Source organism: Onychostoma macrolepis, chromosome 22 (genome assembly GCF_012432095.1).
Source record: "Onychostoma macrolepis isolate SWU-2019 chromosome 22, ASM1243209v1, whole genome shotgun sequence".
Lineage (NCBI taxonomy): Eukaryota > Metazoa > Chordata > Actinopteri > Cypriniformes > Cyprinidae > Onychostoma > Onychostoma macrolepis.
In genome coordinates this window covers 12449008-12664848 of record NC_081176.1, presented here as the reverse complement: position 1 = coordinate 12664848, position 215841 = coordinate 12449008, and the positions used below count along the sequence as shown (strand labels likewise).

At 38.2% G+C, this 215841-nt stretch overlaps 1 protein-coding gene across 4 annotated transcripts; it reads right to left on the bottom strand.

Moving 5' to 3' along the window:
* Positions 1-17094: 17094 nt before the first annotated feature.
* Positions 17095-192831, bottom strand: LOC131530060 (uncharacterized). Of its 4 annotated transcripts, XM_058760131.1 has the most exons (74): positions 192737-192831; positions 190900-190975; positions 188495-188621; positions 186322-186414; positions 186023-186127; positions 185255-185359; positions 183460-183564; positions 179714-179830; positions 179200-179278; positions 178132-178327; positions 176207-178043; positions 171029-171199; positions 170351-170521; positions 169976-170149; positions 169609-169773; positions 167689-167862; positions 167025-167195; positions 166646-166819; positions 166327-166497; positions 150828-151001; positions 150487-150663; positions 150172-150342; positions 145605-145778; positions 145245-145415; positions 144920-145093; positions 144595-144768; positions 144267-144440; positions 143935-144105; positions 143509-143682; positions 142909-143082; positions 137925-138098; positions 132431-132601; positions 129530-129700; positions 129261-129434; positions 127285-127455; positions 126844-127017; positions 124979-125149; positions 124494-124667; positions 124195-124362; positions 115342-115515; positions 103991-104161; positions 103674-103844; positions 102207-102380; positions 101828-101998; positions 101508-101681; positions 101187-101360; positions 100893-101063; positions 99278-99448; positions 97979-98152; positions 97462-97635; positions 96756-96929; positions 96438-96608; positions 92387-92557; positions 91604-91777; positions 90393-90563; positions 88673-88846; positions 88272-88442; positions 87806-87979; positions 87496-87660; positions 86337-86516; positions 86000-86170; positions 85682-85852; positions 85252-85425; positions 84911-85081; positions 84595-84768; positions 83989-84159; positions 74864-75037; positions 72510-72680; positions 72160-72333; positions 71640-71813; positions 70711-70884; positions 70398-70568; positions 70126-70296; positions 68058-68687 (listed from the first exon to the last, which is right to left on the bottom strand). In XM_058760131.1, exons 3-74 carry the CDS (start codon positions 188551-188553, stop codon positions 68507-68509), a joined length of 13569 nt encoding a protein of 4522 aa, XP_058616114.1. In that variant the 5' UTR covers positions 188554-188621; positions 190900-190975; positions 192737-192831; the 3' UTR covers positions 68058-68506. The 4 variants fall into 4 exon arrangements, 3 of the variants coding, with proteins under 3 accessions (XP_058616116.1, XP_058616117.1, XP_058616114.1); XM_058760133.1 differs by lacking the exons at positions 68058-68687; positions 70126-70296; positions 70398-70568; ... (5 more) ...; positions 83989-84159; positions 84595-84768 and adding exons at positions 17095-17260; positions 32412-32585; positions 35824-35997; ... (2 more) ...; positions 40731-40904; positions 41080-41253; XM_058760134.1 differs by lacking the exons at positions 68058-68687; positions 70126-70296; positions 70398-70568; ... (3 more) ...; positions 72510-72680; positions 74864-75037 and adding exons at positions 62166-62511; positions 62692-62865; positions 63036-63209.
* Positions 192832-215841: the final 23010 nt, after the last annotated feature.

The following is a 215841-nucleotide window of genomic DNA, read 5'->3' as shown; positions in this document are numbered from 1 at the left end:
CAGTACTATTGTGAGAACCTTCTGAGTATTCCTCATCTGATGATGACTGTCCTTGTTCCGCTGATTTCACAGGTTCCTCTTGAGCTGGATTTGTATCAGTACCATTGTGAGAAGCTTCTGAGAATTCCTCATCTGATGATGACTTTTCTGTTCCGTTGATTTCACAGGTTCCTTTTGAGCAGGATTTATTGCTGAATTCTCATCTGTTGATGACTTTCCTTCTTCCGTTGATTTCACAGGTTCCTCTTGAGCTGGATTTATATCAGTACTATTGTGAGAACCTTCTGAGAATTCCTCATCTGTTGATGACTTTTCCTGTTCCGTTGATTTCACAGGTTCCTCTTGAGCTGGATTTATATCAGTACTATTGTGAGAACCTTCTGAGTATTCCTCATCTGATGATGACTTTCCTTGTTCTGCTGATTTCACAGGTTCCTCTTGAGCTGGATTTATATCAGTACTATTGTGAGAACCTTCTGAGAATTCCTCATCTGATGATGACTTTTCCTGTTCCGTTGATTTCACAGGTTCCTCTTGAGCTGGATTTATATCAGTACAATTGTGAGAACCTTCTGAGAATTCCTCATCTGTTGATGACTTTTCCTGTTCCGTTGATTTCACAGGTTCCTCTTGAGCTGGATTTATATCAGTACTTTTCTGAGAACCTTCTGAGTATTCCTCATCTGATGATGACTTTTCCTGTTCCGTTGATTTCACAGGTTCCTCGAGCTGGATTTATATCAGTACTATTGTGAGAACCTTCTGAGTATTCCTCATCTGATGATGACTTTCCTTGTTCCTGATTTCACAGGTTCCTCTTGAGCTGGATTTGTATCAGTACCATTGTGAGAACCTTCTGAGAATTCCTCATCTGATGATGACTTTTCTGTTCCGTTGATTTCACAGGTTCCTTTTGAGCAGGATTTATTGCTGAATTCTCATCTGTTGATGACTTTCCTTCTTCCGTTGATTTCACAGGTTCCTCTTGAGCTGGATTTATATCAGTACTATAGTGAGAACCTTCTGAGAATTCCTCATCTGTTGATGACTTTTCCTGTTCCGTTGATTTCACAGGTTCCTCTTGAGCTGGATTTATATCATTACTATTGTGAGAACCTTCTGAGTATTCCTCATCTGATGATGACTTTCCTTGTTCCGCTGATTTCACAGGTTCCTCTTGAGCTGGATTTACATCAGTACTATTGTGAGAACCTTCTGAGAATTCCTCATCTGATGATGACTTTTCCTGTTCCTTGATTTCACAGGTTCCTCTTGAGCTGGATTTATATCAGTACTATTGTGAGAACCTTCTGAGAATTCCTCATCTGATGATGACTTTTCCTGTTCCGTTGATTTCACAGGTTCCTCTTGAGCTGGATTTATATCAGTACTTTTCTGAGAACCTTCTGAGTATTTCTCATCTGATGATGACTTTTCCTGTTCCGTTGATTTCACAGGTTCCACTCGAGCTGGATTTATATCAGTACTATTGTGAGAACCTTCTGAGTATTCCTCATCTGATGATGACTTTCCTTGTTCTGCTGATTTCACAGGTTCCTCTTGAGCTGGATTTATATCAGTACTATTGTGAGAACCTTCTGAGAATTCCTCATCTGTTGATGACTTTCCTTGTTCCGCTTGATTTCACAGGTTCCTCTTGAGCTGGATTTGTATCAGTACCATTGTGAGAACCTTCTGAGAATTCCTCATCTGATGATGACTTTTCCTGTTCCGTTGATTTCACAGGTTCCTTTTGAGCAGGATTTATTGCTGAATTCTCATCTGTTGATGACTTTCCTTCTTCCGTTGATTTCACAGGTTCATCTTGAGCTGGATTTATATCATTACTATTGTGAGAACCTTCTGAGTATTCCTCATCTGATGATGACTGTCCTTGTTCCGTTGATTTCACAGGTTCCTCTTGAGCTGGATTTGTATCAGTAACATTGTGAGAACCTTCTGAGAATTCCTCATCTGATGATGACTTTTCATGTTCCGTTGATTTCACAGGTTCCTTTTGAGCTGGATTTACTGCTGAATTCTCATCTGTTGATGACTTTTCCTGTTCCCTTGATTTCACAGGTTCCTCTTGAGCTGGATTTGTATCAGTACCATTGTGAGAACCTTCTGAGAATTCCTCATCTGATGATGACTTTTCCTGTTCCGTTGATTTCACAGGTTCCTTTTGAGCTGGATTTATATCAGTACTTTGTGAGAACCTTCTGAGTATTTCTCATCTGATGATGACTTTTCCTGTTCCGTTGATTTCACAGGTTCCTCTTGAGCTGGATTTATATCAGTACTATTGTGAGAACCTTCTGAGTATTCCTCATCTGATGATGACTGTCCTTGTTCCGCTGATTTCACAGGTTCCTCTTGAGCTGGATTTGTATCAGTACCATTGTGAGAAGCTTCTGAGAATTCCTCAACTGATGATGACTTTTGCTGTTCCGTTGATTTCACAGGTTCCTTTTGAGCAGGTCTTATTGCTGAATTCTCATCTGTTGATGACTTTCCTTCTTCCGTTGATTTCACAGGTTCCTCTTGAGCTGGATTTATATCAGTACTATAGTGAGAACCTTCTGAGAATTCCTCATCTGTTGATGACTTTCCTTGTTCCGTTGATTTCACAGGTTCATCTTGAGCTGGATTTATATCAGTACATTGTGAGAACCTTCTGAGAATTCCTCATCTGATGATGACTTTCCTTGTTCCGTTGATTTCACAGGTTCCTCTTGAGCTGGATTTGTATCAGTACATTGTGAGAACCTTCTGAGAATTCCTCATCTGATGATGACTTTTCATGTTCCGTTGATTTCACAGGTTCCTTTTGAGCTGGATTTACTGCTGAATTCTCATCTGTTGATGACTTTCCTTGTTCCGTTGATTTCACAGGTTCCTCTTGAGCTGGATTTATATCAGTACAATTGGGAGAACCTTCTGAGAATTCCTCATCTGATGATGACTTTTCCTGTTCCTTGATTTCACAGGTTCCTCTTGAGCTGGATTTATATCAGTACAATTGTGAGAACCTTCTGAGAATTCCTCATCTGTTGATGACTTTTCCTGTTCCTTGATTTCACAGGTTCCTCTTGAGCTGGATTTGTATCAGTACCATTGTGAGAACCTTCTGAGAATTCTTCATCTGATGATGACTTTTCCTGTTCCGTTGATTTCACAGGTTCCTTTTGAGCTGGATTTATTGCTGAATTCTCATCTGATGATGACTTTTCCTGTTCCGTTGATTTCACAGGTTCCTCTTGAGCTGGATTTATATCAGTACTATTGTGAGAACCTTCTGAGAATTCCTCATCTGTTGATGACTTTTCCTGTTCCTTGATTTCACAGGTTCCTCTTGAGCTGGATTTGTATCAGTACCATTGTGAGAACCTTCTGAGAATTCCTCATCTGATGATGACTTTTCCTGTTCCGTTGATTTCACAGGTTCCTTTTGAGCTGGATTTATATCAGTACTTTGTGAGAACCTTCTGAGTATTTCTCATCTGATGACGACTTTTCCTGTTCCGTTGATTTCACAGGTTCCTCGATCTGGATTTATATCAGTACTATTGTGAGAACCTTCTGAGTATTCCTCATCTGATGATGACTGTCCTTGTTCCGCTGATTTCACAGGTTCCTCTTGAGCTGGATTTGTATCAGTACCATTGTGAGAAGCTTCTGAGAATTCCTCAACTGATGATGACTTTTGCTGTTCCGTTGATTTCACAGGTTCCTTTTGAGCAGGATTTATTGCTGAATTCTCATCTGTTGATGACTTTCCTTCTTCCGTTGATTTCACAGGTTCCTCTTGAGCTGGATTTATATCAGTACTATAGTGAGAACCTTCTGAGAATTCCTCATCTGTTGATGACTTTTCCTGTTCCGTTGATTTCACAGGTTCATCTTGAGCTGGATTTATATCATTACTATTGTGAGAACCTTCTGAGTATTCCTCATCTGATGATGACTTTCCTTGTTCTGCTGATTTCACAGGTTCCTCTTGAGCTGGATTTACATCAGTACTATTGTGAGAACCTTCTGAGAATTCCTCATCTGATGATGACTTTTGCTGTTCCGTTGATTTCACAGGTTCCTCTTGAGCTGGATTTATATCAGTACATTGTGAGAACCTTCTGAGAATTCCTCATCTGTTGATGACTTTTCCTGTTCCGTTGATTTCACAGGTTCCTCTTGAGCTGGATTTATATCAGTACTTTTCTGAGAACCTTCTGAGTATTTCTGATCTGATGACGACTTTTCCTGTTCCGTTGATTTCACAGGTTCCACTCGATCTGGATTTATATCAGTACTATTGTGAGAACCTTCTGAGTATTCCTCATCTGATGATGACTGTCCTTGTTCCGCTGATTTCACAGGTTCCTCTTGAGCTGGATTTATCAGTACCATTGTGAGAACCTTCTGAGAATTCCTCAACTGATGATGACTTTTCCTGTTCCTTGATTTCACAGGTTCCTTTTGAGCAGGATTTATTGCTGAATTCTCATCTGTTGATGACTTTCCTTCTTCCGTTGATTTCACAGGTTCCTCTTGAGCTGGATTTATATCAGTACTATAGTGAGAACCTTCTGAGAATTCCTCATCTGTTGATGACTTTTCCTGTTCCGTTGATTTCACAGGTTCATCTTGAGCTGGATTTATATCATTACTATTGTGAGAACCTTCTGAGTATTCCTCATCTGATGATGACTTTCCTTGTTCTGCTGATTTCACAGGTTCCTCTTGTGCTGGATTTACATCAGTACTATTGTGAGAACCTTCTGAGAATTCCTCATCTGATGATGACTTCTCCTGTTCCTTGATTTCACAGGTTCCTCTTGAGCTGGATTTATATCAGTACTATTGTGAGAACCTTCTGAGAATTCCTCATCTGATGATGACTTTTCCTGTTCCGTTGATTTCAAAGGTTCCTCTTGAGCTGGATTTATATCAGTACTTTTCTGAGAACCTTCTGAGTATTTCTCATCTGATGACGACTTTTCCTGTTCCGTTGATTTCACAGGTTCCACTCGAGCTGGATTCATATCAGTACTATTGTGAGAACCTTCTGAGTATTCCTCATCTGATGATGACTGTCCTTGTTCCGCTGATTTCACAGGTTCCTCTTGAGCTGGATTTATATCAGTACTATTGTGAGAACCTTCTGAGAATTCATCATCTGTTGATGACTTTCCTTGTTCCGCTGATTTCACAGGTTCCTCTTGAGCTGGATTTGTATCAGTACCATTGTGAGAACCTTCTGAGAATTCCTCAACTGATGATGACTTTTCCTGTTCCGTTGATTTCACAGGTTCCTTTTGAGCAGGATTTATTGCTGAATTCTCATCTGTTGATGACTTTCCTTCTTCCGTTGATTTCACAGGTTCATCTTGAGCTGGATTTATATCATTACTATTGTGAGAACCTTCTGAGTATTCCTCATCTGATGATGACTGTCCTTGTTCCGTTGATTTCACAGGTTCCTCTTGAGCTGGATTTGTATCAGTAACATTGTGAGAACCTTCTGAGAATTCCTCATCTGATGATGACTTTTCATGTTCCGTTGATTTCACAGGTTCCTTTTGAGCTGGATTTACTGCTGAATTCTCATCTGTTGATGACTTTCCTTGTTCCGTTGATTTCACAGGTTCCTCTTGAGCTGGATTTATATCAGTACAATTGGGAGAACCTTCTGAGAATTCTTCATCTGATGATGACTTTCCCTGTTCCCTTGATTTCACAGGTTCCTCTTGAGCTGGATTTGTATCAGTACCATTGTGAGAAGCTTCTGAGAATTCCTCAACTGATGATGACTTTTGCTGTTCCGTTGATTTCACAGGTTCCTTTTGAGCAGGTTTTATTGCTGAATTCTCATCTGTTGATGACTTTCCTTCTTCCGTTGATTTCACAGGTTCCTCTTGAGCTGGATTTATATCAGTACTATAGTGAGAACCTTCTGAGAATTCCTCATCTGTTGATGACTTTTCCTGTTCCGTTGATTTCACAGGTTCATCTTGAGCTGGATTTATATCATTACTATTGTGAGAACCTTCTGAGAATTCTCATCTGATGATGACTTTTCCTGTTCCTTGATTTCACAGGTTCCTCTTGAGCTGGATTTATATCAGTACAATTGTGAGAACCTTCTGAGAATTCCTCATCTGTTGATGACTTTTCCTGTTCCTTGATTTCACAGGTTCCTCTTGAGCTGGATTTGTATCAGTACCATTGTGAGAACCTTCTGAGAATTCCTCATCTGATGATGACTTTTCCTGTTCCGTTGATTTCACAGGTTCCTTTTGAGCTGGATTTATTGCTGAATTCTCATCTGATGATGACTTTTCCTGTTCCGTTGATTTCACAGGTTCCTTTTGAGCTGGATTTATATCAGTACTATTGTGAGAACCTTCTGAGAATTCCTCATCTGTTGATGACTTTTCCTGTTCCTTGATTTCACAGGTTCCTCTTGAGCTGGATTTGTATCAGTACCATTGTGAGAACCTTCTGAGAATTCCTCATCTGATGATGACTTTTCCTGTTCCGTTGATTTCACAGGTTCCTTTTGAGCTGGATTTATATCAGTACTTTTCTGAGAACCTTCTGAGTATTTCTCATCTGATGACGACTTTTCCTGTTCCGTTGATTTCACAGGTTCCTCGATCTGGATTTATATCAGTACTATTGTGAGAACCTTCTGAGTATTCCTCATCTGATGATGACTGTCCTTGTTTTGCTGATTTCACAGGTTCCTCTTGAGCTGGATTTGTATCAGTACCATTGTGAGAAGCTTCTGAGAATTCATCATCTGTTGATGACTTTCCTTGTTCCGCTGATTTCACAGGTTCCTCTTGAGCTGGATTTGTATCAGTACCATTGTGAGAACCTTCTGAGAATTCCTCAACTGATGATGACTTTTCCTGTTCCGTTGATTTCACAGGTTCCTTTTGAGCAGGATTTATTGCTGAATTCTCATCTGTTGATGACTTTCCTTCTTCCGTTGATTTCACAGGTTCCACTCGAGCTGGATTTATATCAGTACAATTGTGAGAACCTTCTGAGAATTCCTCATCTGATGATGACTTTCCATGTTCCGTTGATTTCACAGGTTCCTCTTGAGCTGAATTTGTATCAGTAACATTGTGAGAACCTTCTGAGAATTCCTCATCTGATGATGACTTTTCATGTTCCGTTGATTTCACAGGTTCCTTTTGAGCTGGATTTACTGCTGAATTCTCATCTGTTGATGACTTTCCTTGTTCCGTTGATTTCACAGGTTCCTCTTGAGCTGGATTTATATCAGTACAATTGGGAGAACCTTCTGAGAATTCTTCATCTGATGATGACTTTCCCTGTTCCCTTGATTTCACAGGTTCCTCTTGAGCTGGATTTATATCAGTACAATTGTGAGAACCTTCTGAGAATTCCTCATCTGTTGATGACTTTTCCTGTTCCCTTGATTTCACAGGTTCCTCTTGAGCTGGATTTGTATCAGTACCATTGTGAGAACCTTCTGAGAATTCTTCATCTGATGATGACTTTTCCTGTTCCGTTGATTTCACAGGTTCCTTTTGAGCTGGATTTATTGCTGAATTCTCATCTGATGATGACTTTTCCTGTTCCGTTGATTTCACAGGTTCCACTCGAGCTGGATTTATATCAGTACTATTGTGAGAACCTTCTGAGAATTCCTCATCTGTTGATGACTTTTCCTGTTCCCTTGATTTCACAGGTTCCTCTTGAGCTGGATTTGTATCAGTACCATTGTGAGAACCTTCTGAGAATTCCTCATCTGATGATGACTTTTCCTGTTCCGTTGATTTCACAGGTTCCTTTTGAGCTGGATTTATATCAGTACTTTTCTGAGAACCTTCTGAGTATTTCTCATCTGATGACGACTTTTCCTGTTCCGTTGATTTCACAGGTTCCACTCGATCTGGATTTATATCAGTACTATTGTGAGAACCTTCTGAGTATTCCTCATCTGATGATGACTGTCCTTGTTCCGCTGATTTCACAGGTTCCTCTTGAGCTGGATTTGTATCAGTACCATTGTGAGAAGCTTCTGAGAATTCCTCAACTGATGATGACTTTTGCTGTTCCGTTGATTTCACAGGTTCCTTTTGAGCAGGATTTATTGCTGAATTCTCATCTGTTGATGACTTTCCTTCTTCCGTTGATTTCACAGGTTCCTCTTGAGCTGGATTTATATCAGTACTATAGTGAGAACCTTCTGAGAATTCCTCATCTGTTGATGACTTTTCCTGTTCCGTTGATTTCACAGGTTCATCTTGAGCTGGATTTATATCATTACTATTGTGAGAACCTTCTGAGTATTCCTCATCTGATGATGACTTTCCTTGTTCTGCTGATTTCACAGGTTCCTCTTGAGCTGGATTTACATCAGTACTATTGTGAGAACCTTCTGAGAATTCCTCATCTGATGATGACTTTTGCTGTTCCGTTGATTTCACAGGTTCCTCTTGAGCTGGATTTATATCAGTACAATTGTGAGAACCTTCTGAGAATTCCTCATCTGTTGATGACTTTTCCTGTTCCGTTGATTTCACAGGTTCCTCTTGAGCTGGATTTATATCAGTACTTTTCTGAGAACCTTCTGAGTATTTCTGATCTGATGACGACTTTTCCTGTTCCTTGATTTCACAGGTTCCTCTTGAGCTGGATTTATATCAGTACTATTGTGAGAACCTTCTGAGTATTCCTCATCTGATGATGACTGTCCTTGTTCCGCTGATTTCACAGGTTCCTCTTGAGCTGGATTTGTATCAGTACCATTGTGAGAAGCTTCTGAGAATTCCTCAACTGATGATGACTTTTGCTGTTCCGTTGATTTCACAGGTTCCTTTTGAGCAGGATTTATTGCTGAATTCTCATCTGTTGATGACTTTCCTTCTTCCGTTGATTTCACAGGTTCCTCTTGAGCTGGATTTATATCAGTACTATAGTGAGAACCTTCTGAGAATTCCTCATCTGTTGATGACTTCTCCTGTTCCCTTGATTGCACAGGTTCCTCTTGAGCTGGATTTATATCAGTACTATTGTGAGAACCTTCTGAGAATTCCTCATCTGATGATGACTTTTCCTGTTCCGTTGATTTCAAAGGTTCCTCTTGAGCTGGATTTATATCAGTACTTTTCTGAGAACCTTCTGAGTATTTCTCATCTGATGACGACTTTTCCTGTTCCGTTGATTTCACAGGTTCCACTCGAGCTGGATTCATATCAGTACTATTGTGAGAACCTTCTGAGTATTCCTCATCTGATGATGACTGTCCTTGTTCCGCTGATTTCACAGGTTCCTCTTGAGCTGGATTTATATCAGTACTATTGTGAGAACCTTCTGAGAATTCATCATCTGTTGATGACTTTCCTTGTTCCGCTGATTTCACAGGTTCCTCTTGAGCTGGATTTGTATCAGTACCATTGTGAGAACCTTCTGAGAATTCCTCAACTGATGATGACTTTTCCTTTTCCGTTGATTTCACAGGTTCCTTTTGAGCAGGATTTATTGCTGAATTCTCATCTGTTGATGACTTTCCTTCTTCCGTTGATTTCACAGGTTCATCTTGAGATGGATTTATATCATTACTATTGTGAGAACCTTCTGAGTATTCCTCATCTGATGATGACTGTCCTTGTTCCGTTGATTTCACAGGTTCCTCTTGAGCTGGATTTGTATCAGTAACATTGTGAGAACCTTCTGAGAATTCCTCATCTGATGATGACTTTTCATGTTCCGTTGATTTCACAGGTTCCTTTTGAGCTGGATTTACTGCTGAATTCTCATCTGTTGATGACTTTCCTTGTTCCGTTGATTTCACAGGTTCCTCTTGAGCTGGATTTATATCAGTACAATTGGGAGAACCTTCTGAGAATTCTTCATCTGATGATGACTTTCCCTGTTCCCTTGATTTCACAGGTTCCTCTTGAGCTGGATTTATATCAGTACAATTGTGAGAACCTTCTGAGAATTCCTCATCTGTTGATGACTTTTCCTGTTCCCTTGATTTCACAGGTTCCTCTTGAGCTGGATTTGTATCAGTACCATTGTGAGAACCTTCTGAGAATTCCTCATCTGATGATGACTTTTCCTGTTCCGTTGATTTCACAGGTTCCTTTTGAGCTGGATTTATTGCTGAATTCTCATCTGATGATGACTTTTCCTGTTCCGTTGATTTCACAGGTTCCACTCGAGCTGGATTTATATCAGTACTATTGTGAGAACCTTCTGAGAATTCCTCATCTGTTGATGACTTTTCCTGTTCCCTTGATTTCACAGGTTCCTCTTGAGCTGGATTTGTATCAGTACCATTGTGAGAACCTTCTGAGAATTCCTCATCTGATGATGACTTTTCCTGTTCCGTTGATTTCACAGGTTCCATTCGAGCTGGATTTATATCAGTACTATTGTGAGAACCTTCTGAGTATTCCTCATCTGATGATGACTGTCCTTGTTCCGCTGATTTCACAGGTTCCTCTTGAGCTGGATTTATATCAGTACTATTGTGAGAACCTTCTGAGAATTCATCATCTGTTGATGACTTTCCTTGTTCCGCTGATTTCACAGGTTCCTCTTGAGCTGGATTTGTATCAGTATCATTGTGAGAACCTTCTGAGAATTCCTCAACTGATGATGACTTTTCCTGTTCCGTTGATTTCACAGGTTCCTTTTGAGCAGGATTTATTGCTGAATTCTCATCTGTTGATGACTTTCCTTCTTCCGTTGATTTCACAGGTTCCTCTTGAGCTGGATTTATATCAGTACTATAGTGAGAACCTTCTGAGAATTCCTCATCTGTTGATGACTTTTCCTGTTCCGTTGATTTCACAGGTTCATCTTGAGCTGGATTTATATCAGTACTATTGTGAGAACCTTCTGAGTATTCCTCATCTGATGATGACTTTCCTTGTTCCGCTTGATTTCACAGGTTCCTCTTGAGCTGGATTTACATCAGTACTATTGTGAGAACCTTCTGAGAATTCCTCATCTGTTGATGACTTTTCCTGTTCCCTTGATTTCACAGGTTCCTCTTGAGCTGGATTTATATCAGTACTATTGTGAGAACCTTCTGAGAATTCATCATCTGGTGATGACTTTCCTTGTTCCGCTGATTTCACAGGTTCCTCTTGAGCTGGATTTGTATCAGTATCATTGTGAGAACCTTCTGAGAATTCCTCAACTGATGATGACTTTTCCTGTTCCGTTGATTTCACAGGTTCCTTTTGAGCAGGATTTATTGCTGAATTCTCATCTGTTGATGACTTTCTTTCTTCCGTTGATTTCACAGGTTCCTCTTGAGCTGGATTTATATCAGTACTATAGTGAGAACCTTCTGAGAATTCCTCATCTGTTGATGACTTTTCCTGTTCCGTTGATTTCACAGGTTCATCTTGAGCTGGATTTATATCAGTACTATTGTGAGAACCTTCTGAGTATTCCTCATCTGATGATGACTTTCCTTGTTCCGCTGATTTCACAGGTTCCTCTTGAGCTGGATTTACATCAGTACTATTGTGAGAACCTTCTGAGAATTCCTCATCTGTTGATGACTTTTCCTGTTCCCTTGATTTCACAGGTTCCTCTTGATCTGGATTTGTATCAGTATCATTGCGAGAACATTCTGAGAATTCCTCAACTGATGATGACTTTTCCTGTTCCGTTGATTTCACAGGTTCCTTTTGAGCTGGATTTATTGCTGAATTCTCATCTGTTGATGACTTTCCTTGTTCCGTTGATTTCACAGGTTCCTCTTGAGCTGGATTTATATCAGTACTATTGTGAGAACCTTCTGAGAATTCCTCATCTGTTGACGACTTTTCCTGTTCCCTTGATTTCACAGGTTCCTCTTGAGCTGGACTTATATCAGTACTATTGTGAGAACCTTCTGAGAATTCCTCATCTGATGATGACTTTCCTTGTTCAGTTGATTTCACAGGTTCCTCTTGAGCTGGATTTATATCAGTACTATTGTGAGAACCTTCTGAGAATTCCTCATCTGTTGATGACTTTTCCTGTTCCGTTGATTTCACAGGTTCCTCTTGAGCTGGATTTATATCAGTACTTTTCTGAGAACCTTCTGAGTATTTCTCATCTGATGACGACTGTCCTTGTTCCGCTGATTTCACAGGTTCCTCTTGAGCTGGATTTATATCAGTACTATTGTGAGAACCTTCTGAGAATTCATCATCTGATGATGACTTCTCCTGTTCCCTTGATTTCACAGGTTCCTCTTGAGCTGGATTTATATCAGTACAATTGTGAGAACCTTCTGAGAATTCCTCATCTGTTGATGACTTTTCCTGTTCCCTTGATTTCACAGGTTCCTCTTGAGCTGGATTTATATCAGTACTTTTCTGAGAACCTTCTGAGTATTTCTCATCTGATGACGACTTTTCCTGTTCCGTTGATTTCAAAGGTTCCTCTTGAGCTGGATTTATATCAGTACTATTGTGAGAACATTCTGAGAATTCCTCATCTGTTGATGACTTTTCCTGTTCCTTGATTTCACAGGTTCCTCTTGATCTGGATTTGTATCAGTATCATTGAGAACATTCTGAGAATTCCTCAACTGATGATGACTTTTCCTGTTCCGTTGATTTCACAGGTTCCTTTTGAGCTGGATTTATTGCTGAATTCTCATCTGTTGATGACTTTCCTTGTTCCGTTGATTTCACAGGTTCCTCTTGAGCTGGATTTATATCAGTACTATTGTGAGAACCTTCTGAGAATTCCTCATCTGTTGATGACTTTTCCTGTTCCCTTGATTTCACAGGTTCCTCTTGAGCTGGACTTATATCAGTACTATTGTGAGAACCTTCTGAGAATTCCTCATCTGTTGATGACTTTTCCTGTTCCGTTGATTTCACAGGTTCCACTCGAGCTGGATTTATATCAGTACTATTGTGAGAACCTTCTGAGAATTCCTCATCTGTTGATGACTTCTCCTGTTCCGTTGATTTCACAGGTTCCACTCGAGCTGGATTTATATCAGTACTATTGTGGGAACCTTCTGAGTATTCCTCATGTGATGATGACTGTCCTTGTTCCGCTGATTTCACAGGTTCCTCTTGAGCTGGATTTATATCAGTACTATTGTGAGAACCTTCTGAGAATTCATCATCTGATGATGACTTCTCCTGTTCCCTTGATTTCACAGGTTCCTCTTGAGCTGGATTTATATCAGTACAATTGTGAGAACCTTCTGAGAATTCCTCATCTGTTGATGACTTTTCCTGTTCCCTTGATTTCACAGGTTCCTCTTGAGCTGGATTTATATCAGTACTTTTCTGAGAACCTTCTGAGTATTTCTCATCTGATGACGACTTTTCCTGTTCCGTTGATTTCAAAGGTTCCTCTTGAGCTGGATTTATATCAGTACTATTGTGAGAACCTTCTGAGAATTCCTCATCTGTTGATGACTTTCCTTGTTCCGCTGATTTCACAGGTTCCTCTTGAGCTGGATTTGTATCAGTACCATTGTTAGAACCTTCTGAGAATTCCTCAACTGATGATGACTTTTTCTGTTCCCTTGATTTCACAGGTTCCTTTTGAGCAGGATTTATTGCTGAATTCTCATCTGTTGATGACTTTCCTTCTTCCGTTGATTTCACAGGTTCCTCTTGAGCTGGATTTATATCAGTACTATTGTGAAAACCTTCTGAGAATTCCTCATCTGTTGATGACTTTCCTTGTTCCATAGATTTCACAGACTCCTCCTGAGCTTTAGACAGAGTAAACCATCCACCTATACTACTAATGTAGTTCACACCAGTGCTCCAGAGCGAATGTTCTTTCTCCAGGCTGTAAGGAGGAACCAGAAGAGAACAAAAGTGTGGAACAAGTTGAAAATTAGTTACTATATTTCAATTAGTACAATATATATATATATATATATATATATATATATATATATACACAGGTGCTGGTCATATAATTAGAATATCATCAAAAAGTTGATTTATTTCACTAATTCCATTAAAAAAGTGAAACTTGTATATTATATTCATTCATTGCACACAGACTGATATATTTCAAATGTTTATTTCTTTTAATTTTGATGATTAGAGCTTACAGCTCATGAAAGTCAAAAATCAGTATCTCAAAATATTAGAATATTTACATTTGAGTTTGAATAAATGACCATCCCTACAGTATAAATGCTGGGTATGTCTTGTTCTTTGAAACCACAATAATGGGGAAGATTGCTGACTTGGCAATGATCCAGAAGACGAACATTGACACCCTCCACAAAGAGGGTAAGTCACAGAAGGTCATTACTGAAAGGTGTGGCTGTTTACAGAGTGCTGTATCAAAGCATATTAAATGCAAAGTTGACTGGAAGGAAGAATTTGGGTAGGAAAAGGTGCACAAGCAACAGGGATGACCGCAAGCTTGAGAATACAGTCAAGCAAAGCCGATTCAAACACTTGGGAGAGCTTCACAAGGAGAGAACTGAAGCTGGAATCAGTGCATCAAGAGTCACCACGCTCAGACATCTTCAGAAAAAGGGCTACCAAGCCACTTCTGAACCAGAGACAACGTCAGAATCGTCTTAACTGGGCTGTGGAGAAAAAGAACTGGCCTGTTGCTCAGTGGTCCAAAGTCCTCTTTTCAGATGAAAGTAAATTTTACATTTCATTTGGAAATCGAGGTCCCAGTCTGAAGGAAGAGTGGAGAGGCACAGAATCCATGTTGCTTGAAGTCCAGTGTGAAGTTTCCACAGATAGTGATGATTTGGGCTGCCATGTCATCTGCTGGTGTTGGTCCACTGTGTTTTCTGATGTCCACAGTCAACGCAGCCATCTACCAGGAAATTTTAGAGCACTTCATGCTTCCTTCTGTTGACAAGCTTTATGGAGATGCTGATTTCATTTTCCAGCAGGACTTGGCACCTGCCCACACTACCAAAGGTACCTAAAGCTGGTTCAGTGACCATAGTGTTACTGTGCTTGATTGGCCAGCAAACTCGCCTGACCTGAACCCCATAGAGAATCTATGGGGTATTGTCAAGAGGAATATGAGAGACACCAGACCCAACAATGCAGATGACCTGAAGGCCACTATCAGAGCAACCTGGGCTCTCATAACACCTGAGCAGTGCCACAGACTGATCGACTCCATGCCACGCCGCATTGCTGCAGTAATTCAGGCAAAAGGAGCCCCAACTAAGATATTGAGTGCTGTACATGCTCATACTTTTCATTTTCATACTTTTCAGTTGGCCAAGATTTCTAAAAATCCTTTCTTTGTATTGGTCTTAAGTAATTTTCCTTAGTAGTCAGTTATAATCATCAAAATTAAAAGAAATAAACATTTGAAATATATCAGTCTGTGTATAATGAATGAATATAATATACAAGTTTCACTTTTTGAATGGAATTAGTGAAATAAATCAACTTTTTGATGATATTCTAATTATATGACCAGCACCTGTGTGTATATATATATATATATATATATATATATATATATATATATACAGGTGCATCTCAATAAACTAGAATGTCGTGGAAAAGTTTATTTATTTCAGTAATTCAACTCAAACTGTGAAACTCGTGTATTAAATAAATTGTATGCACACAGAAGTAGTTTAAGTCTTTGGTTCTTTTAATTGTGATGATTTAGGCTCACATTTAACAAAAACCCACCAATTCACTATCTCAACAAATTAGAATACTTCATAAGACCAATAAAAAAAATTAAAAAAACATTTTTAGTGAAATGTTGGCCTCTGGAATGTATGTTCATTTACTGTACATAAACTCAATACTTGGTAGGGGCTCCTTTTGCTTTAAATTACTGCCTCAATTCGGCGTGGCATGGAGGTGATCAGTTTGTGGCACTGCTGAGGTGGTATGGAAGCCCAGGTTTCTTTGACAGTGGCCTTCAGCTCATCTGCATTGTTGGGTCTGGTGTCTCTCATCTTCCTCTTGACAATATCCATATATTCCCTATGGGGTTCAGGTCTGGTGAGTTTGCCGGGCCAATCAAGCACAGTAACACCATGGTCATTGAACCAGCTTTTGGTACCTTTGGCAGTGTGGGCAGGTGCCAAGTCCTGCTGGAAAATGAAATCAGCAGCTCCATAAAGCTTGTCAACAGAAGAAAGCATGAAGTGCTCTAAAATTTCCTGGTAGATGGCTGCGTTGACTGTGGACTTCAGAAAACACAGTGGACCAACACCAGCAGATGACATTGCAACCCAAATCATCACTGACTGTGGAAACTTCACACTGGACTTCAAGCAACATGGATTCTGTGCCTCTCCACTCTTCCTTCAGACTCTGGGACCTTGATTTCCAAATGAAATGCAAAATTTACTTTCATCTGAAAATAGGACTTTAGACCACTGAGCAAAAGTCCAGTTATTTTTCTCCACAGCCCAGGTAAGATGCTTCTGACATTGTCTCTGGTTCAGAAGTGGTTTGGTAGCCCTTTTCCTGAAGACATCTGAGCGTGGTGACTCTTGATGCACTGACTCCAGCTTCAGTCCACTCCTTGTGAAGCTCTCCCAAGTGTTTGAATCAGCTTTGCTTGACTGTATTCTCAAACTTGCGGTCAGCACTCTGTAAACAGCCACACCTTTCAGTAATGACCTTCTGTCACTTACCCTCTTTGTGGAGGGTGTCAATGTTCGTCTTCTGGATCATTGCCAAGTCAGCAGTTTTCCCCATTATTGTGGTTTCAAAGAACAAGACATACCCAGAATTTATACTGTATGGATGGTCATTTATTGAAACTCAAATGTAAATATTCTAATATTTTGAGATACTGAATTTTGACTTTCATGAGCTGTAAGCTTTAATCAACAAAATTACAACAACAAAAAACTTTTGAAATGTTTTACTTTACATGTAATGAATCTAAAATATATGAAAGTTTCACTTTTGAAATAAGTTATAAGAAAAATGAACTTTTTCACGACATTCTACTTTATTGAGATGCACCTGTGTTTATATATATATATATATATATATATATATATATATATATATATGTATATATATATTTAAATATAATACATTTAAAACTGCATGATGTTTGTTTGTGTTAGTGTGACTGCGACAAATGGATGTTTACTCACCTCAGGTTACAGTTTGAGTCTCGTAGCACATCACTGAGCTGCTTCTTTGAGTCTCCTATTTTATTGTTACTCAGATCAAGCTCTTTTAAAAACTGCAGTGCATTCTTTTCAGCTAAAGACTGAGCCAAAGCAGCAACATCTGTAATGCCACAGTCATTTAGACTAGAAAGAGAAAAACAAGCAGACAGAGGAAGCTAATTATTTTCCCTTTAACCCAGAAGGCACAGTCACGTTTGCTATTTCTTAGCATAATTTTGTAGGCAAAATAACAGGCACTTCAATGGGAAACCATGTGATGAGGAATTTCACCTAATGGATTTCCAGTGGCAGAGAAATTCCCAGTGTTTCCCATTAATTATTGAATTTAATCTAATTTAGTCTAATTCAACTAAAATTGAATTTAGTCTAATTTGTCCCACCATAGTTTGATAATGAACCAAAAATCTTTTAAAGTTCTCATTAACATAAACTTGCACTGTTGCATGTGTTAATCCCAGCCAGTCAGTCAACCTCTGTGAATGAAGGAGACAGACTGAATGAAACTGCAGTTCACTCTCTGACAGAAGATGGTGCTCATGGAACAGCGGTTTTCCTGGAAACCCCTGTAAACAAAGCAGACTGCACTACTTTCTGTTCCTGACATGCACCTTTCACAGAGAAGGAAGTCAAAAAGTAAATGTTTTCAATCAGCCATTCAGATTTTGTATTCATTTTGGTGTTTATCAAACAGCACTAAATACTTAAAGACTTAGTATCTATTTTCAAAAAATTATTTTTACATTTTAATCTGGAGCAAAACATGCCAGAAAATATATCTGAAAAAAAAAATATATAAACAAATAAAATAAGATTAAATGGGAATTTTTCCCCATTTTGTGTACTATTTTATTTTATTTTCAAAAGCATTGTTATGTTCAAACTTCTTTGTGTTATATTAAAAAAATAATACATTTGTTATTATCAAATATTGAAATGATGAAATAATAGTCTGAAAATTCATTTTTTTTTAACCTTGAGACAAAATATTAAAGAAAAATGTTTTCATGTGTTTTATGTTCTGTGTCATATTTGATAAATCAGGATTTTATGGCTCATATACCGTAATAAATAATGAGAATATGGGGCTCATACTTGAGAAGGAAAAACAGCTAAATTTTATTCGAAACTGAGAAAAAATCTGCAATTTGGTGCAGTTGTAATTTATATGGCCAAAAAATAAGACAAAACTCTTAACAGATCCAGCTTCTTAATTTTCCCTGAAAGTGCACCAGACCGATGCATTTACTTTTAAAATGTACAATTTATTTCCCCCCACATGATGAATTTTGTATCAAGTTCAAATCTGACAGGGATATTCACAGTATTGACCAATAGAAGTTGCCTGATGTTTTAAAATATAAATGAAGGAAACAGAGCAGTTTAAAAATCAACAAATTATACATAATAAAGAAAAATAAAAGCACAATCGAAGTGTCAAAGATAGAAGATTCTGCAGGAACACATTCACTCCTCTGCAACTTATAAATGTTAATTTCTGTTAATGTTATAATACCAGTCACTCTTATCACAAACATAATTTCTTGCAATAAACTAATTGTATTTTTTTGCTCTTCTTTGCTCACTCTCTGTCTGGTTTGAGGCGCATGTACTTCGGACAGTTTGGCTGATACTGTTACCGGTAACGCTTTAGATTACAGCCCGCAATGTACCGCATAATTAATCAGAATTTACAGCGTACCTACTTGTAACTATAGAGTACCTCCACAGTACCTACTCGTAGGTATAAGGGAACAATATGCAACGTTTGGGGAATAAGGGGGTAATAACCTGCGGAATTATAAAGCATTTATACTGTAAGTATTTTATAACTAAAGGGTACCTATTCTGAAATTACGTGGTATGACACACAAAGTGCAATTTTCTGCGTCAGCATAATTTACAGCTGTAGTACGTGTAGGTAAACGGAAACAATGTGCACTGCAAAGTTTGGGGGATAAGGGGGTAATGACTTGGAAAGTCAATAAAATGCCTACAGATGTTGAAGTTAGGCCCCTCTGGTGTCACTAAATGAATAATTTTCTTTTAGAAAGCTACAGAATTAAATCTATACGCACCTTAACTAATCAAGTCAACATAAACACTTTAGAAAGAATAAAACACTGGTAAAAATATGAAAAAGGTAGAGTATTTAATTAGAATAGAATTATAGAAATGTAAATAGATAAACTAAAGGGATTTCAGAATGTGAAATATTCGCTCACTCACTTTGTCCTTTAAATATGACACAATTTACCCCAGACAGGCAATATATCCGAATATACAGAGTTAAAGCAAGTATATATGTCCAATACACTCAGATTGGAACAGATTAACTCAAAAGGGGATGACAGTATTCAATAACTCTTATATATAAGACCAAATATACTCTGAATATTCACCTATGTGTTCAGTGCACTGAAAAACTCTAAATTAACCAATATAGTGAGCCCACACACACACACACAATCACAAACCCCCCGTTGCAGGCCTGAATCGTGGCTCGTGTTCGTAGTGGCCGGGAAACAGAAAATGGCCTCTTCACTCTCCTGAGCGCAAAATAAATCAAACAATGATATCTCAATATCACGTGAACACTACCGCAATTCCGGAATCCTGTAGCAGGCCTCGCGCAGGCCTGGTGCAGCTCCTCGATCTCTCCCTCCCTCGTCAGCCGACGAAACGCACCTCCCGCGTCGCCAGAGGAACCCCAAATAACGCGGGTATTTGGGGCGCTATCTGGTACTCAAATGTACTCCCTCGTTGTGGAGGAAAACAACTGCGGTAACTGTCTTTAGTCTTGCTTTTTTTTAACTGTTGCGTTAACTTATCAGTTCAGATGCGCAGAATTGCGCAGTGATACTCACACAGCCGGTATTCGCGCCTGAACGGCAGATTAACCGCACCGGATGGCTGTAAAACACTACGCGGCGATCTCAACAAATAAACAAATGAATACGTCAGTGTTTCACACACGATCTACATTAAGTTCAAGATTTTTAAACTTGTAAATATATTCATTCTCTTATCGCAAACAATACGTCTCTCTCACACTGCTATCTCTCAACTGAACTCCCGCACTTCTTCACAACTTCTCTCCTCTCCAAAAACAACCACTCACGTTACACAAAACACCAGTGAGGGCGGAACTTAATTCACATAAACCAATAAAATAATGAAACACCTAACTTGCTGGTTAATGCCACGTTATACACATGTACATTTCAATCAACCTGGAACTTGGACGACGCTCTTAAAGGAACACACCTCTTTATACATCAATATACGGAGATGTATATTTAATTCATATTTTAGCTCTGGATTAGGACTAAATAAAAACAAATACATTAAGATAACCCATTTCTGAAGAATTGTATTCTACTGGCTTACATGCTCCCCCTTCTAAACGGCTCATGACCCCATGAGATTACTTTTCAACACTTTAATGGTAACTTTCGGCTCAGTATAAGAGCTTACTTGGTTACAATGAACACACTGTGCCATAGGGTGACACTACATGGTGTTACAGGGTTTCTGTTCTGACTCTTCCCCACCCTCTACATTTATGACCATCCCTCTATGAACCAAAGTTAAGGGTCGGTTAGTGGGCTGGCCCAGATTATCATAGCTCAACCTGACTACTGGTCTTATGTCTCTTTTAGGACGGGAATGAACAGTCTCCACTACCTCTTTAGTAGCATTAACTATTTTTGGCTCTCCCCCTTCTAAACCAGGATCTCCCATTTCATCTGAACTCTGATCTGAGAGCCCTCTAGGGCCTTCTTCAGTGATCATCGGCTCTGCCATTTCGGCAAGGGGTCCATCCAATTCACCTCCAAGGCTAACAGTTTCCTCCTCCACTGTAGATTCCTCCCGTGTAACACACTCTGGCCTGTGCTGTCTCTCCACCCTGTCCGAGTAGTAGTACCACAGGTCATCCGCTTCACTTTCAGAGTGGTTCCTCAATTCACTCTCTGTCAGGGCCACATTCGTTTCTCCTAATCCTCTTCTCTGTTTTCTCTCCATCGATCTTGTCCTTGTCTCTGGCGGGGCAGAAACTTTAGTTGGTTCTCCAGGATCTGCCAACCTCACATGGTCCCCAACTGGTAAGAGATGGTCTCGATGTAATGTTCTTACACTTCCCATACCAGATTCGGGTTTCAGGCGATACACTGGTAAGTTCTTTAGCTTTTCCACCACCAGGCAAGGAACAGAATTCCACTTGTCCCCGAGTTTGTTCTTTCCAGTCAAGGCCAGATTTCTTATCAGCACACGATCTCCCACAGTTAGACTCTGGTGTTTCACTCGCTTGTCATACAATCATTTGTTCCTCTGTTGACTTTTCTGGGCAGTTTCAGTGGCTAACTGATATGCTCTCTGTAACTCTGATTTCATTCTTTCCACATACTGTCGATGGCTACCCGCTCCCTTTCCATCAGGCGAAGTCCCGAAACACACATCCACCGGCAGACGAGCCTCTCTTCCGAACAGAAGATAATATGGTGAAAACCCGGTTGCTTCGTTCTTAGTACAGTTGTAAGCATGTACCAATCTGTTAATGTGTTGACTCCATCTGGTTTTCTCTGTAGGATTCAGCGTAACAAGCATGGAAAGAAGTGTTCTGTTGAACCTTTCTGGCTGTGGGTCTCCTTGTGGATGATAGGGAGATGTTCTGGATTTTCTGATTCCCAGCATGTTTAGTAGCTCTTTTATGAGACCACTCTCAAAATCTCGACCCTGATCTGAATGGATGCGGGAGGGTAAGCCATAGTGAATGAAGAATTTGTCACACAGTATCTTGGCCACAGTTAGAGCTTTCTGGTCCTTGGTGGTGAACGCTTGAGCATAGCGTGTGAAATGGTCTGTTACGATGAGAACATTTCCAATGCCTTTTGAGTCAGGCTGAATGGACAAGAAGTCAATGCACACTAAGTCGAACGGCCCACTGCTGCTTATGTGGTTCAAAGGTGCAACCCTCTTGGGTAATGTCTTTCTCGTTACACAACGGCCACAATCCTTAACATACTGCTCTATGTATGCGGACATTCTCGGCCAATAGAAACGATCTTTCAAGAGTTCAGTGGTTTTCTCTACTCCCAAATGACCTGAGTCATCGTGCAAGGATTGCAGTACTTGGGACCAGTACCTCTCAGGTAAGACGAGTTGTGTCTTTTCTCTACCACACAAACTTTTGGTGACTCGGTACAGAAGTTTACTCTTTATGTTTAACTTGTGTCCCTGTCGCTGTAACAGAGCAATGGTAGCATCGGAACTCCTAGCAGCCGTAAGTATGTTTCCGGACTCCACTTCTCGCTTTACTACACCAACTACAGGGTCCTCCTCTTGAGCCTTCTCTTGAGGCTACAACTACAGGGTCCTCTTGAGCTTTCTCAGATACTCTGTAGTACTTCTGGCCATCTATTGGCTTTCTGTTCTGCCCAGATGTGGGTGGGTAACCTTTGGTGAGCTCTGTCAAAGGCCTCACAATGGCGGAGTAATCCTTTATGAAACGCCGGTAAAATCCACAACACCCCAAGAACGACCTCAATGTCTTTAGGTCGGTGGGCTTTGTCCAGCGCGTTACTGCTTCAATCTTGGCTGGGTCTGGTGATACGCCAGCAGCTGACACAATGTGCCCCACATACCGTACTTGAGGCTGGCAAAACTGGCACTTGTCAATTGACACTTTCAGGTCACACTCTCTCAGACGGTCCAGGACTTTTAACAGCCTCTCTTCATGCTCTTCAAGAGTGCGTCCGAACACAATGATGTCATCAAGGTACACTATAACTTGGAGCAGATGCATGTCGTCTACCGCTTTCTCCATTAGCCGCTGGAATGTGGCTGGAGCTCCAGTAATTCCTTGAGGCATACGTTCGAACTGGAAGAATCCCAGGGGACAGATAAACGCTGTCTTCTCTTTATCTTCCTCCGCCATGGCTATTTGATAGTATCCACTGCGGAGGTCCAGTACAGAGAACCATCTACTACCAGCCAAACTGTCCAGGGCATCGTCGATCCTGGGAGTGGTGTACTGATCAGGGATGGTACGAGCATTTAGCGTTCGATAATCGATGCACATTCTGATTGCCCCACTCTTCTTCCGTGCTACTACAATGGGCGATGCATACGGACTCCTTGACTCCTTAATTATTCCCGCTATTAACAGGTCTTTGATGTGACATCGTACATCCTCGATGTCCGCAGGAGCGATGCGTCTGGAGCGTTCTCTGAATGGTTTGGTGTCTTTTAGTCTGATGGGATGCTCAACCCCACGAGCTAATCCAACATCCCATTCCTCGACAGAAAACACATCACCTCTGGTTGACAACTTTTGACGTAGCCTCTGTTCCCAGGCCTCAGGAATGGACGACTCACCAAAATTAAACAAACTCGGGTCTATTGCTTGGGAGCTCTGTTCTCCAGACGATACAGTGAGTGTGTCAGTTGGATACACATTGGCAATTACGGTTCCAGCAGGAATGGAAATATTTTTTGATGTTTCATTATGGACCAACACTTGTATATTTTGTCCTTCTACTGCTGAGAATGGGAGCACAACTGGGGTTATGAACGTTCCAGCCGGAAGACGATCCTCCTCTGGGGTGTCTACCACAAAGATCTCTTTCCGCAAAGGCATGTCAGTCTCTAGTTTACAGACAGCACACACTTCTCCCCGTGGTGGAACTATGCAATCACCAGGTCCTATCCATCGGACTTTTCCTTCAGGTTTATCAGGGAGAGTTTCAGTCTTTTGCTGCTGATGGATGGCAGGGTGTCGAGTCTGGATTCTCAACGCACGAGCAACACTGGTTCCTTCTGTATCATGGCTAAGAGCAGCAAGGCGTTTGAAGAAACTGGCATTGGTACCAATAATGACTGGCAACTGGGAAGGACCCTGGGGTTCAGGACATATGAGAGCCAGGATGGACAACGGCTCCTCCACACCAGTGACAGAGGCGGGAAAGGTGACATCCACTATGATATAGCCCTTATAAGGGTAACTGGAAGAACTGAGGCCCCATATGGATAATCCAGTCAAAGGGTGAATTGGCACATCAGGCAGGTTCTTGGAATACCAGCTTTCGAACACAATCGTCACTTGTGATCCGCTGTCTAACAGTGCATGACATACACTGCCGTTAAGCTTCACTTCTACAGTTGATGCCGGTCCTACTAGTCCTTTAGGAAGACGGCTGGATTCATGGATGGCTGTCTGGCTCTTTTTGGAGAAACATGCTTGGTTTGGAGCAGTTCTATTGTCAGCCGTCTCGGGCTTTCCACCCTTTGCCTGCCGTAACGAACGAATCAGCTTTTGAAACACTTGATCAGAATTGGGTGGAGCTTGACACTTTGTGGCCATCTTCACATATGGCCATCTTCTCCACACTTGTAGCAGAAGTAGTCATCTCTTGGTCGGGTGGACTGGTATCTTAACGACGTGGACACAGACGGGGAGGGTTTTGGCCGCTGGTCTGGAACATGAGGCGAGTATTGAGTAGAATTGACACTCAGAACTGCCAACTGCTGCTGTAAGTGTTGGACCTGTTTCTTTAACTCTTGAACCTCTGAATCATCAGTTTTCTCATTCTTCTGGAAAGGTTTTTCTTTAGTTTTAATCACTAATGAGGAAGTAGACATGGCTTGTGGCTCAACTCCCCTTATTTGGGTTCTCAATTCTTGAAGCTCGGCCTTGAGTTCCTGGATAACAGACGTGCTGACTCTTTCCTCTTCGCGGAATTGTATGGCCTTAGCTTTCGCAGACATTCTGTGGCGAGCAGCTTCACTCTCCTCCGCCTCACGTATTTCTTTCAGTAGACCCAGAAAAGAAGGTGGGTGATTTTTTCTTTCTCTCAGCCTAAGTTGGAGCAACATCATGTCAGAATTCACAGCCCCTCTAATCAGCTGTTCCACTCGTACTTTATCAACCAGACGGAGGGTTAGTCCATCTCTTTCCACTACTTTGCTGAGGGTCTTCTCCATCTTTCTCAGGAATTCAGACAAAGCCTCCCCTGTGCACTGGCGCATAAGACGAAACTTGAAGTATAAATCCTCACCAGACTCAGATGATCCAAATGTGCTCTCCAACGCTTCCAAGTATTGCAAAGCACTCGCTTCAGGATCTGAGAATCTGACAGCTCTTACAATATCCAATGCAGGTCCCTTAAGGCTTTCCACAATCCTGTGTCATTTTTCTTTTTCAGAACAGTCACTCTCAGTTATCATCAGCCTAGCTTGGTCAATCCAATTTTCCATATTCTCCTCGCCCATGGGGGTTGGATCTACGGCTGAAAATGTGCGCAGGCGTCGGAATGTGTTGCCGTCACTCGGGTGCTTTACAGTCTTTTCCAGGACCTCACCCATGGCGCATATAATTGACTCAGGGGAACTGTCTGTGGCACTGTGGGGAGAAATCAAAGCTTGTACCTCACTTAGAGACTTTCCTTCTTCCATCAAGAACTTTGCAAACTTTTCCGTAAAACCTGCAGAAACTGGGTCAGGTGCAGATTCCTTGGTCTGGATTACTATGACTGACCATGGCTCTTTCCTTTCTCCCCTTGACACTTCAGGAGGCATGCTCTGTGGGTCAATGGTTTGTCTGCACTCACACAACACCAGCAGCGAATGTGAAGTAGGTCCTTCTCTTGTGTCTCTTACACGAACTCTTCCTAGAGCTTTTACTGCGGCCATCGCCTCTTCAATTTCAGCCACTTCTGTGTGAACAGGTACGTTTAACAGCATTAAAGCATGGGTCTCATCAATGTTAGCATCGTGTTCGTAGTGGCTGGGAAACAGAAAATGGCCTCTTCACTCTCCTGAGCGCAAAATAAATCAAACAATGATATCTCAATATCACGTGAACACTACCGCAATTCCGGAATCCTGTAGCAGGCCTCGCGCAGGCCTGGCGCAGCTCCTCGATCTCTCCCTCCCTCGTCAGCCGACGAAACGCACCTCCCGCGTCGCCAGAGGAACCCCAAATAACGCGGGTATTTGGGGCGCTATCTGGTACTCAAATGTACTCCCTCGTTGTGGAGGAAAACAACTGCGGTAACTGTCTTTAGTCTTGCTTTTTTTTAACTGTTGGGTTAACTTATCAGTTCAGATGCGCAGAATTGCGCAGTGATACTCACACAGCCGGTATTCGCGCCTGAACGGCAGATTAACCGCACCGGATGGCCGTAAAACACTACGCGGCGATCTCAACAAATAAACAAATGAATACGTCAGTGTTTCACACACGATCTACATTAAGTTCAAGATTTTTAAACTTGTAAATATATTCACTCTCTTATCGCAAACAATACGTCTCTCTCACACTGCTATCTCTCAACTGAACTCCCGTACTTCTTCACAACTTCTCTCCTCTCCAAAAACAACCACTCACGTTACACAAAACACCAGTGAGGGCAGAACTTAATTCACATAAACCAATAAAATAATGAAACACCTAACTTGCTGGTTAATGCCACGTTATACACATGTACATTTCAATCAACCTTGAACTTGGACGACGCTCTTAAAGGAACACACCTCTTTATACATCAATATACGGAGATGTATATTTAATTCATATTTTAGCTCTGGATTAGGACTAAATAAAAACAAATACATTAAGATAACCCATTTCTGAAGAATTGTATTCTACTGGGTTACATATTATTACAACATATATCTTACATGACATTGATACAAATAGTAGGCCTATACTATAGTATAATTTAGTAATTATAGCAAAGTTAAAAACCTCCATAGTCGAGATAACTAAAGTATGGGGAAATTTTGTAATGAGTTTCTGCTATGATTTGGTTTAAAAATTGATATGAAAATTTACCTGATAAAAGAGCATTGCATATGGTCATCTCAGCAGCGAATTTCCAGCTGCTCCCAGGATATAGCATATAAATATACCATTATAATACACATGTACATTTACCGAATTTATGTTTTTTTGATAGCTGTAGTGCTGTTGGTGCACTTGAGCTTCCGTATGTGGTTTGAGGCAAGTAGAATAAAATGTACTACAACATTTTTCTTAACTACTATGCAAACATACACCCTTGTTACGTGTAGTTACTGTGTAAGTGTAACATCCGCGGGCTGTAATCTAAAGTGAAGCCTTGTTACCCTCATGTTACGTGTAGTTACTGTGTAAGTGTCAGTGGCGGTTTTTGGCGTGGGCGAACCAAACTAAATATTTACGGACGCATTTGATCAGGAGTAACGGTTGGAATAAAATAGCAGACTGAGTGAACTGCATCAATATGCTCTTCTTTTACCTGACAACCTTCAATCCTTTAGGCATATATGATGCTGACATATGAGCGTTCGATTATCCTGCAGTAAAACCTGTCGTTTGAAGCGGCAACATTTGAATTTGTAACGAACGCATCAGTCAGCGCGTGCTTTGCTGTTTACGGTCGCTGGACTTGCTGCTCAGGATGGAGATGAAGATCTGGATTACTGCGCACGAATAAAATCGTTTCATTTCGTAATTATGTTGCGGTTTTGGTGTTTTTTTTATAGTTCTGTTGTCAGTCACAGCATGTCAGAGAAAACGCCTTTTGTGGCCCATGGCAAACAAAGTACATGACAAGTAAAGGTTAAATGATTTCAAATGTTATTTATTTTAAGGTTTAAAGTGAAGTATTGTTTAACATTATGTAGGCCTATTATTGGAAACGAGCTGGCAGCAGAAATCACACAACAAAACAAAATGTTATCATTTCGTATTAAGTAAACGAGTAAACTATTTAATGATGCAATTGAAAACAAGGTAATTTATATGACAACTAAAAACAACTAATAATAAAATTAATGCCGCGATTTCAATATTCATAAGAATTAATTTTTAGATGTCGTCAATACGTCAGTTTTGTACGTTTAAATGCTGAAAATACGTAAGTATTTGTACGTTTAGATGCTGAAAATACGTAAGTATTGTACGTTTTAGTGCCTGTAAAAACGTAAGTAAATGTACGTTTTATAGAACCACATTTTACATAAAATACATACGAATTATCATGAGATCAGGTTGCTACGTCCTGCTTAACGAACAACTGGTGCAACCGAAGTAAGTACAAATTTAGTTACAAACTAGCAAGTAGTTACTAAGCCTCTAGTGTGGACTTAACATTCTAATTTAAGTAAGAACTTACAAATGGCTGCTGCAACCCTACCCAGCCGTCCAACCAACGAACAGAGGGCGGGCTGAGAGCCGTGACGTAGACGCTAAGCGCCGAATTTAAGATTGTAGTTTAGGTTGGGGAAATCTAAAACGACAGCGGACATGGAGACACGGGATGTCATTTGCCAACTGGAGCCTGAACAAGAAGAGTGTTTGTTTCACATTTTGAATGGAGGTGATGTTGTGGCCCTACTCCCGACAGGTTTTGGGAAAAGTTTTTTTTCAACTGTTTTTTCAACCGTCTAAACTGTTTTTTTTTTTAAACTGTTACCGATCGTCTGTACCGTGGATGCGTAGATTTACTTCACATAATCTGCAAAAGTCGTTCACAGCCATCTTCACTCTGGTATTTTGCTCAATGGTATTTCGCCCGCATACCTGTATTTACAGCGGAAGTTCGAGGCGGCTGAGCCGGCGAATAACATACATCATAACCAAACGTTATTGGCTTACGGGTACACCAATGATTTTAAACTTCAGACAAGCGCCCTTCAATTATGCCCTTCCAGACTCTGTCTACGAAGCAAAGCGAAGTAGCAGAGTTTGGTATTTCCAGGCTAAATAAACACAGCGATGGAGAGAAAAAGGTCAAAGCCGTCAGGTGCCCAATTTAGGAAAAAAAGAAAAGAAGAAGAGGAGAAAAGAGCAAAAGATAAAGGTATGCAACTACGTTCTCTATGATTACGGTATCCATGTCATCAGAGGGGGTCTCGCCCGGAGAGTAATTCAATGTAGAACCGCCACTGGTAAGTGTAACATCCGTGGGCTGTAATCTAAAGTGATGCCTTGTTACCATCTTGTTACGTGTAGTTAGTGTGTAAGTGTAACATCCGCGGGCTGTAATCTAAAGTTACACGTAACAAGAGGGTAACAAGGCATCACTTTAGATTACAGCCTGTGGATGTTACATTTACACAGTAACTACACGTAACAAGAGGGTAACAAGGCTTCACTTTAGATTACAGCCCGCAGATGTTACACTTACACAGTAACTACACGTAACAAGAGGGTTGTTACATGTATGACCTGTTTTAGTTTTCTATGTCTCCGTCTTCCTACCTAGTTTGTTTCCATGGTTTTTGATTAATTAGCTCCACACCTGTTTTGTGTTCCTCCCTGGTTGCGTTTAGTACTTAAAGCCTGTGTTCATCATTGTTTCTTTGTCTGCCGAGGACGACTCCAGCCCCACTCCCGATCCAGAGCCCAGCCAGCCCTCACCATCACGCTGCACGGAGTGTTCGCCAGAGCCCACCGCAGCTGCAGAGACCAAGCGAAACGCGATTAAAGAGCCAGCACCATTTAAAGTGACAGAGCCTCTCATCGCCCCGGAGCCAGGGCTTAAGAACGTGACTGACCAGGTGTGTGAGCCGGCAACATCGTGCGTTGTGGGAATAATTGTGGAGATCGAGGGAATGGAAGATGACCCCGCCCACACTCTCACCACTGAGGGTGAGCTGTTACTGGACTCTGAACTATTTAACTGTTTGAATGAAGTGGGATTCTGGCTTCTCCCTTTCCCGCTGGTCCCATCCAGCCCTCCTTCGTCTCTGCTGGTTCCGTCCAGCTCTCCAGTGCCCCTGCTGGTTCCACCCAGTACTCCTTCCTCGGCCAGCTCCTCAATGAAAATCTCAAGGAGGTTCCCACCCAGCCTCCCACTCCCTCCTCCTCTGTATCAGCCAGCCAGTCCATCAGCCCTATCTCTGCTTCCTCAGGAAAGCCCCTCAGCTCACCCTCAGCACGCCATATCCAGTGGGTCGGTTGTGCTTTGGGACTTCCTGTCACCAGCTACCTCGGGGTTGGAGGATCCCCAGTCTCCACCTCCAGCCTTCGAGACTCGGCTCCACCTTGGCTCCTGGCTCCCTCGTCTCCAACATGGCCCGTCATTCCACCAGCACCACCGGGCTCCCTCATCCCTCCGGCTCCGCCTTGGTCAGTCGTCCCCCTGCCTACTCCCCGGGACTCCACTCTTCCAGCTCCGCCTCATCCCTCCGTCCCTCTGGCTCTGTCGGGCTCCTCCCTCCCTCCAGCTCCACCTTCGTCCTCTGTCATTCTGGCTCCGCCGCGGCATTCCGGATCCCCGCCTGAGCCTCAGTCGCCTGAGCCGCTGGCTCCGCCTAGGCCCTCCGGAGCCTCGATGTCACCCTGGCTCTGCGTCTGCTCGGCTCCATCCTGGGCTCCTACTCCACCGGCGTCATCTCCGTCAGTCGGCCCCCTGGTGACACTTGCCTGAACTCCACCATGGCTCTTCCCGCCGTCGACTCCACCATGGACCGCTATCCTGGCTGGCCTCTGGATTTCCACCTGGCTCCTCCTGCTCCGGGCTCCTCCTTGGCTCCTTCCTCCATCTACTCCACCCTGGCCCTATGAACTGTGCCCCTTTCCCGTTGCCTGCCCCCCTCCTGCTCCACGCCCACCTCCTGAACCCCCACCCTCCCTCCTCTGTTGGAATATGTTTGTCGGCGTAAGGACGCGCCGTTCTGGGAGGGGGCGATATGTTACATGTATGACCTGTTTTAGTTTTCTATGTCTCCATCTTCCTGCCTAGTTTGTTTCCATGTTTTTTGATTAATTAGCTCCACACCTGTTTTGTGTTCCTCCCTGATTGCGTTTAGTACTTAAAGCCTGTGTTCATCATTGTTCCCTTGTCTGCTATCGTTATGGATTTGTGTTTGGTTGTGCCTTGTTCCCCTGTGGATTATTAAATGAACTATTTGATTGTACTCCTTCATCATGTGCTTTACTTTACACACCAGACACCGTAACAAGGGTAACAAGGCATCACTTTAGATTACAGCCTGCGGATGTTACACTTACACAGTAACTACACGTAACAAGAGGGTAACAAGGCATCACTTTAAATTACAGCCCGTGGATGTTACACTTACACAGTAACTACACGTAACAAGAGGGTAACAAGGCATCACTTTAGATTACAGCCCGCGGATGTTACACTTACACAATAACTACATATAACAAGGGTGTATGTTTGCACAGTAGTTAAGAAAAAGGTTGTAGTACATTTTATTTTACTTGCCTCAACCCACATACGGAAGCCCAAAGTGCACCAACAGCACTACAGCTATCAAAAAACATAAATTATACAGTAATTATACGTGTTGTGTAGTATGCTGTTATTTATCCTGGGAGGAGCTGGAAACAGGTAATCTACTTTTCCACTGTATTGCACCTCGGCAGTACAATACTGGTGACCTGACACGCTGCTGAGATGACCATAAGCGATACTCTTTCATCAGGTAAATTTTCATATGGGAATTTCTAAACCAAATCATATCAGAAGCTCATCACATAATTAACCCATACTTTCAGCTGAGTTGTTCAGTAATCTCCATGACCCCACATAAATAACACTAGTAAATAATATAAATACCACGTAATCCTAGAATAGTTACACCTTGCTTATGAAATACTAACAGTGTAAATACTTTAATTTTCCAAGTCATTTCCCCCTTATTCCCCACTTGTTTCCGTTTACCTACATGTACGTTCAGCTTTAAGTTATGCTGACGTGGAAAATCGCGGACTCTACATACACGTCGTTTCAGAATTGGTACCCTTTAGTTATAAAATACTTACAGTATAAATGCATTATAATTCCGCAGGTTATTACCCTCTTATTCCCCAAACGTTGCATATTGTTCCCTTATACCTACGAATAGGTACTGCATAGTTACAAATAGGTACGCTGTAAATTCTGTTTAATTACGAGGTACATTGCGGGCTGTAATCTTAAGCGTTACCCTGTTACCTCGCTGTTGTTCGCTCTGTGGCCTCAGCCATTTTTTCATGACTGTTGGTAATGTTACTGTTACTGAGGTTCTTCGTGCCACACTGCACATTTAAAGCTAATCGGTAATGAAATTATCACCTGCCTCATCTGTGACAGTATGAAATTCACTGGCCAAAATTGACCTGTGTTTGGTACCTGGCAGGTGTTTATAACAGACCCTGCTTTCATCATACACAAAACACAACAGGTCCACAAATATAATGTGAACTCTTTGTGAAATACTGAGTAAAAGTGTTATAGATAAATTGCAATGTTGAAATGATTTTAAGCATGTTCCTCACCTCAATCTCTCCAGTTTACAGCGTGTATTAATGAGTACGTCACACAGAATCTGCACTCCTTTGTTTTCTATTTTATTCCCACTGAGGTTCAGTTCTCTCAGGTGTGATGGGTTTAAACACAGAGCTGGAGTCAGGATGATACACTGTTTCTCTGTAATACTGCATCTACACAGACTGAAGACAGAAAGAGAAAAGACAATGAATCCGATCCATGTTAAGTTCATGTGTGAGTTACATTCATCATAACTAAATGTCATATAGCACACTAATACACCAGCAGAAGCATGGAAAATATATTATAAAACCATAAACCAATCCCTAGACAGGATTTGAGGATACTAGATTCAACCCAAGTTTAGAGATCATCACTCAGTCAAAATATGCTAGAAATGTAGATCTGATTTTGTGAATTATAAATGTAGAACTGATTGAAACATTTCAATTGACTATTTTCACATTCTTAATGTGACAAAATCACAATCTTAATTTAAAGTTATTTTAGTGTAGCCTACTGTTTTTTCATTTTAAATGGAATATAAGTATATTAAGTAGGGATACTGTGCTCCTGTACTCATACTCGTACTCATAAAAATACTCCGATACCAAACGCCGATACCACACAGCGTGTGAACAGAGCTGTGTCCAGATAAAGCATCACTGACAACAGAACAACAGAGAGTAGAATGGAGTTATTAGAGATTAAGGATGTCTATGAAGTACATGTAGGCTATGTAATTAATATAGCGAATGTTAAACATTCAATACTCATGCCTGTATAGTGGATGTGCGCGAGATGATAAGCAGAGCACTTTGAGTGGATTGAGCATGCGGTGGCACAGATGTGCGTGCTTGTCGAGTAAATATCCCATTCTCACAGACATCACTGGAAAGTTTGTAGTTCGGTCGGATATGTCAAAAGCAAGTGAGTAAACCAATGCACAAGTTACTAAAGTTATTTTTCGTTAAGGAGAGAGTGAGAGAGCGCACACTTCTGTTGCATGATCTTGATTGCTGTTCGCTCCTTTAGCGCATACATTTGGATTAAAGCTAAATCATAAATATAAAGCAAACACAAATTATAGGGGCATTACACCACATTTATTTTACCCGCGTACAGTGCGCGTGACACAAATTTCGTCACCAAAATAGTACGCGCATACTCGTATAATGTATAACCAGTGGTTCCCTGCATTATTTTAGGAAAACATCTTGTGATTACAGTACTGATCCGCTTCAATCGAGCAGCTGTAATGCACCATTAAATTAAAGATGAAATACCATAGAGCAATAAAATGAACAGTGAAAGTAACAAAAGCTTGTGCAATACATTTTAACATGTATAATTAAGTGTGAAAATAACTGAAGGAAATGCTGTTTGCTAAATGAAGCCAGCTAACATGATTCATATTTTTATTTTATTTATTATTTATAATTACTATTATAATTATTTTGTTTCTGTACCCAATATTTATTTTTTAAATTACAAATGAAATTAAAATACAGGTATTGGCATAGGCGCCGATTTATGTTTCTGCCGGTGGGTGCTCAAGCCTCATCATTTTTTCGTTTTCCTGAACAGCCCCGTGGTAGAATTTTCGCTAGATGAGTCAGAACTTTTGGGTCCTAATCCGTCCTCACATATTTTTTCCCCCTTATTAAAATCATAGATGATCATCGTATATCAAGAGCAGGGACACCTTTGTGTGTATATTGTTTTGTGATGTAACCGGAATGAATAGATATTCTCCGCAACGTCATGAGAAATAGATTGAAGAGCTCGTGTGTGAAGAATGTGCACGAGCCACAAGAGAGCGTTCCGTCACTAATAATATTGTAGCACTACAATTGCAAAGACATGTCCCACCCGTAAATTACGCCTATGCTAATAATGCACACATTCTTTCTTTGAGGTCATGGTACTGATCTCTGCATTTATGCATTAAAGGAAATAGTAAATAAGTATAGAGATAAAAATTAATCAGTTTTTATGTGTATTTTGTCCCCAATTCTGTTTAATCTTTACATGGATGAGCTATCTGAATGTTTGAGTGTCTGTAAAACTGGTTGTATGATTGGGAATATTTTAGTGAATCATATGATCTTGTGGGGTTTAGTCCTAGCAGTGCTGGTCTTCAGCAGCTTTTAACTATGTGTTCTGATTACGGTCTTGAACATGATATTTTATATAATCCTGCTAAGAGTGTGGTTATGATTTGTAGAACTAAGGAGGATAAAAGTATACATTTTCCAGTTTTTAAGTTGTCTAACAAGAGTCTCACTGTGTGTGCAAAAGTAAAATACCTTGGACATTTTATCACTGAACGTATGACAGATGATGAGGATATTGAAAGGCAACGCCGTATGATGCAGGCGAATATACTTTTACGTAAGTTTAGTTTCTGTTCAGATGAAGTGAAGGTGTCACTTTTTAAAGCATACTGTACACCACTTTATACTGCTCATTTGTGGTGTAACTACAGAGCATCTAGTCTACAGAAGCTGCAAGTAGCATATGATGCATTGAGAATCTTACTACGGAGACCTAGATGGCATAGTGCAAGTGAAATGTTTATGAGTGTAAGAGTGATCACTTTTAAAGCACTGTTACGAAATCTTATGTATAGATTTATCTGCCGGCTTAATGCTTCTAAAAATGAGATTATTGTGGGTTTATCAAATATAGGGGTTAGTACTACACGGTATCAGTCAAAGCTGTGGAGACACTGGTATTGTTGTATTCTGTAACTCTTTATGTCTGTGATAGATGCTATGGGTTGTATATGTTGTCTACTGTCTTTTTTAAATCTGGACCTTGAGTCTGTAATAAAGTTTGATTAATTGATTGATTTGAGGGTTGCGCTTCACTTAATAAAATGATTTAACAAATACCTGTTTACAATAAGCACTTATTTGTGCGTACATAGGGCAAAGTTTGAGGGCGCACACGTAATATCTGAGGGAGCGCAGCAGAGCCATGATCACTATTGGAAAGCAAGCCCGCTGCAAGCCGAGAGATTCGTGCAGCCCGTGGCACCCTCTCGTATTACAATAATGCAGTCTTGACATTTGCCATTAAAATAACACCAACAACTGCCTCAAATGAACTATGAAAACGACAATAAAGTCGTACAAGCTGCAATCCATTTCTTATTGGTTAAAATTAATAAAGACTATCTCGTGTTTTTCCATGGGTGCTCGATCATCAGCATGCAGTAAATTTAACTTGACTACGCTTTCTTCACTTAATATTAGGGATGCACCACTTTTTTCAGAACGAGTCCGATACCGATACTTTCATTTTTGGCACTTTAGAAAATTCAGTGCTATACATTGTGTAACTTGTGCCCTGTTGTCTTAATAAATAGTCAATTTAAATCACACTGTAATTGCTGTACAGTGTAATGATACTAACTGTAGTTTCTTCAGCTTGCATTGTGAACTGCTCAACAGAACACCAAGGTTTTCAACTCCAGAGTCTCCTAGTTTATTCTCACTGAGGTCCAGCTCTCTCAGGTGTGATGGGTTTGATTTCAGAGCTGAAGTCAGGATGAGACACTGTTTCTCTGTAATACTGCATCTACACAGACTGAAGACAGAAAGAGAAAAGACAACGTTAAGTTCATATGTGAGTTAAGTGCATCATGAATAAACACCATACTGTCACTAATACACCAGCAAAAACCTGGAAACTTAATTATAGAACCACAAACCAAGACAGAAGCATAACTGTGATTTGAGGATACTAGTTACAACATAAGTCTGGAGCATCTTCACACTTGCACATAAAAAGTTTGTAAATTATAAATGTAGATTAATATCACTGAAAAATAACATTTAAATTGACAATTTTCACATTGTTATACAATGTTACACATTGTTATTTTGTAATGAGAATCACAATTTTAAGTAATTTTTAGTCTAGTTTACATCACAAAATACTAATTTTGCTTAATAAAAACTGATTTAGTGAAAAGTACCATTAGTTCTGTAAAAACCACATAACTGTCAGAATAATCTACTGTCATTCATGTTACATTCATTTTTTAAGTCTGTTTTTACTTCTATCTCTTTTTGCAGAAAATATTTGACAGACTTCAGCATATGAACATTTTATAGCCACAAAGTTTCAAATGCTTCAAAGTTTGTTTTTTCTACTGACACACAAACTGAATCATCAGTCCATTAGCTCATAATATAATATACTTTAATCACACTGTAACTGCTGTACAGTATAATATTACTAACGCTAGTTTCTCCAGCTTGCATTGTGGGTTCATCAGTAGATCACTGAGGTTTTCCACTCTTGATTGTCCCATTTCATTCCCACTCAGGTCCAGCTCTCTCAGGTGTGATGGGTTTGATTTCAGAGCTGACGTCAGAGCTGAACAATCGTCAGCTTTTATGCCACAAGATCTTAATCTGCATTCAGAGAAATTAGACATTGTTTTTCATTCTGTTTCATTAAAATACCAAAATACTCATTTGTTTGTTGTACGTGAATGTTCCTCACCTCAATTTCTCCAGTTTACAGAATGAATCTTTCAGTATATCATTAAATTTAGTCACTCTTGAGTGTTTAAGTTCATTCCCACTGAGATCCAGTTCTCTCAGGTGTGATGGGTTTGATTTCAGAGCTGAAGTCAGGAAGACACACTGCTTCTCTTTAATTCTGCATTCACACAGACTGAAGACAAAAACAGAAAGGACAGTGGTTCAGATCCTTGATGGCTGTCTTGTAAAAGAGCAACAGCAGGCATATAGTCTTTAGTTGCCATATAGTTTAACTGTTTTTAACTGTTTTTAAGTTCCAAATGCCAAAAGTTATTGTTTTCTTCTCATTCATTTTTTTTTTTTTTTTTTTTGTCTCTCATCCATTGTTGCAGCAAATGTGAATCTCATAATATTTCTGCAGAACATGTACACAACCAGTACAGTTTATCAAATACTTTAGATTAAACCCAATTATTTCCTGGTTAGACACCTATTAAAGAGGGGGGAATATTTATTTGATCTCCTGCTTATTTTGTAAGTTTGCCCACTTACAAAGAAATTAAGGGTCTGTAATTTTTGTGGTAGGTTTATTTTAACGTATAGACAGAATGCCAAAAGATCCAGAAAAAACACATCATATAAAGGTTAGAAACTGATTAGCATTTCGGTGAGTGAAATAAGTATTTTATCCCCAAGCAAAACATGACTTAGTACTTGGCGCAGAAACCCTTGTTGGCAAGCACAGAGGTAAGATGTTTCTTGTAGTTGGTCACCAGGTTTGCACACATCCAGGGCCGGATTTATGCATAGGCATTCTAGGCACGTGCCTATGCTCGTTCGTCCAGGGGGGGGCCAAACACAATGAAGAGACATATAATAGTTTTTGTTATAGCTACTATGGGCTATCTATCTACAACAGTAAAAGAAACAAAACCCCCAGAATACACTGAGCAAATAAATATAACAAACAATAGGGTAAAAAATGACAAACTATTTCCATGTTTTCCACCTTTTTTTATATATTAAAATCACGTTTTCTTTCTCCCGTTCTCCCACAGTACAGATACGCACTCGCGCACATGGAGACGCGGAGAGAAACTTGTCAGCGCTGCTCCGCTAATTTATCAGTAAAATAGTTTCGCAGCTGAAAAGCTACATTACATTTCTCAGTAGCGAGGTTCTTGAAGCAGTTCAAATTAAAGATTCGCTATTAGTAGACGCTGCTGCTGAACACTGCTGAGAGACGCACAGACGCTGGTATTCACACGCTCTCTCTCTCTCTCTCTCTCTCTAATAAGTTCGTTTGACTGCATTAATAACTGGGTTAATCTGCATATCAATGGCTCAAGACCCATTTATTAGCTCTAAAATCACCTTTTGGAATTTGCAACGGAAGGTTTGGGATGAGGTGCATAAGAAATTAGTTCAACACATGAGATTCAGGACAGAAACAAGACAATTGTCTTAAAATAAATAATCTGAACAATGTCTGATGTGGTTGTGACTCCAGGCCGTTCAAATTATTACAAAAATAATGCACTCCCGAAGTGGTAATATGGCCACGACACCTATTAATGGAACGGTCTTTCTCCATTCTCAAACAAATTAAGACTAATTTGAAAAAAAAAAAAAAAATGTACTGACTGAATGCAAGCGCACATTGCGATAAAAAACACTGTAACGGTTTCCACCAATTATGAAATATTTTTGTTTGCTGGGGTGGTTATATATTAAATAGAGAAGGGGTGGCCCAAAAATGTGTTTTGCCTATGTCACGATAAGAGGTAAATCCGGCCCTGCACACATCTCAGGAGGGATTTTGTCCCACTCCTCTTTGCAGATCCTCTCTAAATCCTTAAAGTTTCTTGGCTGTCGTTTGGCAACTCGAAGTTTCAGCTCCCTGCACATATTTTCTATAGGATTGAAGTCTGGAGACTGGCTAGGCCACTCCATGACCTTAATGTGCTTCTTCTTGAGCCACTCCTTTGTTTGCCTTGGCGGTATGTTTCGGGTCATTGTCATGCTGGAAGACCCATCCATGACCCATCTTCAGTGTTGTGGCTGAGGGAAGGAGCTTCTTGTCCAAGATTTTACAGTACATGGCCCCGTCCATTTGCCCCTCAATGCGGTGAAGTCGTCCTGTACCCTTAGCAGAAAAACAGCCCAAATCATTATGTTTCCACCTCCGTGCTTGACTGTAGGGATGGTGTTCTTGGGGTCATAGTCCATCTTTCAGAAGAGACGTTAAACCGAGGTCCTGACTCTCTGTGGTCATTAAAAATCCCACGGCACTTCTCGTAAAGAGTAGGGGTGTAACCCCGGTGTCCTGGCCAAATTCCCTCCACTGGCCCTTGTCAATCATGGCCTCCTAATAATCCCCATCCACTTGACTGGCTCTATGACTCTCTCTCCTCTCCACCTGTAGCTGGTGTGTGATGAGCGGACTGGCGCCGTTGTGCTGTGGCTGCTGTCGTGTCATCCAGGTGGATGCTGCACACTGGTGGTGGTTGAGGAGAGGTGTACACCAATACAAATAAAGCGCTATATAAATGTGTCATTCATTCATTCATTCACATAACCAATCTGTGGGAGCCAGAATTCTTGGTGGTTGGTAGGTAGATCAAATACTTATTTCACTCACTGAAATGCAAAGTTTTTGGTCGATATTCTGTCTCTATCCGTTAAAATAAACCTATCATAAAAATTACAGACCCTTCATTTCTTTTAGTGATGGAAATTTTGATTCTTTCCAGGGATTCGTTCATTTTCAGTTCGTTCACCAAAATGATTCGTTCAGATTCGTTCACTGATTCGTTTAGTAACCATTTCTTCAAATTACATATATATGCCAGCAGGGGGCGAAAAAGAGTGTCTTATGTGTCATGTCTAAAGTCAACGATTGTACTGCAATACTACTTGTTGCAAAAAACTGATTTGACTTTATTAAAATGTGTAATCTACTCATTAAATAAATAAAATGGGTTCAGGTGACCAAAACATAAGGTTTTCTTGCATAATTATTTTTTAAATTGTTTGGTCGGACTTTTATACATTCATAAATCGTGGAGTTATGTTCTGTAGCCAAGCGTATGTGCACATTTCCACAGTACCTGCTGCGCTTTGCATCCACTTTCTGCTGATTGCTGAACGAGACTGACTCACATGCTAAAATGACCGACCTACCCGGTACACATTCATTCATGAACGACATGTCATGACTCGTGTACCAGTTCGTTCAATTCGTTCACGAACGACATGCACCAGTTCATTCAACTCATTCACGAACGAGATCTCTCTCTCGTTCAGACTCAAAACAGCGACTCGGTCAGTGATGGGTGTATTCGTTCACTACATTCAACAAATCACATGCTCCGTTACATCTCATACTCGAAGGCTATTGGCTCGAGGTTTAGTCATTCTTTGACAGGGTGAAACAGTCCACATAACTACCCAGTTCACTGATGTGCGCATGCGCTGCTAATAGCGTCGCGCTGCTCCGGACGGAGGAATTTCAGTGAACGAGAAATATGAGTCAATGGATTACGTGAACGAGGACGATTCGTTCACTTAAAAGATTCGTTCAAAAAGAACGATTCGTTCACGAACGTAACATCACTAATTTCTTTGTAAGTGGGCAAACTTACAAAATCAGCAGGGGATCAAATAAATATTTCCCCCACTGTATTAAGTGTGACCAATAGAGAAATACAGCTGAAGTACAGATGCAGTGCTACAGTTTAAATACTGTAAACTGGGCCTGTTTAACTAATCAGTGACTTTTAGATCAGTGATCTCTCTGTAATTGCTGTACAGTATAATAATACTAACGCTAGTATTTCCAGCTTGCATTGTAAGTTCATCAGTAGATCACTGAGGTTTTCAAATCCAGCGTCTCCTAGTTCATTTCCACTGAGGTCCAGCTCCCTCAGGTGTGATGGGTTTGATTTCAGAGCTGAAGTCAGAGCAGAACAACCTGCATCTGTTATGTAACAGTGTCTTAACCTATATTGGGGAAAAGAGAAAAGCAGAAAATAAAACATTCTGTAAAGACATAGAAAGAGAGATCATCTTGACTTCACCAGATCACAAAATATTCAGGATCAGAGTCTTAAAAACAGTTTAAAAACTGTTGAAGTGATTTTAATTATTTTGATTCTTGTATGTGAATGTTACTGACCTCAATATCTCCAGTTTACAGCGTACATCCTTCAGTGTTTCAGATACATGCTTCACTCCTTTGTTTTCTATTTTATTCCCACTGAGGTTCAGTTCTCTTAGGTGTGAAAGGTTTGAACACAGAGCTGAAGTCAGGATGAGACACTGTTTCTCTGTAATACTGCATCCACGCAGACTGAAGATAGAAATAGTGAATCAGTGAATCAGATCTATGAAAATCAAACAATGAATCAGATCTATGAAAATCACTTAAGGTTTTGGAGGATTTGGATCGTTTGCATGATTGTAATTTATCATTTGAAAGTCACACTTGAAATTCTCTCAAACAGCATTTACGTTATAAAACATTACTTCTTTTCCAGATGCATTTGCTTCACGTCAATTTTTAGACCGGTTCTTCTATGTCAATGTCACCCTTTTGCTCAACAGGGCAAATGTGTTTAGATCTGCTGTTCCCAGCTACATACAGTAAGGTTTCCTTAGTTAACTATATTAGTTAACATGAACTAATGATGAACAATACATCTACAGCATTTTTAAAAAAAAAAGTTGTATCTCTTAACATTATGCAATGTGAACTAACATAAACAAACAACGAACATTAAAGATTAATCTGATCAAGTGCTCATTCATTAAAGTAGTGCTGTATGTGTGCTTGCTGCAATTAAAAAAAATGTAAAAATAAATAAATAAAAACTGTCCCTGAATTTAAGCAGCATTTTTGTATTGAGGAGTTTGTAAGTTCTGGAAAAAGAAACATTGCTCTCCCTCTACAGTAACTGAAATAATTAATAATGACCCATGATCAAAGTGACTTGGCCTACTGTTTAAAGCTAATTGTCATTTTTTGACTATTTGTTTTTAATGGCCTGTTTAATTTTAATACTTCACATTGTGACACCTCTGGCTCAAACAAATGAGAAAATTGTATTATCAAATACATGTTAAATGAATTAAAATACTCACATCAGTGTGTGGAGTTTACAGTGTTTATCCTGCAGTAGAGCAGCAATCTGATTCACTCGTGTGTCTCCTAGTTCACATTTACTCAGATTCAGTTCTCTCAGGAGTAACGGGTTTTTACCCACAATTCCAGTCACATACTGACATGCTTCATCTGCAGCAGGGCTTCTCAAAAACCTGGAAAAGGTAAAGCAGGATTCATTTTAATTCTGAAATAAATGTACACTGCCTTACAAAACATGTTGATAAAACAAAAGTCATTATTTTTCCTAATGACAAGCTCTATATACTGTTTTACTTTGAACATAAAAGTATTATTTTTTTGACATCCAAATGTCAAAAAACAGTGATGTAAAAAAAAAAAAAAACAGAAACAGAGCAACAGTGCAAACAAGGAGCAGAAGGGCAAAATATCTTTCAGGACACCACATGTTTGTGAAGACCTGGCGACTCATAGATCTGCTGCAGAGTGATACAGTGTTGAAAATCTGGGCTTGATGGAAATTAAACCACAGTGTATTCAGAAAAAGTTAGTAACAAACTACTGAGTATCAGCACATTTAATGGCTCATAATGTCTATTTAAACATTACTGTCGCTTATATCACAACAATTTGTCACCAACAACACAGTACCTCAGATTTACATTTACATTTATGCATTTAGCAGACGCTTTTATCCAAAGCGACTTACATTGCATTCAAGTTACAGTTTTTACATTTTATCAGCTCTTGCTTTCCCTGGGAATCGAACCCATGATCTTGGCATTGCTAGCGCCATGCTCTACTATTTGAGCTACAGGAAAGCCTGTAGATGCACCAAAGATGCACCAAATCGAAGCTTATTGTATTACTAAAATAATATTATGTATGAATATTTAGCCTGCATGTCATTTATTTTGTATAATTTCATCACATCTCACCTCAGTGTCTTCAGTTGACAGTTTGGATCCTGTAGTAAATCATTGAGCTCTTTCACTCCTGATTGTCCAGGATCATTTCCTGTGAGATCCAGCTCTATCAGGTGTGACGGGTTTGATCTCAGAGCTGAAGCCAGAGCTTTATAACCTTCTTCAGTGATATTGCAGTCTGGAAGTCTATTTGGAAAAAAAAAGTTTTATAATAATCAAAAAGTATTATGTGATTTATAAAATTAAAAACACATTTCTTACTGTTAAAATATACATTTTATTATGATTTTTTTCTTTTTTTACATGCAATCAATGATAATTCAACTCACCTGAGTTTCTGCAGTGTGCAGTTTGTATTTTCTAATCCGTTCTGGAGTTTTTTCACTCCTGAATCCTGCAGATTATTGTTGCTCATGTCAAGCTCTTTCAGACTGGAGTTTGATCTCAGGACTGTAGCGAGAGCTGAACAGCTTTCCTCTGTTAGACCACACTTACGCAGACTAAAATGATGAACAGGAGAAAATTTACAAAGTACTTTATTATTGTCTTTTGGTCACTGTGCAGTTTATCTCATCTCTTCAATATACTTTAAATGTGAAACAATAAATAAACTCAATACTCACATCAGTGTGTTGAGTTTACAGTGTTTATCCTGTAGTAGAGCAGTGATCTGATTCACTCGTATGTCTCCTAGTTCACGTTCACTCAGATTCAGCTCTCTCAGGAGTAACAGGTTTTTCCCAGATGTTTAATCACATACTGACAGGCTTCATCTGCAGCAGGATTCTGTAACAACCTGGAGACAGAAGTACACTGACATTTCACAACTGTACATAGCAGTGCTGCCTTCTACAACGAGATGAAGATCAGGAGACAATGAAGATCATCTTGATACACTTGGTAGGCTTTTCACACCACAAATGCCATGTAAAAGACAGTTTTGTGGAATATAAAAAGCTTATATAAAAGCTTGTAATTAAATTTGTATAATCAAAAATAACCGTTAAACTCAAATCATGGCAAAAAGAAATAATGAATTTATTAAATTATTCCAATCTTTTCACAAATCATAGTACTTATTTAATAAAAAGGAATTGAATTCAAAGCTAAGATGTGGTACATTAATGTAGATGTAGCACACGTAAATGTTGCACACAGAGATAAAAGATGGTTTCATGGTTTAATTGCATTTCAGCTAAAATCTTAAATTTATTGCACTTAAAGACACTCACCTCAGTGTCTTCAGTTGAGAGTTTGGATCCTGTAGTAAATCATTGAGCTCTTTCACTCCTGATTGTCCAGGATCATTTCCTGTGAGATCCAGCTCTATCAGGTGTGAAGGGTTTGATCTCAGAGCTGAAGCCAGAGCTTTATAACCTTCTTCAGTGATACTGCAGTCTGAAAGTCTAGAGAAAATAAAAACATGAATTAAAAGTAACATTGTAGTTCAAATTCATCCATTCATCCAGTGCACAATCACAATTAATGTAAGAGTTGATTATAAAAGATGAATGCATGATTCTGATTGGCTACAGATGTGTTGATTATTTTGAATAACTGCACAGCTAAAGTAGTTCCAGTCCGGTCTTGACTGCATTACAGTTCCATACCACTTCATCAGATTACTTTCCTTACAGCCTACAACAGCAAAAGAACCAAAACCCCTGAAGATAATGACCTAGGAAACCAGAGGTGTCATGCCCATTCAAAGTGAGGGGACACGTGCCCCCTCAGATTTCTGAGCCAAGTGGATTTTGAATGCAGCATTCAAAAGACAAAATATTACAGAATAATATTTTTTTTATATTTGATACAATCACATCGGTGTGATTAGATTGTTCAGTTGCACAGCATCAGCAGGTAAATTCAAATCTGCGTTCGCAGGCTGGCGCTGAGCCAGAGACAGACGCGTTTGTACAGTGCTACATTATAACCAATCACACACGATTCTGTTGAGCTTATTAATGCAATGACCAATCAGAGGCGTTCAGTTGAGTCATCGCTGAAACGCGGCCGTTCTGTTCACTTGCTCGCTGACTGAATTATCTGGCGAATTCTCTCATCAGAAACAACTAAGTGCAGATGTGCATACAAATGTAAGATATTCATTTCACAGTGTAAACACCTTTAGTGATTTTAATGGGAGTCTTTGAGAGTGCCTGCTAGACTGAATGAAAATGTTCTTTGATAATGTAAATGTTCTTTGTTCTCTGTAAAATTAAACTGTTATAATTAGTAACTTACAATATTTGTTATTAAATTCACATTAAATACAAAGTCAGTCGTATTAAAAATATATATTCGTATTAAAAAATTGATGGCATGACACCCATATCTGATACTTAAGTAAAAAAAAGGGTTTTTATGTGTAGTTACTACATTAGTCTACTCAGAGGTAGACAAAGTACACAACTTCATTACTTGAGTGAAAGTACAGATACTACTGGTCAAATACTACTCCACTTCAAGTGAAAGTTGTAAAGACAGATTTTTATTTAAGTAAAAGTATGGAAGTACATGTTTTTAAAAGTACTTAAGTATCAAAAGTAAAAAGTAAATGCATTGTTGTATTGTCGCATTGTTGTATACTTACAATAACTTATACCACAAATGCAACCTACTGAATACACTGATTAGCTTGTGTTATCTTTGGAATTAAGAGCTTTTATGTTACAACACCTATTGAAATGGAACAACTGAATGAAGATAATCATCTTTATTTTTTTTATTTAACACTCCTACAGCTACATTGAACTCATTTAAATACTTGTTTAAAAGTCAATCAGTGAACTTCACAACATGTGGCTACGGTTGGGCATTGTTTGAATTTTATCCATTCTGATTCTGATTCTGCTTATTGATTTCAATTCTTATCAATTCCCAGTTTAGATTCTAAAGTTGTAAAAAAATGAAGTAAAACATTTTGACCTGTATGATCATTTAGCCTACTTATTGATTATTTGTTTAAAAAAAAAATATGTACAGGTGCATCTCAATAAATTAGTATGTCGTGGAAAAGTTAGTTTATTTCAGTAATTCAACTCAAATTGTGAAACTTGTGTATTAAATAAATTCAATGCACACAGACTGAAGTAGTTTAAGTCTTTGGTTATTTTAATTGTGATGATTTAGGCTCACATTTAACAAAAACCCACCAATTCACTATCTCAACAAATTAGAATACTTCATAAGACCAATAAAAAAACATGTTTAGTGAATTGCTGGCCTTCTGGAAAGTATGTTCATTTACTGTATATGTACTCAATACTTGGTAGGGGCTCCTTTTGCTTTAATTACTGCCTCAATTCGGCGTGGCATGGAGGTGATCAGTTTGTGGCACTGCTGAGGTGGTATGGAAGCCCAGGTTGCTTTGATAGCAGCCTTCAGGTCATCTGCGTTGTTGGGTCTGGTGTCTCTCATCTTCCTCTTGACAATACCCCATAGATTCTCTATGGGGTTCAGGTCTGGTGAGTTTGCTGGCCAATCAAGCACAGTACCACCATGGTCATTGAACCAGCTTTTGGTACCTTTGGCAGTGTGGGCAGGTGCCAAGTCCTGCTGGAAAATGAAATCAGCATCTCCATAAAGCTTGTCAGTAGAAGGAAGCATGAAGTGCTCTAAAATTTCCTGGTAGATGGCTGCGTTGACTGTGGACTTCAGAAAACACAGTGGACCAACACCAGCAGATGGCATGGCAGCCCAAATCATCACAGACTGTGGAAACTTCACACTGGACTTCAAGCAACATGGATTCTGTGCCTCTCCACTCTTCCTCCAGACTCTGGGACTTTGATTTCCAAATGAAATGCAAAATTTACTTTCATCTGAAAAGAGGACTTTGGACCACTGAGCAACAGTCCAGTTCTTTTTCTCCACAGCCCAGGTAAGACGCTTCTGACGTTGTCTCTAGTTCAGAAGTGGCTTGGTAGCCCTTTTCCTGAAGACGTCTGAGCGTGGTGACTCTTGATGCACTCCAGCTTCAGTCCACTCCACTCCTTGTGAAGCTTTCACAAGTGTTTGAATCAGCTTTGCTTGACAGTATTCTCAAGCTTGCAGTCATCCCTGTTGCTTGTGCACCTTTTCCTACCCAAATTCTTCCTTCCAGTCAACTTTGCATTTAATATTCTTTGATACAGCACTCTGTAAACAGCCACACCTTTCAGTAATGACCCTCTGTGACTTACCCTCTTTGTGGAGGGCGTCAATGATCGTCTTCTGGATCATTGCCAAGTCAGCAGTCTTCTCCATTATTGTGGTTTCAAAGAACAAGAGATACCTGGAATTTATACTGTAGGGATGGTCATTCATTGAAACTCAAATGTAAATATTCTAATATTTTGAGATACTGATTTTTGACTTTCATGAGCTGTAAGGTCTAATGATTAAAATTAAAACAAAAAAACTTATTGTGATGCACCTGTATTTATGTGCAGTGTTTTGACAATAAAATAATGTTCAGATTTATATATTTCCCTGACCAGTTTTTAGCAGCAATTTACCAGTAGGCCCAAGTTTATATATATATATATATATATATATATATATATATATAGTAAAGCGTAGCAGCCATTTTTGATGGATATATTAGCCTACCATTTGTATTGCCATAGTTTAACTACAAAAATTAATCTATAGTTACTATGATGAATTTAATGAATATAATCAATTTTGTGGTTACTGATGTTTTACTACAAATAGCATAATTATGGTTACTATAGTGAGAAAATAGTAAATTTGTGGATACTGTGATTTTACTGCAAATACCATAGCTATGGTTACTATAGTAAAAACATGGTTTAACTACAAAGGGCTTTAATGAGTTAACACATGCCTTTTTTTTTAGAGCGCTTTTAGCTGTGCAGTAGCGCAGACATTTACATTAGTTTAGCGGGGAAGGTCCCGAGGTTGCCAGATTTGTGTTAAAAAAAATTAGCCAAATGTCCATTCAAAGCTAGGCGGGAAACTGCAGGCTTAGAAATACTGTAAGACTTCGCAACACATGAAGGTCCTGGCAGATCGCAGGCTGGATTTTCGCAGAAAAAAAGAGTTAAGTGAATCTGAAAATGCGCACACAGGAAAAACTGCTACATATAACGACTTTCGACTTGGGGACCTTGATATAAATGTTGTTGAGTAAAAAGTACAATATTTGTCTTTCAAATGTAGTGAAGTCGCAAGTTTCCAGAAAAAATAATACTCAAGTAAAGTACAGATACTCAAAAAGTGTACTTAAGTACAATACTCAAGTAAATTTACTTCGTTACTGTCCACCTCTGAGTCTACTTTGCCCATCACCATTTATTGATCAAATAACATAATCTGGTGCAAAACTCATTTACTTACACAAATTTTAGAATAGAGATATTTCCTGATATAGTTAACACGTTTGGAAATTTTCGAATAAAAAGGAAAAAAATAATTAAAACATAAGCCTATATCAGTTAAACAGTACTATCGTGGCTGCTGGGTGTCACATGACAAACATGCAACATGCCTAAATAGAAAATCTGATGTAACATCAGCAGATCTAAATTAAATCGTGAATTTGGGGTGAATTGTTGTTTATTTTAGTGACATTTTTTGCCCCAAGTCCCCATTAACTTTCAACACCACTTGAGTTATGTACAGCATAAGAAAGATACTTAAGAAAGTAGGAGACTGATTATTACATTATGTGTTTTGTTTCTAAATTTCATCCTTAACCTAGGAAAAATATAATTGTGAACAGATGTTATAGCTATTTTATTTTTTATTTTTTATTACCGCGATAAGAGATAACACTGTTGTGAGGCAAATAATGACATGACTTTTGTATAAAAATGCACAAATATGTTCTCTATGCACAGTTAGTAAATGAAAACCACTGTCTACAACAAAAGCAACATAGTATTATTCAATTATTTCCACTATTGGAGATGAACTGATTAAAAAAAAAGAAAAGCAAAAAAAAAAATAAAATAAATAAATATATATATATATATATATATATATATACACTGTATATATTATTCCAGTGATTGCTGTGGAGTTGAGTGTAGCTGACAGTGAAATGTGCTCACTTGAGTATCTTCAGCTCACACACAGGATTCTTCAGACCCTCACAGATCTCTTTGACTCCTGAGTCCAGCAGACGGCTGTTGTTCAGGTTCATCTCTTTCAGGATGGTTTTGGAAGAGAGAACAGTAGCTAGAACTGAACAGCTTTTCTCTGTCAGCTCACAGTTATTCAGCCTGAACACAAAAACAGCATTATTTATTATCAGCACATATTCAACACACAACAGATCAACAGCTCTTCACATCTGGTCACTCATGTGACTGACATTCTAATAATGATGAAACAGAAGTTATAATGTATAAATCATGTTCACTCACTTCATTTTCTCCAGTTTGCTATGAGAGTCCATCAAAAGTGCAGAGAGCTTCTCTCCATCCAGATCTCCTAATTTATCTTCACTCAGATCCAGTTCTTTCAATAATAATGGACTTTTACCCAGAACTTCAGTGAGATACTCACACGCTTCCTGTGCAGCAGGACTTTTCAAAAACCTACAGGAAGTAGAATTACAGATTAGATAATATTCCAATTATCCAATGTCTTTAGGAGCTCTCAATCTGAATTAATCTCTAAACAGAGTAGAATAATTAACTACAAACATTTGTCTCGATGAATTAAACTAAAATTAAATTTACAGCATGTAATAAAGATAAAACAGCACACAGAATAAAAACATATGCCATTTCATGTATAAGCAAACACCAGTAACAGAAAGTACAGAAATGTGTTTTCACTTATTACTTCCTTATAAACAGAACACATAAAACAGCATATCTTTAATTACAGCAGATTGAAATAAAAGAAATAAGCACAATCAGTTATTTTTTACAATACAAATCAGAAAAACTGTTACAAACATTGAAAAAAAAACACACCAGTGTTTATTTTGAAATATCTGAAAGCTTTATCACCTGATGGTCTTTAATAAACACTGTCCATCCTGTAGTAAATCACTGAGCTGCTTCACTCCTGATTGTCCAGGATCATTTCCTGTGAGATCCAGCTCTATCAGGTGTGAAGGGTTTGATCTCAGAGCTGAAGCCAGAGCTTTATAACCTTCTTCAGTGATACTGCAGTCTGAAAGTCTGTATATTAAAGAATTAGTTAAGTACTGCATGATCTACACTAAATAAGCAAAAAGCATATAAAGTGACATCATTATTTAAATCATAAGAAAAAACTAAGAAAAATTAACTAATAATTATATATTTTAAAAGTAATTATACAAAGCATTGCAATGGAAAGTGTGAAAATGTGTTAATAATTGCAATTTTAAAAAAATCTCACCCCACAGATAGGCAACAAATGCCGTAATGATAGCATCTGCTTAATTAGCTTTTTTAAAGATTTCATAGAATAAAGATAGCAAGGTACAAAAATAATTGCAGCCTCCATAGCCTTAATCATTTGTCATGACAAATGAAAATTTATAAATGTATGTTATCATGTAGAAATATAAATAAATGAAGATACACACTTCAGTTTCTCTAATCTGCATTGCGGGTTTTCCAGCAGTTGACAGATCTCCTCAATTCCTGTGTTTCGTAGTTTATTTCCACTCAGATCCAGCTCGATCAGGTTTAAAGGGTTTGAATTAAATGCTGAAGTCAGAGCAGCACAACCTTCTTCTGTAATGCTGTTATTATTCAGCCTGCAGAGAAAGAAAACAAAGACAGGAAATATTCTTCAGTTTATCTCAAAACTTCTTTAATGAACAGCAATGACAGTCTTCATTGCTTTTGCCTGTATTGTTGTTATTTGTAAGCTGCTCTTGTATCTGCTAAGTTTATAAATGCATTGAATGTAAAACATAAAATAAAATGTTATATATTAAAGATACTTCAGCCTCACTTTATATTAGGTGTCTTTGACTACCTCTTTGTACAGTACATACATAAAAAAAAAATTGTTAGGTACAATGTACTTGTTGTACTCAAGGTAATATTACATCTGTTCATCATATAAATCAATAAAGACTCTTCAGAAAATGTGGACTAAACCAATCAATTCATATGGATTAGTTTTATGATATTTTAATGAACTTTTTGAAGCATAAAAATGGTAGTTCCCTTTCAGTCGGTCACTCCGAGTCACGTCGGGGGACCGATGAATTGGGATCTCGCTTAGAGATCATTCTGCTCTTACATCATTCTGCTCCTGACTTCTGCTGACAAGTGAATTCAACAAGTTGAGCACACTCTTTGGAAGACTCTCGTGCTGGTGGTACGGCACTACAGCGGCAGTAGTTCTTCCCGTGTCGAGTGGATTGCACACATGAGGTTGCACTGCCCCCTGTTTGTGTTGCAGGCGACCATCTCCCCTGTGTGCTTCAGCATGCTAAAAGAGCTTTTTCCCTAAAAGAGCATTCACGGGTGCATCTTTTTAAAGACAACATTGCATCTGGCAAACTCGACGTTACGTCTTTGTAAAGACGAGTTGGGTCTTGCTACAGACAATGTGTCACCCGTGCGTTTCTGGATGCGGTCGTTACCTGGTGCCGGGTGATGGTCACGATCGCTGCCTCACGTGCCTGGGCAGTAAGCACGCCGAGGTGGCGTTCGTGGATGAGTCATCTTCTAATTGTGGGAAGGTGATCATCTCGGAGTTGCGGGCCAGATTCCGTTACCTCGACAAAGGGGCGGAGCCCTGTTGCCTCTGCCTCTATCTGGTTCTTGTTCTGGCTGCAGACAGGCGAGGACTACTTCAGGCGGTGGCACGGGTGGTCTGAGGATTATAGTGGTGGCAAACCCTCCAGGGAACCAACCCTCCAGGGACCATCGCTCCTCTTGCGCTCCGGAACCAGTGAGCTGCCAATGGAACGTGCTGGGCCTTCTACACAGAGCGTACCAACAGTATCTCTGGCGCTCCTTCCGATGACTGGATGTCGATCGCTGCATCAGAGGGTGAGCCGGAGCTTTCTGGGGAAGAAGTTTCGGTTGCGCTTCTGCTCCGGCGGTAGCAATGCCTGAGTCAGATCCGGAAATGACGGCTATGCTTTCCCGGGCTTCTGAGAGGGTAGGGCTCAAGCGGAGACCTCCACCTCCACCCTCGAGGTTGGACGACTGGTTTCTCGGGGTAGCTTGTGCTGGTTCTCAGCACCCTGCCCCGGTGCCTCTCTTCCCGGAGGTGCATGGGGAGCTTATCAGGTCGTGGACGGCAACTTTTACTGCCAATAAACCGACCTGCTAGATCCTCCTCCCTCACCACCCTCGATGGTGGTGCAGCTAGGGGGTATACGGGGGTCTCCCCAGTGGAGCGGTCGGTTGCAATGCAGTTGTGTCCTAATACTGCCTCCACCCGGCAGGGCAATCCGTGCCTCCTCTTCCGGGCCTGTAGGTATTCGTCTGGTCTGTCCGGTGATGCTTATGTGGCCTGTGGAGAAGCTGCACTGCAAACCAACCTCTGGGACGGACGCACCCGAAGATGTGTTTCTGCGTGAGCATCTTGAACGGAAGTTTGTGAAGGGCCCGGTTCAAGACGCACAGATCAATGAGGTACAATGGTACAGGGTACAATGAGGTAAGTGCTGTAAAACCCGTCCTCATATCGACTGGAGGGACCGGCTCTATCGCATCCTTCGCCAGTAGGACTGCGATCTCTGCACGCAAGACAGGAGCATATGCCACCTTCACTGAAGTGAAATTGGTCAGATTTCATTGAAAAAATATCTTAATTTGTGTTCCGAAGAAGAACAAAAGTCTTACTACCCCTTTAAATCTAATGCCTATATAAAAAAATTTATTCATGCATGCAAAATTTCGATGCTGCTTAAACTGTATCCATTTTTAATCATGCTGTATTATCTGCTCAACAATCTCGTAAATCTACTGTTCTTTTACTGAAGCTCCCTTTGCACCTATACCTTTCTGGTAGTTATTTGACTTGTGCCTGGCGCTGAGGCAAAGTTGAAGTGCACGCCTGAAACATCTCTCTTGTGTTGTGGTTGTAAAGAGACAGTTCTATGTCTAAATAAATGCAATTCTTGTGAAGAAAAATAAGTCAGAAACAGCAGTTGTGAGCGGGTGGCGGAGCGGAGCTTGGCCATTTAAACTTTATCAGTTTAAATGTTAGTACATAGTGGCTGATGACACTTAATATAAAGAGGGCCCAATACTTCCAAAACAAAGTATAAATTTGAAACTTATGTGAAATACTCACTGAAGTTTGTTGAGCTGACAGTGTTTGTCCTCCAGTAGAGCATCGAGATAATTCACTAATTTTATGTCAAGTTTATGTTCACTCAGATTAAGCTCTCTCAGAAATAAGGGATTTTTACCCACAATTCTAGTCACATACTGACAGGCTTCCTCTGCAGCAGGACTCAAAAACCTGTGGAAGAGAAGATGAACCAGGATTCAATTCAACAGAACTTGGTGTAATCAATCGTCAGTTTTTTTTAAATAACTTTGAAACAATATGCAGCGCAATTCGTTGTTGAATCAAAGTTAGTGAAATAACACTCTATAAATAATTCACCTGCATATCAGGTGAATTTTGTATCATTTGTATCATTATTTTGTATCATTTCATCATGACTCACCTCAGTGTCTTGAGTTGATAGTTTGGATCCTGTAGTAAATCATTGAGCTCCTTCACTCCTGATTGTCCAGGATCATTTCCTGTGAGATCCAGCTCTATCAGGTGTGAAGGGTTTGATCTCAGAGCTGAAGCCAGAGCTTTATAACCTTCTTCAGTGATACTGCAGTTAGAGAGTCTAGAGAAAAGGGATTTGAAAATCAGATTGAAATTTATTATACAGTTAATATCACTGCAAAAAGATTTTATATAAAGTCATTTCATTTTCTCTTCCTCATTAGTGAAGAAAAACAATAAAAAATGATTGATTGATCTCACCTGAGTTTCTTGAGTGTGCAGTTTGTATTTTCTAATCCGTTCTGGAGTTTCTTCACTCCTGAATCCTGCAGATTATTGTTGCTCATGTCAAGTTCTTTCAGACTGGAGTTTGATCTCAGGACTGTAGCGAGAGCTGAACAGCTTTCCTCTGTTAGACCACACTTACGCAGACTAAAATATTAAACAGGAGAGGATGAATTTACCAGCACACAGTTCTTGATTCCAACATTCAGTGATTACTGAGAATTATGTTTTTATTACCTGATGCTTTTAACATACTTATCTACAATAATAAATTAACACAATACTCACGTCAATGTGTTGAGTTTACAGTGTTTATCCTGCAGTAGAGCAGCGATCTGATTCACTCGTGTGTCTCCTAGTTTATGTTCACTTAGATTCAGCTCTCTCAGGAGTAACATGTTTTTATCAAGAACTTCAGTCAGATATTTACAGGCTTCATCTGCAGCAGGACTTTGCAACAACCTGGACAAAGAAGTACATTGACATTACCTGCCATACAGTGGTTTATGTTCACAATGTTGTGAATGTCATTTCAAAGCTTTTATAAATGTATTTTTGACAATTTAATTTTCTTATAAAATTAAAATATTTTTAGAACTGTTGAATGTTATTATTTTAAGAACACTCACCTCAGTGTCTTCAGCTGACAGTTTGGATCCTGTAGTAAATGATTGAGCTGCTTCACTCCCGATTGTCCAGGATCATTTCCTGTGAGATCCAGCTCTATCAGGTGTGAAGGGTTTGATCTCAGAGCTGAAGCCAGAGCTTTATAACCTTCTTCAGTGATACTGCAATTTGAAAGTCTAGAAAAAATAAAAACACAAATTTAAATTAACATTGCAGCTGATATTATTTCATCAGTGTAATATCAATAAATATGAATAAATCACACTACAGTTTACCTTATCAGATATGCCACAGTTTTATTCTGCTAAAATTAATTTGTTATATAATGATGACTAGGAATCTGTTATTCTTGAATATGTGTGGTTTGAGTTTGTTCTAAATTTGATCTTAATTCATACAGGTTATTATAAAGGCCTGTTAACTCCAAGATGAAAGCAGGTGAAAGAGCGTGTGTGTGTGGTGTGGTGGCGGGGGTAAAGTTAAAAAAACTAATTATTTATAATCAAACTAAAGCCCTAAGTGTTCACTTTCTTAATTACTGCAATGTGTCAATACAAATACAATTATATGCTTCTAAGTTCTGCATAAATTTAGTCTTCCATTCTGTTTCTTAAGGAAACAGCATAAATGCTAAAACTGCACCTTATCTCTGCACTGAAAGCACATTTTATGACACAGTGCTCAGTACTTCATCAAATAAATGAGCTGCACCTGAGAAACAGATTACCCATACAGACACACTGATTTAGGCTGATTGACAGAAGTCATTTTTACAAAAAGCTAAAAATTCATATTTAGTAAAATTTTGGACTTTAAGCTAGAAAAATTCAATTCACTAAACCGAGGAAAAAAATAATTTTGTATCAATAATTGTGGAACTTAATTATCAAGAGTAAAAACTATTTTTTTAGTCTTTTGGAAGCAGAATTCAAAATCCATTTGCTTCACATCTGCGGGGACATGACAGAAAAGAAGAAATCAAGATACACAATACTTACATGTTTTCAAACAGTTCATCCTTTTTAACCAATCCTATCCATTCTTTATTGAATGGAATTTATTACCACTAAAGTTTCTCAATATCAATCTCCAATGCCTGTTCCTGATTCCCCCTCTGCTATTCAATGTCACTTAGACAAATAGTCTGTTTGTGAGCAAGTAAGTAAGTGAGGGCATGTTAGCAAAGTGTGAATCTTATTGGTTGGCCAGATTTCTTTATTCAATGGAAAAAAGAACACCTCTCCATAAAAAAAAAAAATAAATAAATAAAAAAATCACACTGACATAATGTAAATGTTCATGTCGGCTTAAATGAACAGCAGTTTATGGTGAAATGTACTCACTTGAGTATCTTCAGCTCACACACAGGATTCTTCAGTCCCTTACAGATCTGTTTGACTCCTGAGTCCAGCAGACAGCTGTTGTTCAGGTTCATCTCTTTCACGATGGTTTTGGAGGAGAGAACAGTAGCTAGAACTGAACAGCTTTTCTTTGTCAGCTCACAATTATTCAGCCTAAACACAAAACAGCATTATTACTCAGTGCATATTCAACACACATCGGATCAACAGATCTTCATATTTGCTCACATATTGTCACTGACTGTCTTTTGTAATCACAGAAGTTAGAATGTATAAATCATGTTCACTCACTTTATTTTCTCCAGTTTGCTATGAGAGTCCATCAAAAGAGCAGAGAGCTTCTGCCAATCCAGGTCTCCTAATTTATCTTCACTCAGATCCAGTTCTGTCAGAAGTAATGGACTTATTTGCAGAACTTTAGTAAGATACTCACAAGCTTCCTGTGCAGCATGACTTTTCAAAAACCTACATGAAGAAGAAGACAATTTTAGATGAGATAATCTTAAATAATTTTATACCATTTGCTGCTCCCATCCTGCTTCCAGGTGGAGTTCAGCAATCACAGATCATCCACACTAATATGTTTTAATAGTTAGTGTATTACTGTGATGTTGCTTTTGGTTTTTAGTTGTTCCTAGAGTTTGGAATTGGTTTCTAAAACATTGCTTTTAGGTTTTAGATTTACACCCATAAGGTAATGCTCACAGAGGGCTTTATACTGAATTTATTAAGAATTTATACAGAATGTATTCTTTAATGAATAATTGTTTATAGATGTCAAATATATTTTTCATTTTGTACAGATTGAGGAGAATCTGTTATTAGTCAATGTAAACGATACTTATTTGGTGTGTGAAAAATGGACTAACAACACTAAAATTGGAGCAACAATCCCTACTAAATTGTAATGTTTAGAGGACATTATGTGATGTTTGAATATTTATTGCATTTGTGTAAATAAATTAATTTATTGACAACTGCATAATTTGTTTACTGTTTAAGGAATCATAAAATCTGTACTGTGTTTTCAGTGCGGTTGAAGTGTAGTAACTGATTGTGCTGTTAATGTGCTGTTAATACAATGAGTTTATGGCTTATGCAAACAAATACTTGATCCTGCCAATTTCGATCTTCTTTATATTATGTGATTAATAAGCACTGGATCAATACAGGACATAAAATAGCAACTCATTACTTAAGCATAGTTACAGGTTATTTTAAAAGTACAATTTTAATAAATATTTAAAGGATTTAATCACCTGATGGTCTTTAATTTACAGCATTCATTCTGTAGTAAATCATCGAGCTGCTTCACTCCTGATTGTCCAGGATCATTTCCTGTGAGATCCAGCTCTATCAGGTGCGAAGGGTTTGATTTCAGAGCTGAAGCCAGAGCTTTATAACCTTCTTCAGTGATACTGCAGTCTGACAGTCTAAAAATAAAAATAAATAGTTGTTATTCTATTTGGAGACATATGTTATCATATCATTTATGAACAGCTTCTGATAACCTAAACAGACAAATTATGAACAAATAAAAGCAAGAAAGTGCAAAAATGTATGCCAGTATAATGTTTTTATTTTAATATTGGCAAAAATCCCAGTAATCAAATTCCATCATTAATAAATGCTGTCCTCATGTACTTTCAAAAAAGAATGAGCCTCAGTTGTACTGTAAATTAGATAAAAGTGCAACTAAAATTGTGGCCTTCATTTTTAAGTCACATTTTTACAGTTAAGCTAATTAAATAAACATGAATACATGTATATAAACATACAGAAAAGTACATAAATGAAAATACACACTTCAGTTTCTTCAAATTGCATTGAGGATCTTTCAACAGAAGAGAGATCTTCTCTATCCCTAGGTTTCCTAATTTATTTCCACTCAGATCCAGCTCTATCAGGTTTGAAGGATTTGAATTAAAAGCTGAAATTAGAGCAGCACAACTGTCACGGTTCTGTGGAGTGCAGACGCAAAGTACGAAGACGAAGGTTCAAAGGGGACAATAGATTTAATATAACTGGAAACGAGGAGGTACACACACAGGGTAACATCAACAATAACCGACAAACTAGAACTCAAAGGACAGCAACTAATATAGGGCAGATGACGAGGGCAGACAGGTGAACACAATGAAGGTGATTAACTCATAATTGGACAATGGCAGAAATTAGGTCACACCGAGCACATGGGGAATGAAAACACAACAAAACAGTCCAGGGCGTGACATTACTCCCCTCCCGGAAGGTGCGTCCTCGCACCGTGGAACAACAGAGGGGGAAACGGTGGGAACAAAGGCGGAGGCTCAGGAGGAGGACGGACCACCGGGAGGCCGGCAGACAGAGACCAGGGAGGTGACGAAGGAGGGAGGAGCCAGGAGGAGACAGGAGGGACCTGGAGCAGGAGGAGCCTCAGGACCCAGGCCACAGCCATGTTGATGGCCCACGGTGGAGCCGACGGAGGGAGGAGCCATGGAGGAGGAATGGCCGCCGACTCCAAGGGGCCGACCGGCGGCGGCAGAGCAGGTGGAGGAGGAGCCCGAGCCGGAGCTGGAGAGCAGATGAGCCCGGCAAAGCCGAGGATCCGGAGGGCCAAGGTGGAGCCGAGTGCTCCGCGACGAGGCGGAGCTCCGGAGATCCGCGGTGGAGCCGGAGCGACTGAGGACCAAGGTGGAGCTGGCGGGAGGAAGGAGCCCAACTGAGCCGGTGGGACGGAGCGGCGAGGTGTAGCCGGAGGAGCGGAGTCCTGAGGCGATGGCGGGTCGACGCCCGACCAAGGCGGAGCCGGAGGGACGAGGGAGCCCGGTGGAGCTGGAGGATCGACGGGCGACGGTGGAGATGAGGAGCTAGGAGCTGAGGTGGAGCCGCTGTCAGAAGTAATGGACTTATTTGCAGAACTTTAGTAAGATACTCACAAGCTTCCTGTGCAGCATGACTTTTCAAAACCTACATGAAGAAGAAGACAATTTTAGATGAGATAATCTTAAATAATTTTATACCATTTGCTGCTCCCATCCTGCTTCCAGGTGGAGTTCAGCAATCACAGATCATCCACACTAATATGTTTTAATAGTTAGTGTATTACTGTGATGTTGCTTTTGGTTTTAGTTGTTCCTAGAGTTTGGAATTGGTTTCTAAAACATTGCTTTTAGGTTTTAGATTTACACCCATAAGGTAATGCTCACAGAGGGCTTTATACTGAATTTATTAAGAATTTATACAGAATGTATTCTTTAATGAATAATTGTTTATAGATGTCAAATATATTTTTCATTTTGTACAGATTGAGGAGAATCTGTTATTAGTCAATGTAAACGATACTTATTTGGTGTGTGAAAAATGGACTAACAACACTAAAATTGGAGCAACAATCCCTACTAAATTGTAATGTTTAGAGGACATTATGTGATGTTTGAATATTTATTGCATTTGTGTAAATAAATTAATTTATTGACAACTGCATAATTTGTTTACTGTTTAAGGAATCATAAAATCTGTACTGTGTTTTCAGTGCGGTTGAAGTGTAGTAACTGATTGTGCTGTTAATGTGCTGTTAATACAATGAGTTTATGGCTTATGCAAACAAATACTTGATCCTGCCAATTTCGATCTTCTTTATATTATGTGATTAATAAGCACTGGATCAATACAGGACATAAAATAGCAACTCATTACTTAAGCATAGTTACAGGTTATTTTAAAAGTACAATTTTAATAAATATTTAAAGGATTTAATCACCTGATGGTCTTTAATTTACAGCATTCATTCTGTAGTAAATCATCGAGCTGCTTCACTCCTGATTGTCCAGGATCATTTCCTGTGAGATCCAGCTCTATCAGGTGCGAAGGGTTTGATTTCAGAGCTGAAGCCAGAGCTTTATAACCTTCTTCAGTGATACTGCAGTCTGACAGTCTAAAAAATAAAAAATAAATAGTTGTTATTCTATTTGGAGACATATGTTATCATATCATTTATGAACAGCTTCTGATAACCTAAACAGACAAATTATGAACAAATAAAAGCAAGAAAGTGCAAAAATGTATGCCAGTATAATGTTTTTATTTTAATATTGGCAAAAATCCCAGTAATCAAATTCCATCATTAATAAATGCTGTCCTCATGTACTTTCAAAAAGAATGAGCCTCAGTTGTACTGTAAATTAGATAAAGTGCAACTAAAATTGTGGCCTTCATTTTTTAAGTCACATTTTTACAGTTAAGCTAATTAAATAAACATGAATACATGTATATAAACATACAGAAAAGTACATAAATGAAAATACACACTTCAGTTTCTTCAAATTGCATTGAGGATCTTTCAACAGAGAGAGATCTTCTCTATCCCTAGGTTTCCTAATTTATTTCCACTCAGATCCAGCTCTATCAGGTTTGAAGGATTTGAATTAAAAGCTGAAATTAGAGCAGCACAACTGTCACGGTTCTGTGGAGTGCAGACGCAAAGTACGAAGACGAAGGTTCAAAGGGACAATAGATTTAATATAACTGGAAACGAGGAGGTACACACACAGGGTAACATCAACAATAACCGACAAACTAGAACTCAAAGGACAGCAACTAATATAGGGCAGATGACGAGGGGCAGACAGGTGAACACAATGAAGGTGATTAACTCATAATTGGACAATGGCAGAAATTAGGTCACACCGAGCACATGGGGAATGAAAACACAACAAAACAGTCCAGGGGCGTGACATTACTCCCCCCTCCCGGAAGGTGCGTCCTCGCACCGTGGAACAACAGAGGGGGAAACGGTGGGAACAAAGGCGGAGGCTCAGGAGGAGGACGGACCACCGGGAGGGGGCCGGCAGACAGAGACCAGGGAGGTGACGAAGGAGGGAGGAGCCAGGGAGGAGACAGGAGGGACCTGGAGCAGGAGGAGCCTCGTAGGACCCAGGCCACAGCCATGTTGATGGCCCACGGTGGAGCCGACGGAGGGAGGAGCCATGGAGGAGGAATGGCCGCCGACTCCAAGGGGCCGACCGACGGCGGCAGAGCAGGTGGAGGAGGAGCCCGAGCCGGAGCTGGAGAGCAGATGAGCCCGGGCAAAGCCGAGGATCCGGAGGGCCAAGGTGGAGCCGAGTGCTCCGGCGACCGAGGCGGAGACGGAGCTCCGGAGATCCGCGGTGGAGCCGGAGCGACTGAGGACCAAGGTGGAGCTGGCGGGAGGAAGGAGCCCAACTGAGCCGGTGGGACGGAGCGACGAGGTGTAGCCGGAGGAGCGGAGTCCTGAGGCGATGGCGGGTCGACGCCCGACCAAGGCGGAGCCGGAGGGACGAGGGAGCCCGGTGGAGCTGGAGGATCGACGGGCGACGGTGGAGATGAGGGAGCTAGGAGCTGAGGTGGAGCCGCTGGGTCGGAGGGCCGAGGTGGAGTCCAGGACTCAGAGGCTGGAAGCGGAGACGAGGGATCCCCCAGCCACGACGCCGATGGAGACAGGCAGACCAGCGATCCCACCGCACAGATGGTGGGCTGAGGGTGAGCAGAGGGGCTGCCAGGATGCAGCGGAGGTGGGGCTGAAGTAGCCGGGATGATAGGAGGAGGCAGGAGAGGGAGGTGGGTGGGAAATCCGGGTAGGTAGGCAGTTCAGGGTAGTCAGAGACTTCAGATAAAGGTGGAAGCAGAGAGGGCATGTCTGCATGAGTTTCCCAGTCTATTAAGTCCCCAGAGTCTTGCAACTGCTCACCCTCAGCGGCGGTGCAGTGGGCGGGCTTCCTTCAGCACCCTCACGCCCACTGTAACATCCACTGTCGCGTGCGATGTAGCCGCTCGCACCTGATCGGACGGTCCATGAGGCTCTGGCCCGGGCAAACTCCAGCTCAGTCGCTCCTTCTTGCGACGGCTCGTGGGTTGCTATGGGCTCTGGCTCTCCGTCCGCGGTGGGCTCGGGCTGACGCTCTGCGGCTCGGGTGATGGTGGGCTGGGCTCTGGGTCAGGAGTGGGACTGGTGTCATCGCCCTTGTAGTCCACGGTCAGTGGGGATCCACAAGACACCAGCACCCACTCCACAAAGGTGGCAAAATCTCCCGAGGACCATCTCCGGACAACTGCGCTCTGCACTCATCATTCAGGCTTGTTTGGTAGAATGTGCAGAGGCAGTAGTCCGGTAGTGGGTATAGTTGGAGATTTCCACGAATAGTCTTGTATGGTCCTCGAGGGAAAGGCTCCTCTGCTCCAGCATGAGGAGGAGGCAGGCAGGGTCATTCATGACAAAAACAGAAAATAAAACTGACGAAAACGGAAAACAAAATGAGGGGAAACTCATGGCTATACTTTACTTTCTGTGTGGTCGGTTATTCTGTCACGGTTCTGTGGAGTGCAGACGCAAAGTACGAAGACGAAGGTTCAAAGGGGACAATAGATTTAATATAACTGGAAACGAGGAGGTACACACACAGGGTAACATCAACAATAACCGACAAACTAGAACTCAAAGGACAGCAACTAATATAGGGCAGATGACGAGGGGCAGACAGGTGAACACAATGAAGGTGATTAACTCATAATTGGACAATGGCAGAAATTAGGTCACACCGAGCACATGGGGAATGAAAACACAACAAAACAGTCCAGGGGCGTGACAACAACCTTCTTCTGTAATATTGTTATTATTCAGCCTGCAGAGAAATAAACAAAGACATGAAACTAATAGAGTAACAGAAGGATAGGTTCATATGACAGATCAATTAATCTCAGTCCTTAAATATTTTATAGAACAACAATAACAGTGTTTCATTAGACTATAAAAGTGTAACATCAACATTTTTTGTAAAGCATAAACCATGTGAAATACTCACATCACTGTATTGAGTTTACAGTGTTTATCCTGCAGTAGAGCAGCGATCTGATTCACTTGTGTGTCTCCTAGTTCACGTTTACTCAGTTTCAGCTCTCTCAGGAGTAACGGGTTTTTAGTGTGAAGAACTTTATTCAGATATTTACAGGCTTCATCTGCAGCAGGACACAAAAACCTGCAGAAAAGGTTTAAATTAAGGTTTAAATTAAATTCCTAAATAAACTTAATCTAATGAAAAATAGCCTATGATTCTGCATGTGAAATGGTTTATTTTATATTTGTGAAATAATATTTATAAAAATGAATTGCATGCGATTCATTTTGTATTATTTCATCGTGTCTCACCTCAGTGTCTTCAACTGACAGTTTTGATCCTGTAGTAAATAACTGAGCTGCTCCACTCCTGATTGTCCAGGATCATTTCCTGTGAGATCCAGCTCTATCAGGTGTGAAGGGTTTGATCTCAGAGCTGAAGCCAGAGCTTTATAACCTTCTTCAGTGATATTGCAGTCTGAAAGTCTAGAGGAATACAAAAATTAAAAAAAAAGTCTTAAAACGGTAATAATTACTCCTTTTATAAAAAGATTTCAATATGAGGATTGTGTCATTAGAATATTTATATTTCCCAGCACCCCAAAATTTTTTTCAATAAGAGAAATGAATGTGTCTTTTTTTCAGCAATGTAAGTGATGTTACTGAAAAAGGTTCTTCATGACACGCATCCACCTGATTAATAATTACAAGCCTACTGGAGACTTATTTACCCGCAATCATTGCATTATAGTGTTATTCACTGATAACAACAGTCTTCATTTTCTTGGTGGAATCTTTTTTATTTGAAAAGCTAATAAAATATTTCAACTTAATTCAATATTTTGTGTCTAATTATTTACTTATGTGGCAAGTAGCTATGTATTAAGCAGGATAATGTACATCCAGCCAGCTGTTATCTCAGAATAAACCCCTTCAGGCTGATGCAAGAACCCTCCGCTTCATGTCAGGGTCCTGATCACCCTGCTGGGTTTATTCTGCGATAACAACCGGCTGGATGTACATTATCCCTCACTTGGCATATAGAGTGTTAATTTTAAACTTCATTTACAGGCCAGTTTTGAGCTTCATACTGATTCATGTTTAGATTAACCAATTCCTAACCTGAGAATCTGTAGTGAACATTGTAAATTTCTCATTAGACTGGAGATTTCAGTCACTCCAGAGTCTCCTAGTTTATTTCCACTCAGATCCAGCTCAATCAGGTTTGAAGGGTTTGAACTGAATGCTGATGCCAAAGCAGCACAACCTTCTTCAGTAACACGGATGGAATTAAACCTGTAAAAAAAAGTGTAATGTAACAAATGATAGCATCAGTTTAGTAGTAGTTGGCCTGTTTTACACATTGACTAAATTACTTACTTCAGCTTTTTCAGTCTACACCGTTCATTCTTAAACAGAGTCGAGAAGAACTTCATTCCTGAGTTTTTGAGTTTAGTCCCACTCAGATTCAGCTCTGTCAGATTTGAAGGGTTTGAATTTAAAGCTTCAGCCAATAAATGACAATCTTCTTCTGTGATATCGCTGTTGTTCAGACTGTGTTAAGAGAAAAATATTTGTTCGATGATGACATTACAAAAAGCAATCATTGATTATTCAGTAAGCACTCTTCAGTAAAAGATACACAGAACACACCCAGCAGCAAGTTCACAAGTATTAAATACTTGTGTCATCATAACTGTGAAACTTACATCAGTGTGTTGAGTTTACAGTGTTTATCCTGCAATAGAGCAGCGATCTGATTCACTCGTGTGTCTCCTAGTTCACGTTCACTCAGATTCAGCTCTCTCAGGAGTAATGGGTTTTTACCCACAATTCCAGTCACATACTGACAGGCTTCATCTGCAGCAGGACCCAAAAACCTGCAGTAAAAAAAAAAGTTTCATGTACTACACATACTCAAGTCCATGTGATGCTTGTGGTGTATTTTTCATCCATATTTTAATTTATTCAGTATACAAATTCTGTTGTGCAGCACACTATTTCACAAAAAATAATGCCTCGTTTTGTTGTAAATTATATTTCTTTTTGATTGCATTTTAAAAGATTGATTCAATTATTATAAGTTTCATTCATTTCATTAAACACCCATTTTGATTACATTTGTGATATTAAATCATAAAACAGGGAATACAGAAAAAAGGAAAACAGAATTTGATTGGAGCCCTAAATTTCTTACTTTGTGGAGTTTACTTGTAAAAAAAAACAAGCTCTATTTGCATTTATTCTCACGGTCAAACAAATGTGTAATACATTTCCTTCCTCATTAATAGTATGAAATAAATATTGTGGTAAATACTGATATTGATTCATATGGGGAAAAAAATATTGCCCAGCCCTATCCATTAGACTGTATTAGTATGTCTATGAAAAATAGGCTGCATATAATTTATTTTGTATCATTTCATCATGTCTCACCTCAGAGTCTTCAGTTGACAGTTTGGATCCTGTAGTAAATCACTGAGCTCCTTCACTCCTGATTGTCCAGGATCATTTCCCGTGAGATCCAGCTCTATCAGGTGTGAAGGGTTTGATCTCAGAGCTGAAGCCAGAGCTTTATAACCTTCTTCAGTGATACTGCAGTCTGAAAGCCTAGAGAAAAAAGAAAAAGGCATATTTCATCTGACATAAACTTATTTAGTGGAGTAATTTAACACTGGACATTAGGGTATGTTATTATTAAAATCAAACAATGTTTCAGTGAACTCACCTGAGTTTTTTCAGTGTGCAGTTTTTATCTTCTAAACCATTCTGGAGTTTCTTCACTCCTGAATCCTGCAGATTATTGTTGCTCATGTCAAGCTCTTTCAGACTGGAGTTTGATCTCAGGACTGTAGCGAGAGCTGAATAGCTTTCCTCTCTTAGATGACAATTACGCAGCCTAAAATGTTGAATATGAGAGAGAAAATTTATAAACACAAAGCACTTGATGCCAAAATTCAGCGATTACTGAGAATTATTGAGTTTTGGTCACCTGTTGTCTTTAACATAAGTAAAATCCACGATAATAAATGAACATAACACTCACATCAGTGTGTTGAGTTTACAGTGTTTATCCTGTAGTAGAGCAGCGATCTGATTCACTCGTGTTTCTCCTAGTTCATGTTCACTCAGATTCAGCTCTCTCAGGAGTAACGGGTTTTTTTCAAGAACTTCAGTCAGATATTTACAGACTTCTTCTGCGTCAGGACTTTGTAACAACCTGAACATAGTAGAAGTACATTGATTTTTCCTGTCACATAATGATTTATATTCACAATGTTGTGAATGGGATTTCGGCAATTTAAAAGTTTTTACAAATGTCTTTTTGACAATTTAATTATTTTAAATTACACTTCTAAATTATTATAATTCTAAAATTCTTCTAAAATTATGCTTATTTTAATAACACTCACCTCAGTGTCTTCAGTTGACAGTTTGTATCCTGCAGTAAATCACTGAGCTGCTTCACTCCTGTTTGTCCAGGATCATTTCCCGTGAGATCCAGCTCTATCAGGTGTGAAGGGTTTGATCTCAGAGCTGAAGCCAGAGCTTTATAACCTTCTTCAGTGATACTGCAATTTGAAAGTCTAGAAAAAATAAAAACACAAATTTAAATTAACATTGCAGCTGATATTATTTCATCAGTGTAATATCAATAAATATGAATAAATCACACTACAGTTTACCTTATCAGATATGCCACAGTTTTATTCTGCTAAAATTAATTTGTTATATAATGATGACTAGGAATCTGTTATTCTTGAGCTTTATAATCTTCTTCAGTGATACTGCAGTCTGAAAGTCTGCAGAAACTTTAAACTAGATTTTATTCATTGTGGTTTAAATTAATTTAATTAAAATAATTATTGCACAATAGTCTGATTACCAAAAAATGACAAATCACATTAGAGCTGAATACACAGGTAAGCCACTTCTGGTTTCATTAATGTGTGACAAGCTACGGTGGAATACTGAATGCAAATAGTCTTTATTAATCCACAAGAGGGTAAACACAGGTCAGACAGGCAGGATAACGCGTAGGGACGTAGTAGACCGGACGACAAACAGTGAATTGAACACATCTAATATAGGAGGGAAGATGACGATAATTAATGACACACACCTGAACTAAATGACATAATCAATGAAAGACACAAACTAGGTCACATGATCTTTAGCAAGCAATTTTCTTTTTGGAAAACAGTGGCTTTCTCCTTGCAACTCTGCCATGCACACCATGGTTGCTCAGTGTTCTCCTGATGGTGGACATTAACATTAGCCAATGTGAAAAAGGCCTTTAGTTGCTTAGAAGTTACCCTGGGAACTTTTGCAACCTCGCAGACTATTACACATTCTGCTTTGGAGTGATCTTTGTTGGTCGACCACTTCTCTGGAAGGTCACAGTGGTCTTGAATTCTCTCCATTTGTACACAGTGTGTCTGACTGTGGATTTATGGAGTCCAAACTCTTTAGAGATGGTTTCGTAACCTTTTCTAGCCTGATGAGCAACATCATCTCTTTTTCCGAGGTCCTCAGTAATCTCCTTTGTTCGTGACACTTCCACAAACATGATCAGACTTTGACAGATCCCTGTTCTTTGAATAAAACAGGTCAGGTACTGACATTTGATAGTCATTGCACTGACTGAAAACACCTCTGCACAGATGGACTCTAATTTAACCTTTACATGAACTGCTAATCCAAGAGATTCACATAGTTTTGCCACTAACAGATATGCAATATTGGATCATTTTCCTGAATAAATAAATGACAAAGAAAATATGTTTGTCTCATTTGTTTGGTTGGGTTCTCTTTGGGTTCTCTACTTTCAGGATGAAAATTTGTGCGAAACATCAGATGATGTTTTGGGTCATATTTATGCAGAAATATAGAAAATTCTAAAGGGTTCGCAAACTTTCCAGCAGCACTGTATAACATTTCCTCTGGTCAGTGTAGCTGATGGTGAAATGTACTAACTTGAGTATCTTCAGCTCACACACAGGATTCTTCAGTCCCTCACAGATCTCTTTGACTCCTGAGTCCAGCAGACGGCTGTTGTTCAGGTTCATCTCTTTCAGGATGGTTTTGGAGGAGAGAACAGTAGCTAGAACTGAACATCTTTTCACTGTCAGCTCACAGTTATTCAGCCTAAACACAAAAACAGCATTATTTATTATTCAGCACATATTCAACACACATCAGATCAACGGGTCTTCATGTCTGCTCACATGTGTCTGCAAAATGTATAAATCATGTTCACTCACTTAATTTTCTCCAGTTTGCAATGAGAGTCCATCAAAAGAGCAGAGAGCTTCTCCCAATCCAGATCTCCTAATTTATCTTCACTCAGATCCAGTTCTGTCAGTAATAATGGACTTTTACCCAGAACTTCAGTGAGATACTTGCACGCTTCCTCTGCAGCAGGACTTTTTAAAAAGCTACAGGAAGTAGAAGAGAAATTATCATTATGAAAACGGGCTCCAGTTTCATTGAGAAAATCTATTATACAAATAAGGAAGAAAATAATAAGACAACAACAATTTGCAAAAATTCTTTATAATAATTTATTTCAATAATAGTTTAATAATAATTTGTTTTTACATTATTTTTGTTTAACAAAACCTATGAAATTCAATTGTTTAACTGGTGAACTGCTTTGAATTGCAATTCTGTAAGTTCCTCTTCCTGTCTTTCTAATGCTGCACAAGCTAATTTATCCCCTCTGCCTACTTACATACAGCTGACATCACATCTATATCTCATTTTTAGATATATGAAGACAATTATGACCTGATTCTCTTTAATGTAAAGCGTTTATCCTGTAATAAATCATTGAGCTCTTTCACTCCTGATTGTCCAGGATCATTTCCTGTGAGATCCAGCTCTATCAGGTGTGAAGGGTTTGATCTCAGAGCTGAAGCCAGAGCTTTATAACCTTCTTCAGTGATACTGCAGTCTGAAAGCCTAGAATGGGAATGAAAATGTAAAATTCAGCTGATTAATCAATTAGTCCACAAATGTCCAGAACAACATTAATCCATACAAACAACAGATGTTGGAATATGGAGGCAAAAATCATGGCCAGAGACCTTTAACCCTTTAAGACCTGCCATAGAACAATTCCGCCAGAGTATATCTTAGTATTTTTACATGCTGTGCTGTCATTCTTTTGAGTATTTCCAAATGCCATATATCAATACAATCCTTACACCTCCAATTTGAAGGCTGTGTATGTAAGAAATCCATAATTACTAGATAAATAGCTCAAAAGTTCAATAAACCAACAAAAATATGAAAATCGATTTTTTTTTCCAACATATTTTACTAAATACAGAAATATCACAAATGTCAAACCTCAAACTTGTCAATGTAAAAAACTTGCATAAAACACTTTGAAACTACATACAATTGATTTGGACTGATTACATAAATTCGTTTGTGAGATACACTCATTTTTATAAACGTGCGTTGTGAAGTCAAACCGATAATATATTGATTGAACAACTACAAAAAATAATGTAAAATAATCAGTTACACTACTCTAAAATCTGTAATTTATCATAATGATTGGAGTGCATTTGAATTTGTGGGGTAAAAAAATATTATATTTTGCTTTTGAGAGCGATGTTGATTGAAAAATAAATACATAAAAAACATCTCAGTTATTCTTGTGTAAAAACAAAACAAAACAAATACATAAAACAAAAATAAACCCCACTAGAAACAGATTCTGGAGCAGATGAGCAGTCGGAGAGTTACTCGTCGTCGCACGCGAGTAACGTTAGTAGCTCCAAAACCTCCGCGTGCATGTACTTATGTTTTCATGCAGTCGTAACATTATGCACGCGAGTGTGTGATTGTGCTTGCATTTGTAAAGGTGCATTTGTGTGCATGTGTCAAAAAGAAAAAAAAGCTACAGGTTGCAATGATAAATAAATAAGAGCGATGAATAGAATGCAGCAGCAGCAGTAGTATATACATACAGCAAATGAAAGTCAAATGTCGCGGCTTGTGACGTCACCACATGCAACACACCTTGGGGTCATAGTGCACAGAACGTGATTACGTCATAGTAGACGTAGTAAAAGGTATCTAGCAACCGCTAGCAACCTCAGATCTATAGAACATGTGTGCAAAGATGTGCAATGTTATTTTTAGCGTATTTTGTTGTATACGCATTTTATGCAGTTTGTGCAGACTTGTTAGAGGGTGAAAACAACGCAACAGGAGCATGTTGTAGACTTGATCTGACTGTGTAACGTCTCTGATTTTGAATGCAAAAATAATTATTGCGCTACCCTTTTGGTTTCGGTTTCTATTGACATTTAAACAGAGACACGCAAACCGGAGTGCGGGCGCTCCCGTCGGTTTTATAGGGTTAATATGTTACACATAAATTCACCTGAGTTTCTCTAGTTTACAGTTCTCTTTCAGTCCATCAGAGAGCAGCTTTACTCCTGAATCCTGTAGATTATTTTTGCTCAGATCAAGATCCTTCAGACTGCTGGAGTCTGAACTGAGAACTGAAGCAAGACCTGAACAGCTTTCCTCAGTTAGATCACACTTATTCAGCCTGAAATATAAAAAAATATATATATCAATATCGTCATCAAATATGTCATATTCCTGTAATTGTTATTTTGTTGAGTGTAGCTGCTGGTGAAATGTACTCACTTGAGTATCTTCAGCACACACACAGGATTCTTCAGTCCCTCACAGATCCCTTTGACTCCTGAGTCCAGCAGACGGCTGTTGTTCAGGTTCATCTCGTTCAGGATGGTTTTGGAGGAGAGAACAGTAGCTAGAACTGAACAGCTTTTCTCTGTCAGCTCACAATTATTCAGCCTGAACACAAAAACAGAGTTATTTATTATTCAACACATATTCAACACACATACAATCAACAGTTCTTCATATCTGCTCACACATGTGACTGGCAGTCTTTTATAATGATAAACAAAAGTTATAAATGTATAACATCACTCACTTCATTGTCTCCAGTTTGCTATGAGAGTCCATCAAAAGAGCAGAGAGCTTCTCCCAATCCAGATCTCCTAATTTATCTTCACTCAGATCCAGTTCTTCCAGTAATAATGGACTTTTACCCAGAACTCTAGTGAGATAGTCACACGCTTCCTGTGCATCAGGACTTTTCAAAAGCCTACAAGATATACAAGAGAATTTTAGATTAGTTAATTTTACAGTTGTATGCCTTTTGCAGCTCTCGTCTTCCTCAGAGGCCCAGCTCAGAAAACAGAACATTTCCACTTATTGTATAGTTAGTGTATTAGAGCAAGGTTCAGTTTTTGGCCAGCGGTTAAGAAAACATGAATGTTAATTTCTTTTAATGTGGTGCGCTGTCGCCCTTTCTACATAAAAATCAGGCAAATCACGTAACGTGAATGTCATACAGTCTCTTGCTTGAGACAAAAAAAAAAAAAAAATTGAAAGCGTACCGAGTGGACGTGGAAGTGAGTTGAAGAGTGTTTCTCAAGCGCTTACCATGAGCGCGATTCGAGATGGAGTGAACACGGACAAATGCGTTTCATAATTCATAACTCGTACACCCCAAACAAACACCCACCCCACCCCACCGCTAACACAGTTTTGCATAGGGCCCCCAAAAGTCTAGGATCAGCACTGCGTACACACCAGTTTTATGGAATGGATAGTGCTTACTGTTTAAAGAAATAAACAATTTGTAAGTTTTGTTTAGTACAAGTGTTGGTAACTGACAGTTGATACAATGTGTTTGTGGCAACACAAAAATATATGTATCTGCCAATGTTAATATTACATTTTTTATATAATATTTGATTTCAAGATGATTAATTAAACACTAGATCAAAACAAGACATAATTGACTGATCACTGATGTTACATAGAAGCATGATTAGGGTGCAGTTTCTAAATTACCTGGTGGTCTTTAATTTACAGCGTTCATCCTGCAGTAGATCATTGAGCTGCTTCACTCCTGATTGTCCAGGATCATTTCCTGTGAGATCCAGCTCTATCAAGTGTGAAGGGTTTGATCTCAGAGCTGAAGCCAGAGCTTTATAACCTTCTTCAGTGATACTGCAGTCTGAAAGTCTAATAAAAAGAAGAAAAAGAAAAAAAGAAGAAGAAGTAGTTGTTAATAGTAGTTGTTATTCTTAACTCAGTTAAGTTCAGTTGTTTATTCTTTGTTAAAACACAGATCAGCTTACTAGTACCATGCTTTATAAATAACGTCTGACTACTACCTGGAACAACATAATCTAATTCTCATTTACTCAATAACTTACATTCAGTTACAGTATATAGTACTATACATAGAGATACAAGTACTGAAATGGAAATTTCAGCCTTAGTAGTATTATTTTTTCAGTTAACATAATGAAATAGACATTTTCAAGCATATATTAACATGCAAAAATGTAGATTTGAAAATACGCACTTAAGTTTTCCCATTTTGCATTGTGTATTTTTCAACAAAAGACAAATTTTCTCAACTCCTGTGTTTTGTAGTTTATTTCCACTCAGATCCAGCTCTATTAGGTTTGAAGGATTTGAATTAAATGCTGAAGTCAGAGCAGCACAACCTTCTGCTGTAATACTGTTTTTACTCAGCCTGCAGAGACAGAAAACAATGACAGGAAACATTCTTCAGTTTATCTCAAAACCTTTCTTATTGAACAACAATGATAATTTTATTCCAAAAAAGATACTGAAAATATAACAACAAAATAATGTTATGTGTGGAAGATATTTTACATTTAAAAGTATAAAATAATATGAAATACTTACTGAAGTGTGTTGAGTTGACAGTGTTTATCCTGCAGTAGAGCAGCGATCTGATTCACTCGTGTGTCTCCTAGTTCACATTCACTCAGATTCAGCTCTCTCAGGAGTAACGGGTTTTTACCCACAATTCCATTCACATACTGACAGGCTTCATCTGCAGTAGGACCCAAAAACCTGCAGAAGAGAAGATGAAGTAGGATTCAATTAAATTACCTCACCATTTAAGATGTAATGGAAAGCAGTGGCGTGCACAAGGGGGGGGGCCAGGGGCTCGAGCCCCTGCCCCTTTGAGGTCCGACGGTAAAGTGCCCTTGCGGTCCGGTGCCCCCAGTCTGCGATTTCTGCCGAGAGTAGAGGTGTTCGATATGACGATTTTTGATCGTGGACTATAAAAATGTCTCCAAGATTTGCTTTTTTGAAGAAATATGGGAGTATCGTACTTCAGCGCGCATTCTATCAGCTGCAGTTCTGGCGCCGCCGTCTCTATACTGTACAACGCCACATACATTCACATCAGTGTTAACTCAGCAGTAGAGTTACTCTCACGGGACACTGCACTTATTCGCAGTCACCAAAAGTACATTATCTGCATCTGCTTCAAAGACTTACTGGTTAAACGTTTCACTCAGTGTGCTGTTCTGACGAGCGCCTTTTCTGAGCACATACACCCAAAGCGCGTGCTCTAAAAAGCCCGTCAAACAGCGCCTGATTACTGAACTATGTTATGTTTTGTGCTAATACTGTCAAAACACACCAGGTTTATGTATAGACTCAGTTGGTTATGTCTAAAATGAAGGTAAACAGCTGAGAGAAACGCATGCGTGCCTGTATATTAGATGCGTGCAGGTCTTAAAGGGACAGTACTAAATATGCTGCCGACTGTAATTAAAGGGATAGTTCACCCTAAAATTGTAATTCTGTCATTATTTACTCACTCACATGTTGTCCCAAACCTGTATTAATTTCTTTCTTGTGCTGAACACAAAAGAAGATATTTTGAAGAATGTGGGTAACCAAACAGTTGCTGGTCCACATTGACTTTAACAGTAGGAAAAAAAAAAATACTATGGAAGTCACTGTAGACCAGCACATTCTTCAAAATAGCATTTATTTTCAGCAGAAGAAACTCGTTCAGGTTTAAAACAACTTTTGAGTGAGTAAATGAAGGTATACAAATGAAACACTAGCCTATTTTAATTTTGGGGTGAATTATTCCTTTAATGTTAATAAAACACCAAACACAAAGAGAAAAATCACTCGCTACTCTTGACTGAAAAACTTTAATACAGATGCTTTAATAGTAATCAATCTATACAGTGTTTTATTTTTATATTTGTTCATTATTGTAGACTACCTGAAAATAAAAAATAAAATATTTGTATATTATGTGTATTTGTAATGTGTATCTTTGCTTTCATTTTTTAATAACAAAGATAAAATAATGACAACGATTTTTATCTTCACCCACTTTGGCCTAAATATCCGCCATACTTTTTTATATTTTGTTACCTTGAAAGGCTTTGTCTTTATAAAAGGGAAATTAGTTTGGCTGTACTGCTCAAACAGCTTGCAAAATAGAAAATCCAACATGACAAAGAATTGTGATAGTATTGTGAATCGTGATATTTCTAAAAAAAAAATAGTGGTATTTTTGCCATATCACCCACCCCTAGCTGAGGGGGACCAAACCCATACAACCCCCCCCCCCCCACCTTTTGCCCCTGCCCCTGCCCCTCTGGAGGTCTGTGCACGCCACTGATGGAAAGAATAGTAAATATTGTTAAAAACCCATTTTTTTAAAATCTTGAAATCACTAACTTTGGTACAACAATGACATATTTTCTCACTAAAACAACATTTTTTTATAAGTAAATTGCCTATATGTGACCCTGGACCACAAATTTCTTAAGTGTCTTAAGTGTCAATTTTTCGAAATTGAGATTTATACATCATCTGAAAGCTGAATAAATAAGATGTAATAACTTGCCATTGATGTATAGTTTGTTAGGATCGGACAATATTTGGCCGAGATACAACTATTTGAAAATCTGGAATCTGAGGGTGCATCATTGAGAAAATCACCTTTAAAGTTGTCCAAATGAAGTTCTTAGCAATGCATATTACTAATAAAAAATGAAGTTTTGATATATTTATGGTAAGAAATTTACAAAATATCTTCATCGAACATGATCTTTACTTAATATCCTAATGATTTTTGGCATAGAAGAAAAATTTATAATTTTGACCCATACAATGTGTTTTTGGCTATTGCTACAAACATATCCCAGCGACTTAAGACTGGTTTTGTGGTCCACGGTCACATATGATTAATTTTATATTATTTCATCACATCTGACCTCAGTGTCTTCAGTTTACAGTTTGGATCCTGTAGTAAATCATTGAGCTCCTTCACTCCTGATTGTCCAGGATCATTTCCTGTGAGATCCAGCTCTGTCAGGTGTGAAGGATTTGATCTCAGAGCTGAAGCCAGAGCTTTATAACCTTCTTCAGTGATACTGCAGTCTGAAAGTCTAGAAAATAAATACATAATAAACACGAAAAACTAAATTTATTATACAACATCCACTTAAGTCTATAAATACATTATAAATAAATTTTTCCTCTTTGGATAACAGGTAAACCAGTTTTGGGTGTAATGGGTTAATATAAATCAGTAACCTTAATTGTAATCACATTACAGTGACCTACAATTACAATAAAATAACATTCATGTGATTTTATTCATGTGCAGTGGTGGAGGTAACGAATTACAACTACTCACGTTACTGTAATTAAGTAGTTTTTTTCGGGTAATTGTACTTTTTTGAGTATATTTTTAAAGCTGTACTTTTACTTGTACTTAAGTACAAATTTAGCAAAATAATCTACTTTGTTACTTTTAAATCATACTTCATTACTGAGTACGCCCACAATTTGAATTGATATTCAAACCTTTGACGGCATTTCAGTAGCCAATAAAGATATCTGAACGTAAACGGACCAATAAAAGCCCTGATATCTGAACCCGGGAAAAGACGCCTCTGCAGCAGGTTTTGGAGATCTGATCAGACAGTGAGGGAGCTCAGCGTAACTATGGAGTCAAAGTTTGGAGAAACAATCGACATGGTAGTGTTATCCTAAATATCTATATCTATACCAATACTGAATATATCTGATACGGTTCCATTACTCATTCTCCACAGTATCTACCGTCTATACACCGATACACGCTGTGTCTCTCTCCTCTCCGACAGCGAGTTTGACACGCATCTGTCTCCTGTCAATACAGAGTTTGAATGTCCGCGCGGGATTGCAGGTATTCCGGATAATTTTAATCATTTCCATGCAAATGTGGCGAGCGCTTTATTGTAACATGAGAACACAGCCATGTAATCGCAGAAAACTGGGTGCGAGCTCTCAAATAGGCCTAACTTATACAAATTAACTGCCTGTCCTCTCACTCCGATATTGCTTGTGTGCTGAATGTGTGCAATCGCGATCTCTCTGTGCTTTTAAAGTAGAAATGATTTCTCTTTTCTGCTGGAATAAACTTTGTGAAAGGTTATCAACCATTCAGAATAGATCCACGCCTGACCGATGGAATTGCTACTGGAAATTGTATTGGCTGTAAGTGATATGCACCAGAAAGTCTTTCAACAATAAAAGATGGATCTTTAATTTCTTTACAATGTAAGTTTATGCTAGAAATGTTTTGGAATGGGATATTTGTATGATTTGTACATATAAATATCCTAGTCTGTGTAACTGCATACAGACATTACAGGTCAAAGCCATCTGATGTTCCATTTATCTAAATAAATAACATATATGGCTCTTAAAACACTGCCTATAAAAATTTAGTCTTGTCATATTTTGAATACCTCAACTGAATTGCGGTCATTTGTTTTATAATTTTATTACTGACCGTGTACTTGTCTTTTTTTTTGTAAATTCAATTCAGTTTGAAATCAAGCTTCCTTTTGCTATAATCTTTTGCAACAAAGTTACTCTATTTTAAAGACACAAATACACAGAATGAGCAAATGTTTAAGATTGAGATTTTTGTAATGGTAATTGATTACTGTTTATATGTATGTAAATAAAAGCATATTTGAAAATGTTCATCATGTAAAGCAAACGTGTCTTTTTAGAAGACTTGGATTAAACCACTCAAAGTTTAACATAATGATTGCCTTGAAAAAAATGGATGGACAAAAAAAAACTGAGATGTTAAAATACCTATGGCAGTATACAGTTTAGTTTTGCCAATGGTTGTCACGGGTTGGGAGGAACGAAGACTCAAGTGCTGGCAAAAGGAATCTTCTTTATTAACAAATTATAAAATAAACAAAAACACAACTGAAACCACCCCGAAGGGGAAAAAGCCAGAGCAAACACAAGTACTGAAAACAAGACATACACGAGGCACAGGGCAGACGTAAATAACAGGCATACCTGGCACAAAAGTGAGACGAACGAGAGCAGAACAGAAAACAAAGGGAGCTTAAGAAGGGACAGCAATCAGGAACACAGCTGGGGCAAATTAAACAATAATGAGGTGAGTGGAGTTTGGGGAATTGAATCCGGGAGACAGTGACCTCTGGCGGTGAGAGGGAGCGTCGTGGACCCGGATTCATGACAGGACCCCCCCTCTAAGGAATGGCTCCCAGACATTTCCAAGCACCCAACCAGGGGGATGGCCAGGCGGGAACGGAGCAGGGGAAGGGGAGGGATGGGGGGCCAGGTCCATGTGCTGGTGGGGGACCTGGAGACTGAGGCAGCGCCGGCGGGATGGGGACCCAGGGCAGAACCAGCGGCCACCACAGCAGCGTGTGCGGAGCTGCCACCCTGAAACGGGCAATGGCTGGCTCCGCTGCTTCGGGAGCCTTGTGAACGGACACCGCCGCCTCGGGAACCTTGTGTGCGGACACCGCCGCCTCGAGAGGAACGTGAGCGAACACCGCCGCCTCGGGAACCTTGTGTGCGGACACCGCCGCCTCGGGAACCTTGTGTGCGGACACCGCCGCCTCGGGAGGACCGCGAGCGGACACCGCCGCCTCGGGAACCCTGTGTGCGGACACCGCCGCCTCGGGAACCTTGTGTGCGGACACCGCCGCCTCGGGAACCTTGTGTGCGGACACCGCCGCCTCGGGAACCTTGTGTGCGGACACCGCCGCCTCGGGAACCTTGTGTGCGGACACCGCCGCCTCGGGAGGACCGCGAGCGGACACCGCCGCCTCGTGAACCTTGTGTGCGGACACCGCCGCCTCGGGAGGACCGCGAGCGGACACCGCCGCCTCGGGAACCCTGTGTGCGGACACCGCCGCTTCGGGGATCCTGTGAGGATCGTGAGCGGCTACCGCCACTTCGGGACGATCGTGAACGGCCAACGCCGTTTCGGGACGATCGTGAACGGCTACCGCCGCCTCGGGAACCTTGTGTGCGGACACCGCCGCCTCGGGAACCTTGTGTGCGGACACCGCCGCCTCGGAGGAACTGTGAGCGGGCACCGCCGCCTCGAGAGGTTCGTGAGCGGGCACCGCCGCTTCGGGAGCTTTGTGTGCGGGCACCGTCGCCTCGAGAGCCTTGTGAGCGGGCACCGCCGCCTCGAGAAGGCCTGAGATGAGCCCTGCCCCCTCAGAGAAAAGCTCCGCGGATATCCCCGCTTCGGTAGCTTTGTGAGCGGGCGCGGGAGCCTTGTGAGTGGGTGCCGCCGCTCCCCTCACCGACATCAGCGGAGGATCCTCCACGCTGCGTCTCGGCCCGGGGCGGCCAAAGAAAGACCCCGAGACACTGGAAGTGGCTGGCACGATCCGAGGAGGTCTTGGAGCAACAGCCCAGATTGGGAGGGGGGCACCCTCCCGCAGCTCCACCTCCTTCAAGTAGATGACGTGGTCGACCATCTCCCAATAGGACCACGTATCTATCTCCCCCAGCTCCTCCCGGTTGACAGGCTCATCCAGGCCCGCTAAAAACAGCTGGATGAGGTTGCTCCCTCTAATCCCCAGCTCCTGGCCTACCTCGAAGAGGTCTTCGGCGTAATACCCAAAAGGGCGATTGTCTTGTGGGCAAGGATGTGGCCCACTGGCTGGGGCCTGATTCCTCTGTCGACCAGGAGCTGGGTACAAGAAGATTCCCATTGCCGCTGAGTCTTCAAATGTCTCGTTCGTACTGTCACGGGTTGGGAGGAACGAAGACTCAAGTGCTGGCAAAAGGAATCTTCTTTATTAACAAATTATAAAATAAACAAAAACACAACTGAAACCACCCGAAGAGAAAAGCCAGAGCAAACACAAGTACTGAAAACAAGACATACACGAGGCACAGGGCAGACGTAAATAACAGGCATACCTGGCACAAAAGTGAGACGAACGAGAGCAGAACAGAAAACACAGGGAGCTTAAGAAGGGACAGCAATCAGGAACACAGCTGGGGCAAATTAAACAATAATGAGGTGAGTGGAGTTTGGGGAATTGAATCCGGGAGACAGTGACCTCTGGTGGTGAGAGGGAGCGTCGTGGACCCGGATTCATGACAATGGTATTGAAAATGATTCATCATGAAATAAAAAAAATGACCCTACTTCCTTTTTTAGTGCATATTACTAGTCTTGTAGTCAATACACCAAAAAAAAAAAAAAAATGTCTGCCGTCTTAATTTTTAATCAAAAACTGAAAATATGCTTCTGCTCGGGAATGGCGTTCTCGCTCTGATGACGTCAGTTTGACAATTTGGGGAGAATCCTCTTGTTGAGTCATGATGTAAGGAATGCTGTTTCCAGGTCCAAGCCTCTACTCATTTCATTTGAGAATACTATCTCAACAGCCATTTATGAGCACTATTTAATACTACATATTTAAGCTAAGCATACACAAATTCTGCAGTGCACACTACAGTCTCTGTGTTCACAGTTTCTCAGACACTAATATTTTAGTTGAAACACTGTCTGGCCATCTGGGATTTCAGTATGGAGATAAAGGTTAGGATTATAATTTTTCAGTATTACATGACATCGTGGGTGTATATTAGCACAGTTTGTTGTTTTCTTGGGGCGTCTGCCAGAGCGTTAGGACCCAGAAGCAGTTAAGCGTGATGTCAGACGTAACAAGCAAATATTCTTAACCACTCCTATCCAACCGTGAATCTGCTATGAGCAAGAAGTGGAGAGGAGGTGTGCCACAATAAAACCCCGCCCTTTACTCAATATTCTGTTTCACTTGAAAATACATCACAACACTGAAGTCAGTTGCAACTTCCGGTTCATGGGGACCTTAATATTGATATTGAAGTTAGAAATAACTGTATCATAACCACTAATTCACGTACTTTGCTAATAAGTTAAAAGTGGGTTTTGCTCAAAGTAGCTATTATCCACATAAATCTTTGATATGAATGAATACGAAAATCATTAATATCGCTGGCCAAAAAGTAACTAGTACTCTGAGTAGTTTTTGAGAAGAGTAATTTGTAATTTTACTTAAGTACTGTTTTTACACCAGTACTTTTACTTGTAATTGAGTATTATTTCAGCAATGTAACAGTACTTGTACTTAAGTACAAATTTTCAGTACTCTTTCCACCACTGTTCATGTGTTAGTGCAACCACTGACGTTTTAATTTACTATAATCTCTGGTGCACACATACATACATTACAAGACATACCAACTCTGGATTGTGCACCTGAAGGTGTGACATCTACAGTGAACAGCCAATCACACAAAACACAGTTCAACACTATAAAACATTCCACCTTCTTGAGAAAAAAACCCAAAACAAAACAAAACACACACACACACACACACACACACACACAAATTGACTATATTAAAAGCCACAGTTTACAGTAAAATTTTAAGTTTTTATTTAACCCTCTGGGGTCTGAGGGTGTTTTGGGGCCCCAGAGAAATTTTGACATGCCCTGACATTTGTGCTTTTTTCAGTTGCTTATAAACATTTTAATGGCTAAAGTCTAAAAACACTGTATTCAGCACAAACTGGGCTACAATAATATGTGAGCAGCATGTACGTACGTGATTGTGTTTTTGAGAAAACAACGTTTATGCGTGGTTAGAAAAAAACTAAAATTTTAAAGTAACTGAAATAAGGCCATAAAACACATACAGAACATTTGTTCACAAGACTTTTGAGAACTGGATCTTGTAGCCTAGAATATTTGCTTCAAAATGATCTGAAAATAATCTAACTCACTCATTCAGAGAAAACAATATATTGATTTAAATTTTCTAATTCACTTTTTGAGTGGAAAGGCTCTATGCGAGAGGGCGTGGCTCACACCTGAGAAGACAAAGGCCCGCATAATGAGCTCCATAATGAGCCATTGAGTCAGGTGTGTGACTGAGAGAGAAGAGTTACAAGAAAGAATGTGAGGAAAAAAGAAATGTGTATACCTATCACATAAAATAACTTGAGATTCACTTGTGAGTGCAGTTAAACAGTTTATTAGGAACAAACAAACAAATAAACAACAGAAGAGTCAAGATATCATGGGTGAAATATCCAAAACAGTGGCAGGAAACTGGAACCCAGGAAAACGGGAGACAGCAGAAACTGCATGAGAAAACACAAAACAGACGTGAGCAACACAATGAACGGACAAAGACAAAGCAAACATGGTGACAATACATACACTACCAGTCAAATTATTTAAACAGTAAGATTTGTAATGTTGTTGTTTGTTTTTTTTAAGAAGTGTCTTCAGCTCATTTATTTGATCCAAAGTACAGCAAAAACAGTACATTATATTTATTATAATATATAGGCCTACATATTTTTACTATTCAAAATAAATAAAGGATAGAACATATAACTATCCTCACGTCGTGCAACATTTAAATGCAATGAAAGGTTGCCTATCATATTTCAAATGTTGCACTCGATTTTACACATTTTATTCTGGAGTTATAGTTTGGGAAAAGTTCAACTATTAATTGCGTTCAACACATTATCGAATGCCAATAAGAAACATTACTTACTCGGTATAAAGTATCTCCTCCTCCGCGGCTCCAGCTGCGCTCGCGCTCTGTTTGTGAGCTAAACAAAGCTTTTTCCTCTCAGCGCATCTTCTGGCAGTAAATACAAGGCTTTTTCCTCTCAGCGTGTTTCTGAGGTAAATATAACTCTTTTTCCTCTCAGCGTGTTCTTCCAAAACTGAAAAGTATCCAAGATGAACGCGTTGCTGCTCTGTTTATGGTGGTGTGGGCGTTTACATGCCGCGTGGCTCGCGTGGAGATTTGTAATAACAATAGCGCGAGCAGCGCGTGGGCGTGACCTAATTAGAGATAATGAGACCAGATGGAAAAACTGGACATGTCCTTGGTTTCATACGGATTACTTTATCACAGAATATTTGTTTTCGGTAAGACTTACTTCATTTCAAGCTTTCTATAGATATATTTCTTATGTCTCTGTGTGAAGTCTTTGCTGAGTTACAGTTCATTTTAGTGAAGTGTTTCAAAAAGCAGTTCGCGGAGACAGAGAAGACAGAGAGTGCACCCTGTTTGCTTTCTTTATTCTTCAAAAGCACAAAGTTTAGTTGTTATTATGAGTGTATACAAATAAAAGTAGACCCCTTACAGATTCGAATGGTGTATTGCTCTTATCTGTACGATCAAAAATGGCAGAGTAATTCAAGCTCATTTCGGCCTTATCAGGAAAATCTGCCTCAAAACACATATATGCGTTTGTCGACCCCAGGGGGTTAATTTTTAAAGTTTTAATCAAATATGATGCAATTTCAAGTTTTCCTTTCTCTTTGGAGTGTTACAAGCTGTTTGTGCATAGATAAGATCCCTGAAGTTGCAAAGACTAAAGTCTCAAAACCAAAGAGATATTCTTTATAAAAGTTAAGACTCGACCACACCCCTCTAAAATGGCTCATTCAAACACGCCCCCACATGTCTACGTCACGGTGTGGGGAGATTTGCAAAACACCGCCCAAATGTATATGCAAAGAAAGAGGGCGGGACTTTTATTCTCGCTGTAGTATTGTTGCTGCCGCTGGCGCCATGTCCTGGAGATGCTGTGTTTCGTTGTGAAAGTGAAAGTACTTTGTTTGGGCTTCCAAAAGAGGACACAACTAGAAATCAGTGGTTAAGTTGTGTTTACAACACTGTTCCAGAACAGTTCAACCCAAATATTAGAGTGTTTGCAGCGCATTTTACGGAGGACTATTTCCTGAACCTGGAAGAGTAGCCTACAATGCTAGCTGTGCACAAAGGCTGTTTCTATAAAGTGGGGGCAATTCCAACTTTGCAAGGACAGTCTGACGCTTCTTACTCATAGCCTGTAAGTACATTTTCATATTTAAAGAATTTCCTACTGACGATTCAAACGCGAGTTTTGAGCTGTGTAAAGTAGTGCTTGTTGTTTGACGTTTCTCTGATCACAAATGCAGACATGCAGACAAATGCAACGTGACACATTATCTGATTTTCTCCCAACTGCTTATGCTCACTTTAGACATATCTGACTGTGTTTACCTGAATACACACCAAGTTATTCATTTTGATACATAATGTGTAATATGTAAATATAGTGTATTGTACATGCTTCAGGTGTGTGCACACACAGAGCCACCTGAAAGCTTGTGAATAAAGAATGCAATTGCAACATGCTTCAGAAAGCATCTGAAATCAGCATCTACTGTAAGATAAGTGAATTCTCTTTTACTCATTTCACTGTGAATATTGCACAGTATTTTTCTTATTTAAAGAATTTGCCACTGACGATTCAAACGTGAGTTTTGAGCAGTGTAGAGTAGTGCTTGTTGTTTGTCGTTTCTCCGATCACAAATGCAGAAATGGTAATATTTATGTGGCGCGATGTGATGCGATGCAACGCAACGCGTAAAAAGACAGTATAAGTCATTATAATCAGTAATTGTGTCCCCACTGGATGCAACAAATGCCTCATTTATAATGGGTTTTATTGTTTTTGTTTCGTTGTGCCGGGACACGGCATCACAATACAGTAAGGGGCGTAACATTTCCGTCTCACGCTTGAGCTATTCGGCCAATCACAACGCACTGGATAGCTGGCCAATCAGAGCACGCCTCGCTTCTCAGAACGATGAGCTTTGTAAAAATCGGCACGTTTCAGAAAGGTGGAGCATAGAGGAGCAACAGTAATGTACAGTATGTGGAAAATAATGCGTTTTTTGAACCTTAAACCGCATAAACACATTGCATTACACCAAATACACCAAATAATGTTCTTTTTAGCAATGTAATATGACCACTTTAAGATTGTGCGGGTTTAACAAGTAACTTAAAATAGTTATGGGATTAATTTGATCTGATTATTATCTTATATAAATAATTAATAATATGTATTACTTGCTTTTTTATGAGTAACAAGAAACATCTATCTCTTTTGTTAAATGTAAAAATGTGTGAAGTAAAAAGAATGTTAATAACTATTCAAATAATTAAAATCTAATAAATATTCACTTAACCCTTTTACCTGAGTTTCTTCAGTGTGCAGTTTGTATTTTCTAATCCGTTCTGGAGTTTCTTCACTCCTGAATTCTGCAGATTATTGTTGCTCATGTCAAGCTCTTTTAGACAGGGGTTTGATCTCAGGACTGTAGCGAGAGCTGAACAGCTTTCCTCTGTTAGACCACAATCACACAGCCTAAAATATTGAACACAAGAGATAACATTCATAAACAAAGTACTTAATGCTTATATTAGGTCTAAACCAATGTATGGTTCATCTGATTGCTTACGGTATTTAAAAATTTACAATTAAAAAATAGGTATGAAACTAATGTTTATTTTGGAAAATGATTAATTTGTTGATTATTTCAGTATACCGTGTTTCATAAATAATAACCATGAGAAATTATTTCATTTTCTAAGCTAAAATATGTGTATACAGTGAAAGCCATGCCAACATTGAAATACAATATTTAAAAATCACCAACACATTATAATTATGAAAATCATAAAGCAATTTAATTAGTAATTTTTCATGATAATTAACCTAATCAAATGGACATTTATTAATCCAATTTAAATCTAGCATGCAGTCTAAAATGCAGAAGTGTAGTTAAATAAAATTACACACTTTAGTTTCTCTAATCTGAATTGTGTATTTTCCAACAGAGAACAGAACTTCTTCATTTCTGAGTTCTGTAGTTTATTTCCACTCAGATCCAGCTCTATCAGGTTTGAAGGATTTGAATTAATTGCTGAAGTCAGAGCAGCACAACCTTCTGCTGTAATACTGTTATTATTCAGCCTGAAGAGAAAAAAATAAAATAAATAAAGATAGGAAACAGTATTAAATTTATTTCAAAACCTTCTCTACTGAACAACAATGATAGTTTTAGCCCAAACCAGTTAAAGTTATTGTAAAGTATTAAACCATGATAAATTCTCACGTCAGTGTGTTGAGTTTACAGTGTTTATCCTGCAGTAGAGCAGCGATCTGATTCACTCGTGTGTCTCCTAGTTCATGTAAACTCAGATTCAGCTCTCTCAGGAGTAACGGGTTTTTACCCACAATTCCAGTCACATACTGACAGGCTTCATCTGCAGCAGGACCCAAAAACCTGCAGATGGGAAGATGAAATAGGAAATCAGAAGGCAGTATTTGTTTATCTTGAAATCACTTGAATTCTGATGCAACAACAAATTGTGCAGAATATTGAATTAGTGAAATGATGTTTGTTAATAATGTGCCTGCATATAATTTATTTTGTATTATTTAATTATCTCTCACCTCAGTGTCTTCAGTTGATAGTTTGGATCCTGTAGTAAATCATTGAGCTGCTTCACTCCTGATTGTCCAGGATCATTTCCTGTGAGATCCAGCTCTATCAGGTGTGAAGGGTTTGATCTCAGAGCTGAAGCCAGAGCTTTATAACCTTCTTCAGTGATACTGCAGTCTGAAAGTCTGGTTTAAAATAAAAATAAAGGTTTAAAAATAAACAATAAAGTAAAGTAAGTAAAGTAAAAATAAAAACATAACTTAAAACAGTTTTATATCATAAAATCATAAAATATACTTTCCCTTATTAGTAAAGAAAAATGCATTGTTTGACAAAGGCATGTTTTTCTTGTTTCTTTCTGTTTCCTGTTTCTATAGTAATTTTAACTTTGCTCAAAAGAGTATGTTATGATTAAAATCAAACAATATTTACTGAGCTCACCTGAGTTTCTGCAGTGTGCAGTTTGTATTTTCTAATCCATTCTGGAGTTTCTTCACTCCTGCGTCCTGCAGATTATTGTTGCTCATGTCAAGTTCTTTCAGACTGGGGTTTGATCTCAGGACAGTAGCGAGAGCTGAACAGCTTTCCTCTGTTAGACCACAATCACGCAGCCTAAAATGATGAACATGAGAAGGAGAATTTATAAACACAAAATACCTGGTGCCAACATTCAGTCTCTGAGAAATCAATCACTGGGAAATACTGTTTTGTCACCTGATTTAAGATCAATCTACAATAATAAATGAAAACAACACTCACTGAAGAGCTTTGAGTTTACAGTGTTTATCCTGCAGTAGAGCAGCGATCTGATTCACTCCTGTGTCTCCTAGTTCATGTTTACTCAGATTCAGTTCTCTCAGGAGTAACGGATTTTTACCCACAATTCCAGTCACATACTGACAGGCTTCATCTGCAACAGGACCCAAAAACCTGGACACAGGAGACGTACACTGACATTACCTGCCATATAATGATTTATTGCAATCTTGTTTTAAAGGGTCTTCCGTCATTTTAAAGCTTTTATATATGCTTTTTTGATGGTTTAATTTTCTTCCAGCTACAAACATTTGCATTTTACTATTTTCCTAACACTTACCTCAGTGTTTTCAATGTTTTTGATGAAAACCACCGTCCCTTTTGTGAATCACTGAGCTGCTCCACTCCTGATTCACCTGGATCATTTCCTGTGAGATCCAGCTCTATCAGGTTTGAGTTCGATTTTAGAGCTAAAGCCAAAGCTTTATAACCTTCTTCTGTGATACAGCAGTTTGAAAGTCTACAAAAAATAAGGCTTAAATTTAAATAAATTTTAACATTTAAATTTAACATTGTGTTTCAAATTAATTAATTAATTGTGACTCAGCACAATATGCTGAGTCACAGTATATAACTAGATCACACCAGAGCTGAATACATTATCAGATATGATAAACAAAAACAGACATGTAAGCAAACCACCTCAGTTTTTTTTTTTTTTTTTTTTTTAATAGACTACAGCCATGTCTTCACTTCCCATCTGGGAGAAAACTCTCTCAACCACCACGAGTCAGAATATCATCTTTGGAGTTTGTCACTGTTCAAACCTGGTAGAACGTGATTGCAATTCCAACACCATCGAACCATCAAGACTTTCATCCAAGACTGCATCCAGACACTAATTCAACGAGCAAGGCAATGCAAGTATCATACATTTAACTAAATGAAACAGAGGTTTAGAATAAGCTGTAGACCCCATCTACAGAAAACGGTGTTGATGGTTTCACTCAGGTGTTAACTGACTCCTTTTCATAGCTTTATCCCGTTTCTCTAATGGTTTCATTCATTCAGTCTCATGTGCCCCTCCCCCATGTACAGTATGTGTGATTGTATGTTTGTTTGCTTACACTAGTTGTGTGTTAGTGTGTAGTTAATAAAATTGTGTGCACAAATTACGTGGGTTGCTGACTGTCACTGCTCGGATAATGTCCCTTTAACAAGCCGATCTTGTTACATGCTCTACTGCATTAATACTTGAAAGAAAGTTATTGTCTGTGGCCACAAAAATCATTTTTTAGAGTTGAACTGAAATTACACTGAATGTATTCACCCATACATTGAACAGATTAGTTGATGATAATAATAATTCTGTTACAGTTACTACTGGCAGCTGATATAAATAATTGTAATTAATTATACTTAATTGTAATTATTTGCTACATTTATTTTATTTTATTTCTAATTGTCATTTTTTATTATTACATTTGAAATGTACTCACTTCAATATCTTTAGCTTAGATTTTTTCAGTCCCTCACAGATCTCTCTGACTCCTGAGTCCAGCAGACAGCTGTTATTCAGGTTCATCTCTTTCAGGATGGTTTTGGAGGAGAGAACAGTAGCTAGAACTGAACAGCTTTTCTCTGTCAGCTCACAATTATTCAGCCTAAACACAAAAACAGCATTATTTATTATTCATCACATATTCAACACATATCAAATCAACAGTTCCTTCATATGTGCTCACATGTGACTGACAGTACAATACTTTATACTGAACAAAACAAAAGCTATAAATCTTGTTGACTCACTTCAATTTCTCCAGTTTGCTATGAGAGTCCATCAAAAGAGCAGAGAGTTTCTCCCCATCCAGATCTCCTAATTTATCTTCACTCAGATCCAGTTCTGTTAGTACTAATGGATTTGTACCAAGAACTTGACTCAGATAGTCACACGCTTCCTGTGCAGCTGAACTCTTCAAAAACCTACAGGAAGCAGAACATTTAGAAAATATAAATTAGATAATCTTGTTAGAATTTTGTGCCTTTTGCAGCTCCCATCCTCCTTATGGTCCAGTGTAATATTAAAGTATAGTAAAGAGTAGAATGTGTTAGTCATAATTGTGATAAATATTACCAGTTTTGCTTAATAGAAATTCAGTAAATTCCTCTTTAAGTCATTCTAATTCTGCATTGGCTTTATTTGTCACATTTAACTAGTTGCACACATCTGAATATGTCTTTGGCTTATTTTGAAATACTGAAAGGCTCTTATTACCTGACAGTCTTTAATTTACAGCATCCACCCCGCAGTAAATCAATGAGATCCTGCACTCCTGATCTTCCAGGATAATTTCCTGTGAGATCCAGCTCAATCAGGTGTGAGTTTGATTTCAGAGATGAAGTCAAAGTTGTATAACCTTCTTCAGTGATACTGCAGTCTGAAAGTCTAAATATATATAAAAAATGTGTTAAGTACTACACCCAATGCATTAATAGCGCCTGCTTCATTTGAGTTTCATATAAGTTAAAGTTCTCTTTAAACACAAATTTCAAAGCTAAAATTAATCTTTCATTTTAGTCTCCATAGCTATCTTAATTTTTTCAGTTAATCTAATCAAATTGAGATTTATTAATGTATATTATAATGCAGAAATGTAGATGAATAAAATTACACACTTCAGTTTCTTCAATATACATTGTGGATTTCTCAACAAAGAACAGATTTTCTCGATTCCAGTCTTTCCTAGTTTATTCCCACTCAGATCCAGCTCTATCAGGTTTGCAAGATTTGACATAAACACTGAAGTCAGAGCAGCAAAACCTTTTTCTGTAATACTGTTGTTATTTAGCCTGCAGAGAAAGAAAACAAAGACAGGAACATTTATTTGGTTTATTATAGCCACAACACACAACTTCATTAACAGAAAGGTTTTTAAAGCCAAAGACATTGGGCCTCCCTTCTGACACAACATGCATTTTAATGCCACAACAAACCCAGCCTAATACAAGTAAAAACTTCTTAAGCAATTAAGTAAATAAGTAAACAATCTGTGATAAAAGCAAAATCAAACTACAAGCAATAAGACAAATAAACACACCAGAAAAAAGACGCAAATTAGGTTTTTTTTTTTCATGTAGCCTATTATTCAAGTACAAAATACTACAAAATAATGGCGTCATTAAATATGAAATAAAATAAAACTGTGGGGATTGCATAAATTAAATATGCTACAAAAGCTTTTCAGTCAAGAGCAGCAGGTATATTAGGTTGCTGTCATTTTAATACTGAATGCTCAGATTTAATTTATCTGATTTTCTCCCAACTGCTTATGCTCACTTTAGACATATCTGACTGTGTTTACCTGAATACACACCAAGTTATTCATTTTGATACATAATGTGTAATATGTAAATATAGTGTATTGTACATGCTTCAGGTGTGTGCACACACAGAGCCACCTGAAAGCTTGTGAATAAAGAATGCAATTGCAACATGCTTCAGAAAGCATCTGAAATCAGCATCTACTGTAAGATAAGTGAATTCTCTTTTACTCATTTCACTGTGAATATTGCACAGTATTTTTCTTATTTAAAGAATTTGCCACTGACGATTCAAACGTGAGTTTTGAGCAGTGTAGAGTAGTGCTTGTTGTTTGTCGTTTCTCCGATCACAAATGCAGAAATGGTAATATTTATGTGGCGCGATGCGATGCAATGCAACGCGTAAAAAGACAGTATAAGTCATTATAATCAGTAATTATGTCCCCACTGAATGCAACAAATGCCTTGTTTATAATGGGTTTTATTGTTTTTGTGTCGTCGTGCCGGGACATGGCATCACAATATGGTAAGGGGCGTAACATTTCCATCTCACGACTGAGGTATTCGGCCAATCACAACTCACTGGATAGCTGGCCAATCAGAGCACGCCTCGCTTCTCAGAACGATGGGCTTTGTAAAAATTGTTTCAGAAAGGCGGAGCATAGAGGACCAACAATAATGTACAGTATGTGGAAAATGATGTGTTTTTTTTTTACCTTAAACCGCATAAACACATTGCATTACACCAAATACACCAAATAATGTTCTTTTTAGCAACGTCATATGACCCCTTTAAACTAAGCCTCATGTTTAACAATAATCATGTAATAATCATTTAGGCTGCATAACCTCTATGCCACATTCGTTAATTTCTATGGTTGATGTTTTCATCAACTGTGCGGTTTATTTTAGCTGCACGCAGTGTCTGAGTCCTAATAGCTTTCTATACAAATAAGAGTTTAAAAAAAAAAATTCAATGACAATTATCAAAATGTAATATAAAGTGGTATTCTGTTTTAAAGATACTTATACAGTACTGTACACTGCAAAGTATAAAACAATGTACAATACTCACATCAGTGTGTTGAGTTTACAGTGTTTATCCTGCAGTAGAATAGCTATCTGATTCACTCGTGTGTCTCCTAGTTCACGTCCACTCAGATTCAGTTCTCTCAGGAGTAACGGGTTTTTACCCACAATTCCAGTCACAAACCGACAGGCTTCATCTGCAGCAGGACCCAAAAACCTGTAGATGGGAACATGGGGAGAAAAAAAGTATAAAATTTATTGCTTAAAACCCTAGTAGTCTTTTTTATTAACAGTCTAATATTAACCCTTTCACACATAAGTTTAAAATATTCTAGTCGTCTTATTGTTTCCATGGTGACGTGCCATACTTGTCACAAGACAGACTGCATTAACTATAGCTCTGTATGTGTAATGTATCACATTTATTTAGTTCTCCCTTTTATATTCAAAATATTCACAAACATGTTAACTATATTACAAAACATCTGATATTCCAATTCTCAAATATGTGCTAGTAAATGTATTTGGTTATTTAAACACATTTATAGTGATCATATTAATTAATCTATAACGGGCTATGTGTTCCGCCATATTAGTTTGTGAAAGACACACGTGTCACAGTTTGTAGTAAACTCGAAAACACAATGACAATGAATTAAACAGTAGTATTTTTAATATAGCACTCAGTCCATAGAAGACACAGGTAACATCTACAAAGCATTAACGTGGTCAGACCCACTGAACAGAAACTGAGAGAACTCAAGTACTGGTGATAATGAACTGAACACAGCTGAGCCAAATGACAAATCAATTAACAACCATGACAACAAACTAAGGAAAATGGTGCAAACTTAAAACAACGACATCCAAACTGAGTATTAACGTGACAGTAAGTGGCTGGTGAACTGTGAGAAGAATAGAATAAACTTTGTTACCTACATTATATTAATAAAACACATCAAAATATAGTTGAAAGGATCATTATTGCTGATTCCATAGACTTTAGTGTGTATTTTACAAATTTTATATTTTGTTTTTGTTTTATTTATTTTTTTATTTTTTGCTAGAACTTATGTGTATCTAAATGTCTGAAGCCTAAAATTAATATTATGTGGTTCAAAATACTGCATAGTTGTGATATATGTGCCAAACACTGAGCGCATTCGTCTCTGGCTAAGTGGCAGCCAAAGAGTGAAATCAGGTCTGACTCTGAATTTAGCAGTCGGTCACTTGATGCACTGAACATTGTAATCTCACCTCAGTGTCTTCAGTTGACAGTTTGGATCCTGTAGTAAATCATTGAGCTGCTTCACTCCTGATTGTCCAGGATCATTTCCTGTGAGATCCAGCTCTATCAGGTGTGAAGGGTTTGATCTCAGAGCTGAAGCCAGAGCTTTATAACCTTCTTCAGTGATACTGCAGTTTGAAAGACTAAAACAAGGGTGAAAACAGAACATTTATGTGATTAATTAATTATTCTAGAAATTCAAGAAATGAATGTTTATTGTATGTCACATTACTTTTTTCAAGCAATGAGTAAAGTAATGCATTGCTTTTTAAATTAACAACAAATGAACTGATTTACTTTTTCAAACAAGTAAAGCATGTTATTCTTTTTTTTTCATTCATGTCAGAATGTTTTCGGTGGAATGCTGTTGTACTTATTTGCAGCACTGGATTAGTTCTGTCAGTGAGCTCTCATGTGCAGTAGTCATAAACCTAAACTTCCATCGTCATGACAACCAGTGCAACAGGACAAAATTCTGACTACAGAATGACTACAACATTTTTTTCACATGATACATTGTGAAAATTGAACTACAGCATTGTGAAAATATCCAGGTGAGAAAAAATTTACTTCCTGCAATTGCAATTGTAAATAAAGCTTATACATAAAAAATAATGCTTATACATGCGTATACATTCTATGTAAACAAACACACACACACACACACACACACACACACACACTTTTTACATGATTACTTACTGATGAAATATTTAAACAAACAAAAGGCCCAGAGTTACACAGCAACTCACCTGAGTTTCTCCAGTTTACAGTTCTCTTTCAGTCCATCTGAGAGCAGCTTCACTCCTGAATCCTGTAGGTTATTATTGCTCAGATCAAGATCCCTTAGACTGCTGGAGTCTGAACTGAGAACCGAAGCAAGAGCTGAACAGCTTTCATCTGTTAGATCACACTGACTGAGCCTGAAAATAATAATTGAACATTGCATTTTCCAATTAATTTCAAGTTTCCAAGTAATGTGTGTGTGTGTGTGTGTGTGTGTGTGTACTGGTATATATGGTTTACGAGGACACAAATGTGTATAATGACATGGGTACTACAACGTAAACATGGTTTATGAGGACACTTCCTGTGTCCCCGTAAAACAAAAGGCTTAAAAAACATACAAAACGGTGCTGTGTGAAATTCAAAAATTGCCAGTAGTTTCCTGTAAGGGATAGGGTTAGGTGTAGGGTTGGTGTAGGGCGATTGAAAATACAGTTTGTACAGTATAAAAACCATTACGCCAATGGAGAGTCCCCGTAAACCGTGCATGTGTGTGTGTTTATATATATACAGAGTTCTGACATGAAACTCTAAGTTGGTGCAGTCCGATAGGTCCAACTCAATCTGACCTAATGACATCATTATCATATGGTTCAGCTGATTGGTTTTCTCCTGTATCCAGGGTTGCCAGGTTTTCTCAGCAAAACCCGCCCAATTGCTACTCAAAACTAGCCCAATCGCTTTTCAGTGGGAATTCCCGGTAAAAATCGCGTTCCGGTGGTGTAAAATACACATTTTTTTGCCGAGTCCCCTTGATAAAAGTCGCATTCCAGGGGCTAAATATCACGTTACTGGGGTCGCTTCAACACTTCAACAAGTTACTGTTGCCATGACCAACAAGCAATGCCGCTCTCACACTACACTCATGTTCTCATGCAGTGAAAAATACATCGCAGAGTAAAGAGGAAATTGACAACTCACCGACAGAGAAGACAGAGCAGGTTACTTTTGATATGAAACAAGGTCTCAGGACCCTCAGCTTTTAAACGGAGTCATTTTTAAAGAAATTCGAACAATAAATACTGCTTTGTGGCTCTTCAATGTGCCGTGACACATCACTGTATTGCCTCAGTTCAAACATGTGAACCAGTCGTCTTTTCATATTTACAGAAAAATGAACATGAATAAACATCAGAAAGTGTTTTATTTCAACCAAGGAACACACCATTTTTCAAGTTTAAGTCCACCGAAGTAAATCTACTCTCCTGTCTGATTTGTGGTTAAGGCTAGAAGGGATACTGCGGCTACTGGGCATGCATATTTACATATTAACCTATAAAAATGGTTTTACAAAAGTACATATCACCATAGTTTCATCACTTTAGAGTGTCGCAGTGACTGTCTTTTTTGCAGTAAAGGACCTGTCATAGTTTAATGAGTGGGAAGATGACATGAAGCATCACGGTTAACCTGCATTGAAAACAGATGAGCGCACGTGTGCATATAAAGCTCCCATTCGGGGCGAAGTTCACGGGATTTTGTCCACAGAATGATAAGAGCACACGTTTTAACATATTATTTTATTATTTAACACTCAGTATTTAACTTAAGCGCTGCAAGCCATACATGACAGATTTTCTGGTACGCAAAATAAATAAAGGAATACCTTAGCTCATTGCCATTACCGTGGCAGCCAACAACAGTGCAGCTTAACCGTCCGCACAATTTTATATTTAGTTTCAATTCAGTCGATCTTTTTTAACATGGGTTTCTATGGAGACAGGCCGTAGTTGTCCGGCAAGATGGCGGATAGCAGCGGCAGCACATAATATCCGCGTTCTGATTAGTCAGATCGCCTGTCAATCAAGCTCTTTGCGAACGGTCAATTCCGTGGGAAAACCGCAGACTTGGCAACACTGCCTGTATCAGTAGCCAATGAGCTCATTACTCAATATTCAAATACCTGGCTTTCATTTACTGTAGCAGTTTAGCAGCGCACTTCAGAACAGCTGAAGTCAACATCTAAGATAAGTGAATGCTCTTTTGATCCATATCGCTGTGTATATTTGCATGGTCTGCCTAATTGAATACAAAATGAGCAACCATAAACAAGTTTACACTAAGTGTCATGTTAGCAGTTTGCATTGTATGCATCAGCGAAATATTAAGCTTATTAGCAGCAGCATTTAGCATCTGTGTTTATATAGCTGGAGCACAGGCAGTTTAGAGCGTAATCGCTCTGAGGACACGCCGATAGTAACGGACATGAAACAGATTAAACGAAATAAGCTTTGTGTATGCATTCAACTGGGGTTCACCATAAACATCAGCGTAATCTCAATGTCACGTTCGTCTTTCTAAGGTCAATGTTTTCATCGTGATGAGTGTGTGGTTGATTTCAGCTGCATGCAGCGTCAGAAGCACGCGCTTATCGCAGTCATATCAATCACAGTGTTGTGGAAAGAAGGGAATTAAGAGTTATCGCTTAAAATCAGATTAAGATTCATTGCACTAACATGAATTAACGAGCAGTTACGCTGCCGCTGGGACTGATGAAGTGTAGAAATTAACAGCAGATATCAAATGACTAAATTATGATATTTGCTCAGGTGGATGCTGGGGTCTTATCTATCGGATTGCAACCTATATCCATTTTGTTAATTAACTTTAATTACACACAGCGCGTGTCTAATTAGAGTTAAACCAGTTGGCGAGATAGCCAAAGCACACATAGTTGTAGGCAGGGCCGTTTCTAGCCATTTTGACGCCCTAGGCGAAATCCCTATCAGTGACAAAAGTAATCAGAATGCAGCTACTTGTTCTTTTATTACTCATTGACGCGTGAACTTTCCCTTTAAATAACGTGACGCTCCGTCCACTATATGTATGACGCTACTCCCTTTAAGAGCTGTTGGAAGCTAATTATTATTATTATTTATTTTTTTTGGAAGCTAATTAATTGATTCAGCATTTCGACACTTCCGTCAGAATACGTTCAATTTGACAAAGCGGTTTAATAAAGTAAGTATTGATCTTGTGAATTAGCGAATTTTACTACACCAATATTTTTTAATTGACTGATAAAAAAGTTTTATATGGAATATTACACGACACACTGAACCTTTAACAATGCATTGGCGTAAAAACGCACACCTTTTAGACCAGTTTCACGTGAAACATGATTTCTCGACTGCCACAAATACTGCCTAAACAAAATACTGATTTTGTGCACTCTTTATGTACCAATATTTTAAATTCGCCTTTGAACTTTGAAAATAAATAAACAAAAAATAAATAAATAAATAAAAGCCTTACCTTGCCAAAACACTGACAGAACCCATTGATCTAATGGCACTGTTGAGCGCTCCAAATCCAAATGCAAACTTTGCATGCAACAATCAGAGGCGGCACTGACAGCGCTCTGATCCAATACAGGCATCGTCAGCCCAATTATGTTGGGGTATCTAGTGGGGGCGGCAGTCATATTTCAGGGTGTCCGTGCCACTCTTGATCACAACCCTGTTCAAATGTAACGGCAGTACGTGCGCTCATTGGCGCCCCTCCAGCTGGTGGCGCTCTAGGCGACCACCTAGCTTGCCTATGCCTAGAAACGGTATTATTCATATGTGTTCCTACATGCTCACAGCAGCATGTTGTGGATGTATTGGCAGTAGCAGCTTAGCAGATCTATTCCGCCAAGACCAAATACATTAACATTGTCATGTACATTACCATGCCAATCAGAGAGCTGTCATGACAGAAATATATATATATATATATATATATATATATATATATATATATATATATATATATATAATTTTTATTTTTTACATATGTGTGTGTGTGCTGTGGTCACCTAGTTCCCTAAATGCCACTTAAAATGAGTGTCTGTGAGATTATAAAAAACGAAATGCTACAAATTAGATGTCAAGTGTCAATTAACAAAATTCTTAAATTAATTAAATCTCAGTGTTTTGACAGAAGGGAAAAGACAGAGGAAACCGAATATCTAGTTAAACCAAATTATTGTGATTGTTATTTTGTTCAGTGTAGCTGATGGTGAAATGTACTCACTTGAGTATCTTCAGCTCACACACAGGATTCTTCAGTCCCTCACAGATCTCTTTGACTCCTGAGTCCAGCAGACGGCTGTTGTTCAGGTTCAGCTCTTTCAGGGTGGTTTTGGAGGAGAGAACAGTAGCTAGAACTGAACAGCTTTTCTTTGTCAGCTCACAATTATTCAGCCTGAACACAAAAACAGCATTATTTATTTTTCAACACATATTCAACACACATCAGATCATTTGGTATTTATTTACACTCACAGATGTGACTGACAGTCTTTTATAATGAATAAACTGAAGTTATAATGTATAAATCATGTTCACTCACTTCATTGTCTCCAGTTTGCTATGAGAGTCCATCAAAAGAGCAGATAGTTTCTCTCCATCCAGATCTCCTAATTTATCTTCACTCAGATCCAGTTCTGTCAGAAGTAATGGACTTATTTGCAGAACTTTAGTGAGATACTTGCATGCTTCCTCTGCAGCAGGACTTTTCAAAAACCTGCAGGGTGTAGAAGAGAATTAAGAATTTAGGTTTTTGGGTAAGATACATTATATTTCCGCTCCTCGAGAGTTTTGGGGTTGGCTGCTGTAGAAGGCTTAGTCAGAGGGTGTTTAGCCAATCTGGAAAACGAAATTCAGATACTTTAAGAAACCATGAAAACTGTGTTCAGGACAGGTTATATTAGTCATTAGTGGACCATATAGCTAAGATGCTAATCGTGCTCCACATGCAGCCGCTAGATGGCACAATCACAAAATAAATGTATTTAAAAATAGTATTTAGTAGACTGTTCAGTAACTGTCAATTTGCTATTTTACGTGGAACATATTTCTTACAGATTCTTACAGAAGAATCGCACATCTGTTCTGTTAATATAATGCTCCTAATCTTGCATATTGTATGTGCTGTGATGTAATTAAAAAAATGAAAGACATGACTTCTCAACTGATTATTGATGCAGCACTGCAGCATGGTTGCAGAAAGTTAATTTTAAAGTACAAATTTAAAAAATATGTTAAGATTTCTCCACCTGATGGTGTTCAATTTATATTGCCCATCCTGTAGTAAATCACTGAGCTGCTTCACTCCTGATTGTCCAGGATCATTTCCTGTGAGATCCAGCTCTATCAGGTGTGAAGGGTTTGATCTCAGAGCTGAAGCCAGAGCTTTATAACCTTCTTCTGTTATACTGCAGTCTGAAAGTCTACAGAAGAGAAAATAGTTTTCTTTGTTGAGATACAGTTTATCATACAGATACTGAGCTTTATAAATAACTTCTAACTAACAAAAATGTATGCTTATCTAGTGTGTTTTTCTCCCAAAGAGTCTATAAATAGATGCATTAACCTAATCCTTGATTATTTAAACTTAATAAATTAATAATTTGCCAAAAAGTTAATTTTGTTGTTTAAAACTTAATTCCTTGAGTCAAACACAAAAGCAGATGTTAGGCAGAACTTTAACCCCAGTCTAAGTGAAACAATATGAAAATAATAAATTGTATTGTATATTAACACATAGTAATTTGGATTAATATCAATACGCACTCCAGTTTTTGTAATCTGCATTCCTTGTTTTCTACCAGAAGACAGATCTTTTTAATTCCTGAATTTTCTAGTTTATTTCCACTCAGATCCAGCTCTATCAGGTTTGAAGGGTTTGAATTAAATGCTGAAGTCAGAGCAGCACAACCTTCTGCTGTAATACTGTTATTACTCAGCCTGCAGAGAAAGAAAACAAAGACAGGAAACAATCTTCAGTTGATTTCAGCTACAATACTAACCCTCTGGTTGTGTTTTATCTGAAAGTAGGTACCTAATTTTTTGAGTGAAAAAATCTTTTTTTTATGAATAATTTTCACAATATGAGATAAAAGAATTATGAAAATTTGCACTGTTTCTCACACTAGTGTGCTTTAATGTTTAATTGAGAAGTTTGCTTTTAAATGCTTTTATTTTGTACAAAATTGCAAAAAGTCACACTTGTGGTGTTGAGGTGCCTACTTTCAGATAAATGAGGCCTACTTTCAGATAAATGAGGCTTACGATTAATCAGATGCAAATAGAAACACAAAACCAGTCCTAAATGAAAGAAAACAAGTTGACAAAAATAATTAATCCAATATTTGGTGATAATATAGCAAAATGAGAGATTTATAAGCAATTGTTTGGAGTCCGGTCATTTTTGACCGGGAACACCACAAGTGTGACTTTTTGCAATTTTGTACAAAATGAAAGCATTTAAAAGCAAACTTCCTGATTAAATATTAAAGCACACTAGTGTGATTAACAGTGCAAATTTATATAATTTTTTGTTTAATATTGTGAAAATTATTCATAAACAAATATTTTTTTCACTCAAAAAACGAGGTACCTACTCTCAGATAAATGAGGCCTACGATTAATCAGATGCAAATAGAAACATAAAACCAGTCCTACATGAAAGAAAACAAGTTGACAAAAAGAATGAATCAAATATTTGGTGATAATATAGCATAATGAGAGATTTATAAGCAATTGATTGGAGTTCGGTCATTTTTGATCGGGAACACCACAAGTATTACCAGGTGAAATAAAACCTTCCAAAAATTACGAAAATTCAAAAAAACATTCTGAGAAGTGCTTATACCCTCTGTGAACAAAGTCAGTAAGTTTGAGTCCAATGCAATAATGTTAACTAGTATTTTCGGGGGAAAAGAAAATCTTCTCCGGGTCAATTTGACCCAAACACAACCAGAGAGCTAATACAAAGCTAATAACAGAAGGATAAATCTATATCATGGTTCTTATTCTGCAAACACTTTAAAGAACAGCAATGACAGCATTCTGAAAATGTCAAATTCTCACTTCAGTGTGTTGAGTTTACAGTGTTTATCCTGCAGTAGAGCAGCGATCTGATTCACTCGTGTGTCTCCTAGTTCATGTTCACTCAGATTCAGCTCTCTCAGGAGTAACGGGTTTTTACCCACAATTCCAGCCACATACTGACAGGCTTCATCTGCAGCAGGACCCAAAAACCTGCAGCAGAGAAGATGAAACAGGATTTAATTCAACTAAACTTTGTGAAGAAATTGTATCTTGAACAACAGACTTTACACTGTGTGCAAAATTATTAGGCAAGTTGATATTATGGTCATATTTTTTTGCCAAGAAAATAATCTTAATAAACAAACAATCTTAATAACTACTATTGATTTTGTATTTAATTATTTCTAAGTTATATATAATTGTCTATGAAGGCTGAAATTCAAAAACTCCTTATTTCAGGTGTGCAGAATTATTAGGCAGGTTTTCTTTTACAGATAAAATTAGCCAAAAAAAAGAGATTGAACTCAGACTAAAAGTAAAAAAAAAAAAAAATAATAATAATAATAATAATTAAATGCCCATGAGAAGGATGCAATACTAATTCAATAATATAATTAGCAAAGTTGAGGCATGACCATTGGGCAGTGAAATGCTCATTGTATAGGCTTTATGGACAGATAAGTTGAGAGTGACTCTTGAAGGACCAGCATCACATCCTCTTGTACCACTGTTTGAAGAATTTATCTTCCAGAATCTGGCAGTAAGTTTTAGGAGCTCATTTTAGTCAATCTCTGCAAGACAGACTTTTCAGGATAGGAGATGGAATAAAAATGAGCTCCTAAAACTTACTGCCAGATTCTGGAAGATAAATTCTTCAAACCGTGGTACAAGAGGATGTGATGCTGGTCCTTCAAGAGTCACTCTCCAGTTATCTGTCCATAAAGCCTATACAAAATCAGTCTTCATGTATTTCACAACACTTCAGCATGTTATTCTTATTCAGTGAGGGTTATTTTTTAGCATTTTTTACCCGAGCAAGGTCTCTGAGAACCTGACACATTGCACTTCTGGAGAGTCCAGGAAGGTTGCAGTTCTGGAAAATGGTGGCGCTGGAGACTAAATGATTCCTGATGGTTTCACACCTAATTCTTCACCTTAATTCTTGTGCAGTTAATGTGTCTTTTCTTCTCCACCTGTTTTTTCTGACCCTGCTGACCCAATGAGCATTTCACTGCCCAATGGTCATGCCTCAACTTTGCTAATTCTATTATTGAATTAGTATTGCATCCTTCTCAAGGGCATTTAATTATTATTATTATTATTTTTTACTTTTACTCTGAGTTAAATCTCTTTTTTGGCTCATTTTATCTATAAAAGAAAACCTGCCTAATAATTCTGCACACCTGAAATAAGGAGTTTTTGACTTTCAGCCTTCATAGACAATTATATATAACTTAGAAATTATTAAATACAAAATCAATAGTAGTTATTAAGATTGATGTGGTTTGGAATTGGTAACATTTTCTTGGCAAAAAATATGACCATAATATCAACTTGCCTAATAATTCTGCACACAGTGTATTTGTGAAATAATATTTTTATTAATAATTCAACTGCATATAATTTATTTTTGTATTATCTCATCACATTTCACCTCAGTTTTAGATTATAGTTTTGATCCTGTAGTAAATCACTGAGCTGCTTCACTCCTGATTGTCCAGGATCATTTCCTGTGAGATCCAGCTCTATCAGGTGTGAAGGGTTTGATCTCAGAGCTGAAGCCAGAGCTTTATAACCTTCTTCAGTGATACTGCAGTTTGAAAGTCTAGAGGAAGAACAAAAAAAGACAAACACAATTATTCATTTAGCATACTAATATTTTTTTTTTTTTTTTTTTACTATTGTAAAATATATTAATGATTCATTTTTAAATTCACCAAATTCAAACCTGAGTATCTGCAGTGTGCACTGAGAGTTTCCCAGTAGAGTGGAGATTTCAGTCACTCCAGAATTACCTAGTTTATTTCCACTCAGATCCAGCTCTATCAGGTTTGAAGGATTTGAATTAAATGCTGAAGTCAGAGCAGCACAATCTTCTGCTGTAATAAAGATGGAATTAAACCTGTAGAACAGAGAGAAAAAATCCATACATACTATTATGCAATTAGTAGCTTTGTCTCTTATTACTTTAGTCCACCAAAATAAGATTTACATGACATTATTTTTTTCAGTAGTTGGCCTTTTTTAACACATTGACTAAAATACTTACTTCAGCTTTTTCAGTCTACACTGTTCATTCTTAAACAGAGTTGAGAAGATCTTCATTCCTGAATTTTTGAGTTTAGTCCCGCTCAAATTCAGTTCTATCAGATTTGAAGGGTTTGAATTTAAAGCTGCGGCCAATAAACGACAATCTTCTTCTGTGATATCGCTGTTATTCAGACTGCATTAAGAGAAAAACAGTTACAGTTTCAACTAAATATTTGCTAAATACTAAACAGGTAGTTGTTAGAAGTGGTAAACAATATATAAAACATCCAGCAGGAAGTTTGTAAGTATCGAAATTGTCATAATAATGATAAAACTTACATCAGTGTGTTTAGTTTACAGTGTTTATCCTGCAGTACCATAGTAACTCTCTTCAGTCCTAAGAGTCCTAGTTCACGTTCACTCAGATTCAGCTCTCTCAGCAGTAACAGGTTTTCACCCAGAACTCTATTCACATACTGACAGGCTTCATCTGCAGCAGGACCCAAAAGCCTGCAGAAGAGAAGATGAAGCAGGATTCAGTTCATTTCACCATTAAAATTGGAGTAATGAAAAATAGCAGCCAAATCTGATGGATAAATGTGTGCAATGGTAGTATTTACTTTTATGCATCAAATTGCATTAGTGATTTTTTTTTTTTTTTTGTATAAAAAATTCACAAGCACATCATTTAAGTTTGTATTATTTCATCACATCTCACCTCAGTGTCTTCAGTTGACAGTTTGGATCCTGTAGTAAATCATCGAGCTGCTTCACTCCTGATTGTCCAGGATCATTTCCTGTGAGATCCAGCTCTATCAGGTGTGAAGGGTTTGATCTCAGAGCTGAAGCCAGAGCGTTATAACCTTCTTCAGTGATACTGCAGTCTGAAAGTCTAACAAAAAGAGATTTAACACAAAATGCATTTGAGCTTTTTTGGCAGCAATATTAATTGTATCCAAAAATACCATTATTATTTATTTCTCTGATTATGGAGGCAATACATAATTTATTATATTACAGAAGCATTTCTTTCCCTTTCTTTATCATACTACAGTAATTTTGTTGGGATCCTGGAGATGCCCTGACATTTGTGCTAATTTCAATTACTTTTACCATCTGTCAAGAATCCGGTCTATGAACTTCCGTTTACTCACCACCAGAGGTCACTCACTCACCACATTGACTCTCACACCATACATCACACTGGACTGCATTTCCCATCATCCATTGCACTTTTGATACACACACAGCTGATTACACTGATTGCACACACAGCTGATTGCACTGATCACACTGCTGATTGCACTGATCACACACCCTACATAAGCTATGGACATTCTCTCCCTCAATGCCCAGTATTGTATGCATTTATCGCTTTCCTAGCTTTAGCTCCCTTACAGAGCCTTTCGTAGTTTCCCTAGTCTTGCCTTTTTCGGATTGTGTTTTCCCCTGCCTGGACTATTGCTTACGTTTTCGGTTTACCTGTCTTGTCAAGCCCCTTTGGATATTGTTCACTGTCGACTGACCCATGCCCGTTTTGGATGACTCTTTGCCTTGCCTGTGATATACCTGTTTGCCATTGTTCGACCCTGCCTGTATTTATGACCATGTCCTTGAATAAAACCTTGCACATGGATCCGCACGTCTCACATCTTGTTTGCCCCGTAACACCATCATACTGGCAATAGTTTCATTACATTACATTTAGCACACATTGTGCTACAGTAATAACATGTATGTACACTATATCTGGGACATTTAAACTTGGCGAATAAAAAAATAAATATTTTTTTTTTTCCAAGAACAGTAAGATAAATATACAGCAAACATTATTTCACAAAACTTTTGAGTACTGGATTATGTAGGCCAGAATTTTTGCTGCAATGTTGTGAAAACCATCCTGTTCCAGAAATAAGGTCACAGAAACCACCCTGTTTGTTTTCTGTATTTTACAAAAGCACAATATTTTGTTGTTTGTTGAACCTTTTGCAGACCTTTTGCAGTTTCAAATTATGTCTTCTTTTTATCTGCATGACCATAAATTACATAGTATTGCAAGTGCTGTTATAAGGGAAAAAAATCCAAGTGATTATGCCAGGATCTCAGCCATCTCCAGAGGGTTAACTTTAAACAAACAAACAAAAGAAAATGTTATTAAAATCAAACAATGATTCACTGAACTCACCTGAGTTTCTTCAGTGTGCAGTTTGTATTTTCTAATCCGTTCTGGAGTTTCTTCACTCCTGAATCCTGCAGATTATTGTTGCTCGTGTCAAGTTCTTTGAGACTGGAGTTTGATCTCAGGACTGTAGCGAGAGCTGAACAGCTTTCCCCTGTTAGACCACACTTACGCAGACTAAAATATTAAACATGAGAGAGAATTTACAAACACAAAGTACTTGATTGATTATATCTAGGGATTACTTAGAATTTTTGTATTTTGGTCACCTGGGTTCTTTAAGATACTTCAAATGTGCAATAATAAATAAAAACAATACTCACATCAGTGTGCTGAGTTGACAGTGTTTATCCTGCAGTAGAACTGCAAGCCGCTTCATGTTTGTGTCTCCTAGTTCACGTTCACTCAGATTCAGTTCTCTCAGGAGTAACAGGTTTTTACCCACAATTCCAGTCACATACTGACAGGTTTCATCTGCAGCAGGACTCAAAAACCTGAAGACATGAGTAGTCAAGTGAGGACATAAAAGCCAGTTTGGTTTGTACATTCATTTTAACAACATTAAGTTAAAGAGGGTGAACTTTATAATTCAACAAACTATGCACGTATGTGCTAAACACTTTGTTACGTCCTGTGGATGTATTTGTAAAACGTGTGATCTTGGGAGAGTGAATAGTCATCTATTGGGCATGTTATGTGTTGCATGTTTGCTCTCTTTCTCTCCCTCTCTTGCTTTGCATGCTGGGGGTTTTGGGTATGGGAGCAACAAACGGGTGAGAAGAGCGAATTAGTTTTTTCTACTTTGTTTCTAAACCTCTTTTTTTTTTTTTTTTTTTTTTCGTATTTTCTTCCTTTATGTTTTCTTTTGCTTTGTGTATGATTTTATTAACTTAATTCCGAGTATCAAATACGCTTCGGTTCTCTGAAGTTTTTCGGCTTCGTGGCGGAGGCCTGAGATGGAGGCTCACCCGAGTGGGGGTGTAGCCTCACTCTCGCTCCGCCATGGAGTTAGATGTGTACCTGACGCGGATTCTAATGTGGAAGACGTGCTTGTCGCTGTTGGTGAACAGATTGGATATGGAAATATAATCTCAGCGTCAAGGATGAACAAAGCCATGGTGGTTTTCCTTAAAGATGAAAGTTTGGTGAGTAAACTTAATGAAAGCGGCGTTTGGGTGAATGGAGCGTTTACTGTTGTGTCACCGCTTGTATCGCAATCTGTTAGAGTTACGATTTCGAACGTGCCGCCCTTTATATTAAACAGTGACATTGAAAAAGAATTGTTGAGGTTTGGAAAAATGGCCAGCGAAGTGAAAATGATTCCTTTGAGGTGTAGGAATGAAGCATTGAAACACGTGTTGTCTTTTTGGCGTCAGGTGTTTATGTTTCTTGATCAACAAATGCTAGATATTTCTTTCCGAATCAAACATGAAAGTAAATCGTACATGATTTACGCGAGTACCGGAAATTTGAAATGTTTCGAATGCGGAGACGTTGGACATAAAAAGATCGCTTGCCCACATAACAAAGTACATCTAGAAAATAATAATATTGAAGTTTTTTCTAGTGTAAATATTGGTGAAAATGCAGAGATCAGTGAAGAACCAAACACAATAACAATTGATGGGAAAAATAAAGACAAAAATGCAGATGAAGGGACGAGAAATCAGAAGCAAAGGAACTCAAATGACAGTTTAGTTGGTAGGCCTACTGAAAAGAGAGGAAATCCATGTGTAGATGTTAATGAGGGTGATGATGAAGACGAAGAGAGTCTTCGTTTTAAGTTACCAAAGGTTGTTAAAAATGATGCACAAAATACTGGGCAGATTTGTTTGTCCCAGTTAACTGATGCTGAGGAGCAAGTTGACACGGAGGATGATGACAAGTGTTCAGAGGCATCCGATATTCTTTCCCAATTTGGTGAAGAACAATTGTATACTGTGAATGAGGTTAATGACTTCCTGGATGCGACCTTTGGAAAAACAATAGAGATTAGTGAATTTTTTCCTGATGCAAAAAAATTCTTGCAATCAGCTGTAAAAATTCAACAGACAGCCAATTATGATGAATTGAGTAGACGGAAAAGGTTTAGATAAAAAAAAATTGTAACTAAATTGAGAAGAAAAATGGCCCTTGAAAAAGGTCTAACAACTCCTTAATGATTAAATCACTTGGGGTGTTTTCTCTGTATTTTTCTTTGCTAACCCTTCTTTTTTTCTTTCTTGATCTTTCTTTTCTTTCAATGGGTAGTATTAAGATAGGAACAATTAATATTAATGGAGGAAGGGATGGTAGAAGAAGAGCAGTGTTGAAAGAATATATTGAAAATAAGGATATGGATATAATTTCCTTACAAGAGACGCATAGTGACATAGCTAATGAGACAGAATGGAAAAAGTGGCGAGGAGGCCATATTTTCTTAAGTCATGGCACTAATACTAAGGGTGGTGTTGCTATTTTGTTCTCGAAAAGAATTGACATAGCCTTTGAATCAAGTGATGAAATAGAGAAGGGTCGAATTTTGGCTGTTCATGCTAATTTGATGGGTTTTTCATTTGTCTTTGTTAATGTCTATGCACCTAATAATGGTGCAGAAAGGATAAAGTTTTTAAAAATTGCCAAAATATAATGGGGCATTATGATAAAAATGCCTGTCTAGTTTTAGGTGGTGACTGGAATTGTACATCAGATTTTACCTTAGACAGGAATGGAGAAGAACCATGCCCTCTTTCTGCTTCATGTTTAAATAATATAATAAGCAATTTTGATTTGTGTGATGTTTGGAGATCACAACATCCGGTAGAGAAGCAATATACTTGGTCGAAGTTTTCAAGTGACCACATTAGCTTTGCCAGGTTAGATCGTTTTTATATTAATAAAGACTGGTGTAATAGAATTTTAAAGGCCTGTATTTACCCCAGTGGTTTTTCAGATCACCATTTATGTATGATTGTTTTTAATTTACAAAAAACAAGATGTCATAGTTACTATTGGCATTTTAATGTAAAGTTGTTGCAGGATGCTTTCTTTTGTGAAAAATTTCATTTATTTTGGACAAAATGGAGAGAGCGAAAGGATGTATGAAAAGCACACATCAGGATTTTTTGTCAGAATTACACCGCTAATGCAAATTATTGTTTTAAAAAAACTGTTATGGAATTAGAAAATGAAATCAAATCAATTGAAAGAAGTCTATTTAACCAAAATGGTGAATCAACTGAAAGACTGAATGAAAAAAGGAAAGCTTTGGCCTCTCTCTTTCATGAGCGAGCTAAGGGAGCTTTAATAAGAGCTCGTTTCCTCTCGCTGAGAGAGATGGATGCACCAAGTTCTTTCATTTTTAGTTTTGAAAAAAAGGAAGGAGCGCGGAAGTCAATGCTACATCTAAAGAAATCGGATGGGACTGTGACAACTAATCCTAAAGAAATGAGATCAATGGCTATTGATTTCTACACAGAACTCTTTTCGGATGGTCCATGTGACATTGGCTGTATGGAGGACCTTTTTAAAGATTTACCAAAGTTAACTGATACACAGAGAATTCAACTGGATTTTGAAATAGACATTGGTGAAATAACAAAGGCTGTTGATCAGATATCCAGTGGACGTGCACCAGGAATTGATGGCCTTCCGGCTGAATTTTATAAACAATTTTGGGACTTATTAAAAGATGATTTGTTCGATGTGTTTAAATCATCCAACAAAAAACATATAGTTTGTTTTTGGAACATATAGTGAATGAATATCAAACTTATTGTATTCCTGACAGAACTATAATGGATAAACATTTTTTTGTTCGTGATATCATAGATATTGCAAAAAGGGATGATGACAATGTTGGAATAATTGCAATTGATCAGGAGAAGGCATTCGATAGAGTCAGTCACTTTTATTTGTTTAGTTCCCTTAAAGCTTTTGGTTTTGGTGATCTTTTTATTTCATGGATCAAACTGTTATACTCTGATGTCTCTACAATGTTGAAGGTTGGAGGAGGGCTAAGTCAACCAGTGTCAGTACGAAGAGGTATTAGACAAGGTTGTCCTTTGTCAGGAATGCTATATTGTTTAGCCATCGAACCTATGCTTAGACAATTGGGGAAACATTTGGATGGTTTGCTAATTGAAGGACAAAAAGTTAAACCCAAGGTTTCTGCCTATGCTGATGACGTTACAGTGTTCATCAAAAGCAAAAGAGATGTGATTGTTTTAGAAGAAGTTTTAAAAAAGTATGAAAATGCCTCTTTAGCAAAGGTAAATTGGGGAAAAAGTGAAGGCTTCATTTTAGGAAATTGGTTAGAAGAAGAGCCTCCAGTCTTACTAGGAGGTGTGAAATGGGGTAAAGAAGGCCTAAAAATATTGGGTATTTATTTAGGAACTGAGAATTATATCCAGAAGAACTGGGAAGGAATGAATGATAAGATGTGTGATCGTTTGTCACGGTGGTCATGGATCCTGCCTCAGTTATCATTTAGGGGGAGAGTCTTGGTCGTAAACAATCTGGCTGCTTCAGCACTCTGGCATAAACTAAATGTGTTGAATCCACCTGATGAAGTAGTTCATTCACTACAAAAGAAAATTAATGATTTCTTTTGGTCTGGTCAGCACTGGGTAAAATCTGCCATCTTATATCTACCAGTCAGTGAAGGTGGACAAGGCCTAATAGATATAAAGAGCAGAATCAAGGCCTTCAGGCTGCAGACTGCACAGAAGTTGCTGTACTCTGGAAAAATCTGTTGGGCTGATACAGCTTGTTCCTTATTTCGTAGCATGAATTGTTTTAAATATGATTTTAATCTGTTTTTAATCAGTTTGAAAGATATGGAATGGAATGATTCATCTTCATTTTATAAATCAGTTTTGAAAGTGTGGAGTTCTGTCTTTCAAATAAGGAGAGATTCAAACCTTGAAGGTTGGATAAAAAATGAACCACTCTTTAACAATCCTCTAGTACAAGCAAATGTGCTGAAAATTAAAAGTTTGAGAGCAGAATGTACATGTTTGTCGAATCTAAAGATTGGAAACAAGTGGAAAAGTCCCCAAGAATTGTGTAGTTTGACGGGAATTAAGTCTGTTAGATTTATGGAAAAAGTAATGAAGGAAATTTTCTCAGTTCTTCCTTCTATCTACAGACAAAGTATTAAAGAAAATCACTGTGGTAAACAAGAGGATGAAATGAAAGAAAGTTTTCCAAAACTTCAGATTTCAATGATAATAGATGAAGAGCCCGAAAAAGAATCAATTCTTTTTTTCTGTATACCTGAACTGAATTTGTTTGAAGACGTTTCAAAGAAAGCTTTGTATTTATCATGTGTGAAAGTCTCTCATCAATCTGAGCTGAAGAATTGTAAAGTATCAAAGTGGTTGGATGTGTTTGGACAGGACTCCTCTCCTAGGAGATGTTGGAGGTCTTTGTACAAGTCACCTATAGAAAAGCGCACAGCAGATCTTCAGTGGAGGATTGTGCATTCAGCAATTGCGACTAATAGATACTTGGCACGTATTGACCCCACTGTGGGGACAGAATGTAATTTTTGTGGTCATGAAGAAACCTTAAAGCATCTGTTTTTAGATTGTTCTAGGCTGAATGTTTTGTTTCAGATTTTAAAGGGTTGGCTTAGAACACTTGGAGAGGATATGAATGAAAATATGTTTATGTTTGGCCCAAAATATATTGCAACAGATAGGAAAAGAATTTCTTTAATAAATTTTTTAATTGGTGAAGCTAAGCTGGCAATATGGATTACAAGAAAAAATAAGCGGAAAGATAGTGGAACAACTGAACCTGAGCTTATTTGAAAGGCTTTCGTATCTGCAAGGATTAAAGCAGAATTTGCTTTTTTCACATTAACAAAAAATTTGGTTGCATTCAGTGAGTTTTGGGGACAGGCAGAAGTGTTGTGTGTGGTCGACCAAGAGGAAACTGTATCCCTAAATCTGTAATTTTAATATATATATATATAATTTTTTTTTTTTTTTTTTTTTATGTGATTTTTTATTTATTTATTTTTTTGTGAATGCATATGTTTTTGATGTTTAATGTACGTATGGTTTATGTGTGATAAGGCCACTTTTTTATGGCTATTGTATGGCAATGATGTTTTAAAAAAAGAAAAAAAAAAAGAAAAAACACCTTTATTAATTTTTGTGAATAAAGAGTTGTTAAAGTCAAAGTCTCTGTCTCCCTCCCTGTCTCCCTCCCTCTCCCTCTCCCTCTCCCTCTCCTCTCTCCATCTCCCTCTCCCTCTCCCTCTCCCTCTCTCCATCTCCCTCTCTCCCTCTCCCTCTCCCTCTCCCTCTCCCTCTCCCTCTCTCCATCTCCCTCTCTCCCTCTCCCTCTCCTCTCTCCCTCCCTCTCCTCTCCCTCTCCCTCTCTCCTCTCTCCCTCTCCTCTCCCTCTCCCTCTCCTCTCTCCTCTCTCTCCCTCTCCCTGTCTCCCTCCCTCTCCCTCTCTCACTCTCCCTCTCCCTCTCCCTCTCAATTCAATTCAATTCAATTCAAATTAGCTTTATTGGCATGACTGTGTAGCATCACAATGTTGCCAAAGCAATACATATATTATACAGATAAATAAAATCATGAGGAAACACATATGTCCATATTATACATGTAGGTAAAAAAAAAAAAAAAAAAAAAATGAATAATTAAAAAATAAATAAATGATTAAATGAATACAGAGAGCAGTTATAAATGGAAAGGGGGGATCAGCCTTTGTCCCTCATTTGATGGCAGGAGGACACATACTGCGCTGCCAGGTGGATACACTTTTCCTTTTCTCCCAGAATATAACAGAGTTTGTCTAAGTTGCTTTTATGGTTAAATTCAGGTGAAACTAGAGCTATTTGTTTGAAATAGGCATCTCTGATGTGTTTATATTTGCTGCACTCCGTGAGGAAGTGCAGCTCGTCCTCTACGAGTCTCTCAGTGCAATGAGAACACAGTCACAGCTCTCTGGCTCTCCAGCTCTGCTTGTGTCGGCCCGTCTCCACACACAGACTGTGTTCACTCAGACGATACTTCGTCAGCAGCTTTCTCTGACCATACTCTTTAATACTGCTCAGGTATGGCGCTAATTTATAATCAGATTTTATTCTGTGGAAGTAAGTTAATTTCTTTACTTGAGTTACTTTTTGCTGCCAATCATGAATGTATTCTTCCTGGGTTATTTTTTCTGTTTCTTTAATTTTTGAATTCTTTAACTGAATTGTGGAATTGAGTTGATGTTTTTCCACTAAATAGTGAAAGGGGTCAGTCTCTGGGTGTTTCTGCCGATAAGTGAAAGCACTGTGGTGGTAGCTATCTGTCGGCGCGTCTGAAAGATGGATCCAGAACTTCGCTGCTCTCTTCTGGATCTCAGAGAGCAGAGGGAATCTGCCCAGTTCTGCCCTGCAGCCGAGATTCGGGGCGTTTCTGTGAATTCCCAGGATGCTTTTGCAGAATTCAAGGTGGAAAATTTCAACAGGGTTTTTGTCCCATGATTCATAGTTTAATTTAAATTTGGGGCCCCAGATTTCACATCCATAGAGGAGAATGGGTTTTATGATGCTATCGAAGATTTTCAGCCACAGTTTAATGGGTGGGTTGAATCTGAACAGGGGTCGTCTTATACAGTAAAAAGCCCTGCGTGCCTTATCCGTCAGATCTTTGATTGCAGTATTGAGCTGTCCAGAGGCTGAGATCGTCAGACCCAAATAATTATAACAGGTGGCGTGATTAAGAATTGTTCCACCGATTGTGAACTCATATTTTTTGTCAGCAAGACGAGGCTTTTTCTGAAAGATCATGATTTTTGACTTCTCCATGTTTATCGGTAAGGCCCAATCGTTACTGTACTTTTCCAGAATGGAGAGGCTTTGGTGCAGCCCCTCTTCATGAGGAGACAAGAGCAGAAGATCGTCTGCATACAGGAGGCATTTGATTTCTCTGCCCTCGAGGGTCAGACCAGGACCAGAGGACTTATCAAGTGCTGATGCCAGTTCATTAATATAAATATTAAATAGAGTTGGGCTGAGGCTGCAGCCTTGATGGACTCCTTTCATTTGACTGAAATTATCGGTTCGTTTGTCGTTGATTTTGACACAGCATTTGTTCCCGTTGTATATGTCCTTTATGATGTCATATGTCCTTCCTCCTATTCCACTCTGGATAAGTTTTAGGAAAAGTCCATCGTGCCACACCGAATCGAAGGCTTTTTGGAAATCAATGAAGCAACCAAATATTTTTCCTTGTTTTGTCTGCTGAACGTATTTTTGTATGAGTGTGTGGAGTGTGTAAATGTGATCTGATGTTCTTTGTTTAGGCATAAATCCAATTTGACAGTTGTTTATAATTTTGTGTTCTTGAATGAACTGAACTAATCTGTCATTAATAATAGAGCAGAATAGTTTTCCGAGGTTGCTGCTGACTGTGATGCCTCTATAATTGTTTGGGTCGTACTTCTCACCTTGTTTAAATATTGGAGTTATTAGATTTTCTTTCCAGATTTCGGGAAAGTGTCCTGATTTTAGTGCGAGATTGAATAATTTCAGAATAGCATCTTTCAATTTGGAGCTGCTGTGTTTCAGCATCTCGTTAGATATTCCATCCAAGCCACAGGATTTTTTATTTTTTAGGGATTTCATTTTGTCTATTAGTTCATTTAATGCTATGGGTTTGTCTAGATGGTTTAGCTGCTCTTTAATGGTGAATTCTAGGTCGTGTAGTTCAGAGGTCAGATGTTCTTGGGTAAGGGTAGGTTCATTTTGTGAAAAGAGTTTTCCGAAATGTTCAGTCCAGATGTTTGGGTCGTGGATGGGAATGTGTTTAGCTTCTCTGGATTTATCTAAATTATTCCATAATTCCCAAAAATAATTTTGATCGACTGCCTCCTCGATCTTGTTGAGCTTTATCTTCATGTGATCAGCTTTTTTCTGTATTAGCAGTGACTTGTATATCTTAAGGGTTTGTTGATATGTGGCTCGTGTTTGTTGGTTTGCAGGGTCTCTGTGTTTTTTATTTGATAATGATCGTAATTCTTTTCTTAGTTTTTGGCATTCTTTATCAAACCAACCAGCTTTAGCGATTTCCTTTTACATCTGTAATGTTTTCTTTTTCTCAGGGCTTTTCTGACTACGGTAGAGAAAATTGAAGTTAATTGTTCTGTTGCTAAATTGATCATTTTCTTCTCTTCACCAAATGAAGTCAGTAGAAATGAGTCCATCATGTTCTCCACGTGAGTGCTGTGGAGCTCGGCTTCATACTGGGCAGGACTGTCTTTACTCCATATAAATTTGGAGGGGAGGGGGTACAGTTTGACCTTCTGCTCTGAAGATGGCAGAAGATTCACTGACGTGTTCAGACTGAGGACTATGTGGCTGTGGTCTGATAACGGTAGCTGTGGCATCACTGTGAAATAGTTGATTTTGCTTTGGTCTAGATCCGTAATGGCGTAGTCTACTGTGCTGCTGCCCAGACAGGAGCAGTAGGTGAGTCGACCCAGAGAATCACCCTTTATTCTGCCGTTAACTATGTATAGACCCAGGCTTTTGCAGAGCTGCAGGACCTGTTTTCCGTGTCTGTTTACTGTGTTGTCATAATTCTGTCGTGCTTTAGTAAAACGTTTTTGTTGGTACATATGTGAACTGTTAATATATTTATCTCCATCTGAACTAATGTAGTCCGCTTCTCTCCCTGTTCTAGCGTTCAGATCCCCCATTAACAGCACTGGGCCTAGAGACTGAAAGTATATGATCTCTGACTGTAGAGTTGAGAAGGTGTCTTCATTATAATAGGGCGACTCACGTGGGGGGATATATGTGGCACATAGGTACAGGTCCTCATCTAAACACAAAATCTCTTTTTTAAGTTTTATCCAAATATGTGTTTTTCCTTTTTTCACAGGCTGAATATACTGCCACAGATGGTCTTTGAACCAAACTATGATTCCTCCTGAATCTCTTCCGTTTTTAACATTAGGCTGTTTGATTGAGGGGATACGTAGCTCTCTGTAGTTTGGAGGGGTGTAGGATTTGGAGTCTAAACGACTCCACGTCTCAAGTAATATAAATCTTGAGACCTCTCTCTCTCTCTCCCTGTCACAGACCGCTAATTGAGTTCCAGCTGATGCTCATCGTCCATCAGTACTGAGTGAATGCCGCAGAAACCCAAGAAGTATAAGCAGGGGCAGACTGGGGCTAAAAAGTGGCCCTGGACATTTTGGCACAGAGCGGCCCACCACACCATAAACCCACCAGCTTATTAGAGCTATTTTTAACACCACTTACTATCATGCAAATATTACACAATACAGAAATAAAAATGCTTAAAAAAAGTATTATCATTAACATTAATAAATAACTGTCATACTTTTATAAGTTGTCTTCCTGGTGTAGCCTATATGGCAATTTGTAAATAATATTTTTACACATCTCTTTTACATAGAGGGACAGTTTAATGTCACTAAAATTAAATGCCTACCATAATATCAGTCCATATAACAATTCTGTGCTCTATGACTTGGAATGTGCAGAATGTGGACTTTATTGTGCCTTTTAATTTCTTGACAAGAGATTTCTTTTATATGATGAAGAATTTTATGATGATGAAAAATGCAGTAAACTGTAATATGTGAAATATATAAAGTTACAATTTAGAATAGCGGTTTTCTATGCAAATATATAGTAAAAAAAAAAAAAGAATTATAATAATTTGTGATGTGCAGCTGAATTTTCAGCATGATTACTCTAGTAATCAAGGTTGCATTACATTTACTTAACTGACAGTAAAGATATATTTATTACAAATTATTTATATATAAAAATACTGTTCTTTAACTTTGTATTCAACAAATAATCCTGAAAAAGTTAGTGTCACAGTTTCCACAAAAATAGATACTTTGAATGTGAAATTAAAATCACCAATAGGTGGCAGCAAGTCAACGCTAATAAGTAAGTAATTGCGACTGAACCGAATCATTTATTTGAAACGGTTGATTCATTCAGGAACAAAACAACATGGTCATATTGCTCAGAGACGCAAAACAGTGCAGTAGCTGTTTGGAATTATTTGTTTGTTGGCGAAATGGAGCAAAAACAGGCAATATGGTGTCTAAAACATAAGTCTCTTAATATTAACTTATTGTTTATTGAACTGTTGTATAAAATCAATATCACATTTGTAATCATGCTTATTTTTAAAGAAAAATCTGAACAATTCGTGTAATTTTAACTATATGAAATTATATTTTATACATACATTACAATACATACATTTTCTGCCCCCATATCTTGAATTTTGTGATCATTCATCATGCAGTGAAAGAACACACTCTAAATGCGCACGCGCTCTAGTCTAGACTTCATCACGTAATGTAAGCATGCACTCCGTAGGTGTTTTGTTTGGTTTTTGCAAAATACTCAATAATGTCACATTACATATCGTTAAAACAACAATTACGATATTATCGCAGATGATATATATAGCACACCCCTAGTATGGACATGTCCCTAGCGGCCTACTAAATCTATGCCCTTGGGAGAAGTAAATTGACATTACCTGCCATATAATGATATATTTTCACAAGCTTGTGAAAAGGCCTACAGTCATTTCAAAGCTTTTTTCGAATGTTATTTTTGACTGTTTAATTCTCCTTCAGCTAAAATGTTTTTAAGACTATTGAATGTTAATATTTTAACACTCACCTCAGTGTCTTCAGCTGACAGTTCGGATCCTTTTGGACATCAATGAGCTGCTTCACTCCTGATTGTCCAGGATCATTTCCTGTGAGATCCAGCTCTATCAGGTGTGAAGGGTTCGATCTCAGAGCTGAAGCCAGAGCTTTATAACCTTCTTCAGTGATACTGCAGTCTGAAAGTCTACAGAAAATAAATACATGAGTTAAAATTAACAGTGTAGTTCAAATTATTGAATTACTGCACAAATCTTAAAATATGAATCACACTAAATCAATAAATCACATTACAGCGGAATAAATGGTCAGATATGCAGATAAACAGATAACAGATATGCAGGAACACAACTTCTAGTTTTAGCCTGCCATCAAATTGGAATGAATCAGAATGATTTGCATATTTACAAATGTTCATCAAATGAAGCTGAATGGCAATTATCAGTATGTATCACAGCTCTGTTAAACAGCACACACTCACATTGCATTGTATCTTAGACAGGTTTAGAATTCTGTGCATTAAAGATCTACTCTCATGTTCTCTGTACATCTTATATAAAACATTTCATAATGAACCATTTCACTTCAGTTTGCCAATTTATCAAACTTAAGTAAACTTTAATAAACTAGCTTTTACTTTTTTTTTATTAAACTACAATTATCTGTAAAATTTCAACTTGTGCAGCTTTTTCTGACTTTTTGTGTTCAACTATAATTTTCAAGACAATTTAAACTGACATTATTCAGTTCCTCATAATAATTCACAAACATTTTAACTTAAAACACTCCTTGTTTCTAAAGTCACAGGAGTCTGTGTTTTTGTTCATGCGTGTTTTGAGTTGGTTCTACATGTCACTCTAATTGTAGAAAAAAAAAGTGTGAATCTGATAAGTTTGCTTTGTTAAATAGTTTTTTTTTTTTTTTTTTTGTATTTACAAACCGGCTGTTATTTACCTTTTTACAGTTTCAGTTTAGTTTATAAGTCACCAAATGTTTTACTTTTAGTTTATGTTTGCAAAGTTTACTTTACTTTTCATTTTGATTTTTGTTGCAATTAACAAAAAATCTTCACTTTCATTTTAACCTGTTCCAATTCCAATTCTGAAGGTGAGCAGATGAAAAAAATATATTTTTAATATTTGTATCATGTAAATGTAGAATATTTGCATCATCAGTTGCATAATATTCTTGTCATTGGTGTGAACGTTAAGGCCTGTCACAATAAAAACATTTTTTGGACTCGGATATTAGTAAGTAATAACTGCTTGATATCAGACCTCCAAACCTGTTAGCATTTTGACCTCCAATTATGCTGGTACTTACAACAATTTGCCACTCTAAACTATGCAAATGCTGCCAACCACCAACCCAAATTATTACATTTAATGTATTATTAATACATTTGTTATCAACAAAAGAGAAGCTTTAAGAACTCAAGTGTCAGCAGAGCCTCCAAAGCACATGTTTTATCGCTGCTCATGTTAATGATTGAGCGTCGACACCGTAATGTGAACAGGCTCAACACAGACAGCGACAAAACACAGGCTGCTCATCTTCCGCTGATGCTTGTGATGTGAAACAGGTGTTAAAGGGGTAGTTCACCAAAAAAATTATCAAATCAATACCCGTGGCTCCTGATGATACATTGAGGTCCTATGAAGTGAAACAACCAGTCTGTACAAGAAAATGAGCATTATTTACAAAATTACTACCTTTAATCCACAGCCTATAGGCAAACGGTTCTCAGCGTTCATGATTGTCTGAAGCACGATCTTCCCCTGTCACCTAATAACAAGTGGCGAGGCTATGAATGAGTCTGAGTGGGCATGGGCCCACCCAATGAGAAGCTGGTAATTTTTCAAATTGATGTAGGGTAAACGTACCTATTAAGCTCACTTCCATTTTTAAGCCCAGATTATAAAAATAAAAAAATAATGTAATATCCTACTTGATGTCTAAACCCATTGATGTGTTTGTTACTACATACCTCCTGTAATTCCAAGTCAATCAGATCATTACACACTGAGATATGAGTATCCATGTGTTCACACTGTTTTGAAAGCTGTCTGAAAACTTTCACCAAAAGAGGAGCCCTTTAAATGTGTATTTTTTTTAGATGTTTAAGCCTTTATTTTGGGTAAGTTTCACTACTTACTGCAAAATTTAGAGATTAGTGTTCAGACTTTTGCATATTATAAGCTGGAACTTGGATGTGGGAAATAATTACAGTTAGATCCAAAAGATAGTTTTAGCAGCATAGCGCAGATGCTACAGAACACAGCTGACTAACTGTATGAGATTGTGTGCTACGCTAACATAATACTTCACAGGCATTACTGGCTTGTACTTTTACATCCATAATATTACAAATTGACAGTTTATTGCTGGTCTGTGGTATTACATTGCTTTTATTTTTAAAGATTTCATATTATTGTAAGGTGAGCTTAAAGGGTGTACTACTATGAAAATCACACAGCTTCAGTGTGACATCAATAAGAAAAAGTATAATTTCATAGATATTGTGACGAGTCGGTTGCCCTCCCCCTTTTCTTCATCACCACCCCGTCCCTTATTCACCGCCCTTCACCAGGCTCCCGACGGGTGTGTGAGAGAGGAGGGGCGTGGGAACAACGAGGGCTGGCGGCGTGTGATGAGGCACAGCTGGACTGAATGAAGCCTCATCACCGCCGCTGTTAAATGCCAAGCGCGCCTCTCCTCGAGAGACCGGTCTCTTCCCCCGTGCATGCACGCTGGTGTCCTCGTGGGTCCAGGAAGGGTGCGTAGAGGGACGTCGCGCCACCGGAGATGTGAGCTGCAGAACCCGCGGTCCGGGAGAAAGCCGCACCCGTATTACGGCCGTCGGGCCAGGATGCCGGGATGTCCCGCCAAAGGCCGAGGAAGAGCCGCCGCTCAGAAGAAGCCGCCACCCCTCGTAACCGGACCAGAGCGGGAACGCGTGCGGCCACCGGACTCCGCCCCTTCCCTGGACCCTCCCTCCTTCATGAGCCCCGAAGCACGACGAGGACACCAGACCCCCCTGTTTCGTTTGGACACTTCTTTCCCCTGGACACTTTATTTTATTGATTTTTGTTTAATAAAAGCCTCTCCGATGCCTGACGCCACACCCACTGTGTCTGTCGTTGGCTCCTCCCGTCACAATATTGATAATAATAGTTGTTCATATTAAAATATGTATGAACTTAATACATGACCTAGATTATTTATTTAGCAAAATCTTGTCATTTTAATAAATATTACATGAAATGTATTAAAAATTGTTGCTGCTCCAATTAAGCTCAGTGTGCTCTCTTTAAGCTCTTCCCCATTAAACGTCTGTAAATACTTCATAAACAGACATTAAATATTAACTGATGGTTGTCACTTTAAGTTAATCTTTATAAAATGATTAATAACTTATTTTCACAGCTTTAAGATGACAAAATCAAGACGTAACTATAGTTTATGCCCAAAGATGAAAGAGGCATGTCATTCGCACAAAGAAGGAGCCATCAGAAACCTGTCGTATATCTGTCCAGGAAAAAAGCAACTAAAGGCTGGAATACACTACACGACTTTTAAAATTTTAACAGATTTTTAGAACACCAGGCATCATACACTTACAGACTTTGTAAATAGTCACAAAGGAAAACTGGACATCATACACTACACAACCAAGGATCACACACTAGCAGGCTTTAAATTTCTTAAACACAGAAGTGTGCGCATTGTTGCTAGGAGACACATGACAAATGAAAACAATATATGTTCTAAAATCGGCAGAAAATATCAAACATGTTTGATCTCCTCCGACTGGATGAAATCAAAGTCTGAAGCTAAAAAATTGGAGTCTGTGACCATCATACACTACGTGATTTTCTATTAGATATGTCAGCTCAAATCTACAGACTGGCTCTGATCTTTGGCAAATTTAGCATCAACTTCTCCAGACTGTAAATGTGTGGAAAATCGTGCAAAAATCGTGCAGTGTATTCCAGCCATAAGAGACTGTAGATAAGTTGACATCCATTTAATAAGAGGCTTCATGATGAGGCTAGTTTCTGTGTTCATCCCCATGAATGAAATGTTTTATTGGTTTGTTTTATTTGATTTTTGAATGTGTTACTTAGCTGAACATGGATTAGTTTAGATGTTGCAATGTGCTTAAATGACACTTCATTATGAATATACAGTATTGTTCAAAATAATAGCAGTACAATGTGACTAACCAGAATAATCAAGGTTTTTAGTATATTTTTTATTGCTACGTGGCAAACAAGTTACCAGTAGGTGCAGTAGATTCTCAGAAAACAAACAAGACCCAGCATTCATGATATGCACGCTCTTAAGGCTGTGCAATTGGGCAATTAGTTGAAAGGGGTGTGTTCAAAAAAATAGCAGTGTCTGCCTTTGACTGTCAAACTCAAAACTATTTTGTACAAACGTTTTTGTTTCTAGGATTTAGCAATCCTGTGAATCACTAAACTAATATTTAGTTGTATGACCACAGTTTTTTAAAACTGCTTCACATCTGTGTGGCATGGAGTCAACCAACTTGTGGCACCTCTCAGCTGCTATTCCACTCCATGATTCTTTAACAACATTCCACAATTCATTCACATTTCTTGGTTTTGCTTCAGAAACAGCATTTTTGATATCACCCCACAAGTTCTCGATTGGATTAAGGTCCGGAGATTGGGCTGGCCACTCCATAACATTAATTTTGTTGGTTTGGAACCAAGACTTTGCTCGTTTACTAGTGTGTTTGGGGTCATTGTCTTGTTGAAACAACCATTTCAAGGGCATGTCCTCTTCAGCATAGGGCAACATGACCTCTTCAAGTATTTTAACATATGCAATCTGATCCATGATCCCTGGTATGCGATAAATAGGCCCAACACCATAGTAGGAGAAACATGCCCATATCATGATGCTTGCACCACCATGTTTCACTGTCTTCACTGTGTACTGTGGCTTGAATTCAGAATTTGGGGGTCGTCTCACAAACTGCCTGTGGCCCTTGGACCCAAAAAGAACAATTTTACTCTCATCAGTCCACAAAATGTTCCTCCATTTCTCTTTAGGCCAGTTGATGTGTTCTTTGGCAAATTGTAACCTCTTCTGCACATGCCTTTTTTAACAGAGGGACTTTATGGGAATTCTTGAAAATAGATTAGCTTCACACAGACGTCTTCTAACTGTCACAGTACTTACAGGTAACTCCAGACTGTCTTTGATCATCCTGGAGGTGATCATTGGCTGAGCCTTTGCCATTCTGGTTATTCTTCGATCCATTTTGATGGTTGTCTTCCGTTTTCTTCCACGTTTCTCTGGTTTTTCTCTCCATTTTAAGGCATTGGAGATCATTTTAGCTGAACAGCCTATAAGTTTCCCCTCTCCAATCAACTTTTTAATCAAAGTACGCTGTTCTTCTGAACAATGTCTTGAACGACCCATTTTCCTCAGGCTTTCAAATGCATGTTTAGCAAGTGCTGGCTTCATCCTTAAATAGGGGCCACCTGATTCACACCTGTTTCTTCACAAAATTGATGACCTCAGTGATTGAATGCCACACTGCTATTTTTTTGAACACACCCCTTTCAACTAATTCAACTAATTGCCAAATTGCACAGCCTTAAGAGGGTCCATATCATGAATGCTGGGTCTTGTTTGTTTTCTGAGAATCTACTGCACCTACTGGTAACTTGTTTGCCACGTAGCAATAAAAAATATACTAAAAACCTTGATTATTCTGGTTAGTCACATTGTACTGCTATTATTTTAAACAATACTGTATAACTGATCAAATGTAATGCCTTGTTGCTTGATTTTATGTGGTATGTATGTCTTTCTTTTGTAAAGAGCTTGTTTTAATAAGCAGTATTTATTATCACATTGAATGCTGCTTTGAAACCAAGTCCATTTAGATTAAATCTTAAAAATTTCTGACTGAAAATATGCAGGGGTTTTTTTTCTTCTGAAAACATCAGTTAACAACATCTATTTGTCTTTGGAGCAGCTGCCTGATTGCCAACTCTGACACACAAAATTAATGAGATGACAGAAGCAGAACGCCTGATCAAAATGTTGGTGACAGTCATTCTTATGTAAACATATAAGCATGTAAACATTACTGAGGTCAGCAAAAAGTATTGTGGTTGTTTACATATACATCTTGGGCTTGACTGAGACCTGGATTCATCCAGAAGACTCAGCAACCCCAGCTGCTCTCTCTACTAATTTCTCTTTCTCTCACACTTCGCGTCAAGTTGGCCGGGGTGGGGGTACTGGCCTGCTCGTTTCAAACAATTGGAAATACTCAACCCGCTCTACCCTACGCAATTACAACTCATTTGAATCTCATGCCATTACTGTATCAGCTCCGATAAAACTCCAGATTGTGGTAATCTACCGTCCCCCTGGCCAAATTCTAGCCACCTTCCTAGAGGAGCTAAATGGGTTGATGTCCTCTTTCGTGGAGGATGGCACTCCACTCTTAGTCTTTGGTGATTTCAACATTCACCTAGACAAGCCTTATGCTACAGTTTTCACTCACTCCTAGCTTCATTTGATCTCAATCGCCTTACCACTACTAGCACGCACAAATCAGGCAACCAACTTGATTTAATTTACACACGCAATTGTACTGCAGATAACATTCTGGTACAACCGCTACATATCTCGGACCATTTCTTCATTACATTTACACTACATTTTGCTACCCATGTGCCGCCAACCCCCCTACCGGTTACTTTTAGACGAAACCTACGCTCCCTTTCTCCTTCCTATCTTTCCTCTGTAGTATCCTCCTCTCTTCCCTCACCTACCCATTTCTCATCTCTGGATGTAAACGCAGCTACTGAAACTTTATGCTCTACCTTAACTTCTTGCCTAGACGACATTTGTCCTCTCTCCTCTAGGTCAGCACGGGCTGCCCCTTCTAACCCCTGGTTATCTGATGTTCTTCGTGAACATCGGACTAAACTCAGAGCGGCAGAGAGAAAATGGCACAAATCAAACAACCCGTCGGACCTGAGTAGGTATCAGTCTCTGCTCTCATCTTTCTTTGCTGATGATGTCCACACTGTCAAAAAACTTCTCCTCTCCAACCATCCTACAACATGTCCTCTCGACCCAATCCCCTCACACCTTCTGCAAGCAATCTCTCCCATGCTCTTACCGGCACTCACACACATCATCAACACATCCCTCCTCACAGGCATCTTCCCCACTGCGTTCAAGCAGACTCAGGTAACCCCACTGCTCAAAAATCCTACATTAAACACTTCTCTTATAGAAAACTATAGACCTGTCTCTCTCCTTCCATTCATAGCGAAAACACTTGAACGTGTTGTCTTCAACCAAGTCTCATTGTTTCTTTCACAGAACAACAAACTGGACGCTAAACAGTCAGGTTTCAGGAGTGGCCATTCAACTAAGACTGCGCTTCTCTCAGTCACTGAAGCCCTGCGAATTGCAAAAGCCCATTCCAAATCATTAGTCCTCATTCTGCTGGATCTATTTGCCGCGTTTGACACTGTCAATCATCAGATACTCCTCTCCAACCTCTCATCACTGGGCATCGCTGGAATTCCACTTCGCTGGTTTGAATCCTATCTCACTGGTAGGTCTTTCAGGGTGGCCTGGGGAGGGGAGGTATCCAAAGCACATACACTGGTAACTGGGGTTCCTCAGGGATCGGTTCTTGGACCCCTCCTCTTCTCCACATACACTACATCACTGGGTCCCATCATACAGGCACATGGATTCTCCTACCACTGCTATGCTGATGACACACAGCTCTATCTCTCCTTTCAACCAGATGATCCAATGGTAGCTGCAAGGATCTCAGGTTGCCTGGCGGACATCTCGGCTTGGATGAAAGAACATCACCTTCAGCTCAACCTGGCAAAGACTGAGCTTCTTGTCTTTCCCGCCGCTCCGACACTACAGCATGACATCACGATCCAGTTAGGTTCATCAACAATTACCCCATCAACTTCGGTCAGAAATCTTGGTGTAATCTTTGATGACCAGCTGACCTTCAAAGACCACATTACAAAGACTGCTCGATCTTGCAGGTTTGCACTACACAACATCAGAAAGATCAGGCCCTTTCTGACGGAGCATGCTGCACAACTTCTTGTCCAGGCCCTTGTCATTTCTAGGCTGGACTACTGCAATGCTCTTCTGGCTGGACTTCCATCAAACACAGTCAAACCTCTACAAATGATTCAGAATGCGGCGGCACAACTGGTCTTCAAGGAACCCAAAAGAGCCCATGTCACACCTCTCTTTATCTCATTGCATTGGCTACCAATCGCAGCTCGCATCAAGTTCAAGACAATGATGCTTGCTTATAGAACAACCACAGGCTCAGCACCTGCCTACATGCACTCACTATTAAGAATCTACATCCCCTCCAGAAGTCTGAGATCTGCTAGTGAGCGACGCCTCGTGGTACCATCACAGAGAGGCTCAAAATCACTCTCCAGAACATTCTCGTTCACCATTCCTGGCTGGTGGAATGATCTTCCCACCCATATTCGGAGTGCTGGATCCCTGTCAATCTTCAAGCAACAGCTGAAAACTCATCTCTTTCGACACTACTTGACTTCACCTTACACATAAAAAAAATTCTCCTTATTTATTCCTTCCCTTGCTAGCTTGTACTTATTTAAACAATGCCTGAGACTTGGTGTTACAAGCACTTCGTTTGTCGGATTGCCTCTTCAAGATGAATCGCTTTATGTATTCCCCATTTGTAAGTCGCTTTGGATAAAAGCGTCTGCAAAATGACTAAATGTAAATATACGACAACATGCAGATAATATAATTACCAGTGTAGCTGATGGTGAAATGTACTCACTTCAGTATCTTCAGTTCACACACAGGATTCTTCAGTCCCTCACAGATCTCTTTGACTCCTGAGTCCAGCAGACGGCTGTTGTTCAGGTTCATCTCTTTCAGGATGGTTTTGGAGGAGAGAACAGTAGCTAGAATTGAACTTTTCTCTGTCAGCTCACAATTATTCAGCCTGAACACAAAAAACAGTATTATTTATTACACATCAGATCAACAGGTCTTCATATCTGCTCCACATGTAAGTGAAAGTCCTTTATAATGACTAAACAGAGATGGTATAATGTATAAACCATGTTGACTCACGTCATTTTCTCCAGTTTGCTATGAGAGTCCATCAAAAGAGCAGAGAGTTTCTCCCCATCCAGATCTCCTAATTTATCTTCACTTAGATCCAGTTCTTTCAGTACTAATGGATTTACACCGAGTACTTCAGTAAGACACTCACACGCTTCCTGTGCAGCAGGACTTTTCAAAAACCTAAAGGAAGTAGAACTTAAATTAGATAGTCTATGCTATAATTTGATGTCATTTGCGGCTCTCATCCTCCTTATGGGTCCAGTGTAGTATTAATGTCATAGTTATGATAACTGCCTCCAGTTCAACTGAGAAAATGTACAAAACTTGACTTCCAGACTCATAAAATTCAGTCGTTTACTGGTATTGAATTTAAGTTCTACTTTGTGTCATTTTAATTCATAATTTAATTATCCATTTGTCTCCTCTACATAGTTGCACAGCTGTGACTCCATGTCTGTGGCTTCTTTGAAATATTTGAAGACAATTTTCACCTGAAGGTCTTTAATTTACAGCATCCAGCCCGCTGTAAATCAATGAGCCCCTCCACTCCTGATTGTCCAGGATAATTTCCTCTAAGATCCAGCTCTGTCAGGTGTGAGTTTGACTTCAGAGATGAAGTCAAAGTTGTATATCCTTCTTCAGTAATACTACAATCTGAAAGTCTATATATAAAAAAGATTGATTTAATGATATCACCTGCTTCATTTAAATTTCTAAATATTTCATATAAAATTTAATGTTGTAAGCTGTCAAAGAAAAAAAAAACTGAAATTTAAATTACATTTTAGTCTCCATAGTCATTTAGATTTTTGTCATTTGGTATACCAAATAAACATTTTGTAATGTATTCTGTATCTTTGTGGTTTTGTGAACGTAGCTGGTAATTTTCATCAGTCCCTGTTTCGTGTGCTCCCCCTCATTAATTTCTGATTGTTTGTCTTGTTAGTCTAATTCCCCCAGTGTATTTAAGCCTTTATGTTTTCTGTGTTCATTTTCTGGTGTTGTCCATTGATGAAAGTACTGTTGGTGTTCTCAGTTCTGCTCAAGCTTCTCTCATGTCACCTTGTTTTTTTGTTGTTCTTGTTTTTTGTTTGTTTTTTTTTTTGTTAATATGTGACCCTGGACCACATAACCAGTCAGAAGGGTCAATTTTTCGAAATTGAGATTTATGCATCATCTGTTAGGATAGAACAATATTTGGCTGAGATACAACTATTTGTAAATCTGGAATCTGAGGGTGCAAAAAAATCAAAATATTGAGAAAATCACCTTTAAAGTTGTCCAAATGAAGTTCTTAGCAATGCATATTACTAATCAAAAATTAAGTTTTGATATTTACAGTAGGAAATTTACAAAATATCTTCATGGAACATAATTTTGACTTAATGTCCTAATGATTTTTGGCATAAAAGAAAATTCAATAATTTTGTCCCATTCAATGTATTTTTGACTATTGTTACAAATATAACCCAGCGACTTAAGCAACACGTGTGCTTTCACACCTGTAGATTGATTGCTTTGTTTCTGAAACAGGGATTAAAATTATTACAATGTTGCTTTTTATTCTTGGTGTGGTTTGCTTTCACACGGCAAAGTTTCTAAAAAGACCAAAAACAGACCAAACAAGTCATATGCGAGTAAACTGTTCTCTCATTGGTCAAAGTTCCACGGTTTATTTTCCGGGATTCCTCAGGTGTCACGGCTGTCATCCGTCAGGATGGAACGACAACAGCTTTTTTTTTTGTTGTACCTGTCATTATAATAATTTATCATTTTGAGCAGTAATACAGACATTTTTAAAATGCACCTACTACAAAGAAGAGCAATAAAACGGCATTATAAAATGAAAAAGTGTGCTTTGATTTTGAATGGCGTAGACGTGCTCAACCACAGACATTCACAGGTTAATTTTGAGGTATTAGCAAAACAACAAAGGTAAGGCTTTTCATGGATCTTACGTAATTACCCATCATACACTGTGATATAGCCTGGTTCGTTGGTCCGTTGGATTGGATTGCTTTCTCACTACAATTGAACCGCTCCAGAGTTCGTTTTCAATCGAGCCGAGACCACCTCGTTCAGGCGATCTCGGGCCGATTGTTTTGGCGTGGATCTGAGTGCGATTGCCGTGTTCACATATGCCCAAATGGACCGAGCTAAGGGGAGAAACGCGCCAGGTTCCGAAACAACGGGCCAGGTGTGAAAGCACCCTAAGACTGGTTTTGTGGTCCAGGGTCACATATAAAATTTTAGTGAATCAAACAAAAGCATAAAGATATAGAAACATTACACACTGATAAATGTATATTCACACACAGACATAAATCATTACAAGTACATAAATGAAATTACATACTTCAGTTTCTCTAATCTGCATTGTGCATTTTCCAACAAAGGACAGATTTTCTCAATTCCTGTTTTTTGTAGTTTATTTCCACTCAGATCCAGCTCTGTCAGGTTTGAAGGATTTGAATTGAATGCTGAAGTCAGAGCAGCACAACCTTCTGCTGTAATACTGTTATTACTCAGCCTGCAGAGAGAGAGAGAGAGAAAGAGAGAGAGAAAACAAAAAACAAAACATTCATTCACAACACACAACTAATAACTACAGAAAGATAAATCTATATGATGGTTCAACTAAGACAAAGACAGGAAACAGTATTCAGTTTATCTCAAAACCTTCTTTAATAAACAATGACAGTTTTAATACAAAACAAGTGAAAATATAACATCAAAATAATGTTGTATATGAAAGCTATTTTACATACAGAAATATTAAACTATTTACAATACTCACGTCAAATTGTTTAGTTTACAATGTTTATCCTGCAGTAGAGCAGCGATCTGATTCACTCGTGTGTCTCCTAGTTCTCGTCCATTCAGATTCAGCTCTCTCAGAAGTAATGGGTTTTCCCCCACAATTCCAGTCACATACTGACAGGCTTCATCTGCAGCAGGACCCAAAAACCTGCAGAATGGAAGATGAAGCAGGATTAAATTCTGTTCTCTACTAGGGATGCTTCCAATCTCGGCCGGAGATCGGAAACGGCCGATAATCACATCTTATGACTCGATCGGTACTCACTACATTTGGCCGATCTCACGAACCGATCGCAATTTGATGACGTCAACGCGTGTGGACATACATGATGCGTGGGGACATAAATGATTTGACGCCGCAGTCATGTCATCACCGGTGTGGAAATGCTATGACGTTTCGAGAAACAATGAAAAAATCACTACTTGTCGTATATGTTTTGCATGATGATATGATGAATGGATGTTCATTTTTAACAGCAGATTCAGTGACGTTAGAGCTGATCTGTGCATCACTGCACACGTCTGCGGTGCGTTACGACTCCATGGCCACCGGAGCTGATCGCAGCCGCTCTAGTCAGTGGTTGTGTTTATACCATACATGCTGCGGCATGTTTCTGAAGCATCTCTCTGCGCTGCTTGGCTAAAAATAGACTTTTGTGAGTTGGCACAGCGTAGAGGACGGAACAAAACGTCGTCGGAGCCGTAAGGGGTAACTGTAACATAATACGCTGATCGTGGGCTACTTTTAATATGAACATTTATTTATAAAACAAAATATTTTTGTCCATATTAGCCTACTCAATAGCATTAACACAGGCTTTACTCCTTTCAAACTCTATCTGGAATGTCACCGTTTCTGTCAGAGCAACGTCCCGATCAGGCGAACACAAATCGGTTCTCGTTATCGGCTGCAAAAATCCTGATCGGAGCATCCCTATTCTCTACTAAACTTGGTATAATGAAAAAAATCTAAAATTACTGCTTAAAACCTACATTAAAACTTTTTTAATACAAATCACCATTAACCTTTTCAGTGGTGAGTTTAAAATATTCCAGCGGTCCCCCCAGAGTGAGTTTTTTTTAGGCGACCGTTATTTTAGAACGTTTCCACTTATTGTTTCCATGGCGATGCGTCATGCTTGTCACGTGACACACCGCGGCCACAATAACACTGTATGACAGATGGATCACTTTTATTTCGTTTTTCCTTTTTTATTCAAAATATTCATAAACTTGCTTACCATATAATCAACTATCTGATATTCCGATTCACAAATATGTGCAAATGAGTGTGTTTTATCGTTTAAAAACAGTTCTAAATGATCTTGATCGTGATCTGTAATGTGAGATGGGCACCGCCATGTTTGTTCGCGCTGCAGTTCAGAGAGTCCTGTCAGTCAGATTTACATCACGTAAATTCGTCAATTTCTCGCGAAATACATGCAAGTAAGTGGCGGGTGAGATGGGAGAAGAATAGAGTGAACTTTATAGTTACTTACACTATGTTTATTTGATATTAATAAAACACGTCTGAAAATTATATTTGAATGGATTGTTATTGCTGCTTCCATAAACATCTGAGTGTATTTTACGGACTCTAAATGTATTGTTTTACTAGTACTTATGTGTATTTAAATGTTTAAAGCATAAAATAAACATTATGTGGTTAAAAACACTGCATAGATGTGATTATATGACAAGTGCAGCTGCATCTCAGCGTCAGTCAACGCGTGAAAACGCAGTTTGAATTTGGCAGTTATGCGACGTCACCGAACGTTCTAAATCCCATATGTGGGACCGTACTCCCAGTGGCACAGAAATGAAAATCCCATATGTGGGACCATACCGCTCAAATGGTTAACAATAACAACAGATTACTGTATTAGTGAAATATGTTTTCTATAAAAATAATCCTTCATGTAATTTATTTTGTATTATTTCATCACGTCTCACCTCAGTGTCTTCAGTTGACAGTTTGGATCCTGTAGTAAATCATTGAGCTCCTTCACTCCTGATTGTCCAGGATCATTTCCTGTTAGATCCAGCTCTATCAGGTGTGAAGGGTTTGATCTAAGAGCTGAAGCCAGAGCTTTATAACCTTCTTCAGTGATACTGCAGTCTGAAAGACTAGAACAGGAATGAAAATGTAACATTCAGATTAACTGATTTTTCTAGAAATGTTCTGAACAATCTAAATCCATTTATGTCAGGCATCAACTCACCTGAGTTTCTCTAGTTTACGGTTCTCTTTCAGTCCATCAGAGAGCAGCTTCACTCCTGAATCCTGTAGATTATTATTGGTTAAGTCAATATCCTTCAGACTGCTGGAGTCTGAACTGAGAACTGAAGCGAGAGCTGAACAGCTTTCCTCATTTAGATCACATTTACTGAGCCTGAAAATAATAATATAAAATCAATATTATGGATATATAACTGTACCATTATTGTAAGAAACAGAGGTGTTGAGAATGAAGCAGCACCAGAGAAACTGGAAAATTACCAATGAAATTTGATCATTAATGTATTTTTTTCCCCAGCCTTTAACAAACATGTCAGATGGGTTGGGGATCTGCTACAAGAGAAATGCTCAATATTAGGGATGCTCCGATCGATCGGCCGGAGATCGGTATCGGCTGATAATCACATTTTATGACTCGATCGGTACTCATACATTTGGCCGATCTGACGTACCGATCACAATTTGATGATGTCAATGCGTAAGGACGTACAAGATGCGTGGGGACATAAATGATTTGCCGCCGCAGTCATGTCATTGCCGGTGTGAAAATGTTTTGAGAAACAATGAAAAATTTGTTATTTGTTGTGTATGTTTTGCATGATGATTGAATGGATATTTCAGTTTTTAACAGCAGATTCAGTGACGTTAGAGCTAATCTGCGCATCACTGCACGCGTTCCACGGGAGCCAGAGCCACAGTCAGTGTTTATGTTGCGGCACGCTTCTAAAGCAGCTCTCCGTGCTGCTTGGCTAAAAATATTCTTTTGTGAGTTTTCACAGCGTGGGGGATGGAACAAAACCTTGTCGGAGCCGTAACAGGCAACAGTAACATAATACTTTTTTTCTCTCTTTTCAAATCTCATATTGCATCAGAAAGGCATTTATTTTAAGTAAAAATGAAGGAAATAATCAAAATGTTGAAAATAAGTGTATTGGGTAGGGTTAGGGTAGGTGTAGGGAGGGCTTTATTGTCCCAATAAGGTGGCATCCAGTTAATAATTTGAATTAAAACTATAATTTACACTCAATACGTTATTATTGCATACTGTTTTATAATGTACTACAATACTGAGGTACAGATAATTGCCACTATTTGCAATAAGTAGTATAAATAGCAGAAAGTCTTGCTATTTTAACATAGTGTAAATAGAATCTATATCTATTTGCACAGTGTAAATAGCATATCTTTAAAAAAAATACTGCTATTTTCACTTGGTGTAAATAGAATCCATTGCTATTTGCACTTAGTGTAAATAGTATCTATCGCTAAAAAAAATATGCTATTTGCACTTAGTTCACCAGAGATAGAAACTCAAGTCTGCGACTTGGACTCGAGTCGCACTTAAGTCGCATAAATAAAGACTTGGGACTTGACTTGGACTCGTGAACTAGCTGACTCGAGACTTGCCTTGGACTCGTGACTCGTGAGACGCGTAAAAAACTCAAGTCATTTGGTATGGGAGTTTATATGAATGTATCTCTGAGGGGAACTGGCTGTCTTTAGAAAAGTTTAGATGGTATTTTCTTTTCATCTTGCCTCTGTATAATGCATATTAAAGTAGTGTTCATAGCCGCAGCACTGCTTTGTTTACAGCGGCAACCAAGGAAACAATGTTTAATTGCTGTTCAAGCACCACCTGCTGGCAGAGAGTGAATCTGCATTCTAATTCAGCCCGTCTGCTGTTTTGTTTCGTGCAGATGTTTTATGTAGAATAGTTTAACAAAACTAAAGTCAGACCATTTCGAAATTATACAATCCAATTTAGATGTAATTTAAATTTAAACGCAGGACAATACAGGAACTGAATAGAAACAAGGAATGGCACGGAAAGGGTTAAGTCAGGAAACACGGGCTAGAAAACGAACACAGGAAAACGGGCAATGCAAGACTAGGATACTAACAAGGGCTCTGTAGAGTTGCTACGGCTAGAGGAGCGGTAAACGCATACAATACTCGGCAGTGAGGGAAACAAAGTCCAGGGTTTAAATAGAGTGTGTGATAGTGTGTGTGTAGGATCAGGTGTGCGTGTGATTAGTGCAATGAGTGATTGGTGACAGCTGTGATCAGTGTTGGATGATGGGAATTGGAGTCCATTGTGATGTGTGGTGTGAAAGTCCATGTGGTGAGCGAGTGACCTCTGGTGGAGGGTGAATGGAAGTTCATGGACAGGATTCGTGACAGTGTGTATGTATGTGTGTGTGTGTGTGTGTGTTTGAGTAATTTACTGTACCTTAAAATAGCAAATAAATCTGTGCCATTCATAAAGAATCCTTGTATTGTCTTGTGTCGTGTATTTTAAGGTCAAACTTTGCCCAGATCACACTACGTTTGCTCAAAATTAACCTAAAACCCAATTGTTTATTATCGTTGACCACAAGATAAACAGAATTGCTAAGATACACTAAGTGCTAGACGCTGGACAGAATAGTCAGAGTGTATGATATAAATTTTGAATCAGTCTAATCAAATCAACCCGAATCTTTAAGATTCTATTCACTAAAAGCTAAAATTAAGAGCTAAATCCTTACAGTTATTACACATATGTTATGCATAAACACCATTTTAAATGAATATTAAAATATTCATTGTATAAGGAATAATTTTTGTGATTATTTATATAACATTATTACATATAAAACTTGAAGCATCAGAATTGTCATCGGTATCGGCCGATCACCATGACAAGAAATCGGTATTCTGTATAGGCTGCAAAAATCCTGATCGGAGCATCCCTACTTAATATGTTAAATCACCAGCACTGGCCAGCATTGTTAATTTTATATTTTGTCCACTCCTGGAGGTTTAATATAGGATTCAATAAATATATAATATATTTTTATGATTGCTGTGGTGTTGAGTGTAGCTGCAGGTGTAATGTTCTCACTTGAGTATCTTCAGCTCACACACAGGATTCTTCAGTCCCACACAGATCTCTTTGACTCCTGAGTCCAGCAGACGGCTGTTGTTCAGGTTCATCTCTTTCAGGATGGTTTTGGAGGAGAGAACAGTAGCTAGAACTGAACAGCTTTTCTCTGTCAGCTTACAATTATTCAGCCTAAACACAAAAAAAAAGCATTATTTTATTTAACACACACATTAGATCAACAGGTCTTTATATGTTTACCCACACATGGCTGATAGTCTTTATAATGAATAAAGAAGTTATAATGTATTATGAACACTGGCGACCATAAATCTGAATAGAAAGTTCCACAAGGTTTGATTCTTGCACTGTTCCTCTTTAACTTGTTTCACTAGGACAATAATATAAAAAGAATCAAACTGCTCATCACAGCTATGCAGATGACATCCAGATCTACCTAACTCTATCACCCAGTGACTACAGTCCCACTGACTCCCTGTGCCAGAGTATTGATCAAAGTAACAGTTGGATGCACCAATTCTTCCTTTAAATAAACAAAGAAAACAGTGGTTATTGTATTTTGCAAAAAGGATGAAATTCTCAAGGTTACCCCAAAACTTTGGTAAACCCAGAATTTTAGGGATCACAAAACAAAATATCAAGTCAAGAAATTAGGTGTGATTTTTGGATTTCAGATGTCACGTCAAGTAATAACTAAATCAGCAAACTATCATATCAAAAACATAGCAAGACAAAAATTATTTTTTTATATCGCACTGCAACTTGATAAAATTGTTCCATGCTTTCATCTCTAGCAAAATGGACTAAAATCACCTCACTTACAACCTGCCTTCCCAAAAAAAACCATTAGACAGCTGCAGCTCATACAGAACACAATGCTTCCATGATTATGACCAGAACCAGAACTTCACACTCAGGTCCTAACATTGGCTTCCATTTAGAATTGCTTTTATAGTATTATTGCCTGTTAATTCATTTAGTGGCCAATTACTAAGATACAATGAGGATATGATTAATGAATAAAATGGGCAGACCACTCAGATCACTAGGATCGAGTCAATTAGAAATATCTAATGGCAAAAACTAAGTTACAAAAATATCAGAGATGCAGAGATCAAAACAAAAATTGACAAAAAGAAAAATACAACAGTTAAGATTATACAAGCCATTTTACATTTACATACTGAAATGCTAAGTTTCAAAACAAGGTTTGTCTATTTTCAACAACACATAGGAATCAGCTTTCAGAAAAAGTTAGTAGGCACATTCAAATCCAGACTAAAAACACTGTTTAGCAGTGCATTTACTGAGCATTGTGCTGCATTTACTGATTGCACTGTATCATTTTATTTCTGTATTTTTCTCTTTTGTTTAAAATGTTTTACATTTCTTATTCACCTTTTATGAAAATTGTTAATCACATTTTTGTATAGCACTTGAATAAGCATTGTTCATGAAATGTTCTACATCAGGGGTACTCAACAGGCTGCATTAATTTCGTGGCCCGCGTCATGCAGAAGATTAATGTATTTTTATTACAATTTGCGCTCAAAATATTAGGCAGTTTGATTTTTTTTTTAATTAAATGTATACAATCACAGTAGTAAAAGCTGCTCGATCTCTGCAAGCGCTGTAGTTAACGTGCAATTAAAAAGCGACATGCGGCACACCCCAACCAAGGATATTATAGTTTTGAATTTTTAAATTAGTTTTTATTTTAATATCGTTTTCAAATTTCCTATAATTTCAGTTTAGTTAGTTTCATTAATGGTTTTGTTAGTTTTAGATTAGTTTTTATTTTGTGAACACATTTCTATTTAGTTTTGATATATTTTAGTTTCAGTTTTAGTTTTAGTAATTATAGTTTAACAGAGTTAATGGAACACTTCCAGTGTAGACCAAACCAAGACATTTCATTTTAGCAAAGTTGAATGTTTGCAGTTTACAGTTAACTCTTGTGCAAACCTCTTAATAATGAAAAAAAATAATTCTTTACAATTCAACAAAAGCCAAAAATATGCTACTTATATGTATACAATTTATTAATTCATATTCATGTTCATATTCATTAATATTAAAGATGTAATCTTGTTTAATATGCCAATAGTTTACAAACAACAAGCTAATCAAGGTTTTCAGAGTTACTAGACAGCATCAGGCAGTTGAGTTTTATCAGGGTTGGAGCTAAATTCTGCAGATCAATGGCCCTCCAGTGCTGGATTTGAGGAAACATGCCCGCGTCCCAATGTGCATACTATCCACCCTATCTGCCCTAAATAGTATAAAAATGACTAATATCACATAGAGTTTAGCATGGACAGTGTGCACATTGGGACGCAGGCATGTTCTTTGAAATCGTCATTGAAACTCTGTAAACTTTATTTTTGTCCATCTGTGTTTTCAATGCATTAATTTGTTGGATTTTTTGCACATACGAGCCGGTCCACACTACTGTATGTCCCGTCTCCCTCAATGAACGTACACAATAAGAAGAAACAATCTAAAATGCTTTGAAACCTCATACTACTCAAAAATAAATGCGATATGGTGATTTAAATTATGTTTGCACTTTACTTTGACGAGTCGCTCCAGCGCGCAGCCGCGCACGCGCTTCAGATGAGCAACGCAATCAATCCCAGTACTAAAGCCCCTTTTACACAACACAGCAAGCGGTGAAAACACAGCGCGGCTATCGCGTTCTCTCATTCTGGATGCGTTTTATACAGTCAAGGCGGTGCTCGTGTCATGGACTCGAGGCGGACGTTATCATAGTAATCGCAAAGCGTGACAGAATGACTCTAAAGTCAGTTCATCCAAAACTTTTAATTCTGTGTCTGTTAACTCACTCTCATGTTGTTCTCGCACGGCAAGCACGCTTTTAAACGTTTGTGCCCTGTAAGGTGTGCATTATTATTATTTATAGTTATTTCCAATTTCATAGCCCGCGTCTTGTTTTTAAATGCAAAAAGGCATTCTCTGTGAATAGCCGCTTAGGACGCAGCGCACGTGCATGATAAGCGCCATATTTCCCTAAACAACCGCAGGTCAGATTTTCTGGCACAGAGAGTTTATTAAATCACGAAAACGATTATTTGCTAATTATTATTTTATTTTCGTTAGTTTTTCCGTTACTGTTGTTAGTTTCGTTTAGTTTTAGTTTTTCATTTATTTAGAAATTTTAATTTTATTTCAGTTTACGAAAATGTTTTTTGACCAATAGTTTTAGTCTTAGTTTCAGTTTTCGTTTACGAAAATAACCTTGCACCCCACACAATTTAAAAGAGAGGCGTTGTCCATCAAAAGAGGACATATTTAATAACATGATTTTACTCCACAACATCAGTCGAGTGAAAAATAACTTCATTTTGTGAGCTGATGTGTGGTTTTTGTCACAGAATGAGGCAGATAATATATTCTATACGGTAATAAAGGCCACTAATGTCCATTAGCACTGGATTATAAATATACTTTAATATTTTGAAAATACCAGAGATGGCTTGAAGAACACAGCTAATATTGTTATAACCGGAAGAGGTAGGTATAGTTTGAGACAGCGCCGTTTGGGATTATTCACCGCTGACTGGACGAGACAATCAAGGTATACAGGAAGAACAGCAGAGTAGTGGTAGAAAGTTCGGAGATGGTTTTAAAGTAGCTCAGTTTAAATGCATGAATTGCCCTTTCTATGGAACAAAAAGTACGGAGTGTTGGCTCTTTGACGCGATCGCCCCGGGTTTGATCCCGCCTTTTGCTTAACTTTTTTTTTCTCCCTTTTCAAATCTCGTATTAGCAATGGATTCTATTTAGTGAACAGTATTTTTTTAGCAATATGCTATTTACACTAAGTCCAAATACCTTTACACTATCTTAAAATAGCAGGATTTTCTGCCATGTATACTACTTGTTGCAAATAGTGGCAATTATCTGCACCTCAGTATTGTAGTACATTATAAAACAGTATGCAATAATAACGTATTGAGTGTAAATTGTAATTTTAATTCAAATTATTATATGCCACCTCATTGGTACAATAAAGCCCTCCCTACATCTATCCGATACTTTATTTTCAACTTTTTGATTATTTCCTTTTTTTTTTTTTTTTAATAAATGCCTTTACGATGTGATACGAGATTTGAAAAGGGAGAAAAAAAAGTTTGGCAAAAGGCGGGGCCAAACCCGGGTCGATTGCGTTAAAAAGATGACGACACGCGCTGAACCATCTGCGCCACTGGAGCTCATGAGTTTTTGTGGTTTTTAAAGTGTTGACCAGCCCAATCACACGTTGGAGAGCGGCATTACTGCCAACAAGGCGGGCTAGTTGCACTGAGTGTAAATAGACACTCCGTATTTTTTGTTCCATAAGAAGGGCAATTCATACAATACATTTTGAGATACTTTAAAACCATCTCCGAACTTTCTACCACTACTGCTGTTCTTCCTGTATACCTTGATTACAGATGTCTAGTCCAGTCAGTGGTGAATAATCCCAAACCAATGGCGCTGTCTCAAACTATACCTACCTCTTCCGATTTGTCTGATTTGTCATTGTGTATTCTGACTTGTTATTTTGTTTTCGGATTTGTCGTTGTGTTTTATGACTTGTTATAATGTTTTCTGAATTGTTGTTGTGTTTTCTGAATTGTTGTTTTGTTTTTTAGATTTGCATTTGCTTTTGCAATTTGTTATTTTGTTTTCAGAATTGTGATTTGTTTTGCACTTCTCGGCCACTGTAAAGCAGTTTACATACATGAAACATCTTTACAAAGTATTTTGTATTGTTATTTCTGTTACAAACATTCAAATAATCACAGAAGTACTGGAATAAAAATTTATAGTTCGGATATAAACACTGCTAAGCGATCAAAATAGAATAAATTTTGAAAGTGACTATGCTTCAAATAAAGATTGTATCAATTACAATGTAATACCAGCAGGTGGAGACAAGTGACTTAAAATGAGGTTAGTTCAAAAAACGTTGATTCATTCAGGAATGAAACAAGTGAAGTCTTTATGAACAAGTCATGAGGTTATGAATCATTTGTTTAATCATTTGTATTCTATAAATAGACTGCAGCTATTTTTTCTAGAAACTCTAGTAAATTACATGTTATTTTGTTTAGTTGTCTTTTTTTCAGAATTATGGTGGAAGAATAGTGATATCTATTTTAAAAATAAAATATTGATACAATATAGTTAATATAAATATGAAAAATAATACTTCTTTCTAAAGAAATTTGTGAACTACATTTGCTCAAGAATGTTTTTAGTTTTAGCATTTTGAGTTTGTTCAATACTCTGATACTTAGATAAGTAATAAACTGTATTTCTAAATCAGTAAAAATGCAAATAGTGTCTTAAATAAAGTATGATGATGCAAATTGTAATTTGTGGCCCTTCACATTTTATGTAGTTTAAATGCGGCCCGCTTGGCCTCTGAACTTGAGTACCCCTGTTCTTCATGAATAACCTTGCCTATAAAATCATGTTGACTCACTTAATTTTCTCCAGTTTGCTATGAGAGTCCATCAAAAGAGCAGAGAGTTTCTCCCAATCCAGGTCTCCTAATTTATCTTCACTTAGATCCAGTTCTTTCAGTAATAATGGACTTTTACCCAGAACTTCAGTGAGATACTCACACGCTTCCTCTGCAGCAGGACTTTTCAAAAACCTACAGGAAGTAGAAGACAACTTTAGATTAGATAATTTTATTAGATCATTTGGAGATGTGGAGTACAGCAAACATAGATCATTTCCACTAATATGTTTCCATAGTCACTGCATTAGTGTGAGGTTCCGTTTTAGTTTTTAGTTGTTCCAAGCTCAATTTAAATGTTACTCAGTTTTTTAAACTTCAGTTGTTTAAAGAGAACATGATATTAGCAAGTGTAAACAAAACATTTTTGTTGTCGTTAAAAGGAAGGGAAAGCACTTCAGTTTTATTCAGAGGCCAAACTGAGAAAATAAAAAATTTGATGCAGTAGCTGATATTTATATGGCCAAAAACTAAGATGAAATTTTGAAAGCTTGTAATGCAATGTCAGTGATATCTTTATAACAGTATAGCAGACTACTTACGTAAAACACATTTAAATATCAGTTGTCATTCTATATGCCCCAATAATGTGTGTTTAGTGAAATTATATTCAATTTTTTTGTTTTATTTTTGCTTTAGTTTTTATTGTGGGGTCAAAACATATAATGCAACACAACGATTTATGATGATTTAGAGATGAACAAATAAACATTCCCCAAAAGCCTGACATATCATATTTGATACATTTTAACACAATTAATTCATTACATTTATATAGCGCTTTTCTGAGCGCTTTACATTGTCAGGGGATCTCTCCTCCTCCACCACCAGTGTGCAGCATCCACCTGGATGATGCGACGGCAGACATATTGCGGCAGAACGCTCACCACACACCAGCTTACTGGTGGAGAGGAGACAGTGATGAAGCCAATCAGCAGATATGGGGATTGTTAGGAGGCCATGGTGTTTCAGAGGCCAATGGGCAAATTTGGCCAGGATGCCGAGGTCACACCTCTACTCTTTTCGAAAGACATCCTGGGATTTTTAATGACAGAGAGTCAGGACCTCGGTTTAACATCTCATCCGAAGGACAGTGCTTTTTACAGTATAGTGTCCCCATCACTAATGGGGTGTTAGGACCCACACAGACCACAGGGTGAGCACCCCCTGCTGGCCTCACTAACACCTCTTCCAACAGCAACCTAGTTCCTCTTCAGGAACTCGAGCCGCGTCCAAGAACGCTAGGGGAACGCCTCCAGCGTGACCACGCTCTGATACAAATGTAATCTGTCCAAAGGATGGGCGAGACGTCACGGTCGGGTGACGTAATGGCCAGGAGGCATGAAAGCACGTGCGGTGGAATCGGCGTCAGCTTTTGTCATTCAGCAACCGCTACTCTGTGTGTGTCTGTCGATCTGTGTTGTGAGTCTTATTTAGTGTTGTTTGTCACTTGAAATAAGCTCCACAATGTCTAAAGTGCAGAGAAACTGCACTTGGGCGAGAGCAGATCGCATTACAGGCTGTGTTTTTCACTAACAGTCTGTGTGTGGTCTGCTTGAGAGCAGAGCACGCAGAGTCAGCTCTCGAGGGAGCTGACTGCCCGCTTGTGAACGTTTGTCGCTGTGTATGCTTACTCTCAGAGGGCTCTCTTTGAGGAGGGAGCTTTCACATGCGTTCCTTGCGTTACCGGCCCGCTTTCGCTGAGGCGGAGCAGCGGCTGCGCTCGTGGGGATCGCAGATGGATAAGGTGGAGGGAATGAAGACGGGCGATCCCCTATCTTCTTCCTTCCCATCAGATCCAGCGCCCGCTCTCTGGGTTCGGAAGCCCCACGGGTATTTCCCCCCAGAGAGAGAGGGCTCGACGCTCCGCCTGTCTTTCTCCGAGGAGGTAGACGTGAAGGGCGTCGATGAGCTTTGTAAAATCGCAGTGTTTGCACGAGCATTGTTTGCACAAGCTTATTATGAACGAGGTTGTCATTATAGCAGTGTCCCTGCTTAGGAACGGAGTTCGAACCGTATTCCAGCAGCGTACACCGCCGTACACGGTGCCCGTCTCTCCTCAGTGCCCTCAGGAGATCGGTCTGCCAACCCTGCCACGTACGGTGTTCCAGGGCGCAGCGATCTCCAGCGAGCACACATCTCAGTTTCTTCCGCCCGGAAACGTAGCGGAGCTGAGATGCTCGCCACCCCCTTCAGGGGTTTCTAGAGCAGCTAGTTTGGCCGTCTCCTGCCGCGTGCCGTTCCAGGACACCGAGCTAGCCGCCCTGGTTATACCAGAGGCCAGTCTTGAGAGACTGGTTCCCTTAGTAGACTATTTGGCAGCGTGAAAACTACTGCCAAATGTGTCTCCATGGGACCTGCATACTGTAGAAAGAGGCTACAGAATCCAGTTTGGTTCTCCTCCGCCTCGTTTCAACGGGTTGAATCCCACTCTGGTGGGCCCCGAGCAGGTTCTGGTAATGGAATGAGAAGTAGAGTGCTCTCTTGAGAGAGGAGGCCATCGAGGTGGTCCCTCCTTACGAAAGAGATTCTGGGTTCTACAGCCGGTACTTCATAGTTCCCAAGAAGGATGAAGGGTTGGCGTCCCATTTTAGATCTGCATCAGTTGAACCACTCAGTTAGCAGACTGAAGTTCAAGATGCTCAAACAGGTCGTGTCTCAGATCAGGTCCGAGGACGGGTTTGTCGCGATCGATCTAAATACGCATACTTCCATATCTCCAACCTTCCCACTAACAGGGAGTTCCTGACGTTTGCTTTCGAGGGCGAAGCTCACCAATATCGGGTTCTTCCCTTCGGCCTAGCACTCACCACGCACTTTACAAAGTGTGTGGATGCCGCGTTAGCTCCGTTGCGGCTACAAGGCATCCGCATATCCACTTTGGTTGATTCTTGTTCAATCAGAGCAGATGGCGGCTCAACATCGAGATGTTGGGGTTAAGACTGAACGCCAAGAAGAGTGTGCTTTCTCCATTACAGAGAACCACTTATCTTGGTGTGGTGTGGGATTCGACCACGAGAGTGAAAGAAGACCAGTCACTCAACAGTGGTGGCTCAAGACCAAGGGGTTCTCCCCAAGGGGAAACCCGCTTCACATGTTCAAGGTCACGTGGTGGTGCCTACGTGCCTTAGACATGTGGAGACATCCTTGGTTCTTGTCTCAGGGCCTGGTGCTGGGAGCTCCGTGTTGCTGCGTACGCTAGCGACGGACGTGTCCCTCACCCTGCCCGCAGTCTGTGGAGTACTCGCCGTCTCATGTGGCACTTCAACTGCCTGGAGATGCTGGCGGTGTTTCACAGAAACACTTTCTCCCAGACCTAGAGATCGCCGGTGTTGGTGCGATAGCACCGAAAACACTGTGGTGGTCTCTTACATCAACCACCGAGGAGGTCTGCATTCACGCCCCCTGCACAGGCTGGCGTACCAGATCCTTGGGTGGTCCCAGGACAAACTCCTCTCGCTGAGAGCAGTTCACATGTCTGGGCATCTCAGTGTGGGAGCAGACATCCCGTCAAGGCAGGGGCTGAGGCCCGGGGAATGGATGCTTCACCCTGAGGGGGTGAAGCACATTTGGAGAGTGTTTGGCCAGGCTCTGTCACCCCCGCCCGGAGCTTTGGAAGTTGTAGGTGGGGCCCCTGAGGGGGCACAGCCCATAGCTTCCTGTCCCCCAACCGAGGTTGTTGAGACCTTCCTCCAATCCAGAGCTCCCTCAGCGAGGAAACTATACGCCTTGAAATGGAACTTTTCACTTCTTGGTGCGGAGACCGCCAGCTCGACCCAGTCAACTGCCCGATTGGTACAGTTCTGGAGTTCGTGCGGGCCTGTTCCTCCGCAGGGTTAACCCTCTCCACCCTGAGGGTTTACGTGGCGGCTATACCGGCCTACCGCGCCCTTCTCGGTGGCCTTTCAGTGGGTAGGCACCCCCTAGTACATGTTTTCTCCACAACACAAGGGACTTGTACACCCTGAAGTGAAGTGTCACTTCATGGTGCAGAGGTTGCCAGCTCGACCCAGCCAACTGCCCGTTTGGTACAGTTCTGGAGTTTTGGGAACGAGACGCTGCGTCTCAAGGCCATACTTCCGGCATCCCTACGAGCGGTTGCTTCATTCCTGAAGCTGACGCCGGTTCCACCGCACGTGCTTTTATGCCTCCTGGCCGTTACGTCACCCGCACGTGACGTCTCGCCCATCCTTTGGACAGATTACATTTGTATCAGAGCGTGGTCACGCTGGAGGCGTTCCCCTAGCGTTCTTGGACGCAGCGTCTCGTTCCCTCGAGGAACTGGGGTTACATACGTAACCTAAGACGTTTTCACAGGAGGTCTCCCATCCAGGTACTGACCAGGCTCAACCCTACTTAGCTTCAGTGGGCGACCAGTCTTGGGTTGCAGGGTGATATGGCTGATTATTATTATTATTATTATTATTATTATTATTATTATTATTATTATTCGATACATTTTAACATGATTTTTGTGTAGATAATCAAGCAAACCTAAGTTACTTCAGCCCAGTAAGTGTTCCTCTTGAAATATTACTAATATAAAAGTTATGTTTACTTTATAAAAACCAATAGATTTCACAGCAAAAAAAGGTATGTTTACCACAACCTGAAGGGGGCATTTTTTAAAATGATACAAAATGGCCTTTTAAAAAGTATTTAAAAAGCAAATCAATCAGATGACATGTAGTAGATTGTGTACAATGGTTTTTCAGCAAATCATGTTGATAATTTAGAGGCCTTTGACATTTGATTATGTACTGATAGTGCAATGAGTTCAGAAATACATGCTTCTGACAGTTGTAATCTTCCATGTGGCATTTAAAATAATTAATTATTTGAACAACAAGATACAGCTTGTCAACTGATTGTTATGTTGCAGCATGGTTGCAGAAACGTTATTTGAAATGTACACTCTGAATAAGTATTTGAGGGTTTTAATCACCTGATGGTCTTTAATTTACAGCATCTATCCTGTAGTAAATCACTGAGCTTCTTCACTCCTGATGGTCCAGGATCATTTCCTGTGAGATCCAGCTCTATCAGGTGTGAAGGGTTTGATCTCAGAGCTGAAGCCAGAGCTTTATAACCTTCTTCAGTGATATTGCAGTCTGAAAGTCTGTATATGAAAGAAGTTAAGTAATGCATGATCTGAAGTAAATAAACAAAATAAAGAACACATAAAGTTCAAGCTAATATTAACATGATAAATGATAAAGTTAGAGAACTGAAAAACAAATTGTTGCCATAGAATATGCAAAAATGTATTCTATTTTAAAATTGGCCAAAAATGTCTCATAGACTCAATAAATACATGCATTGACCAATGCTTTAATGATAACGACTTACTAAACCAAGCATTTGCCTAACAATGAAAATTCTGTCATTATTTATTCACACGTATGTTGTCTCAAAACATTACTTCCTTCAGATGTTAGACAGAATATTAGTCAAAGTGAAACTGAGGTGAGGAGAGTAACTGAAATTATAGCCTGCAGTTTTTTTTTTTTCACATGTAGAAATGTACATTATTTAAAATACACACTTCAGTTTTTCCAATTTGCATTTTGTGTTTTTTAACAGAGGAAAAATCTTCTCTATTCCTGAGTTCTGTAGTTTATTTCCACTCAGATCCAGCTCTATCAGGTTTGAAGGGTTTGAATTAAATGCTGAAGTCAGAGCAGCACAACCTTCTGCTGTAATACTGTTATTACTCAGCCTGCAGAGAGAGAGAGAGAGAGAGAGAGAGAGAGAGAACAAAAAACAAAACAAAGACCGGAAACATTCTTCAGATTTTTTTCATTCACAACACACAACTAATAACTACAGAAAGATAAATCTATATGATGGTTCAACTAAACTTAGCCCTCTAAATAAACAACCACAATGACAGTATTTTGAAGATGAAATATCAAACAATATTACACTTTAAGTGTATTTTATAAAGTAATAAACCATGTACAATACTCACATCAGTGTGTTGAGTTTACAGTGTTTATCCTGCAGTAGAGCAGTGATCTGATTCACTCGTGTGTCTCCTAGTTTACGTCCACTCAGATTCAGCTCTCTCAGGAGTAACAGGTTTTTACCCACAATTCCAGACACATACTGACAGGCTTCATCTGCAGCAGGACCCAAAAACCTGCAGAAGAGAAGATGAAACAGGAATCAATTCAACTAAATTGGGGTAATGAAAAACAGCATCTGGTTCAGATGGTAAACAGGGTAAAATTGATTATCATTATCATTATTAATTATTACAGAAATAATATTTCTAAAAATAATTATCTTATCACGTCTCACCTCAGTGTCTTCAGTTGACAGTTTGGATCCTGTAGTAAATCACTGAGCTGCTTCACTCCTGATTGTCCAGGATCATTTCCTGTGAGATCCAGCTCTATCAGGTGTGAAGGGTTTGATCTCAGAGCTGAAGCCAGAGCTTTATAACCTTCTTCAGTGATACTGCAGTCTGAAAGTCTAGAGGAAGACAAAAAACAGCAACATAAAGTCTCAAATGTTGTTACTCATTTAGTACAAAATTTCATTTTTAATTTCACAATATTTATAATTCTCAAAAGTGACATTACTGGCAGAAATTTTCTGTTCATGTTTAAATTCACCAAATTCAAACCTGAGTATCTGCAGTGTACACTGAGAGTTTCCCAGTAGAGTGGAGATTTCAGTCACTCCAGAGTTTCCGAGTTTATTTCCACTCAGATCCAGCTCTGTCAGGTTTGAAGGATTTGAATTAAACTCTGAAGTCAGAGCCGCACAACCCTCTGCTGTAATATAGATGCAATTAAATCTGTAGAATAGAGTAAAGAAATAAGCTATGCATACAATTATGCAACTAGGAGATTTGGCTTTTACTATGATGGTCCACCAATATGAGATTTGCATGATAAATATATTTTTAGTAGTTGGCCTTTGTTTTACGCATTGACTAAAATACTCACATTAGTTTTCTCAGACTGCATTGTTCATTCTTAAACAGAGTCAAGAAGATCTTTATTCCTGAGTTTCTGAGTTTAGTCCCACTCAGATTCAGTTCTGTCAGATTTGAAGGGTTTAAATTTAAAGCTGCAGCCAGAACATGACAATCTTCTTCTGTAATATCGCTGTTATTCAAACTGCATTAAGAAAAAACAGTTACAGTTTCAACTAAACATTTCCCAAGAGTTAGTATATAAAGGTCAACACTCTCCAATAAACTATACATAAAACACATACAGCAGCAAGTTCATAAGTGTTAAATGTTCTCATAATAATGATAATACTCACATGAGTGTGTTGAGTTTACAGTGTTTATCCTGCAGTACCATAGAAAGTTTCTTAAATCCAGAATCTCCTAGTTTACATTCACTCAGATTCAGCTCTCTCAGCAGTAACAGGTTTTCACCCAGAACTCTATTTACATGCTGACAGGCTTCATCTGCAGCTGGATTCAAAAACCTGCAGAAGAGAAGATGAAGCAGGATTCAGTTCAATTAAACGTGATGTAATAAAATAGCATCTGATTCTGATGGGAAACGGGAAATGGTTTATCCTGAATTTAACTTGATGCAACAGATTGCATTAGTGAAATTATATTTGTATTAATAATTCAACAGCATGTCATTGTATTATTTCATCATGTCTCACCTCAGTGACTTCAGCTGACAGTTTGGATCCTGTAGTAAATCATCGAGCTGCTTCACTCCTGATTGTCCAGGATCATTTCCTGTGAGATCCAGCTCTATCAGGTGTGAAGGGTTTGATCTCAGAGCTGAAGCCAGAGCTTTATAACCTTCTTCAGTGACACTGCAATCTGAAAGACTACAATAAAAATAGTAGAAATAAAATGCATTTGATCTTTTCTAATATAGGGCAATTTTGTAGCAATATTAATTGTATGCAAAAAAAAAGAGATTGATTGTGAGATTGTTATTATGAGATCATTATATCTGTGCCCCTGTAAATACAGTCCAACATATAGGACTTTATAATGTTCAGTGACATCACCCTTGTGAAAAAGAAGTGTGCTTAATTGCAATAAAAGTGTACTTTTTGTGTACTTCAATTATTAAAAGAATACTTTTTAAAAAGTGAACTTGCCTATAATATAATATAATTTAATTAAAGGCCACTTAAGTGTACTTAAAGAGAGTACAAACATATACCTTTGTTTACATCTGTGTGTTACTCGGCAACCACTTTGTTGCAACCACAACCGTTTCTGAGGAACTACATAGTTTGGCGGAATAATAATGTTTTTATTAATATCATTACACTTCATTTGCTCTGTTTTATTTTGTTAAACCTTACTACGTATATGGAATAACCGTTTTATACCCTCGAGTACCTTATTGCTTACATAAACCATGGCTTCATGGGGCTTATTGCTTTTATAAAACGGTTATTCCATATACGTAGTAAGGTTTATATAATTTATATAATAAAGCTCTGGCTATATTGCTTTTATAAAACGGTTACCACACAATAAAAAATATTAAAACCCAAAATGTATGTATTGAAATGTTACTTTTTTGAAGCAAGTTCGTTAAATGCTGTCCTTCCGCTAAAAAAAATAGTTCCTGACAGCAACAGTAAACAGCAAGAGAATGTTCCGAACCTGCCTCTCGTCTAATGGAGCTTAAATAAAAACAGGGCTCTTATCATCCGCTGTCATTTATTTTTTAAACACCATATATGATATTTTCTCACACACATACAGTGAGGAAAATAAGTATTTGAACACCCTGCTATTTTGCAAGTTCTCCCACTTAGAAATCATGGAGGGGTCTGAAATTGTCATCGTAGGTGCATGTCCACTGTGAGAGACATAATCTAAAAAAAATCCAGAAATCACAATGTATGATTTTTAACTATTTATTTGTATGATACAGCTGCAAATAAGTATTTGAACACCTGTCTATCAGCTAGAATTCTGACCCTCAAAGACCTGTTAGTCTGCCTTTAAAATGTCCACCTCCACTCCATTTATTATCCTAAATTAGATGCACCTGTTTGAGGTCGTTAGCTGCATAAAGACACCTGTCCACCCCATACAATCAGTAAGAATCAAACTACTAACATGGCCAAGACCAAAGAGCTGTCCAAAGACACTAGAGACAAAATTGTACACCTCCACAAGGCTGGAAAGGGCTACGGGGAAATTGCCAAGCAGCTTGGTGAAAAAAGGTCCACTGTTGGAGCAATCATTAGAAAATGGAAGAAGCTAAACATGACTGTCAATCTCCCTCGGACTGGGGCTCCATGCAAGATCTCACCTCGTGGGGTCTCAATGATCCTAAGAAAGGTGAGAAATCAGCCCAGAACTACACTGGAGGAGCTGGTCAATGACCTGAAAAGAGCTGGGACCACCGTTTCCAAGGTTACTGTTGGTAATGCACTAAGGCGTCATGGTTTGAAATCATGCATGGCACGGAAGGTTCCCCTGCTTAAACCAGCACATGTCCAGGCCCGACTTAAGTTTGCCAATGACCATTTGGATGATCCAGAGGAGTCATGGGAGAAAGTCATGTGGTCAGATGAGACCAAAATAGAACTTTTGGTCATAATTCCACTAAACGTGTTTGGAGGAAGAAGAATGATGAGTACCATCCCAAGAACACCATCCCTACTGTGAAGCATGGGGTGGTAGCATCATGCTTTGGGGTGTTTTTCTGCACATGGGACAGGGCGACTGCACTGTATTAAGGAGAGGATGACCGGGGCCATGTATTGCGAGATTTTGGGGAACAACCTCCTTCCCTCAGTTAGAGCATTGAAGATGGGTCGAGGCTGGGTCTTCCAACATGACAATGACCAAGCACACAGCCAGGATAACCAAGGAGTGGCTCTGTAAGAAGCATATCAAGGTTCTGGCGTGGCCTAGCCAGTCTCCAGACCTAAACCCAATAGAGAATCTTTGGAGGGAGCTCAAACTCCGTGTTTCTCAGCGACAGGCCAGAAACCTGACTGATCTAGAGATGATCTGTGTGGAGGAGTGGGCCAAAATCCCTCCTGCAGTGTGTGCAAACCTGGTGAAAAACTACAGGAAACGTTTGACCTCTGTAATTGCAAACAAAGGCTACTGTACCAAATATTAACATTGATTTTCTCAGGTGTTCAAATACTTATTTGCAGCTGTATCATACAAATAAATAGTTAAAAAATCATACATTGTGATTTCTGGAATTTTTTTTTTAGATTATGTCTCTCACAGTGGACATGCACCTACGATGACAATTTCAGACCCCTCCATGATTTCTAAGTGGGAGAACTTGCAAAATAGCAGGGTGTTCAAATACTTATTTTCCTCACTGTACATCTGCTTATCTCTCAGCTTGAGAAAACTTCTGTTTTCCGTCTTTTAATTTTAAAACAGACCGATTCGCGGCACAGCGCGAGTTTGCAAGCGTCATTACAGTGTAAACTGATGGACACACATAATCATACCTGAAACAGAAAACTAATAAATTCAGTAATATTCGGAAACTGCAGTCTTTCACACAGACGCGCGCCGCACAAACATCAACAGATCTCCGCATTAAAAGCGTTTATTTAGACGGGCGGGTTCTCAAAATTAAAGATGAAAGATGCAACATAACGCCAGCAGGGGTCACTCATGCTTCATTAAATAAATAACAGACAGTTAATTCTGCCGAAATGCATAATACATTAAACAGTTTTGATGCTATTGATTGTTTATGTTGCTAAGGGCGTTGCTCAGTGATACACAGAACGGTTTGGTGAAGCGGTCATAGCCGTGCTGTATCGTGAATAAAACACAGCTGCCAACCAATCAGAATCAAGGAATGGAACTAACCGTTTTATAAAGTGAATTTATAACAGATAATTTATTACACCCCTTAGCTGTTATAAATTCACTGTTAACCACAGCTTCTTGGGGCTTATTGCTTTAATATACAAGTACTAGAAAAACAAAACAGTTTGTAAAATACAAACTGGCATAGTTTATTCATATCGGACACACATTGTGTAGGTAGCTATAAAAGTCACTTGATTCTTCTCCCAGTTCATGAACCACTTACTTTCATGTATTTTGGGAAAAATAGGTGAATTTACGCGTTGAAAATCAGACAGATACAATTCTCTGAATTGCGGTGCAAACTCACATGCCAGTGCCCATCCAGTATTACAGATCAACTAACAAGATCATTATAAAGGATTGTGAATGATAAAACACATTCACTTACAGGTATTTGAGAATCAGAATATTAGTTTATGACATAATTAACAAGTTTGTGAATATTTTGAATAAAATAGGAAAGAGTAAATTATACATTTGTGATACAACACTGTTGTGGCCGTGGTGTGTCACGTGACAAGCATGACGTGCCGCCATGGAAATAATAATATGATGCATTCTAAAAAAACAGTCGCCTTAAAAAAAACTCATGCTAGGGGGGTCTGCTGGAATATTTTAAACTTGTGTGAGAAAGGGTTAATTGGAAAAGTCTCATAAAACTACATTTAGCACAAATTGTGCTACAGTGATATGTATTTAACATGTATGTACACTATTGAGAAAATCAAGTTTAAACTTTGAGAGTACAAATAAATCTGGTTAATGACAGTAAGATAAAAACATGAAATGCATGCTAAACATAATTTCACAAGACTTTTGAATACTGAATTATGTAGGTCAGACTTTTTTCTACAACATGTTGTGAAAGCTATCCTTTTCCAGAAAGAAGTTGATGGAGACTGAGACGGCTGAAAGCACACCATGTTTTCTGTACTTTACAAGAGCACAACATTTTGTTTTTATTGCTTGGAAACAAATAAAAGTAGACCATTATCAGTTTCAAATTATGTCTTTTTTTATCTGAATGACCGTAAATGACATTGTACAAATGACATGTATTGCAAGTGGTTGCTGCAGGTAAGATAAAACTGAACTGAATTGAACTGAACTGAATGATGATATAGGTGAATCAACGATGAACTGCCCTTAAGTGAAATATTGACTGTTTGTTATTGTATACTGACACACTATTTTCCTGTTTAACATGGTAAAGCTGCTTTGACCAACTCTGTATTGTATAAAGCGCTATATAAATAAAGGTGACTTGAGTTGACTTGATAAAAACACAGGTGCCAGTGCCTCTGTCCACTTGAAATTATTAAAAAAACTTCAAAAAAAAAAAAAATTATAAAACAATGTTATTATAAGAAAAAAATATTTCTTCATTGAACTCACCTGAGTTTCTGCAGTGTGCAGTTTGTATTTTCTAATCCGTTCTGGAGTTTCTTCACTCCTGAATCCTGCAGATTATTGTTGCTCATGTCAAGTTCTTTCAGACTGGAGTTTGATCTCAGGACTGTAGCGAGAGCTGAACAGCTTTCCTCTTTTAGACCACACTTACGCAGACTAAAATGATGAACAGGAGAGGAATAATTCAGGAACACAAAGTACTTGATGCCAGTATTCAGTGATTACTGAATATTACTGTGTTGGTCACCTGATTCTATAACATGTTTTACACCTACAATAATAAATGAAAACAATACTCACATCAGTGTGTTTAGTTTACAGTGTTTATCCTGCAGTAGAGCAGCGATCTGATTCACTCCTTTGTCTCCTAGTTCACGTTCACTCAGATTCAGCTCTCTCAGGAGTAACAGATTTTTAATTGGAAGAATTTCAGTCAGATATTTACAGGCTTCTTCTGCATCAGGACTCTGTAACAACCTGAACACAGCAGAAGTACATTGACATTACCTGCCATACAGTGATTTAAGTTCACAAGCTTGTGAAAAGGCCCTTAGTCATTTCAAAGTTTTTATAAATGTCTTTTTGACAGCTTAATTCTCCGTATTCTAAAACTTTAAGACTATTATTTTAAGAACACGTACCTCAGTGTCTTCAGTTGACAGTTTGGATCCTGAAGTAAATCACTGAGCTGCTTCACTCCTGATTGTCCAGGATCATTTCCTGTGAGATTCAGCTCTATCAGGTGTGAAGGGTTTGATCTCAGAGCTGAAGCCAGAGCTTTATAACCTTCTTCAGTGATACTGCAGTCTGAAAGACTACAGAAAATAAAACCATGAAATAAAATCAAATTCACAGATGAATGAATAACAGATATGCAGGAACATCACTTTTGGTTTTATTCTCCCATTATTTATTATGTGAGTGAGGCAATTAATTAACTATTACCTGATGAATTTGAACTTAAACTGAATCGGAATGATTTGTACAGTTAAAGATGTTCAACAAATGAAGCTGAATGCCAATTATCAGCTAAAAACAGCACACACTAACATTGCATTTTATCTTAGCCAGGTATGGGCTACTGTCCCATGTTCTGTGTACATCTCGTATAATATATACGTAATTATATATTATACATAATATACACACACACACACATTAGATAAGTATATCATAAGTATCTAATTAGTTACCATGTATGGACACTACCTGCAAATGACCGTTATTACCCACACTTGTCTGTTATGTACAAACTAATTACCATGCATGTACAACTGTTAAGTACAGCCATGTTTCTTATTTGTTACCATGTACATACACTTCAGGTAAGTACCTTGTTACACTCATTTGCCTGTAGGTACAAGATATTTAACATGTATTTACCAGGGAAGTACACATACTGTAAAATAAAGTTCTACCCATTCAACATTACAGTGTAATTGAGAGATATCAATTTAACATTTATTAGACTTAAAAAAATCACTTCTACTTTAGGTGAACTTCAACCAATCTTCACATAAACCCATTATAATAAATATCATATTTTCCTGTGACCTTCAGGAAGTAGGAAATATACAGAGACTGAATAAAGTTCTCAAACACTACATTCTACTTTAAATAAAGATTAATCCTTAAAGCAACAAAAGTTATTGATTTCCTCTTTTTTCTTTTGTTCTTTGGTTAACATATATCACAGCAGCAGGGTTATTAGGTTATTTTGGCTGCTTTAAATGACTAGTTCACTTCCAGAATAAAAATTTCCTGTTTATTTACTCATCCCCACGTTTTCCAAGATGTTCATGTCTTTCTTTCTTCAGTCACAAAGAAATTAAGTTTTTTTGAGGAAAACATTCTAGGATTTTTCTCCATATAGTGGACTTCTATGGTTCCCAATGGTTTGAACTTCCAAATTGCAGTTTCATTGCATCTTCAAAGGGCTGAATGAAACGGCAATTTGGAATTGATGGCTGCAACGTGCCTCAAAAAAGTTGGGACAGGGCTATGTTCACCACTGTGTATCCCCCTATTCTTTTAACAACAGTCCATATACGTCAGGGAACTGAAGAGTCTAGTTGCTGAGGTTTTGGGAGAGGATTTTTTTGTTTCATGATGCGCCTAATGTTTTCAGTTGGTGAAAGGTCTGAACTGCAGGCAGGCCATTTCAGCAGCCAGACTCTTCTACTACGAAGCCATGGTGTTGTAATAGATGTAGCATGCGGTTTAGCAGTGTTTGCTGAAATATGAATAGCCTTCCCGGAAAAAGATGTTGTCTGGATAGAAGCACATGTTGCTTCCAAAACCTGAATATACCTTTCAGAATTGATGATGCCTTTCCAAATGTGTACGCTGCCCATTCCATAGGCACTAATGCACACCATACCTTCAGAGATGCAGACTTTTAAACTGAGCACTGATAACAAGCCAGATGGTCCCTTCTCCTCTTTAGTCTGGAGGATGCAAAGTCCATTGTTTCCTAAATGAATATCAAATTTAAATTTGTCTGATCACAGAACAGTTTTCCACTTTGCCTCAATCCATTTTAAATGAGCTTTAGATGGCAGTGTTGCTGGATCATGGCTTCTTCTTTGCATGGTAGATCTTTAACCTGCATTTGTGGAAGGCATGGCGAACTGTGTTCACAGACAATAATTTCTGGGGGTGTTTCTGAGCTCATGCAGTGATTTTCATTACAGAATGATGCCTGTTTTTAATGCACTGCTGCCTGAGATCCCAAAGAGCACAGGCATCCAATACTGATTTTCACCCTTGTCCCTTGAGCACAGAGATTTCTCCAGATTCCCTGAATCTTTTGATGATAGTATGTGCTGTAGATAATGAGAGTCAAAGTTTTTAAGTTTTTTGCAGAAAAAAAGCAGACTTAATATTTATCCATTTCTGTTCATAATTTGGTGACAATAAGCATATAAACCTCCGTGCTGTGCTGCTTATATTTAACACAGTAAAAAAATGCCCAAAACCAGTCGTCTGTAGATAAGAATCCGAAAGGACTGGTGAGCTTAGTCGGACCGATTAAGGTGTTTACATGAAGGCTTTTCAGTCCGATTGGGCCATCTATCCAATTACTAACAGATTATTTGATTGCATGTAAATGTAGCCACTGTTCCACAATTTGTAGATGCAGTTTTTTTCACAGATTGGTGAACTTCTGGACATCTTTATTTCTGAGAGCCTCTGCCTCTCTAAGATACTCTTTTTATACCCAGTCATGTTAGTGACCTGTTGCCAATTAGCCTTATTAGCTGTAAAATGTTTCTGTGGCAGTTTCTTTTTATTAAGTTTCTTTTCCAGCCTTTGAGACGCTAGACTTGTTGTGGCCTTTAAATTCAAAATTACCTAATTTTTTCTTCAAATGGTACATTTCCTCAGTTTAAACATTTGATATGTTTAAACATGTTCATTTGTTTTCTATGTTCTATCGTGAATAAAACGTGGTTTTATGAGATTTGCAAATCAGTGCATTCTGTTTTTATTTACATTTTACACAGTGTCCCAACTTCTCTGGAATTGGGTTGTACAAGGATAGCGCCTATTGAAAATCTGCTTCAACGTATCAAAATATGTAAACCTCATGTGAAATGTGGTTTTGGAATATTTTCATAGTGTAAATGTGTGAAAACCATGTGATCACATTTCCACATTTTTCCACACGTCCACATATGTTCATGTGTTCATATGTGATCGCACAGGTTTCTGCATTTTTGACACATGTGATTTTAACGTGAACTTCATGTGGCTTTTCTGTAAGGGTATGTAAACAAATATGCATGTAAACACAAAAGGTATTATTGAATTCAGAATAAAATAACATGGTTAAGTTTACATATACGATAAATTAATTGCTATTAGCTTATAGCCAGTTAGCATCGCCAGCGTGGTTGCTGCTAATCTCGCTTACATTGCTAATACTCCATTACACATGTGGGATTACAAATTTATTTAAATGTTTAATTTAGATCCCTATGTAATAGTGTACAAACTGAAGAAGTTATATACATTGTATTTAGCATTTATGGTGAAGATGATGACATCAGATGAACGATTCAAGAGGTCCCTGCCAGTTCCTGTTCTCTTATTGTAAGTGAAATGAGCCAGACGACGGAGACTCTTGCCTTTTGTTTGTAATTGTTTGCTGCCCCTGCCCCGTCTTTGGGCAGTTAGGCTGATTAGATTAGGAGTCGTTAAATGGGGCAGTATGCTATACCTGAATACTTCATTTGCATGTCTTAAGGTTGTCACCCAGGTGCTTGGGTTCCATTCCTAAGCACTGCCCCCTAAATGTATATAAACTACAATGTATCACTGCTTTAAGTTAGATTTTCGATGACTACAGCTACCGACAGCTTGTGTTCTCAATAAAAGAATCCTGCTGAAGATACAACCCGAAGTCTCCTGGTCTTCACTTCTGAGTTGCCTAAACTTTAGAAGACATAGGTTTACAACAGATGGTGCCGTGACCCGGATAGAGTTCCAGCTTCCTCACCTGAATCCAGTTTGAAAACTTCAAGCTCAAACAAAGATCTGCTTCCAGACTGCATCTTTTGGAATCCAGCGAAAACTTCAAGCTGAACAAAGATTTCCAGACTGAATTTTTCTCTCAACCAAGGTTGTGGTGAGTGCTGTCTCTAATCCAAAAGAACCTTTAAGACCAGTATAAATTTGTTTATCCTCTGCGCCGTCAGAGAAGAGTTAACAGACAGCTGTAGGGTTTGGTTAACTAAGTTTTCCTCTAAAAAAATTTACTTTTAGAGATGAAGTTACCCTCTGTCCAGGCAGGGAAGTTTAGCATCAAGTGCTAATATTGTTTTATCCTCTGTTCTGTGTAGGCAGGGAAGATTGGCATTTACGTGCTAGTTATTTTGGTTTATCCTCTTTTCACAGAGAAGTTTAGCATTTCATGCTAATAATTTTGGTTTATCCTCTGTTCTTGTAGGCAGGGAAGTTAAGTGTGAAGTGTTGGTAATTTGGAAAGTTAACAATAGTTAAGCTGTGTTAACAAGTGTACCCTCTGTTGATCAGAGAAGTTTTAGTGTTTTTGATTGTGTGGTAACAAAGTTAACAATAGTTAAGCTGTGTTAACAAGTGTACCCTCTGTTGATCAGAGAAGTTTTAGTGTTTTTGATTGTGTGGTAACAAAGAAACTCACAAGATGGTTAGAAGGAATGCTAGGCTGATTCAAACAACAGAAAAGGATGGTCTTGCGACTCCATTGTGGTCAGATAGTGAATTCAAAACACTGTTAGGGGAACAAATGAACCTAATAATCACTGAGAAAGTTAGACAAGAACTAACGCAGAAATATGAGATCCATCCAGACAAGACTTGGTCTGTAGATGAGTGTAAAAGGTGTTAGGAGCATGTATTCGCAAGAACAATGTTAAAGGCATTATCTGCTGCCACAGAGAATTTGGTTTAGCGCTAGTTACACAACAATCTCAGCGTAACTCAGAGCTAGAGAAACAGAACAAAGAGCTCCGTGCTAGAGTATCCTATTTTACTAAGAAATTGAACCACAACAAAGCTTCAGCAAAACTGATGTGGAAGAAGTTAGTCAACCGAATGACAATTATCCTGACTTACAAGCTTTCTTTGAAAGAGATGTAATCATCCAATCAGTAATTGATGTGCCTGTAGATTCAGTGAAGGTATGTGGCGCTAAGAGACGATCTCAAGGAATTGAGGGAATTGAAAGTGTTGCTCCCAACTCTTCTGTTGTGCAAGTACAAACTGTTGCCAAAACACTAGGACCTAAAGATATAGAGAGACTGTCCCAGAGCTTACCCTCAGCACTCACAGATTTTTCTGAATTTAGAAGAGCATTGATCAACAAAATGCGTCTCTACGACATGTCGTTAGCAGAAGTCACACAGCTGATGTCACAAATTCTAACTGAATCTGAATTCAACAGTTTTGAGTCTGCTGTTACTTCTGAACTACAACATGCCAGTAGAGACGATTTGAGAGAAGGTGTTTTGAAAATTCTAAAGAATATCATAGGACCCAAGATAGACTGGTCCAGAATCACTAACTGTGTGCAAAGGAAAGAAGAAACTGTGAGTGAATACACTGAAAGGTTTTGTCAGTCAGCTGTAACTTACAGTGGAATAGTGGATGATCCTGAAAGTGTGCTTGATGACAAAGGACCACTAGTTAGAACATGGTTTGATGGCCTTTTATCAGAGTACAGATCAGCTTTGCCGTTCTTAGACCTAACATGGTCCACTGGAAGCTTGCAAAACAGCTTGGACAGCTTAGCTACTTGGGAAAGAGACTCTGATGTTAAAGCCAGAGTAAAGATTGCAGCAGCGTCCTTTAAGGTCAACACAGAGAACCGACAGAAACGTAAGTGTCCTAAGAAGGAGGGCAGTTGTTATTACTGTGGTAAACCTGGACACTGGATGAAAGAGTGTAGGAAAAGCAAAAGACATTAGGAGAAATTAACAGCTTTACTCAGCTTCTACTCAGTCTACTTGGTACTCTGAAGCAGCCCCTCCCCGCTTCACCGAACTGTTGGAGCAGTTTGCTCAGGTGTTAACTGTTAGGGCTGTGAGTGCTTAATTCCCCAGTAATGTACAACAAAGCTGAAAGATTCTTTGTAAATAAAACTACAGGAAGGTTACTGTCACTTCCTTCCACTGAGAGAATGCTAGTTAAGTACACTCACAGCCTTCAAAGCTATACTACAGCACACCACAGTCACTCACCTATCCTCTTTGGGTTATGATGTTTGTTATGACTGATGTTCCATTAGAGGATGGAGATGTCACACACTAAAGTTTGCACACCACCTACAGGGATAGGATAGGACACATGGACCAGTGAGGAACCCAGGGAAGAACCGGATGCAACAGGCTTCGGGGGCCAACCCTGTGGTGAACACACCCTCATAGGCCTTTCCCCATCCACTAGTCCACCCTCACCTCACTGTTCTTTAGGTGTCTCGTGAATTAAGAAATAGGGAAAGAAGGAACAACAATAGCAGACTCAGATTGAACAGAGGATACAACCCTAATGTTTGCAGTCTTTAGAACAAATACTGCTCTGTCTTTTTGTTTTCTTTCTTCCTCTGTGCAGATACCACTTGATGGCTGTTCCAAGACCCATGCGCACCGAACTCCTCACCTGCGTATGAAGCCACAACCTCTAAAAGACAACGAGACCCACTGCCGAGCCAACTGTCACGAAGACAGAACAAAGAAAAAAATACACAACGCAGAGAATCACATACGGGAACTTCAGTCATCATCAACATGAACAAGATTGTCGTATTATTAACCATCATGGACATCACGCTAAGTGTAGACCCCAGAAACAACATATTCTTAGAGCTGATGAATATGTCAAGAAATGCCTTGTTTGCTGGAAAGAACGTTTGCATGCCACACGCACCTTCAGTAGGAGCAGGAATCCCATGGGTGGCACACCCTATCTCCAAATGTGATACGTGTACCTTATTCGATCATCATACCAGTGGATTATACAACAAGGATACATGTCACAACGTAACGATTCCTCCAGCTTCTACGTGTTGCATTCCTGGACTACCATCCTGCAACCTAACTTCAGCTACTCCCATCATGACAGATCTACTCATGCCAATGATGTTCTATTGGTGCATGGAAAATTATGCTCCAGCATCGACTACACTGGGTGAAATTCTCATGAACGTTGCAGCTTTGTGATTAAAAGAGGAACCAAATTCAATGTGTACGTTACTACATCAGTTACGAAGAGGAGAATGACTTAAAAGAGTGTCTCTACGGGAACCCATCCCTACCGAAATTTTTGCTATAAATCAGTTGTGTATGATTCCTCCACCGACTGGCACTTTGTGGTTATGTGGAACTTCTGTCTACAGCATCCTACCCAGCCAATTCAACGGCAGGTGCACCCTGGTTTATGTTCTACCAGCTATCAGAGAAAACACACACTCCACCTCAAATTCTCCACATCTACAAAATTCAGCTTCTACCAACAAAGAGGGCTGCATTCCAGGACTCACTTGTGTACAAACGTGGTGGTCAAGAACTCTTGGAGCATTAATCCCATCGTATGGCGTCATGCAGGCTCTCGATCAAGTCAGAAGCCTGTCGGATTCTGTACAGAAATTGGCCAATGATACGGTTTTGGCCCTTGGCAATATCACGGACACTCTCGCTTCACACAAGATGATGATCTTACAGAACAGAGTGGCCTTGGATTACATTCTTGCAACACAAGGGGGAGCCTGTACCATTATCGGCCCTGAATGCTGCACCGGTTTAATGGATCCAACCAAGAACTTGAACAATATCCAACAAGACATCCTTGATCTGTGCACCCAGGACGCGATCTTCCCAGTTGTCCTTCACTCCGGCGCCGGGACACCACGGACCCTGGGTGCACCAGCAGCGGAAGATGTGAGCCAGGCCCCGGGTGATGACATCTCCCCCTCCGCCGCCTCCGGTCTTCAAGATCTCCACCCGGAACCGCTTCGCTCCCCTCCGCAAGACGGAACGTGACACTGTGACACTCGTCGGAGACTCCATTGTCCAGCACGTCCGTGCTATGTTAGCTGAAGGTAAAGTGCACACTCACTGTTTCCACGGTGCTCGTGTTCTCGATGTTTCTGCGCAGATACCCGTGATCCTGAAGGGCGACGAGAGCGTCGGCGCTGTCGTGCAGCACGCGGGGGTTAATGACACCAAGCTGCGGCAGACAGAGACACTGAAGAGGGACTTCGGGAGCCTGATCGAGACGGTACGCAGCACATCGCCCGCGACGACGATCATCGTGTCAGGACCGCTTCCCACGTATCGTCGAGGACACGAAAGGTTCAGTAGACTTTTTGCTTCAAACGAATGGTTATTGTCATGGTGTAAAGAACAGAAACTGCTCTTTGTTAATGATTGGAATCTTTTCTGGGAGCGACCTAGGCTTTTCCGTGCTGATGGCCTGCACCCCAGCAGAGTCGGAGTGGAACTCCTGTCGGACAACATCTCCAGGACGCTTCGCTCCATCTGACTAGTAAGCCAATTCTCTCTGTGATGGCTTTTGTTCTTCCCTCTTAAATGATAGAAGTACTTGCGTTGTCCAATCTTTACAGACTGTGTCTGTTCCCCGAATAGTGAGGTCAACATATAAATTTAACCCTTTAACGCGTACGATCACACCGGTGTGATCAGTCTTGGCTGGTCCCAGGAGCGTACGATCACACCGGTGTGATTTAGAACGTTCAGTGCATCACGTCATCAACTGCTGAATTCAAATCTGCTTTCTGGCGCGGAGCCAGATCAGACGCGCGAGCGCTTGTCATATGATCACTTATTCAGTGTTTTCAACCATCTAATGCTTATTTTAGATTTCAGACATTTAAATACACATAAGTACTAGCAAAACCACACATTTATAGTTTGTAAAATATGCGCTGATGTCTATGGAAGCAGCAATAATAATCCATACAAATATAATCTGACGACATCTTTTATTGATTTCATATACACATAGTGTAGGTAACAATAAAGTTTACTCTGCTCTTCTGCCAGTTTACTGGAGACTTACTTTAACGTGTTTCGGGAGGAGAGGATGAATTTACGTGGTGTAAATCCCGCAGCTCTGATTCAGCGCGAACAAACATGGCGGCGCCCATCACCCGGTATAAATCAACTAACACGGTCATTATAAAAGTGTTTAAACAACCAAATACATTTACTTGCACATATTTCAGAATCGGAATATCAGATATTTCGTAATATAGCGAGTATGTTTGTGAATATTAATAATAAAAAAAGGAAAAACATGTGTCATACAGAGCTATCCTGGCTGCGGTGTGTCACATGACAAGCATGACGCGTCGCCATGGAAACAATAAGGCTATAAATTCTAAAATAACGGTCGCCGGGGGCTCAGATAGAATATTTTAAACTCACGTGCGAAAGGGTTAATGCAGGATCTAGAAAAAATCTGATCGTGATTAAACCTGAAAAATGTAAAATAAATGAACAAAAACCATTTCTAAAGCTTGGGCTCCTAAACATTAGATCACTCGCACCCAAAGCAGTTATTGTAAATGAAATGATCACAGATAATAGATTTGATGTACTCTGTTTGACTGAAACCTGGCTTAAACCAAATTAATATTTTGGTCTAAATGAGTCTACTCCACTAAGCTACTATTATAAACATGAACCCCATCAGACTGGTCGTGGCGGCGGTGTCTCAACAATATATAGTGATATTCTCAATGTTACTCAGAAAACAGGATACAGGTTTAACTCATTTGAAATACTTATGCTTAATGTTACACTGTCAGATATGCAAAAGAAATCTATCCTATTGTCAGACTGTGTCTCCGTGTCTTGTGTTTTTCCCCTCCTCTTGTTTCCATATTTGGAGTTCCTGTCCTCGTTAAGTGTTTATGAGTTAATTGGTCCCCAGCCCTGTGTGTTTATTTTCCTAATCTTCCAGTATTTAGAAGTCCTGTGTTCCCTCTCCTCAGTGTTCCGTCTTATATTGTCAATGTGTTTGTAGTTCATGTTTTCCTGAAGCTCTTCATTAAAGATTGTATTAATTGTTAGATTCCTCGTCTCCGCGTCTCTTCGTTTCCCTGCTCGACAACACACACAACTTGACACCTATCTCTTGCTCTGGCTACTGTGTATAGACCGCCAGGGCCATATACAGAATTCATAAAAGAATTTGCAGATTTCCTCTCATATCTATTGGTTAATGTTGATAAAGCGCTAATTGTTGGAGATTTTTACATTCAAGTTAGTAATACAAACGATGCGTTAGGACTTACGTTTACTGACCAAATAAACTCTTTTGGAGTCAAGCAAAACGTCACCGGGCCCACTCATCGTTTTAATCATACGCTAGATTTAATTATATCGCATGGAATTGATCTTACTGATATAGATATCGTACCTCAAAGTGATGATGTTACTGACCATTTCCTTGTATCGTACATGCTGCATATTACCGATATTAACTATATGGCTCCGCGTTATCGTCTGGGCAGAACTATTGTTCCAGACACCAAAGACAGATTCACAAATAACCTGCCTGATTTATCTCAACTGCTCTGTGTACCCATAAATACACATGAACTAGACGAAATGACTAGCAACATGGGCACTATCTTCTCTAATACATTAGAAGCTGTTGCCCCCCTCAATTTGAAAAAGGTTAGAGAAAAACGTACTGCGCCATGGTACAACAGTTATACCCATTCTCTCAAGAAAGAAACTCGTAATCTTGAGCGCAAATGGAGAAAAACTGACTTGGAAGTTTTTATAATTGCGTGGAAAAACAGTATGTCCAGCTATAGACAGGCTCTAAAAGCTGCCAGGGAAGAGCATATCCACAAACTCATAGATAATAACCAAAACAATCCAAGGTTTTTATTTAGCACAGTGGCTAGATTAACAAATAAACAGACGCTACCCAATCTAAATATTCCCTCACAGTTTAATAGTAATGACTTTATGAATTTCTTCACTGATAAAATAGATAACATTAGAAATACAATAACAAATGTAGGTTCTACACTAGGTTCTAGTACTTCAGTTTCATTCACCACTCCCAAAGAAAAACTGCAGTGCTTTACAACTATAGGACAGGAAGAACTAAATAAACTTATCACTGCATCTAAACCAACAACATGTTTATTAGATCCTGTACCCACTAAACTACCGAAAGAGTTGTTACCTGTAGCAGAAGAACCGCTTCTCAATATTATTAACTCATCGTTATCTTTAGGTCACGTCCCAAAACCATTCAAGCTGGCGGTTATTAAGCCTCTTATTAAGAAACCACAACTAGATCCTAGTGAACTGGCAAAATACAGACCCATTTCAAATCTGCCGTTTATGTCTAAAATTTTTGAAAAAGTTGTGTCTGCTCAATTGTGCTCCTTCTTGCAAAAAAATGATCTCTATGAAGAATTTCAGTCAGGTTTCAGGCCTCACCATAGCACAGAAACTGCACTTGTTAAAATTACAAATGACTTGCTTCTTGCGTCAGACCAAGGCTGCACCTCATTGCTAGTTTTACTTGATCTTAGTGCTGCGTTCGACACTATAGACCATGACCAGTGTTGGGCAAGCTACTTGGAAACTGTAGTGAGCTAAGCTAACAGTTACTCTTCTTTAAATGAAGATTAACTACACTAAAGCTACAGCCCTGGGAAATGTAGCAAGCTAAGCTACGGCAACATGGCAAAAGTAGTTTACTACATCCAAGCTACTTAAAAAAAAGAATTTAAAAAAAATTCTATTGAACCAACATCATACCAAGTCAATGCTCTCTCAGTGATCAATAAAACTGTCAGTCAAGCAGATAGACAGGCATAATAGTTCAGTTTAATTGTTTATTCAACAACTGTTCCAAACCAATTTGGCAACATAATCAGTATCAAATACATTGCTGGATTGACCTCAAATTGTGACATAGGCAAAATAAATTTTAGCTGTCGGCCAGAAACCTCCTATTGGTAGTTGGAATTGTGGCTTTATTGTATACAGATACATTTATATAAATGGTAACACTTCACAATAAGGTTCAGTAGTTAACATTAGTTAACTAGTGTAGTTAACATGAACTAAGAATGAACAATACTTCTGCAGCATTTATCTTAATGTTAATTTCAACATTTACTAACGCATTATTAAAATAAAAAGTTGTTTGTTAACATTTGTTAATGCACTGTGAACTAACATGAACTACTAATGAACGACTATTTTCTTTAACTAACATTAACAAAGATTAATAAATACAGTAACAAATGTATTTTAATGAAATCGTATTGTATAGTGTTATCATATAGATGTTTAGGCTAGGGGTTGCACCAACTAATCGACTAGTCGACTAGTCGATTTAATGCTCTGCCATGACGCTTTAAGCTTGACGTCGACTAGTCGCTGGTTCTATAGAGGGCGCAACAGTATAAGAAATCTCTGAAGGACTTCCACATTTACGCTCCATTTCCAAACAGTTAAAATGACAAATAAATGCATACTCTGAAAGCACTCCACAAGACATGTGTGATTATATTACTGGATGCTCGAAATTGAACGGGAGAATGCACATTAAACAGCTTATAGTACAGGTCAGTTAATCGCCATTCTAATATAATGCGCTGCTGCTCTGTAATGCACACACATTGGCTTCAGACAGTAGCGCGTACATCACACGCAGATCACGTGTGCACAGAATCTTTCAGCGCGGAAATGTATTGTCAACACTGTTCTGCGATTTCTCAATAAAATAGCTTAGAAACTGAAAAGTTCAAGCATATATTTCTTATTAACTAAATCCCACAGCTTCATTACTAGTAGAGAGTAGCTGCCAGGTAGAATTAATTCACACATGTAATCGCTCTCACTAATGCATTCATATGAATGTAATCTTTACTGTGCAACTTATCTGTATGTGATTTAGAACCAGCAGAGATCTGTTAGAAATATAACGAATATAGAGACAAAAGAACTGATAAAAAATTAGCTGTTATAGGAGCAATAGCTATGTGGGCAGCACTGTGCCATAGCTGTGCACAAGGTGTTTGTCACAGCTCCAGACTTATTTGTTCATTAATGACGTCATCAGTGACTAGTCGACTTCGAATCGACTTTCTTCACATAAAAGTCGACTTTAAAAAATCAGAGGTCGTTCAACCCCTAGTTTAGGCCTACAGATAGGCTCTGTTTATTTGCATCGTTGCATGTGTCATTAGATATTAATATAAACATTTCACCAAAATCAAATTTAAATACGAAGCTTTGAACCAGCGAATGTTTTTATTTTTACATTTTTTCCCGACTCGTGTTCCGTTTTCCCCAGTTTTCTGTCATTATGTGGGCGTTCAGTTTTTTTCTGTTATTTGGCCAAAGTATCATATTATGAAAGATTCAGCGCTTCGCATGAGCTATTTGGCTGTGACTTTACAACAAATGCTAGACCTCTTCTCCGCTCCTGAAAAACAAACAAATAAACAAAAAAAAAGCATTAGCCTTTATAAATAGTGTTTTTTGAGTAAAGAAACCGCTGTACTTATTCAATCAACAGTTCTTTATTTACCTTCAGACTGCAAACAAGCTGAGATGCTCTAAACTGCGCGCCGCACTTCATTGACGAGAGAAGCGGGAGGAATAACGAGGTTTGACTGACAGTTTGAGGAGCCAATGGCGTTACGAGCTTTAGTGTCTGTGGCGTCACTTACTGATCCAGGATCAGTGATCCGTAGCAGTTTTATTTCTATTTTGAGCTCGAGTTTCAGAATGCTTTCTTTGGAAGATGTAACGTTAGCTTTTGTTGACGCTACCACCGCTACTTGATCAAAAAAAGAGCTTAACTACCGAAAAGCTATTTGATTCAGAAAGCAGTGACGCTACCGCCACGCTACTGAGAAATGTAGTTAAACTAGTAGCGTCACTACTTGAAGCGATGCTACTGCCCATCACTGACTATGACATACACATAGATCGATTACAAAACTATATGGGTATTCAAGGGCAGGCTTTAAGATGGTTTAGATCCTACCTATCCGATCGCTACCACTTTGTTTATTTAAACGGGAAGTCATCTCAATTATCACCAGTAAAGTATGGAGTACCACAAGGATCTGTCCTTGGTCCTCTGCTATTTTCAATATACATGTTGCCCCTTGGTGATATTATTAGAAAATACGGGATTAGTTTTCATTGTTATGCTGATGATACTCAACTATATATCTCAACAAGACCAGATGAAACTTCTGAACTATCTAAGCTAATAGATTGTGTTAAAAATGTAAAAGATTGGATGACCAATAATTTCCTCCTATTAAATTCGGATAAGACAGAGATATTACTTATTGGACCAAAAAACAGTACTCAGAATCTCTTGGATTACAATTTGCAACTAAACGGATGTACTGTTACGTCTTCTAAAGTCAAAAATCTGGGTGTTATATTAGATAGCAACTTGTCATTTGAAAATCATATTTCCCATGTTACAAAAACAGCATTCTTCCATCTTAGAAACATTGCCAAGCTTCAAAACATGCTACCTGTTTCAGATGCAGAAAAGCTAGTTCATGCATTCATGACCTCTAGACTGGACTATTGTAATGCACTGTTAGGTGGTTGTCCTGCATCTTCAATAAACACGCTACAGGTAGTCCAAAATGCAGTGGCTAGAGTCCTTACCAGGTCAAGAAAATATGATCATATTACCCCAATTTTACAGTCTCTGCACTGGCTACCTATTAAGTTCCGGATCAGTTACAAAATATTATTACTTGCCTATAAGGCCCTAAATGGTTTATCTCCTTCGTACCTAACTAGTCTTCTACCACGCTACAATCCAAATCGCTCCCTAAGGTCGCAAAACTCTGGACTTTTGGTAGTACCTAGGATAGCAAAGTCCACTAAAGGAGGTAGAGCTTTTTCACATTTGGCACCCAAACTCTGGAATAGCCTTCCTGATAACGTTCAGGGTTCAGACACAGTCTCTCTGTTTAAATCTAGATTAAAGACACATCTATTTAGCCAAGCATTCACATAATCCATTTTATAATCTTGTACTGCATTTATATCTGATCAAATGTACATTATAATTCTTTAACTTGGGTTGAACAAATCATTTTTGCTTGAATAGAACAGCTGCTACGCTAATTATGTCTCTATTTGTTTCTCTGATTCTGCCATGGGATTAACATCCCGTGGTAACTAGGAATTACTGAAGCGTCAGTCTGGATGCAACCCTTAAAAAGATCTGAGATGACCAAACAAATGAGAAGAGATGACGGCAACCCCTCAGAGGACCACGGAGGATGCCAACCCTCAGACAACATACAGAATTACCAAGTTAGGTTTGTCATAACTTAAATATATTGGGTTTCTGCTGTATGTATGTGTGTATATATGTATATATATATATATATATATATATGTGTGTGTGTGTGTATGTGTGCGTGTGTGTATGTATGTACATATACAGTATGTATATATATATGTATATAGTAGAAACTTAATTTCCTGTAAAGCTGCTTTGCAACGATTGTATTGTAAAAAGCGCTATACAAATAAACTCGAATTGAATTGAATTGAAATAAATAAAATAATCATCATGACATCAGTGTAGCTGATGGTGAAATGTGCTCACTTGAGTATCTTCAGCTCACACACAGGATTCTTCAGTCCCTCACAGATCTTTTTTATTCCTGAGTCCAGCAGACGGCTTTTGTTCAGGTTCATCTCTTTCAGGATGGTTTTGGAGGAGAGAACAGTAGCTAGAACTGAACAGTTTTTCTCTGTCAGCTCACAATTATTCAGCCTGAAAACACAAACAGCATTATTTATGATTCAGCATATATTCAACACAAATCAGATCAAAAGCTCTTCACATCTGATCACACATGTGGATGACAGTCTTAAATGATGAATAAACAGAAGTTATTATGTATAATGTATTGTTGACTCACTTCATTTTCTCCAGTTTGCTATGAGAGTCCATCAAAAGAGCAGAGAGTTTCTCCCCATCCAGATCTCCTAATTTATCTTCACTCAGATCCAGTTCTGTCAGTAATAATGGACTTGCACCCAGTGCTTCAGTGAGATACTCACACGCTTCTTGTGCAGCAGGACATTTCAAGAACCTACATGAAGTAGAAGAGAATTTAGATTAGATAGTCATGTTATAACAGTTGTGTGATCGTGTTTAATTATTTTTAAATTAAAATTCAGTAAATTCTACTTCATGTTACTTTAATACTTCAAGCATCCATTTGTCTCCTCTACATAGTTGCTCAGCTCTGACTCCATGTCTGTGGCTTCTTTGAAATATTTGAAGACATTAATCACCTGATGGTCTTTAATTTACAGGAGTTATCCTGTAGTAAATCAATGAGCCCCTCCACTCCTGATTGTCCAGGATCATTTCCTTTGAGATCCAGCTCTGTCAGGTGTGAGTTTGACTTCAGAGATGAAGTCAGAGTTTTATATCCTTCTTCAGTGATACTGCAGTCTGAAAGTCTATAGAAAAAAATGCTGTTAAGGTACAGCAGCCAATGCTGTAATGATATCTGAAAATGAAATGAAACTGAAATGAAAATGAAATTGTAGTCTCCGTAGTCATCTAGATTTGTATTATTTGATATATCAAATGCACATTTCGTAATGTATTCTGTATCTTTGGGACTTTGTCAGTCTAATTGCCCCCTGTGTATTTGGTTGGCGCGAGGATTGGAATTGGGAACCGCTGATGTAGCCTATTGTAGTAATGTTGTCTCTGGTATTCTGGTCTGTGAGCGTATATGCGTTCAGGGGTGTGGCTTTGGACAGCGATTGCAGGGAGGGCGGGATGTTTGCTTTTGGTGCTATCAGGCTAAAGTTAACATTTTCCAAGATCTCCTACTGCACCTTTAATATTAAAGTATAGCGAATCAAACAAAAGCACAAAGATACAGAAAACACTATCATTTATAAAAGTACACGTACAAACATGTACATAAACGAAAATACACACTTCAGTTTCTCCAATCTGCATAGTGTATTTTCCAACAGAGGACAGATCTTCTTAACTCCAGAGTTTCCTATTTCATTTCCACTCAGATCCAGCTCTATCAGGTTTGAAGGATTTGAATTAAATGCTGAAGTCAGAGCAGCACAACCTTCTTCTGTAATACTGATATTATTCAATCTGCAGAGAAAGAAAACAAAGACAGGAAACATTCTTCAGTTTATCTCAAAACCTTCTTTAAGGAATAACGACAGTCCTTATCCAAGCAAGTTCCTGACAATATAATAAAATGTTATATTTTAAAGATCTGTGTCACGGTGCACACAGCAGGGAGGAACGAGGAACACGCAGACGAGGAGATACTTCAAAATAATAGTCTTTAATGGTGACATCAGGACAGGGCAAGACAAGGCAAGGTTGACACAGACAGGAACACCGGGGGAATAACGAGTAGACCACACGAAAACTAACTAAACAGGCAGGAACTAAATACACATGACAATTACTGATAATTAGACAAAACACGGCTGGACAAGACTTAACTAATAATCACACTTAACAAGGACAGGAACAAGACCAAATATGGACACAAGAGGCGGGAACACATGACACACACGACAGAGGACGTGACAGTACTCCCCCCTCCCGAAAGGCGCGACCCGCGCCGTAACAGTTCCACCAGGGAGGGGGGGTGGACACTCTGGAGGCCCCTCAGGACAGACATGGACAGGAACAGGAACACAGGACGGGGACCTCCAGAGCGGAACAGACAGAGGCCATGGCAGGGCTCGGAGCTCAGGCGGCCATGGCGGAGCAGGGAGCTCAGGCGGTCATGGCAGATGGTCTTCATGGCCATAGCGGATGGTCTTCGTGGCCAAGGCCACATTCTTCGGCCCGCCCACCCTCTACTACCCCCCCCCCCAATCCAGGGGAGCCCTCCAGGGCTTAACGGACAGGACAAGACACTGGCCAGACACACAGACAGGACCGGGATAGCCCTCCAGGGCTAAACAGACAGGGACAGGCCAGACACACAGACAGGACAGCCCACAGGAACAGCTCGGAAGCTGAGGCTTCTTCTGGGCATGACAGGGAGTCAGGGGCCCTCACAGGGTCCCTCAGCAACCGCCTCCACTTCCATGACAGGGAGGCAGGCGGCTGGAATGGCCTCCATGGCCACAACAAGAGAAGCCGCCTGCAGCCAGACGAGTCTCCATAGACAAGACAAGGTTCTTTAAAATGTTCCTGTGGGCACGACAAGACGGCACTCCTGGCCGTCACATGTGGACTTGCTCCACGGGGACCCGGGTCTGGACTGGAGTCAGCGGCGGCTGGCGGGCGGGAGCCACACCCCAGGCGGGCTAGCCACATGCGCTTCCAGGCGGGCTAGGGTGAGCCGCGTGAAGGGAGGGAGCCGCCGACGTTCGGGTTGGCTTTCCCCGTAGTCGGCGGCGTGTACGAGCGGCTGCCCGTGATGGCGGCAGACGATTCTACCGCGAACGGCGGGCTCAAGACAGCTGCGGACGGCGGCGACGATTTCCCCGCGAACGGCGGGCTGAAGAAAGCCGCGGACGGCGGCAAACCGGAGGGGCTCGCGGCCAACGGACTCACGGCAATCCCGCCGAACTCCCACGCGTTGCTGTCGCGGACTATGGCGGGACGAACAAGCGGCGACTTCCATGCCGCGGGACAGACAGGAACAAAACAAGAAAACCAAAACAAAAGACTTAAGAAAAACGGAAAACAAAACGTGGTGAAGGCCGCCGCTTACTGTTTTGGTCTGGTCTTCTGTCACGGTGCACACAGCAGGGAGGAACGAGGACCACGCAGACGAGGAGATACTTCAAAATAATACACACGACAGAGGACGTGACAATCTGTTAACAGGTTTAATATGTTATGTATTAATCCATGTACAATACTCACATCAGTGTGTTGAGTTTACAGTGTTTATCCTGCAGCAGAGCAGTGATCTCTCGTGTGTCTCCTAGTTCATGTTCACTCAGATTCAGCTCTCTCAGGAGTAACGGATTTTTACCCACAATTCTAGTCACATACTGACAGGCTTCAACTGCAGCAGCACCCAAAAATCTGAGTGAGTAAATGATGACAGACTTTATTTTGGGGTAACCTAACCCTATCCTTTTAAATCTTTAATATAAAGCTTTGTGATGAGACTGATGACAACAACAGAAATAGATTGTGCTTTTCATTGTATTCGAGAAAAGTATTTATAATCTATATATATAAATAATCTGCATGTCATATGTTGTATTATTTCATCTCGTTTTACCTCACTGTCTTCAGCTGACAGTTTGGATCCTGTAGTAAATCATTGAGCTGCTTCACTCCTGATTGTCCAGGATCATTTCCTGTGAGATCCAGCTCTATCAGGTGTGAAGGGTTTGATCTCAGAGCTGAAGCCAGAGATGTATAACCTTCTTCAGTGATACTGCAGTTTGATAGTCTAGAACAGAAACGAAAATGTAACATTCAGATGATTAATCAGTTACTCTAGAAATTAAACAATATAAATCCATAACAAATTTTTTTTTAAATTCTGTTCCTTTAACAAATTAATTTTAAATAATTTTAAACAAAATGCATGACTCAATATGGATGCAAACAAAAGGCCCAGAGACCTTTAATATGTCAGATATCAACTCACCTGAGTTTCTCTAGTTTACATTTCTCTTTCAGTCCATCAGAGATCAGCTTCACTCCTGAATCCTGTAGATTATTATTGCTTAAGTCAAGATCCTTCAGACTGCTGGAGTCTGAACTGAGAACTGAAGTGAGAGCTGAACAGCTTTCCTCTGTTAGATCACACTTATTGAGCCTGTAAAAAAAAAAAAACACTTTAAAAAAATTTATTCACATTCTAATTGCACAATGTAAAATATAAGTCCCAAACAAATTGGGAAGAGTCATAATAACCTTGTTTAATTTTATAATATATAGAGACAATAAAAGGCATTCACTTTCATTCATGGACATGCAAAAGGAGCAGGGTGAAAACACAAGAACAAGAAAAAAAACTTTGCCTTGCTTTGCATACTGAAGTTTAGTGATCTCTGACTTGCGAATTTACAGAACAAAAATATGTCTGACCAAGAGAGGATATTAAGAAAGATTTATAAATTCATAACTGTAAAGAGTAAACACAAAAATATTTAAATGAAACATTTCTCATATTGTCTGTGTATCTGGAAACTCATCATTAGCCCTTTAATGTAATTAAATTAAAACAATAAATTTAGTCACATTATTTGTAAATAATTTCTAAAACCAGTCACACATTCAGCTTTGCTTTAACTCAAATTGTGTCTGTTGTCACACAACTTACTCTAGTTTCTCTAATTCACACTTTACACTCTTCAGTCCAGTGCAGAGATAAATCAATCCTGAATCCTTCAGATTATTATTGTTCATGTTCAGCTTTTTCAGATTGGAATCTGATCCAAGAACCGTAGCCAGAGCTGAACAGCTTCTGTCTGTTAAGTTACAATCATTCAGTCTATAAGGGAAATCACAGAATTAGATTTGGTAAATACATAAACGTAAATATTTTTTACCTAAACATTAAATATATTGTAATTAGTATTTTTTTTTTTAGACACAGAGATATTTGCTACATAAAATAAACAATTTTAAACAAGCATGTTACATTTTGTTAAGGTTTATGGTTTTGATGTAGGGCTGCAACTAACATTATTTTGATAATTGATTAATCTGTAAATTGATTATTCAACAAATTAGCACTAAAGTGATACTTCTTTTCTTTTTTTAATGTTGTCTTCCAATAATGTGCAAACTGCTGGCTATGCAACATTGTGAATGTATCAAAGCAGGTTATGATATACATTATGTGCAAAAAAAAAAAAGAAACATTATGATCTAAAACTTTCACTCATGTGAAAACAGTAATGATATTTATACCCCACTGCAATAGTCTCTGTACAGTTAATGTTCTCATTAAAGGGGTCATAAACTGAGAAAAAAAAATTCCCGTGATCTTTAGACATACTGTATAAGAGGTTATTGTACTATAAAACGTCCCTTAAATTAATAATAATGCAGATAATAAACACTAATAATAAATTAGTAATAATGTTTTGAATGTGTAGGTTTCACAAATTTAGACCGTTTTGAGCAGTCGTGTTCAAAGGAATTTAACTAAGTCAATACTGGTAATATTCAAATACAATTTCTAAAATATTGATAAAATATGCATCAAACTGGTTTTTGCAGTAGTTCTTGTAAAATTTCTCATTTATTTAATTAATAAAAAGTGGTTAAATGTTGTAATTAACATTAACAATAACAGTAACATTACAAATTTGCACATTCTCTCAATAGAGATGTTACTCATTAATAAATAAATAATAAATAAAGTCAAAATTATTTTGTAAATCACTTTTTATTGTAAATCCCATTTTTCCATCTTTGACCTAGAGCAGTGGTGCCCAACCCTGTTCCTGGAGATCTACCTTGCTGCAAAGTTCAGCTCCAACCCGATTCAAACACAGCTTAACCAGCTAATTAAGATCTTCAGGAGCACTTAATAATTACAGAACCTGACACCTTGTACGGACAACACTGCGACCGTTGCGTACATCAACCGACAAGGTGGTCTTCGCTCCTGTCGCATGTCGCAACTCGCCCGCCACCTCCTCCTCTGGTGTCAGAAGCATCTGAGGTCGCTTCGGGCCATTCACATTCCGGGCTTACTCAACCGGGCAATCGACGAGCTGTCACAAGCTGCGCTCCCTGGAGAGTGGAGACTCCATCCCCAGATGGTCCAGCTGATTTGGAGACGTTTCAGACTCGCTCAGGTAGACCTGTTTGCTTCTCTAGAGACCTCTCATTGCCAGTTGTTTTACTCCCTGACCGAGGGAACACTCGGCACGGACGCACTGGCACACAGCTGGCCACGGGGCATTCGCAAGTATGCGTTTCCCCCAGTGAGCCTTCTTGCACAGACACTGTGCAAGATCAGGGAGGACGAGGAGCAGGTCCTGCTCGTGGCGCCATACTGGCCCACTCGGACTTGGTTCCCGGAACTGATGCTCCTCATGACAGCCCCTCCTTGGCAGATTCCTCTGAGGAAGGATCTACTGACTCAGAGACGGAGCACGTTATGGCACCCGGGTCCAGACCTCTGGAAACTTCATGTCTGGTCCCTGGACGGGATGCGGAGGTTCTAGGTGACGTACCCCAGGAGGTAGTTGACACCATCACTTCGGCGAAAGCGCCGTCTACAAGACATGCTTACGCCTTGAAGTGGAACCTGTTCGTCGAATGGTGTTCTTCTCACCAAGAAGACCCCCGGAAGTGCCTGATCAGAGTCGTGCTGTCCTTCTTGCAGCAAGGGTTGGAGCGAAGGCTGTCTCCCTCCACCCTTAAAGTCTATGTGGCTGCGATTGCTGCCAACCACGACCCCGTGGAAGGGAAGTAGGTGGGGAAGCATGACTTGGTCATCAGGTTCCTTAGGGGGGCGAGAAGGTTAAATCCCCCACGGCCCCCCTCTATACCCTCTTGGGACCTGTCTCTAGTGCTCAGAGCACTACAGCAGGGACCATTCGAGCCTTTGCAGACAGTCGAGCTGAAGTTTCTTTCAATGAAGACTCTGCTCCTGCTTGCATTGGCCTCCATCAAGAGGGTAGGGGGCCTGCACGCATTTTCGGTCGACGATTCGTGCCTAGAGTTTGGGCCAGCGGACTCCCAGGTAACCCTGAGGCCCCGGCCTGGCTATGTGCCCAAGGTTCCCACTACTCCCTTCAGGGATCAGGTGGTGAGCCTGCAAGCGTTGCCCTCTGAGGAGGCAGACCCAGCCCTAGCTTTGCTTTGAGATGCTACGTTGACAGGACGCAAAGCTTCAGGACCTCAAACCAGCTCTTTGTTTGTCAGTTTGCCCCTTCTGCCGTCTCTAAGCAGAGGATGGCCCACTGGATAGTGGACGCCATCACCCAGGCTTATCAGGCACAGGGTGTGCCCTGCCCGTTCAGGTTGAGAGCTCACTCTACTAGAAGTGTTGTTTCCTCCTGGGCGCTCGTGGCGCCTCGCTGGCAGACATTTGTAGAGCTGCGGGCTGGGCGATCCCTAACACGTTCGCTAGATTCATAGCCTCCGTGTGGAACCGGTTTCCTCCTCTGTTCTCACCTCAAACGGGTAGAAGCACTGAGAGGCTCCAGTTTTGGGTCGGCTTGCTAAAACTGCTCCAGAGAGTCCGTTGGTAGACCCTGTCGAGCTCCTCCGTCCCCTCGGTAGCCAGAAGTGGCAGAACGTCTGGCGCCAGGCCCTCACTCGATGGATCCGTGAGAACCGGTAGAGGGCTGGGTCCCATATGTAGAGACCTAATTGGATCCCATATGTGTCAGTCCAAGGTATAGCCTCAGAGCCCGTGTTTCCCTGGCAGACTTCCTGCCATTACCCAAGAGGCTACAGTCACCTCTAATCTTCCATATTCACCTAAACGGTTGTTATATGTATAAGTGCTTCTGAACCTCCTTCGGGAAGGTTGGGCTTCCGCAGCGTTCCTGTTCCAAGTGGAACGGGTACGTTTTCCCAGTGTTATGCAGTCTTACTGAGTGGGTAGTGCCATAGCGACAGTAACTGGTCTTCTTGTGGTGAGCCCTGACCTACGCCAAAAAGTAGGGGCGCAGGAGGCTTCCACGGGACACTGGAAGGGGCAGTATCTGTGGCCCTTTGGTAGGGATCCCAATTCGTTGGTCACCCGACGTGACTTGGAGTGACCGACTGAAAGGGAACGTCTTGGTTACATATGTAACCCTCATTCCCTGAAGGAGGGAACGGAGACGTCACGTCCCGTCGCCACGGCTGCTGTACCACCGCTGAGCGGCCGGGTCACCGGCTCGGCTCCTCAGTGAAAACCTTAATATGCGCTGCACCTGCTGCCTACTTATACTCACACTGTGATCAGCGGCAGCTGGATGCAATAATCGCATGCCAATGTGCATTGGCTCGTTTAGTTACACTTGAAGTGGATTGGTCTCTCTAAGCGAGATCCCAATTCGTCGGTCACCCGAAGTGACGTCTCCGTTCCCTCCTTTTACAAAACACGGCAAGCGGTGAAAACACTGCGCGGCTATCGCTTTCTCTCATTTTAGATGCGTTTTATACAGTCAAGCTGGTGCTCGTGTCATGAACTCGAGGCGGACGTTACCATAGTAATCGCAAAGCGTGACAAAATGACTATTCACTAAAGTCAGCTCATCCAAAACCTTTAATTCTGTGTCTGTTAGCTCACTCTCATGTTGTTCTCGCACGTCAAGCACGCTTTTAAACGTTCGTGCACTGTAAGATGTGCATTATTATTATTTCCCATTTCATATTTTACAGTTATTTATTTCCCATTTCATAGCCCACGTCTTGTTTTTTAAATGCAAAAACGCATTCTCTGTGAATAGCCACTTAGGACGCAGCTCACGTGCATGAAGCGTCATCTATTTCCCTAAACAACCACAGTTCCGATTTTCTGGCACAGAATGAGAGCTTATTAGATCACGACCACGATTATTTATTTTTTGCTAATTATTATTTTATTTTAGTTAGTTTTTCAGTTACTGTTGTTAGTGTCGTTTAGTTTTAGTTTTTCATTTTTTTTTTAAATTTTAATTTTATTTCAGTTTCTGAAAATGTTTTTTGACCAATAGTTTTAGTCTTAGTTTCAGTTTTCCTTTACGAAAATAACCTTGGTGGGAACCCTGTGTTAAACAGTTCATATGAGTATTTATGCATTTTTAGCATTTTAAATCTATTCCTACATACACAATCCTACATTCCTACATTAAAAATACACATTCCTACATTAAACCTACATACACAATATGTATTTCTGTTTGTTTCTGTTACATTTGTTTCACTCGCATATGCATATTGGCGCTCAATTAATTGAATGAAGTTCAACAGAGACTTGCTTGCTGTCAGGCTGAACGTTTATGCAAAATGCCAATGCAGCTTTTTCTAAAATTTATATCTAAAGATACAACTGTAAAATGTAAGTTACAGTATAAACTGAGGAAAATGTCTCCAAATGCATTAAACAGAACACACATCTGCCAGAGCACCAGGGCCACGTTAAACTATATGTAAATGGGATTGTTTTAAGTGCATAATATAAAGCATTCCACTATATTTTAGATTAATTTTTATCCATGTGTAATTGACTAATTTAAAATGACATGACTAGCAGCTGATTTAGTGCAAAGCGCATAGATGTGATTACTCAATAATTACATTTCATTATTGATTTTGATTAGTTGTTGTAGCCCTAAATCATACTGATATCATTTAACCATATACAAGTTTAAGTAAGTTTTATGTGATTAAAAAAATGTGAATATTAAAATAGAACATGGGTATATTCAATTAAACTACATAGAAAGATTAATTATGTCATGTTTAGAATTTACTTGCAGGTGGTAAATGACTCAGAAAATTAAAGAAGGTTATCGACACATGCGTTTTTCAGATGAGTGCAAAAATATGACAAATTACTAACAAAGCTTCTGTGCAAGTTTTTATGACTGATGATAGTCGAATGAGACACTCGTCTGATTTCTTGAATTTCTGAAGCTCAAACTTCTTCATCTCCTCCTCTGATGTCAACAACACAAAAGCCAAAGCAGACCACTGGGCAGGAGAAAGATCAGAAGATGACAGACTTCCTTCTCTAAGGTGGGTTTGAATCTCTTTCACCAAAGTTTGGTCGTTCAGTTCATTCAGACAGTAGAACAGATTGATGGATCTATCCGGAGAAAGATTATCTTCAAATTTCTGCTTGATGTACTGAACTACTTCCTTTTTGCTCTGGTCATTGTCGTCTTGCTGTGTCAACAGACCTCGTAAGAGTGTTTTTTTAGACTCAAGTGACAAACCGAGAAGGAAGCGAAGGAAAAGGTCAAGGTGTCCATTGTCACTCTCAAGCGCCTTGTCCACTGCAGTCTTGAGCAAATCAATCATGGTGTCATTTTGGTTTTCCTGTTCTGTAGACTCTTGAACAAATGCGTTTTTTTTGTTGATGTCTAGAAAAAGATGTGCATAAAGGGCTGCAATAAACTCTTGAATGCTCATGTGAACAAAGCAGTACATGGTACCAAGAATGATCCCTGTTTCCTCCTTAAAGATCTGGGTACACATGCCTGAATACACTGATGCCTTATAGACGCTAATACCACAAGCTTCCAAGTCTGATTCATAGAAGATCAGGTTATTTCTTTCCAGCTGATGAAATGCCAGTTTCCCCAGTGACAGAATGGCATCTTTATCCCAGGAAACATCTGGTCTGTATTCTCCATCATACTTTTGACGGCTCTGCAGGATCTGAAAGCGGAGAAAGTGTGTGTACATTTGTGTCAGAGTCTTGGGAGTGTCTTCAGTATTTGATTCCTGAAGTGTTTTGGAGGCATCATCAGCCTGATTGTTTTTCAGATCATTATTTCTTTTCTCCTCTAAAATGTTCTGGAGAACAGTGGCTGAAATCCAGCAGAAGACTGGGATGTGGCACATGATAAAGAGACTCTTTGATTTTTTAACATGATCAATGATTTCTTTGGCCTGATTCTCATCTTTGAATCTTTTTCTGAAGTACTTCTCCTTTTGTGCATCATTGAATCCTCGTATCTCTGTCAGCCGGTCGATACAGTCAAGAGGAATCTTACTGGCAGCTGCTGGTCTGGTGGTGATCCAGATCTGCGCAGAAAGAAGCAGATTTCCCTTGATGAGGTTCGTTAGGAGAACATCCAGAGACGCTGGTGAAGATACATCAGACCACATCTCATTACCCTTAAAGTTTAGAGGAAGACGACATTCGTCCAAACCATCAAGGATGAACAGGACTTTGAATTTATCTTTTCTTGCAAGGTTCAGTCCTTTTGTCTCTGGGAAAAACTGACTTACAAGGCTCGTCAAACTTAGTTTTTTTTCCTCCTTTAAGTTCATCTCTCTGAATGGAAGAGGAAATATGAAAGTAATATCCTCATTTTCTTTTCCTTCAGCCCAATCCAGAATAAACTTTTGCACAGAGACTGATTTTCCGATGCCAGCAACTCCTTTTGTCAGTACAGTTCTGATCTGCTTGTCTTGTTCAGGTGATTTGAACAAATTTGTGCATTCAACCTGTATCTCTTGTGACTCAGCACGCCTGCGAACATTTTCAATCTGTCTTACCTCATGTTCAGTATTGACCTGTTCACTACAACCCTGAGTGATATAGAGATCTGTGTAGATGTTATTTAGAAGTGTAGAGTCACCATGCTTTGCAATTCCTTCAAACACACATTGATACTTTTTCTTCAGGTTTGATTTAAGCTGTCGTTGATGAATGAAGACCAGCTCATCTAAACAAACACAACAAAAGCACTTGATCCTACATTTCTTTCCTCATTTTATAAGTGACAGTATGACAGATGCTCATGAGCCTCTTACCTTTTAGAGTGTCTGCAAGTTCATCTTGCTTCATATTTTTTAGGAAGTAAAGTGTGATATCAAGAGCTGCTTCTTTGACACTGCACGTGTCCTCTGTAAAGTCCTGAACAAAGTATTGCGTGTTCTCTTTTTTTAACATTTTCTTAAACTTTTTCAGCTCAGTCCTCAGAAATGCAATTATTTTGTACTCAAGGTCCTAAAATCAAAGCATAAAAACAAAGATTACAACAATAAAATGTAATTAAATCTTACATCCACATATTAATATGAGGTTAAACAAGTTACAGACAGGCAGCAGTAAAAAAAAAAAAAAAGTGAAGTTGTGATCATGTGAGAAATGTAACTACAAATAGCAATGGTATAGACAAAAAGTGATCATAGTTATCATGAGTCATCACGAGTTATCATATCAAACTTGATTCAATCATTTTAAGTAAAATTACTGAAAATACAGCGAAAAACTTCAAACCAGTGTTTCCCTATATTCAGTTTATCAGGCACACTGCCACTACTGATTTATGAGCATTGCTGCTGCAATTTCACACGACTTATTGATGATCTTGATGCAACATTAAATATTAGTAAAAAAAAAAAAAAAATGTAACAGAAGTACCAGAATTGAGTAAGGGAAAATGAACATTTCCAAATGTCCATATGACTGTATATTATTCTGTAGATGACTGTATATCATGCAAAGCTGTAAAGCTGCTAAATATTGTTTGCATATAACTGTAACTTTAACTAACATTTTAAGTGAATCATTTCTTAAGTAATGTAAGTTAGAATAGATTGTGTGTCTTCCTACTGATAGCAGCACAATACATGCCGATATGAAAGCTGTAATGGTTGTTTATTATTCCTCTACCAACATGAAAAAGAGTCCATCATGGCAGGTTGTGGATGTGTGCACAACTAAAAACATAAGGGAAACACTGTAGACATTAATTAACTGTCATTTTTTTAACAAATAAAATATGTAATTTTACATTTGTTGAATAATGTATTTAATTGTTATGATATAAACCTTATATTACTATTTAAGAATACAAACAATATTTTTTTCCCCACCTGGAAGATCCAGACAAGATTTTCTCTGAAATTCTTTTTGAAGCGGTTATTCTGGAAGCCTGATTTCTCATACTGAATCCTGTTAGGGAATTAATTTCCGATATAAGAAACATTTTTTTTTTTTTTTTTGCAAACAAATCCATTCTCAACATCAGTATAATTGTATTTTTTTCTCTTTTTGTTTATGACTGACGACATCACATATCAATGTCAGAAAATGTCAGAAGGTCGTAGCCAAAGTCAATATCATCACACAACTGACGTGACAAAATAAATGTTGTCTTTTTAGGAACAAATGCATTTCTCTTGAACCGTTTGGTTTATGGAATGCAGAGTATTTGAACACTTATTGTAAAGTGCTAACTTTGCTTCAAAAGGCAGAGTGTACACCATTTCAAAAGCTAAGTTACATGTTATAGAAAAATGTATTATGCACTTTGGCGTGGTTGGTTATGTTGTAAATTAAACCTTTTAGTTAAATTGTGCTATCTAAAAGATATGTTTTCATTCCCACCGGTTGAGAAGAAAAGTTGCTAGTTCCACATCACTCTTCATTTTCATCTGGGCCTTTAGAGTTTCCCACCGTCTAAATTCTGCTCCAATATCTACTGTGGTCTTCTGTCCTTTGTTGCTAAATCACACAAAACAACAAATCATATGGAAACTAACAGCTTCAGGTTCTGTGTTTATTATTTTGGGCAAACAATCATCAAACCTGCATGAGAAATAAATAAATACTTGACTACAGGAAACTCCTTTGTTACTGATATCCGCACATGCTCTCTCTAGTCCTCCTCAGAAATGTGCACTTCACAAAGTGCAAAAGTTAATGGTCTTTCCAGTTTATTCAGGCCATTCAAATTTACTCATTTATTTTATAAATGTATAGATGTGAAAATTAATATGCTGGTAATTCCACACATTTGATAAATCTAACTGAACAGAACATAGAATTTTCGTTTAGTAACTAAAAAAGCAGCGATGTCCCTGCTACATAGTTATGTTATCTTGAACCCTTGTCTATGTTGCTGTTATGTTGCTAGCTTTCTTGTTCTTATCATTAACTATGACTCATTTATAATGAACGCTGCACTGCATTAACCTCTCTCTTGCACATAAATTCATTTCAAGCCCCGATAATCAATCATATTCTGCTATGAGTTAATACATTTAATCAAATCAATTAAATCAACTTAATTTCTAAACTCTTTTTGATAGGAAAGGTGACTTAAACTATATATTATTCTGCCTGAATGTGATTACCAAAAACTTCCAGGCTGCCAGAGCAAACCCTGCTGTTTCATGATAACTGCCATTCTGCTGCTCTTTTCTATTGTTATGATGAAGATTCACACGAATCCCAGGAACTTTTCAAGGGTTTTCATGTGTAACAATAATCACATAATCTCGAGCCCCTGCTCCTTTGAGGTCCGACGGTAAGTGCCTTGCGGTCCGGTGCCCCCGGTTCTGCGATTTCTGCCGAGGGTAGGGGTGTTCGATATGACGATTTTTGATCGTGGACTATAAAAATGTCTCCACGATCTGCTTTTTTGAAGAAATATCGTAGTATCGTGCTACAGCACACATTCTATCAGATGCAGTTCTGGCGCCACCGTCTCTATGTACTGTACAACGCCATATACATTCAGTGTTAACTCAGCGGTAGAGTTACTCTCACGGGACACTGCACATATTCGCAGTCACAAAAGTACATTATTTGCATCTGCTTCAAAGACTTATTGGTTAAACGTTTCACTCGTGTGCTGTTCTGACGAGCGCCTTTTATGAGCACATACACCCGAGCACATACACCCAAAGCGCGTGCTCTGAAAAGCTCGTCAAACAGCGCCTGATTACTGAACTATGTTATGTTTTGTGCTAATACTGTCAAAACACACAAGGTTTATGTATAGACTCAGTTGGGTATGTCTAAAATGAAAGTAAACAGCGGAGAGAAAGGGATGCGTGCCTGTATATTAGATGCGTGCAGGTCTTAAAGGGACAGTAATAATCATGCTGCCGACTGTAATTAAAGGGATAGTTCACCCTAAAATTCAATTTCTGTCATTATTTATTCACTCACACGTTGTCCCAAACCTGTATTAATTTATTTCTTGTGCGGAACACAAAAGAAGATATTTTGAAGAATGTGGCTAACCAAACAGTTGCTGGTCCACATTGACTTTAACAGTAGGAGAAGAAAAATACTATGGAAGTCACTGTAGACCAGCAACTGTTTGGTTTTCCACGTTCTTCAAAATAACATTTATGTTTAGCAGAAGAAGGAAACTCATTCAGGTTTAAAACAACTTTTGAGTGAGTAAATGAAGGTATAAAAATAAAACACTAGCCTATTTTGGGGTGAATTATTCCTTTAATGTTAATAAAACACCAAACACAAACAGAAAAATCACTCACTACTCTTGACTGAAACACTTTAATACAGTTGCTTTAATAGGAATCAATCTATGTAATGTTTTATTTTTATATTTGTTCATTCAATTTCTTGAATGCTCCTGATAAATACACCTAAAGCCTACCTGAAAATAAAACACAGTTTATTTTATTTGTTTATTATGTGTATTTGTGATGTGTATCTTTGCTCTCATTTTTTGCCACATCGCCAAACCCCCCCCCCCATAAAAGAGGCTTCTCCATGTTGAATTTATGTACTATTTATAAAAATTTGTGCTATTTATATTTGTAAAAATCCATTATTATATGGATTAATACAATTTTGTAACATGATTATAATTTTTCATTGTTCGTATTCTCTAGTCTCTTTATCAGTGTAATATAAGTTGTAACACTCTTTAGCTTTTGTAACTTTTTAAGCTGAAATGGATGACTTGTCAGACTTCCAAAAAATGGACCAATCATGGGAGCACATTTAGCAAGAGCATCGGTAACCTCAACAGCACTTTTTTTTTTTTCTGTGTGTTTTAAGAGCAGCAGTCTTTACTGTGTACATAAAGCATGGCAAGACTTCATTGGTGAAGAAGAATAGTGTGAGAAAAGTGAAAATGAATGATAAGAACCATCAAACACTACAAAGGATTGTGTCCAAACAACACAGGGTCTGTGAGGTGAATATTGAGATTTGCTGTCACTTTGCTGCAGTAGTTCTGTTTCAAAAAACTGACCACAGAGAACTTCACAAATCCATGAAAGAGCTGCAACTGCTAAAGCTTGTTCCCTGCTCCAACATCTCTGAAGCAACTGGCAGATGTTTCTAAACAACATTCAACTGGAGACTATTAAAAAGTTGCTTGAATCTATTCTAAGAAGTTTGGAAGATGTGTTAAAGGCAAATGGTGGTAAAACATCTTAGTAAAGAAATAATGCCTTTTTCACAGATTTTTCACATTATTTTATATATAATCCCGTATATATGTTTGGTTGCCAGGTCTCTTACATGTAGAATGTACGCACACTAGTGGATTCCTGTGCTATTGTATTGTTAGAAAGAAACTCCAGACAGAGTTTATGAAAAAAGCAACAGTTTAAAAGACAGCATTCTGTGATTTTTTTTTTTTCTTTTTTCGTCAAACTCCGCTGACAGCTGAAAATGCAATGCTGTAACATACAACGTGTGACATACCTTTTTGCTGAAAATGCTTTTTCCTCACTTAAGTTTGGTCCATCACCTTTTGATTGGTCACTCTTCAGAGACACAGAGCTGAAAACATCTGAGCCTGATCTTTGTCTAATAACATGAGAAACACTTTTCTACTGGAGATTTCTCTGTGACTGATATCTGCACATGCTCTCTCTAGTCCTCCACAGAAATCACACTTGCTTGATTTGAAAGCACCAGAGTTTTATGGTAGCTCCAGTTTATTCAAACATTTGTTTTATATAGTGGTGGACGAAGTACACAAATCGAGTACTTGAGTAAAAGTACAGATACCATCAAAATATAACTCCAGTAAAAGTATTAAGTAGCCCTTTTCAATTTTGATGTGAAAATCACTGATCACTAAATTTACAATTTTAACTTTTTTTTTTATTTAAAATTTAATAATTTTATATTATATACTTTATAAAGGGCTGTCAATAGATTTTTAATCGGATTAACTAAGTCAAATCAACATTTGGTGTGACCACCATTTGCATTTAAAACAGCTTTTATAGGTACACTTGCGCATAGTTTTTCAGGAATCTTTGCAGGTAGGTTTCAAGTGTCTTGGAGACGTTGCCACAGTTCTTCTGGATTTAGTCTTTCTAATGCAATGGTGTAATATAGAATGTGTGAAATACCTTTTTGTAGTTGATGTTTTTTTCTCACTTAAGTTCGGTCGGTCACCGTTTGACTGGTCACTCTTCACAGACACAGAGCTGAACACATCTGAGCCTGATCTTACACTGATGACATAATGAGAAGAAAATAATTTTATTACACAAGGTTTCCAGTTTCATTTAAAAATAATAATAATAATAATAATGTAATTAAATACAATGTAGCCCATGCATTTTTCTTCTCACTACAGATGGATACATTTATGTTTGGTAAGATGTAAAGCTCCAAATGCTAATTAAACACAGTATAGCTGTGGATTTTATAGATGTATTCAGGTTTCTGGTGGCCATCTATATAATTTTATTACTGGAAAGAAATCAGATTATCAGACACAATGTTCTGTGATTTATTGTTTTATTTTGGCAATTTATCACTTAAACCTCAGTGGGAAAATTAGCTACCACAACTCTGTAATGTAAAACACATGAAATACCTTCTGGTATGTGGTGTTGTTTTCTTGCTGAAATTGGGCATACCATCTTTTTTTTTGTTATCAACATTTTTTATTTTTCACACATAACATCCAAAATAATAAGATACAAAAAAAACAAAAAACAAAACAACAACAGACACATACTCAATAGCTCAAAGTCCAGTCAAAGGGAGAGAGAGAGGGAAGGACAAGAAAAACACAAAAGTCACTCCTTTATATAGTCACGTATATCAAAGAGAAAGCACTGCCAAGCATCAATGGTAGAAGGCTTGGCCCCATTGATTCGTGCTGTTGTACATTCACAAGTCACTATTTGCAGGAGGCTACGGATCCAATATGTTTTTCCACACATGTGCGGTGTAAACCAGTTTTGTATTATTGTCTTCTTAGCAGCTGTAAAACCAGCAAACAACATTCTCTTTTGCATTGAAGTTATGCAGAGACCAGAATCATCATTAAGAAGACACAAACTTGGATTAACAGACCAATCCATTTGCAGTAAGGATGATAAAACCAGGTTTACATGTGTCCATAGACTGATGATGACAGGACATTCCCAAAACATATGCAGAAAAGTACCCGATAATGTAGTATTACATATATGGCAGTTGAGATTAGGTTGTAGTTTCATTTTAAATCTTTTGTAAGGAGTTATGTATGCTCTATGAATGACTGGCATACCATCTTTTGACTGGTGACTCTTCACAGACACAGAGCTGAAAACACCTGAGCCTGATCTTTCACTACTAATACAAAGAAAATAAACTTCACTACAGGACAGGTAATTTGGTGTCATTTAAAAAAGTGTACTGTTGCAAATGGCAATTACGTATGGAATATCAATGGATTTGTTCTTCTTACAACTATGATGGATGGATTTCTGTATGATTGTCTGATTTGTTTTGCAATAGCGCCCCCTAGTGTTTGCTTATGCAACTGTATTACTAGGGCCATGCTTAGTAACTATCTGAACTACAAGAGCTACAATAATTGAACTGTTTCAAATAACTGATTCGTTATATAAAAAAATTTGCCCTCGAACATTTGAATACATTTTATATGTAGTCATATATTGTTGTTGTTCTTCTATGAAATTATATGAATAAGGGTGTTTTGTCAGTATCAAACAATTGTGGAATATTCTGTAGCTTTTGGCTAATTTTGAATCGGATTGTTTGACATATCCATGAAGCCAATTGTAAGAATTTTTTTGTAAATATATATTTTTTTGATCTAGAGTTTTGTTTGGTCAAGTTCTATCACATACACCACAGTGATGAAATTAGCTAACGCAACGCTGTATATCAAAACACATGAAATACCTTTTGGTAGTTGATGTTTCTTTCTCACTTAAGTTTGGTACACCACCTTTTGACTGGTCACTCTTCAGAGACACAGAGCTGAATACATCTAAGTCTGATCTTTCACTGGTGACACAAAAAACAGAGAGAAAAAAACTCTTCACTACAGGAGATTCTGTGTCTGATATCTGCACACAAACATGCACAGACTCCCTCAATTTTTAAGTAACAGTCATTTCAGTTTAACTCACATTTAGCCATGTCTTTTATGAATAAATCATCTCAGATGTGAAATTAAATACATATGACTGTAACTTACATATATTTGATAAGCTTAATTGAACAGAACACAACATTTTATTGACCAGATACACAGTTCTTTAAATATGAATGGCCTAATATTTGTTATGTTTCTCTGTTACTTTAATAACAGCAGCACTGGGGCTGAAATGAACAAAACCTGAAAATTATTTGAGAACATTTTTCTTCTTTGGACTGTCCAAAGAGCCACACGGTCAATGTCACTCATTTACTTATATTTGGTTAGTGACCTAGAACTAGTGCAGAATATTAATTTTTCTTCTTCATATTGCAACGTTTGTTTTAAATTATTCAAAATCCTAAAACTGTTACTTTTTCTTTTTTTTAGACCTTAGACAAAAACAGTGGAGTCTAATGTAATGTAATGATTTTCAATGTGGCCTCCTGTCAAAAGTCTTAGGAAAACATTATAGGTTACCTAGCTTTGACTATCTATCTACAAATGCTGAAGAAACACACAAATTTTACCTTTTGGCAGATGATGGTTTTTTCTCAGTTAAGTCTGGTCCATCACCTTTTGATTGGTCACTTTTTATAGACACAGAGCTGAAAACATCTGAGCCTGATATTTCACTGAAGACACAAAGAGAAGAAAGAAAATATTTATTACATTGGTATTCAGTTTTATTTGAAGAGATGTGTCATTAAAAATAGTATAGCCATGCAGTTTCCTTTGCATGACTATCGATGGATACATTTACATTTGGTTGCCTGATGTCTTTACTGAATTTAACTGCAGACCCAGAGAGAGAAGACACATGAAATACCTTTTGGCAGGTGATGATGGTGTTTCCACACTGAAGCCTGGTACATCACCTTTCGACTGGTCACTCTTCACAGACTCTGACTCTAAAATGTCACTAAAGACACAAAGAACAGAGAGAGGGAAAAAAACAAACAAAAAAAAACCTTTACTACAGTTCTGTTCAGTTCTCTTCCAATAGTGTCTGTGCAAGTTGATTGTATTGTCAAAAAGTAAGTGGAGGAAAGCTATAATGATATAGTGCTTTGGACACTTTTTTGTTGATGTTTGATCAACAACAAAAACCACAGAAGCTCTGTGGGCGACAGATTAGATGATTGGGCAGGTGATAAAATCAAAGTTAAGTTTGCTATAAGCCCCCTCCCACCCCCGTTTTTTTCTTTTCTTTTTTCTCTCTCTCTCTCTCTCTCTCTCTCTGTAGACTAGATAGCAAGCAGATGTTGATTCAACATCGATTTTTGGTTGTAACGATCATCCGTCGTCAATCAAATTTCGATGTTGAATCAACGTTCATTATTTGGTCGGTACATCAGAACGTTATTACGCAGAAAATAAAACATCGATTCAACGTCAAAATGGCTTATCAACCGACGCATCTGATCGAAATCATAACCTCTGAGACAGGTTGAAACTTGGTCAGAGGAATCGGAGATCTGCGCCTGCACTCACACAGAGTGGAACAGGCCTGTAACTTACCCGGGTAACTAAAATGTATTTTTATTCATTATTTTATATAGTAGTTTATCTGCCTGTCACTGCATATTAGTGGATCCCTTGTCAAAAAATCCTGTTGGAATTTCAGTTTATCCTTTAGGATCATTCTTAAGAATTCTTTAGAATCCTATAGGACATTCCGATTGATTTTAATGGAATTTCACTTTGTCCAATAGGATTTTATTTCATCCTGTTGATGTTTGATCAACTACAAAACCAAAAACTTCATTAATCTTGTTAACAGGAGACAAAAACCATATCATAGACACTAAGATGCAAATAAACTGAAAGGAATGCGATTTCTCCCTATTTCTACCCTTTTGGGTAGAGTAATAAGTCATTTCTTGACAATTAAAAGTGTTATATAGCCCACTGAATCACATTCAGACTTAATGCTAACAACAATGAAACCACTTGAGAGAGAACTGTCAGGATATTTATTTTTCAGCATAAAAGAGGACCATGGTACAAGAGGTATACCAAATTATTGTTTTAAGTTTGAAAATATGGCAAAAGTAACACAGAAATTCAAAAACAATGGACTTGTGAAAAGTTTTAATTTAGTGATGAGTGAGTTTTTGCTAGAAAATGAGCAGGAGAAACACCAAGAAAGTGTCTCAGAGCCGACAAAAGCTATGAAAAGAATGACACTTTATCTCACAGAATATGACGCAGCCTGCAGAAGTGACATGCATGGTTGTTTATCTACACCAGAACTACCTGCTGTAGCAAAAGCACAATAAACTCATTTAGCTTTTTCCAAGGCCCATATTTACTAAATAGAGACTTCTGGGAATCCATACTCTGGTCTCATGAGACCAAGTCAATCATTTCGGATCTAACAGCATCCAAAAGGTTCTGGTGTTGCTAGAGGAGGAGTACAGTGAGAAGTACCTGGTTCCCACAGTGACATTCAGTGGTAGTAAAGCTCTTCTACAGGAATGTGTTGAGTGCTGAAGGTGGGTCTTTTTGTATTCTATCTATATGCCTTCTTTTTATTTATTATACAATTAACAAAAGCAAAAAAGGCCTATAACACTAGCTTGCTCTATTCTTTTTCTATTATATCTGTTTTCTTTTTAGTTATTATACAATAATAATAAAATAAAAAAAACGTGTACACATCAAATTGATGATATTAAGGAACATTTAAATATCTGTTAGAACCCAACTGAACAAGCCAAAGATGACAGTGGTATGGAACCCAAACTCCATCAGGTGACAGTAGTAGAGAAAGAAAAAACAACTTTGAGATAAACCTGACTCAGTCGGAAGACCCACTCTCTTCTTTATTATACCTTTATGAACACAACCTCAATAAATTCTGGTTATGGGTTATAGCAAGTCTATTACCTAAATCAGCTAATTGCCAATTTTGAGAAAAAAAAACACAACACTTTTTAAGGTTTTGTTTACAGGAAAAACTGAAACTCAAGTAAAGGATTCTTTGAAAGCAGACTTACCCATGTTCCTCGGTTAGACTCATCTCAGACGGAGAGTCCTTTCCTTGGTCCCCTGACATACTGCAGCTACACAGCCAGTGCAAACATCAGCACTGCTTTATGAAAAGTGTCAGCTGTTCAGCATGACCTGAAGATAACAATGTTACTGAGATGAATAACATGGCATTTCAGATGGATGCATGAAAAGAAAAGGATTATTATAGATCATTCCAAAAACACATGACCTAAATGTGCTAAATAGACATTAAGTCAATACTTTGCTACTGACATTGGTAACCAACAATACTTTACTTTCGGTATTGGAGTCTTTAAATAAACTTACCTTTACCCAGCTATTATCTTGTTGTATCACAGTGCTTTTGAAATAAGCGTAATTTACTATTTGTGCTAAACGTAATGCAATATGCTACATGAACCAAAACATTTGTCAAAATATTATTCTTTAAAATAAAATCGAATTACATGAAAGAATGTATGATGGAGTTTAGCTACCTAACTAGAAATGTTGGATTTCATCGAGATTGTATAACTTCATGTGACTGCCAGGGATGGACTGGTAATCGGGCATACCGGGCATTTTCCCGGTGGGCCGACAGAATTATAATTTTTTTTTATTAATTAATTATTTTTTTTTTTTGCCAAGGACCATCACGAGCAGCCAGTGGCCCATTGGTTTGTCTCCTCTATTGACAGCGTAAACCACCCAACCACAATGCGCTACAGACGGAGCCATGAAGTGTATTGCTGCTCCTATATAAAAAAACGCTTCACTCCAACTTCTTCCTCGTCGGCTTTTCCCACGTTTTCACAGCAGCTTTATCAAGAACAGGCTTGCTCTGCGGTGAGTGATGCGGCGTAAAGAGCCAGGAGGAGGAGGAGAGGAGAGGAGAGCAGTTGAATCGGTAAAGTGCTTGATAGGGACTCGCACCGGAGGCAGGCATCTGTCCTGTGTGCGCGCGCCATTAGTGCAGAATACGCAAACACTTTTTAATAAAAACGTAAATTCGTCCACCGCGATTTTTTGGCCAAGTCATGTCAAGTGTGTTCATAGAGGTTTCCATGGGCCAATGCGAATACATCTAGATTTAAATTCGAAAAGACACGATATTGCCAGACCTGAAGTTTTTTTTATTATCCAAAACAACTCGCAATGATAGACATATCACTACCAGTCAAAAGTTATTGAACAGTAAGATTGAATGTTTTTTTTTAAAGAATTCTCTTCGGCTCACCAAGCCTGCATTTATTTTATCCAAAATACAGAAAAAGCAGTAATATTGTGAAATATTTTTACTATTTAAAATAACTGCTTTCTATTTGAATATATTTTAAAACGTAATTTATTCCTGTGATCAAAGATGAATTTTCAGCATCATTAATCCAGTCTTCAGTGTCACATGATCCTTCAGAAATCATTCTAATATGCTGATTTGCTGCTCAAGAAATATTTATTATTATTAATGGATTCTTTGATGAATAGAAAGATCCAAAGATCAGCATTTATCTGAAATAAAAAAAGCTTTTGTATACGATACACCATTCAAAAGATTGGAGTCAGTATAATTTTTTTTTTTTTTTTTTTTGGGAAAGAAATTATGGAAATTAATACTTTTATTTAGCAAGGATGCTTTAAATTGATCAAATATGATGATAAAGACATTTATAATGTTACAAAAGATTTCTATTTCAGATAAATGCTGTTCTTCTGAACTTTCTATTCATCAAAGAAACCTGAAAAAAATTATACTCAGCTGTTTCCAACATAATAATAATAATAATAATAATACATGTTTTTTGAGCAGCAAATCAAAATATTTGAATGTTTTCTGAACGATCATGTGACTGGAGTAATGATGCTGAAAATTCAGCTTTGATCACAGGAATAAATTACATTTTAAAATATATCCAAATAGAAAACAGTTATTTTAAATAGTAAAAAATATTTCACAATATTACTGTTTATGCTGTATTTTGGATCAAAGAAATGCAGACTTGGTTAGCAGAAGAGACTTCTTCTTCTTCCAAAAAAAAAATATATATATATAGTGGTGGGCCACCGGGACCAAAAAATGCCAGGGCCGATTTTTTGTCCCAGTCCAGCCCTGGTGACTGCATTCTACTTTCGATTTCGCATTACAAGTAACGTTAGGCTATTGCGAGTTATCTAAATGTTAAAGGCAAACTAAATGAAAGAAGTGTGGGGAAAAATTACTTCAGAAAAAGAATTAGTCATTTTTTACAAGCTTCATGCTTTAACATGCGTGGTGATCAAACAGCATTCTTCTTAGCAGTCGGTTGGCTAACAGTTACTCCTGGAACTGGCATACACATTCACATAAATAAAGCTTAAATCCCTTCATATACTCCAAATAATTGTAACAAGGTAAGTAATAAAGCTTACTTACAGTAGTACAGACGGTCTTGTGGACAAGGAACAGAATCGAGGTGTCTTTGAACACTTTCGGTTTTTTTATTCGCGCTCTGTGGGCGACAGATTAGATGATTGGGCAGGTGATAAAATCAAAGTTAAGTTTGCTATAAGCCCCCTCCCACCCCCGTTTTTTTCTTTTCTTTTCTCTTTCTCTCTCTCTCTCTGTAGACTAGATAGCAAGCAGACGTTGATTCAACGTCGATTTTTGGTTGTAACGGTCAGTATCGGTCGTCAATGAAATTTCGATGTTGAATCAACGTTCATTATTTGGTCGGTACATCAGAACGTTATTACGCCGAAAATAAAACATCGATTCAACGTCGAAATCACGTTTGCTTATCAACCGACGCATCTGATCGAAATCATAACCTCTGAGACAGGTTGAAACTTGGTCAGAGGAATCGGAGATCTGCGCCTGCACTCACACAGAGTGGAACAGGCCTGTAACTTACCCGGGTAACTAAAATGTATTTTTATTCATTATTTTATATAGTAGTTTATCCGCCTGTCACTACATATTAGTGGATCCCTTGTCAAAAAATCCTATTGGAATTTCAGTTTATCCTTTTGGATCATTCTTAAGAATTCTTTAGAATCCTATTGGACATTCCGATTGATTTTAATGGAATTTTACTTTGTCCAATAGGATCTTATTGGATTCTTAGAATCCTATTGGACATTCTGATTGATTTTAATGGAATTTCACTTTTTTTTTAATTCTTAGAATCCTATTGGACTTTGTGTTTTATTGAATGGGATTTTTTTTTTCTTTTTCTGTAGGATCTTTTTTTTTGATTGTATCATATTGGACATTGTGATTTTTAAATGGAAATTTACTTTGTCCTGTAAGATCTTATTTGATTACTTTTTAAGAGTAACAAGGTTTGTACTTGTAACCCTCGTTAAAAAAGCAGCCTATATGAACACACACACAAATATAACTGAAATTCATAATATTACAGTAAGGCAAAGATAATAAATATGACATTTCATAATGTTCGAACAAGTTAAAATGTATTACATGTGAGTAGGAATTCATAGAAACACAAACATCTATATATGGCAGGGCCGTAGCCCTGAGTTTTGCTTCAACCCTAATCATGAACATCTGAAAGGTTACTAGAAAAGGCTTGTTTGAGATACGCCTAGCCTCGCCTGAAATGTAGGCGAGAGGCGGCTGCAGTTAGGGGCGGAGTGAAATAAGCAAGACAGACAGTTCTGAGCTCTCAAAGAAATACTACGAGATCAAAGGCAGATATCGCGTTATTCTCACTTATGTGCTGCTGATAAACGTGATTATTTCAGTTGCTTTTATATGATTAAAATATATGATAAACAACACACTCAAAGTGCTTGCTATTTAATTCCATACGAAATGCATATTTATCATCCATTTCTACTTTAATACAAACATGTATTTTATTTATTATTTTGTTTTATATATTACAACAATTACATATCTCACACAGAGATTGCACTGTCATAGTGTTTTGAAATATTCATGCATAATTTAAATACATAAAAACATGAAATCAGAAAAAAAACAAAAAAACATTTTAGATGAGAACGCAGCATCAAGGTTGTCTGAACCAATGAGCATGAAGCTGTGTCGTCAATCAATCGTTTCCCATCACGCTTTTGATCAGCGCAGTCGGTGCAGAGCAACTGCGCTCGACTGCACAATCCGACACAGCCGCCTTGCCGTCGCGAGACTTTTTGACGCACGTCATTTTGCACTGTTTTATCCAAAGCGACTTACAATGGGGGAATACATCAGAGCAAGGCGAACATAACTCGGACACTTTTCTAACCAGCATGCATCTCGCGGTGATCATCGGTGATCGGTTCTGTGCAGATTTTGCTCATCAAGCCTAAAGCTACACGCAGGTTAGTTTTCACTTTCGTCTTCTTCGGTGGGTTTAAATGGTAGAGCAGCTGAACTGTTCATACCGCCACCTGCTGGACTGGAGTGTGAAGAGTATAAAGTACATACAGTATAATCTAAACGGTCAACATGGCATTTATTGTCCCTGTTTCTGGATCATTTTCAAAATGTACATATTGTAAATGCCTGACATCCTGAGGTTTTTTCCTACTGTATGTTCAATCCTTTGTTCCGTATTGACATATAACTCAGAATCAGAATGAGCTTTATTGCCAGGTATGTTTACACATAAGAGGAATTTGTTTTCGTTTTTGAAGCTTCCACAGTTCAACAGAATGACAGCGACAGAACAAAAAACACAGATAACAAAAAGAGGAATTAAAAATTGAACAAGTAAATAAGGAATAACTTTACACAAATTGACAATTGTATGTACAGGTATATAACTGTCACGTTTCTCAGGGAGTCAGGAACACGGAACGAGGAGACACGGAGAATTCACAAAACTAGGGGCTTTAATATCCAACAGGGTTACACGGAGCACAGGCAGGGAAGACATTCAAGGACCGACAAACACTAACTGAACGGACTGGGGCTTTTAAAGACAGGACAATCAAGGAATTAAGGAGAGACACCTGGAATCAAATTAACAATTAACATGAGGGAGAAACTGGGTCACAGATCACATGGGGAGAAAAAACTCAACAAAAACAGGTCCATAATCCTGACAATAACAATAGACAGTTTTGTAAGTATAGGTATATTATGTGCAAATTGAAATGTAGAATATGTATGTGTGTTAGATAAGTGTATAAATAGTGTGTGTTCCACAATTATTGTCAAGTGTTCATGAGATGGATTGGCTGAAGGAAGAAACTGTTCCTGTGCCTGGCCGTTCTGGTGCTCAGAGCTCTGTAGCGTCGACCAGACAGCAACAGTTCAAAGAGGGAGTGTGCTGGATGTGAGGGGTCCAGAGTGATTTTGCCAGCCCTTTTGCTCACTCTGGATGAGTACAGTTCCTGGAGAGTGGGGAGGGTTGTACGATTCGCTCCGCAATCCGGATTACCCTCTGTAGTCTTCTGAGGTCAGATTTGGTAGCTGGTAACCACACAGTTATTGAAGTGCAGAGGATGAATTTAATGATGGCAGAGTAGAACTGTTTCAGCAGCTCCTGTGGCAGGTTGAACTTCCTCAGCTGGCGAAGGAAATACAACCTCAGCTGGGCCTTTTTGACAATGGAGTTTATATGGATGTCCCACTTCAGGTCCTGAGAGATGGTGGTGCCCAGGAACCTGAATGACTCCACTGCAGTCACAGTGCTGTTCATGATGGTGAGTGGAGGGAGAGCAGGGGGGTTTCTCCTGTAGTCCACAGTCATCTCCACTGTTTTGAGCGTGTTGAGCTTAACTCTTACCAAATTCTAATGAACATATTTCATAAAAATACCATTAAATATTTTAAAGCAGCCTATTTAAGAGTTCCTCCCAACAAAGCAAATAAACACTTTAAAACCTTGAATGAAATACATCCTTCTAATAAATTCCTAAATATATTAATTTTGATGTACTGTACCTTGCCATTCTGTAATTTCTCTTCTCAAGATACAGAACATATATTTTTTTCCTCATAGTATAACCAAAGACTGCTGTGTTTGTTTTATGTGATTAATAACTTTAAAATACTGGCCAAAATATTTACACACATGTATATTTGTTATATACCTCCTCTATTCATTATATTCAAAAATTAATTAAAACATTTCTCAGAAGCCCTTCAAACTGTTTGATCTCCTTGTGACATAATTTACTGCAGAAATTAGGATCTAGATCAAAGTGTAGCTATGTATATGTTTGCAGAAAACATTTCTTTGATCACATCATTTGGAATTATTGCTTCATATTTAACCTAAATTATTTTCATATATTGTGCACAATATAAGTAAGAGCAGGTTGGGAGTAAATGATGGATATCAGAGAGGATCAAAAGCAGAAATGTTTTAGTTAATTTGAAATGAACATGCAGAACACCAGAGGGCTATTGAGTCGCTGGGACACGGGTTCAAATCCGGCCTGGATCAAGTGCCCATCTCGTCCTCTCTATGATGTCATTTCCTCTAGTTGTTGTTTTTCATCATATAACAACGGAAGGACTTCCTGCATGATAGTAATACTGTCTTTGGATGACATCAGTGTTAATTATGTCAGTGATTGTATGACATAACTGCCAGTGAGATGAGAATGGGTTTTATAACATTTGTCTTTATGTATTAGTCAGACCTGCATGGCTGCTCATTCACATGTAATTTCTACAGGAAACTCTACAGCTGCCAGAAGATCAGTTAGTCTGGACTCATGAAAGAGGAGAGACTCCATCCACGCCTCTTACGTCAGTCAAAGCATTATTTAATGAACCAAACACAATCAAACTCTTACTTGAATGTTTCTTCACAGAACTAAAACAATATATTTGTGCAGACACAAAACTGACTTAATACAAATTAAAAGAAAAAAAATATATATACATGTAAGAGATAAGATGTAAAAATAGAGAAATATAAAATATAAAAATGAATTTATGGCATAAAGAAATATAAAATTGACATTGATAGTACTGATTTGAATCTTTAAACATGTAGACGTATTTTCAGTTTATATTTCATGTTCATCTGATATATCTGAGAGCTTATATTGTATTGCACAATCATGTGCAGAAATATTTTAATTTCTTCAAAATTGAGTTGATTAATCACGTCATTATCTGATTGTAGTCCTTATACCAAAGACTCATATCTTCCTGCTAATCCACCTCATTTGAGCGCTGATCAGACTCTTCTCTTTCCTTTATTTCACCTGCAAATAAAACCACAAAATATCATTTGTAAACACAAAACCAACAATAAGCATTCAACATTACTCACATGCATGTACGTTTCTATTAATGCTGCATTATTAAATTTGAAAGTCTGAGCCTCTTCCAGCTGTATGCTTTAGTTATTATTATTAAAAAGCAATACATAAGATCCAGTATTAAAAAAAAAAACTAGTTTTGTTAAAGCAGTGCTGTTTGAAGCTGTTTAAATTGGTTATCAAATAAATATGTCTGTTTATAAATGCACTGAATTCATAATAGCTGCAGGTTTTGAAGTGCTTGCTTCTCATCAAAAATATTCCTTCTGCTGTCCTCAAAGATTTAAAACCGGTTAGGGGTAGGATTTTTTTATTTTTTTTATCAATGCTGATACTATCAGTTCATATTTGAATAATGAACATTTTAAATTTTGATTACAGACATCACATCAAACATTAATTTATTACAGTACCAGTGAGGCTTGTCTGGATTCCAAAAGTCATAATTAATGGTTATCTGATAGTGAGAATTGATCCCCAAACTACAGTGACTACAGTATTTGTGTTTTAAATATAATACATTAAACATGCTTATCTGTGTTATTATGAACACAACAAAGAGATGTTTACTCACCTCAGTTTACAGTTTGAGTCTCGTAGTACATCAGTGAGCTGCTTCTTTGAGTCTCCAATCATATTATTTATCAGATCAAGCTCTTTTAGAAACTGCAGTGCTTTCGTGTTTGTCAAAGACTGAGTTAAAGAAGAAACATCTGTAATGCCGCAGTACTTCAGACTAGAAGGAGACCAACAGAAAGACAAAGAGACAGAAGAAGAGAGATCATTTTTACTTTCACCCAGTGTACAATGTTTATGATATTTAGAGTGCACCGTCACATTTGCCTTTTCTATAATCACAGCAATATCACAGTCATCACATGTGAATCCATGTAATGAGGAATTTCATCTGATGGACTTTCAGTTGCAGAGAAATTCCACTACATGAATTTTGCATAAAGTTCAAGTGAATTTGACAGAGAAATTCACAGCTTTGATGAAAAGTTGTTTGATTTGACAGTGAGCTCAGTGTGGGCGGAGCCTCGTCAAAGCTACACTAATTATTCACAAGGAATGAGGCAATCTTTCATAACAGCATTGTTCAAGAATATAAATGCTGCATTATAAAGTAGAGACTGTCTGAATAAATGATTCCCAGACAAGCTTCACATCCGGTCCTGACTTTAAATGCCTGAAAAAAATTATAAATTAAATATAACTGCACCTTACTGTACGATAGAAAGAAAAAATACCAGCCAGTGGGAATTTTAACAAGCCAATTCATAAAAAGACCCAAATATTTTAAATGTATAATGCTATGCTCTATATTGCCAAAACGTTTAAAATAAAAACAAAAACAGAGCAGTTTATAAAACACTACATTATAGATAACAAAGCAAATTAACGGCACAAATGAAGTCTTGGAGGCAGAAGATTCTGCAGAAACACATTCACTTCTTTGCAACTTAATTATTTTTTTGTAAATGTGATACTGTTATACTGTATACAGTTACTGCTCTCATCACAAATATCATTCCTTGCACACATTTCTAATTAAATATTTAATCAAAATGCAGATTTTTGTCTTTTTTGGGGGTCTGGTCTGAGGCACAGTGAGAAACAATTCTTATTCTGCTGATACACATCATATCCATCAGTCCATTAGCTAACAGCAAAATTAAGATTTTGTCACACTTTAAATGTTGAACATTATAATATTACTAACTCTTTATTCTGTACAGTCACATCAACAGAACATAACAAAAAGAGGAAGAGAGATCGTCTTCACTAGGGATGCAGTATCAGTATTGGTCTTTATACTGTTCTTGTGCATATATACTCATTAAAAGGCTCCGATACCAAAAACAGATGCCATGCAGTGTAAGAACTGCACTTGTGTCAAGACAAAGAGACACCAACAACAGAACAAACAGACAGCAGAGAGTAGATATCAGAGCTTAAGGATGTCCATTATGTAAATGTATATCATTAATAGAATATTAATATCATATTAACATGAATCAATAATATTAATAAGATTCTATTAATCAACATTCACACGTGTATAGCTGCTGTGCATAAGCTGATAAGTGAAGCACATCTCTTTCTAACAGATATCACTGGAAAATGTGTAGTTTGGTCAGACATGTCACTAGCAAAGAAAGTAAAACAATGCACCTATCACTACTTGATTGTGAGGAGAAAGAAAGAGAAAAAGATAGAAATAAAGATATAATTTAGTGAAAAGTACTGTATATATATATATATATATATATATATATATATATATATATATATATATATATATATATATATATATATATATATATATATATATATATATATATATATAAGTGGTTCCCCACATCACTACAGGAAAATGTTGATTTCTGTCGCACCACACTTGAGCAGCTCTAAATGTCTGCTGTGATATTAAATGAATACAAAATACAACAGAGCAATAGAATTAAACAGTGAATGTTACAGAAGCTCATACAATACATTTTACAATACACAACTTATATGATTCATATTCATTTGGTTTCTCTAATATATAAAAAAAAACAAAAAACACAAATGCTACGAAAATACTGCTATTGGTAATCTGTATCCAAAATCGGTGAACAAAAACAAAAGTATTGGTCTTGTTCTGGAAATGTGGTATCAGTGAATGTTTAATCCTTACTTCACCAGATCACAAATACTCAGAGACTCATCGTGAGATATTGAGTACAAAGTGTCTTCATTAAACTGTTGAAGTGATTTTAAGCATTTTGATGTTACTGACCTCAATCTCTCCAGTTTACAGCGTGAATCCTTCAGTACGTCACATAAGTGATTCACTCCTGTGTTTTCTATTTGATTCCCACTGAGGTTCAGTTCTCTCAGGTGTGATGGGTTTGATTTCAGAGCTGAAGTCAGGATGAGACACTGTTTCTCTGTAATTCTGCATCCACACAGACTGAAGACAGAAAGAGAAAAGACAATTAATCAGATCTGATGATCAGCAAAGGCAGTGATTCTCAAATGTTTTTCAACCCTTACCACCCCCATCAAATAACTGTCTTCACTGAATATTAAAGTTGATTATTATTTTGTGTTTATAATGAGAACTTTTATTATAATTACAGTACCATTAATATGTTTGGGGTCATTACGATTTTAAGAAATGCAATACTTTAATTCAAGGATCCATTAAATTAAACCAAAAAGACCGTAAAGTGTTTCTTTTTACAGTAAATTACTTGAGAAAAGTGTAAGAACATTTATTTACACGCGTCGTTAAGCAAGTTGGTGATTTTCAGTGCTACAGCTTTGGCGATGTTGAGGCTTTTTTCACTCTTTTTCTGACGCTGATCTTGTTGCTCCGAAGGTTAGAGACTTGTTTAGAATATATCCACAGGGCGATTTTTACAGAAGAGCTTTCAGTTTGTTCTGCCTTTCCTGGAACTCTTGAACACCCTTTTTACTGCAGTGATTTTACCTCTAATTTCTGGGTGGATGTTTTTAATTATCTTTCAGTGAAAAATAATCATATTTATCCCTTATATTTATATATTTGGAATATTTCAAAGTTTGCTTTTATACTTCAAATAAAACTAAGTAGAAAGATTGGAAACATATGCTCCACATTTTCAAAATAGTTACAATTTTAGTGCTGTCATAATTCATATCTTTGTTATAGTCATGATTCAATTTAATTTTTTTTTTCAAAGCTTTATTTTCTGTGTGTGTGTGTGTGTGTGTGTGTGTGTGTGTGTGTGTGTTTGTGTGTGTGTGTGTGTGTCAGTGTGTTGTGGTATATGATGTTGATATGTTCCCTGTTTTGCATTATACATGTGCAATAAAAATGCAAAATGTGCAATAAAAAATTTAAAGTAATGAGTAAAGATATGAATAATGTTAATACATATTTCTATTTTAAATCATTTCAAATAATTCACATTTCTATTTTCCATTTTGTATTTATATTTCAATCTTTCTGTTCATCAAAAAATGGAAACACCTCTACACAATTACTGAGCATCATAACCATTTTCTTCTATATATATAATAGCTATAATAAGAAGAAATGTTTCTTGAGCAGCAATCAGGATGATTTCTGAAGGATCACGTGACTCTGAAAGCTGGAGTAATGGAGCTGTAGCATGACAGGAAAAATACATTTTAAAATAGAAAACAGTTTACTGTATTTTTATTAAATAAATGCAACCTTGATTAGCATTAGCAAGATATTTCTTTCAAAACCATTACCCTGAAACCTTGAAATTCTCTCGTAAATGCATTTTTTAATTTCAGAAATATCAAATTATAAAATATTCCTTCTCTTCCACTCACTTTATGTCAATTTTAAGACTGGTTCTTCTGTGTCAGTGTCACTCAATGGGTCAAATATGTTTAGGTTTGTTGTTCTCAGCCACACTGTTTACAGTAAGGTTTCCTTAGTTAACTACATTAGCTAACATGAACTAATGGTGAACAATACCTCTACAGCATTCAAGTTAATTTCAACATTTACTAAAACATTTGTTTTAATTAAAAGTTGTATAAAGCATTGCTCTAACATGTTAACATGAAAATTGACAAAGTTTATTAAATGCTGTAAAAATAAGCATTTCTCATTTTAGTTCATGATAGCCAATGCATTGCTTAATGTGAACAAACTAGACTATTTTGTAAAGTCACATTTCAGTCTGATAAATCAATGTTCTGTATGTTAAACAATTACAAGTCAGTTTGTTTTAAGTTTGTTTTGGAACTGTTGGGCAATAACTTAGTTTTTTTTTTTTTTTTTGTTCTGGTCAATTTTAAGATTTCGCTAGCATAACTACTAGTACTTTCAGAGAAGTGGAAAGAGCACATACAAAACACACATTTAAGTGTTTATTACACTTTCAATTACAATAAGTGCTGTCAATTTAACGCATTTATTTGAAGCAAATAATTATGGGGGGAAAAAACAACAGTATGTCATCTCTGCCTGGCCCAGTATGTCATCTCACATTGCATGCAGCTGCTGGACATGATTCAGGATGTGATGTAGCCCATGAAAATTTTGTTACGTGACCCTAAAATACTAGATAAGAGGGCAAATGAAGCCCCTGTATGGATTTTTATCTTATATTTACATCATATCATGTAGTTTAACAACAGCAAGAGTGCTGTTTTCCCCAAATATTTGCAAATGTGATTTTGAATTTAACAGTTCAATAAACAAGAAGTTAATATTGTGTTACATTTTACACAAAATATTGTCAGTATTTTTGCAAATGCCACAGCAGAACTGTTGTGCCTTTCCAAGAAACACAAAACGGTGTCTTGTTCTTGTATGAATCCTTGTATGAAATAAAAAAACTTGACGACTCACTCATTAAGACTGGTGGTTTGGTTTGTATTCAGAGTATAATTACAATAAATAAATAAATTATATTAATTTCAATAATCAATATTTAAAAAAAATATATGGGGGGGGGGGCTTTGTTCTGAAACAGGCACTAAACTGGTGCAGCATCACATTTTTTGTTGAATAGTAATTTGCTTCACAACCCTTAGCTTTAAAAATCACCTCATTTTAAGCACACATCAATACACTTTCAAGCTAAATCTTATGTAGATACGAATTGTATACTTTTGAAAATAAAATATGTGTGTATATACATTTAGCCTATATTACACAGAATTAACACATGAAAGTTATTTATATCATTGTTCTCCATCTACAGTAACTAAAATAATTATTGATCCATGATCAGAGCTAAGCTAATCATTATTTGTTTCTTTGATGGGCTGTTTAGCTTTAATACTCCACATTATTGTGACTGTGATGTTGAGAGAAAAAGGCCTCTGGTTTAAACAAATGAGAAAATAGCATTATCAAGTACAATACTGTTAGTATTAAAAGTAATGTAACATTTTACATTTTGTGAAATACTCACATCAGTGTGTTGAGTTTACAGTGTTTATCCTGCAGTAGAGCAGAGATCTGATTCACTCGTGTGTCTCCTAGTTCACATTCACTCAGATTCAGCTCTCTCAGGAGTAACGGGTTTTTACCCACAATTCCAGTCACATACTGACAGGCTTCATCTGCAGCAGGACTCAAAAACCTGAAGATGATTCAATTTAATATGGTTATTTTATTTTATTTCATTATTGTTCATAATGACAAGATCTAGTTGCTTTTAGCACTTTTACTTTGAAAATAAATACACACAAAAATAATTATGACTTCATGACTTTCAAATATTTAATTTAAAGAAACGTTGTGACAGTGCAAAAGTCCTGAGAAGCAGAAGGCAAAAGCTCACTAGATCTTGATTTTCAATACAAATATGGACAGTGAAGTTGAGACCATTTTGATTGGTCTCAAGGTCTTTCTGGTCACCGCACATTTGTTAAGACCTGGAGACTCATAGGGGCCGTATTCACAAAACATTTTATTTTACCACAAACAGTTCTCCTAAACAGCAGTAAAAGTTCTGGTAAGAGTTTCCTCTTAAAACCTAAACTGCTGAGACCAACTCTTACTAAGGAATGGGGAGAAAGTTTAGGCGGGAAAGAGTGGGTTGACCTCGTTACTATAGATGATGTCACGAAGCTTACTAACTCAGCCCACTGTGATTGGCTGATATATGATGGGTCTATGTCATAGAAATATTGTAGTACCAGATATCATGTTGCCATATTCAAATAAAGATTATTAAAATGTAGGCTAAGTGTCACTAAGTGTATGTTCAGCTAACTCTCAGCCTCTTACATGTCTGCACCTCACAATCGATTAGCAGATATGCATATAAGCAGCCTTTTAATTAACAGACTAGAATAATCATGGCTGTTATGGAGGACGAGAAATGACTTAAGTATAAATAAGTAAATAAATGAATAAATATATAAATGCAGAAATAAATAAATAAATACAGAAATACATGAATAAATAAATAAATATAGAAATACATAAATGAATAAATAATTAAATGCTGAAATAAATACATACATGTAGAAATACATAAATTCATAAATAAATAAAAAATAAATAATTAATTAAATGCTGAAATAAATAAATGCAGATATGCATGAATGAATAAATTATTTTGTCAAAAGTGTAATTTTTAATTGTACTATTTTTGTACCATTTGTGTTATTCTACATTTATTTATGTATTTTTACATTTATGCATTTCTACATTTATTTATTTCTGTGTCCATATGTTAATGAGGTAGGCGGTCCTAACCTCTCTCAATGCAGGATTGGTCAACTAGGCAAACCAGTCAGAACAACCGTTTCTGTTAGAAACGAGAGACAGCAATTAGCCTAGTTAGCCTGATAACTGCGGTCAAGCCAGCCGCGTCTTGAAAATACACAAGCTGTTTCTCAATACCAAGGGTTCAGACTTGCGTCCTTGGTAGTTCCGACTTAGCAAGTTCGACTCGGGAGTGTGAACTCCCAAGAACGGGAGGACGCAAGTCCGGTGTTCCAGTGAACTGAGTTGCCCTGTTTCCCCCTCACAACTTCAGCATGAAAATCATGGCATCAAAATCTGAAATAGCAGAAACTTTCCTGTAAGGGGTAGGTTTAAGGCCGTTTCACACTGGACGCGATGCGAAGCGCAGACGAACGGTGCTTTCTCACCTAGGCCTTTAGGTGTAGGGTTGGTGTTATGATTCTGTTATGACAGCGTCTTTACATCCATTTTGACCGCTTCCAGCACCCATACCAATTAGACATGCAAAAAAAAAAACAAAAAAAAAAGATGCAGCTGGCTTCACTCTGTATTGTCAAGACGCGGCTGACTGCGGTGTTTCGAGCACATGTGAAGCTGGCCTGCTGCGTCTGGCGAACACAGCTGGATTGAGGTCTATATCCATATCAGCACGGAGCTGATAGCTAATTCATCGACTACACGTTCCAAACTAAACAGAAGGTAGTCGTTTGGTGCATGATCTACATCACTTGCTATTAAACGCAAAACATTAGCAATGGTAGTATCCACAGTAGCACAGCCATAACGATGACGATCCTGTTGAACCAATCCTGCATTGAGAGAGGTTAGAACCGCCTACCTTATTAACATACGGACACGGAAATACAGAAATAAATAAATGTAGAAAGGCACAAATAAATGTAAAAATAAATGTAGTATAACACAAATGTTACAAAAATAGTACAATTAAAAATTACACTTTTGACAAAATAGTTTATTCATTTATGCATATCTGCATTTATTTATTTCAGCATTTAATTAATTAATTATTTATTTCTTCATTTATTTATGTATTTCTACATTATTTATTTATTTCAGCATTTAATTATTTATTTCTTCATTATTTTTTTATTTATTCATGTATTTATTTATGTATTTCTACATTTATTTATTCATTTATTTAATTATTTATACTTAAGTCATTTCTCATCCTCCATAGGGCTGATTGATGGTATTGTCTAAGTATGTTTTGTCTTATGTACTGCTTTAAAAAAAATAAAAAAATAAAAAAATAATTAATTAAAATCACAATACTGAATATCAGCACATTTAGAGGCTCATAATGTATATTTAACTTGTACTGTGGCTTGTATCACAACTAAACTGTGCTGACATTTATCACCAATAACATAAAACTCTCGGATGCAACAAATTTTACAGTTTACTGTATTACTAAAAAATTATTTTGTATAAATATTTAACCTGCATATCATATATTTTGCGTTATTTCATCACGTCTCACCTCAGTGTCTTCAGTTGACAGTTTGGATCCTGTAGTAAATCATTGAGCTGCTTCACTCCTGATCGTGCAGGATCATTTCCTGTGAGATCCAGCTCTATCAGGTGTGAAGGGTTTGATCTCAGAGCTGAAGCCAGAGCTATATAACCTTCTTCAGTGATACTGCAGTCTGAAAGACTAGAGAAAAAGTTTTATAATAATGAAAATTTATCATGTGTTTTAATATAATTAAAAAAAAATTTCTTACTGTTAAAATCTAAATTGTATTATGAAAAAAAATAAAGTTAAATCAAATCAAACAATGTTTCAGTGAAGTCACCTGAGTTTCTGCAGTGTGCAGTTTGTATTTTCTAATCCGTTCTGGAGTTTCTTCACTCCTGAATCCTGCAGATTATTTTTGCTCATGTCAAGCTCTTTCAGACTGGAGTTTGATCTCAGGACTGTAGCGAGAGCTGAACAGCTTTCCTCTGTTAGACCACACTTACGCAGACTAAAATATTAAACAGGAGAGTGGGGATTTACAAAAACAAAAAAACTTGATTATAGTTTTCTGATCGCTGTTCTGTTCACCTCATTTCTTCAAGATATTTTAAATGTGCATCATTAAATGTAAACAATACTTACATCAGTGTGTTGAGTTTACAGTGTTTATCCTGCAGTAGAGCAGTGATCTGATTCACTCGTGTGTCTCCTAGTTCACATTCACTCAGATTCAGCTCTCTCAGGAGTAACGGGTTTTTACCCACAATTCCAGTCACATACTGACAGGCTTCATCTGCAGCAGGATTTTGTAACAACCTAGAGACAGGAGAAGTACACTAAAATTTCACAACTGTACATTGCAGAGCTGCATTCTACAACAATGAAGATGATCTTAATATTCTTATCTTATCTTAATGCACTTAGTAATACTCTTTCACACCAAATTCAACATAAAAGGCACTGTTGTAGAAATCTGACTTTGTTTTCTTTATATAAATGCTCACAATTAAGTATGACCACAAGTACAAACAGACACAGATAAAAGATGGTTTAATTGTTCTTTAACTAAAATGTAAAAACTATTGCATTCAAGGACACTCACCTCAGTGTTTTCAGTTGACAGTTTGGATCCTGTAGTAAATCACTGAGATGCTTCACTCCTGATTGTCCAGGATCATTTCCTGTGAGATCCAGCTCTATCAGGTGTGAAGGGTTTGATCTCAGAGCTGAAGCCAGAGCTTTATAACCTTCTTCAGTGATACTGCAGTCTGAAAGTCTAGAGAAAATAAAAACATGAATTAAAAGTAACAATTGGCTGAAAGATGTGTAGATCATTTTAAATAACTGCACAGTTAAAGTAGTTCCAGGCAGGTTTTGACTGCATTACAGTTCCATATCACGTCATCAGATTACTTTCCTTACAGCCTACAACAGCAAACGGACTAAACCCAAAGCAAAAGGATTACGAAAAAAAAGATTATCTCTATTTTGGGAAATGGCACATCATATTCTGGCTAAGAACAGTTTATGAATTATTTTATTGCTTTATACACATTAGAAAACCAAGATAAATTTTAGTAGCATGAAAAAAAAAAATAAATAAATTTTATACAGAAAGTAAGCAAAGAACATCCCATCACTGAAGCCTTGAGTGACTAGTGTGTTATGTCCTTTTGTAAAAACCATTACAATCAATCAAGCTGTGCAAAAAGAATCTCTTGTTTGCATCGTATCAGCACTTTTTTTGTTTGTTTGATGTGTTAATGAGTGTGTGCACTGAACAAAACTCTGGTATTTTCAGTGCTGAATAATCTAAATACTTCTGGATTTGCTATTACATTCATATGCTTCACAGAAATGTGTGTGATTGGTTAAAATGCTACACGCTTTTTAGGTAAAACGTGTAAAAATAAAATCTGATGTAACATCAGCAGATCTAAATTAAATGTTTTGCCCCTTATTGTGAATTTGGCGTGCCATTTTTGTCCCAAGCCCTTGTTAATTTTCAACCCTTTTTGGGTTGTGCATAATATATCCTCAACTTAGGAAAAATATAACTGTCAACAAATGTTATAGCTATTTTATTTTGTTTTTTATTACTGTGATTAAAAATAACACTGTTGTGAGGTTAATAATGGCTTTTGTCTATGCAAGGTTAGTGAATGAAGACCACTGTCTACAGCAAAAAACAATATGGTATTACTGGTATTATGGTATAATTCAATTATTTCTACTACTGGAGGTGAACAGATTAAAAAAAAGAAAGATTAATGTTATAATATTCCTCTGATTGCTGTGGTGTTGAGTGTAGCTGATGGTGTAATGTACTCACTTGAGTATCTTCAGCTCACACACAGGATTCTTCAGTCCCTCACAGATCTCTTTGACTCCTGAGTCCAGCAGACGGCTGTTGTTCAGGTTCATCTCTTTCAGGATGGTTTTGGAGGAGAGAACAGTAGCTAGAACTGAACAGCTTTTCTCTGTCAGCTCATAATTATTCAACCTAAACACAAAAACAGCATTATTTATCATTCCAAATTGTAAATACTATTTAATTCTTCTTTGCTTGTTAGGCACACATAATTCACTGATCATCGTAAAATAAGCTTTTATCTTAGAAATAGGTTTTCTCAACGACAAGGACACGACAAAAAAATAGGTGAATCATATTTATATAAGATTTTATTTATTTAGGCTATTTATTAATTGAAGGGGCGGGGTCTGGTTAATATTGTGAAATATCATTACAATTTAAAATAATGGTTTTCTATTTTAATATACTTATTTCTGTGATGCAAAGCTGAATTTTCAGCATCATTACTCCAGTCTTCTTTGTCACATGATCCTTCAATGTATACTGTCAACGGAAACAATTGTGCTGCTTAACGTTTTTCTGTGATATTTTTACAGGATTGATTGTGAAAATCCTGGCAGATTATTATTCAAAATATAGAAATTGTATCAATTTAACATTATTGCTAAATAAAAGTAGGATATTTTTTATTTTTTCAAAACAAAAGTAAAATGAATAAGTGCTGTCCTTTTATTCTTCAAAGAATCTTAATATTATGTTTTAAACGTAAAATAAAGCAAAGAGGAGAGGCGCTTGAAAAACTGAACATTAGGTATAATGTATTTTTCTATGTATTTGTCTATTAGTTTATTATTATTTCACAGCAACAGTCTCAGATCTAACAGATGATTGCGATCAACGGGTTGCCCATCACTGATGTGCTGTTGGCTACATTAAAAATGTAAAAGATAAAAACACAATAAACCCCAAATGTAAAAAAAATAAAAAAGGATTTCATAAAACTAAACATGAATATACCTACAAGCAACACAAACTTCACTAAAGGATTCCTTTCGGAGACATTTGTTATTTATATGTTATAGACGTTTTATGTTACCTTTATATTCATTTCAACTTTATTTCCAGACTCAAGGTCCATTAGCAAGAAACACAAAATACAACCCAAAACAATACACATTAAAAAAGACAGTTATACCAATACATCTGATATCGCACATCAGTAAGCCTGGGAGGACAACAACATTATAATATTATTATGTGAATCATCCAGCCGACAAATACATTTATACATCAAATTTCTCATGAATGCAGGGAATGACTGTACTCTTGCCTTACAGAATAGATCACTTGCACTTTATACTTTTACAAATAGTGTAATAAAAATAAATGTCTAAAAACATGTCTAAATTATTATTATATATTAATGTATTCATATTTAATATGCACACGATTAATGCATATTGTACAAGTTAGCCGGGGAAAAGACAAACGCACTAAAAATTGCAAAACAAAAAAACAAAAAACAAAAACAAACCCAGACGTCACGTTACAAGTCAGACGCAGATGTCACGTCCATTGAGAGGAATGAATGAAGAGCAAGTAAATTGTGCATTCGCTCACACACTGCACTGAGCCGTGTGAGCAGCGTGTTATGATACGTGTTAGCGAAAAAAATACAAAAATTACTTCATAGCCACACGTGAAGTCTGGCTCCACACTTCACTGCTACACGTGATTTACATGACATCTGCGTGACATCTACGTCACATCTACGCCTCGTCTGCGTCTTATATTGAATGGATTAAATAGGATAAAAATTTTTTTTTAAGACGTCAGTGAGACGAGTGCATGTTACAACGTTATATTAAAGAGCCGGGAGGAACACCATGCCCGTGCACATTGTATGAGCGCGTCAATACAGTCTGGTCGCGTCAATTCATTCATAATTTGCAACCTCGTCTACTGTATAACCTATCCAGGAAAGAATTTTGGTCTAATATGAACAGTACAACTGTTACATTAAATAATTTGTATTTATTTATTCATTTTCTAATACTTTATACAATTAATATTTAATATCTAATATTTAATACAATTGATAAAAAATCTCTCTTTTTATGAAAATTTCCTCTGCTTATGTTTTAGCCTTAAGTGTTATGTACTGTAGATATTCTTGAATGTTCTTGAATATGTTTGTACAAATTCTTAACCGCTTCTTAAATAAATAAAAATTAAAGTGACTGTGTGGAATGTTTGTTTAGAAATGCTGGTTATTCCACAGGCTTATTAAACCAATTTAAAATTTCATGAGATTAAACACAATCCAGTTATTTGCAGAGTAGCCTATTTTTGCATGTTGAATGCAACATAAATGTTTAACAATGTTCACCAAGCTGATGTCACAAAAACAAGCTACTAATCTATTTAAAGGGGGCATCAGAATATGTGACTCCATTGTTATGTGTTTGAAAATTCCTGACACAACAATCAAACCATTTCAGGCAACTTATCTGTCCTTCCATCCAGCTTTTTTTTTTTCGGTTGGTTGGTTGGTTGGTTTTACCACAAATGTAAAATACATTTACAAACATTGCATCTATATTCTATACTCTACATACATATGAATAAAACCAATGCTTTAATTTGCAATGAAATGCTTTATTTTTTCAAACAATGTGTGGTAATATCGGGTTAACAGTATCTTTAACTTAACAAAAACCTTAAACACTAATAATATAAAGGCAGAGGAAGGGGAGATTAAAATTGACACGCTACACAGCTAGGGCTTCATGGGGTCGGGCGCCTGTACACATTGCATGTTTATTCTCATGATATTTTTATTTAGTTTAATAAGCCTGATAGACCAACCTGGGTAGACCGAGTACAGTAGAGACACTTTCTGCTTTTTTCATCACTACACTACACTTGAATCTTTCTGCATTTTTACATTTTCAATTATTCTGTATGATTTATAAACTTGTTTCATCACGGGGACCTAAAAAATATTCCCATAAGGTTAGAATTTACTGGTATTACTATACTTGTGGGGACATTTGGTCCCTATAATGTAGGTAACAACAGTACAGCACAGCCTCTGTGCATTTTAGTGCATTTTATTTTCTATGATTGAACTGTTACTGTATACAGTACATAACAACCTATACCCTAAAGGGTGTCTCAACTGTACGCACCTTGAATATTTCTTAAAATGCTATATAATCCTTTTAACACTCATGTTAGAAAATATGTCCATTAATAATAGACAGTTGAAATATCACAAATATAATTTTGCATAGCATATGTGTAAATGTGACTTTTATCCTATTATCATAACACTGTACAACTAAACAGCATGTGAAGCAATAGGACACCAATCCGGGTACAGTTGATACACTGTGTCTCAACTATACTCCACTGACATGCTCGCACATTTCTCTAGATTATGAAAAGACCTTGCATGGCACAATATCATAAAATGTGTCTATTTTTAGAGCACAGAGTAACGTTTACAATGATATATGTTAAGTTTAACAATAATAAAATAATATTGAAAGCTATTCATTGTGGAAAGGACATGGTGAAATGAAAATCTCACCAAACTGGAAGTGGAAAGACGCATACATTTCAAATTTCGCACGATCAAAGAGAACACTAATACACATGTGTGGAGCAAAAATCACGGCTCGGGGTTCTTGTGTACGCAAGTTATTTAAGGTGTTTCAACTGTGCACATGTCTCAAATGTACTCAGTCTACCCCTAATGGAGAGAGAGCAACTGGACAGAGAGAAGAAAGACAATAAATGTATTAGAAAATGAATAAATAAATGCCAATTAAATATTGTAAAAGCTGTACTGTTCATGTAAAAGTTTTTAGTTTATTTATTTTTTAAAATACCCAGTACATTTGGAGAACATAAAAATCTTTCTGTGTGAAAGAATTTCCTTTATGCTATATATTTATTTATTTACATGAGATATATATATATATATATATATATATATATATATATATACACACACACACACACACACACATATACAGACAGACAGATAGATAACTGGTAACTAAAGGCAGAGAAACTGAAACTGTACGTGACCAGACTGTATTGACGCGCTCATACAATGTGCACGGGCGCTTTGAACCTGTACGCTGTTTGCGTGTCCAATCCGCCTGTGTGATACAGTTCAAGCCAAACAGTAACAACAGCGCTTCCTAGGGTCACAGAATACGATGGTCACAGAATTTGGTGTAACACCAGCGCGGCGCGCGTGTGTCAGACGGACGGAACACAGACAGAGAGACAATTAATAGGCTATTCCGTGCAAAAATATCAGTTGTACTGAAATATCTGTTGTTGAAAGTTAATTTAAGGTTTAAAAGTCAACATGCAGTGTGAATATTTTATGAGAGTAGGAACTTTAAAGGGATAACGACATGTAATTGTCTGAATATAAATATGAGACATTCCAAAACCGCCTTTTACAGGATAAAGAAGTGACAGTAAAACGTGACTGTGATCAAAGTGAACGTGTTCCAGCAGAACATTACTCCTGTTGGTTAACACTGAGTTTGTGTTTTTATTTGTCCTTATTATATTTATTATTATTTAAATTTTTAATAAGAGATTTAAACTATATTCTCTACATACAATGCTTAAATTTGTTAAAACAATTTTTTTCAGATACCCAATTACAGTTGAAAAGTACAAGAATGCAAGCTGTTATGAGGCCATTTTTGTTAAATACTAAAACTGTTCTTAGACAGTGAATAAATACTAATTAGCTGTTTCTGTTTGTAATTTGCCCAATAAATGACAATAACATTTTTAGATTTAAACAATTTTCTGACAGGTTCCTAAAATATTTGTGTTTTCTCTTTATGACAGGTGGTCTAATAAATCGTTAAGCACTGTATGTTTTCATAGCATTCAGTTGGCACGTTTGTTTGAAGGACATTGGGCAGAATGTGGAACAGTGTGTTTTTTGTCAATAAAATAAAGATTTTTTTCATCCGATTAATTGGCCAACTAATTGATTATCAAAATAATCGTTAGTTGCAGCCCTAATAAAGATTGATTCCTATTAAAGCACCTGTATTATTTATTTATTTTTTTTCAGTCAAGAGTAGTGAGTTATTTTTTTTCTCTTTGCATTTTGCTGTTTTAACATTAAAGAACAAAAATTCTGTCATCTGTCTGTCAATTCTGCCATAGTGTTTTATATTAATACCATCATTTACTCACTCAAAATTAGTTTCTTTTTTCTGTTGAACTTAAATGCTATTTTGAAGAATGTGGAAAACAGTTACTGGTCCATAGTGACTTCCATATGATTTTTTTATTTTTACTATCAAATTCAATGTGGACCAGCAACTGTTTGGTTACCCACGTTCTTTAAAATATCTTCTTTTGTGTTCAGCACAAGAAAGAAACTAATACAGGTTTGGGACAACATGTGAGTGAGTAAATAATGACAGAAATGTAATTTTAGGATGAACTATCCCTTTAATGACAGTGGGCAGCATGTTTCATTTTTGGGTGAACTATTCCTTTGAGCAATTTCACACAAACAAGAGTACTATGAAGGTGTTTGAGTTAAAGGAGAAGTTCACTTACAGAATAAAAATGTCCTGATAATTTACTCACTCCCATGGTGGCCAATGGTTTGAAGGTCCAAACTACAGTTTAAGTGCAGCTTCAAAGGGCTCTACATGATCCCAGCCAAGGAATAAGGGTCTTGTCTAGCGAAATGATCAGTCATTTTCTTAAAACAATAAACATTTCTATACTTTTTAACCACAAATGCTTGTCTTGAACTAGCTCAACCTCACACATTACATAATCACACATGCATGACATTGGTGGAAGTACCGACCCAGTGTTTACAAAGTGAACGTGCAAAGAAAATCAAATGCCCTTTACAAAAAAGGTAAAACTACAATGTTGGACGATTTTGAAGTTGGAGGAGAAAATGAGATGGAGTTTTTCGCCCTACCCTAACTTTTTGAACTGGAGTACACACATGAAGAACTAACCACACGCTACCTTTTTTCAACATGATTATGTAATGCATGAAGACACACATGCGCATCACAGAGCTAGTGTAAGATGAGCATTTGTGGTTAAAAAGTAGATAAATGTTTTTGTTTTTTTAAGAAAAATGACTCTTATTGTTCAGCTGGGATTGTGTAGAGCCCTTTGAAACTGCATTCAAACTGCAATTTGGACCTTCAACCTGTTGGCCACCATAGATGTCCACTATATGGAGAAAAATCCTGGATTGTTTTCCTCAATAAACTTAATTTCTTTGTACTTCATTTGTATTCTGGAAGTGGACTTCTCCTTTAAGGCTGCTTGTGCCAGCTCAAAATTCTCTGTATAGATGCAATGCAGCATAAAAGGTCAAATAAATTCCAGCTCTGACCCGTTTCAGAATCTGAGCATGAACTTATAATTCTGTAAATGCATTTATGCCCTTCTGAGAGGCATTAAACAGTATTGTAAAGACACATAAATGCCACTTTCAGAAGTGCTTTTGTGCTTTTATAGTGTGAATCTCGCATTAGACTCTAGAACATGTATGAGGCCACAGATAACCACAGCCTGCTGATATAGTGTCTAACAGCACGATTACGAGTGTGATATAGCTTTTACATAACTTAAATTTAATTCAGTATGTCATTGATACACTCAAATTACCACCCACTAGCATAACAATGTAACATGCAGAAAGAGTTCAATAATTCGCATACCTGACTACAATGATACAAACACTGTGTATACACAGTGATACTTGTAACACTTGGCTAATCAAATTGATATATAACAGACATTAATCCATTATTTCAACAGTAAGAAATCAAATGAAAAACTGCTACCATGGCTTAGAAAAGACTTCCCCCCCCCCTCCCCCCTTTCCCCCATTCTTGTTTGGAGATTAATCCATTGTTTGTTCTATTTAAGTTGGTCTTGGAGATTGCATTAAAGTTGCAGTAAAACCCTGCCAGATATCCTCCTTCATTGCCATACAAAGTGGGTAAGTGCATCATTTATGACAATACATTTTTGGGTATTATTTGATCCGATGTATGTGTGCATATTTACCATTTAAAATTTCTGTTTAAAGGTTGGAACAAATTTCATTCTGTATTTGGAGGAGGAGGAGCAACAAAGGCAATTCCCTCATAATCAAGCCTTCATTATTGTGGGAGAAATGGTACTGAAGTAAGGCCGTCTTTTTTACAAGCAGTTGATACATGCTTTAAATTATTTTACATTTTGAACATTGAGTATCCCAAACCTGTTGCAGCTGTAATTGCAATGTCTGTACTAGCTTTGTTCTGTTTGTTTGTTTGTGAATTTATATTTATCTTGTAAACTGAAACAATTGCATATAACCTAATGTGATAAGGAAATAATTAATAACACAATTTCAACCAGTCATTTAATTTAATAGAAGTATTTGTAACTTTTAATGTAATGGAAATAAAGCATTTTCCATATATTCATATGCTGTACATTATTTATTTACATAGCAATGATAATAATAATAATAATAATAATAATAATAATGATGATGATAATAATAATAATAATAATAATAATAATAATAATAATACCAGGATGGTTAAAGCATTTTAAAACATTTTGGCCAAATAACTCAACAAATTAGTTATTTTATAACCCAATGCATTGGGTAAAACTTATTACCCAATCCATTGGGTTAAAATAACTCATTAGGTAGGTCCTATAGTAACCCACCATTGGGTTATCTGTTGGGTCATTTTTAACCCAACTATTTTTAGTGAGTAGTACTGTCCCTTTAAGACCTGCGCGCAACTAACAGGCACCCATCCATTTTTCTCTCAACTGTTTACTTTCATTTTAGACATAACCAACTTAGTCTATATGTAAACCTTGTGTGTTTTGACAGTATTAGCGCAAAAGATAACTTAGTTCAGTGATCAGGAGCTATTAGACATGCTTTTTAGTGCGCGCGCGATTCAGGTGTACGAGCTCAGAAAAAGCGTACGTCAGACCAGTGCGTGAATGAAACGTTTAACCGGAAAGGCTTTAAAACACACACAAATAATGTACTTTTGTTATTGCAAATAAGTGCAGTGTTCCGTGAGAGTGACTCCACCGCTGAGTTAACACTGATGTGAATGTATGTGGCGTTGTACAGAACTGCAGCTGATAGAATGTGCGCTGTAGCACGATACTATGATATTTCTTCAAAAGCAGATCGTGGAGACATTTTTATCATCCACGATCAAAAATTGTCGTATCGCACACCCCTAGATCAACATATCTGCTCACACATGTGACTGACAGCCTTAATAATGAATAAACAGAAGTTATAATATATAAATCATGTTCACTCACTTGATTTTCTCCAGTTTGCTATGAGAGTCCATCAAAAGAGCAGAGAGCTTCTCCCCATCCAGGTCTCCTAATTTAACTTCACTCAGATCCAGTTCTTTCAGTAATAATGGACTTGAACCCAGAACTTTAGTGAGATACTCACACGCTTCCTCGGCAGCAGGACTTTTCAAAAACCTACAGGAAGTTGAAAGCAATTTTAGATTACATAATTGTGTTGTAATTGTATACCTTTTGCTGCTCCCTTCCTGCTTAGTGTGATGTTGCATTTGGTTTTTAGATGTTTCCAGAGTTTGGAATTGGTTTCTAAAACATTTCTTTTTGGCGTGTTTTACACCTATAATCAAATGCTCACTGAAGGCTGCAAAGAAGTTTTTTGTGCATGTGACAACGAAATAAGAACTTATATTTTAATGAATAATTCTTTATAAATTTCAAATATTGTATTATATTTCAGTTTGTACAGATGGAAGAGCATCTGTTATTGGTAAATGGAAACAATACTTTTCTGGTGTGTCAAAAAAGGACAAAAAAATACTAAAATTGGAGATAAGCGACAAACCCTACTAAACTGTAATATATTGTTTAGAGGACATTATGTCATATTTGAATATTTATTGCATTTGTGTAAAGAAATTGCTTTATTTATTGAGAATTGCTTAATTTATTTACCGTTTAAGGAATTATAAAATCTGTACCATGTTCATCAGTGCAGTAGAAGTGTAGTAAC

What these genes read in the sequence shown, in the direction of transcription:
- LOC131530060 (XM_058760131.1), bottom strand. Translation starts at nt 188,553, where the DNA reads ATGTCAGGGGACCAAGGAAAGGACTCTCCGTCTGAGATGAGTCTAACC. An exon ending in TGTCAACTGAAGACACTGAG is followed by an intron (nt 127,456 to 129,260) that starts GTGAGACGTGAT and finishes TCCATTCTGCAG; the next exon opens with GTTTTTGGGTCCTGCTGCAG. An exon ending in TGTAAACTCAACACACTGAC is followed by an intron (nt 84,769 to 84,910) that starts GTGAGAATTTAT and finishes TTTTCTCTTCAG; the next exon opens with GCTGAATAATAACAGTATTA.